The sequence below is a fragment of the Phodopus roborovskii genome, unplaced genomic scaffold (assembly GCF_943737965.1).
Source record: "Phodopus roborovskii unplaced genomic scaffold, PHOROB, whole genome shotgun sequence".
NCBI lineage: Eukaryota > Metazoa > Chordata > Mammalia > Rodentia > Cricetidae > Phodopus > Phodopus roborovskii.
Genome location: NW_026126517.1, coordinates 6,884,806 through 7,173,163, shown reverse-complemented (window position 1 = coordinate 7,173,163; position 288,358 = coordinate 6,884,806). Strand labels below are relative to the sequence as shown.

The 288,358-nt window shown below is 41.3% G+C and overlaps 1 pseudogene; it reads left to right on the top strand.

Moving 5' to 3' along the window:
- The first annotated feature begins 63,092 nt into the window (after nt 1-63,092).
- LOC127231341 (ADP-ribosylation factor-like protein 4A) lies at nt 63,093-257,815 on the top strand (annotated as a pseudogene).
- Nucleotides 257,816-288,358: the final 30,543 nt, after the last annotated feature.

Here is a 288,358-nt window from a genome sequence, read left to right as displayed (position 1 = left end):
TTTGGCCATGATATTTTTTATGATAACATCAAAAGCACAAACAAAAACAGAGAGAACATTTTTTAATTCATAATTATTTAGGCTTTTTTCCATCAAAAGCTACTGTCAACAGAACAAAAATACAACTTTTTTTTTTCCAGAGGGGCCCAAGATATATAGATAAGGCAGAAATATTTTTAAATAAAAAATTATTCTGTAGAGTAGTGGAACATGAAATGAGTCAAAGTTGAAGGTTGAAAAAAATGGATACAGTCAACACCAGACCAGGGACTTTTAACTCCTCGTTGTACACTACCCACATTTTTCTTTCAGTTCAAAGAAGATAAAAATGACACATTTCTACATGCAACAGTAAGCTTTGACTGATACCAACTACAGTGCACTTTTATCTAAGAGTCAGTGATTTAGGTGTTAAGGGGACAGGATGAGGATCAAGCAAAAGCAGAGAGTGTTCCCTAGCTGGTGAGAAAGGCCATCCAAACTGGGGACCTGATCCCTGAGCCCAAGGGACATAGCAGGGATGCTCTGCTTGAAAGAGTCTCTGTTACAATTTTTAAAGCCCTGTATTTATGTTTATCTCAATGTTTAAAAAGAGTTAACTATTTCTAGTTTCCTCTGTCCCCAAAACTTCACTGGTGCTTTGTGAGACTGCTGTACAGTTGTATCTGGGAACTCTGAGTTACCACCATATTGCTCCTAGTGAAAGCCAATGTCACCAGGGAGGGATACTCAAAGGCCATGCTCAATGAACTCAAGACCATGACTTCCTATCACTACACTGCCAGCCTAACAGTGGACAAAATGCACAGATCTCCACCTGGGGGATCTGATTCCCTTCCTCCTTGCTCTTGTCTTCCAAGGGTACAACACTACTGAATTCATAATGAGGGGGGAAGGGGCCATGGATTTTTCTAGGTGACACTGGGCTGACTCATCCCAAAAAACAAAAGAGTTTAGAATGTTTCTACACAAACAGGGTTTGGTGGTCCTGGTGACTGGACCTGATAGGAGTTCAGTTATCTACATACTCTTTAGAATAAAAATGATATTTGGATTTTAAAAAAATCTTTATTTGTTTAATCATGAATGAGTATGTGTCTGTGTCTGAGAATGGGCATCTGCAAGGGATTGCAGATAACCAGAAAACCCAAATGCATTGGATACACTGGTGGAGGGTCTCAGAGGGCTGTGAGCCACCTGGCATGGGTGGGAACTACCAACCAAACTCCCATCTGCCTCAAGAGCAATATATGCTCTTTACCACTGAGCCATCAGCCAGCCTCCAAGTCTTTTGGTTATTAAAGTCAGGTACCTTTTACCAATTATCCTTTGCTTGCTCCTTTTATCCTCCAGCCCCTTTGATAGTAAGTTTAGGATATCTTTTATAATTATTTTTTAAAATTCTTTCATAATTATATAACACATCTCAGTATAAATCTATAAAGATTTTACCCCTTCACTTTTTACTGCCTTTGTGGCATTCATAGGGTATTAAATAGAACTCATAGAATTACTATTTCTCATAATAGAAATGTTTATACTTAAGCAAATGTCTTAAACCATGTTTATCATTATTTTACGGGAGTATGACAAAGACTGACAGCAATGTGTGATTCACCAAGTCTTTTCCTCTCCACATCTTTGTTTCCTGTTGCTTAGCATTAAAAACAAATAGGTTTATGAACACTACACACTATGTACACACTAAGTGTAATATTTAATAGAAAATTCTCAAGAGTAAAAACATAAAAATAGGTTTTCTGTGAAAAAAAAGAAACATAACTAGGAGACGTCCTTTGCCTTTTTCACAATATGTAAGGCTTGGCGTGATTTTTGTCACCATCTTCTCCATGGTCTGGAGGGAGAAAGCATCAAAGCACAGCATTGTGCTTGCTGAGCATGGCACCTGGGCTCAATGCCCATGGCTGACAGATCTCTGTCCTCATAGCCAGTGTTGATCCATGGCTCCTTTACTGTTAATTACAAAACAACCAGACAGCAGAGAATGAGCTTGGAAAGGAAGGTTATCAGAACAATTCTCTCTCCATATCGATACTCAGACCTTCTGGGGCAGCTCAGGAAGCCCTTGGCCTTAGATGTTGCTGTAAATTGTGGGTAGAGCCTCCCATTTAGCATTTAGCGCAAGGGGTACCTAGACAGAAGACAAGCTTCAATGGACCCTGGGAGCCATACATAAAATTGACACTGAAGACCTTGGGAAAATAACTCTTGCAAATATGATTAGAATCCAACTCACATTTTCCTAGAGTTCTTCTAAGCACCTTGATTCCAGAGACAATGGCCTCCACTGGCATCCCCCGAGAAAAAAAGCAGAGCTTTGACAAGCACTCACAAGGACACTTCACTCATGAGAGATATGTTCATTGTCTCTCAGCCCTTTCTCTGCCACAAGTGGTTATCTGTTACTGTTCCTCCGGGGTTGAGCTGAGGATCAACAGGTGGATAGGAGAGGATGTCCAGTAGTTCCACTATGCAGGTGAAGGAAGATGACTGTGGGCAGACTTGGCTGGCCTCTCCCAGGAAGGAATAAGGCATAAATTACAAAGCATAATTTCTCTTGGAAATACTTGTACAATGCCTATAAATTCATTTCCTATCTGCAGTGCAACCCTACTCCAGTCTCATCCACTTCAGTTATTACCACAGATTGGCTGCTGTTAGCTTTTACAAAATAGTTGCTTATTTCTTACTTCCCTTGACAGGAAAGCCTTCGGGAATTTCATTGCTTTCATGAAGAATCCACAATTCCAAACTTAACATCACCTTCCTTTTTTTTTTTTTTTTTTTTTTTGTTTGTTTTTTTTTGTTTTTACTTAGTTTGAAAGTACAATGTAGTATACACACAAGTATACAGTGTGTACTGAATGAAAGAAGGCAACTAGCATTTCTTTCTTTTTTATTCTCCAGACAGGTTCTGACTATGTAACTAGACTGACCAGGAATTCACTATGTAGCCCAGGTTGATTTGGAACTCATAATCCTTCTGTCTCTACTGCTCAAGTGCTGGAATTACAAGTATAACATTTCTGAGTATCTGGGAACTAAAAACTTCCTTTACTATTTTAATCCACAGTAATTTCTCATTTCTCCAAGCAGTTTGAGTACTTTCTCTCCATGTAATTTAGTAATATCTTATGAGTTCTCTTTTTTGTATATGTTTATTCTTCCTAAATTGTATCATAGAGAGCCATTTGAAATTGTACACTGGTTAACTCTACTCATCTTGGAATCTGAAAACAGAAAAAAAGGACCACAGTTTCTCAGGAGAAAGCTTCCTTGGGGGGGTTAGTGGCTCTACAGACCTGAGGCAAATCAAATTCCAATAATTGGAGGATATATTTGGGGGATGGGCTGTAATTAACTTGGACAAAAATGACATGATATTCTCACTAAAATATGTTCACAGCTTTTGGCTCATTCCCTTGAGAATGAGCTCTAGGACTCAACTAATGAGTCTATTAGAATTAATTAGTTTAATGTAAAATTATTTACTAATCTAGAGATGATCTCAAAGTTGAGAAGATCCCCAGGGAGGGACTGGCTGCCATGGAGAGAGGCTGCCCAGCTGCTTTTCTTCCTGGAATGGGTCTGGGATCACAGGGCTGGTACCAGACAAGCTAGACAATGTTACCTGGAATGAGGTCATTTTTCAGGATGACAAAATGTGATGTCCTTTGTCCCTTCCCTCTGTAGCCCTCACCTTTGAAAGGAGCATTGTGATTCTGTCAGTCATGTTGAAGTCGGCATGTCCTGGAACACACTGAACCCAGACAACCCATCTTTCTGCTCTGCACTCTGTGACTTGGCAAAGCCTACCTATTGGCTGACTTTGGGGGGAGGGCAATGCAAAACAGCAACTATTTGTTGGATGGAAATAGTCATGTAAATTCTGCCCTTTATACTTTGATCCGGACAAGGACATATTTGCATCCCAAGAGATGTTGGGGAAGGCTTTTTGTGGCTGGAAAGATCATCCAGGGTCATTGCAAACAAACAAACCTGGTGCCTGGCACAGACTCTGAGAAGGCAGATTCTTCAGACTCTGTCCTCAAAGATGTCCTTCGATGAACCAATCATCCCTGCCATCAACAAGGTCATCTGCTAACCACTGCATTATTGTGGGTACCACAAAGTGGAGTAAGACAAGGTACCTGTCATTGAAGATAGCACAGCCTATCACAGTGGGTGATCAGCTCTACAAACAAAAACAACCATAGCTTAGCTATAGGTTGAAGTGACTATAGGTTGAAGTGACTAGGAAAGGTTTCCCAAGAGAAGTGACACTGAAGTCACAACTAGAAAAAGCTCAAAGAAGCAGAAAGGCAGTGTGAAAAGGCAATGGAGGAATATGTGAAAGCCTTGTAATGAAGAGTCTTGTACACAGAAATGGAGGACTCTCCAATGTTGCTTCATAAAAGGGCAGGATGCAGAACTGGTCACATGAATATAGCTTGCTTTCTTTTGCTATGCTAAACATCACAACCAAAAAATAACTTTTGGGGGAAAGAGTTTATTTGCTTTACATGTTTTGGTCTACTATCCAAGACAGGGGCAGAAAGCATGGAAGGAAGCTGCTTACTGGCTTGCTTTTTCATGACTCCCTCAGCTTGTTTGCTCATGCAATGAAGAACTATGAGCCTAGGTGGGGCACTGCCCTCAATGATCTGGGGCATCTACATCAATCCTAAATCAAGATAATGCCCCCTGGACATGACCACTGTCCAGTCTGATGAAGGATATTATTCTTCAGTTGGGTTTCCCTCTTCACAGATGATTCTAATTATGTCCAGTGATTAAAAAGCTAACCAGCATAGTGTATACTTATGCTGGCCCTGGTGTGAGAAAAGAAAAGAATGTATCCTTCTGTATGCATATGGAAGGCTACTGAAGACATTGATTTGTCCTGGGAGAGAGAGAGAGCAGTCTTCTGGAGCACAGGGCTAGAAGAAAGACATTTCACAAGTATTTTACACTATTTCCTTCTGTGTCTTTTGAATTTTGAAATGCGAATAAAAAAAATAGACACAGAGAAATGGAGTGGAATTGAGTATTAGAATGCTGGTAGCATATTTTATAAACCACAGAAGCTAAAACAAAAGGATTATTCCAGAAAGATAGGGGAAGAGTTATTAAATAGAATAGGGAAATGTTTTCACAAGATCACATTTTCCCTTCAAGGGGCACTGCTGTACGAGTGTGGGTGTGGGTGCAAGTGGAGCCTAGTGCCAGGAAACACTGGACACAGGAAGAGAAGGAAGGCAAAGAGGGTAGCAGACCAACATGGCTTCCAGATGTGGTTTTCTTCAGAGAGGAGGGTCTCTGTGCTGCTTTCTTTTTCTATATGCAATAACCTCAAAAGCTCTGCAAAGCCAGACACCAAGGCCAGCATTTGTTTGCTGAAACTCTGAGTGACATGAGGTGGCCTTTTCAACAAGAACACGTTTCTCTGCATTATCTTGTCATGATTATAAAGAGGCCATGTATCCTGGAGGAAGCAACACTGCTGATGTGATCCCAGTCAAGCCCTAAAGCCCTGACAGCACACACAGTGGATCCCAGAGAACTGTGGGCACCTGGGCAGAGGTGGCCAGGAGCATCAAATAAATCACTCCTGCTTCCATAATGATGCGGCTCAGAATGGTGACCTCTAGTCCCAGGCTGCCACTCAGTTCTTCTGAGTGCTGCTCTGAAAGGTCATGGGAGGTCTCTGGGCTACATCAAACTTTCTTGGTATGGTGTCTTGCTGAGTTTTAAAGCTGAGACAACCCGCAGAGCCTCAAATAGTTTTCACATCCGGAAATAGCCTGTGGCAGTGAAGTTTCCTCTTCCTCCACCAAGGAATCCTTTTGTTTTTCTCATCTGTGGGTACTAATCTTCCAGTGTTTCTGGCAAATGAACACCCAAAAGAGGCTGAAAATATCTATGCACTAACCCTATAGCAACCAGCAGAACCCTCCTCTGGGCAGCATTTTGTCGGATGGAGCCAGGAGCACTGCAGGCAGTCAGACTTCTGCAACCTGCCCTGTCCTGAAGAGATCCAACCTCTCACCTCCTCTCCTACCCCAACTCCTGCTGCCACACCCAAGGAACAAAGTGCTATGTGGTGGTGCATTTCCTTTGTGCCCCAGATTCTCCCTCCCCAGCATGCTCTGAGTGTGTACCAATGAGACTGGGACTTAACTCACTTTTTGAAATGAGTGTTACGGAGGCCACTGCTAGAACCTAACTTTAACTCTCATCTGGGGCAAAAGAGGAAGCTCTTGAGTGAGAAGAACAGAGGGCAGCAGTACAGAAACCGAACCCACTCGGTCTCCCATTTTTAAATAGATTAAGATATAGAGGGCTGTGGATTAGAGGATGCTTCCATTGGAAACAAGACACATTGTGTGAATTTGATGAAAAGCTCTCTCCTGCAGAATCCAAGTCCTTAAAGAAACTGATGCTCAACCTTATTTTTAAATTGGGATGCTAAATAGGTTTGTTGACTTTAGGGTTGTCTGTGGTTTTAAAGAATTGCAACTCCTTTAGAAAGTTGGGTTGCTGAGTCCAGTACTTAAAGATTGACAAGGAAGTAGGAGGTGGTTGGTGAACAAAATTCTTTCAGCAGAGTCAGAGAGAGGATACCCAAATAGTACAGAGAAGGAATAAGAAAGAGATGCTCTGCAAGTTCATAAATGTTGGCGAGCATAGTGCAGTAACTTCTAGTAACACTTTATTGAGAGTATGATATTTGTAGTAAATGAACAAAACCTGACAATGGGCTGAGCTAGCACAAGTTACATCTAAACTCTCTCTGCACACTGTAGCGAGCAGAGAGGAGGAGCCCTCCTCCATACAAGCACTCAACTTCAGCTTCACAGTCTCTTCTTTTGTTCCTACTTGCTTTTACTTATCTGTTTTTGTTTAATAAATCAATTTACCTATGTCTTGTCATACTAAACGGCCACATTCTTCGTGTAAACATTGCTTTGCTATTCATTGGGGGTTCTTAATTTTTTCAAGTCTCTGCCAAGGTGATCAAGAATGGATAGCAAAGCGAATGACTCTGCTTGGGATGTAACATGCCAGAAGGCTAGTTGTTTCTTTCTATCAGATCTACCTACACTAAAGTAATCATCTAAAGATGCAACCTATTTATTAGTAATGATCTTTCCCACTAACTGGCCAAGGTAAACATAGTTTCCTTGCAAGAGGAAACTGGCTGTTCTAAAGACAACATCAGAAACAGAAACACATGGAGGCACAGTTGTGCACGAATTTCAGGACAGGTGAAAGCAGAGACGTATCTCTGTTTGGCTGAGGCTGGTAGCTCCTGACAAGGTAGTGAGCATTGCTGAGGAGTGGAACTCTGGAAAGGACAGATGGGAGAATGAAAATGTGGAGATGGAAGAAGAGAGAGAGAGAAGTGTGCCATGTAGAGCTGATCCACAAGAAGCTCAGTCTGTTAAGTGTTTGTGAGGTGGGCAGGGGCCAGTAAATAAATAGTGCTGCGTATGGGGCAATGGCTAGATCTCAGAAGCCATGGGATACAGTGTATGCTTTTTTTATCGGGCAGCTGAGTCTTGAAGGACTATAAGCAAGACACAGTCAGGTCAGCTTCTCATGCCAGGAAAGCCAGCACTAAATGATGATGGCCATGCTGCTTAGGGCTATGCAGACCCAAAACAAATAAGGCAAGGTAGTGATGAGGAACTGATCTGAGCCTGTGGCTGTCAGTGCACAGAGAAATGGACAAGCTTCTGAAAGTATTCAGGAAACAGGGATGATAGAATTTTATGGCAGATGTCCACAGGGTGGGGTAGAAAATCTTCCTGCTCATTTCCCATCTTAATTTCACATGTGGCTTTTGGAAACACTAAGCTGAAGTTTTTTTCTAACTCTCCCGCAAACTCTAATCCATGGCTGGTCACAGATCCACACAACCATGAATTCCTCTCATGACATCAAAGTCAAAAGCCAATTGGTTGTAAACACCCAGGACCTGACACACTCTCCAGATGCCCTCTGAGACATGGCCTGAGGACACTTCTTTCAGACTCATTTTCTGCAAGGAAGGCCAGATGGCAGGAAGGTCAGGCGGGGAAATACTGAAGATAAAGGGAGTGAGTGAGGCTTCCACTGTGCTGGAGCCTTGGCATTTGAGGCTACACAGTGTGTGTGTGTGTGTGTGTGTGTGTGTGTGTGTGTATCCTTCTGAGGCCACATCACAGAAAAGGGCCTAGAGCAGGTGTCTAGGTTTCAGTGGTGTGCAGGAGTAGATGCTCTTGACAAGGAGCAGATGCCACATGGCTACCTACAACATTTCTGATATTTCCTGGGATGTTCTGTTTCATTTCCCAGCATCCCAGGTTTGCCTGCCCTTGGCCACTATCCACACATGTTAATAGACATCCGAGTAATTTGAATAATATGACTGCCACCTGATTGGGTGTTTCAGACATGTTCATCTGGTTTTTGTCATGGGTGGTATCGATCTGCATTTATTTGTTGTTGTCTCTTGGTACCCCATGCAATAGTGTCCAGCAGGCTCTCAAATAGACCATGCAGAGCTCAGGAGGAGAAATAGCTGGTTTCACTGTCACCTATCTGCTCTTCAGGCTTTTTTGTCTTTCTTCCATTCCCCTCGGCTTGCCTTGAATTACACAGATAAAAAAACAGACTCACAATTACTACCCTGTGCTCAGAAACTTTCAGAACCAGTAGCATCAGGCAAAAGGTGTCCTCTGTCCAGTTGAGGAAACAGAAGGCAAGATCCAAGTTTGTGTAGCAGTATTACCAGCATCTTCACGGAAGTGAGGATGCAGAAGAAATCACACTGCCCCCTTAACCTCAGCTTTCAATTTTTCTCCCTAGGTTCAGAAAATAACAGACAAATCAGCAGGAGAATTAACTGCAGAAATCCAGTCTTAACCTTTGAAAATATAATTTATTCAATCCAACGTATTATGGAAAGCCCAGTATGGGGGTGGAGGGGAGGATTAGGTGACCAAGGTATCATCAGCAAAAGGAACAGGACAAATCACACATCTTCCTGTGATCAGTCCTGCAGAGTGGAAATTTTTGCAGCCCTCTCAGGGAAATGCAAAAGTTCAGTCTGAATTAGGAAAAAGGTAAAGAGTAAGACACAGCCCTGTCCTCCTCTAGGAGGCATGGTAGGGGGAAGCAAGCTGTGCTCCTTTGTAGAGCTCCCCAGGCTTAGAAAGGGGATGAAAGACAAAATGACTCCCAGTGACCTTCAGTATTCATAGTGATGTCACCTCCTGACCGAATTGGTGGAGTGAACAAGAACCTGAGTTATATGGAGGAAAACAGGGCTTGGCTAGAAAAACTCCATGAGGGCAACAGCAACACACAGGGTCATTTCTTAGGGATTTTTTTTTTTTTTTTGCTATAATCTCCTCGATATGGCAGTACAGATGGGAAGCTCAACATTCTTCTCCCAGAGACTGTTTAACCTGCCACAAACTTACAGCCTAGATGGTTTCCTAAGGACTCAAAAGGAAGAAAATGCCTGAGAGAAAGAAAGACCAAGGTAAAGCTAAAGAGATCCTTTCTATTCCAATTTGGATTTAGTAGTTAATTTTCTTGATCCAAAATGACATCACAAGGGAAGACAACACTCAATCTCACAGAATGTTAGAAATATTCCTTTGGAGAGCAATAATCAGCGATGACTTTGATTTGCTGTTGTTTATTTACTCAACAGGACCACCTTGCAAAGGTCCTGTGGGAGTACTAGGTGATCTGTAGCCATGAACACAATGATACCAATTTGACTTGGAGTAAGTGACCATTATGAATGCTCAGCCATCAAGAAGGGCAATCCAGGATGATCACTGAAAGTCTCCCAGAGAGTGCTTATGTCCTGATCATCACCTCTCCTCAAGCTGATTCCCAATGTATCATGTCACAGCCTGAAAAGAACTAAGCAATCCATGCATTACATTATCAATAGAGAAACCATGTATTGACTCCTTCCTTCTTCAAACTCTAGACTAGATGTCAAGGAGAGAGATAAACCACCCTCACTTGGAAGGGGCTCTGACTCTATATAACAGGATCCTCACTGAGTAACCAGGATTCCTGTACACAACTCTCACAGTGTCTGGTAAATGACAGTCAGTCACAAGCACCCAAGCTGCTGTGCCAGTCAAGGGCATCCCTACATGAACTCAGTCCTGTCCCTCCCCTATTACAAACATTCTTCCTTTCTTTTCCTCTCCCCCCTCTCTTCGGCACAGAAAGACCTGGCATATGCTGTTTGTTTGGCATAGTTCCAGCTGTAAAAGGACACAAAACAGTGTCTTTGGTTCCTTTAACCTGTTCTCTAAGCCCAGATCTGAGCAATGGGCAGCAAGCAACCTCACAAAGAGCAGAGTCTTTGCATCTTCAAGGTGCTGTGCTCTGGCTTCTAATCTGAGCTAGTTCCGCTGCCCAGGAAAAGAGCATCACAGGTAGAATCCTCAGCCAGGCAGGAAAGGCACTGAGTGGAGAATGCAGAACACAGTCACAGAGAATTTCAAGAGCCTTAAATCCCATTCATAAAACCAAACCAAAAAAAAAAAAAAAAAAAAAAAAAAAAGGAAGGAAGGAAGGAAGAAAGAAAGAAAGAAAGAAAGGAAGGAAGGAAGAAAGAAAGAAAGGAAGAAAAAGCCTAGCAGTGAGGGCATAGCCTTTAATCCCAGCATTTGGGGAGCAGAGGCAGGTAGACCTCTGGGTTCAAGGCCAGCCTGGACTACAGATTGAATTCTAGGACAGCCAAGGCTACACAGAGAAACCCTGTATCAAAATAATAATAATAAAAAAATTAAGTACAAAGCAAGTAGAATTTGTTTCCTTCTGAATTTTATCTTCATGATCTCCATACAACATTACACATGTATACGTGTACATTGATTCCTTGACCATAGTGACTGCAAAAATGCATGAAGTGCATGTATCTCTTTGCTACACTAATTTCCTTTCTATTGGCTATAAATCTAGTAGACAATGAGTGGTCAGATCCTATGCTTCTTTGTCTAGTTTTCAGAGGAATTTCCATAATATCCCCCATAATGTCTGTAGCGATTTGTATTTCCAACAACAGAATTCCCTCTCCCTCAGCATCCCCGCTAACACTGGATTTTTAAAATGTATTGATTTATTTTTATGTTCGGGTGCTCATCATCCTAAGAGGTTATAAACAGTGCAAGGCACATTATTTTGGCCATTGACATATGCTCTTTTGAAAATAGGCAGGTAGGATCGACTCAACTTTGTCCACAATAATAGAAGCATGGAGTAGTGGGTCTCAACCCTTTAAGGGGTCCAACTACCCTTTCACAGGGGTCACCTAAGACCATAAGAAAACACAGATACTTACATTATGATTCATAACTAACAAAATTACAGTTATAAAGTACCAATGAAAATAGTTTTATGGCTGAGGGTCACCACAACATGAGAAACTATATTACATGGTGGAAGCAATGGGATGGTTGAGTACCACCGGCATAGAGAAATTTAAATTGGGACCTGGCATCTCCCTGGTATGAAGTATAAACCAGCTATATGGCAACTATGGGATGTGTAGTTTGTGGATGGTCTATCAAGAAAGAGGAAAGTTTAGAGACTTCCTAGTCTCATGGAGAGAAAAATATATACCTGCCTGAAAGAAAAAAAAAAAAAAAACTGAGCAGAGATATCTGTAGCTCACTGTTGCTTTTCTAGGATACGAAAAGAAAAGACAGTAGGAATTTGAAATCCTTAGGGAGGGGTAACCAAAGAGGAATTTTTTATCTACTACTGTTATGAACCCAATTAGATGTATTTTGAGGAAAGGGTGTGTGTATATTAGATTTTAATTAAGTAGTGTTAATTATAATCTATGAGATGTGCTTACTGCTTATCAGATAATTATGAGAAAGCAGATTTGGCTGCTGGCTTGTGACTAATTAAGTGGAATTAGGAATGATAATTATAGATTTCATTTTGGTTTGCGTTCATTTGAAAAGGGGTAAATCTTCAGATCAGGGTGTAGAAGTCCAAGGGGCAGGACCCTGGCTCACCTGGAGAGTGTTCTGGCTTTGAAAACTTGGAAGAAACAGAAGAAGGAGCAGTTCATCTGTTTATATGCAGTCTCCCAGAGCTGGCCCCTCCCTCCAGGGTTCCATCAGGTTCTATTTCAGTGAAGAATAATTTTAACCGTGGGTGAGAGACTTAATGGTCTGAGGTCATCGGGCTTAGGAGACTACAGAATCTCTGTATCTTTCAAGCTACCTATCTTCTAGAAGTTTCAAAAGACAAATGACAAACCTGTAATTGGAGTCCAGGATATATTTCCTTCAAAAGGCCATCCAGACTAAAACTCTAGACAAACTACAAAAAAATAATTTCTTGCCTCGAGTTTCGGTTTGATGCACTATGCTGACATTTCAATACTTGTTTCCTCATTTAACACTTGCTTCTGCCCAGCCTTCAGTATCAGAGTCTGGATTTCTCGAGAGCACATGTTGTAACCATTTTTCTTTTTCTTTTCTATTTCACTGTGTATGCCTGCTGTCTAATGAACACCCCCCGGGGCTATGGCACCTGAAATACCAGAGTTAAGGGGAAAGAAGTCACCCCATTTTAATTGACCCCAGGTTGCCACTTTGTGGCAGTGTTATCTTGGGCAAATCACTTACCCTGCCTATGCCTGAGGTTGTTTTTATAGCTTTTAAAGAAATCTGTAAAACAGTAACAGTAGCAGCTGCCACTGTAAAAGAGGCATAGGATTAAATAACTGAGTTTAGTATGGTGCTTGGCCAACAGCAAATGTTCTGTAAATCAGTATCTCTCAGCTGGTCCCTGAACTACCAGCATCTGAACTACATCAGGAAACTGAGTCCTGCCCCTAAGCCTTGAATCATCAAGCAGAGCCTAGGTGTTTCTGTTCCCAAACACTATCCAGGTATTCTCACACACAAGTGGCTACTAGCAGGCTCAGGCCACATCAGCAACATTAGGACAGCAAATCTAGGAACACTCTTTACTCCTCTTCCACAGCCTGAGTCTCCACGGTTCAAGTTAAGAGAAAATGGACAAGGTAAATTGGCAGCTTGGCAATCTCATTTTATGTGTGTTAGCATGAGGGGCAGAAACACAGCCTGGCTGAAAACCTTCTCAATGCAAACTATGCTGTGTGTCCCTGAAGAACAGGGCCTGAAGTGCTTTCCCTGAAACTCAGAGGCAAAGTGGGTGTTCTCCAGTGTTCTTCAGCAACTCAAGACCATACAATAACCCTCTCACTTCCAGACTGCTCAGTATGTCACCAACAGATTCCCATATACTGAAATCACATGCCGGATATCCCTCCCCCCTCCCCCCCCAACACACGGAATCACACACACATACCTATTAAATGAAATGAATGCAACCTGTGGACTGATGTATGTTTTGTGGATTACACCTTATCATGTCACGCCCATGTTCAAAGTCACCCCAGTCATCTCATCCCTAATGCTGTGGCCTGACTTGAAAAGAATATCAAATTCTCAATCCTGCCTTCTTAGCACCACCTGCTTTCACTTCAAACTCCAGGGGGGAGTCTCAAATGGGGAATTTTGTGACTTGAGCAATGTCTGCACACTTGCTCTATAGAGTGGGAACCAGGACACTTTAGAGCAGGTGTGCCTTCTGCCCTTCCCACCCTGCCTTTGATCACTTGCTTTCCAGCCTATCCACTTGTGTTTTCAGCCGGCAGAAGCTTGCTGACTGATGTGCTGTCTGTGTTTAGCACTTGGGTTAATTCTGCTGCTCAGTTCTCATCTTTGGTTGCAGGTGAAACTGAGGACCAAATGATGGCATGTGCCATGCTTCACATGGCCCAGACTGTAGAACAAGGCTTTGCTGTCCCTCAGCAGCCACCAGCACCTTGTACTCCCCTGTCCTCTGCTTTTCAGAGCTCTGTGGGTAACATCCTAGCAGGTGGCTGTGACCAGCATGGCTCTGGTATTTTTTTGTGGCCTGCTGCCTCCTGACCATCCTGCCCTTGATGTAACTTAGGGAACACCTGGTTTCCCTGTTCCAGTACCACCTCAGTTCCTGGGTATAAAATCCCAAGTGTTGACTGCAAAGTACATGTTGTTGCAGACGATTACTTTAAACTATATTACATTTGTTTATGCTGTGGAACATTTAATGATGCAAAGATATGCTATATTCTTTTATGTTGCATTTGTTTAACTCCATGAAGCTATGTTACTTTGCCTATCTAAAACACCCAGTTGATTTAATAAAGAGCTGAATGGTCAATAGCAAGATGGGAGAAATGATGGGTAGGAATGGCAGGCAGAGAGAATAAATAGAAGGAGAAATCTTGGAAGAGAGGATCAAGGATTAAGAAAGAGGAGGAGAGGAAGACTCTAGAGGCCAGGAACCCAGCTATACAGCAAGCTATGGAGTAAGAAGTAAAGAAACATATATAGGCTAAAGATAAAAGTCCAGAGGCAAAAGGTAGATGAGATAATTTAAGAAAATCTGACTAGATGCACAAAACCCAAGTCCAAGTGGATCAAGTACCTCAACATAAATCCAGCTATACTGCACCTGATAGAGGGGAAAGTGGGAAACGGCCTTGAACACATTGGCACAGGAGACCATTTCCTAAATGTGACACAAGTAGCATAGACACTGAGAGGAAACAATCAATGAGTAGGACCTCCTGAAACTGAAAATCTTCTGTAAGGCAAAGGATACTGTCAACAGGACAAAATGTCAGCCTACAGAATGGGAAGCCATCTCCACCAATCCCATATCTGACAGAGGGCTTATCTCCAAATATATATAAAGAATTTAAGAAACTAGACATCAAAATACAAAATAATATAATTGAAAAATGGGGTAGAGAGCTAAACAGAGAATTTTCACCAGAAGAATCTCAAATGGACGAAATACATTTAAGGAATTGCTCAACATCCATAATCATCAGGAATATGCAAATCAAAAGAACTCAGAGATGCCACTTTACACTTGTGAGAATGGCTCAGATAAAAAATACTGAGGACAGTTTATGTTGGAGAGAATTTGGAGTCAGGGAAACACTATTCTACTGCTGGAGAGGGTGCAGCCACTTTGGAAATCAGTATGCCAGTTTCTTAGAAAATTGGGAATCAATCTACCTCAGGACCCAACTACCACTGTTGGGCATATACCCAAAGGATGTTCAATCATGCCACAAGGACACTTGTTCAAAATTGTCCATAGCAGCATTAATAGTAACAGTTGAACTTGGAAACAACCTAGATGCCCCTCAACCAAAGAATGGATAAAGAAAAATGTGTGGTACATTTGCATAATGGAGTATGACTCAGCCTTAAGAAACAATGACATCATGAAATTTGCAGGCAAGTAGATGGAACTAGGAAAAAAAACTATCCAGAGTGAGATAACCCACTCAGAAAGACAAACACAATATGAATTCACTCATAAGTAAGTATTGAATGTAAAACAAAGGATAACCAGAATACAATCCACAGCTCCAGAGAAGCCCCATAACAAGTGACTCATGGATAACCCTGGGAAGGGAAATTAGATGAAATCTCCTGGGTAAACTGGGGCAGATGGGCAATAGAGGAGAGGGGATGGGCATGGGGACATGAAGAAGTGGGGTGGTTGAGTTGGGGGAGAAACAGATTGGGAGAGCAATGGAAGTTGCATCTTAATAGAGCCAGTATGGGGTTAGGGAGAAACCTGGTGCTAGGGAAAATTCCCAAGAATCCACAAGAATGACCCAAGCTAGGACTCCTGCAATAGAGGAGAGAATGCCAGAATTGGCCTACTCCTATAATCAGATTGATAAATATCCAACTATCATCATAGAGACTTTATCCAGTAATTGATGGAACCAGATGCAGAGATCCACAACCAAGCACCAGTCCAAGCCAAGCTCTGGGAATCCAAAGAGAGGGAGGGGGAATATATGAGCAAGGGAGATCAATTACTTGATGGAGAAATCTACAGAGACAGCTGAACCAAGCTTGTGGAAATTCATGAACTCTAGACTGAGATAGGTGCTCCATGTGTAGGACCATCGGAGGGGCTAGCTTGAGCTAGCTTATTGGAGCCCATTTCCTACAGTAGGCTGAATGCTCAGCCTTAATGCGTGGAAGAGTGGCTTGGTCCTGCTCCAAATTAATGTACCAGACTTGTTGACAACACATGATACACATGGGCCCTTACCCAGGAGGAGAAGGAGTGGATGGGGGTGGGCCTGTGGAGGAGGTAAGGGGGGTGTTGAGGAGTGGAAGGGAGTATTGAGGTTGGACTGTAAAATGAATCTTTAAAAAAAAAAGCTGGCTAGAAATAAACCAAGCAAAGACCAAGCATTCATAAAAAAGAATAAGATTCTGTATGATTTATTTGGGAGCTGGGTGGCAGATCCCCAAAGAGCAAAGAGCCAAAAATAGTAAAGAATAAAAACAACCAACTACACTATGCCACCCATGATGTACTTGCTGGCTACTTCTCTTCCATCACTGAGATCTTCTCTAAAGTTTTTTCTTAAAGTAACTGCTCTCCTGCACAATTCTGCATATGTCCCAACTTCTCTTAAATCTGACTTTCCTGTTTGGAGGCCCAGGCTACATTTATCTTTTTAAAAGCATTGCCATCTAGCACAGAGCTTGATTAATGTAATAAAAATGGCAGGATGGAATAATTTGGACCTACATGACCTGCTTAGGCTGGGAGTACAAAGCATTTATTTTTGCTGAGAAATTTTTCACATGCCTCAGTATTTAGAACACAGAGTTTATGCCTGCATATATATATATGGGCCTTCAGCCAGGCCTTTGGACACTAGTGACAAAAACAGCCTTCGTTAGTTAGATAAGTAGTTGTCCAGTGCTGAACACCTGTGTTGAGGTGAGGTATTTTTGGATGTGAAGTTGTGGCACATATTTGAGGCCAGGATTTACCATGAAGCTAATTTAATTCTAGAAACACCCATTGAGTAGTTCTATATATAAAAGTGCACAAGGGTGCCTCCTTTTAGGTGATTCCAAGCTTATCAAAGATGGCCTAAGAGCTTCATGGGTCTTGGGAGAATGGAATTATAACCTCATTTTATAGGAGTTAGTAATGAAGCTCATAGAAGGGCCACTACTAACCACTGGCCTCAGTTCTCCAAGAGCAGAGGCCAAGACTGTTTCATAAGATCATAGTCCTTCCCCCACAATTAAAAATCTTTTAGGCCAGGGAAAGGAACATAAAAACACATCTCTTAAATCAATGGCAAACTATTCTATTTATTTAAAAGTTCCTTTTCAGAGGGAAAAGAAGCTATTTCTACAATAATTGCTGTAGCAGTGGTATATCTGAGTTAAGCTTTCAGTGGCAACTGAACTTTCAAAGAACTGGCATTGGACACAGGAAAAGAAAAGGAAGTTAAATGAATCACTATACTTAATCTTTAAAGAAGATTCTTTAATTGTCCATTCTTAGTTGTCCAAGGATGGCCTCTGTGATGCTCAGTGTTGACTGACAGCTTGGCTGAACTGCAATGCCTAGGGCTAGTAAATTATATGTCTGAGTGTATCAGTGGGGGCATTTCCAGAGGAGATGTGACATTGTCTGAAGGGAAATGCCATGCCTTGGTTATGAGACCACTGTGCAATGGACTGTGAGCCTAGACAGAATACTAGAATGCCAGCTAGCATGGACAAGCTTCATTCTTCTAAAGGGAGCACTCATATCACTTCAGCCATTGGCCAGACATCCAACTCTAGCTTCTTTGGGTTTTCAATGTGAACTCAATGCCAGCAGCTCTCCAGAGAGCATTCACCTTCATCATCAGAAGGAAACTACTAAGGTTTCCAGCTTCTGCTGGTAAGCAGCTACAGTATTCCCTGCCTCTCTGGAGTGTAGATAGTTATGCTTGAATTCTCCAACCTCCTGGTGTATAAGCCATTCCAATGAATCCTCATCTAGAACAGAATATTTTGGTTTTGTTTTTCTAGAGAACCTTGACACAGGTTCACCATACTATAGGGACAGGAGGAAAAATGGGATTTCCAAGGAACAAGGCTGAGGTCAGACCCTTGGTCACATGCAAGACTCTATACAAGGGAAGAGTGTATATAGACTTTTCTATAAAACAAATCGAGAGTTAAGAAGCACCACACCTGGGACAAGGTAACCAAATTTAAACTTAAGTGCTCTGTATAGAGTGGGAGGCAGTGAACTAAAAACAATTATGGTACCTGTGGAAAAGCACAGTAAGCCATGGAGTTGAGCCAACACTTCACAAATAGTGTATGCAGTTAGCAGTAAGAAAGAGAATAGCACAGACATTTGAGATTACATCAATAGTGGTTCAGTAACAGGTAGGTAATATCTGAGGGTAGGAAGAAATGGTTGAATCCAAATACCTCAACGTGATGTGACAGACAACCAGAACCTAAGAGAGCCCAGCCAGGCTTTCCATTTAGAATGACAAGCTCACTTGGGCTGCAACCCCATCCCCCTCAAGATCTATCACAAGAAGACTCAAAATAGAAAGAAAGCACAGATTTTTCCATACAATGCCATAACAAAAATGCCAACCAGAAAGCTCTGGAGTGTATGTTTTACCTTTAACAATAGTAGCTCAGCTCATATGGTTGGGAAGGAGACAGACTTGGGTCTGGGGTAGAGGGCAACTGTGGAATAGCAATGGCAGGTTGCAAGGCTTCCAGGTCTTCCTGTCCACTGTCTCAAGCTGCTGTGACTAAAATGGTCCCACCTGATCAACAACAAAATCAGATTCCAGACCCACAACACACAATAAACACAGCAGGAAAGCATAGGTAAGCACATACAGAATAAAGGAAAACTTGGAATCTTTAAAGCTCCACCTTCAGAGATAGATATGATAGATTAAGTAGCACAATGGAAAGCATAGCACTGAGTGCCCACTAGGATAAAGCATGGAGACATTATAATCTAAAGCAGAGGAGGGTTGCCTACAAAAGCCCAGAACACTACACAAAAATTCATAGTGTGTATGTATCAGTACTGTTGACTTTGACAAAGATGACAACAGGTAGAATTAACAGAAATTGAAGAGCTATTCAGAGTATCTAAAACTGGAACTCTGAGTAGAAATTTATGTGCAGAAGAAAAGTGGAGAATTAAAAACACTTGTTGCTTTTCCAGAAAACCCAAGTTTGGTTCCCAGCATGCATGAGTGGTTCACAATCATCCATAATTCTAGCTTCAGGGGATCCAATCCCTTTTTATGAGCCTCTTGGGCATCAGGCACACATATGTGACACATGAATTTTATCAACAAAATACTCATACCTATAAAATAAAATATATGTTTAATTAGAGTTGAAGGTGGACAGAAGGGGCATGACTACAGGTAAGTATGCATCTGGAGATGCTAGACACATGGGTAGATAAACAGATATATACAAGATAGATGTTTTTAAATACATATATGCTTGTGTATGAAAGTATACAGTTGAATACATATATAAGTCAACACATAAAAAGAGAGATATACACAAGAATATAAATGCATTCAGATGAATGGTCTTTTATGGAGAAGAGAGTAACAACTTTGCAAATTTGTTTAATAAGCCTACCTTAATATAAAACCTAATTAGAAAAAAAGTTACAACATTTTCATTAAATAGTATGGTGCAAAGCTGGAATAAAACCAAGCAGCACACAAAAAAATTACACCATTCCCAAGCAGAATTTACATGTACACCAATTAAGATTTTAAATATGGAGGATATAATAATGATAAGTCAACATTTTAAAGAATGAAAGAAGCTCTGGGGAGATGCCTCAGCACTTAAGAGAGTGTACTACTCTTGTAGAGGACCTAAGTTCAATTCCCAGGCCCCATATCAGACAGCTATCAAATACATATTAACTCCAGCCCTGGGGAAATCTTATGCCTCTGATCTCCTGGAGTACTCACAGTCACATACCCCCACATCCCAAACATACATAAACAATTAAAAATAATAAACAGATAATAAATATGCAATGAAACTGAAGGCTTTGTTAAAATTAAGAGCTGTTTATAATGGCAGGTAGAAAGAGGAAGGATTGAGAAGGGAAGGAGAAGCAAAGGTAGAGGGGGGAGGGATAGGAGGAAAGGGAGGGAGGGGAGGGAAAAGAAGGCTCATGTGAATAGGAAAAATGAACTTCCTAAGGGTCAACATTATAGTAAAATCTAACAAAATTTCACATTAAGTTTGAAGCACAATGCAATCCTATAAACAGAGGAATAAGAAAGGGTTACAGACTGTTGTTCTAGAGATTCAAATAAACACTGGAAGAACAAAAGGAGATACATCTGTTGTAATCTGAAAACATAATTGTCTTCCTAAAAATGCAAAAACCTCCTTTAAGCATTATTAAAGCTTGCTAAGAGGTCAATAAAGTGATTTTGTCTAAAATAAATACACCCAAATCAGTATCTGTCACAATGCCTGCAATAAGCATTTATAAAGTGTAGTAATAAGGAAAAATCCATTTTAGACATTAAAATTATATCATACTCAGGAATTAATTTAATAGGAAATACACTAAACCTATATGAATAATAAAAATAAAACATTCTGGAAAACATTATTTAGAAATCTCAAGCAAATCACCCAATGAGCTAACTCTACTCTCCTCAAAGGTGGCCCCTTGAGCTGATACTCTGTGGACTCCACTTCTCATCTTGAAGATTTGCCTTTGAGATTAATCAACTTTCTCATACAAGATCATTCTTCTCATTACAAAAACACACAAGCAAGAGGGAGCATCTACTCCCTACTCCAAATGACTTGACAGACTTTGTTGATCCCTCCTAGAAGGCATCACCCTCCCTGTGGAGTGGGGGAGGGTGTGATGGGAGGGTTGTCAGGGGGCATGGGAGGAAGGGAGGTAGGGAAAGATGAAGGGAGGGAAGGAGAGGGGACTAGGATCGACATGTAAATTAAGATAAATAAATAAATAAATAAAACAAACACAAGCATCTCAAGTAGTGTTAAGAGAAAACTAAATAAGATGTCCATCACCACAAACTTGCAACAAAACATTCCCCAAAAAACAGCTGGGCCCTCACACATATCATTAATCCAAACCAACCACTTGCTAAAATTTTTGTAACCTTGAAAGCAATGCTCAACAACCATTTCTAGTCACTTGTAAATTTTCACAGGGCAGCAAAATATTTGAGTCACTTGGAATGAATGCTCCCAGCTGAGCTCCGACCAGAACTTCAGGCTTCAGCTCTATGGTGTATTTAGTACTATGGTTTTGTGCTTGATGCTTGTGGTGTCATGTTTAAAACAGTCCCCATGCATAGTGCTGGGGTTCCATCTCATCTCTGTGCACAGAGTCTGGGCTTTGACTTATGGAGCAAACAGATGCAGAAGCACTGTGGAGACAAGAGTTATAACAGTGCTGGGTGTAGCTGGGTGTGTGCTGAATGCTAGTGAACCAACAATGTGTTAAATAAGATCTTTGAACAAACAGGAACTTGTAAGAATTAAACCCATATTCCCATAGGAACAGTGGGTCCAAGTAACTACTAGAAAAATCACAGGTGATGGAAATTGACGGTGCTTTTTCTTGCCTTATTATTTTTCTGGCTCCAGTTATGTATGCCTGGTTCTTCTCCCATTGTAATGACTCTGATTAAGGTCACCAAAGACCAGTTCCAGGAGTCTTCAGGGTTTGTTCTCTACCCTCTTCAGACTGTCCAACTACCATCTACAAGTCACAGCACCTTTAAGTGCCTGCCCTTTTCTGTCTTCCTCAGAACTACACTGATTTTTTTGTGACTCTTTCACAGCCTTCTTTTCTGAGTCTTCTTTACCTCTTGGTGGGAACTCCTCATAACCTCTCACTAGTTTCTTCCCTGGGAATCTCGTCCAAACCAATAGTCTGAGCAGATGCCAATATGCTAATGACGTTCAAATGGCTATGAGTAGCAGAACAGCCAGCATGTGAAATTCATCTCCAACTTCCTCCCTAACATCTCTCCCTGGATAGCATTTTATAGTCCACAATAGATCTAGATGGGTCCATTGGCAATAGGTCTTAAATATTTATTGACTGTGTGCTGAGAGAGATAAAAATGAAGGTAAGAGCCTTTTTATAGGAAGGCTTGGTACTGTGGATATATCAAATGTGGGTATTTACCTTCCTCTGTTCTTCCTATTCAGTTAGTGAACCTAAAAACTCTGCCCTCTTCTTCCCACCCCCCCAACACAACAGAAATTTCAAGAGCTCTACTATATTTTCTGAACCCATGAGCATCTCCCTCTGTTCAAGTTTTCTGCTCCAGCCTAGTCCCATCATCCTTTATCGCCATTATACCAACCATTTCCTACAGAGTCTCCTACCTCCTTTCTTGCCTATCTCAACACACATAATCTATTCTTTCAGAAAATACAGTGATTTGGGAAATAATAAATTAGATCATTCTTTTTTTTTTTTAACTCAAATTCCTTACAATGCTCTCTGCTGTGTTTACAAATATTATCCACAGTTTTACCATTACCCTATGATACAATCCATAGTTATTATGGCCCTGATCATAGAAAAAAATTCTTGTAGGAAGCTCCCCACAGGCCTTTTTATTTCTTGAAACTGGCATGGTAGTTCCAAACTAAGGAGTTTGCATTCCCTACTCTGTATATGTAGAAGGCTTGTTTCAGACTTTTATTGCAATGGGCCTCCTATAGACAGAACTAAGACTATATCTACTTCTGCTTAGAATTGGCTTCTATTTTTGATTGTGAGCATAGCATTTAATATCTGAGCCATCTCTCTAGCCCTTTGTCTTGATTTGTAACTCAGTTTGGACCATCATGTTCTTAAATTCTAATGTGTTTTCAGAAAGGACATTCATTGGGGGACACCAGGAAAAAGGTGACTCAGACAAGAAAACTAATTGCTATGATGGATCCTAGAAAACCACAGGACCCCATGTAGGATAAAGTGTGCTGAGCACTCTAAGATTAAACACATTATCATGGGACTAGAATGAGCCACAGAAGTAAAATGCTCCCCTGGCATTTAGGAAAACCAGAGTTTTCTCACTGATACTTTTCAATTGACCAATCTCCAGTTCTGACCATAGTACCACAGAGAGGATGTCACCTGCAATACGTCAAGAATATTGACATATTGCACATGTGCCTGTGTGTGGATGCTCACACACACACACACACACACACACACACACACACACACACACACACGCGCGCGCGCGCACGCGCCCCTATGAGTTCTACATTCATATATTCAACTAACCGTGGACGAAAACACTTGGTGTTTCTACTGAACATACAGACTAGGGTTTTTGTTTGTTTGGTAGGATGATTTAGTTTGTTTTGTTTTGTTGAACAAAAAAATGTGCCAACTACTTACATAGTATTCACACATTGCTATCAGGTATCAAGGGATAACTTACAGTATGCTGGAACATGTGGTAGGCTATGTTCTAGTATCATACCATTTTATAAAAAAGCATTGTCTGGATTTTGCCATATGTGGGGCTCATAGAATGAACCCTGGGGGTAGAGTGAGATCATAAAGAATGTATCACTTAATGATGGCAAAACAGATATACCAGGGTAAAATAAAGTCAGGGTATAAATCAGACCAAACTAAAAATTAAACCAGAAATTACAGAATGCATTCTCATTCAACGTGCCTTTCCATCCTAGGATCTCACTACCAACTTAACACGTTTATCCAAACTCACTTAAAATAGCCAAGGGTGGAAAAGTAAGGGATGAGATAAGAATAGTTCAAACAATTCAAAGGAAACTGGACTCACTCCTCAGAAAGTATCACACACTGAACTTGACCCTTGGGAGGAACTCACAAGAAATCTACCCTGTGCTGAACACTTGCTGCTACATCATGGGCAGCTCCCTAAGTTCTCTGTCCTCCTCAAAGAGAAATCCTAGCCTGCCCCATGTTGTAGGTGCTTAGGCAAGAGGGGAGCAGCAGGTAGAGTGAGGCCACCTGGGGCTGCAGCTGGGTCAGGAATGAGCCCTCTGTAGAGCTAGGATGTGACAATCTCTGTACCTCTGGGGTGGAATTCACTTCACACATGGAACTGTGTAATGAAGACGGGAATTCCACGGGTGCAAAGCCTATGTTACTAGTTCCTCCACAAACCAAATGGTCACCCTTTTTCTACCATTGGCAACAGCTAATGTTAACTGCTGTCAAAGGTTGCTTTATTTCCTTAAATGGAAAAGCAACACAGCCAGGAGGGATGGAGGGAGAACTTGATAGAGGCTACAAGCCATCCCTGGGGACAGAAGAGTAAAGCTAAAGAAAACTGTCAAATTATCAAAGAGAAATGATAAAAAGTACAGAGATGTTAATATCAAAGAGAAGGGCTATTGGAAGATCCTAAATTCAATGCCCACTGGAAATTTGGAATCAATATCAAGGGGGTAATGTGTAAACTGTTCATAGCTGGAGGAATTTTGACTATGAGGTCTTCTGGGTAGCAGAACAGTTTACCTGAGGCAGCACTGTTCCCCTGTGGGGTAAGCATTGCCCCACAGGAGATATACACAAGGGGCTAACAAAGCTCCCTGGAGAACAAGCCTCAGAGAAGCAAAGGGCTCTGTTAAGAGCACTCAGAAGGGTTCAGTTAGAATTCCTTGCTCTTTAGCAGGGCCACCTGCCCCGAGTTCACCATGTCACACTCAGATCGAAGACTCCTCTCTCTACAAAGTCTCCAGCAAAATATTTAGGCATCAAGCATGATGTAAAACATTCATGCTTCTCCTACACCATCAGTCCTCATTCCCATCCTACAGGCTAGTTTTATGTCACCTTTACACAAGCTAGTGTCATTTGGGAAAAGACAGTCTCAATTGAGAAAACTCCCCCTACCAGATTGGCCCGTATACAAGCCCATAGGACATTTTCTTGATTGATGATTGATATGCGAGACCGCAACTCACAGTAGCTGGGATGGTAATCCTGAGCTGAATAAGGAAGCAGGCTGAGAAATCCATGAGGAGCAAGGCAATAAGCAGTATTCCTCCATACCTTCCACTCTGGTTCCAGCCTCCAGGCCCTTACTTCTGTCAGTGATAGACTGCAATGTCTAACTGAACTGAAGGAAACACTCTCCTCTCCAAGTTGCTTTTGGTCGTTGTATTTTATCACAGCAACAGAAACCCTAACAAACCATACCCACCGGACTTCTCTTTTGTCTCTGTCCCTTTCTTGATCCCCATGCCCCATTCCCTCATCTCTGTCCCTCAATCTACCCACTGTCTGAGGAAAAAAAAACAACCCAGAATCTAAGGAGCAGGAAATAGCCCCTAAGACTGGATCCCACTATGCCAGGGCAGGCATTTGATGACCTCCCTCTTCTCCACACACAGGTGCTCAGAATCTTGAGGAAATTGTGCTCAGGCCCATGACGTCAATCTTTTTTAAGAAAGTAATTTTTATTTAAATTAAAAAGCAAACTTATTTTACATACCAGTTCCAGTTCTCTCTCCCTCCTGCCCTCCCATTCTCCCCACAAACGCCCCCCCACTCTGCCCACCATCTGAGTAGATGGTGAGGTGAGGTCTTCATTGGAGTATCATCAAAGTCTGTCACATCATTCAGAGCAGGGCCTAGGCTAGGCCCTCCCCCATGTATCTAGGTTGAGAGAGTCCCTTCATGGAGTTGTGCACAAGGGATAAATACTGGTTCCACTGCCAGAGGCCCCACAGATTGCCCAGCGCCCCCACAACTGACATCCATGTTCAGGGGGCAAGGTTTGGTCTTTGATGGTTCCCCAGCTGTCAGATTGGGGTCTGTGAGCTTCCACTTGCTCAGGTTAGCTTTTTCTGTGGGTTTCCCCAGCATGGTCTTGACCCCTTTGCTCATCACCACCCCCTCTCTAAACTGGATTCCAGGAGTTCAGCTCAGTGTTTAGTTGTGAATCTCTAGGAAACAAGGAGGAAACTAAGAGAAACATACATGGACTCCCCATGGTGTCAGCCTTACACACTGACCCTCAGGTGTGGACACAATTAGAATGTAAGGTTAAATTAAACAAAGCATCAAAATGAAGTTGCTCTGCATCCCAGGCATTCACATTGGCTCATGTCCCTTACACATGTACATGTGCAAAATGTCTCTTACAAACATCACCAAAATGTTTGGTGACCCATAAGGACATTTCAAAAGCAGTTAATATCATTAAATATTTATGCTTGTCATTTCTTTATTTTTATTTATTTAATTAATTATTATTATTATCTGATCATGTAACTCTAGATTTCCTAGTACTCACTTATTGTTCCAAGGGAGACCTCAAACTCCTGGCAATTCTCCTGTCTCAACTTCCAGAGTGCTAGGATCATAGGCCTATGCCACAGTCTCAGTTCTTGGTGCTACTCTGGTGGGTGGATCTGCAGTCATCCTCAGTTACTCCAGAAGAAGAAATCACAGAGATGGGAACTGCCATACTGAAAAGTATGTGCCATATTCCTAAGGATGAATGTTCAAAATGTTCTCTAGACAGACAGGAGCTCTCACTAGCCCCTGTGAGAGAACTGATCTGGGTTGCTTTTGTGGAGTGGGAGTATGCCCCACACCCTTGGCTTTGAACACACTTGAAGGACACATGAATCAGAGGGGGAACAAGGGAAAGTAAGGCGTAGGGGCCCTTTAAATAGTCAGCTGAGCTATTTCCCCAAAGAGAAGTAACTAAGTGAGAGCCCGCAAACTGTCTTAGAAGGAAGAGGCTATCTGCTTGAAACAGCTACGACCTTTTGCTCAAATCCATTAATCCTCTTTATTAAACCTGGGTCACCTCTGAGTCTTGGCAAATTAACCAGCATCTCCCACTGCCAGCGCATCAAGAGGCAGTGCACTGTACACTGCCTGTAATTTTCAGCGACCCGGGCTCTGGGGTCAGGGGGCTTCACCAGGCTCCATCCTCTGCTTTTGTCAATTTAAAAGGGAACATCAGCTGCACTTGTATAAATTACAGGCCAGGCTGTACAGACGCCCACACAAAGGAGCATCTCTGTGCTGCCAGGAGGCAGTAGGAGGATGCAGGGCCAGCTGCAGACTGCAGTGCTTGTATGCAGACGATTCTTCACCCCAGTCCTCTCTGAGAAGGTCAGGAGCTCATGAAGGTCTCATGCAAAATCAAAGGTGGATCAGGTTCTCGGATCCCATGTACTCTGTTTCACCCCACACGGCCCACTGGGGAGATCTGCAATTCCCCACTGTCATTTCTAGGCAAGAAATAAAGACAACACTGGAGTCCATTGTGAAGGGACCAGAAATAGAGTGAATCATGAAAGGAAGCAGAGAGACCGAGGTGGTGGAAAGCATTCAAAGTAAGAACGACCAAGGAGAGTCAGAACTAGAGCCAGTATCACAAGGAAGCCTGCCACAAAATTCACTAGCCTCTCCAGAGCCTGCCTTGTGTTTCTGGCCCAGGTATAGTTAAAGACGCTTATATGTGGAAATACACCAAGTTCTTCTCCTAGCCCACTACCCAAATATGGCTAAAACTTAAACAGTACACAGGATAGGTTAAATGAAGTACCAGGTATGAGACGGGAACAGGATCATGGGCTCCAGCCATAGAAGAATCAGTCCTAGGCAACCTTCCATCTATCATTATATCTTACCCTATAGGAAAGATGCAAACTGGTAGATTTCCAAACAAACAAACAAACAACAACAAAAACAAAACAAACAAACAAGCAAACACATAATGGATCCATTAGGAATGTATCCTCCAAACAAGCAGGGTGAAGTAACAATCCTGAGATCACTGGAAATCCAGGAATGGTTCTGAGGGTGAAAGTTTGGGTGGCCCTCACTTGAAATGATCTACATCTAGCTAAAGACAGAAAACATTTAGGAAAAGGTAAAACCCAAGCCATTTCTGCAGCTGGAACTGTGAATGTGTGGTGCCAAGTGCTCCACTGAGCTTACAAGCATGTGATCCACAGACACACCTCGCTGTAGCTGTCCTTCCTGCTGGGCCACAGTCTCTCTCCATGTCTTCTTCCTGGACTGCATAATAAGGTTTATGCTGTGTCTGCACCACGCATTGTTCAACCACTTCCATCTTGTTATTATTCATCAAAGCAGACTGTATAATAAGTATTACATACCACTTACAATGCATCAGGTATAATGAGTTACCTGGAGATGATTGAAAGCACACAAGCAGCTGTGCATAGGTTCCATATCAACACTGCATGGTATCCATGAGAGGCCCTGGACCAGCTCCCATATATACAGAGAGACAGATGACTCTGCCTAAGTTTCACTGAACTCTGAATAATTAGTGGGAGAATTATTGACATTTCACAGGTGAGTCAACTGAGCTCTATTACTTGTCCAAATCCTCCAATCCCAGGCTGAGAAGGAAGACAGGACCGTGTGTGATTACAAAGAGAAGCCACCCTGGTGCACTGCACAGGCAAGGTTGATGAGCAAATGCTCCTACCCACCAAGGACAGCTGAAACCATCCAGCTCCCTGTGGATGACAAGTTGGTGCTGACCCTTTTCTGATGAAGAGTGAAAAGAAAGGGGGAAAAGTCTCCCAAACATGGCAACAGAGTAAGTGGGAAGGCAGAGGATGGTCACGGGGGATGAAAGGATCCTTCCAGGAAAATCTCACTGGGATGTCCTAAATGTGAGTGGAGAGCAATTGCTTCCTCTGCCTGAGAATTCTTTTTACCATCCTAAAATGTTAGCCCTAACATAGGCTATAATTCTAACCCCAAAACATACACGTTTATAGATTATACATTTCATAATTTTGGAGTTCATATATGAACTGTATTCACATCATTTCTACCCCCATCTTTTCTTCTTCATAACCTCGGACCCCCATCCTTTCTAACTCTCAAATTCATGACCTGTTCTTCAAATATTACTGTTCATGCATGCACACACACACACACACACAACCTCATGAGTTCATTTAGTGGTGTGTGTGTGTGTGTCTAAGTTTGACAACTTGGAGACTGGACAGCTTATCAAGGAGTTGTCCCTAGAGAAGGATGACTCTCCCTTATTAGCAGCCCACATTGCCTGTAGTTCTTCATCTAGGGATGGGACCCTATGAGACTGAGTTGACATCAACATGTCAAGTAGTGTTGTCATTGTGCAGGTTTTATTTAGGTGACCATGGTGTTGCAATTTATTGCTTCAGCTTTCCTGCCATATATCAAAGGCACTTTCTCCACAAAACATCCTGGTCCCTGGGCTCTTACAGCCTTCCGTCATGTTCCCTGAGCCTTAGGCATAGGGATTGTAGAAGAATAGTTGGGTTTTTGGCACCTAGGCTCTGTTGTTCTCTGTATTCTGAGAAGTGATATACTTCTGTAACGGTCTCCATAGCTGGCAAAATGGCACCACTTTGATGAGAAGTGAGAACTACACCTACCTATAAGTATAAATAATTTTAATGTTCCAGTGACTCCCCTTGGTGTTCTGGGAGCTATAACATTAACCCCTTTGGCAATGGTGAAAATTCATTGCTTTGACATTTCCTGAGCTCCAGGGAAGTCCACAGTTTAAAATTCTAAAATTCTTTGTGAATTGGACCCAAAGTTCATTCTTCCCCTGCAGGAAGCCTCCTTAATGAATATGGGTGAAAACCAATCTCTCTCTCCATCTTGAAGAAGGGCCATATATGTGCAGATTGGTAGTGGGGTGTGTTTTTTTGGGGGGGATCTTCAGGGGATCAAAAACAAGTGATCAACAACACTAGCAAGAAGTCCTTTTTGCTTTTTCTGGCTTGAAGAATTAATCCACTTCATAATGTCAAAGGAGAAATGGTGAAAATCTATTTCCTCCCATGTAGGCACCAGCACACAGCATCTGTGTGTGGGAATCAGGAACCATCCCGCCACTCTTAGCCCTGGGCCACAGGGACTGTACCTGCCACCCAGGCGTGAAGTGTGCACAGAGTAGCCACTATAACCTGAGAAATCTGGCTTCTGCCAGCTTCTCCCTCAGCCATTAAGCTATTTTTAAAAATTGGGTACTTTGCATTTTTAAATCACTCCTGTGTCATTGCAGGGGCATAAACCCTTTTCCTGGCACTGCATGTGTGTCTTGGGTCTCTAGCTACCACAAGCATCACCCCAGCTGTGCAGAGGGTGAGAAAGGGAGCCTCCTCCCATTCCTACCACCTACTCACAGGGATCCACTCAGATAGCAGGGAACATAGCTGTGTGCTCATTGGCTAGCTCCAAAATAGCCCCCTGCTTGAGCCTGTTGGCCATCTTGAAGAGAAATGCTGTCCTGAAAGTACTCCTCCTGCACCAGCACAGTTTCTACTTCCTTGATACCCCTCAGCTCTCTCTGACCCCAGTAGGATGTAAATCCAGAGCTACTATCATCAGACAGCACCAATTACTGAGGTGTCAAAACAGAGACAGTAGAGTTCTGCACACAGACCCAGAGACTTGGCTGAACGGAGAAAGAAGCCATACAAAAGAGAAGCATCTGAGCAGCAGGAGAACGACTCCAAGGCAATTAGGAAGCCAACACAATGCCACCCTAAAGCAAGGGGCTCTAGAGTGTGCAGGATGCAAAGAAGGTCTGGGTACATAGGTGCTTTGGTTCATGGAGCTGAGTGGTCTAGCAGGAGAATGAATACCAACACACCCAGGGGCCATCAGGTAGTATAGAAAGCTCAGTGAGTCCAAACTCTTCATAGTACACTCTCAAAGTCTCACGCACAGGGTGTCAAAACAGCTCCAGCTCTGGGAAGGCCTGTAACAGAGCCACCGATCAGATTTCCATGAGCTGTCTGTGGTTAACAGTTCTTTGCTCACTTAGGGGAGATGGTTAACTCATTGCAGATTTTCTCAGGGAGCCTCCCTCTATACAACACCATGTGTAAAACTCAAACCCACAGACACCTAGCCACACTTTCAAAATTAATTACAACCCTGGTTTATGCTTTGATGATTCCAACCAATTAATCACACATCCTTTGTATATTGGTCTACTAAATATAAATAATACAGGCAGCAAATTCTTGAAGTGATGTTTAAAACCTATGAAGACTTCCTGAATTTTTTCATTATACAAGAAAAAGAACCCTCCCCCCTAGAATTCCAAATCAAATAAGAATATGTTTCCTCACTGCCCAGTTGATTTACAAAAGAATCTTTGGGACAAAATACTCTACACCTTTTCCAGTCCCCAAGTTACTGCAAGGGAAATGCAAGAGAAAACCTTTGAACAACGTGCACATGGGAGGAAATAAAACACGTCTAGAAGTACACAAATGTCTTTAACATGAACCATATAATTTCTCTGCCACTCATTCAAGGCTTCCAAGAGGCAACCTGCACTTCCTTATTAGTCCAGGTTAGCTTCTCCCTTATTTCCCTTACTTCCGGTCTGCACATTCAATACTCATCCCTGCTTTCCATTTGTTCAGAGTCTCTTTACCAAGGCCACTGGGCTCTGGGCCTGGCCATCAATCCAACCCTCTCACCCCAGCCCTTCATTCTTCCTTCCTAATCCATTCCTCCTAAAAGTCTTCCACACTCAAAAGTGTTCATCTGGCTATGGAAGAACCTCTCTGCCTTGGACAAAAACTGGTCATAAAAGAAAAAGTAGGTGCAAACCTTGCCAAAGACTAAGATGTAGGTTGAAGCCTGAGTCAACAGCATTCTACAAAGCACCTCTTGGGCATTTCTTGTCCTGTCTCTATACCACAGAGTAACACCTAAGAGACCATTGCTGTCCACACTGCAAAGACACAGACAAGTCTAGGGCAGCTCCAACTGCTCTGGTCCTGAGAAATCCTTTGTGTTGGTTCAGGAATGCCAGCCTTCTCTTCCACCCTGGCATCAAGTTCCTTGACAAGGAAAAGTGGATGTTCTTTTGTACCCACCTGGAACTGATCTGGGAGCAGATGACTCATAAGCATGAGTTTGAGAACTCATTCCAAATAGAAATGGCAAACCATGGGCAGGCCTTTAAGATGTATAAGCACAAAGGCAAAACAAACGTACAAATTTAGATTGAATAGCCTTTACCAAAAATTCTTAGATGGGAAGAATTTTGGCTTTCATATTTCTTTTACTCTGATGTTTTTGCATATCCAGGATGAGATATCTTGATGGTTGGACTCAAGTACAACACAAAGGTCCTCTGTGTTTTATATTCACAGTATTCTCATGACCTGAAGGAGATGTTATGCAATCTTTAAAATGGTTTGGGACACCCAACAATGCTTCTTTGCATTGAGCCATCAGCAACCAGATGTATTGTTAGGCACTGTGGTCATTTTCCATTTGAGGGCTTGTGGGAAAGCTCAAAACATATCTGAGTTTGAAACATTTCTGAATTCAGATTTTTGGATTAGAGATGCTCAATTTGTATAGTCTCCCTTTTCAAGACTGAAGATAATAAATTAGCATCTCAAACCTTTTTGGAAAGGCACTGAGCCTATAGACCTTAGAGCTACTTCTTTGACCTTCAATCCATGATGACCCCATCCTCTCAAAGCATCTTATTATCATCTTGATAGATGTTTTGCTGCTGCCCATGGCTTATATCCAGTGAAATGAGTAGCCAGAACTCCCCGCTTCTCTGCTGTGGTGACACCTGTACCTATAACCACTGAAAGGAGAAACACTTAATGGTTTGGACTGCACTTTGGGGGAACAACAACCTAGGGACAGTGTTGCTAGGATGCAAGGCTTCCTCAAAATCCTCCAGGCACACAGGACTGTTATTCACAAGCTAGCTTGAATTTTATTGTCTTTTAAAGCTTCTCGTCCCTTTTAGTATGGAGGGATAGGAATGCGACTGTTCAAAAAGGCCTGGCCTGATTTGAGGCTGAGAGTATGAAGAGGCTCTAGATCCTAGCTCTCAGATGATTTATTCATCTCTTTTTACAAATGGAGAATAAGTGTTTTTAGAGAAATATGTCTACACGGTATCATCTTTACTGGGAGAGTTAAGTTTGAAACTCAGGTCTGTGGAGGAATCTGGAGATCAAGTTCTTTCCTGTCTCCAGGAGTTCAGAGGTTTCCATTGCTATCACTATCCCCAGAAGTCAGCATCATAATGCAAGGGGAGGGCTGCCTTTTGAGAAGTTCTAGAAACACACAGGGGCAGTGGATTTAATCTCAGCTGGTCAACTTCTCCTCCCTGCCTTCCACCTTGTGACCACAGCTCCTCCAAACGCAGCTGTAAATCCTTCCAGTCTGTAAACACTCTGGTACAGTTCTCTCCATTGCTTAGCGGCCTCTGACGCTAATTGCTCTGCAGAGTTGTGCAACTGGCAACACCTTATTAAAAGTGAAATATATTATACTGTCCACTTATTGCTGTTTCATAGAGATAAATTATTCCTGCTACATAGAAAAACTGGCTGAGAAATTGACAGGGTACTTTCTAAACAGAAAAGTTTGTGAGGCTGTTCCTAGGAGTCAAGATCAACCTTGGGCTATGTTGGAAGCCTCTCAGCTTGAAGGTTTCACCTCCCCAGGGATCATTCTCTCCCCTCTCCCCCCCCCCCCCTGCTGTTCTTATGTACTGAAAAGGAAACAAGTGTGATGACTCAGGACTGAAAAAGTGCCCTGGACTGACCCCTTCTGGAGATAGCATCTATATCCCTCCTCCCCATAACCTGATGGTGAAGAGACTGGTGACAGGAAAAAGCTTGGAGAGGAAGAGGTAGGCACATGTAAGAATGCTCCACATTGAGAAAAAGCACAGGTCAGTGCTGACTTCCTCAAGAAGACTCACAACATCCCAAACCCACATTTAAAAATCAGCAGTGTCTCTGAAGACTAGCAAGCAGATGGCCCTCTACTTGAGACTCTCTGACTTTTCGATGGTACACAAGCAATCTGCATTCTGTAAAGCCCAGACTTAGAATGTTAGATTCTGATCTCAGCCTTGCTAACAATATGGTCCTCTATCATGACGCAAGGTGGCAAGAGTGAGAAGCAACTGGCAGTCAGCCAGTGCATCGGGACAGGACGGAAAAAAGCAGATGCCAGAGGCATGTATCGCTAGTGATGATGCTCCATATTTGGGCCTAGTAAGTGTGGTTTCTGCTTAGGAAACTTCAACCTTACATTAAGATTATAGTCAACAACTATCTGAACACCTACACCATCAGAGAACTTACCATGTCACTATGGCAATGTCAGATATGTGGGGGCTCTTGATTTTAAAAGTCAATTCCATGCTTAAAGAAACTGGATTAAGGCCCTTGATCTAAATCCCCCAAAACACTTTGACTAAATAACTCTAAATCCAAGATTACTTGGCAGCTCACACAGTTTGTAAGCCAAGAATACTAGTTACAGTTTTAAGAGTTATAAAAAGACGAGGCAGACTATATGAGGTCTATAAAGCCTCTATCTTCATTTAAAAGAAATTTTTGCGAGGCTTGAATGATGGCTTAAAGGGTAAGAGCACTTGGTGTTCTTGTAGAAGACCCAGGTTTGGTTCCCAGCACTCACATGGCAGATTACAACCATCTGTATCTGCAGTTCCAAGGACCTGACAGCTTCTTCTGACCTTTGCAGAATGCATGTAGGGTGCACATGAGGACAAAACACATCTATGCGTAAAACAAAATAAGTAATACTTTTTAAATTTTAAAATAAAATCAAATTGTCTATCTTAAATGAAGGAATGGAAAAGCTGGAAGGAGATTCAGACAGAGATTCAAAGGAAGCCTGGGCTGGAGAGAAAGGCAAAGAGTTATGCCGAAATGCCTTCAGGAAACTGTGCCTCATACCCTCAGCCCCAACACTGAGCTCTGAGTAATCATGCTAACTGTGGTTGCTAGAAAGAGTCAGTCCATTGGAGCCATCCCTTTTTTGTCTTGGCAATGTTTTACTGCTGATCTCCACCCATGCCAGCATTGACGATCGGCCAAGTGGGACTGGGTGGCCCCAGGAGAGAGCAGATAACAAGGGAGATGGAGTGATGGAGACAAACCTATTGTCCCTGCCACATTTTGTGTTTCCGAGATACCAAATTGCCTGATCGCTTTGACATTTCCGAGACCAAATTAAAATGCGCCACCATGGAGACAAAATGTCATTAGCCTCATTACAAGTGATTGTGTTAAAATAAATACAAAAATAAAGTGGGAATTAGTCCAAACCATTAAAATACAGAAGCAAAAATGGTCAACAGGGACTTAACATGTGACAGACTAAGAAAGATCGAGAAACCCCCTAAGGAGACAGAAGAGATTAATGTAACAGGCACAGAGATGGAGCAACAGGCTTCTGTGACCAGAGAAGAGCCTGGCTATTAAGGCAATGGCAGGCTTTCCACTGCTCTGTGCTGTGAGATCTCAGGGAGGGCACTCCCCCGCTTTCCCAAGCAGAATTTCTCCTGAAGAAAAGCAGGGAATGCATTTTTTATTTTTCGTGCAGCTCTGAAGGAACAAAGCAATCCATTGGGTTAGGTGCCCTTTTGTCACCTGGAAAGAAGGAGACAGGCAGTTTCTTGGTCAAGGATGGGTATATCCTCACATGATCAGCACTTAGTTTCATCCATCAGACTCTTCCACAGGAAGAAAATCCAGGTGAGGTATCCATGGATCAGAGTCCTGAGGACAAGCCAACTGGTGTAAGCTCAATGTTTTTGGAGACAAATCCTACAAATTCATTAGCTCATCCTCCTCCTCTCCTTATTCTACCCATAATCCATTACTCCACACCAGTTCACTCCACCAGCACCTTGCTGTTGCCTGTTTCCTCATTCACACCCTTCTTAGTCCTACTAATGGGTATTGGTTCAATGTTCTTAGGACCTTAGCCATGAATAAGCAATGACAGGAATGGATGCTCCCAAATGGAAGAAAGCAAAACCCCAAATGCATTCCTTATGCCCGGTAAAGGATACCATATCTAAGTAGCACTTCTCCCTTGCTCATTCATTCCCATAGAAGCTTCATGAAGCCTGTGTACTGGGAATAACTAGCAGACTGTGTTTTCCACCGTATACAACATGTTCTTTCACACATAGGAATTACTCAACTAAAAGCCCAAGGATAGAAAAATAATATATTAGCGCAGCTTATCATATTTTCTGAATTCTTTCTCTAGCAATGGTACCCTAGATGCACACAAAACTTATGTAGCACGACAAAGGCAGCTATTATCATTCCTTTCTAATACCTGAGAAAATAGAGGCTACTACAGAGAACATGTCTTCTGCAAGGCTCCACAGTTATAGCAGGACAGGACTAAAAGACACAGGTCTTAACTCTAAGTCTAGTCCAAATTGTTGAGTTACTTTGCCTTGGTTTTAAAGAGTAAAACAATGAACTCCACAGGAAGTGTAAGAGGGTTAATTCCCCAATGTCCACAAATGGCTAGACACATAAGTAAAACATGAAAAATGCTCAGCAGTGATGAGCAAGGGGTTTGGAAAGCTTTGGTAACATGAGCTCACTAATACCCCAGGCTTCCAGCCTAATCTGTGGCAGGAGATGGTCTTTCTATCTTTGCCTCTATCCACCTCCTGCTGTACCATCATGATTCCTCAGAAATGTAAGAAGAAGGAATACATTTTTTCCTTATCATTTCAAATGAGTCTGAGATAAGAACCCTGGGAGGACTGTGTGAGAAAGACAGGAAAGAGAAGGGAACATTGGCCAGCTGCAAAACAAGGTAGACTCAACTATGGCTGACAAAATCTGAGACAGTGGGCACCAGGACAAGAGGACACTGCTGATGGCAGCAGTGTGACCCTATAAACAGAAATTCATTATCCTGCAGTCCCAAACAGAATGGCTGTTTAACTTATGTATGCAACGTTTATGTTTGTGTGCTGTGCAAGAGCATGTACTTTGTTCATGCCTCCAGAGGTCACTCTGCTGAGTTAGGAAATGCATTCCTCTACTAGTCATAGCTCTCCATTTGAAGCTTTCTTCCTTCCAAGGCCACCAAGCATCTGTGTGTGTGTGTGTGTGTGTGTGTGTGTGTGTGTGTGTGTGTGTGTGTGTGTGTGTCCCTGCCTGTATGAATCTTCTATATGGCTCCTGGCTCCTTCTCCTTCCTCTTTTAACCTTAGTTAGCTAGCAATCTGCTGCTATAACAAATTCCTCAAGGTCATCCATCAAGTTGTTTACAGTATTAGAGGCTTCAGTTTGTGATAAACTGACTGATGTCAATTGATGCATTGGCCTGTGGTGAGGCAGCCACAACATGATGGAAGTTCACGGCAAATCATTGACCTCTATGGCAGAATGTGAAAGAAGAGGAAGGACCTAGGATGCCAACTTCTTACAAACCCTATGTCTTAAACCCATCTCTCTGGGGCACCACAAGGATCTTTCAAACACAGGGTCCCATTTCTATTCCAAACTATAGGAAGTTCAATGTGGCCATTGATCCAGAATTACCCTCACCTTCTCTTTGCTCCAGGTGGGGATCACAATAAAATATTTTCGCCATTGCCCATCAGCTCATTATCAGGACTGGAGTACCAAGCAGAACCATTGGCTAAGAGAAGGTTAAGATCTCTTGAAAGGTCTGGCTTACAGCTGAGAAGACACAACTTTACAGGTTAAAAAAAAAAACATCAAAAATTCACTCTAGAGACAGGAGATAGAGAACCGCATGCTAAGATGGGTCAGACACCAGGCTTCAGGGCTCCGATTGGTTGTAATCAGTCCCATTTCCTAAGCTCTCATTAGAATCACAAAGCATCAGTGCTGGCAGGCATCATGAAGGATCATCTTTGGCAACTTCACTTTGCAGAAAAAGAATGTGAAGCTGGAAGATATCCAGGGCTCAAGATTACATACTCAGGCAAGCTGTGGAAGCACGGGGTTCAGGGTGCTGACTCCGAGGACCTCCACCCACAGAACCACTTGTGATTGCTCTTGGGAAATAGGAACAACTGCTCGTGAATGTTTTACTCTGATCATACAGACAAGAGCATGGGAAAAGAAAACTGCAGAAATGATCATCAAGAGAATGGACCACTGAAAGAGCATGTGATTTGGGCCACTGAAGCACGCCAATTAATTAAGATAGTTTTCCCCAGCACTGAATATAGGAATCACAAGAAACTTTCCAAATGTGCCACATCGCCACATCGGCTGTCATATCCTGGCCAATTGTATCAGAAGCTTGGAAAGTAGGGCTGGCTATCAGGGTTAGAGTAAAACTCCCCAGGGGGTCTGACAATGGAGCCAAGGCTGAGAATCGATGCTCTGGAAATGAGAGCAAAAGTGGGTTCCTATTGGATGAAGGCACCTGGAGAAGATGCTTAGAAAGGAGTGCATTCAGGCTTGCTTTCAAGAAAGGCCTGAGAGGGTGCTGTGGATACCTTGATGCTGAGCTCCTGGCTCATGAGCTGTGCTTTCTCTAGCAATGCTAAATAAAAACCATTGGTGTCTTCTTCCCCAAGCCATTCTCTGCACCGAGCATCTAATCATCCTGGTGGTTCCTTCCCCCACTTTCCTAAATGGAGCAGTGAGGCAGTCTTTAAAGGGCTTAGGAGCCCTTGGAGCAAGGTGTTTGCATGCTCAGCAGTCTTGACTCCAGCTGACCTGCCGCCATACTGCAAGATCAGCTGACAGTGATCTGGGGGTGTCTGTGGATGATGTAGGTGATAGTTTCCCTAGCTTAATAAGGAATTGGCCCCAGGTGCCTAATCACTCACAGAAGTGGGAAGAAGGAAAATAATTGTAAAGAGATCTTTCAGATGTCATCTCTCCCTTGGCTTTTTACCACACATCTCATCTGCCTATGTCAGCAGCCTCATCTACCCAGCCAGATGCAGCTGGGCAGACACCCAGAAAGCAGCAAAGAGCTGAAGGCCACTCCTGTGAGGAGTGGAGACCTGCTGTGCCTCCCACCCAACAAGGAAGATAGGCAGAGGGAAATGGTGCTTCCCATCACTCCCGTCTGGGCATCCCCAAGGCTCCTTCTGAAGTTTGGCAGTGGTGTCAAGGCTGTTCAGTATTTATACTGAGCTTGTCCTGAAAATCCTCTAATGCTCCTATGGCTGCTCTCAATTAACCTTTTCCCACAGGTCGGAAACTGCAGTCTCATTCTGGCTAAACATGTAAACAAAAGGAGGCTGGCAAAGCTGCCAACTGGTGGCGGGCCTCAGCTACTCAATGGCTTTCTATCTTGCTAACCTACTTATTAATATATTGCTATTCATAAATGACACATTTACTAATAAGGCAGGGTTCTCTAAAGGAACAGAATGAATAGAATAAATATATATATATATGTACATATATATGAATAATAAAGTAAATATTTTATGCACATATTGTTTTATACTATATAATTTTACAAATTATGTAACATTGCATATTAATAATTACATATAAAATAGATTCTTAATATATGATGTTAACTATATAAACAATATATATTGAAGAATTTTTGAAGTCAGCTTATGTTAAAATAATAATAACAGCTGAATCACAATTAAGAGGCTGAGAACCCCATACTTAGTCTTTGAAGCTACAGGCCTTATCAGCTGGAGCAGCCCCATAGTGACTGCCTCTCACTGGGGAGGTTGCCACTCCTGTGGTAGTTCACGCCTCAAGGCTGGGTGTTCCAGCAGGCCCAACTGGTACCCAAATCATGGAAGGTTTCTAGAGCTCTGGTTCTTTGTTTACCTGGAAGCCTGGGAACACCGGCTCTGGCTTTTATCACAAAAGAATCCTTGGCTTCAAGAAGGAATCCAAGTGAGTGAAAGGTGAGCAGTCTTCCTTCCTTCCTTCACACTCATTTTCTCCAGACTATTAGCAGAAGGGCCCCCTCACACTCGGGGTGGGTCTGCCAAAAACTACTAAGGCAGCCAGGACCCTATTTGCAGGTGGGGCTCTCAACTCAAGTGACTCTAACTTGTGGCAAGTTAACCTTAAACCATAATAGCCATAAGACATTTATCCAATGAACATTTTCTGAGCATACAGTTTCTCTGAGCACCACTTCTTGAAAGCTGCTGGGACCAGACTCCTCTCACCACATTCACTCCTCACTAGCACACTCCCCAACCTCACTGGCCAACTGGGAAAGAGGACAAGTAGTGGGGCCAGCCACGCAGACAAGCTCTTAAAATTGAGAATTCCAAAGAAATAAAGATATGTTTATGATTTTGTACCCCCAAATGTCTAATGCATATCTGCAGTCATTCAGGCAGCTCTGCCCTGGGCGCTGAACAGGAAGCAGGCTTCTGCAAGGCAAGTTTCCATAGTGCAAAAGCCCTCCCCAGCTCTACCAGGCCACTAGAAAGAGTTTGTTCTGAACTTGAGGTGTTAGTAGGTCGTGGCAGACTGAGAGGAGAGGCTGTCGGGTTGTCAGAATGTTATTTCTCTATCAAAGTCTTAGCAAGCAGAGCAGTGACCTGAGGAAAGTGGGCTAGCCTGAGAGGACAAGGTCTCTCTTCTGCACCTGACTCTTTCATGAGTTACTGTGTGAATCTGACCAAATCAGTCTACCTTTATCAGTCTACCTTTATCAGTCTACCCGGGTCTCCTCACGGACGCTTTGGCTCCCATGTTCCTATGGCCCCTTATCACAATCATCACCTGTGGTACTGGGCTTAGCTTTCTCTTCATGCCCCAGCTGGGGAGACTCTTCTTAGTGGAGGCTGGGCTTTATTCTGTTAGTTCCTTTAGTTTATACTGCAAGCATTTGGAGGCTTGTGGTCACACCCTAATAACCTGAGGCTTGCGTGCCACTCACTTGCTGGTTGTGGTTCTGACACACTGGCCAGCTTACCAATATATTCTCACAAATCCAAAGCATCTGTGCAGTCATCCCCCTGGCCTCTTTCCCAATTGCTGTTCAGAAGAACTTATTTTCTCTATATATGAGTGTTTGTCTCAGATCTCTCTGTCTCTATTCCTCACACACGCATACCCAACTGACTACTTAACATATCTAAAAGGTATATCAAGTACAACAGAACTGAAATAAGTTCTCTGTCACCTCCACACTGGTTCCAAATGTCTCAGACCCTCTTCTACTCACAGATGAACTTTGGAGAAAATTCTGCCTACGATGTATAGTTGTGATCTACCACTACTATTATTGCCTTAGCCGTAACCCTACATCAAACCACCATCAATTTCATTTAGAGAATGGCCTCCTAGATGTTCTAGATTGGACCCTTCCATAGCTAGAACATATCTTTGAATAAGTGACATGACATTATTTGTTTACTATCTGCAAGAGCTCCTCATCAATTCCAGAGTAAAAGCCAAACTTCTTATCCAGGACACTCATCACTTTAACAGTTACCTGAGACACAATCATCCTATAGAGGAAAAGTTTATTGTGGCTTGCTGTTTCAGGGACGTCAATAGCCAGTTGGGACTGTGACTTCGGGACTGTGACTACAGAGTACATCATGGAAGGATCATGTGGCAGAGGAAGACTACTGACTTTATGGCAGGAAAGTTAGAGAGAAGGACCAGTATGACACAATTTCCTTTCAGGACATGCCATCCAAAGATCTAAATTCTCTCACTAGCACCCACATTAGGGTTCATTGTCTCCAAGCACTGCCAAGCAGTGGGTCAAGTGCATGGGCCTTTGGGAGACATTTATTCAAACTATATTGGAAGACAACATGGCTCATGGAACCAGGTCACTGTTATTTCCCTCTCTACATCTCCTTCTGCTCTTCCCACCTGCTTTCTCTGTTCACATCACTGGACCTTTCTGATTCCTTCACTAGGCCACACAGAATAACACTCATTCGTTGGTGTTTCCGAACCAGTGAGTATATCGGCCTAGAATGTCCTCTCCTGACTTCTTCCCCTCGTCTAAGCCTCTGCCCAGTTGTGATCTTCAAAATGAGATCTATCCTGATTGGCCTGGATTTCTTGCCCAGTATTGGCAGGTTCCATATCCTAATGTATTTTTTCCTTTTTATCTCTGTTACTCTCGATGTTATAAAATGCCATGTAATGTATATGTTTGTTGTTTTGTTATTTTTATAATAATCCCTCCACTAGTGAATAATCTTCCTAAGGACAAGAAACTGTCTCTTATTCACTATAGATTTCAAAGTCCTACTTTTGTGCTTGATCCAAGCTAGGCATTTATAGCTGATTGAATGAAGTTAAAGAGAAATGGTTAAGTGTAAAGGGATAGCAGAAAAATATACTGCTCTTATTACATTTACAGAGGCACTCAAGACACAGTATTCCTGATGCCTGCTATGTATGGCTGAGGTTCTCTATACAGACACTAAACAATTTGTCAGTGAACAGCAAACTTGATTTCCTGATTCAGCTCACTTCCAAAACTATCTGCCTGGAAATAGTGCCAAATCCCACAAGAGTCAGAAGACTGGAGTTAATTGCAAGCCCCTGGTTATGACCCCTGCTTCTGACTGGCCAGCAATAAAACATGATTCTCAGGACTCCCTCTTCAAGTTTAATTAACTGCTAAGAGTAGATCACAGAACTCAAGGGAACACTTTAACAGTGTTAATTCACCTATTGTAAGGGATATTGTAAAGGGCAGAAGTACAAAACCAAACAGAAGGTGTGCACAAGGCAAAGTATGTTGGAAGGGGTGTGCCTTCTCTGCTCCCCTCCAGAAACCTCTCATCACTGAACTGTGCTGAAGCTTTCTGACCCTGTCCTTTGGGACTTGTTTGTAGTCACAATTGATTGATTAGCTGGTCATCAGTGATCATGATGTTTAACATTAAGATCCTCTCCTGTCACCCAGAGGTCAGAGTGTTGGAGATAAAAGTCCCATTCATCTAATCAAACAGTTGGTTACCCTAGCAACCAGTTCTTATCTTGAGACCCACCAGGATCCCACCAAGAATCACCTCATTAGAACAAAAGATGCTCTGGTAGCCTTGGAAATGCCAGGAGACTTAGGGGCTCAATACCCTGCACTCCTATAACTCCAGACATCACGGAGGTCTCGGGAGTTCCATATCAGCAACCATGGCAAGGATGAAATATCAGAGCAGAAGCTTCTTCTAGCACCCCTCATCTACAAGGGTATTAGGAGGTCTGTCTCAGAAATCCAGGGCAGAGACCAACATATGGATCTTATAATTTCACAATATCGCACCAGGTAAATCTGTTTTCAAGAACTCAATAAGCAATTAAATATAAATTTATCCTGAAATTTGAGCATGCTGTCCAATTAAAACAAATCCCAGAAGGCATAAAGAAGAATTTAATTTTATTGGTCCTGCTGTCTGGAATTCATAAACGTACAATTGTATAAGCGCAGGCTCATCTATAGAAGAAATGAACAGACTATATCATGTCTGATAAGGTGTGAAACCCAATGGAAAAACACTGAACTCAGAAAAACAAAGTTTTTCCCACTTTGATTCCATTCATAGCGTGGGCATTCAGTAACTTGCAAGGCCATGGAAAGTTCAGATTTCCTCAGCACCATCCATCATTTTTCTGACGTTTAAATTACACAAAGCAAATCTCCAATGGATGAGAACATTGCCATGTGGAATGAGGAACCCTGCCCGCTCTTCATCACCACCCCTTGGAGAACAGCCTGGGCCTTCTTTCTGTCTTCTCTCCCATAGTTTCACTCTCATCTCCCTTCTCTTGGTCTTATCCAGGAAAGAGAAGCACTGGGTCAATGGGGTCTCAGTGGGATCCCATACAAGATATTCTTTCTTTTGGTATGTTGTTGAAAACCAGTTCTAATGCCCTTCTCTGAGAAATCTCCCAGAGGAAACTTAGCAGAGCTGTTTCCCCTTTCTTCACACTCTCATAAAACTGTTCATGCAAGGATGGGGAGACCATCCCTGGGCTGTTAACATGCTTACAGGCTTGGCTTTCCAATGAAGAACCCAGAAAATGACCTTTCCTAGTCATCTGTACATCCTAAACCTCCAGAGTTGGGCAGACAGTAAATGCATAGCCCGTCCATGTCATATTGTGACCTTGAGAAATGAGTCACTGTCTATGTTGTTTCCCAAGGAAGCAGCTTTTACCTAAACCAAATGTGACATTTATAATGGTTCACGAAAAGATTCTAATCAGTGAGCTGTATCACAGAGATTATCGGTTTAGCTTTTTAAGTTATTGTTGTCAAGAACACAGCAGCATAGAAATCAGGCCAGCAGCTGAACATAAGACAAAATAAAAATCTGCATTCCAAATCTGCATTGTCACTCACCAATCCCTAGTTTCTGTTGCTCCCTGTGATGCAGCTCACATGTGTCTGCTACTTTAGCTGCACCCGGTAGTGTCTGGCAACCCCTCTTACCCAATTACACGGGTACGCAGGAGACAGTCACACTGTAGGCCAACACCACTTGCTTTCCACTGAAAACAAGCCAAAGACACCAGCTGAGAGTCTTTCTTCCTCTGTAGTTCTTAGGACCATTTCAGCTTCTTGGTTACAGGAGACTCATTACTTAATTGGTAGCTAAGAGTCATTACTTAACTAAAGTCAAAATTCTACTGTCTTAACTAAGCATAGGTCTATATAGATATCTACAACTTTCCAATTTTTAGATATTGCCTTCATTTTGACTTCAGATATCTCCTATTAGGAACGTTATGGAAACTGTTCATCTCACTTCTGATTACTTTCAAGTTACCAGAACAGAATCCAACTTTCCTAAAGGACAGTTCCTGGAACAGCTTGCCTCATGATGACCCCACACTCAATGAGAAAGGTGATTCAGTGAAATTCTATTGTTATGCCAATGCAAGAATTTCTGTCTGCTTTACTCCAGATACACTAGCACAGAGAAAAGCCCTACTCTTCTGCCTGGTAGCATTTTGAAGTAGGCTCTCATTTCTATACAGTATTCAACAGAGACCAACTGGAAAGGTGGAGAAGCCAATGATTGGCTTCTAGATTCTGGATAAAATAATTCTCCTGTGAAACAAATAAGAGAACCAGAAGCTTCTCAGAACCCACACACATCAGAAGTTCAAGTTTGGTGATACCCTGGGAGAAGTCCACCTTTGCCTGGCTGGGAGAAGACAGCTCACATCAGTTAGAAGGGTTGCTAAGATACCACGCTGTCTGTTTAAAATCAGAGCCACAGCTCTCAGCTGAATGATTTTGTCCCCCAGGGGACATTTGGCTATCCATGTCTAGAGACATTTTTGGCTGTCACAATTCAGAAGGTGCTGCTGGCATCTTGTGGGTAGAGGCCAAGGTTGCTGCTAAACATCCTACAATCCACAGAACAAGCATAACAACAAAGAAGAATCCCATGGAAGGAGGCAAGTGCACAAGGTAAATGAACTGTAGCAAAGAGATGTAAGGAGAATAAAGTATAAGATGCAAAATCATAACAATTAGAACTGGATGTTCCTGAAGGACAGAACCAGCTTTGGACACAAGCCAGAGGGTCAATAGGCTCCACAGCAAGGGGTTCACTTGAGAAATCTTAAGAAACATGTTAAAAAAAAAAAAACAAACATGCTTACATGCTTCGTTTAATCAATGTGAGACTAGGACAAGGCTTCCAGAGGCCAGGATTATGCTTTGGAATGTAAAATAAAAATGGCTTCTCTTGGTCTTAAAAACTTCAGTTACTGAAGGGCTTCTGTGGCTCAACTTTGCAGAGTGGGTGGCAGCCGTCAGACTGGAGAAGGTTGGCATATGGAGTACAACACTGGCTCACACTCCTACTTATCTCGGTCAGCCCAGAAACACTGTGTGTCAGCCAGGGTCCTTTGAGAACCAGACATCAAGGCAGGTTTGAATGTGCAAGACATTTGTTTGGGGAAGAAACTGTGAAAGAGAAGTGAAGGAGCCAGGAGGGCCAGCAGACGGCGGTGCCAGCCTGGTCTCTAGTGAAGGTGATGGGAAGGCTGCTGGGAAGGCGAGTGGGAGGAAGCAGACAAAACAGTGACGTTAGGAGGAAAGCTGATAGAGTCATCCCAGGTGCTTTCAAGTTGAAGTCACCTCCAGAGAAGGTGTGATCCCCACAAGGACCTGAAGTGGCATCTCCACCATACTCAACTATGGCCGGGGGCATCCAAAGGAAATGGCCTCAGAGCTAAAAAATAGCAAGGGCCTTCAGAGAGCCACCTGTCGTGGTCATCTCAAGAGCGGGGAACTGACAGGCTTTCTCCTGACACCCAGTTCTGGAACTGGATGTGAGGTACCTGATGATCAAAACTGCTCAGGAAAAACAACCTTCTTCAGCTTTCCCTATTCTCACTCCTCTCCACAGGTTTCCATTAGCATTTTAATCATATCTCCTTTAGTAAATTCTGACTGTGAGGCTGAAGATGGTTCAGCCGAGAGTGCTTATACACAAGCAGGAGAACTTAACTTTGTTTTTTAATTAAACAATACTTTACATATCGATCCCAGTTACCTCTCCCTCCCATCCTCCCATGCCCCTCCCCAGACACCACCCCCATGTCCCCATTCCCTACCCACTCCCCAGGGAGGATGAGGCCTCCCTCGTGTCTCTAGGCTAAGGGAGTATCCCTCCATGGGGAATGTGCTATCAGACTCCTTTTGTGCACCAGGGATACATCCTGGTTCCACTGTCAGACTTCCCAGGCCTTCTAACTGAGACCCACGTTCAGGGGGTCTGGGTCAGTCCTATGCTGGTCTCCCAGCTATTAGTCTGGAGTCCATGAGCTCCCCCTGTTCAGCTAGGCTGTCTCTGTGGGTTTCTGCAGCCTGGTCTTGACCCCTTTGTGCATCACTTCTTCCTCTCTGCAACTGGATTTCAGGAACTGAACTCAGTGTTTAGTTATGGATGTCTGCTTCTGTTTCCATTAGCTATTGGATGAAGGCTCTAGGATGGCATATCAGCTAGTTATCAATCTCATTATCAGGGAAGGGCATTTAAGGAACACATCAGAGAAATCATCCACCATGACCAAGTAGGCTTCATCCCAGGAATGCAGGGATGGTTCAATATATGAAAATCTATCAATGTAATCCACCATATAAACAAACTAAAAAATAAAAACCACATGATCATCTCACTAGATGCTGAAAAAGTCTTTGACAAAATCCAACACCCCTTCATGATAAAGGTCTTGGAGAGATCAGGAATAACAGAAACATACCTAAACATAATAAAAAACCATATACAGTAAACCAACAAACAGCATCAAACTAAATGGAGAGAAACTTAATCCGTTTCTCTAAAATCAAGAACAAGACAAGGCAGTCGACTCTCTCTGTGTCTCTTGAATATTGCACTTGAAATTCTAGCTAGAGCAATAACACAACAAAAGGAGAACAAGGGGATACAAATTGGGAAGGAAAAAGTAAAACTTTCACTATTTGCAGATGCTATGATAGTTTACATAAGTGACCTGAAAAACTTTACCAGGGAACTCCTACAGCTGATAAACACCTTCAGCAAAATGACAGGATACAAGATTAACTCAAAAAAAAATCAGTAGCCCTACTATATACAGATGATAAAAGTACTGAGAAAGAAATCAGAGAAACATCACCCTTTACAATAGCCACAAACAACATAAAATATCTTGTGGCAAACAAGTGAAAGACCTATACAGCAAGAACTTTGCATCTTTAAAGAAAGAAATTAAAGATACCAGAAAATGGAAAGTTCTCCCATGCTTTTGGATAGGTAGGCTCAACATAGTAAAAATGGCAGGCAATCTTGCCAAAAAACAATATACACATTCAATGCAATCCCCATCAAAATCCAAGACCAATTCTTCACAGACCTTGAAAGGACAATACTCAACTTTATATGGAAAAACAAAAGACCCAGCATAACAAAAACAACCTTGTAAAATAAAGGTACTTGTGGAGGCATTACCATCCCTGATTTCAAGCTCTACCATAGAGCTATAGTCCTGAAAACAGCTTGGTATTGGCACAAAAATAGACAGGTAGACCAATGGAATTGAATTAAAAAATCCCAATATTAACCCATACACCTATGAACACAAGATTTTTGAAAAAACAGCTAAAATTATACAATGGAAATAGGAAAGTGTCTTTAACATATAGTGCTGGTGTAACTGGGTTCTGGTGTGGAGAATGTGAACTTCAGTCCCTACAACCCATGTAAAAAGCCAGGCTTAGCAGTGCCTGCCTACAACCCCAGCGCTAGGAGATGGAGATGGGAAAATCCAAAGGGATTGCTAGACAATAGGTCTACAAATCTGTGGACTACCAGTTCAACAACTGGAGACCTGCCTCCAAAGTAGAAAGAGAGATAAAGGTAACCAGCATGGACCTCTGTCTCCCCATGTGCACATGCACTCACAGGTACACATACCTGAACACATACACACACACACACACACACACACACACACACACACACACACACACACCTAATAATTTTTAAAAGAAAGCAATTCTGACTTCACCTCAGTATGACTTTTCAACAGGCAAGAGTTGTTTCCAGCCTGTAACAATAGGCAAGGCTCAGTGTCCAAGCTATCTGGTACTGAGACCCAACCAGGACAGAAGGAAAGAACATAGGGTCTCTAGAGATGCAGAATGATGAGCAAGTGAAATAAATGGTCCCTGCCTTTAGTTTTTAATTCTTACAAAGACTATTTGACATTTGTTTCTCTTCAATGGTCACTTTGATGACTGAGATATTATTCTGGGTGCTGGTCTGTATTCATTGACGGGTTACTCATTCTTACCACAAAGATAGTATTGTGGAAGAACAGTACAGCTGCTACAAAATGGAGTCTGCCACAGCAACCATAGTGTCCCAATACACAGAGTGATTTGTGGCCAGAAAATTATCTCTGTAGTCGGTCCCAGAGAGACACAGTCAGGGTTGAACCATTGTTAACCCTTTGACCTATAACAAAACTCTTTGTGAAAAAGAGAAAGAGGTTGGAGATGGTATGTCTATTTGATGTGGGCGTGACATATATGGCATTTGGAGATACATGTGTGTTTGTAAAAGTAGAGTCTGTGCCTATTTATGAATAGGTTATATGAATATGTAGCTGGGTGGGATCATAATTGTGTGTGTGTCATACACATAAGTACATTTATAAGTATATAGCATATATGTCTAAGTATATAGAATGTGTGAGTAAAATATATAAGTTTATACATGCACATGTGTGTGAGTTTGTGGTAGGGTATGTATGGATGGATGGGAGAGCAATATGAGTAGATGGTGTGAAGGGGTTGACTGAATAGATAGTAAGGATACAGGTTAATTATATTAGTGCATATTGTGTGTGAATGGGTGGGTGATGTGTGGGTAAGTATGTGTACATATAAGTGAATGGTATGTATGTGTGCTTTGGCGAATGGTTTGCATATAGGTATATATGTAGTAAGGTAGGTTGGTGGTATGTGTGAGTATATATAGAGATGGCTTAGTAGATGGCATGTGGGTATGGATGTGCATATGTGTAGGTGGGTGGCATGGAGGGTTTCCTATGTGCTATGTCCATGTAGGAAGGGGCACGGGAAGAGCTAATGACATGTGTGTGGATAGGTATGTGAATGGATGGTGTGTGCATAAGTTGTAGAGGAAGTCTTACTATGTAGTATGAGCAGGAGTCAGAGGTAGTGGTCTGACTGAAATTGGTGATGTGTGTGGATAGGTGTAGCTTGCTGAATGGTGTGTGAATAGATGGCTGGTGATGCAGTTAGTTATAAATGAATATGTGTATATAATGGGGAGCTAGCTAGCTGGTATGTGTCTGGGTACAAACAAGTATGTGACTAAGTGAGCTGTGTGTGAACAGATGTCTGGAAAATCTTGTTGGATAATGTGTTCATGAGTGTGAACAAGTGTGTGGCTGGGTATGTGGTATGGGAATGGTTGTAAAAGGAGACTGGGTGGGTGGTGTCTGATCTGGTGTAACACATGTGGATGGATGGCTGATAGATGCATATTGCGGTAAATAAGGATCAGGATAAACAAATAGGCCGAATAGATGTTTAATCAGGGAGAAATAACTTACAACCTAGACAGATGAACACCAGGAAATTCAACCCGATCCTCTCCTGTCCGAGTCATGCCAGAAAGAGAGCGCCTTCCTGGCCCCCTCCGACCTCCTTCCTCAGGTCACCTCCGCCCATCGCTCCACCCCCAATGGGCGTGGTCAGTGCTACAGAAGGACTACCTCACTACAGATGCATGCACATGTGTGCAGGTGAGTAGGAAGGGGGGATACAGGTGGGAAGGCAGGTAGGCCTCAAGCAAAGTCTTTCACAGGGATAGGGCCCTGAAAGTGATGGAAATAGGAACTTATCACTCCACCTCAAGACTGGGGAACTCCAATTTCTGGTGCTGTTAGGGCTCTATATTTGGTGGCTGATTCTTCCCTGCAGCCCTTCTGCTTGATGGCCTTGATCCTTCCTAGTACAGATTAAATGTGCTTAGTCTCCAAAACCAAAATCTGAAATGCTCCAAATTCCAAAATATTTTGAATGCCATCATGGCATTTCAAATGGCAACCTCACCTGACCTCATATGACAGGCCTCAGTCAAAATTCAGGTGTACTCAACATATTACATAAAATTACATGTAAACTGTGTATGAAACATAAACCATGAATGTTTAGGGATTTTTTTCTACCTTAATTATCTCATAACATGCATGCAAACACTTCAAAATCAAAATATGAAACATTTCTGGTCCAAAGCAAGCATTTTGGATAAGGAATCTTAAACCAGTCTTTGGCACTGAGACATCCTTCACTCCTACCATTTCTGTGCTCTCAAACAAGACTTCTGCCTTCACACTGATTCTTCAGACCACCACTACATGTTCAGTACACCACAAAGGAGTCTGTGGGGAATCTCAAGAAAGTCATTGGGGTATTTCTTATGTACTAACTTATTTGAACAAAATAACATCCAATCACAGGCCTAAATGAGGGGTCTGCTGCTGGTAAAGCATGCCCTGAACCGGAACCTGGGAATAGCAACAGAAAAGTGGGATAGCAGGAAATGCTTTCTCTGCACTGGAAAATTGGTCATGGTCCATTTCTTCCTACTTCTCACCACCAAAAAAAGGAAAGAAAAAAGGCAGAAAGGAAGGAAGGAAGGAATAAAAAACCCTAGCCACAAGAATTGAAAATAAAGAGGAATAGAGCAATAGAGAATAGGAGAGTTTTGACTTTTTATTATTCCAGGCTTCCCTATCCTGAACTCTCTTCCATTGCTTGTACACTTGAAACAAAGCCTAAGATACAACTATGTTGCTGAAATGATCTTGCCTTCCAAGGCACATAGACTTCAGGGGCACTTCTAGAAGACTAATGAGGTGAAAATGTCAGTTGTTTCTCTATAACGCTAATCTGCATGCAGATGTATCTTCCAGAAAACATGACTTCAATCAACCATGCTCAACAATGTATGATGGGGTTCTAAACTCATCCACTGATTCAATAAGGCTTGACCGCATCCACAGTTTGTGATGCATAGATATGGGGACTGCATGCTGGAGACTGAGCAGCTGGAGACCAAACTAGAAAAGTATAGCTTATAGTTGATACTCTCTCAGAAAAGCCAGGCCAGGAGACATTTCCATTCCAAAGAGAGTACAGCATTTGCACAATACTGGACAATACTAGGTTAACTTTGTAGTTAAGGTACATGAACTCTTCTCCAGCTACCCAGACCTGAAGAATATCCAAGGTCTGAAGAATATTGCTGCTCACCAGACACTGCTGTGGCATACTCACTTAGTACAATATGCCAGGGAATCTAAGGGTCCTTTTCAGCATTGTGGGGCAGCCAAGACTACCAACCAACATGTTGGATTGAGGCAAGGTACAAGACAGATGCACCAGCCCATAAATTATGGCATTTCTGTTAATTCATGACTTATTCTCATTATGGATTATTCATAGGATAGATGAGGTCATGAATACCCCAGAGGCATTATGGTTTTTCTGTGGCTTGAACAAATAGGAATCCAAACTACAGGATTCACCACTCAGCTTGTATGGGGTAGAATGGATCAGGACCATTGCATATGTCCAAAATAGTCAAAATGTTCCAAATTTTCCAAAAGACTCAACTACCTTCATGAACTTGTCCTTGAAATTCTTCTTTCAGTGAGGATAGTTAGCAGAACCTGGAGTGTTCCAATAGGGAGGGGCTAGCCTGACATTGGTTGTAAGTCAGAGCTCCTTTCTACCCATGCCAGGCCTCTTTCATTACAACACAGATGGAGAAGTCCCCATTCTCTGGCAAGGTCCAAGCTGGGAAAGTAGAAAATTCTTTACAGTGGTCTCCATGGGAACAGAAGCAACCAGAACCCATTTCCAACCTGCAAAAGAGATATCAGGAGCTCCCTCACCATGCTGCCTGCCCCAGAATCAAAGTGTGTGCCATCCTGACAGCCACATACCCACAGTCACCACTGCCAAAGAAAATCATAGAAAGAGAGTAGAATCCACAGACAACATTGACCTATAAGATATGTAAGACCTGGCCACCAGTATCTCAGAGGGATGGGGCTTTTCTGGGAAACACTGAGATCACCCAATTACTTTATGCAGGGGAGTAAGCATCTTGGAGAAGTTAAAGCACTTACCTAGCCACTGGCTTTATTAGTAAAGCCAAAGAACATGCAAGGACTCACTGAATCAGTGCTCCCATGAGATGGCCACAGAGCAGCTAATCAATCATCTGTTTTAAATACAGATTATTCATGTGAAAGACAGAAGCAAACCATTGTCTGGGTCACCACAGTGATCACTTCCTTCAGATAGCATGAACGTAAGCTGATTTATTAGTTGTCAGTGCCCATATTCTTACAAGATTCCATGGGGCCATCAGGAAAAGACGGAGAATTCTCAATAGTCCAACAGTAGTTTTCATCATCCCTTCCCTTCTGGACTTCACCCAAAGAGGCAGCCATCTCAATGCCAAGTAAGACTTGGAACTATCCTCTCCATGAGATAAAGCCAGGGGACTCCTAAGGAAACCCCAGTTTCTCTTGGAGCCTGCAAACTAATGGGCTATTTCCATCTGCCATATTTTCTCTCTTCCAGCATCCCTCTCCTCTCATTGAAGAATACAGGAAATCCCGTGGCTGTGGTCTATTCAGAAGAACCAAATTGGTTTGTTCAGAGTAGCCTCAGGCTTCCTTAAGCCTGTTGTTGTAGAAATGGGAAAGCCCCCAGGTGCTTTGACTCACCACTGCTGCCTCCTCTTACCATCTAATCTTTCCTGGCATGTTTCTGAATTTGAACTCTTGTTTCTCATTCCGAATTTAGCAATAACTCCTTGTAGATATCATCTTCATTGTGTCTGCCTCTGCTTTGCTGATGACAAAGTAGAGGTGATGAGAGTGGAAAAGGGAAGAGGCTGGCTTTCACTTACTCAATTACGGAACAGGTATGATACATGTGCATGTGAGATGGGTACATCTCAGTCTACCGTGGATCCGTGTGGATGCCACAACATTGCCAGTATGGATTGTCTCTTGGATTAGTTTAGTTCTGAGGCCAAATATGTATTTGAAAAAGAGATGTTTGGATGGCATAGTGATTATAAGAGCCAGCACCTGTCACACTGTGTAGAACAAAGAGGTTGTGATTTGTGTCAGCTTGTCACAAATCTCACTTTTTTTCACTATACTACCCTAAGCATGTTCTTCTTTATACCATGGAACCTTGTATTTCTAGACGTCTCCCAGTTCAGTTGCAAAAGTCAGTGTTCTACAAGGGACAAGGCTTCTGTTTTGCTTCTTGCCCCCGGACCCTAATTCTTAGATTTTCCCCATTGGATTATCTTGTCCCTCAATGCTGCTTCTGCACACTAATGATGTGAGTGACAATGGGGAAAAGAATAGTAGCCAGGATTATGGGACTACTTTTCAGTAGACAATCCAATTATGGGGTGATTCTTAGTTTCCCTCTTTGCTATCACAGGAATGACTCCTGATGGAGTGTAAGACCTGCCTTCCAGAGGGTCCTCAGTCACTATCTGAATGTGACTTTACAGAAGATTTCCAGACCACGTTCACCTCAATTGGGGCATAGACTAAACAGTCTCCACTGTTCCTTTGCAAGGATCTATGATCCTTAGAACATGTTTTAGGAAGCCATGGACACTAAGCTTTGCTCAGAAGGTCCCTGGTATGTCTGGTCTGGAGAGCAGGTTATACATATTCTGGTATCATAATGATGACATGTAGAGTGACCACAGTCACTTGAGCTCATAGCAGGGCACTGAGAGTGGACTTTGACAGACAGCATAGCACAGTCCTGACCTTGCAGGTTGCAAGGACTGCAAGGACTGACTCTGTGTTTGCTATTAGGATCAGATTCCATGCCCTCTGTAAGTCGCCCACAAATTTCTTTAAAGACTGGCAAGCTCATTCATGCCTCTCTTTTCTAATCACTTTTTCCAGAGCTCGGAGACATGGTTTCTTCCATTTAAGTTGTGTCAGTGACCTCCCAACTGCGGTGTTCATCCTCAATCCATTCTATAAGCTTCTTTAAGAATGAGACTCAAGGATACAAACCATAGACTGCACTCCATCTCATGAATTGTATCAATCATGATCCATCAATTCTAGATTAATAACCAACTTGCCCCTCAGAAGCTGGTTTCAGTTTTGACCCCTGCACAGCAGGCTGGCAGCCTCATCTTGTGCCATACTTTCTTTCTCTATGCTCTACTGAAGTAGGTGAATGAGAGGTTAGGTTTCCTGCTGAGGTCCTATAGGGAACAGAAGACTAATCAGGCTAATGTGAATTTAGAAAGCATGGTGCTAGTATAGATATCCAGCATTGGCCACGATGGCTCAGATTGTCAACAGGGGTGGGGTGGGGGAATGGAGCTATTGTATCAGCAATAAAATGGCTGACATTGCAGTGATGTAATCTGTTATGTAACTATTTCTGGCAAGATTCCATCTGTATGTGGGTTTTATATAAGTGTGGTTCTTTGGTCAGAAGTTTTAGCTTTGGCCTTTGCCTGTCTTCACCCATCTTTCTGCTTATATCTGTCTGTAGATTTGAGTGTCTGCTACCTTGAAGCCTGTGTGTCTATACCAGCCTATGTGTAGCTCTTATGTGCCAGTGTAAGCCTGCCTTGAGGCCTGTGCATTGCTGAATAAAGTATATCTTTTCTTCCCACAACTCTCTCGAAATCTGTTAAATCTCTTGACCTTTCTTGGTCTGCCTTGTCTCCTAGTATCAGAGCTTGGACCTCACATGAACCCTATTTGTCTTGTCTATACTGCCTGTCTTAATTATTGTTACACTTAAGAGACACTGTGACCAAGACAACATGTTAAACCAAAGTATTTAACTGGGCGTGCTTACAGCTTCAGATGGTTAGTCCATGACCATAATGGCAGGAACCATGGCAGCCAGACAGGCACTTCAGCAAGAGCTGAGAGTAAGCATCTGATCCGCAAGCACATAGCATAAAGGGAGCAAGATTGGACCTTACATGGACTTTTGAAGCCTCAAAGCCCACCCCCAAATTGATGCACCTCTTCTCCTCCAATGAGGCCACACTTCCTAAGCTGTCTTCAGTTGGGATCCCAACATTCAAATATAACCTTTGAGGACCATTCTCTTTCAAACCACCACACATCCCCTCCCCTTCCCTGTGCTCTGTCTTTTCAAAGAGTCTTCATTCAATTGTCACTGTCATGGAGCTTGCTGACAAGACCAGCCCTCCTTATGGGCAATCATGGAATGGCATCTCCCATCCTTATCTGTTTGTGAGTTGTGATTTCACAATCTTATAAGTGTTGGTTTGATGCATGTCTCTTGCTCCATGTGTCTTGCACTATCTAAGCACTACAACCACTTAGCTGCACACCCAGACTAATCGTAACTATTTTAGTTTAAACATTTCTCCAATAATAATCACTCCATAAATAACATTGCTAAGAATGATGTGCTGGGTACTGTAAAGCATTCACAGATGAATAAGGCAAGACCTCTTGTCATCCATAGCCTAACAGCCATGACATAGCAGCACTGGAACAGACTACACTATGAAAATGACTAGGTATAAAAACAACTTAACCTTACAACTCTTCTATCTTGTTGAGTCCATGGCAATGGCAAGGTGTTCAAGTATCACTTGATCATGTTTAACTCATCCTTTTGCCATCTGCATGTTCCTATCTTCAGTACAACATTTTGCTTCTTGTGAAAGACAAAATTCCTCTTCGTGTCACTGTAGTTCTCAGTTATGGGCACAGGAGAATAGGCTCTAAACTTCAAATAATTGAGATTCCTCTAATAGACACGATTAACTATGCCCAGTCATTTCAGCTTGTATTAGGCAATAGCCACTTCACAGCCACATTCATGTTTACAGAGTGTCTCATACTCTCAGTTGTGTCTTTTGGGATGTGGGTTTCATGGAGTTTCAGTTCCAGTGCTGAGTTATAATCATGTCTGGTTGGCAGATCACAGCTAGCATTCACTGATGGTCATGAGCCCTCGAATAAAACTCATTTCTAAACATACTCTGCATGAGTGAGCTGTTGGCCAGTACAAGCCAGGGCCACAGAATTGAGAGATATAGACCAAAAGGATATGCAGACTAAGCTGTCATCTAAGTACAGCTAGGAGCATGGCTATAGTCTCTCTCATTGTCCATTTATTCTCTCACTCATTCACCCATTCAACAAATAGTCTGAGCATTTATTCTGAGCCACTATGGTAGGGACTGAGAATATGCTAGAGAACAGAATGAAGAGACTGAGGATATACCAGAGAACAAAATGGCACAGCTTTATGGGAAAAAAACAGGCATAAAATCCATATATAAACTCATGGTGTTGCAAAGAGAAGCCTGGCACTGAGGGCTTGCATATTAAACAAGGTCTAGCCTACCTTAAAGCCCCAAGATTCTACTGAGAAAGTAATATTTTTGTCAAGCTCTGAAGGAAGATGTTTCATGGAAAATATATATATATATATATATATATATATATATATATATATGTAGGAAGATCAGAAATGTTATGGTTGAGTAAAGCCTTTCAAGAAGAAGAAAAAGAAAGAAGCATTTTCTGAGGAACTAAGATTGAGCAGAGTGAGCAAAGCCAAGGGCTGGAGAGGAAGGAGCAGGGTGCAGAACCAGTTCACATCCTTGTGAACTTAGTCTAATTTTGAGTTGTTTTTAACTCAGTTGGAAGTTTACATAATCCAGTGATATTTCAGTCTTTTGCTAAGCAATAAATGAGGGTAAAGGTAAGTCATAAAGCATATGACAATTGTTCTCTTTACAGAATTCACTAACAAACTCCCAGGTGCAGTAAAAGAGCATTATAATTTTGCTGACACAACAAACCCATGAGTTCTTGAACGGCCACTCAAACCATCCCGGAGTCTCTTTCCCTTGAAATGCCCAGTATTCTGTCTTTCTAGACCTTGGACTTCAGTGTCAATCCAAGTATCACTTATCTTTTCCCAGGAACATGCAAGCAGCCATTCCAATCAATGGCCTGTGTTCTGATGGATCGATTCATTGTGGCCTTTCCAGGGGTCTCTCAGCACAGTGTCCCTACTTGTTAAAGGCAGTGTGGTGCCTCCTAATGATCATGCTTTACCCTTACCCAGTGCATTGCCCAGGGGTGTCTCAAAGCATTTTGTAAACATTTAATTAAGTTAGTTTAGTGGCTGCAGGGGAGTCCTAGCCTCTGGGCACCAAGGGTTTTGGATAAGAGGGGAATCTTCAGAGAAATGTGAAAGTTTTGCCTCTGTTTCTCACTGGCTTTGGGGTCTGTACAGGGTGTTTCTACATTGCCAAGAAAGCATTCACACATGAATGGGCATGTATGGCACAGGCTTCTGAAATGTGCCAATAGGGAGAGCTCCAAGGTTCAAGGCTCCAGTTGGTGTTCTAGAAGAACAAAGTTGTAAGGCAAGAGGAAGAAAAGCTTTCTATCTGTAAGGAGCTGAGCCTTTAAGAGTAGCTAAACTGAGGTTATGTTTGTGTGCCTCTGTGTATGTGCATGTGCCTGTGTGTTTATTTGTGTATGCATATGTGATTGCAAGAGGATGGTGAAGCTCCAATGGTGGTGGTGGTGGTGGTGGTGTGTGTGTGTGTGTTTGAACACCTATAGGGAAGTCATCACAAGTGTGATTCTGTTAGAACTTTTTTCTTCTGCATTCTCAGAGTTACCTTCACATACGTCTGAATGAAGGATCAGAAATCCAGCTACTGGAACTGTACCTATTATATCATCCCACTCACAAAAAGGCTCAGGAAACTAAGGCTTTAGAAATAACCAGCACATTCTAACTCTTGGGCTCCGGACTGTGGCATAAATGGCAAGCACAGATGTCTTCAGGACCTGGATTTACACTGTAATATCATCATCAGGAATAGGAGAACAGAGCAAGGCCAGTCCTGAAGGTGACACCAGCCTTCTCAACCCCCACATCTGGAAGGTTCCATCTACATCCAAAGGTGCTAATATACACTATTCCTGACAGCTTGGCTTGTCATCAGCCACAGGACATCTGTGGACTGACACTTGAGCTCAGTGACAGGAAGAGCGGGTTTGCTTCCATCTTCCCCCTCTTTCCAGCTGCAGGCTGCTGTAGACAGATGGCAGCCATCCACAAGCAGACAGGGTAGCAGACTGATGGGCTACAAACCATGGTGCCAAGGTGAGGAAAGCCTAACCCACAGGCTGAAAAGAGTCACGAGAACATAGAGCTATGAGACCATGCTATTAAAATCCCCACCTCTTCAAGGTTGATGAACAAGTGCACTTACCCTGCACCCCATCAAAAAAATTACAAAGCAGTACCTTAGAAAAGCAAAAAGATCTATGCACACCACTAGCTTTCTACAGCAGAAAACCCAAAGCCCAAGTCAGCATACATCCCCAGTTGGGTCAAAAAGAAGGAGAAGAGAAAATAGTTTCCTGGTTTGGGTAGTTATGGTTTTGAAGCACAAGGATGTATTAACTCACCAGAACTTATATAAAGTCCCGTTGAATACAGGAATGGGTAGATTGTATCTTGCTAGTTTTTATCACTGTGGCAAAGACACATATGAGTCAATACAGTTCCATCATGCCTTGCTCCTTCAGCAGTGAAGACCATCCTTTCCTGGTCACTACTCATTAGTACCTCCAGTCATTGTGCTGCTAGAGACAGGGATTGCAACAATTTTTAAGTTTTCCCTAGTCACTATCTAACCTAGGTTTCTGGATATTCTGTCCAATAGGGAACAAGAAGGCATACACAACTGAAACCCATTCTATAGACTGGCAAATTGAAACCTAGGAATACCTTGAGCCAACTAAGTGCAATCCCAAAAGCTCTGAAACGAAGCCTGACACTTCTCAACTTTTAGCATGCATAGAGGCTGGTATGGACACCCATGGAGTAGGAAACTGCCCATGGAAGCTCTGCCCCATGAGGTTAGGAAGCTGTGCTTTGTGCGCACGTGCTATTTCAGTGGCTGACACAGGACATCTTGGTGCTAGAACTGCTATACAACAAGCACAAGCAGGTGCAGGCTACTTAAGGTATCTCTTGAATGTCCCAGTCTTTGGGGCTGTGACTGAGAAGGGCCACATGAGGAAAGCAGAGAGACAGACAAGACTGCAGCAACCCCTGAGAATCTCATCCCATCTGGGACCACTGATTGATCTCACACTGTCCAGCTTTAGGCAACTAAAAAGGCAGGCAATACCTGTCTTCTTCTAAGTGCCTGCTATTGTCACTGGCTGGTGATGAATGCCAACAGGATGTGGTCTGACCTTATTAATATGCCAATCATTTAAAGGGATTGATAGCCACACGATAGCTGGAGTGGGAAAGGAGGTATTGGCAAAGAACTAATGAAGCCTTTCAATAACCAGATGCCTAGACTTGTTCCTAACTCTTAGAGGGTCTAAGCAGATCAGCCTTCTTGGTCAGCCTTCCAGGATTCTTAACACTGGCAGGGAGTGGTGACAGACATCACCAAGTTCCTCATGTTCTTGTCTCAGACCCAAGAGTCTTCCTAAAGTAAAATATACCAAGGGGAAGAGGCCTGCAGAAGAGGAAGACATCTTAAGCCTATGGTGATTTCCCAGACAAGCCCAAAACCTTCTAATAGTCAAAGATTGGATTAAGATGTGGTCATGTCACCAACCCAATCTCATGAATCTGTGCACACCTCCATCCTCACAGCAAGTCCCTGCTCAGTACATAGAAGAGAAAATCCCTGATGAGGGACACGCAATAGTAAAGGTTACCTAATAGAAAAGCAGTCATCCAGCTTAAAAAAAAAAAAAAAAAAAAAAAAAAAAAAAACAGTCTTTCCATTACCCAAGACTGCAGTTTTTAGAGCCTATTCAACCCTATCTTGTAGCCAGGGTGCCCTTCTCAGAATTAAGATTTGTGGATGAAAAATGAGTTTTCGCCCAAATGATGCTTTCCATGGACTGTGGTTTTGAACTACAGGCAAACTATCTGGAAGTCATCAGAAGGACCCGAGGTGCTCAGTGTTTATCAATGTTCTTGTCTAAAATGGACTTAGAAAGTGGATCTGAACTCCTCTCTCCAGGTGGTTCTGATGCAAATGTCCTGCAGCCTTAGCTTCCTGCTTCTTCCACCAACCCCCAGATTCAAGGTCAAGAATGCTCCTTTCACTTAGGATGTGGCTCAGGAGGAAAACATTTGCTTATCAAAGGTCTATGTTTCAATAGTGCATGCACACCACACACACACACACACACACACACACACACAGATCAAAATCTTCTTATCACGACTCTAAAGTCTCCTTCTACCTGGGACGAACAACTCAGCCCCATCATTCCCACCCTGAATGCCAAGGGTCTCAGGACTGTGCTTCTCAGCATGACACATTGTCGACTACATCCCCTTTATCCTATCTTGAGTGTGAGCTCAACAGTCTGCTCCTACAACTGTCTTCCCACTCTAGAGATTCTGCCTAGCAAAGCAATTTATGAGCATCAGTCTCCCCCTGGGAGATACTAGGCAGCAACAGCATTAACCTGAAAATGATTCTGAGTTGAAAGGGTGTTTTTGTGAAGAAACAAAAAAGCTACAGAATGCCACGGTATGGATGCCTAACCAGGTCAAGGTTTAGTGATCACATAAGCCTGCTTTTACATGCTGGGAGAGTACATGGTTAATGAGCTGGTGTTAGCCACATGGGAGGAAAGGGAGGATTTGAAATAAAGAAAAAATTACAAAGAAGTCTGAAGACACCAAAGTAACTGAAAAGGAGTGAGAAATGAGGAGCCACAGGACTGCTGGAAGCAGATGGATTCCAGGTTCTAATCCTGCTGGAGGCCTTGGGTGTGTTCTTCCCCTTCATTCCACTTACATTTTCCTTCATTCCTATTACAGATATTTCAGGCAAAAGCATCCCCAAGGTAATGAGTAGAACCTGTCTACTGATTGCAAAGGCAACTCTGTGCTAGTATCTGTCCTACTTGCCCAAATTACTACAGCTTGCCTGTCATCCTTGCCCTCACATTTGGGGTTCAAGAACTAAAGTGCAGGTTCCTCTTATGTAGCCAGTTTTAGGAACGTTGTTTCTGGAAGCCAGGCTTGCCTGCTCGCCACAAATGAGGTGAGTTGTATTTTAGGTGGCTAGGCTATCCCTAAAGAAAAGTTTCACCCCAGCTTCTGACTTTCTTTGAGGTGCACTATGTTATAGCCTTAGTACACTGGGCTCACTCCCTTCTGTTCTTGGGATAGCCCCAGGAATGCAGAGACCTTGTTAGCTCAGACCCAGAGTATGTCCCTCACCCATCCCCCAAAACCTTTCCTGGAGAAGGTCCTAATCCAGCCCCACCCCCACCCCATCCCTGCTCAGCACAGTGCAAGGAGCAACCAGTTTATACTGAGCTTCCCGAACTCTCAGAGAAGTTTATCTTTTTTTCTAAGCATCACAGGCTTCTACCTGGCTCCCTCTACCAGGCTCCAGCAGGTACTGAGCCTGTGGCCTTCCCCACTCCCCTGGTACACTGGAGACCCTAGAAGAGGAAAAGGACACCCTACCAACTCTGAACTTGTCAGTCCCAAATGACATCTGGGGACTTGGTTTTCAGAACTTATCTTTTCTCAGAAAACACAATTCAAAACTTAGGGGGTTGCACAAAATTTCCAAACTAGTTAAAATGTTTTATTTAATATTTCAAGTGACACAACATTATACATTGGATATCTTTCTTTTTAAAATTCCGTGTTGTCTTTTTTCCTCCCAATAAACTTCAATTTATTTTCAAATTTTCTCTGGTAGCTTAGAAATACTTTGGACAATTATGTTTAATAGAAAGATGGGGATTCAGAATATAAAATGAAAAAAATATGTGTTTTACCTAAGCATAGATATATGATGGTTAAGAATCTTGGCATTCACGTTTGTACATATGTAAGGGAATTTAGGTTTAAGCACATGTTTAATAGAAAACATGTATCTCAATTTGCAACAAGAGAAAAAAAATAAAAGGAAGAAATGTCACTACAGGTTGAGGTTTAGTGTTGAGGATCCTTTGCTACTGCCTAAAATGTTGGCTAGCCTTCCCAGCCCCTTCAGTGTTGTGTGAAAGATGCCTGCAGGCATGGTCCTCTGCTTGCAGAGGGCTCCAATGCAATTACCAACCCTATTAAGACATGCTAGATTCTGCACGGAGTCTAGCAGGCTGACTAGGGAGGGTTGCCGCATCTTACCTGGTCACTGCAGATTTGTTTTCTCTCAAACAAGCAAGAGCTGTGCGAAGGAGCACAACATTAACATCCCTTCCCAAGGAAGGGACTCTCCCAATCTCCCAGTCCTAGATACCACTAGATTCCACAACCTCTCATGGGCTTGGACCCATCAAATCTGTTCCGGAAAATTCATGTCTCTGATGTGATGTCAGGAGTATGAAGGAGAAAGTGGGAGATTAATGTATTTCCTAGGCACAATCTGCCCATTTGGTGGAAGGATAAGGAAAGGGCAAGAGGAGGTGGTGGAAGGGTTGCTTTAAGACAAAACTGCAGTAGTGAATTCATGAAAGGGTGAGAAGGAATGCAGGGATGTAGGGACTGACTGAAGTGGAAATAGAGGAGAGGGTTTGGAAAGGAGGAAAAGAGAGGAGAGGGCATTTAGGAAGAGAGAAAAGACAGGAGGGGAGGAATTAAAAAAAAAGCATAGGAAACAGAGATGCAGGGATTCGGAAACCAGAGACCAGTACGGGATGCCAGCCCATGTTGCGGGTCCCAACAAAAGCTCAAGAAGGATTTTGTACCCCGGAGTTCAAGCACCTCTTCTGCCACCCCTGGGACCACAACTAGCCAATGCCAGTTGTGCCTTCCACAGAATCAGCAGCGCCTTGCAGTAAGGTGCAGATCTCGAATCCAGCTCTCTGGAAGGGAGCAAATCGCATGCCACGGGCATCTATATGCGTGTGAGCCAGCTAGTCAGTGACTGTGTGTGTACTTGAGTGCATACACGCGGCAAGCCTACCTTCACTCACATGCTTCTCACACTCCCTCTTTTCCTCCTTGCCTCTCCCTCTTCCCCCTTCCCCTTCTGTCCTAGCAGCGTGCACCCGCACCATCACCGGGAGAGAGAAAACACCCCTTCTTTCCAGGGTACCTGGGATGAAGAGCAGGGCAGTGGTGGCCGAGAAGACGATCCAGTAGGCGGGATGGTACATCTCCTTGAGGCTGTGGCGCGCGTTGGCCCGGCTAGCTCCTGCTGTTGCTGTTGCTGCTGCTGCTGCTGCTGCTGCTGCTACTGCTACTGCTACTGCTACGAAGGCTGCTTCCTCTGTGCTGAATTCTGAGCAGGTTTAAATCCAATGTTTGCAAAGGGAGGGAGAGAGCAGAAGAGAGAGAGCGCGCGCGAGATGGGAGCAGGCAGACAGCGTCTCTGATTTTTTTTTTTTTTCCTTGCACATGCACACAACTGGTAAGAATCATCAGCACCAATCTTCTCTGGGCTCACAGCAGACCACCTCCAAGGCACGCATTGGTTCCACTCTCCTGAGCGACAATGGGAGACTTTCCTGTTGGGAAGACTCCACTCCCAAGGGAGTTGAAACCTGCCCCTTGCGCACCCCCACACCACGCAGCAATACTGCTGGGATCTGTGTGAGTATGCCAGTGTGCCTTGCATGGGCACACCCGCTCCTGGGTGGGCACAGGGAGGGACCTGATACCCTTTCCATTCCTAGATCTTAACCCAGAGGGGCTCAGGACACATGGAAGAGGAAAAGGCTGTTTTCTGGCAGAAATTGACTAATGCCCATGACAAAGCCTTATCATTCCCCTTTCCTGGTCTCCAGATCAGGATGCAGCCAGAACTGTTAGCCACAGAGAGCCCAGATGTTGTTCCAATGTACCATGCCTCCATCCCACTAGCAAGAGTACTTGGAAAGCAACTTGGTTCCCCAACTGAAAGATGGGCATGTTCGGGTTTTTTCTTACCAAAGATACAGGATATTGGCCAGCTCTCCATAATTAGAGCATTTGGGAAATCTACCAAGACAAAAAACCCAAACAATTGCCACGATCCCAGGATACTTAGTCAGAAACATACTCAGATTAAGCCCCAAGGAAGAAGAAATTTGCAGAAGTCCTCAGAACGTAGCAATTCATAGTGATGCCTGCGGCTTTGGCCTTCCTTTTTCTTTACCATGGTTCAGTTTGCCACCATGCAATGACAGTTTAAAGGAACCATAATTCTGTATCTCAGAATGCAGGCAAATCACTTTCTCCATCCATGACCCCCCATCCCCAGAATGTAAGTGGCACACTGCTAGAGTGCCAAGTGTACTTTGAGGACAGGCAATGAGAATAGCAGTTGGATGGTACAGCAGTTCTGGGGAGAGTAAATCTGTTATTAGATCCTCTCTCAGCCCCTCATGTCTATTGCAATTCCTCCCCTGCTCTGAGCATATATATTCCACTTCTCAGTGTGAGTGGCTTTCAGGTGACATCCTTCCTTTCTGCCTCCCTCCCTTAGTTCTTTCCTTTCTCCCTCCCTCCTTTCCTTCCTTCCTTCATGGCTGCTGATGTCATATAGTACCAACTCATCCTATGAGACCGGAATATACAAGTGTTATTTCAGTTGTCCCCACTAGGGTTCTGCCCCATAGATGTCATTAATTTAGGATTTCAGTTCAGCAAGTGACTTGAGAAACGTTCCATATCCAATGAGTCCAGATTCAAACCTTGGTCTGTACTACCATAAAACCAGCTTCACAGAAGTACAAGGATGAACACAATTCATTTGCATCTAACAGAACTTTACTCTTGTCTTTAAACAAATAGAACAATTGATCATTTCCCTCCTTACAAACACAATAATTGATAGCATCATCACCAGTGCTTAGGAAGTTTTTGCTTTATACAAAGTGCCTTTCTGAGGCAGGGTCTATGAAGAATGCTGTTTGTACTTATCTGCAAACGCCATATAATACATCAGAAGATTCCTCTAGGAAAAAAGGAATAGTGTATTAATGAATATGTATAGAAGATAATAGAATGGAATACACATACCTTACATAGAGTTGCCTTTTTATTTTTCTTTTTTTAGTCTTTTGAGATAGAGTTTCTCTGTAGCTTTGCAGCCTATCCTGCAACTTGCTGTGTAGACCAGGCTGGCCTTGAAGTCACAGAGATCCCCCTGCCTCTGCCTCCTGAGTTCTGTGATTAAAGGCCTGCACCACCACTGCCCTGCATATAGAGTTGCATATAGAGTTGTTTTCTATTGAGCCAGCAGTTGGAAAACATGTCACACATAAGCAGACCAATCTATGGATCCTCTGAACAAGGAAAGTAACAGGCTAAAGTTCTGAAGAATCATTGCTAGTTCTGAGTCCTCTGGTGCACGCAGAAGCTTGAAGGGCAGGGAGGGAGAAGGCAGGTCACAGAGAGGAAGTGGACAGCACAAGGAGGAGGGCTGGGAGACATAACCAAGAGGCCTTTAGGGAAAACAAGAGGGGCAGTGGGGGACTTCATGAGAAACAGAAAGAGAGGCCTGTAATTTCGAGATTCCCTGTTATGCTGGGAAAGAGTAAATTTTCTTTCAAGAAAAGGAAGACTATGAATGAGGGAAAATATACACTGTCTTCATCTTAGTAGACATAGACCAGGTCTGATGATAGACTGTGGTAGCATTGGAAGAGGAAAGCTGTGGCCCAGACTTGGTGCTGAAGGATTAGTCTTTTGGGTGATGCATTACCCCTGTTGACTAGTGACTTCAGATACAGCATCCCATTTAATCCTTAGCCTATTTGAGAGAGGAAGCAACTGAAATTTAGAGAAGTTACGTAATTGATCCAAGTTCACAGAGCTAGTGAGTGACACAGCCCAAATTCAAGCCCATGTTCTTCTGTTTCCTCTATACAAAGAAATTATAGCATTGAACATTATCATTGTATTGATCACCTCCATAGAAGGAGCTCTGTTACACGTATATTTCCCCTTTTTATCGTCTCAAGAAACAGTGATGGAGGCGTACTGTCCTTACAGCATAAATGACAGAACTCAAAAGGTTTAAATAGCATCCTCAAGACTGTGAACTGCTCATCTAGGGTCAGGGCCCAGCCAGCCTTCACTTATTACAATGGCTGATGGTAGAAACGGGAAAAAAAAGAAGAGGCCTGAGAGCCTAGGTTCCACTAAGTTCTTGCACAACACTGGATAATTTCTGTAATGATCAGCAGTCCCTGTAGCATCAATGGTGCATGGAGCACAGCCCCTTCTTGATTCTCACAGCTACTGCAACACCAACTTTTCCTTAAGTGCATCAGGACTTCGAGGAGCACTCAGCACAGCCACAAAGCACTGGGAGTACAGGCTGTATTCTGTATTCCTCTGCTTTCCATTACTGACACAAACTCCTGAGGTTGTCAGCTTGACTGAGTACATACAAAGCTTTCAGATCTGATGCTTAAAGCATCAAACCCAAGTAGTAGCTGTGACAGTGTATAATAACCCCCTCCCTCGTACCACCACCACCACCCTGTCATGCCAAATGATGAAAATCAGGAGGAAGAAAAGGCTATGGGTTTGTTGGCTCCAGTGATCCTCCAGTGATAGATGACCTCCCATCAAGTCTCCCTCTAAAGGTTCTAGCACCTTCCAATAGCAATTACAGAGGATCATGCTTTCAACACAGGGATGTTGGTGGGGAATTAAATCTATAGCAATGTACTACCAGACAGTGAGCTGCCATGAACAAGGGTCTGGTAACTTCTGGAGAGGTAAGCTCCATCCAGGCAAACCCAGGCTGCCTTCTCTCAGTTCTTACCAAACACCATGGCTATCCATTCCACAGAAGAGGAAATAAAACAGATTGATCAAAGTCCCAACTCCATTTCAAGGCTTAAGTTCTTTTACTCTTCCCTATTTAGTATATTAAATAAAATCACAATGTTTATAACAGGATAACTTCCTTTTAGGAAGAAATTCACTTTGAAAGAGAAAAACCTGAGCTTGGATTCTGGTCACTAGCATTGTGCCTTATCCTTTATGTATATTGAGACAGAGTCTCACTCTGTGGCTCAGACTTCCTTTTGATCCATTTTGTTACTTAAGCTCATGGCAATCCTTCTGTCTCAGTCTTCCAATACTGGGATTACAGGAGTAGGCCACCGTACCTGGCTGAATATTTTTGTTTATAAAAGCATCCATTTAGGGCAGCAGATATGGCTTAGTGGCATATTGTTTAACTAATATGCACAAGACCCTGAGTTCATTCCTCAGCACCACAAAACTTAAATAAAATATGAACATCTGTTTATGCTACCAACCTCTCTCCTAATCTGTGAGAGCTCCTTCTTAATTAAATTCACACTTAACCAACATCAGTGAAGATCAGGAAATAATATATCTCTCTTTTTTAATTTGTGTGTTTGACAAAGTCTTTTGTAAAGACCACATAAATATGTATTTTTACTGATCAATTCTTCTAGATCTATTATATGACTAAAACATATGTCTCTTTTATATTTTAAAAACTAGAAATGTATAAATGCATATTTAATCAATAGATGGCACCAACTCTGAAAAGAGATATTACAGTCTACCGGGTCCATTTAAGTATTCTTTAAAAGTACAAATAAAAATAGGAATGCTTCAGTGCATATTTACTAGGGGAACTGTTCCCTTCTCTGGGGTAAATACTAAGCAATTTTATACCTTCTGTGATTTTTTTCTTCTTCCAAAGCAAACAGAATCTTCAAAGCTATATTTAAATAGCAATAAAGTATAGCAACACGCCAATTGCAAGTGGGAAGTTTGTGTGGAAAGACAAGAGTCATCCTTGTGAGGCTTCTGCCGTTTGAGCCAGTAATGGATCAAGTGGACTTGTTCATGGGCAATGCTGGATCTTAGATCTTCATACGAAAGGCAGGTGGGTAGAGCTGGGACCTTCACCCTTCCACTAATTAGTTTCCTAATTGCTCACCTCTTCACAAACTCACCAACCTTGAGCAATGATACATGACTTTCTTCTGATTCATATTTCCCTTTTATGTCATTTCATGTGGGGAGTTTTTTGAGAATCTCCATATGTATCCCAGCCATGCCTCAAACTTACTGTGGAAGTCAGTCTGGCCTAGAATTCTAGATGCTCCAGTCTCAGCATACTCATGTTAGAATAAGTGTGAACCATGTGGCCCTGCATCGTTGTTTATACAATGAACAACATTAACGAAGAAACTGTCTTTTTGTGCTTCATGCAATCCTTCACTCATTCACTCATGAAATATATACCATAAGCCTACTATGGCCTGGGTATATGTGTAATGTGTAAGAAATAGAATAAATTTCTGAGGATCTTCTCATCTATCCAAAACCCAGACATCAGTATGAAGACAAACATCAAACGACCAATTATATCACTGATTATGTTTGTGACAAGTGCTTGTAAAATCATTGGCTCCTAGAACAGCAGAAAAACATTCAGCTCAGGAGAAGGAGGTGTGGCCAATGTTAGAAAACTGCCCAGCTGAAAGAATATCCCTGGGATCCTGACAGGAGTTGCCATGGGGGTGAGCCAGAAAAAAACTGTCCACTACAGCAAGAACAGCACATCCAAAATCCCCAGAGCAGGGTCTAAACTTGAAAACACCAAAGCTCTCAGTGCAGTGCATTTCCATGCAACCTTTTCATCAAGGCCAACACTGCTCCCAGCAGCCAGCATTGGGCAATGGGTACACATGGAACCTGGCACATACTAAGGATGGATTGGAGATATGGTGACACTTGGGACTTTGGTTTGGGTTTGCTTGAATAAAAAGAGGGTGGAAAAAAAAAAACACTGCTGGTTAAAAACTGACTCTACCATCTCAGTTCTGAATATTCCAAAATGCACTGGGATCCTCCAGACAGTAATTCCCAGAGAACATCTTACTGACTCGAGGATGCACATTAGCTCTTCTAAACCACAAATGTCCCACACACAATAATTTATTAAATGACTACTTTAGGACTGGAACAACCAGCCTTTCTTCCACTGTCCCTGGGGCTTGCTTACAATAGGTATCTTTGTGAATTAGGTCTTAATCACTTTATGATGCTTCCCAAAAGTGTTAATGTGCTCACAAAATATCTTGGTTGTCAGTGAAGATAATCTTAACAATAAATATCATGTATGAAATATCTACAACATACCAGTTTGTCTGAGAGCTGGCTTGCATGCATTAGGTTTATCCTTCTCTCCCAACAAATGAATGTTACAAAACACATGTTATGGACATGTGGAGTATGAGATCCCCAAGGCTACCAATGAAGCTGAGATAAATCTGACTCCAAAGATCAAATTCTTTTGAAGCCATGACATGGATGTCAGCACCACACATTTTTAAAACAGAAAAAAAATTAATCAAAATAATTTATTCTTGTTTTATCTTGTTACCAGTCCTTAACACTTCACTGAATGAAAACAGTATCCCAAACACCACCACTCCCATGCCTTTTAACTGTTGTGTGTTTTCCCTGAGATTTGTTTCCTTGTTTCTTTGAAAAGCAGGCATATACAGGACACTTAGCTCCTCAGCCATTGCTTAATGTAATGATTTTAAAATGACCTGCTTGCTCCCTACCATAGAAGATGTTGGATTAGCCCATGCTGAGCATCTCATCGGTCCCCTGGTTCTCCTCTCCCATTAACCCAAGATAAATCTGTCAGAAAGTTTGAATGAGTCAATCTTTGATTGACAGTGTTATGTGTATCAACTATTGTCCTTCTAGTAAATCATTTTATTTTCCCTGTAGTTGATAACTTACATGCCTTTTTGTTTCATTTGCTCAATTTTTTAATGGACTTACTATTAAATCTTCCCCAGCACCCTGCAGAACTCTAAAGTATATCTCAGTAACTGAAAAACTGAGTAACTTCTCTGGACAGCTTTTTAAAAGCTTTTTCTGGAACATCCCCTCCCCCATCTCCCTCAGAGGCAGCTATGACCTGGGCTTTCCTTTTTCTTAGTGCCTTGTGTTTCGCCCTTTCTTTCTAGAGCAAGGTTTGCTTTTTGTTTGTTTCTACCTTTGCATTCTTATTTGTTTAAATACAAGGGACCATTCTATAGATTCTGAGAAGGAATAGCTCAGATGGTCTTTGAAGGAAATTTGCATATGGTTATTCTCTTACCTAACTTAACTGAGATATAGTTATTCCTGCTACAAATAGAATAATGGATTGATAATTACTATCCCTTTGAAATATTTGTAAAGAGATTCAAGTTTCATTATCTTTTTGTTTCTCTCTCTCTCTTTGTGTGTGTGTGTGTGTGTGTGTGTGTGTGTGTGTGTGTGTGTGTATACAGGTACATGAACACCATAAGACATCAGTGGTGTACAGAGGGACCACTTTTTGGGAATGGATACTATCCTTCCTGTCATGAGTTCCAGAAACCAAAACCAGGTTTTCAGTCTTCTGTGGACAGCAGGAACAAGGACTTTTATTTGCTGGGTCATCTCATGGGCCTCCTTCTTCCAAATTTTGAAACCAATTTTTTTTTCAGCTAAATTCTTTCATTTTCTCTAAATTTTTGTCATCAAGTATAATCAACACTTGATGAATACTACTTTTCTTTTATATGAAAATGACATTTTCTCTCAGCACACAGGGTATTTGCTGTATACAAGACTTCCTTAAACTCACATATATTTCTAAACATGGAGACCATTTCTTTCATAATGTTGGCCATTCAATAAACCCTTTCCCTTTATGTCTTTTCCTGTGATTCTGTGGATAGAACTCAGGATTGATTTCTCACACTTTAGGCAAATGTTCTGCCACTGAGTTCTCAATAAACTTTTTAACATGCAATCTGGGAAGATTTTTATTCAATTTTTGTATTGTCTTTGAAATTTTCTCCTCTCTATATTTACTGGCTCTTTGTGGGATTCCTGTTAAAAATGGAGGCAGTCATGTGGTTCAATTTTCATATATTTCCTGCTTTCCTTTCCATCAAGATTTCCTTGACTTATACTTTTTACTGACTTAAAAATTATACTTTCAAATTATTAATTTCAAACAGTCTTCCCTGTTGCCTGATTTTCATAGAGCCCTATTCTTGTTCCTGGCTACAGTATCTTCTCATATCTTTCTGAAGATGTTAATTAGGCTTTCTAAGTTTCTTTTGGCTGCCAGTACAGTCCCCGCCTCTTGGGTCCCGTTTTTCAGCTCATCTGTATTAGTCTTTGTGTTTTGTGCAGGAAGGCTGCCTCAACTCTCTCGTGATCTTTGGCCTTCCGGTTATATTTCAAGAAAGGCAGTGAAAGGCTGACTGGAATCTCTGTTCTTCCTTGGAACCCATCTACTGCTGGGCCCTCAAGGATGAGCAGGCAAGGAGCTGTCCTTTGGCTCTTTTTCTGAATGACCAAGGGCTATTGCTAGAGGTCCTTTAATCTTGAGCCAGGCAAGTTTCTCCAGGCAGGAGTCCTTCTTTCTCTTGCCAGGAGGCTCCAGTCTTGGCTGCCACAGTTCTGGAGACGGTCCAGCGAGCATCACCTCTGGGCTCCACCTTTTTGTTCTCAGTCGGTGTTTCACCTCCCTCCTTTGGTAGATCCTGGAGGCCTCTTTTCAAACACCGAATCTCTCCTTCAGGCTAAAGTGGGAGAATCAGAAGGCAATGGACTCAGAAATGTCTAACAGGGCATACCCCCAATTCCTCATTCTTAGAACTCCTGATTTTTGTACTTCAAGACACTCCAGCGTACCTCTCTTCTCTGGGGCTACCATATGGTAACCAAGTGCTGTGGGGATAAATCTATTTAGCTCTGGCTGTCATGTCCTCCTGCAGACACTTAAATCATAGCAACCTTTACTAAACTGTCACCCAATCTTGTTCCTTTTTCAAAGAAAGGCCTGCCTCCTGCCCACTTCTGTTTCCTCTTAGTAGATTGCGAATCCTTGAACTTTATGTCTCTCAAACCCTTTGCTATCATCTTTAATGGGTTTCTGGAGATACTAGAGATCAGGCTTCAATGTTAACTGTATATCAGTCACATTCCTAATTTCATTAAGCAAAATTAATGGCAAACACAGTCGTCTAAATACCTGGACACCAGGCTTCCAGGTGTAGTTATAGTCCTAGAGAAAGGTGTAACCCGCACATGAACTACAGCTGCAGAGGTGTGCAGCAAAGATGTGAATAGCAGAAATCTCATCTATTTGTTTCCCCCATATGAAGAAACACAGAGGAAGGGTAGATGAGCCCTACTTCCCAATAGGCAAAGCAAAGAGACCATGAGAAGAAAACATACACCCAAAAGTAAACAAATCAAAGATTCAAGTGAGGACCAAAGCCTGAATTCCAACACTTCGGCCCCTCTATTCACCACTCCAGTATAAGTGTCCCCTTTGATTATTTTGACAGTGATCCCTGATCACATTAGCAGTATCTGAATTCAGGGATGATCCAGAAACAGGGTAGATTTACTCTAGCAAACATTATAGCTAAGCTCTCATCATACACCTTTCACTTGACGTCTGTGCCTGATAGAAGTTTAGCTAAATACAGTCATACAGTCAGCCCTCCAGATCCAAGGTTTCACTTCCACAGAACAAAACTTTTCATGGGGTGGGGGCGAAAACCTATGACTAGGAAAGCACATGCAGATATTTTTTTTTCTAGTTCTTATTCCCTAGGTAGCATAGCATAACAACTTATTTGCATAACATTTACATTGTATTAAGTGTTTCAAGTAATCTAGAGATGACTTAAAGTCTATGATAGGTAGATGACATAGGTAAATGTTCTGCTATTCTATATAAGGGACTTGAGTATCTCAGATCTTAATATCCACTGGGTTCCTGGAAACCAAGGCCAGCAAATACTAAGGGGCAACTGAATTACAGAAAACCACACCAGATTTTTCATCTTTGTGTGAATCCCTTCTGCCAGTAGTTCTTATGAAAACCTAAAATATTTTAGCTAGTAAAGAGATGGCTACTCCCCATTGTCTATGGTGAAGGGGGGTGAGGGGAGATGGAGGAACATATACAGCTTGCAGTAAGGTAGCAAGCAAGGCCCAGACCTAGCAGGCTCCTACCCTGGGCTTCTGTAGCTTCCTGATTGGCTTGCTTCTCCCACTCCTTCTCAGCCCCTTAAACTGCACTCATTTCCTGTCCTCCTCCCCTCTCTATGTGGAGCTGCCACTCTCTACCCTTCTCTGCCTTCTGGAATGAAAAGGCTACTCTTCTCTCCTTGACGTTCTTGTTAGACAGTGAATACATGTCTATTGATTTGCATTAGGCAGAAGAAAAAGGAAAGGGAGGGGGAAGGGAGAAGAAAAAGAAGACTACACAGTCTCTCACTCCCTGACTTCATGACTCCCCAGGGGGCATGTTCAATCAGGAGCAGAAAATTTCGACTAAGTCCCTTCCTTTCTCCCTCCCAATCCCATTCCACTCCTGCAAGATACCAGCTGCTGCCAGGGCTTTATCAACCCAGGCCCAAGTCCTCCATAGAACCAAATCCCTTTGCCTACCACTTGCTGGCTCGCCTACCCTTCTCTGTCTCCTCACTGACACTGATCCTTTGTGCAAGGCACTAGACCAGTAGAGCAGAGTAGAATGACAGGAGATGCTGGAGACCTTGCTATTGGAAACAGCTGTCCAGACAGGCTGAGTGACATTGACCTTAGTATACTGACTGCTTTTGTCAATTTAAAAAAAGAAAAGCATAAATGGTTAAATGGTTAAAGAAACCTGCTCTTAGGACGACATCTATGTTTTTGTTCAAGTTCTGCTACTCTTTAGCCACATTGCCAAAGCACAGCACTTTGTATGCAGGGAGTCATGTGTTCCTTAAAGGATTATGCCAGTGTCTGTCCCCAAGCTCCACAGAAGCCAGAGAGACTCTGCTTGGTCCCTAGCATTGCTGGGACTAGAGTAATTGTCACTGTTATTGAAAGAGGCTGAGTAATCTTAGAGAATCTTACTCCAACTCAATATGCATCTTTGCACATGGAAAATGAAGTCGCACCTATACTTGGGCAACTAACCTTATTTTCAAGTAATGTTTGCTGAGCAGCATGTCTGTGCCTGAGCACCTATTATGCTCAGAATAACCTTTCATTCAGTGAGACTAGACAGAATGAAACTGAAAGAAGGTAAGCAGAGGTCCTGATAATGTCCTGGTTGTCAAAGAAAGGAGGGAGAAAGCCAAGGACCCTTGCTTGGGTCAATGCAAAAGGCCATGTAAGCTCCCACCTCTTTGTTGTGAGAGCTATAAAGCACACCGCCAGCCCAACCACATCCAGGCATTTACTGAGAATGCACTGACTATTCGGCAAAGACATTGGGGCCATTTAAATGAAATCAGCCAGGACTGTCTTTTAAATAATCCATGCTCTGGTTCAGTCCACATGCACACCTTTTAAAATGGAAACACTGGATCAGGCAGTAATGATGGGGAAAAACAAACTCAAGCTGTATCTATTTGGACTGAAATCATGGGAAGCAGAAGATTGAAATGAATCTGATTTCCCTCCTCAGTGGAGGGTTGCCTTGCTACACAGCGGAGGCAGCACTTACACGAAGATGCCCTCCTGCAAAATTAGATTCTTCAGGCTTCACTGGGTACCTGTGTTTGACACACTGGCTTTTGCTTTTGATGTTTCCTTGAAGGATACAAGAGCCTCCAAGGCCTCCAAAGTCCAGTTCAACAAAAGATGAACAAGTTGAGCTGTTAACCCAATGACTCCAGTGTCCAACTATTGAACTGAAATCTCAGAATCCAAGTGGCTTTTGCTTTTCTTCAGGACTTAATTCCTTTCTTGATTTTTTTTTTTAAATTTGGGCGCATGCTAGGAGCTCCCAGGAAGACAGGTCTTCCCAAGAACACAGATCCTGATGCAAAGTGAAAGCAGTTCAAGCGGCTTGCCTGCACTTTGTGCTTTGAGTGGATTTGACTTGTTTCTTTAAGTCTTCAACATGTACTCTCAGGGCATCCCTATTTCTACTACCAACAAAGGTTTCAAATTTGCCAACAATGTTGTGTCTGACGCCCTGGCAACTGTGGATCAAGGAAGATTATTAAGCCAATCAGTTTATTGACCCTCATATCCTTTCCAGATGATGCTCTTATTGTATGGCATCAATAACTCCAAACTACATATATTCTTACTGAGATAGGTGGGTGGAGAAAGCAGTATGGTCAATACTGTGGCACAATACCAAAATAGGCGGTTGGGGAACTTGTAGGTAAGCACACACACACACACACACACACACACACACACACACACACACACACACAGCCTCTGCAAGCATCCCTTGCCATCAACATACCCAAGACACCTCAAGATGTCACTGATGCATGTCCTTTGATAACTGTTTGCTATCACAGTCCAATCTGAACCTACTAACAACACCACTCCTGAATTAGGACTCTTGTGGTCTGCTCCCTCTGTAATACCATTCCCACCACCAGCATGGCAGTATGTTAAGATGGATCTCAGGCAATGGAATATTTTGTCAGGACCTATGGTGTCAGCAATAGGGAACTGAGGAATACAGACATAGAGAGATGAGAGCAGAGGATATAGCAGTGCTTCAGGGTCCCCATGCCCCTGCATCATCCTGGCTCCAACTTTTGACCCATAATTTGGAACATGAATGGCACATGTGCCTACACTCTGAGGTCTTACAGCAGCAATGGCATGTATTTTTAACCACTGGAGCCTCCACAGGTACCATGAGTAACCTTTTCAGTCATCTTCCTTTTAAGAAGCCTTCAATAAAGGTCTATAGCTTCTGGGGTCTCTCTTCCTATAGTGTGTGCACAATTGGATTTGCCCCTGTGCCGTGTGGTTTTTGTCCATAAGCATTTTGTAGATTGAGTATCATGCATGTGTTTAAACATCTGCTCATGCAGATTTTTAGTTTGTCAAAAAAATAAATAAATAAAGCAGAAGATAGAAGATCTGTTCCAGCTGTTTCTTCAAGATCTCTACGTTCAGCCCCATCAGACTAACTTCATTCAAATACATTCATTCATATACATAGTTGTCCTTCCCTGGACCTGCCATTTATTCTGCCATCTTGACCCAAGAAAACACAACTAAAGTATTTATTCTTGTGTGTTTTCAGTCAGTATACCAAAATACCTGAGATTGGGAAGCTTGCAAAGAATAGAGATTTAGTTAGTTGGCAGTTTGGGGGACTGAAAATCCAAAGCAGGTGGTCCCATATGTTGTACCTGTAGAAAGAACTGGATCTATTATGTGGGTTGAAACATAATGTGTGGCATTTGTGGCAGGAAGGATGTGGGAAACTGAGGGATTGTTTGGTGGGTCAGGGAGCTGGACTAATTTGGGAGCCAGGCTTAAGCTTTTTGTTTGGGGTTTTTTAGATTTCAATATTTTACTCAAGTTTCATTTTGAATTGCATTAGTTTTTATTGCAGTTTAATAAGGATCATGAGAAACAGATAGGCCGAATAGATGTTTATTCAGGGAGAAATAACTTACAACATAGACAGATGAACACCAGCAGGTTCCTGGTCCCAAGGATGCCTCCCCCGATGTTCTCCTGTCCCTGTGCTACAAGCAAGAGAGCTCCTGAGCCCCATCCTCAGACTTAGTTCCCCCAGGTAACATCTGCCTCTGTCCCCACGCCCAATGGGCATGGTCTGTGCCATAGGTGAGGGCAAAGTTAATATCTCACTACAATTACCCTTTTAGTCTAAAGAAAAGATTTAGGTTTGATACAAAACTATATACAAGACAGTGAATAACAAGTGTGCTCTAAGAAAAGGAAAATCAAGAACATACAAACTTAAGACCTACAAGTTTAGCATTTAAAGAAGAGATCTAATTCCACACAAAATAGGGGACTCTAAAATGTAGCCATTGGATTGCTTAAAAAAAAAATAGTGGCAAGAAAAAACCAGAAGTCTAAATCTGATCCCTAGTACTGCCACCACATGGATACAATTCATGTACCTAGCCCTGCTTGGAGCCACAGAGCCTGGAAGTTGTCTTACACTCCAGTGCAATGCCAAGAAGAGCAGAAAAGACCCACTACATCAGGAAAAGTAACTAAGTCCTAAATTATTGACAATGTCACCGACCCCCCTCCACTCCAAAGAAACAGCTAAACACCCTCCAGACTATTTTTAGTGTAAAACAGACACTAATGAGGTCAGAGAAATGCCTGGCAATCTATCTAAAATCAGATGGGCCATACAAACTACCAAGCTTGGAGCTTCTCAGCAATTAGGGTTAGGGCACCACTGTCTGATGGATGCTCACATTTTGATTCATGGAAACAGATTTATGAAGGGTCTACACATGGTTAGCTTCCTCTTGTAGCCATTCATAGATTTAAAAAACAGAAAGATACCTAGCATCTTTTGAAGCCCTCTCCTCCCCGCCCCAACTGTACAGGTGACAAGATCATTTTGAGAATTGGATTGGATTTTCTGTACCTTTGGAAATGCAATGCCTTAAGCTAAGTCATCCTTAACCTGCATGCCAAACATTGTTTAGCAATTTCTCCATCCCCAAACTACAACATCAAAAGGTACACTAAATTCAGAAGGTAGGAGTGAGACAAAATAGCTTAAAATTAACTATTGTACTATATTCATTTATGCTTGAAATTCTAGTCTAGACCAAGTTTGTGGTCCTCTGGAGTACTGCTCTTGCTGTCCAACGGTGCTGATGGTGTGTCACTTTGATATTTGTCTTTAGGGTCTGGGTGTAACCTCAGTTCATCAGGCTGAAATCATTCACTTGGGCTGAAAGGCAGACAAGGTCAGTTGGCTGCTGTTCCAAAAGTGTGTCATTTTTCTTTTTCCATGTTATACAAGTGAGGCTGACAGTAGTGTCCAGCTTCATTTTTACTTCTGGTAAATGGAGCCATCAAACTCTTCCCTGCCATTCATATAGTCAATTGTGATGTTGCTCTGAGTAACTCTGATCTCAAAATCCATCTGGTGGCCAGCCAACCAACTATTGTAGTTCAGCACCAGATGGAAAGCCCAGAGATGTTAAAGTTGATATTATAACCAATTATGTTCTTTTCCTTACCCTGTGTTGATTTTAGCATGGTACCCACATCCCATCTCCACTGCCTTGTATTAGAGGAGAAGAATCAAAGGTCAGATTCAGACTTTGCACAAGCAGGTCTTCCATATTGATCTTGGTGCCTAGGGTCCACTTCTCCATAGATAGTAGATGGCAGGCTGCATTCGGTCCACCCATATTTGGTTTTCAGGCTGCCATTCACTTTGATAGTCTGTGTTGTGCCTGAGCCTGAGCTAGTAAATTCCAATCTATTCTTAAACTTTGTTTTCACAAGTATTATTAAGCTAAATCTGAATCCCTTGGTGATGATGATATCCCAGATGGAATTGGATAGATCAGCACACACAGGCATCCTACCCACTGGGGATTGCTTTGAGGAAGAAGAAAGTTCCCAGGCTTGGGATTTTATGATATTGATCTTCAAGTGAGCTAACTGGGGTCCTATGAGAACCATACTATTTTCCCCCAGTGCATTGCCTTCCATGATCTAATTATCCATCAGTTGGGCTCATGTCATAAAGATTCTATGATGTTGGCTTATATTAACATGGCTTCCAATATTTCTACCTTCCTAGTAAGTGTCTTTTTTTTTTTTTTTTTGCAAGATCTTGAGGTTACCCATCTAAATATCAAAGTACACCCATCATAAAGCTTTCACTGAAATTCTATACACAGTTTTAGATAATACTAAAAGATAACTCATGTTTCCCATAACTTGTAAAAAGACACACAGATAGGTTGAAAGTCCCATGACCTATGAAAGCATCTGTCCATAGAGGGCCCAGCTGGAAGACATTGTTTTTGTGCTTCCTCCAGGGCAAGCCAATGGGTTTCAGTTGTAGCTAGGGCAAGGAAGCAGTATGGTTTATGTACAGACACCAACACAATGTTCTAGAATGCAGACAAAAAAAATGAAAGAATAAAATTCTTCAATGGCATGCCAGGCAAATAGAAACCCTTAAACAAAGACCTGGGCTGGTAAATTCTATAGAAGCCCTTCTGCTTATTCTCCACAATGTTTCCTCAGCTATATTTTAAGTACAGGCTTTGTGGGATAGGATCTCAAATCTAAATGATGGTTTGAAGAAAAATCCATGGTGCTCACAAGGACACATTGAGATGATAGCAGGGGAGAAGGCAGGGTAGGGAAACTGCTGATGCCACAGAATGAAAGACAGGATACTGGGGTATAGATTTTAGCTTCAGGAGAGCAAGGCACTGAAAGCATACATACATGCTCCAAATGTAGTCCTCTATGTTGGCCAACAAGACCCATCTGTGTGAAGGATCCTTGAGGTTCAATGGGATGCATATAGGGAGCCATAATCTCATAGTTAATTACCAGACATCTGCTTTCTGAGCATCATGGTACTGAAGGGCAACACAGACCCCTTGCCTTGTGAAAATCCCTTACCATGCACAATAGTTTCTATACCCTGTATAGGTCCCCTACCCATATACATGACCCATGCACTGTGTATGTCCCTAAGCTTCAGAATTCTCACTTTGTATAGATCCCTCATTCTGTCAGGCCTCTTGCCTTCTGCAGACCCCTTACCTTGAGTTTTCTTACTCCACACCACATTTTTGTGGAAAGGGGTTACAACTTATAATGTGGTGATGTTTCTTTCTCCCTTCTGGGAATATTAGAAAACAGGAAACCTGTGCTAGTTTCATGGTCACTGTTTGCTTTTCTGTGTTTTGCGGTTAGTATCTGCCTAGTTCTGCTGTCTCTATGCCTCAACAACCACAGAATAGTTGTGCACACACATAAATGAACTAAAGAACATATCATGCTTCTTACAGCCTGGGGTCACAAACCATCCTCTCAGTGGCCAAGTGCAAGTGATAAGGTGACTTTCTAGTCAGAAAAGCCAGAATGCAATATACTATTATGGTCTTAGCTCAATAATCTCTCCTCTCTAGGAATCTATTTTCATATGTGGTAGATTATGCAGAGTATTCACCCTACTGAGCAACTACAAGAAGTTAGTGAAAGGTGTTAGAGTTGAAGGTGTCTAAAGACTGGTCCAATTACAGCCTGGTTCATTGCTTTCCAACAAGTCAGTCTTGAGCTGATCCCACAGATACCCACCATGGAACTCCCAGGTCCATATTTCAGATGGAAACAATACCACTATATAAGCACGGTAACCTCAAGATTGCTTCTCTGGGTTTCACTTCCAGAAACTACCACCTTCTTTCTCCAGCCTCTGGTGCCAATGAGAAGCTTCCAATCTACCTCCTCGGTTTGGAGTAAGGAACAAGAAAGGATCTCCTCTCCCTCCCATCTAACTTCAAATGTATTTTTTTTCCTGAGCTCTAGATTCCTCTAGATGCCTCCATCTGCATCTTGATCCTTACTGTTCAACAGGGCTTGGATTGTTGACCCATGTTGTTTTGACCATCTCTTTGTCCTCTCCTGTCCATGAAAACAACAACAACAAAAGAATTGCACTCAAAATGCCACCATAAAAGTTGGGTCATTTTGGACAAATGGGTCAGCAGTTGGTGCTGCAGAAGTGGCAGGGACTCATCAGAGATAATCAAACAGGACTGGATTTAAAATCAAGTTCTGATATTTAGCATCTCCTGGCATGGCTCTTGCTTTCCTCATCTTCAGTTGCCTCACTGTATGACTGAGATAAGCAAGAAAATTATCTCTGCATGTGGTTATTAGCATGCAATGACAATTTGTGTTTACTACTGAACAGTGTCTGCTACCTAGAAAGGACCCAACTGGTGTATGTCTCTACCATCATTAGAATATTATCCAGGAATGGCAAAGATGGCTCAGTCAGTGAGTAAAGATGTGTCCCACCAAACCTAATGACCTGAGCTCAACCTACAAGGATCAACATGGTGGAAGAAGAAAACTATGGTAAGTTGTTCCCAATACTCTGCCATGGCATGTGGAGAAGGGGGAGGGGAAAGAGATATCAGATTAGCATTTTAGCATTTACTCAACTACTCTAGAACTAAACTTGGCCCTTGAAATAAAACAGAGATTAGCACCAAATGAGGTTTCTGACCTCCTGGATTTATGGTCTAGGGGAGGCAAACAACTATTAAGTAACCATTCATACAACAAAACTCATTAAGGTAATAATTGACTGGATATAAAGATGCATTGTCATAATAAGAGAGGAGAAATGGGAGGCTTGGCCTGGTTTGATGGGGTAAAGAAGGCTTCTCTGGGAAGGAATTATTCCATCTGAGCCTCAAAGAATGAGCCAGTGCTCATTTGAGGGGCCTGAGAAACACATAGCACTGATAGAAAATGATCATGGTCCTTTTCAGGAAGTGAAATAAGGTGGCCAGTTCCAAAGACAAAACATGCTAGCTAGCCCAGCAGACACAGTAGAGGAGTTCAGTCAATAGATGTCAATGGTGGTGATGGGATTGGAGAGGCTAATACCATATTCAGGATTCACTGGCAATGAGGGGTTTGAAAAACTGACACCTTGAGTGGTTGCTGTATTCCTGGATACTAATGATGTCAGTGACTGAGAAAGGATGCACTCAGTTCCAGCCTAGCTGGAGAGAACAGCTGTAGTCTAGGTTGAGAAGTCAGCTAACAGTTGTGGAGTCAGGCTGCTGGGTAGCCGCATATCTTCATGTTACAACTTGATTTCATACATGACCCTCACCATCTACCTCAAAGAACCAACAGGAAGGTCTGATAATATAGCTAATATGGGGCTTCTGTACAGTCCCTAGAATGTAGTACAAACTTAGTGGTTGGCTATACCTTCAGGACAAGCCAGCTTGTGATTATATTTCAGGCATCCAATGGAGAAGTTAAATCTATAAAACTGTGACTCAGAAAAGGGTTTTAACTAAGGACACCTTTTTCAGTGTAGGTAGCATCAGGGGGATTTGTCTTCACCTCTCTCCAGATTTCCAGATTTCTCTAGCTTTGTATAACAACATCTGTCTGTCTCTTCACAGAAAAAGTTTTAAAATAAAAACTTTACCTTGGTTGCCTCACCACCCTAAGCACTACCTAAACACATAGAGAAAGGGGGGTATGGAGAAATGCAGAGGGGGAGAGACAGAGAGGATGCTATATAATAGATGCCACCAAAAAAAAAAAAAAAAAAAAAAAAAAAAGACAAGAATTCTCTCCAGAGAGATGAGTAAGAGAGATTCGAGATTCATTTGACTGGAAAAATGGCAAAAGTCCGCTGTGCCTAAGCCCTTATTTATCAGGCAGGATTCATACAGTATTTCATTATCTGTAGTCACATATATTTTTTTCATTTGTTTTCTCCCTCCTTCTTTTGTTCCCTCTCTCCTTCCCTTTTCCCCTCCCTCTTCTCCGTCATGTTACCTTTTTTAAAAAAGAACTGCCAATCATCCATGTGTGATCACTTTTCTGTAAGGTCCTATCTGTTGAGGAGAACAAACCTACTGCTTTCAGGTTAGCTGGCCTGTGGCTGAGTGAATATGGCCAGTTGAGAGAAAGAAAGTCATTAAATGAAACTCTTGGTAGGCATGAACGTGTTCTCCCTCATAAACATCATGGTTTTATATCTATTTGACTTTATTTTTCTTGACTGGTTCAGGACTTGGTAGAGAGAGAAAATACTAATCATACCCATTAAACCAAATAGTAATGGAGGATATCACTAATGTTAATGAAACAAGTTTCTAAAAAGTAAACACAGAAGTAAGATAATGGAAAAGTGAACCTGAAAGAACTCTTAGATTGTCGCTCTGAAGAAACCAAGGAGGGAGAGAGGGTGAGGTGGGAGTGTAATAATGAGACTGCTTTGTCATCAAATCCATGTCCCAAAGAGGAGGGTGGCAACACAGACAGCTATCAAAACCTGAACAAAATGTATATTAACATCCTTCCAAGAGATGACTGTAAGTGGGAAATCATTATAGGCTATAGAAAAATTAGGATGTCAAAGCCAGATTTCTATGGGTTGGGACATAAATGTAAGGTGCAGAAGGAGGAAGTTCAGAAATATGATGTTCTCAGAGGCTCACCTAAGAAAAGACAGGGTGTGTCCTGTTCTTTCCAGACACTGAGGCAGCCTTCTGTCTCCAGGAGCTCCCCCCCATGCCTGTATTTCAGCTGGATTGGAAAATGTCATTAAACTACTCCATGCACTCTCTTCTAATAACTGATGCCTAGGTGCTAGGTGTTCACAGCTTTTTTTTTTTCCTTCTTCTTCTTTTCTAGAACTGTTGAACTGTTGAAACACAACTTCTTACATAAATGAACATCCCAATCCAATGGATGCCTTTGACCATGGGGCCCACTCCAATGAACTTCTACCAAACATTGTGAATTGGGCTATTGTGTTTTGCTGGCAAGGATCATTAAGAGTCAATTACTTTTTTCCAGGATGTTCCATCACCTGCTGCTGTATTTTCTGTTAGAGCACATAGTGGGTGGGGGTGGTCATTATTTCTTTAACTCCATACCACCCCAGCTGGTAAACTCCAGAGCAGGAATTTAGTCATTTGCACTTATCTCATGGTAGGAACTCAGTAAATGATTGATAATAGCGACCAATAGGGCAGCATCTCCACTCATATTCATGGTGATGCTTGTTTGCAGAATTGTATTTCTGCTTGAGACACAGTCCAGGGACATTAAGGAAGAGTGGTGATAAAATTCACATAATGTCCATGGCCAGAGCCTGGAACATGAGAAAAAATGATGAATATACTCAAGTGCCCCATCCCAAGGTGCTGGATTCTACTTGTATGCCTCTAAGCTTGTATATTTTTAGGAAGAGTCAATATATAAAATCCAATCCTTCAAGGCACCCCAGAACAACAACATGAAAAGACACAGCTTAGATGATACTGTCTCCCAAGGAAACAAGCCAACCATTTGAAAACTAACACCTAGCAGGCATCCCTCTTATCTCTAGGATTCCTATCTAGCTTTCCTTCATAGAAGATTGTTTAAATGTGAGAAGATTTAAGCTTGGTCTCCTATTTAGAATTTTCTTCTCATTTCTCAGCATTTTCATGAAGAATTTATTCATCAATATGGCAGGGAGCATTAAGTGAAATATGTTTAATAAAATAACGCTTGTTATTAGCACATGTATCTACCATGCCTGTGCACCAGTAAAAGTCTCCCAGGGAACTGTCGGTATGTATGAAAGAAGGACAGTGAATCTTGCAGCAAGAACACACACACGTGGAGGAGAGGAAAGCTGGAGCAGAAGAAATCCTTCAGTGGTGTTAGGAAATAACAGAACCTCCTGTTAAATCCTGATACTAACTATATGCTTATGTCCAAATGCAGGTTTCTATAGCTTACAAGCTTGCCACAGGAACACAATGACAGTGGCAATTTTAATGCACAGTATTGCTTGCCATTTGATATGCACTAGGTACTGAGTAAATTATACTATGTTCTCCCATTGCAACCTAGCTATGACTCTGTGGGTTAGTGCTGGTGTTATCATTTTTAAAGGTGAAGACAAAGAGGATTAAAGAGATTGAATAATTGGCTTAAGAATATTAATTGACTAAGAAGAAACATGCTTGGATTTGAATACCAGTCTAGCTAGAGCGTACAATCTTGGGTGTTTTGTCATATTACACTAAGCTTGTAAAGCCAGCCAGATACATAATCCAAGTTCTAGAGTCCACAAGAAGCAGCAGTGCAGCAGGAGCTGACCTGTGTGATGATTTGAATTAGAATGGCCCCCATGGACTCATATGTGTGAATACTGGTGCCCAGTTGGTTAGTTTGTTTGGGAAGGATTCGGAGACATGGTCTTTTTTGAGGAGTTACATAACTAGAAGTAGGCTTTGGGTTTCAAAAGCTCATGCCATTCCATTCCCTGTTAGCTTTTTCTGCCTTGTACTTATGGATCAAGATGCTGCCTGCTACCACCATGTTCCCAGTCATGGACTCACCCTCTGAAACCCCCAATGAACTTTCCTCTGTACTGTTCTACTGGTCAGTAGAACAGTAACTAAGACACCTTCCATGTGGCTCACTCAGCTTACCATATGCATGTTAGGGAGGAGGTGGCAATCTGTACCAGTGTGAATGCTCAGAGCCTTTCCATCATGCCCCACCTCCATTCATGGCCAGATCCCTATGCCTCCAGGGTCCACAAAAATTCTTCTGTGTAGAATTTTTCTACCTACCTGTTTCTTGAATTAACCCAAGTCTGAGACATTCTGCTTCCAGAACTTATTTGACTAGGTAATGTCACCCCAAATCCTTACTTTCAGAATGCTATTTATACATAGAAAAAATGTATATAATAATATTTGTCAGGCAACATGCTAAATAGTGGGGATACAAAGATGATAACCCTGCTCTCTTACAGTAAATTGATGCACTAATTAACATTAATAGCTTAATTGCTAATAATGGCTTAAAGCTTTACCCCATTTAGTTAAGATGTTATCATTTTCATGGAGTCATTCAGTGATAAAGATCAAATGAATAATTTACAGTGTAAATTTCAGCATCCTTTCTAGTTTACAGGATAGTGGACATCAATAAGACAGGAAGGTAAAAGCATTCCAATCTCATTGTGTTATGAACACATCTGAGTAGCGAAGTCTTGGAGACTCCTCTAACCCTATTTTCATGAAGTTTCTTTACTCAAGAGTTGAGAGAGCTGAGGGCCAAAAGCATTCATATGCTCTTGGTAACCTCAAGTCCCTCAGACAGATATGCCCTTTAGTGGGAGTCCTGGAGAACAAGGATTCCCAGATTCTAAAGTGTACACACTACTTGTAGATCTTTCCAAAATTAAAACTTATTCCTTCTATCTTAGTGGAGCCTGGAAATCAAATGCCTAAAGCTTCCAAATACTTCTGCTGAAGCTAGTTAGCTGCACTTGGCAGAGTAAGCCTCTAGTGTCCCTTCTACTGTCACCACACTGCACACTTAGATTCCTCCATTTACAGGCATTTACCACATCTTGAGGGAGTTTCATCTTCTTTGAACTATTTCTAGTACTAGATTATCCTCATTATCTCAAGGAAAGTATTATCTCCTCTCATTGAAGTTGATCTACCCAAAGATTAATGATTTCCTTATAGTCAAATTCTCAAGTACCTGTGATGGACAGGAGTTACGGATGTCCCATCAGAAGGTTATATACAAGGACTCACTGGTTACTGCCTCCAGCTGGGGCTGCTTCTCTGGCCATTTGACTCAGTAAAGGTTGAATCATGAAAGACTTTACATTCAGGCAAATTCTCCAACAGGCATGTGTAGCTCCTTGTGTTGTTCTGCATAGGGGTCTGAAAACTTATTGCTGAATTTTACAGTTTCTTCAGTAATATGGAAAAGGCAATTGAGGTAAGGAAAATACAGCCACTTATAGAGTGTAGATTATGTAAGCATTTAACATAAATGTTGGTCTGTCCAAATTAGTGAAATATTTTGCTCAGCCTGAGAGGGTTTGAGCACCACAGTAGCATGCGTGTCACCTAGTCTAATTTCACATTAAACTCCAGTTCCCAAGGAACTTCTGAGGGCCAGTGATATCTCAAATTGCATTGGCTTTGGGTGAAGGAAAGAAAACAGTGGTCAAATACAGGGTCAAAACATAGCCCACATCTGTCTAGAAATATCCAATATAACTGCTGTGCTCTATCTGAAGGTTTAAAAACATACCTAAGTTCTCAGTGGACAGATGATCATGGGGGAGATAAACGTACGTGCAAGCAGGATTGATACCAGACAAGTAGACAGTGTCTAAGCCATTACTTGGGTTCATAGGTCACACCTCTGCTAACCAACAAATGGAGATAGTGGAAGCATAAGATCAGTGAGTCAGCAAGGCTAGATGTGGGGCTCCTAGGCATGGACAGCTCCTCAGCTCCATTTTCCCTATAATAAGCTTCAAGAAGATAAAGAAACAGCAACACTCCAACCCCATCCCTTAACACTTACACTCTCATCACCACCCTGCACCAAATGGGAATATTTTCAGGTCCCAGTTATGATTTAAATGAAGCACACCGCACCAATATTGTGTGGTGCCATCTGTTATTTTATATTTCACGAAATTTGGCCAGTTTTGAAATATTATAATTATATCTCCTCTATTACGTATGCAACGCAGACATTTTCCGAAACATAAATACAGTATGTGGGAAATGTGACTGTATTTATAGCCATTGGCTGGTGGGAAGCAAAGGGCAGCTGGCACCAAGAAGATTCTAGAGAACAGAGGCTGCCAAAGGATCAGGGCTGGGACTTGGAAGTTCACCTCTCTATCCCACATTCTCTAGGGATTCTCTAATGCTCACATGGTCCAGGCCCATATATGCTTCCCAAGCAAAGTCAATTATGCCATACTTCAAATGCTGCAAGGTCAAATGTGTTCTTCTCCCTTATGTTGTAGCTACTGGACACAAAGGTAGTCTATGATGCCCAGAGTCCAGGAATAGGCACATAAGGTATGTACCCCTGCAGTGCTATGGAAGAGAAACACAGTAGAATGATGGCAGGGATTTCATCCATAAGGATCAGCAGGCTGGATGAAAGCATTCCCTGTCCAAGGAACCATCATGCCCAAGTTCTTGGACTGTCTCCTTGTTTCTTTGAAGACAATTTTACAGCATAATGGCTCATTTAGTTTGTGTGTCAAGGGGTGTGGAGAAAATGGTCAGATGTACTCAGAGCCTTGAAGGGTGTGTTCTGGGATTGATTTCATCTTCAAAGAAAATAGTGTTGTTTACTTGAGTGTTGTTTTCTTCAAAATGCTGCAAAGTGCTTTGCAATAGCAAAGAGAAGAAAGCAAATGACAAGTATTTGCGATTCCCTTTCTGTCTCTGGAAAACAAAGGCATTATTCAGTGATGGGAGCTGTTGAGTAACTCCAGGCACTTCCGCTCCTGTCTTTCTACTCCTACTTTGGACTCACACAAATCTGCCTCTTAGAGCATCCTTCAATTGCCCCAGACAATCTGGCCAGGGAGAGTTTCACTAGCACTGCATCTTTCTTTTAAATAATTATTTAAGTTTATTGTAAGAATTTAAAAATCAGAGATTTCACATAAAACCCAGCTTCTCTTGAAAAACCATAAGAGCTGGCATCATTGGCTGTGTATTTATGCCCAGGAGCAATCTGCCTGCTCTGAGTAGCAGCTGCCCCCTTTGGAACACAGCGTTCCTCCGTTTACCCACTCTCCACCCCTCCTACATGCCCCCCACACACTCATATCATCCGCCTAGCCCCATAGGCTCTTGTGTTTATATGGCTTCCTAAAATAAGCAATTAATTCTTATGGAGAACCATAGGAAAAGAAATGAAGACAACTTTTTCTTGATGTAGGTTTGGTGAAATATTACAATATATCTAGAAATGCCCTAGCAGGAAGTTAAAATGAAATTTGCAAGCCTTCATTTTACCATACTTTACTCATCTGTTTACTTACCACTCTTTACCAACAAGCTGTTGATATTTTATAGCAAGAGACACATTCATTTCTCTTTGCAAGCCAGTGTAGATAGCAATGTTGGCATCCAGGAGACCACATTCCATGGAAGAGTCATGAAAGCCAGTGGTTCTCAGAAACACATGCCAGAGTCTAGAGTTCTCCTGATTCTCCAAACTTTGCAATACAAGGTATATATCTTGTTGCTTCACAATTGAGATCAGACTCTCTCCCCCACCAATAAGCTTGGCTGATCACTAATTACAACCAAGGAAAACAGACAAATGCCTACCTGGGACCAAACCCCAGTCTATGGTTTGATGTGTAGACAGCAGCTTTTCTACTAATCACCAGCTGTCAGATTCTAGCTAGATCTCAGTGAGAACAATACAGCTCTGAATGAAATAAGCCCGAGTGCACGAACACTGAGGATTATACAGGTTGAGTGGGGTGGCTGGATACTCCATGCTGCTCCCATGAAGGAGCCCTGGGTGGCAATAATAAAAATGTTCTTGGAAAGTCCCTGGACTCCCAAGAGAATCTAGCAAGCAGTGAGAGAGCAAACTGGAAGTCCTCACGTTCTTGACTCTTATAGCCAGGGTTAGACACTTAAATGTAATCTACTAATACATATTTTAAAACAGACCATCTCTCAGTGTGCTGATACATTTAAGGCTTCACAAACTACATCATGAATAATAATGCAGACAGGAGACGTGGCTTGGTGGTGAAAAGCACTTGTTGCTCTTGCAGAAAATCTTGACTCAGTTCCCACGTGGTGACTCAAAACCATCCATAATTCCAGTCCCAGGGGATTCTATGCCTTCATGTGACTACCAAGGCCACTGGGCTTGCACAAGTAGTACACATCCATAATTAAGGCAAACCACTTCTCATGCATATAAAATAAATAAATCTAAAAATGTTAAAGAATAAAAGTATTCTCAGATAGAAGTTTCAATATATTGAGTAAACTTGGCCATACTCTCAACACAAGATTCTTATGCACACCCGAGAGTAACACTGAAGACAAAGAAGGCTTCCCCCACCCTTCCTAACTGCTCCAGCTCAATCTTCCCAGTTGGATTTCTGGAGCCTGCAACCTGACTTCTATTTTTGTTCTAGTTCTGTGCCACTGAAAACAAGATCTTCGTCCTACCATTAGATTAAACATTTGTGAGACATCAGTCTGATTATATTGTCACCCTCCCACTTAAAACTTCTCACTGTTGCCCAGAGCCTGACATTCATAGAACCAACAAACATTTATGCCTAGTGCATGCTACACACATTAAGAGCAAATGCCCACAGTCTTTAGTTTAGGATGCTTAGCCCTTGCCTGTCTCTCCTATGTGATCTCCCACTTCTTACCTGCATTGTTTTATGCATTTCTGTCAAGCCAAACTACTTACATCCCCACAAATCATTTGTTGCCCTTGAGCCTCTGCACACAATCTTACTTTACCTGAAATATGCCTGCCTGTCATCTTTCTATACGACATTGCCACTTCTTAATCTTAGAGACTGGGTTTAAATATTTCATGTACACATAGAGTCATAAGCTTAGAAAAAGACAAGTATGTCCTTAGGTTCTTCCAAATGCCTAAGTACATTGCACTTGTCCTCAATTTGGGACAAGAAAATTATACTGGTCTTCAACCCAAATACCCCCCCAACTTCATCCTGCCTATCTATTAGCTTTAGGTTTTATATGTGATAAATGGTGTCAACCAATCTTGGGCTTTTTTGTTCTCAAGTTAGTATCTAAGTTTCCTATTGTGTTGGCTTAGCAGGGGTATCACAGATACTTTCCAGTAACCAATGTGTGATATCTTTCTTTTAAAGATTTATGTACTTTTATTTTATGTGTATAGGTGTTTTGCCTGCATGTACATCTGAGCACCACATGCATGCAGTGCCCACTGAGTCCAAAAGAGGGTATAACATCCCCTGAAAGTCAAGTTACAGACAGTTGTAAGCTCCCATGAAAGTGCTGTGAACCGAAGTCAGATCCACTGCAAAAACAGCAAGTGTTTTTAACCACTGAGCCATTTCTCCAGCCCCTATAATGTCTCCTTTTAGAGACAGTTTTCCACTTTTTCAGAAACCTTGACTTAATCCAATCCATCCAAGGACCAGACTCTTCCTTCTGGCTCAGCTGAACTGTATCTTCTAAGCTTGGATCTTTTGGTCCTGACCATGCTATATAAAACAGTAGGCATTATGTGCAGCTTGATGACTCTCTAGCACTTCATTTGGTTTTACTTTTCTTCATGGTGTTTATTAGTATCTCACATAATACGTTTTCCTTCTGTGTGGCTTCCCTACTAGGACAATTTCCCTTCTGCATTGAGCATCCTCTCTCCATAGAAGATACCCAAGAACAGTTGGTGAATTAATCAGTTGACATGAGCACAAGGTGAGTCACTGACAATTTGATGTAGCTACTCCACAGAAACCATCTCTCCCAGTGTATGTGGTATCCTTACTATAAAAAGACTCCTTTTTTACTAAGAATAATACCTCTTTCATTTAACTAATTTAAAAGATATATGGTTGAGATGGTTATTTGTACTTCCTGTAAATATTTAACAGGAAAGAGAAAACCTCATGATCTGCAGAGAGAGTCAGTCCACTAAACCAGGCATAATGGTTACACTCACAATCCTAGTACTTGAGAGGCTGAAGCAAGAAGATTGTCATGAGTTTGAAGCCAATATCAATGACACAGTGAGTTTCAGGCCATTCTGGGCTACAGAATGGAGCTCTGTCTCAGAAAAAAATATCAAAATGACAATAAAAAGCTAAGCTTTGATCTTCAGCCAATACAAAAATGGTACTCACTGCCATTTGGAAGCCTCCCCTCAGTCCAATTGGCTTCAATTGTGAAGTCCTCCTGGACACTTGCACAGCTCCATGGAAATACCTCTATAAAATATGGTATATCCTCTATGCCCTTCCTTCACCATCCCTACACTGACTAGAGATGCTTGGGTAGAGGGTGTGGTGGCTCTTTTCTTTTCATTGCAAGCCAGATGCTCTTAGAGAATAGGAAGTGCATTGAACTGGAAAGTTCTGAGGCTTGAGTAAATTGATGCATTAGAAAGAATATCTGGCTTAGCAAATTCATGCTCATATCTTTTAGCTCACTTCACTTGCTTCAGGGAATGCTGGGAGGTCTTCCCTCCATGACAACGTAAACTAGAGTGCATTTCCTATTCCTGTATCATATCTTTACTTCCAGGTGTGGTGGAAGGACTACAGGTTATCAAACTGGGGCCTAGGGAAATGGCTCAGTGGGTAACAATGCTTGCTATACAAGCATGAGAACCTGAATTTGGATCCCACTTTAGAAATCTGTGTATAGCCAAGGACCTGTAATCCCAACATTGGATGAAGGGTGTGGGAACAGGGAGACAGGAGAGTAACAGGACCTTGACAACTACTACCCTAGATTCAAAACAGCAAACTGCAGGTTCAGTGGAGGTTGTCCTAAGAGAATAAAGGAGAGAACAATAGATGTCACTCAGTGTCTTCCTCTAACTTCTGCTCATGCCATGTGTACTCACAATTACACACACACACACACACACACACACACACACACACACACACACACACTGGATTAATTGGATGAATATGCTTAGAGCTTTAACCATTAAAAGAAGGAAACAAGACTAAGGTATAACTCAGTGAGGAATGCCTGGCTAGTACAGGCAAAGCTCTTGGTTTGAGCCTCATACCTTACAAAGTGAAATAAAATACAGTGACAGAGATTAGCCACACAGGAACAGAACAACAGTTCAGTTAAGACTAGATCCCCAGTGTGCACAGCTGCTCTGTGATGGGAATGGAGAGTCCCAGTGCTATAGCCTAAATTGGTCCAGCATACTACTTCTTTCCCTTAGTTTCTACTTTGTGTGTACACCTTCCTGTTGACACTGTGTGCTGCATGTGTCCTGATGAGAGGTCCCATAGCTGGTTTCTGTGACATGCTGTCTTTCTACATCTCAACTTCTCAGGACAGTCAGAATCAATAGTTCTGACTTTCTGAGTTGGTGGAGAGTTAAATGACATGAAGTATTCAGATGAGGCCCTTCAGCAATGGGGGAGACATATAACAAACTGCTATATATTTGAATTCCTGAACTGTTAAAAAAATGTTCAGGAGTCAACCAGCCAGAGGAAATGGGTTGAATCAGTTGCAGTTAAGAAGATTGCTTGAATGTTTGTGAACGGTAAAACAATGTTTACCACTCTGCTGGCAGCACAGGCTTAATTAGTGTTTGCAAACTACTTGACATCCTTGAAAGAAAGGTGCTACCCAAGCACAGGCCATTATCATAATCAGCTGGTAGCACACAGGCCTGCAACAAGGAAGACAGCCAGAGACACTCAAGATGGAATGGATTGTGAAGAGGCCCAAGGGACAGATTTATTGAGACAGAATTCAATGACCATCAATACACTCATTTAAAATGTACAAGTCCAATGAGGCTTAGAATATATGCAAATACTTGTGTGGCCATTGCTATAGTCAGTTTTAGAGCATTTTCATCACCTTGAAAAGGATGCATACCTTTCCACTATCATCCTTTCCTTCCTCTGTTTCCCCCAGCCTAAACAACCACATTTTATTTCCCATCTTTGTAGATTAAGAGCAATTCTAGGTTGTTCATATAAATAGAATTGTATGTTTGCTGGTTTTTTTTTTTTTTTTTTGTCAATTTAACATAAACTGGGGTTATTTGGGAAGAGGGAACCTCAACTGACGAACCGCCTCAATGATGCTGACCTGTGGGCAACTCTGTGTGGCATTTTCATAACTAATTGATGTAGGAGGGCCCAGCCCATTGTCCATGGTTTCTCCACCAGGTAGGTGGACCTAAGAAAGGTTGCTGACCAACAAACCTAAGGGAGAAAGCAGCTATCCCCTCTTTGTTGGTTCCCATCTCTCTCCTGCTTGAGTTCCTTACCCTGACTTCCACCAAGGATGGACTACTTAGTCATGAAAGCCAAATAAACCCTGTCCTCCCAAATTGCTTTTGCTTATGATGTTTATCACAGCAACAAGAAACAGACTAGGACAGTGTGTTATCTTGCCTTTTGCTCTCTATTCACTTAGCTAACATTTGCCAGGTTTACTCCTGCTGCAGTGAGCATGATATGCATAGCCATTTCCTGTCTTTTTGTCATTAATATTTTGAGACAAAAATCTCACTTTGTAATGGAGGCTAGCTTGGACTCATGAACCTCCTCTTGGCAGTATTACAGGCATGTGCCAGAATACAGCTGGTCCTTTTTATCTTTGCAAGGTCAAATTATGCTCCTTTCCATGATGCCTACTGTATAAGTACACTTGTGATGAACATACCTGTTTGTACCATTTTGATATTATGAATAAACAATATTATGAACTTTTGTGCGCAAGTTTCTGTTCACGCATTTTTTTTTTTTTATTTCTTTTAAGTGAGAACCTAAGAGTAGAATTCCCAGGGCTTCTGGACACTCTACTTCTAATTTTTGAGAAGCCACTGGACTGTTTTCCATAATTGTGGCATATGTTACAATTCGACAAGGCTAATGTTTCTTTGATCCTGCAAAGATATGATGAGCATTTCCTTGCACGTGTAAGTATTTACGTCCCTTTTGGATATTTTTTCTTTCATTTTCTAGGAAACTATATATATTGCTACACTAATGAATCTAGTCTTGTGTGAATATTTTGCTGTTCATGCAGCTGGCATCTATACATTTAGACAAACATTTCAACTCTGGTTGTATGTATACTGGTAACCACTTTGGCCAATCTCACTGTTTCCACTCTGAGCTTTGCTGAATACTCCATGATTTAATATGCACACTGAAGTGAGGTTCCTGTTCTTTAATATGGCCAACACCAGATTGGGACTATCACAGCCCATTTCTATCATACCTAACTAATGTCACCGTTTCGGGTTACAATAAAAAGTAGACCCATATGTAAGATTCTGGTTTGTAGTATAACTTTTACCATGAATGCTGGATAAGATGCACATGGCAATTTACACATTCATCACTGGAAAAATTAGAGTGTTTAATAATGAGAGAACATTCCTTTCAGGCATGTTTCAAAGGACCATGAGGTGGCATTAAAAACATGGATTCTGGAGTATTTAGTAGAACAGGCTGCTGCAGTTCTCTCTAGGCTCTACAGCCTTCCATTATTGTTCACTCTGCTCAATTCATACCCTTATAGTTACAGTTTTTCTGTGTCTGTGAGAAAGGCCATAATCCAAAGCAGCTTGGGAGGCATCTATTTCCCTTGATGTCATGACCACTAAACATCACTGAGAAAAGTCAAGGAAGGAACTCAAGTGTTATTGATCACTTTCCTGCCAGCTTGGTCCCATTGCCACCAAATAACATGCAGAGATACTGGATTAAGTATGAAACTGTTGGCTGGTTACTAGCATTTCTTATTGGCTAACTCTGTCTTAAATATTAACTCATTTCTATCAAGCTAAGTGTTTTCACGTGATCTTATCTTCCCAGAACCTCTTAATCCTCTTGGTACTACATTGCGACTCCTCTTTACTACCTCTCCCAGAATCCTCCTTGTCTCCTAGTCCCACCTATCTTGCCAACAGTGCTTTATTCATTAACCAATAATAGAAATATATTTACAGAATGACATCTCCCATCACTCAAGCAGAGCAGGAACTGAAGCAGGGATCACAGAAGAATGCCACATACCATCTTGCTCCCCATAGCTCACTCAGTTTGCTTTCTTAGACATCCTAAGATCATCCACCCAGAGATGGATAACCTTCAGTAGACTGGGCCCTCCTACATATATGATTAATCAAGGAACTGCACCATAGATTTGCGCAAAGAGCAATCTAATGGAAATGATTCCTCAACTGAGGCTCCCTCTTCCCAGGTGAGTCTAGCTGGAAAAACAAAACAAAACATAAACCAAAAACCAAAAAAACCTTCCGAATGCAGGATATTGAGGAATTTGGATTTGCAATACCTCATATAGAGGGTCACTTAGTGTTTCACTTCTTAGAAAAATGTAATATATCCATGCCTCACCAGGCCCTTTAGAAGCATTAGGTTCAAAGCATTTTACATGTTAATTACAAAGTCTTCCTTAGGGACATGATCAATGAACAGGCGGCCACATTCATCCAGTCAGATATGCATTTTAAACCCTCTTTCCATCCCCATAGCTGCATGAGCTTAAAAACTTACTTAGCACCTTTGAGAATCCATTCCTCCATGTGGGATATTGGGAAATAATACTAGAAACTGCAATGGTATCATATGATTAACAAAACAGAAGATATTAAAATTATATTACCTTTGGTCTCCTAAAGATTCTTACAAGTAGAGATGTAGCCATACATACACATGAAAACAACTGAAATGGAGAAAACAGACATGAGTGTGGACTCTTGCTGAATAATGAAACACTGCTTAGCCTCTATTAGGCTATTCCAACTCCTCATATGTCTATTTTCTTCTCACTAGAACATCTAACACAAATTCATACCATGTAGAACATCAGTTATTAGATAAATGAAACTGTTGAAGGAGAAAGAAAGTGAGAAGGCCCCAGTGGTCTACCTGACATTGCTCAATGGCAGAGTGTCACAGGGTAGTTAGTCCACCCACTGAAGTGGGCTTAGGTGGCCTTGCCAATGGTAATGATGAAAATTAGAAATATTGCTCGCTTTGAAACAACAGGTAGCATCCCCTCTCCCACCAATTTCTTTTCTTCAATATTTTAGTGTCATTTCTAGTTTTTTTGGTTTATTATTTTATGCATATGAATGTTTTCCCTTCATGGATGTATATGCATCACATGTATGCTTAATGCCTATAGGTCAAAAAAAAAAAAAAAAAGAGCACTGGGTCTCTGGAACTGGAGGGTGGGTAGTTGTTAGTCAAGATACGGGTCTGAAAACCAAACCCTTGTCTCTGTAAGAGCAACAAGTGCTCTTAACTACTCGGCCATCTCTCCATCTTTAACACTCTTTTTGTTCTGTTTTGTTTAATGAAATATAGACTTTATGTGCTCTATTAATTCACACTGGAATTCAAAGTGGTCTTTACCACAGTTGCCAGATATTCAGGAAGTTCTATCATTTACTTAAAAGTTCTTGGAAAATTAAAAAAAAAAAACTGTAAAATTGAATATGGACACTAGTAGTAATGGGTGCTTTTTAAAAGAATGATATTATACTTTTTGCATAAAATCTGTGACTAGCTTTTGTTAGAGAATTCATATTGTCTGTGCTGAATGCTGAAAGCAAGCACCAGCTGTCCTCAGTTTCAAGGGGATCTCTCAAGTGGAGAGCACAGAATTCTGCCACCTGGTGAGAAGTGGGCCTCAATGTGGCCACTGAGGATGGACAGCCTAAAAGTCGTATCTCCTGTTAGGGAAAATGCCAAAACTCCATTTCCTGAACTAAGTGATGTTCGTGGAAGTGTACATATTTGACTTAAGTGGAAAATGGCTCTTGGAACATGCAAACCAATGATGTATCTGGTGGACCACAGTTTGCATCACAAAACATCAGATTCTCAGAAAACTTGGGGAAACTGAGGCTCTACAATGCCTCTGTCCATTAAGCAACAGCCTTCCAAGACAGTAAATAAAATCAAAAGAGCACAGCACTGTGTGAGCTTCCTGTTTGGGTCTGCCTCCTGATATTTGCACTGTTCTGCCACCTGGGTTAAATTTCCTACAACCTAGCGCATGTCCTTGTCCTTGCTCATACCCCTTTAATGGCCCATGGAGTCCTCGGCCTTACTTTTAAAAATACCTAGCATTGGATCCAACAGATTCCCCTGTCTTATTTATGGCCCCACACAAATCTTCAACCCCTGGGTCTTACCAGTGCCAACCTTAATTTACAGCTTACCTGGGAGAGCAGCTGTAGCTCTATGTCATCTGCCATGCATGCCAGCCCCAGCTCTTCAGCTTTAGTGGTACCTGCTCTGACCACCTATCTTCAGCATTTCCTAGAAGCTCGTAATATATTGCCTGTTGTTATCTAGTGATCCCTGATGATCTAATCTCTGGTGTCTAAATGTGACAATGAAAACCATAAAGACAAAAATCTGCCTTCTTTCTAGCTTTATTCCAACTAAAAAAAAAAAAAATAAGTACATACAGTATGGTTAACTGTCCCCAGTGGGAAGAAATAGCAGGAGAGTTCCTTGAGAAGAAAGGGCAGGGAACTCCCTTACACAATCCTAGCAACTTTCCTGTGTAATGCTGAGATAATTCTTTCCCTGTCCCTCATGCACTTCTCAGGGACCATCGCCAAGAGATTCTGGCCTTCTCTGTCTTCCTCACAGAACATTTGTAGTACAAGATGGAAGCCACACAAAGGAACTGGGAGCTGTCATGTAGACGATGTTCCCAGGAGGTGGTGCCTGGCCAAATCCACTTTTCCATTTCAATCTATCTGGCTGGAGCCACAAATCTGGTGGTCAAAGCCCATCCGAGAAGCGACCATTTCAAGCAAAGGTCCAGCTCTCTGAGAGGGGAGTTTGGCAAACCCTAGTTGTCACGGTAACCAGCCTCCAGCTTCAACATTTCCTACTTATGTTTTTTAGTGTGGGGTTTGTGTTTTAGAATTTTTTTTCTTTCTTTTTAACTTCCAAATTTGTGAGAAAATGTCTGCCATGGGAATTAAGAGAACACACTGCTTATAACTGAGTAGAAACCATGGGGATTTAAAGGTCTCTCTGACTGAAAAATACCACACACAGGACTTGGAATCTAAGCAACAGAATATTAGGACTGGGTTGTAGTTGGTCTCCCAGGCCTCCTGTGTAGTCTCTTTCTTTATTCAACCAATCCTTCTTATATCACAAAGATCACATAGCATTTTTTTTTCAAAAAAAAAAAAAAAAAGAAAAAAAAAGAACATTGAGCATTTGAGCATATTACAGTCTGGGGTATGTGACAGGACCTTTAAGAGAAATGAGCTTAAGTCACACATATTATATACTTTTACCACATATTTAGTCTGCACTTTCTTCAGTCCTTACACATCAACCTTAAAGTCCCAATAGATCCCCAAACCCAGCTGTGGTTAGAATTCTTGAGGACAAATAAGAAGATGTGATACCCAAAGGACCCAAGGAGCCAGGAGTATCTAGGGGAAGGGTGAGTCCTGCTGCCAGGTCCTTCACTTCCAACTGAGAGCTCCTGCCCTGGCTCTGAATGGCTAGTCAGCATTCCTTCCAAAAGAGACAAGGATGAAGCCAGCAGCTCGGTGGAATCCTACCAGATAAGGTCTTGTCCTGCATTCCTGTGCCAGCAGGGCAGTTTGGGCAGATTTAAAGTTGTAATAAAAATGGAGTGTCTAACTTTGCCAATTACAGGAAGAATGCTACTTATCTCCCCAGTTAGCTACTAAGATGCCTTAAGGGTTTAGATCAGAAGACACAGACAGAAAGAGACAAGAGTTATTAAATTTTGAAGCTGACACACAAAAATTAGAGATAAATAGATGAGAAATAGGACCTCTTAAATCACAGCTAAGAGATCAAGTTGATGAAATCATTAACAACTATAGTCTACATAAATAACAAGCTCAAGTGGATATATATACAATACATATATATGTATGTATATATATACATACATACATTTTATAAATATAAAGAGAAAGATTGATATAAATATATGTTGCAAATGATTATAAATACATATATGTGACCACTGTACATGTAATGCGAACACATATCATGTATTGAAGTGGCTAAATACAGATGAAGACTTGAAACAATATTTTTCTCACAGCACTAGGCTGCACACATATGGCATTCATCATTTCTGGAGGACATGATAATAAGCTATCCATTTAAGAAGCTGCATGGAGCTCACAGATATAGTCATCTCAGACATATAATGACAAACATGTCAAGACAGAATAGGAGAAACACTTCTTTCCTTCAAGAACAGTGGCAACATGATGGGAATTTTTCTTCTGTGGTGAATGAACAGAACACCCATAATCAATCTTCCATAATAAACTGTCTCTTAATTTGAGTTCATGTACATTGGCCCAGGAGATACCTATGATAGACTCATGAATTTGTAAGTGGAATTCAAATTTTTAAAATAAGTGTTATATTCTTCAGGCCTCAAGGGACCATAGGGGAGTACTTTGATTTTTGGCAAAGATGTCCCTTATTCTATCACCGTATGTTAGCATCATCTTTATCGTCATGTTTCATCTTACACTTGATGAGGCTTAGGAAAGATCACCTCAGGATTTAAATAGAGATGAATTTTAATATCTCAGAGTGAGTTTGACATCAAGCTATTTCTCTTGATGGTTTCCTTTCAGCCATTACTACTGCCAAAAGGTTAAAAAATTCAACTTCCTATTGTTTTACCTTCTGTGAAGAAATGAGGCAATTTATAATGGCATTACAGTGGAAACTATTTGAAAATAGAAGAAGCTGGTGGCACATAGCTATAATGTCAGCACTCTAGAGCTGAGGTGGTAGAATTGTAAGAATGAGGCTAGCTTGAGCTATATACTTAAATGGTGTGTCTGTGTGCATATGTGGGGGGAGGAGAAGAAGAGTAAGAGGAAGAAGATGATTATTGAATGCTTGCAATTTTCTCATGATAAATTCTGTTGGCTTTAACACAAGGTATCAATACTATACTGGGTTTCCATTACATCAAGTTTTAGTGGAGGCAGTTGAGGACAAATAAGAAGATGTAATACCCAAAGGACCCAAGGAGCCAGGAGTACCTAGGGGAAGGGTGAGTCCTCCTGCCAGGTCCTTCACTTCCAACTGAGAGCTCCTGCCCTGGCTCTGAATGGCTAGTCAGCATTCTTTCCAATGCAGTTTTGATGTATTTGTCTTTCATGACTCTTAAAACGAGTAATGGTAACATGTGCCTGGGACTCGGTAGATTAATCTGGAAACTCTGGAGACATGAAGAACTGAACACTTATTTCAAAATTCTAGTTCTACTCCCAAATTTATGGTATTATTGAAAGGTGTGTTCTGAACTAAGTGTGGAAGGTTGGGAGCACTTTTTCCACCCATTCCAGTGGCTAGTTGTAACTGTCAACTTGACAAGATTTAGAATTCCCTAGGAAGAGACTCAATGAGAGATGGTCTATACTGCATTAGCCTGTGGGCATACCTGTTAGGGGATGTCTTGACTATGGCAGTTGATGGGGAAAGACCCAGTCCTGGAATGGACAGCACCATTTCCTGAGCTTGGATTCTGAACTGTAGAAAGGTGGAGGAAGTGAGCTGAGAAGTAAGGAAGGTGCATCCATTCTCTCTCTGGCCTCAGCTGTGGAGGTGACTAATCACACCAGATATTTGCCTTGACTTTTCCACAGTGATAGACGGCAACCTGATATTGTAAGCTAAATAGACCCTTTTCTCCCTTGCTTTTGTCAGGGTATTTAATCACAGCAACAGGAAACAAAACATTGGTCATAGAATCAAGAAAATACGGTTTTATTTTTTATTTTTTTACTTCATTGTCTTGTCATGCTAATAGTGTCATGAAACCATTTGTGCTGTGACCATATAGTATATGAAAACCATGTTTATTCCTTCAGTACTTGAATTTTGTTTGCCAAAAGATGAGATCAGTCTCAGTGTTTTCTGGAAAGAGAAAAGTTCAGAGTAAGTAAAAAATAAATGACAAGATCTCAGGAGCTCCCCTGTAGAGGACTTGCCAGGGGCGAGTATTACATATCAAATTAGCTCTCTTTTGCTGGCACTAGATCTCTGACTTTTAGACATTGATCAGTTCAAAACGGAATGTGCAGTGGATTGTGTAGGGAACACAAGTTGTTTCCAAGAAGTGGGATGTGGTTGTACTTCTAAAACGCCCTGCGTTTTTCATTGTTAGTGCTTGTCATATGTTTGTGTATTATTGTTTGATCTTTTTGTTTCATTTAAGGGAACTTTTCTTCTTGGCCTTAGTGCCTTCTTTCCCTTTTGCCATTTTCTCCCTTCTTCCCTCTTCTCTACATCCTTATTTTTTTTTATTTTAAAAAGAAACTGAGATTATAATACAATTACATCTTTTCCTCTTCCCTTTCTTTCCTTCAACCTTCTTTTTTTAATTGCTGGTGTGTGTGTGTGTGTGTGTGTGTGTGTGTGTGTGTGTGTGTGTGATGTGTATGTATGTGAGGTGTGTGTATGTGTGTGTGATATGTGTATATATGTGAGGTGTGTGTGTTCCTAGATACATAAATACAAACAACTAACTGTAAATAGCGTTACTTGCATGTGTGTGTTCAGGGTTGACCATTTTGTATCAGATAACCTATTGGTGTGCTCTTCCTTTGGGAAGACTATTTCTCCCACTCTCAGCTTTCCTTATTTCTAAATACTTTTATTCTTTTCCGTCCTTCTTGTTAAATTTATTTAATTTTTGGTTTTGAGTTTTTACCTCATTTGGAATTCTTTTTTACTTTTCTCCTAATCTCTCTCTCTCCCTCTCCCTCTTTTCTTACTCGCCCCCTTTCTTCCTCTCCATAACATTCTTCTCCTTTCTTCTTTCTTTTAATGAACACTTATTCTTTTGTGTCTCCATTTCCTTGTCTCCTTAATTTATTTCTTTTACTCACTCTTTCTACACTTACCCCAAATAACTGTCAACTTCCTCTCACAGCCAATGTTAGTTTCTCCATTTTCCATGTTGTCAGTGATGATGCACAAGTTGGGCTATTAACTGGATTTTAAGTATCTTTCTATGTTTTCTATTGTTTGGTGTCTTTATACTAGCTTGTTTTCTCCTCACTATGTGATAATGGGGATCAAGTCTTTAAGTGGAGGCTACTCAGAAAGAAGACCTGCCCTCCTAAATCAGAAACAAATATACAAATAATGAGTGAGCAAGTGACAACACAGAAACATAAGAGGAAACAGGAGAAAGCAAGATAGCAGCTGTTCCAAATGACCGGCCAGACAGTGGTGGTGCACATGCCTTTAGTCCCAGCACTCGGGAGGCAGAGGCAGAGGCAGGCAGATCTCTGTGAGTTTGAGGCCAGCCTGATCTACAGAGCAAGTTCCAGGACAGGCTCCAAAGAAATACAGAGAAGCCCTGTCTCAAAAAACCAAAAATTAATCAAACAAACAAAGCAAAAACAACAACAACAACAACAACAACAACAAAAAAACCCACAAATGATCATCATGCCTCAACTTCTGTACCCAAAGATATTGAAAGAGGAAGCATGCCAGATGCAGGCTTCAGAAGTTTTCTAGTAAAAATTATCAATGACTTGAGACTATTAACAAGCAAATGATTTCAATCCAGGACTTGGAGAGGGAAGTCAACCACACAAAGAAAAACATCAACAAATCAATGAAAACATCAGCAATATGAATAAGGAGGTCAATTACATGGAAGAATAGATCAGCAATAAAATTGAAATTTTGGATTATAAACAAAGAACTTTTGAGAACTAAAACCCAATAACCTAAAAATTAAGAGGAAAGCATCACCAACAGACATGAGAAGCAGAGAGACATACACCAGGGAAACATTGAGGAATTTACATCCAACATCACAAATCAGACCAATGAGTTTGACCACAGCCTCCAAGAACACAATGAAGACAGACTTCATTGAGCTAAAACAGAAGCTGGAGGAAACTGTCAAGAAAATTACAGCAGAGTCCTTTTGTGCACCAGGAATATATCCTGGTTCCACTGTCTGAGGTCCTATAGACTGCTCAGTCCTTCTGTCTGAGACCCATATTCAGGGGGGCCTGAGTCAGTCCCATGCTGGCTTCCAAGCTATCAGTCTGGGGGCCCATTAGCCACTCCTTGTTTAGGTCAGCTGTCTCTATGTGCTTCTGCAACCTGGTCTCATCCTCCATGGAGGGATACTGCCTTAACCTAGAGACAGGAGAGACGTCCTAGTCCCTACTTCAAATGACTTGTCAGATTTACATGATCCCACCTGGATGGCATTGCCCTACATGTGGAATGTTGGTTGGGGGATAGGAGGGGATGGTGGTCAGGGTGCATGTGAGGGGGCAGAGAAGGTAAGAGGGAGGGAGGAAGAGAAGGAGGGAAGGAGGGGGAATTGGGATCAACATGTAAAATAAAAAATAAATTAAAAACAATAAATTATTTTGCTTAAAAAAAAAGAAAAAGAAAATTACAGCAGAAACCTTCCCCCCCCTCCCCAGATGTAGTGAAAGAAGTTGACATACAAACATACAAATACAAGAGACACTCAGGACTCTAGATAAGCATAACCAAAGAAGACCTTTTCCACAACATATAATAGTCCAGAAATAACTGTGGACCAGGATTGCTATATCTAACAAATTTATCTCTTTAAAGTGATAAAGAAACAAGGACACATCAAAACAAGCACTGACTAAAGTAATTTCTAGCCATTAAGTTAGCACTGTGGAAAATTTTTAAAGGACTAGTACAGAGCAAGAAGAAATACAGTCTTAATCATGGTCATATGAGAGGACTAGATGAATAAAGGATAACTAGAAAGAAATCTATTGTGTGTAAAAAGTACACCAGCAACTCTTTGATGGCAATACAGGAAAAAGTAAAGAATGGCAACTGAGCAGAGTGTGACGATGGTCATAAAAATTATATGAACAGGGAATAGCTTTCAATAATAACATCCATTCAGCTTCCAATAGATATGCAGACTGGCTCATTAGATTGAAAAACTAGATAGAACTATCTATCAGTCGGGCAGTGGTGGCACACGCCTTTAATCCAAGAACTCGGGAGGCAGAGGCAGGAGGATCTCTGTGAGCTCGAGGACAACTTGGTCTACAGAGCTAGTTCCAGGACAGACTCCAAAGCAATATAGAGAAACCCTGTATCAAAAACAAAACAACAACAACAAAAAATTCAGAAATATTTCTAATAAATAATATAATGATGAATCCCAGAATCCTAAACAAACAAGAACAACCCAAATGTGAAATGGTAGATAACAAGAAATGATAAATATCAGGAGAGAGATTAATAAAATGAAGATTAAAAGAGCAATGAATAGAAATGATCAAGGAATAAATTTAGAAGAATAAAATTGATAATCCCCTATGAACACCAATCAAAAGAAAAACAAAACCAAAATCAAGAAAATTCAAGGTGAATAAAAAGTTACCATTGATTCCAATGAAATACAAAGAATTATTAAGGGGATACTTTAGAAACCTACATTCCATAAAACTGGAAAAATCTAGAAACAATGGATAAGTCTTAAAAACCATGTGACCTGCCAAAATTACACCAGTAAAGTATCAATAAGTTGTCTGTGAAATTTCACCAGCTGGGTAGGTTCTTAGTGCTCTCAGCAGCCCGGATTCAGACTACCTCCACCACTGTAAACTCTAATGAGCCAGTCTGCATATCTATTGGAAGCTGAATGGATGTTATTATTGAAAGCTATTCCCTGTTCATATAATTTTTATGACCATCGTCACACTCTGCTCAGTTGCCATTCTTTACTTTTTCCTGTATTGCCATCAAAGAGTTGCTGGTGTACTTTTTACACACAATAGATTTCTTTCTAGTTATCCTTTATTCATCTAGTCCTCTCATGGCATCATTTCACATTGCTTTCCCCCAGCTTCTCCCTTTGCCTAGGCATGTTCCTAGTCACTGGCAAGGACCAAATTCCTAAACTCCCAAATTCATTCCTAAAATGTTAGCATCTTAAAATGTTATATAAATGGAAACATGCATTTAGAACAGAGCAAAAACGAAGGGAAGAAGATAAGCCAACACTCAGGCATTCTTAGGGCAATATCAAACATATATGAGACAAGAAGAGAAGGGTCAAGGAAACAAAGAATAGTTGAAGAAATGCATAGGTGAGGACTTGCAGAATTTAATGAAAAAAATGCTTTCAGATGTAAAGTTCCATAAGCCCAAGCCAGACAAATAAATACAACAAAGACCTCAGTGAGCAGTTGCATGGAAACCTAAGACAAAGACAACATCCTGACACAACTCTGGGCAGTGGAGGAGGGAAGGGACATGTTGCATACAGTGACACAGCAAGGAGGATTATTGAATTTATTTCTGATTTGTCAGAAATAAGGAAAACCAAATAACAATACAGCATCTTTATGGATCCTAGAAGTGAGAAGAAGAAACAAGGCTGGGACCCACGCGCATTTGGTTGAACTAAATGGGGAATGAATTTTTCATCTGTAGATATATTCAGTTCATGCTGCTGCTGAGTGACGGCACACCGTAGAGGGGCAAACTGTAGAAGGACACTCTTCTACTCATGTGATATAACACCATGACCAAGGCAGCTTATTGAAGGAAGGGTTTATTTGGGACTCAGAGTTCCATAGGGTTAGAGTCCATCACCATCATGTTAGGGAGCATGGCAGTAGACACCAGGCATAGCAGCAGGGCTCCCTTCCAGACTGCGAACAGGAAGCACAGAGAGAGAACCAGAAATGACAAAATTCTGAGCTCCAGTGACATTCTTCCTCCAAGTAAGTCATACCTCCCAAGCGTAAGCAACTCGCTGTCAACTGAGGACCAAGGGTTCAAATATGGGAGAGTACAGGAGGTAGCTTAGGTAAGCCACCATAGAATATACTGGCTTTCACCCCCTCTAATTATTTATTCAAAAAACCCAAATCTTTCAGACTGTTAGTAGTCCTCACTGCAACAGTAATGTGAGATCTGGGAACTGGAACATGATGCCACAGAGGGAACTGAATAGTCAGTATCAAATGGTGGCTGTTCTGTTCACTAACGTTTTTCTCAGAAGATCAACTCTCCCTACTAGTTACATGAATATATAAGAAAATGAATGGTAAAATTAACATTTATTTGATTTACTTTAAAATATTGGAAACACAAGTTCTTGTATTATGAAAGTCAAATTGTTTGGTGTAACTTCATAGGCGTTTGCCTTCTTTTCATGGTTTTTAACACATATTCTAAGGCATATTATTTGTTCTTAGAAAATATGTATTCTCTTTTCTAAGCACTGGTTGGTTTTTATATTTGAACCTCTGTGTGTTCAATGCCAAGAACTATTTGAGAATTCTTTTGTCATGTGTGAAGGTACCTAAGTTGATAGTGTCAACATTCCCATGTTCCAGACTTTCTTTTGGGGCACCAACCAGCTTCCAAATCATGATACAGAGATTTATTATCAGTTATGAATGCTAGGCCTTATCTTATGCTTGTCCCACTAGCTCTTATAACTCTATTTAACCTATTCTTTTATTTACATTTTGCCTCAGGGCCCTTTTCCTTTGTTTCCTGTTGTATGTCCTACTTTCCTGCTTCTTGTGTCTACCTGGCTGGTGGCTAACTGGCTGGCTCCTGGTATTGTCCTTCCTTCCTTCCTTCCTCCCTCCCTTCCTTCCTCCCTTCCTTTCTCCCTTCCTTTCTTTTTTCTTTTCTCACGCTTTCTTCCTTCTTCCCTCTGCAGCCTAGATTTCTCCTCCTACTTCTCTCTGCACCCCCACGTCCCTGCCATTGGTGCTCCAGCTTTTTATTAAACCAATCAGGTATATCTTAGGCAGGTAAGATGAAACAAATGCAACACATCTTTTCATAATTAAACAAATACAGCACAAGCAAATGTAACATATATTTACATCATTTAAAAAGGCTGAAGAAACAAATATAACACACCTTTACATAGTCAAAGTAATATTCTACTACACTGAAGTTCATTCAAGTCTTACTTCCATCATTATGTCTGTTCCTTTCTTACTTCCCTTATGCAATCAACTATTTTTATAAAGTGCGAAATGTGAATTTGTTGCTGGATCCTAACATCTACCTCGGGGGAGGTAGTGTGAAGTGAACCACATAGACACTGGGAGTCAGATGAAAGGAAAATATCAGACTCATTTATTGAGCAACGGGTAGAAATTTATATACCCTCACAGGACTAGGCATTCTGATCCCTTGACACTGTGTAGTCAGCCTTCATTGGCTAGATACGATCAGTACCTCTGACAGCGACTATTGCTAGGAGGTATAGTCGTGGTGGCCCTTTATTGACTAGGCAGGGTCTATCAGACTGACAATGACTATCAGACTCTGAGTTGGCTCATCTCTTGGCCTGGTTACCTTCCTACAGGTGACAAAAAATTTGCTGTCTGTGCATTAACTAGATAGGACATGCAAAACATAGGATTATGAACCTTGAAGGAAGGTGGCATGATTGCCACAAGTTGTGATGTACTTACTGCATGTGTCATTTACGTTGTGATCCGAGGACAAATTACTAGAAAGTGTGTGTCTTGTTCAGTTACTCTGTAGTAAGGAGTCAGACGAGCAGGCCCACCTCTCTCTAGGGCCCTGCACATGTGTTAAGCACCCTTAAAAACACTCTCCACATCTGTTTAGTAATAACTATTTAGTGTTAGTGATGAGTTATTTCAGTTTGTATTATAAGCACTCCTGCTATTAATTTTTCTGTAAATAAGAACATATATTGGGGGTGGGCAGTTTGACTCCCTAAACAGCAGCTATTTTGCTTGTCTTTGCTGCCCTGACTGTCTCAAGCAAAAGAATTATTTGTCTAATGTCAGTCAGGAAAGCCCTTATATCAGCACTAGCCTTCTGGAAAACTCCATGGATGTGAGAAAAAAACTAGGTCAACACTGGCCCAGATTGCCTAGGTTCCTGAAGGTGCAGCCTCAACCTCAGCCAGACCTGTTTGAACCAGTTTGCATAAGTCATTTTACTGCTTCAAGAATTAATGAATTCTAAATGACCCTGCAACTGTTTTCACCTTGGCCAGAGGGAGAACACTAGCGTGGTAGAGGGACTACTCTAAGAGACAAGGCCATCATCTTCCAAAACACATCTCAGTGACGGTGACTAGTGATCAGGGGCAATCTGTGGTTGATCCAGACACATGGCTGTGATGGGTCTAAACATCCCTTCTTGGGCTACACAAACAGGTCATGGCTCCTGGGATGCACCTTCTTGTGCAACCTCTCCCAGCACCACAGCTGTAAGCCCCCAAAAAGGTTTTGCTGGTAAGGTTCTTGCCTTACTTCCTGCCAGTAATGAGAGGTTAGCTGGCATTGGGAAAAAAAAAAAAAAAGTGGCCTTGTAGAGACAGCAGAGGGCAGTAAAGGGGAAGTGGCAAAAAGGTTTCTGTTCCTGTCCATGTTCTCTCTCCTTCCTGTTGTCCTTGCACCTGTCACCCATTTTCCAGGCTGCAGTCCCCAGCTCCCCAAGAGAGTCCTGGCAGAGTTAGCATGAGCCACCGCTGCTTGACAACTGCAGAAGAAAGGCTAAGGCTAGTGCTCTAGCAATCCCACCTGCTCCCTACCCACACCTGAGTAATCCCAGCTGCACCTGCTGCCCAGTCCCTGGGTGACCAACTATGTTCTCTGGCTCCAGTACAGCAGTGGGTGCTTAGGGCCACACTCTTGGCTCCCAGATGTTGTCCCAGCAGAAGCAGGAATTCCAGAGCCAGCCTGGCAGCAGCCACGAGATTGAGAGAGCCAGCTGTTCCTCAGTTCAAGAAGCAGCCTATGATTGTTCAGGGCAGGAAAAAGATGAGAGGCTGAGATGTTTGAGGGCATGGAGACGAGAGAGTAGAAGAACAGATCAAGACTGTAAAGAATAGAGGCAAGAACCTTCAGGTCTGTGTCACTAAATGAGTTCCAGAGAGCCATTGAGTCTTCAGGCAGAAGATGTAATACTGCCAACAACCATCAGTCAAGGTTCCTCATAATGGAGGCCACCGCAGACTTGCAGCACCAGAGGGAGCCACTTGCCATTGTTGCCACTTGCCTCCAGCCACTCCAGGCACTGCCCAACACTAGGGGAAATGAAAGATGCTAGAGACCTGCCTTTGAAAACTCACTTGCATACCCTAATGTCTATCCAGGTAAAGGAAGACATTGTTTGGCTAGCTGCTTGCCGACAGTAACAGATGAGTACTGCCATTTAGATCCAAATGCCCAGGGTTTCAAAGGTGTGGTAACAACTCAATGCTTTTGGGAGATGTTAGTATTTAGGCATTTATACTGGCCTGCCCTTGGAGTCCTGACAGGATATGCCCTCATATGCAGCTACTGAGAGCACTATCGGTATCTATTCACTATGTTCCCTTTCAAAAGGGCCCTGCCCACCTCCTTCTCTCTCTCTTACTTCTCTCCCCCTCTGTTTCTTTATTTATCTCTGTGTGTATCTATCTATCTATCTATCTATCTAATCTATCTATCTATCTATCTATCTATCTATCTATCTAATCTATCCATCTATTTATCTATCCCTGCCTCTCTTTTCTCTCTCTCACTGTTCCTGTCCCAAGAGGCTGGTCTCTCCCATTTCTCTTCCCCTTTTTATGATGCCTTTCCCCTAAAAAATAATCTCCACTTGAAATCTGTCTTATGGCATCTTTCTCTCATGCACCACTTTTTAAAATTAAAACAGGAGGTGACAGACACTTGAAAGGATGGTGCTGGCAGAGACATCTTCAGTTCACTGGTAGCACATCCTTAAAGGGGATTATAGGAAAGTGGCCCCCTTTTCTCTTCCTCTTAACAGCCAGCCATGAAGTGTTTTTCCTATATCAGCTTGCAAATGTCCCCCACAGACTTAAATGCAACAGGGCAATCAAGCACAGACCAGAACATCTTGAAATTTTTAGCTAAAGCGTTGCCTTTACACATCATAAAGAATAATACAAAGAAATCCCATAGACCCCCCTTTACTCAGTAGTTTCCTAAGTCATGTATTATAAAACTTTAGTATAATTTCAGAAGCAGGATACTGACATTTTTATAATCAAGTATTTTTACTCAGATTCTCTTACTTGTGTGTACATTTTTACATAATTGTATCACACATGTGTGTTCTTCTATTACCACCACCAAGATACATAACCACTAGGATGGTGTGTGCAGCTTGTGTAAGCCACATCTGACTCTCTTTTCCTGTTTTCTAACCTTCAGTGACCATCTGCTGGGTTGCTACTTCTAAAATGCTACCAATTAGTGTTTATGTAAATACAAATAGATAGTATGCAAACTTTTGGGGTTGGCTCTTCTATTCAGAAAATCCACTGAGGGACCACATAATTGCATATGTCAATAATATACTCCCTCTTCATTGCTGAGTAGTATTACATGGCATAGATGTGCCACAATTTAAGAATTCATCCATTGAAATATATATTTGCTGTTTTCAATTTGAGAGTATAATAGACAAAAATACCATGAACATTGTGCACAGATTTTTATATGAACATAAGCTTTTATTTATGTGGAATTTAGAAGTTAAGAGGGTATCATGTTTGTTATTCTTGAAAACACTAAAAAGAACAAAAAGAATAATTTTAATGAGTTTCTTGAGGAAATAAAGATAACACTCAATATTTGAGTTACCCAAAAGAAGACAGAAGAATCAAAAAATAGAATGGACAAATAAAAACACAAGCAGAAAAACTATTTATACCAAATCATATAAATTATTATACTAGATGTAAACTGGACTTGAGATAACACCAAGAGACATACAGTACAATAGAAGCAATGTGTGGTGGTTAATAGGATTTACAGTGTAATCTTGTGACCCTTCCTTTGTGCAAAGATGTCTAGATCATCCTAGCATTTGTGTAAGAGCATTCTGGGAGATGCATAATACCAAGGGCATCTGTTGCACAAAGGAAGGCATTCCAATCAAGAGTTGTCTCAATTCTATGTTCCTGTTTTGCCTTAGAGTTTCCTAGGCACTCAGACACTCTCTAGCAGGAAGACAGACTCCAGATTTGGTTATCATGAACCACCACAGACAGCTAAGGGAGGTCTATCTTCTCCAAGTCTTCTGCACAGACCAGGCTTCATATAGAAGCAATAACTGTCAGGAATACAAATCATTGTGTTTACATATCATATGATTTGAGCTGAATGTTCCTCCCTCGGGCATTCTAACTGAGCCACACCATTTGTTTTGAAACTTACCCTATCCCCTAACAAATGACAGTGAAGACTTCATCAAGTGACTCTACCATATGTGTGAGGATCGATTGGGGGACTTTGCATTTTTTCCTTTAGTCTCTAAACTGTATGCCACTTGTAAACCACTTACCTTTTCCAGCCCCAGAGTCCTAATAACTAAAATGGCCATAACAATGTGTGATTAATTAGCTTACTGAGATAATGAAATGTAGGGTACCTGGTACATTAAAAATGTTCCTGGAGGGATGTTATTGTGGTGAGCATATTTTCTGTATTCAAATTCAGCTGTGTAGACTGGCAAAAGATTGATCTTTTTCTCTAATTAACACTATAAACATGTAAAATCATAGAAAAACATAGTAAAATCACTTTACTTAATCACTTTATAAGAATATAATTTCAAAAATGAGATTGCCCACACTACCACAATGATTTTGGAAAATATCATGGCTATAAATACACAGCATCTGAAACACACATGTATATGTACACACTTAATAAATGGTATCATCTTCGCTGAAAGTAAATTGTGTGTTCCAAAGCTGTGTAATCCACACTTCATAAATGGTATCATCTTCACTGGGGTAAATCATGGGTTCCAAAGATATAAAATATATCCCCATCCAAACCAATCTTCAACCTTTGACAGGCAAGCTTCTACTCATCCTACAAAGCCCATAAGTTTCCACCTCTAGCTGCCTCCCATGTCTTCCCTTCCAGTGATGGCTTCCTACCTTGCAACTATCTGCATCACTGTGATCACTAGACATTGAGACCCTTGAAAGTATAGACAGAGCCTTGTTCTTCTTTATTAACTTTCTCCATGTGTTCTCCAGTTACATGTAACTCAGTGTTCTGCACAAAGCAGGTGTTATTCATAGATGCCTAATAGTCTAAGCTAGCCTCTTCTGTGCTATTTTTGTCCTTAAGAAGATATATCTAGGAATGTTTGTGGTGGTACAAGCCTTAATCCCAGCACTTAGGAGGCAGAGATAGACAGATTTCTGTGAGTTCAAGACCAGCCTGGTCTACAGAGCAGGTTCTAGGACAGGCTCTAAAGCTACAGAGACACTTTGTCTTGAAAAACAAAGACAACAAAAAAGAGATATATCTGTAAGTGGTTCTTTGTGTGTGCTACATTATTCAAGTGTAAACATTTTGATCCCATCCAGATGTCGACATGTGGCTGATTCCTCTGGTTCGGTTCCCTCTGGGACTATGGCGTTGACACAGTGAAGCATGTCCTATTAATGAGGCATGGAGGAAGCACCTGGAACCCATTAGCAATGGAGATGCTGCCATGACTATAATCTGACTGGGGATGTCTGTCCTGCAGAACTCATAATTGGATGGGAGATAAAGTTTGCTATGACTTTACTATCTCATCTGTCACTGTCACTATAGGTGGTTTCTTGTCATTATTCAGGGAACCAGGACAAATCCAAGTTTTACTGCCAAAAGACTGACTTCTGCTGATTATCACTGTGGCTGGTCCAATTTGGACCAAGGCCAATTCTACATTCAGGGCCTTTACCATCAACTCAACTAAGTACCAGCTTCTGGTGGGATACTGGTATGACCAAAATAAATTAAGGGAAGGAAACGGCTTAAGTCAAAATGAGCTAAGTTCAGGAGAACTGAGTTCAGTTTACAAGCAGAGCTCAGGTACCCAAGATATTAGTCAGGTGACCAACTAAGTTCAGAAGAAACCAAAGTAGGTGGCATCTCCATGAGAATAAAGCTCTCATCAATCCATTATTCTATACTCTGTATTTTCTTGGTAGGGAGGAGAAAAAACAAAGAAACACAAACCTTCTGAGTATTCAACTTTGAAGTTTCAATAATTAAACCATTAGGCCTAAAGCACTCAGAGAGCAATTTCATTTAATTTGCCCTGCAGTAGCAGGGAGAGACCTCTTCCCACAGTGTGGCACCAGTATATCCCAGAGCCATTCAAATAGCACCTGCTCCCACTGCAAACATCAGTCTCATACAGAGCTTTTTGCTCACCCACTTGAAGCAGCAAGCATGTGATCCAGGTCAAGAAGCTTGTTCCTAGATCTCCTGAGCAAATTTGGAGCATGGGGGAGGGGAGAGGAAATTAAGAGAAAGAGGAGGGGAGAAGAGGACATGAGGGAGTAGGAAGATTGAGTCAGGGGTGGGAAGGGGGCATAATGCAGGAGAGCAAGAAAAGAGGTATCATAATAGAGGGAGTGATTATAGGTCTAAAGAGAAATCTGGCACTATGTCCAGATACCTACAAGCATGACCCCGACTAACAATCTAAGCCATAGTGGAGAGACTACCTTAAATGCCCTTCCCCTATAATGAGATTGATGACTACCTTATATGCATCCTAGAGCCATCATCCAGTAGCTGATGCAAGCAGAAACAGACACCCACAACTTACCACTGAGCCTAACTCCTGGAATCCAGTTGTAGAGAGGAAGTAGTGATAAGCAAAGGGGTCAAGACCAGTCAGGAGAAACCATAGAAACAGCTGAACTGAACAAGGGGGAGTTCATGGAACCCAGTCTGATAGCTGGGATGGACTCAGAAACCCTGAACATGGATCTCAGTTAGAAAGTCTGGGAAGTCTATGAGGCCTCTGGTAGTGGATCAGTATTTATCTCTAGTGTACAAATGGACTTTGGGAGCCCCTTCCACAAAGAGGGGTACTCTTTCCACCTAGACACATGCAGGAGGTCCTAGGCCCTGCTCCAAATGATATGACAGATTTTGAAGATACCTTATGAAAGGTCTCACCCTCCCTGGGGAGCAGAAAGGGGATGAGATGGGGATGGGGGGGGCAGAGGAGGAGGGGAGGGAGAGGGAACTGAGATTGACATGTAAACCAAGCTTGTTTCTAATTTAAATTAAAAAATATTGTAAAAAATTAAAGCTTGTTCTTAAAGTGCTCAGGCAGGGACCTAGGACCTCTTTAGCATGGGTCCCTCCTGTCCCTGTCCATGAGTCCTAAGTCACCATCCTCATCTGATTGAAAACAGAGAACAAATGCACAGGCATAATGATGGGATTTTATGAATGAATCTGGCCTGAAAGTAGCAGAAGGTCCCCACACTCCATTCCCCCAAAGCAGAGCTACCCATCTGGCTCCAACTGAAAGGAAAGGAAACAAATGACCTTACCTGGAAAAATACAAACAGCCACAGAGCCCATCACTACATCTGCCTTCCCTAATTTCTCAGATGGTTAAGGAGGTAGGGACAACACTTCTACCTCAAAATGATGAAATCTGAATTTAATTCGGCACCTCCAGCTTATTTGTCATCTAAAAATGTTACACTACCTTGGAATAACCCTCTAGGGGCTTAATAATTTCCCAGTTGAGCAAACTAGGTAGGCAGAATTAGAATTGCTCCCAGTACCTATCTTTGATACGCCAACAACAAAAGTTCCCCTATGGTTTTATGCATTTGTGCATTCATCAAAACATTAAATATTTATTCAACCACTGTGGGGTAGACAGCCATGTTCTAGGGAGAAAGAAAGAAATAAACATTCCCTATTCCTGGGAAAGGGGATGATCCATCAGGTGGACTGTGCTGAAGTCATACTTGTCATAACTGGTGTTTCAAGTCTGACTCACCTCTGGTGGAGAGTTAGGACTCTGCCAAGGGAAAAGGGCTCCTTAAGCAGCAGTGCCCACTCTCAACCTCAGAGTCCTTACTGTTGAGGACTCCTCCTCACCACTACAGTGCTTCCTGTCCGCCCATTTATATTTTAGTTATCTAATTACTCTCTTGTAAAGTTTTAGCCAATGTGAATTAACTTGCTGTGTCTATAAGCCACTGAAACACAGAGCCCTGTGCATGTCACACACATGCCAACAGATCATGAAGGGTTTGGGAACAAGAACCTGTGCCTAAGAGTTTCTTCTCTAAGAAGGAAAAGAGAGCAGGGCAGAGACCCCACCCTCTCCTGATCCAGAGCCTGCCTCTGCTCCACAGCTCAATGCTGGGCCTGGCCTCAGGAGTCCACATCTGCATTCCACAAAGAACTATCAGAGCAACTGCTCTGTCACCAGTCCCTCCTCAGTTACTGACCCCTTCTCCTTCCCCTGCAGAACTATTTATTGGCTTTCAATCTCTGTGCTCAGAAGGTCCAAGTGACTATCCATAGAAAACACAGAGTGGGAGAGGAGAGATGTTTGAAAGAACAAACCCACTATCCTTATAGTCAGTACTTGCTGGATTTCCTCAAGGAGTGGTGAGCTAGTGGGTTTCATGGGGACCAAGGAACAGACAGAAGCATAAAACAGGGCAATTGTTTTAGTATCTTACCTGTTAGATACCAAAGGAGTCCAGTTTCTGGATTTGGAAGGCTGAGAAAATATGTACATATATGGAGGGAATGCAAAGTGAAGTAATAAATGATATACTCACTTGAGTTTACTCAAGAATAATTCTGGTCCATGAGGAATAAATGGCAGAAACAATCTTGAAGGTGTGGTAGTATGTGTATAAGTACATGTGGTTGAAGACAGACCACACATATGATAGTGGACCCCTGCAAGATACTGGAGTGAAGTCATCAGACTTCATGGAGGCAGAGGCTGGTGGATCTCTGTGAGTCCAAGGCCAGCCTCATCTTCAAGGCAAGTTATATAGTTAAAGGCTTGCACATTGACACAGCAAGCAAATAGTGGCTTTACACAGATGCTTTTTCTTATGTCTCTTGAAACCTCAAGAGGCCAAGTTGCATGACTGATACCCAGAACGTGTATTTGTATAGTTCCATGATATTCACACAAGAGGAACTCATCAAATAATAAAGTTCTCAGAACCATCACCATCAAAACAAGTCACAAATGACCAGATTCAAAAGAGATCCCAGTGTTTGGCTGTGTAAAAGACACATAAAAAAAGGCTGAATCAAGGAAGTGGACAGAGGAACATTTAGGAAGGAGAATTAATATTGGGGTGTAGCATAATAGCCTAGGCCTAGCAGGATGCAGCGTTCCTGTGGATTATGAATTCAGTAGAGGGCTTGTCCCCTTTAACAAGTTGATAGAAAGGATGGGAAGATCATAACCCATTTAGAAAGACTGGAAAATTTTTTTCCTTCAAAACTTTCAGGTACATGAGTTATAATTTAGTGGTAGGATAGCGTGCTTAGCATGTGAAATTCTCTGGGCCCAATCCCTAGCGCAACAAAAATAATAAGAGAAAATAAAACAAAATAAAAGCCACCTATAAGATTTACTTTTGGAGTCAAGAAAAGGGCAGAGATTTAGGTTTGCTGTTTGTTTTATTTTCTGTTGTTGTTGTTGTATGTCTGGTTGGTTTTGTTTGTTTTTTGTTTGTTTGTTTGTTTTTTGTTTTCCCTGTATGGAGAAAGAGAAGTGACATGGCCCCTACAGGAGCTACACTTGCCTACCACTCAGCAGATGTTCACAAAGGCCTGCTTGGGGTGGGAGTGTGTCTTTGTTTTTGTGAGATGACTCTCACCTCATCAGGCTTTCTCAGCTTCTCTCTACTCGTCTCTCCTAGTAACTCAGACATGGGTTCATTCATTAATTGGGGGAAGGTCTGAATAGTGGAGAATGAACACCAGAGCAATCTTATTGATACAATTGGAAATATAACCTTCCGTCTCTCTAAGCAAAGTAGCTTAAGAACATGATGCGAAACCTATACTTTCAAAGGGAGTAGTAGATGTGTCCATCCACACATAGCCTTGGAAGTCACTCCCACCAATGTAGAGAAGTGGGAGTGGAGAACACATTTGTTGAAGAGGAGTGGGCCAATTTCCCTCTGAGTAAAGGGTATCAGGGTGCTTGCCTTCGCTCACATAGAAGCTCACATAGAGCTAACACGTGTGTGTGTGTGTGTGTGTGTGTGTGTGTGTGTGTGTTGTACTCTGCAAGGGTTTCTGGATGGTACCCAGAAAATGCAAAATGTGGCCTCTTTCTTACAGGCCCTGACAATAGAGCTTAATGAAACAACTGGATAACAATTCAAGACAACATCTGATTAAGTGCTGTAGGAGTGGGCCCCACAATACATACAGGAAAATAGCACATTCATAGAAAATGGAACAAAACTCCTCAAAGGGGCAATGGCAAGATAGGTGGGTGCTGAAGTAGAAGAGAAGACAAAGAAAGCTAGGCAGAGGTTGCAGTGCCCCGAGACCAAGCTTGAAGGGAACTGCAAATAGCTCCCTTTGTCAGGGAAAAGCTGACCTTGCTGACAGGAGCAAAGGTGTGTTTTGTTTTTAAACACATTTAAAGGCAAGTTGATGATGGACCTCTGTCAGAGAAAGGAAGATAAAAAGAAACCATACCATGAGAAAATGGGAACTCACCAAGGGAATTGACTTTGGCAATTTGGAATTTACTATAAGGATAGAGGCCTAAGCAATCATGGTTGTGGTAGTAGCTGTAGGAACAGTGACTATACATTGAAGATCCTTGTACAGTTTGGATCCTGCTAGAATATAGGGAAGAAAAGCAGGAGAAACATACTTGATATTAAAGTGCTGGGAGAGTTTCCTGGAGAAGGATGATGGAGCCGGGGGTTCTGTAAGCTGTCAAGGCTTAAGAGCCAAGCAAAATATAGAGATGGGGAGGTACCTTGGAAGCAGTTGCTGAAGCAGGTTTTGAGCTGGTACAAGAAGCTGAAAGATTAGCATCATCTGGGAGAAGTCACTAGGACAAAGGCACAGTGAAATATGACAGAACTATCCAGAAATCCTTAGAATAAGGATTCAGCAAAAATATAAAGCAAACTCTAATCCAAGTTGCTCAGGAGTCTGAAACGGGGATTTCTTGACCACAGGAATTCAAAGCCAGCAACATAGGTAGACTCTATCTCAAGTGGATGGCTGGATGGCTGGCTGGATGGATAGATGGATGGATGGATGATAGATAGATAGATAGATAGATAGATAGATAGATAGATAGACAGACAGGTAGGTAGATAGATAGATGATAGATGATAGATAGACAGACAGACAGACAGATACCCACCCAATAAAACAAGACTGATGACCTGGTGATGCATGGGTAAAATCATCTTAATGGAACTGATGCTAGACCTATATAATTTTTTAAAGAGTGAAAACAGACAAACTAGCAACTCAAAAACTATCTAAGTTTATAAATAAAGACTGTCACAGAAAAGAACATGCATGATTCATGCAAGAATACTGGGCCTCTCCTAGATTGGAGTCCAGGAGACTGCCATGGTGGGTGTTTGGGGGCCACTCCTGGTAAGGTCCTGTGAGACCTGGTTAGTGGTCATTTAATCTCATTTCCATGATACACAAAGTAGGGATAACAGCAACAGACACACTGTGAAAGTGAGGGTGAGCCCATCGCTCAGCATGTGGATGGCACAGAGGAAGTGCTGCATAAACTTGGGCAATTATTAATAACAGGAAAACAAATGGAAGCAACAATGAGACATAATTTCTCACTCACAGATTGTCAGAAAATTGAAAATATGACAATATCAAGTATTGACAAGAATTTTGGTGGAATGGTAATCTTATATAAAAAAAACTAGCATTGAAATGTAAATCAGTACATCCACTTTGGGAAATTGTGGTGTGTTTTATAAAATTGAGATTAGCACATTTTATGGCCCAGCAACTTTACCTCTGAATACCTTTGGAAAAAATCTTGTATATGTGTGCAAGAAAACTCATGAAAGGATATTAAAAGTAATTATCTGTCAGAAAAAATATAATATATAACCATATCTATATAATATATAGTGTAAGTGTGTATGTGCCACACATGTACAACAATCACTGAAGGCCAGAAAAGGCCTGCGGATCCTGTGAAGCTGGAGTTACAAGTAGTTGTCAGCCACTAGACAGGGGTGCTGGCAACTGAACTCAACTGCAGACCTCTAAAAGATCAGCAAGTGGTCTTCATTACTGAGCCCTCTCTGGCTACATTTCAATTGTTGTTAATAGTAACACATTGATAAACATGAATGTAAGGAGTACCGGTTTTTCCTCCTGCCGCCGCCTGGTCTTGTCCCGCCACCGCGCCAGCCCCAAATAACACACAGAGACTCTGTATTTGATATTATACTGTTGGCCAGGTACTAGTTTCTTATTGGCTAGCTCTGCCTTTAATTATTAACCCATTTCTGCTGATCTATGTATTTCTCTTACCGGGGAGCCGGCGGCGTACCGCTTTCTTCAGACTTTCCATCTTGACTCCTCCTTCCTACTTCCTATTTCCTCCTTGTCTCCTAGTCCCTCCTATCTTCCTTTCCTATTGGCCAACAGTGCTTTATTACTAACCAGTATGAGAAACATATATACATAATGGCATCTCCCATCATTTCCTCTTTTCTGTCTAAATAAAAAGAAGTGTTTTAACCTTAACATAGCAAAATATATCACACAAATAAGAATCACAGTTAACAATATTTAGTCCATTAACATTTAGTAAGACTTAAAGAAAATATACTATCATCTATACTCTCTTTGTGAGTCTAAAGTCTTATATGTGACTTATCTTTAATCATAACTAAGGAAAACTATAACCATACTATCTGTCTTCAACTCCTTCAAAGACCACAGAAGGATAATATACATAAACTCACTGCCTGGTCACCCGAAGTACTTTTGTAATCTTCCATCTTTAGCCCATAGGCCATAGTGTGTCTGGCAGACTCTTTAGCAAAGCAGGAAACTTTAAACTGTCTTGAATTGGCAGTTTGTCAGTCACTTTTTTCTGTGTCCTGCAGACTGTCTGGCAGACTCTTCCATGAAGCAGAACTCTGTAGCAATGTCCATCTTGAATCAGCAGTCACTTTTCTGTGGGTCCTGCATGTCCAGTTTATATAGCACAAAGTCAAACAGTCCAGACAAGAGCAGTATCTTGTCCAAATGGCTAGCTAGTCTTGCCATACTAGAAGCAAACTCTATAATGAGTTTCTTCAATGTCCATCTTCCTTTTTGACGCAGGTGGTGTTGCCAGGAGCATTTATGTCTCATTGTCAAGTAAAACCCTAAACCATTTTAAATGCCATATTCTGTAGGTCTTTGAAAGGTTTGAAGAATTTCTATCTATCTTAAATACATCTCTGTGTATCTTGAAAACCACAACTAAACTCTAAGCTTTGACTATCATAGGTAATTATCTATAATCTGTACTACAATATACATTACATTTCTAAATGAGCTATACAAACAAGAGGAGAAATATACATATGACAAAATTGACCTTAAATTGTATCAATAAATTAAATCCAGTCCAGAACAAAGTATTCATATCTATACCATAATCCCCTTTTACCTTTAAAACAATATTGGTTGTGATCATTAACCATTTATAACCAATCCCATAATAATGAAAACAAACATTTATAAACAATAGTTGGGAATTAAAACCCTTTTTGAAGCTTTTGTTAACCTTTAAGTGGAAGTTCTTACTAGCCACGTGGGCGCCATTTGTAACGAGTACGGTTTTTCCACCTGCCGCCTGGTTTTGTCCAGCCGCCAAGCCAGCCCCAAATAACACACTGAGACTCTGTATTTGATACAATACTGTTGGCCCGGTTACTTGTTTCTTATCAGCTAGCTCTGCCTTTAATTATTAACTCATTTCTGCTTATCTATGTATTTTCACATGGCCTTCTCTTGCCGGGGAGGCGGCTGGAGTCCAGCTCTCTCCAGACTCTCCATCTTGGCTCCTCCTTCCTATTTCCTATTTCCTCCTTGTCTCCTAGTCCCTCCTATCTTCCTTTCCTATTGGCTTTATTATTAACCAGTATGAGAAACATATATACATAATGGCATCTCCCATCACATGAAAATATGTATAAGCAGGTAAACATATCATATCAAAAATATAATTTAAGATACTTAATAATGTATTAACAATACATTAATGTTTAACAATTAAGCCCAGAGGTGATGCCTGGAGATGGTTTAAGGTCTGTGTGTCACTTGTAGACACAAGCATACTTAAAACTGTAGAGATAGACTGTAATGTCTGTGTTGGAAATACAAGAAGGCAACAGAGAAGATTTCTCTGTAACTTTTTATCTTCAGAAAGAAAAATGAATACTATAAAGATGACAAGACTCTGATAATTGTTAATTTTGGGAAGTGAGGATATGCATTCTAGTTGTATTGTTCTTGGTAATTTTCTGTGTCTTTAAAATTGAAAAACTTTTAAAGTGTTCCTTGAACAGATGTCCTGGGTGTTGTATAATGTACTTCATGAAAGAGGAGAAAGGGAAGAAAAGCATTAAGGAGATGGCAGAGAACTGGGATGTTTTCACCCAGTAAGCTTAAGGTAGAAGTCACCAGGGCACCCAGAGAACTCATGGGCTCTCTTCATTTCAGTAGCCATGCTGTCCATCCCTTCTATCCCACCAAGATCCCAGAGTCACTTAGAGGGGAAAGGTAGGGGCCACTGGTTCAAGATCTCCAAACCCCTGGATGCTAGAACTCAGGTGTCATCATCGGTGTCAGCTGTCAACTTAAGGCAAACCTAGAGCCACCTAGAAAGTGGGGACCACACCTAAAATAGTGCCTAGATCTGACTGCCCTGCGGCCATGTCAATGAGGCATGGTTTCATTGCTGATTGTTAGAGGAGTTCCAAAAGCACGTGGAACAAGGCAGTACCAGCATTTCTTCATGGTCTCTGCTTCAGTTTCTGCCTTCGGGGTCCCACCCTGGCTTCCCTCTTCCCTGTAAGTTAAATAAGCCATTTCCTCCCAAATTTGGTCTGGGTCAGGGATTTGTTTCAGTTACAAGAAGCAAACTAGGACACATGAGGGAAAGACGGAACGAGGCATTATCAGTGTTTGAAAGAAAGGGACCCAGAGGAACAGGTCTCCCTTGAATCCTAAGGATTCGAGGGGGATCACACCCTGAAGCACCCCCATACCCATGGACCTACTTCTGCCCCCAGGAATCGCTTGCAGAGCCTTTGACGGTTTGGATAGCTGGAGGAGTTTGTGTGCAGGCCAGGCCACCCACAAGGAGAGCTGGCAGGCTTCCCTAGGGTGGGGGCTGCATAGCAGATGCAGCTTTCTCATTAAGTGACTTGCATATGGAATGAAGACACCTTCCCCCTCGCTCAGCCAGGCTCCCAGCCCTCACGTGCTCCTGGAGCTGCCAGTTTCCCCAGCTCCCTCTCACAGAGAGTCGGTGCAGCCAAGGCATTGGAGCTCTGCAAGGGAGGACACCATGAGCACTCGGAGCAGTAGCCAGAGCCAAGCAGGGGGAGATGCTCGCTCTGCGCCAGAGCATGCAGGGTCGCTGTCGGATGTGAAGGGAACAGTCACAGACAAGGGGCCTCATTATTTCGCTTTCACTGCTCAGTGATCTCAGCTTCCACCTAGAATCCTCCAGGGACACAGCCCCTAGCCAGCAGGAGCGGGAAGGAGATCTCAGCACTGGAAGATTGTTACTGGGCTCAGCAGCCCTACAGTTGTGGGTCTGTTTCCTTCCTTCCTTTGGCTCACAGGAAAAACACAAAGTGGCCTGCATTCTCGTCTTAAGATAGGACTGAGACTTGTAAAGGATTCGAGTGCTAAATTATAAATAATTAACTAAATAAGATGGCCCCATCATCAACTAAGGTCGAAAAAAAAAAAAAAAAAAAAAAAACCAATATTTAGCATCCACATTTAAAAAAAAAAATGAATCTGCATTAAAGTCAAAATGACTTGCTTTCTTTCTAGCTTTTTTAAATTGCAATTTTTGGAGGTTATCAAAGCTGAATTTTCCTTCCATTTTGGTGTCCCTGTTTTGCATATGGCCTACGCACATTCTGGGTCTGCATTAACTACCTCATCCTGACACCGATATGCACACTTTCACATGCGTATCCACAGGAAGTTCTCACCTATATTCAGAAGCGCGCGCGCGCACACACACACACACACACACTTGAGGTTTCAGTCTCTATTCCTCTGTTCTGATTTCCCACTGTTCTCTTCCTAATACCCCCCTCCCGGGACACTCTTCTGATAACTCTATGGCAGTTAGAGTTTTCTGATATGATTCCGATCCTGTTTTCACCCCCTAAATGTTGGAGTATGGGGAAATCTCTAGACATCCTTTAAGCAGATTTGGATCTGATTAGTTTTGTTGTGTGATAGTTTTATTTATCTGCAAGGGTTTTTATAATAAAGCCTAGAACGTTTTTTTTAAAGACAGTCTTCCAAATATATATTTAAAAAATCATTGAACAAGTTCAGTGAGATAGCAGAAATCTATACAATCTAATCTAAGTCCCCAAAACTGGGTGTGGAGAGGGAGATACCAAAATGGAATTGGCTATAAAAGAGATTATTGGAGGAAACACCCATGAGGAAAACCAAGGATCCTATGGAGACCCCCTGGCAGGGGAAAGGGATGAAGCAAGGCTTAGATAACAGGGAAGCAGCCCAGAGCTGTCAGGGTGCCAGTGACGCTCCAAAGAGTCTGGTAGTGCCAAATCACTGATTTCAGGCACCAGCTCGGACAAGAAGAAAGTGAAACATGCATGTGAGAGGTGCTACTTAGTCAGAAGCACCTGAAACAGAAGCCTGCTCTCTATACTGGCAAAGCACAGCTTGGTTCTCAGCACACTGCTCTCCCTGCACTGCAAATGCCCAAGTTGATACTAGAAGATAAAATAAGAAATAAAGAAGCTTAAAAGGAGTGGGCCTGCTAAATTGTGCACATTGTCACCTTGGGAGGCCAGGAGACAGAGAGGAGGCTCTGAAGACACATGTTCCTAAGGTCATTGGGAATACACTGAATTCACATCTCCAAGAAATTCAGAGATGCCTTCCTCTACAGGTCAAAGCCAAGGGTAGGAGGCCTGGTGACAGACCTGAGCTGGATAGTTTCATTGGATGGTGGAGATCAGACTGCAGAGGCCAGGTGGCCCTGCCTAATTGCCACAATTCATTAAGACTTCAAAGGTCAGAGAGCCAGCCAAGGAACCTGGACTCACAGGGGACCGTGAAGATAGTTAAGGGATTATAGCAGGCCCAGGAACAAAATTGATGAACCACAACAGGATGCTTCTTAACATTCAGAGGATTGCTACCAGGCAAGAGCAGGTGCAGAGTGTGAGCACACCAAGTCACAAGATCCTACTCAGCTGTCCATACTGGGCAAGTTTCAGCCCCAACTCCTCTGAGTGATAAATTGGCTGCAGTACCAAGGGGACATGATGATCTCCAAGTTCTCTCCCTAAGGATCTATGCACTCATGAAAGAGAGATGCTCACATATTTTCAGGACTGATGGTCACATAGTTCAAGTTGATTGTGAAATTCAGAGACTCAGAGCATGAATGTACATGTCAGGGTAGAAATGTGTAGAGTCAGCTAACAGCTGGAGTCATGAACCAAACCTTGCTTGTGGGGGACTGCAGTAGGCCCACAGATTCAGCCAAAAGCCCCATCCCCCCCAAAAAAAAAAGGTGCTAAGCACAGATAAGCTTGACAATTGGGTGCAACCTATTCTTAGTATCACTTATGTTAACTTGGGTTCCCCAAGAGGAACAATATCTGAGACTGTTGGTCCCTTACCATCCTTGCCTAACACTAAGACCTGTGAGGGCCACTACCATGCCACCCACCATTAGTCCTCCTACACATTGTCAAGTGTAGGAACCTGCATCTTTTTTTTAACAGAAACCTCAATAGCTAACCACTGCATTTATATGTCTGAGTTTTACTATTTGAGGCTCAAGAATTCTGACAGCATTTGCTAAGTCCCAAGTAATGTCCTGTACACCCAAAATTGTGGGGGAGCTTAAGTGCATAATCATGGGGATTTGGTAATCTAGCCAAAAGAGACAGATGGGGGAAAAAAGAATTCAGTTTTTTGGTCACTGTCATCAAAGGCAGTGGATGCACTGGAGAAAGTGTCATGTGTGTTTAGTAAGAAGATGCCAAGGGAATAAACTCTCAGGGAGGATGGTGCATTGAGGTGATGATAGAGAAATGAAGAGAGTCCACAGTGATAGATTAGCACAGGTTAGGACACAGCTTGAAAACCATGAAGAAAGGATCATGCTGGAGCTCCCAGTGCCAGGAGGTGTTGATACTAATCTCAAGCCTCACTAAAGGTCCAGTACCTTCTCCAGTGGCCTATGAGACATTACAAGTACCTGTAAGGAGGTCACTCCACCACCAGGCTTGCATTCTTAGTACTAAAACATTAACATTTTACCAGAGGATGGATACCCAGGAAGAAGACATATTTAGACTAGGCAGGCATTCTAGTGGTCCACAATGCAGGACTGAGAGACTACTGACTGTGGGTTACCTGGAAACAGACATGCACAGGCAGATAAAATATGGATGCCTTTTAGCTGTGATACCTCTAGATAGTAAAAAAACAGAAGTAGGGAGCGGGCAGTGATGATATCAGTTTGCAACATGCTGAGTTTGAAGAGCTTTTGTCTCATCAAATTGGAGTTAATTATCTCTACAACTAGAAATTTTTAAAAATGTGAAGCTTTCCAATTGCTTAACAAATATCTGAATGTTTATTATGTTCCAAGTATGACATAAAGTACTGAAGAAAAAGAGGTGAGCAGGACTATTTAGTAACTATGTAAGCGGTATCCTTACCTGAGAGGAAAAATGCAGAATCTGGGAAACCTTCTAATGGATGATACATTCCAGTCAAGAGAAAAGCAGTCAAACAGACAAATGGGCAAGAGATAGCATTCAAAAGAATGGACAGAAGACATGTGAGTCCTTGAGCAGCCTTATCACTTCCTATCATTGAAGAGTAAGGGACTCAAGAGTTGGCGTAGAGGAGCAGGACCAAGGATGTCAGTCATCCTTCTGTCCAGATTCTTGGTGTCCTAGATGAAATAATGTATAGATGGCACAGCAAACCAGCAAGTAAAAGTTGTATTTAGGAGAGAAAGTTACACAGGCAAACTGGAGCACATGAGAGAGGCCATTTGCCATTGGGTGATGACACTTGAGTTATGCAATTCTGCTCCCAGGAGGAAAGTGGCCATAGGAACCACACAGATCATCCAGATCATGGACATGTTCACTTTAAACTATCACCACCACACTGAGTGCCCTAGTGGAAATCATATAGTGGTTATCTTGTGGGCCTTCAAGGCTCTGTGCCATGTTCTCTGTTTTGTGGTTAGCAGTGATTTGGGAACAGGATAGGCCTGCTTTTTGATTGGACGAGAGGAATGGGAAGTTGGTCTCATTAAAAAATAAATGGGGGAAGGGGACTAGAGAAATGCTTCAGCCATTAAAGACTAAGATCGAACCCAAAAAGAGACAAATAAGGAAATAGAATGGACATTGCCAGTGGAAGCAGGAGGGGACTGGAAGGGGGAATGGGTAATGGGGATGGGAATAGGAGGGACCAGGTTGAGGGTGGATGGAGGGAAAGAGTACTGGAGAGACAACTTTACTGTTAGCAATGGGAGGAGGGAGGATTGAGCATCTCTGGGATAAGCTAGAAACCTAGAGTAATGAACACTCCCAGGAATCTATGAGGATGACCCTAACTAAGACTTCTAGAAATAGGGGATATGGAGCTGTCTTCTGAAACCAGGGGAGACTCCAGTGGAGGGAATAAAACACTAACCCATCCACAAGCCCTTCAACCTACAATTTGTCCTGCCTACAAGATGTGCTAGGGTAAAGATGGTGCAGAAATTGGGGGAGTGGCCAACCAATGACTGATCCAGCTTTGAGACCCATACAGTGAGAGGAAGCTCACTCCTAAAGGCCAGAACCCCCAAAGGCGGGACAGTCCAGAGACTGGGGTAAAAAAATCAATAAAATGATTCCTAATAATACTCTGTTATACTCATAGATTGATGATGCCTAGCCCAACTGTCACCAAAGAGACTTCATCCAGAAACTGATGGGAACAGATGAGGAGACCTATAGCCAAACATTAAGCAGAGTTTGAGGAATCCTGTGGAAGAGGGGGAGGAATGATTGTAGGACCCAGTGGTGACAAGAGCACCACAAGAAAGCACAGAGAACCAACTAACTGGAACTCATGGGGCCTCACAGAGACTGTACCGAGAACCAGGGAGCCTGCATGGGGCTGACCTCTGTATGTATGATGCAGTAGTTTAGTTTGGTCTTCCTGTGGGACTCTTAACAGTGGGAATAGGACTGTCTCTGACTCTGTTGCCTGCTTTTAGGACTCTTTTCTCCTTCCAGATTGCCTCATAGAAGAGGAGGTGCCTAGTCTCACTGTAAGTTAATAACCTGGTTCATATCCACAGGATAGCTGCCTATATTTGAAGAGAAACAGTGGAGGAGGAGTGGATGAGAGGGGAGAGGGAACTGGGAAGAAGGGAGGGAGAGAAAACTTCAGGATGTAAAATAAATAAGCACAAAATGTGTAAGGTTTTATTTTTTGAAAGACAAATAAGGGGGCTGGAGAAATGGCTCAGTCATTAAAGCTAGACTTACACACAACCAAAAAGACACAAATAACAAATACTTTAATGAGAGGGTTAACCATTGTCCCTGATTCTGACTCCCCTGCATAATGACCACTACTCAGTGTGGGAGCCAGGCAGGCATCACCCTGTAGCAGGAGACTCTTCTCGCAACCATTCTGCTTTCACCCAGTCCTCAACTCTGTGGCCACGCCTACTCAGACGCCACCTAGTGTGACCCTCCAGTTGCTTCCTCAATGGGATGAATAAGTTAGCTGGGGTACCAGTATCCAGACCCCAGGGAAGTGAGAAGTACCTGCAGAGGTGTACCAGAAGTACACCACCTGCCAGGGGTGTTCCTGGGAGAATTTGCACCTGTCAATCAAACCAAATGATAATCATGAGAACAGATAAGCATACCATAGGCAGCTCCCCTCACTTCAGCAGCACTACTCACACCCATTTCCATTTCAGAAGAAAAGTGGGCCTCAAGACGATGCAGGAAAGATTCTAGCCATAAGAAAATTGGAGGCTTCTGCTTTTAAATCCTGAGCTTTTTCATGGCATTAAAGGAAGTAAGGAGAGGGGGGCCTCTTAAGACAAAGAGTGTACAAGAGTAGGTAAATGCCTCCTGAAATCTCTTCCCTTCTCAGTAAATGTGAATCATTAATAGTACCAAGACTCTAAGGTGACTGTAAAGTGGTAATTTTTGCTTGTTAGATTTGTTTTGTTTTTGAGAAGGGGTTCTCACAATGTATCCCAAGTTGGTATCAAACTCACTAGTCTAAAATGGTCTTGAACTCACTCATCTTCTGCCTCCACTTCCTAATTGCTGGGATTGTAGGTGTCCACAACCACACCCAGCTCTGATTACAAATGTTTTAAAGGGTAATAGAGAAAAGAAAGAAAGAAAAGGTCCACACAGAAGAGTCTGGCACTGGCACTATCAAGTAATCAATAAAGAAGTTTGATATTCAGGGATGTGATCAGAATCTACAGAGCCCAAACAGCAGGGCATGGAGGAACAAGTGTCTAATTCTGAGTTCAAAGCTAGCCTGGCCAACTTCGTAAGACCCTGTTTCAAATAAAGCAATAATAATAAAGATGAGCCTTCCTTAACATATACAAGCCCTCAAAACCACAGATTCCAAGAATTCACCCCAATAATGTTTATGAAGTCAAATGAATAAGGCTTGGAGGTCTGCATTGTCACAGAGCTTGCTGAGGCATTGAATGGTGTGTTCCAGGTGGATAAATACAATGCAGCTTCAAAGACAAGATGCAAAAGAATGAGTTTAAAGAAGTTACATCCACTGGAGACACACATTCATCTTACCAGGACTTACATGAGGTGGGATCATCTCTGACCCCAATTCCTTTTCCTTTAATATCCATAATTTTTAAAGGAAGAATGAGGCAGACCACAAGGCAAAGTGACCCAGCCGTGCTGACCACCCTCTTTCCTTTCTTATTCATCCCCCACTGTCACTCATCTCTGAACGTGGAGTTTGGGTTGCAGTTCTGTGCACAGCCTAGAGTCCCAGCCATGATGAGAGCATAGCTCAGAGTCCCAGCCATGATGAGAGCCTTTTATGCTGAGCTGAAGGCTGTTCTCAGCTTTCATCTCCTTGTGTCTAGAGTGAGAGTGTGGAAGAAAAGGGAGGAATCCCTGCTGGACAGGTTTTTGCAAGGGCTATCACACCTACTTTCAGCCTAAAAGAGTGCAGCTGGTTTGCAGCAAAGAAAATAAAAGATAATCTGGGGACATGTCATGCCTATAGCAGCCACAGGCTATGGGCTCTTTACAAAGAGCATCAGATCTCAAGCAAGAAAACTAAGGAAGAAGAACTCACTCATTTACAGACCCAGTGTTTGTGAATGCAGACTATGGAAAGAGATGAGCAATAAAGGGCTTTCTCCCTCATAAAGCTTTTAGTAGAGAAGAAGTGAATGTGGAGATTACTGCTCTTCCAAAGTGTTTGTTGTTCTGAAGAAAATGCATAAAATGTCTGCCAGCTGCTATAACAAAGGACCCCTCCCAACCCCCACCATAACAACAAAGACCCCAACCTAAGTGGTGAGTTAAAGCTCCAGAGAGAGAGAGAGAGAGGCAGAGACAGACACAGAGAGAATCATCTCATGGCTTGGATATGCTTGAAGCTTGTTTCCCAGTGTGATGTTATTGGGATGAAGCCTTAGAAGATAGCATCTGATGGAAGACAGAAGATGGAAATGGTAAGTCACTGGAGGGATGGGGATTACCACTTCCAGAAAGAACTGATGCCATGCATCTTACAAAAGCAGCATTTTATAAAGCAACACTATCCCACGAGGTTGGATCAATCTACTCACAGTCTGCCCCTTCCCCCTTCTCCTTTGTGTGTGACACAGCCAATCACTCAGGGGTCAACATGTGTGGGCCTGTTTTATTATGGACTCTCAGCCTCCAAAGCAGAGCTAATCCAATATCATTCCTTTATAATGTATGCAGTTTCAGGTTTTGTGTTGCCAAAACATGTAAACTAACACAAGGCATACTGGGGTGGAAAACTAGTATGCTCACCTGCCTCTACATTGCATCAGATAGCCCTATACAAAATCAGAATGTAAGCACCAATAGTTCCTTTCCCAAAGAGGAAAAGGTAATATGTAGATGTCATTCAAGTGGCCAATCTAAAGTGTGTAAAGAGTGTCTATGAAAAGAGTATCTCTCTCTAATTATCCCAAACCCTAGGAAACACTACTTTTTTTTTTAAAGGTTATTAGAAACTTCATTATAAAACAACCAACCAACCATATCCAGAGTCTATACATTTCAATGAATTTCCATACAGTTAGAACAGCCATTTTGAACCTATGGAGCTTCACAGTAAACACTTCCACTAGTAAATATATTTTTGTGCACGTATCCAGTAACAAAAATTGAAAAAATCCATGAAAGAGTGAGAACTAGAAAAACATCTGGTTTTATATCCTCTTTCACAATTCGTATGTCCATTACCTGCATTTACTCCTTCCTCATCACCTAGTGTTTACCCTTTCTGGCTATCATTTCTACACATTATACTGCATCCATGTGTATATGGCTTCTTTCGTGGTCTTGTCTGCTGTCTTATTTCCTCTGCACTAGTCTAAATTCCTAGGTTATTGAGGAGGAAGATGGTGGTAGGGAATGGACATTGTTGGACTTGGGTGTGTGTTTGGGGGTGTGAGGTGGTTGGGGGAGGAGAAGAGTTGAGGTAGTTGAGGTTGGGGAGATACGGCAGTGGGGGGGTAAGGTGGTGGTAGGAACTGAAGGTGGTTGAGGGGAGGTAGTGGTGGAGAATGGAGGTGGTTGGGGAGTAGAGGTCATGGTAGTGATGTACACAGTACAAGGTAGTATCTTCACATGAGCAGCACTGTGAGGGTTTTTCTTTTTTGAGATTGTATCACCTTAATATTATAATTCTAAGTCCATTCATTTTCCTCCAAATTTTTAATTTTATTTTTATTTAGAGCTGATTAGTATATATATATATATGTGTGTGTGTGTGTGTGTGTGTGTGTGTGTGTGTGTGTGTGTGTGTGTGCTATATTTTCATTATCCACTCATCTGTTGATAGGCAACTAGTTTGGTTCTATTACCTTGCTATAGTGAATAAAGCAGCAATTGTTTAGTATTGCTTTTTTTTATTGTTTTGGTTGAAGAATTATCTTTAACACAGAAATCATTGTCTTCCAAGAATAGAGGATCATCCAATCTCTGTTAAAATGTTAATGTGCAGACCTGGAAAAAATTGGCAACATTTAAGATTGGATGGTTGTGATCCAAGTTGCAGGTGCTGGAGGCAGTAAATGCATCATTCCTATTCCAAACATCAATGGCATTCCACTAAGACCTAAATATCTCTTCCATATGAGTTGGAATTCCATAAACAGTAAATATCCAACTTTCTCTTGGACATATAAAAGTGCCATTCAAGGAAAGGGTAAAGGATTGCAGAGGGAGGACTCAGAGGAAAGAAACTAGAAGAGGAAAGAGAGAAACATCTTAAGAATGAAAACACTCCACCTGGCCTCAACTCTAAAAAGAAGTGGGATCAAGAGGAAGTTAGTTAATTCGGTAAGTTGCACAGATAATGATGCTGCGGGCGGTTTCTATTCTAGATGGAGATGTCGGATGCTGGCATCCAGCCGTTTCAGAGGAACTCCACTGATATCTTGTGCCTTGTTACCACTCCAAAGATAATGCCAAAAGCTGAAGCTAGACACTGCACTGCTGAACTACAGAGAGGGGAGAAGCCTTTCTCAGAATGGGCCCTTTGGTGCCTGCCTTGAGGAGGGGTGTGTGGGGATGGCTGATACTGCAGCGAGTCTCCTCACCTCCTCCTTCCTGGCCAGCCTGTAGTGTTTCATCCTGGACTCAGAGTCTAACTTTTTACGCTATTGGAGAGGAGAAGGATATAATGACAATGTCACATTGATGGTATGTTAGTGTTAGGTCAGACACTGTGCTATTCACATATTTCATTTCATTCTCCTGAGAACACAGAGATTATTATAATCTCCACTTCAGAAGCAGGGGTGGAAAGGCCAAGGGTTAGTGAAACAACGTCTCTAAGGTATACTTAGTGTGTACAGTCTGTATGACAACATCCTAGTCTCTGTGACTGTAAAATCACTATACATAGGATCAGCCTTTGGAGGTTCATTCCAGCCTCCCTACCTCCCTGACTCATTCCCTCAGGCCATGAGTCCCCAGCATCCATTACCATGCCACTGTGGTGTCAGGTTCTAAGCTCTTAGAACCATCAAGGAAGGAGAGGGAAAGAAACAGACTCCCTTGAATCTCAATTGCTCAGACAAAGGAGCAACCCTGAAATCAGCAGCCCCAACAGACAGGAGGCTTGACAGCCTATCTACATGGGGACACAATTGTTCCTGACAGGTTTATCAGCTGCTGGGTGCCTGCAATGAGATGTAAAACATGGAGTTTTGTTTCTAGGGGAAAAGCGGCTGCAAAAAGGATGTTAGATACTTTATCTGAAAGCCCTGGAGGGGGGATTTCTGGGAGACATCCCTCTAAACCAATCATAGTCTCATGCTCTCTTCTTCTTCCCTACACTTCTAACCTGCCATTGCTGTCAACACTTTTCAGAGACCTGTTACTTCCAGGCTGCTAGGAAATACATAGATAGTCCTTTGTCATAAGTCTTCACAATAGGTAGACATGAAATTCAGGCAGACAATGTACATGTTGGGAAACACAAGCTGCCCTGATCGCTGAGACTCAGTCTACAGACCTGAGAGGTGGGGTGCAGGACTGGGGAGGATTAATACTCCATGCACATACTTAAGTCAGAGGAAAGAGATCAAATTTGGAACCACAGGGTACTAAACCTAAGGAAGCCCACAGAGGTGAAGGCAACCCACCAGTTTACAGCCTGGGTTGTACAGCTTGGGTGTGTCAAGCCCAGAGTGAGTGACTCATCCAGGCTCATATAGATTTTAAACTTTATTTAAGCAGTCCTGACACCTGACTTTTTTTTTTTTCTACTTATACTTTAAGCCAATTTGAAAAGTCTCTTCTAGCTCCATGGCACCTTCAACTGTGGATTCAGTTGTCATTCTCCTGTACCCTCTCATAGAATACCCCAGCCATGGGCCACTTGCCAGTTGCTGTCATGAACCTAACCTTCCTTTGGCCAGGAATCAGGGATCATTCCTCTCTGGTTTCTCGTCTATCTAACATGAAGGACAAAACATGAAGTGAGAATTTAATATAGAAAATTGCTACCAAACTTCTAAGCTAGGCCCCCTTTCCTTGTGTCTTCATTATTGTAAGTGATTTATCTGCCTTAGAGATGGAAATTCCAAAGGATGGAAGGTGGACATGAGGGTGTGGTGCATTTGACTGGATAACAGTGAGTGAAAGAGCCTCCAAAGACTGGGAACTCTAATGAAAATGGGCTTCCTTATTGGTGCCTGTGTTCTCCCCATCCTCTGGGGTCTGGAGAGTATCATGTAGGGACAAGATGACATTCCTTTGGAGGGGTCATGACAATGGTAGGGTTGGGCATCACACCACCTCTTTGCCCCACACTAAAATATCTACAAAACACTTTGTCTAGTAGAAAGAGGTCAAGTGGATCAGGATTATAAATTGCTGGTGCTACTGTGAAGGATGATGAAGAAGCCTGGCAGGTACTGTCTGAGTCTCTGAGAAGAAGAAGCATAGGGAGATGAGAGGAAGGCTGACACTGCTTGACACCTGCGATGCACTGACTGCTGTCCAAGTATTCTCACACATTATCTGATTGGATGCTGGCAACCAGACTGAGGACAGATAATATGTCCCCTAGGTGGATATGGTAACTGAGGTGAGCAGTCTGCCTGTAGACCCACAGCTGCTGTATAGTTAAGTCTCAGTTAGACTGGGACAATCTCTGGTAGTATTACCTCAGCATTTTCCATCAATCTGTCCTGGAAACTGAAAGCCACTTGTTCACACGTGTAGCTTGCCTAATGTTTTTAATGTCTTCCCCAAATCAACTTTCTATTCCCACTAGCTTTTTTGTTCCTCTTTCACTGTATCAAGCCTGTCATCTACAAAGGGAATTGCAGAGGTGTATACCTTCTGCCATCTTTGCTACAATGGTCAACAAGACGTTATTGAAAAACTTCTCAAAAAGAGTCTTTACCTGCTTGAGTATGCAAAGAGGACATCAGCATGATCACAAGCTGCCATAGGCAAGGTCAGTGTACTAGGGAGTATGCCCATTTTTCATGACTATAATGAAACACCTGAGGCACACTCCTTTCTAAAGAAATGAGGCTTATTTTGATTTGCAGGGCCATATCTGGTGACAGCCTCCTTGACTGCAGAGTCTGGAAGTGACAGAGACCATCACATGGCATGGAGGAAGGACCCACTGGGTGTGGATATGAGATGACTAATTTGTGGGAGCTCCATTCTAATAATATTTCTCTTTCTAATTGCCTCCCCTAAGCCCAACCTCCACCATTATAGTTGGATTAACTTTCTACCATATTGATTCCATTAACATAAGACATTGGGGGGCCTCAACACCTGCATGAGTTCAGAACTACTCAATTTCTACCCCACTATCTTCATACCATTGGATTCCCATGAAATATCACAGGACACTGTAAGGATGAATGACACCAAAACTGCTTCTTCAAGGAGTGGTAGTGGAGGGGGAAACAAAAACAAACAAACAAACCATACACTCTGCTGTCTTTATTCGGCGTGATTCTGTGAACTCAAGGTTTAGTCTTTGCATAACACAGCCATTCCATGAGCTTAGCTCTGTACAATAACTTGGGGACAGCATCTTTTCAGTGTACACAAAAACATGTAATTCCATTTTGTATGGGGATGGCACTGAATCTCTTACAAACAGAAATAAAACATAATCCATTGGTGATATAACTGTTCTGCTTGCACAGGCACCAAAGGTTAGAATCTTCAGAGTGAGTGGATATTCTCACATGTCATGTGAAATGGATGGCCTAAGGGAGGGGGGATGATTCTTTGGAGACAAGCCTGTCATAGGACAAGCTATGAAAAAAATGATGATTTCAGTTTGGCAGGTGTGCGGCTCCCAGTCCCTTGCTTGGTTGGACTTAACTACACTCTAAGAATCAGGTATGATGGGTCTCTGACAAGTGAGAACTGCCTCACTTTAATCACTGCTAACATTAGACTTGGGTCGAAATGAATTTGTTTTTCTGTCTTTTCAAAGCATTAGGGCCTGGAAATTCTATCATTGATTAGTTGTTATGAGATGTCTTAAAGTGAAAAGTGTATACATGTATATAAATATGTCTATATATAATACATAAAAAACATTAGATTTGGATCTCTCTCACACTTATGGAAGATTCTTACTGTTGCACCAAGTAGCAGCTGGTGTAACCACAGAATTAATTGGACTGAATCCCACAAGTCATCTTGTAAGAGGCAGTACCAGTAACTTATGCACTTGCAACACTTAGATTACCCCAGCTCAGTACATTACAGCATTTGAAAAAAAGTGACATGCTGTATTTACACTTCAAAAAACTTTACTAATAAGCCTCACAAAAATGAATCCCTCCATGGGTCATTGTGAAAGTCCTCACTTGGCTTGGGTGTGTTTCCTTCCTAAATAAAGCATTTTGAATGCCCTCCAGTCTTAGAATGCCCCCCATACTGAGCCATACCCCACCCCTGCACAAAAGCCTGACTTTACCAATCTGAATTATTGTCCTTCAGAAGCCAAGAGCCTCTTTTGAGTTTACAGTTGTTATTTTCTCAATTTCTTAAATACATATATGTGGATTTTCTTATTTTACTTTTTCAGTGGGAAATAATTTGACTGAGGAAGTAGATTTTGCTGAAGGGTTATATGGCATTTTATGATTTAGGAAGTTCTTATTAGCTTAAACTGTCTTTATTTAACTCATGGGAATGGAAGCAGAACAAATCAGGTTGTGAAGGTATGAACTTTATGGTCCCTCCTTTGACTCTCTATAATCCTTCAAGTGAGTCATGCAGTGCCCACAGCACTGCCTGCAAAAGGGATGCTAAAGGAGCAAAGACTAGAGCTAGGCTTTTCATTTGTGTTTTCTTAGAGACTCTTTTTAATTTGATAGGTTCATTATGGTATATCTGACATAAACATCACATAATTAATATGTTTAATTTGATATATTTTAACCTAACTATAAATCCATAAAATCATCAACACAATCAAAATAGTGGACATCCATTTAACCCTGTGTGAGCACTCCTTTGCTCCCTTCCTCATGTCCCATGAAAACTATGTTCCTTTCTATACATTGCCTTGATCTTGTATTTAATTTAAATTGTCTGCCAATTCACTGGCATAATTCTTTTGAGGTTTCCACGTAGGCCAGTATCGACAGCTCATTATTTTCATCATTAATCACACTCTGTTGTGTGAATCTGTTTGTTCATTCGTTTATCAGAAGACAGACGTTGATGCTGCTTTCAGTTCTCAACTAGTACAAGAGTAGTGCATGTAAATGGTAATGTGTAATCTTTACACAAATATATGTAAAGGCACACATGTATTTCATGCATATTTCTCTTGAATAAATCCCTAGAAATGGAATGGCTATGTCATAGAGTTATATGTGACTTTCTTAAGAAACTTGTTAGCTACTTTGTATGACTTTATATTCCCAGTCAGCAATAAAAGTTCTACCCACTCTCTAGCCTGGCCAGTACTCAATATGAAAAACCTTTTTCCATATTAGCAATTCTCATAAATTAATAGTATTATACCATGGTGGTATTAATTAATTCATATTTTCCTGTTTACTGATGATGTTGAACATATTTTAATGTGTTAGTTTAACTACTCTTAGGATTGAAAGACCCGCGGAGGGCATGGACCCTCACACCCTGACTCAGGAAAGGTGCCCCCCCCCAAAATCACTCACGAGAAGCAGTCTTGATGCAAAAGCATGAGGTCTTTTATATTCCAGTGCACTGGGGTCCGCAGCCATACTCCACATGGGGTACAGGACTGGGAACCCTGGGTACAGGGTTCAGACAGCTTTTATAGGGTTACAACAAAGCCCACACATCACAAACCAATCATCTCATAGCATACAGTGTGGACCAATCAATTTGAACTATCCAAGCCCGCGCTTTGCCCAGGAAGTCTGCTTTCGCTAGGGCTTCGGGGTAGTGTGGCACGGCTCATTTCCTGTTCTCATTCACTCTCAGGTGCTGTCGGTAAACCCACCCTGTAGTAAACAATCAAGAATGACCTTTTGCCTACTCACTGCTAAGGGGCAGAGTCTAGGGAAAATTAGGCTAAATTTTTCCATCCTTACAGGATAAATGTCTATTCAAATCTTGTGTCCATTTCCTACTATTTGTTTTCTTATTAGCTGAGGGTTCTCAAATCACCTGTAGACAAATCCTGAACAGAGATCAGAGGAATCATTGTCTAAAAGTGGCTGGAGGGGAAGTGGGCAATGGAGAATTCTAAGCTTTAAGGGAATAATCAGAATGAAATTGCATTTTATAAAAATGCTAACATGAAAAGAATTTGTGAAAAAGATTTGTAGAAGACTACAAATCGGAGGCATGTTTGAAAAAATATGGTATTGACCTGAAGCACATTGAAATTATTGCCCATCTACGAAGATAGTATAGGAACCACAACCAATAGAGGGAAGACTAGAGAGTTACTTACATAGAGCGCAGCATGGCTGAACAACTAGTCAGCAGAATACATGGCTTAAAAGATCCTTTCCTAATTTGGAGGTAAGTTTATATTGACAGAGTTCTCCAGAGAAACAGACCCAATAAGCAGGAGAGAGATGGGTGGGTACATGGACACATGAACAAATGGATACATAAATGAGTCAATAGTAGATAGACAGATTCAAAGATAGTATGTTAGAGGACTGGCTCAACTACTATGAAATATAGAAATCCCATTATGTATTCTCTACAAGACAGAATGCTGGCATAAGTCTGGAAGCAGAACTTGGAGCTTCCAAGGTCAGGAGAGGATGGATATCTCAGTTCTTAAAAAAAAAAAAAAAAAAAAAAAAAGTAGAAAACTCACCATTCCCACTCTTTGGGGTCCTGTCTGGACCCTTAGTAGACTGGAGATGGCCAGCCCTGTTGTTTCCAGTGCTGATCTCCTGTAGAAACACCCATGAAGACACTATCTGGACACTGCTTAAACCAATGTGGCTACGAAATTTACCACCACACTGCTGAACTGAAGAACTATTTCTCTGGCTCTGCTCTAAGCCTTTATACACATGCTATTTTCTTTAACCTCCAGGACAATCCACAGAGAAAAGGGCTTGTACTAGGATGTTGATTTTATAAATGAGAAAAGTGGGAATCAGAGAAATTAAGTGGCTTTCCCAAGAGACTGGCACTGAGAAGTTGCAGGACTGAGATTCTTGATCTAAGTGAATGCTTCTTTATGGAAATCTTCCTTATCTGTCTGAAATTGGCTATAGTAAGATGACCTGAGGCTTAGGGGGAAGGCCAAATGATCTCTTCCATGATAAACTGCAAGCCCTTGACCTCGTTAACATCTGTCCCCAAAGGCACTATCAGGGGGCTGGTGACCACCTGCTCCCCATACTCACCTGAAGCACAATGAGAAAAATTGGCTTATAGAAGAGCTGGAAGGAGGCAAGCTAATGAATTATTAATAACACAAGCCTCTGCAAGAAGGGTAGTGGGGCACTGGAACAAATTTCTAATAAAATATCTAATATTTATGGAATTTTCCTTCTGAGTACATAGAATATTTCATTGTATTCCTACGATAACCTTATAGGATAGGTATTATTCTTGTGCCCAATTTGCAAATGAGTTTCCAAGTCCTGGAAGATAATAAAACTTGCCCAAGGTCACACAGTCCGTGAGTGACAGCAGTAGAATCTAATGTGTATCTAACTGCAGCTGTGTGCCACTTCCTGCCTCTGGGCAGGCCCTAGTTTTTTATAAGGCAGGGCAGATATATGTCCATACAGCCAATAGGGAAAAGGAAGTCTAGAAAGATACTTCTTGAGGTGTAAACCTTGACTTTGTCACCACAGCGAAGATAGCTCTGAAATATGCCCACCATTCATGGAAGGTCAGCCTCTAGCACCAGTGGCAGCCCCAGCACAGAATCTGAAGGAAGTACAGATGGTGCTGGCCATGGAAGAGAACTGCAGCCAAGGGCATCTTCTTCCTAGAGCAGATAATGGTGTCCTGCTGATCACATGATCTCACAGGTCAGAAGGCATGTTACTCATGACATGGTCATCTGAAACCCTTTCCTGGGTTCTGCCTGTCTCTTGGCTCCTTCTTAGCATTTCCTCTCCCGGTGCCTTGACACTGCTACGCCACACCAGACACTTCAATCTCTGGCAACTGCTGCACCTTGCAGAGGGTACAAGGTCAGTGCTTTTCAACTCCCCTCAGTCTTCCCTGGCTGGCTTGGCTCATCTTGGTCAGCCTTAGTTAGAGGAGTCCCTACCTCAGCAGAGGATGTGCTCAGCAGACTCAACATCCTGCCCTGCTTTGACACTCACCCTCCTTTCTGGCCTCCATCCCTCTGGCTGGGATTTCTGCCTTGCCTTCTGTTTCTAACAGAGAATGAGCATGAATTATTCCGTTCTGCCTGGGTCGGGCACAGGACACATTTGGGAATCATCTCAACACAGCTTCACTTTCCTAGAAGCTTACTGTCCAGCTGTACAGGCAAGCATTTAATGAATAATTAATTATAAATGGAACAGTGTTTCAAAGCTATATGGGGGGGGTTCTGGAAGGAGGAAACTATCTGATGAGATGCTGAAACAGTGACAGAGTTTTTGCTCAGTGAAAAGTTACCTTCAAGTTGAAACCTGAGCAAGTTAAATTCAATAGCAGAAGGAGAGGGAAGGAAGGAATATGGCAGGACCTTTATCACAAAGCCTGCAAGGAATTCTGACGTCAGTTAGTTCATGGTCTAGAAGACATCATCATGCCTGCAAAGCACAGGTGATGGGTGGGAGCTAAGTAGTGAGAACACATCTGACTTTATCTAGGAAAACTTTAGAAGCAAGAGTGTGTCTGCATATTGTTGTCTACTTAGCCAAGTCTGGCCACAGTGTATGACTACATCTTTGTAAGTGAATAAATACAAAAAGAGAATGCAACAGTAAAGTGAACCATTGTACTCTCAGTGGAGTATAAAATGTGTTCTTCTAATGAATGTGGAGTGCTGTGGTGAAAATAAATGTTAAGCCTGTACACACACACACACACACACACACACACACACACACAAATGATTGTGAAATTTACTTAATAAAATTTCTGTTGTATTTCTATTTTTTTTTAAAGAGTGTCTCTGTAATAGGAGAAGTTCAAGTTCTCAAATGTGGACTTGCACTTTGGAAAACACGTGGAAGTGGCTGCTGCAAGGTAAGGAAGGGGTAGAACTGGATGGCATGATAGGACAGTTCCGGGAGTTGGTTGGTGACTCAGGGTAAGATAAACGAAGAAGTCCCCAGTGATGAAAGACCATAGCTCATGCTGGAGGGAAAAAAGGAGATCATCAAGTGATTGACACAGAACTGGGCACGGATTGACTCAGGAGAAGAGAGGAGGAGATTTCAAGTTTAATTCCAGGGTTTCCTACAGGAGCTATTTGTCCTCCTCCGAATGTCCCCAATATGTTGTCTCCACCTCTTCCTAGCTCATAAGAGAATCAGAGCACAGGCAACCCAGAGGACAGAATACTACAGCATTACTGCTATTTCTGAACCACGAAACCTGGAGATAAAAATCCCTCTGCTTCTTATGTAAGAAGTGGTAAATGTCATGAGGTGGGTTTGCTCCAACTCCAGGGCTTCCAATTTGTTTCTGGTTAAGCCTTGACACCTGGGCTTGCTCTAATACACCACTGGCATGGGAGCAGCTTCTTTTCCTGCTGACTTACTAGACTCAACCCCTTGCGTGGGTGCTGCCCAGAAAAATAACCCTGCAGACTTTATCTTGGAATCTAGATAGGAAAAGAAATTTGTACTGGTTCTTTTTAAACATCTTCCTCCTCTTATTTTTCCCCTAAACTGAGCTATGGCCCATACACCATACAAATCTCACTCTTAAAACATACAATTTAATAGTTCTTAGGGTAACTGCAGAGTAGCTCAACCATCACCAATCAACCTCAGGATGTTTATCATTCCTGGAATGACACCCAGTACTCATTAAGTTACTTGCTAGGTACACCAATTGCTCCCTTCTCCAGTTCTGGGAAACCACTAATGCTTTCTGACTCTAGATTTGCATATCCTGCACATTTTAAATAAATGAACTATAGATTATGTGGTCTTTTGTACCTGGTCTCTTTCACTTACCTCAGTGTTTCCAAAGTTTGTCTCTCTTGTTGCATACACCAGTGAATCATTTGTTTGATGGCTAGATAATATTCCATGGAATGGATATGCTATCTTTACTTATGCATCAGTTGTTAGAGATCTGGGCTGTTTCCACATTGGGGTAATAGGTAATGTTGCTATGAGCAGGCATACACTTATTATTTGAATGTAAGTTTGCATTTCGTTCTGGTCTATACCTTGGAATGGACTTGCTGGGAATTTAGAAGTTTCTTAAAGGCAAAGATCATACCTGCTTTGATTCATCTTTCTTTGAACAAAATGTACTAGACGTGTCTTCACTAAGAATATAAAACAGTACTGTCTGAGAGTCTGCAGGTTCAAAGACTGAAGCAACGTACCTTCAAATATGCTCTCTTACACATACATATGTTAGGCTCAGCCAGAATATAAAAAGGAGGCATAAGGGAACATTTAAAAATGCTAATTAGTATACTGTGACATGTGAGGAAATGTGAAAAGCCACATGTAACCAAAGAGGACTGGGATTGTGATGGATCAGTATCTTGAAGGCTCCATTGAGCTCACTCCTGTGATGACTTCCAGACTCAAAGTCCTGATAAAATGCATGTTCTTTAACCTCCCACAGTCTATGTAGGTCAGAGAAGAGGTGTGGGGAAACCTGACCTGGTTACAGTTCTCACAGAGTTCTGACAGTCATACATACATTATGACAACACTTAGTACTGAAGATCAGCAGACCAACAGTGGCTATATGTGTGTTGGGCCACTACTTGAGTCCACCTGAGATCCCAAGGAAAGAAAGGAGGGACATCCAAAGAGCAAGGTCCAAGACATAACTACATGTGAACAAGATTATTCTCTCCTCTCCAACAAGGGCGAGATTTCAGGAGAAGACCGGAGACCATTGTATCACAGTAGAACAAAAAGAAGAAATGATGATAATGCCTGGACTGTGAATGCCTGTGTTTAGTTATAGTTATTATTGACTTGATGAAACCAAATGATCTTAAGAAACTCTGGGAGGAAAGGGTTTGTTTGGCTTTCATCTCCCAAATCACAGTCCACTAAGGGAAGCCAAGACAGGAATTCAAACTGAATAAGATCCTGGAGGCAGGAGCTGATGCAGAGACCATGCATGAGTGCTACCTACTGATTTGATCTCCATAGCTCACTTGCTCAGCCTGCTTTCTTAATAGAACTCAGGACCACCAGCCCAGGGACATCACCACCCACAATGGACTGGGTACTCCCATAATCACTAATTAACAAACTGACTAATAGGCTTACATATAGCCCTATCCCATCGGCATTTTCTCAATTGAGGTTCCTTCCTCTCAGATGACTCAAGCTTGTGTAAGACTAGCCAGCACAATTTACCCATTCTTGACTTGGTACAGAAGTTCATTATGGTTAAGCCACAACCTTTTCTTTCTTATTCATCCCCAAGATCACACATTAATATCAACATCACAATAAAAAACATATTAGAAACTTTTAAATGCCACAGTCTCTACAAATCCAAGCACTTTAAAAATTCGGTCTCTTTTAAAATCCAACGTCTTTGTAAAACTTCAAAATCTCTTTTAAAAGTTTAAAGTCTTACCCAGAAGTTGAGGTGGATGCCCAGGACCATGTCTGGGTCTACCATGCAGCTGAGGTCTGTGTTGAAGTCCATGACCCATTCTGCCACCTAGGCCACATGTAAGCCTGGAGTCTGGGCATCCTCGTTGGTGTCTGGAGTCCATGCTGCTGCCAGAGCTATCCTGGTCTAAGTGGCTGGTACTTCAATTGGAGCCATGATGTCAACCATGCCAAGATGCTGCCTAGGGCCATGTCTGGTTTCATGGTGCAGCTGCAGCTGGGGTCTATATTGAAGTCTGTGGCTGTGGACACTAAAGCCCACACAGAAGCCCAGGGTCTGGGCCTCAACTGCTGATCTTGTTGGAGTCTGGGGAGCCATGCTGTAGCCAAGGCCATACAGATCTGGATGGTCTATGCTTCCACCTAGGGCCATGGATTCATCTGGGCCAAGCTTGCTCTATAAGGCCATGTCTGCGTCCATAGCCCATAGTAGTCAGGATCTAGGTGGACATATGTGACTTCTGTTGCCATTGAGGGCCATGTGTATGCCCAGGATCAGGTCAGTTACCCAAGTCCATGTTTGTGTCTGAGATCATGATACAGCCGGGGCCAGGCAGATCTGAGTGGCCTGTGCTGCTTCCCAATGCCATAGTGACATCCCAGCAGAGCTGTAGCTGAGGGCCATGTCTGTGTTCATGGTCCTACTACAGCCAGGGTCTTGTTGATGTCCAAAGCTCCTATTACCATTGAAGGCCGTGGTCAGGGGCCATGTTGGTGTCTGTGAGCCACACTGCTGCTGGAGCTGTAGCAATCTGAGTGCTGTACTGCCACCTGGGACAATAGTGACATTCAGACTGGGCTGCTGCCAAAATCCATGTCTGGGTCTGTGGTCCAGCTGCAGCTGGGGTCTGTGTTGATGCCCATGGCCTGCGTCACCTTAGAGGGCCATAGGAAGCATGTGTGATGAAATCAGAGGTCTATCCTGAGCCAGCCCCACCCTTCACTGGTCCATGGAAAGCTGGCTCTGCCTCTAGCTGGACACTGCAGTGAGAAACCTGGCCTCTGCTTTCAGGAGAACCAACCCTGATGGCATGGGTGTAAAGAAGTTGACTCCACCCCCTCTCCTGAGGCAGGTGGCCTCAGTGGTCTAGAATGACCAGCTCAGCTATTACCCAGGCTTACATCTACCCCATCTAGGACCTGCTGGAGCTTTTGAAGGGACTGGTCCTGGAGAGTATGTTAGCAGGATCTCTATGACTCATGGAAGCTGTGGGATATTGCAGAGGTATTATGGTGATGATCCAGTGATGAGGGTGTACCAGAAACCCAGAGACCTTGATCCAGACAAGTAACATTTGCTGGTAAAGCTGATTGGACAAAAGGGTGTACAGTGTGACACACTACCCACAATGCCATCAGGATGAATAAAGAGATGTGGGAGAAGCAAAAACAAAGGAAAAAAAAAGAGAGATGTTTTAGAGGAGGCTAATATTTTTTGTTTGTTTGTTTGTTTTTAGGTTTGTTCTTGTTTGTCTTTGCTTCCTTGCTTGCTTGCTTGTTGTATTTGATTTCATTTTTTTAAATTTTCTTTTGGGGAGCACTGAGAGGTGAGGGGGAGACATGGGGGACTGGGAGGTGAGCAGAATAAGGGTGTGTGATGTAAAATTCACAAAGAATCAATAAAGGAATTATGCTTTAAAAACATTTAAAGTCTTTCAACTGTGGGCTCCTGTAAAATCAAAAATAGATTAAATGTTTTCTTACTTCAAGATGTAAGAACTGGGACACAATCACAATCTTAACAAGGCAAAACCAAACTCCAATAGTGTAAATAACCCAATGTCCTATGTCTGGGGTCCACTCAGGATCTTCTAAGCTCATCTTGGAGTCTGCAGTCTGCAGCGCACACAGCCTGTCTTAGCCTTAGGCTGACACCACTCCATGGCTGTTGCTGTCCTTGGTGGTCATCCCATGGTACTGACATCTCCAAAATGCCAGGGTCACCTGCTGCAACTGGGCTGCACTTTCAGCAATCGCTTCTTTGGCTCTCTTCATGGTGCCAAGCCTCAGCTTCTCTGTCTTTAACCCTGGGCCTTCAGCTGCCACTGAGGGGCACCTTCACCTTTACCAACGGCCTCTCCTGGCTTCTCATGGTGCAAAGAATCATAATACCACCTGGAAGAATTTTGCACATAAACAAGTTTGACTGACAGCAGGAGACATAACCTAGGCCACTTCTGGAACACACCTTCTATGTGTCAAACCTGAGGAAAGACTTCCCAGAAAATTTCACTTCTGTGCCACTATCTTAATCACTGCCAATTTCTTAGCTCCAACTAACCAGCCTCAATTGTGTCAACAAAGCAAAGTTTTCACTTCAGTGATGCTGCTCTCTTGTTAGCCACCGATGATTCTCAGGTCCTTGATAACTAGAACCATAGATTATTAATTCAAAATTAAAAAACAACTCTGGCAGAGTCTTTAAACTTCACAAGCCAGACCGCCATTATCTGTACTTTTCTCAACATTCTTACCTTCCAATTGGGTTCTCACCATAACAGCATACGGAACTTTGAGTATTCAAAGTTCCAAAGTCCTTCCACAAACAAAAACAACATGGTCTCATCTATCACAGCAATGTTCCACTATCCTGGTACCAATTTATTCCAGGGTTACTATTGCTGTGATGAAACACCACGACCAAGTTGGTTAGGAAAGAGTTTATTTAGCTTGTATATCCTGAATCACAGTCCACTGAAAGAAGCCAAGCTAGGAACTCGAACTGGATAGGCACCTGGAAGCCAGAGCTGATGCAGAGGCCATGGAGGGGTGCTGCTTACTGGCTTGCTGCTCATGGGTTACTCAGTCTGCTTTCTTTTTTTTATATATTTCTTTTTAAATGAATTTTATTTAAACTAAAAACAATCTAATTTTACCTGCCAATCCGAACCTAGGTGTCCCTATCCACAATGGGCTGGACCCTTCCCTAATTAATCCCTAATTATGAAACTATAGGCTTACCTAATTACAGTCAGGTCTCTGGAGGAATTTTCTCAATTTATGTTCCCTCCCCTCAGATAACACCAGCTTGTGTCGTTGACATAAAGCTAACTAGCATAGCATACCAGGGACATTGGGAAAGGAAAATGTGTCTCCAATCTCTTGTCTAGACAGAATTTAACCTCTGCATCTTGTGGTGATAGTGGAGTAAAGACTAGAGATTTGCCAAAAAAAAAAAAAAAAAAAAAAAACCACACACACACACACAACAACAAAAATAACCCACAGCTCTTGCTTCTTGTTGATATCGAGCATCTTTGTCCCTAACAAACAAATCCAGAGGCTTCAGAGGAAGGAAAGATGAACTGTCATTGATTCTGCCATGTTGTGTTTTTATACAGAAAAACAGATGCCAGTAGGAGTTTAAAGGATCTGTCCAGAGTTGATCCTTGCTCTCACATTATTCTCTTTGCTTCCTACCTATAATGCGTCACTAAAATTAAAATTATACAGTTGTTTCTGAGCTGAAGGTTTTTAAGTCTCCCTGTCCTAGTCTGCACTTAAAGACTTACAGAGGCCTAAAGACAGACTGAAATAGTAAATGATAAGTCTTCAAATATCAGGACCTTGTCTAGAATCCAGATACCAAGAAACATAAGAAATATGTGTCCAGACATGAGCAAAGAAAATAACCTGTGTCCATTTAGTATTCAAGTTTCTGACCTCCACATAGAAATAAGGACCTGCTAGATACATTACACCATAATGAACAAAAAAGCTGTTCCAACTTCTTTAAGCTTGTTGGAGAATTTAGAGAAGGTTGGATGCTTGGAAGGGAAAGAGCATAGGTACCCCCCAGCTCCCATCTCATCACACTGTTGATAGAAAAAGAGAATTATAGAAGGCATATGGGCATTGAACCTCATGGGATGGCAAGCAAGGTACTGGTCACCCAGCATCTCCTGGGAAAAACCAAGAGAAGAAACCTCTGATTTCATAAAAGTCTTTGAAATATTTCTCCCATTTAGCCACCAGTTTGTCACTTTCCTTCTAGGTATTATCTCTCAGCAAAGCCACTAGCTTCTTTCCAAAGTTTGAGTCACCATAGGTTGTTTTGCAGCAAGGGGATGGATGGAGGAGTGAAAAAAAAAATCTGTTACCAGATGAAGTACATTTTGCTCTGTTAATCAGCATTTAAAAAAAAATTATCTTTCCCATCCCTTAAAAAAGTTGGCAGAGGCTCCCAAATGTTTTGAGAAAATGTAACTACCAGACCATCTGGGGCTGACATTTTAAACATGGCAGTCAGGAGATCTCCTCTCAAGAGTTCCAAGGTACACAGGGGGGGGGGGCTGCTTTTGCTGAATACCCACACCTGGGCATCAGGGATGGGCGGCCTCTCACTTGCAGGGAAATTGGAATGGTGCCCTCTTCCCTCCAGCTCCGGCTCCTTCCACCTCCTAGAGATGTGTGTGCCCTTGGTGGTTGTATCCTGTAATATTAGTAATGGATGTTGACTCTGAGAATATCAAAACGCCCTCCAAGTTTAAAGATCTGATCTTGTTAAATAAAACTTTGGACCACGAGAGACAAGGATGAAAGCACATATGTATGTTTACATGTGGAGTGAGAGCGATTGTTTCACTAACCAGGCTGGAGAATTAAGAGTTCTTAATAACTAGGTCAGCCAAGGCCAGTTGAGGGAATTACACAGCACAGCTTAGAATCACTGGTGAGTCCCTCCAGACCTTCCAAACATTCAGAGAGCCAAAGTCCACCTAATAGTTATTACTGCTGTTGAAATCAGTGGTCCCAGGGCTGCAGACCTCCTCCTTGTTAAGCACAGAATGGTTCTTCTGGCTGCCAGCCGGCCCAGTTGGGATACAGATGACTGCCCAACTCCCTTAATTACTTCCTAGCAAACAATCCACCTGTTACTTATTTAGGTTCATGCCACATACTCTGCAACAAGTAAAGCATGCTTCTCCAGCCCCAATTTCCAAACAGCAAGTACTTTCCTTGTTTATCTTTTAAACTAGCACTCATCTTTCCTGCCCAAAACAAATGCAATAGGGATCAGAATGAAATGATGCCTTAGAGAAGTGTGTGAGCTCAGTATCCTGCAGTCAGCTGCCCACAGAACACCTTAATTCCTATTCCTAAGTCTCTAGGCACCAGCATATAAGACAAGTCCAAATAACTTAAAAGAGACACATCACTTCTGTGTCTCTATGCTGAGGTAAGAGAAGTTTAACTCTAAGGTAATAATTCCAGTTTCAATAAAATCTTTCTACATCCTGGGTTCTAGTGAATGAAGCCAAAGTCTTACACAGGCTGAGCAAGTGCTATACCTCTGAGCACATCCTCAGCTCCCCATGAATTATAGTTAGGTATCATTTCTTCTTAAAACACACCACACACACACACACACACACACACACACACACACACACACACACACTCGCACCATGCATGCACACACACGTGCATGTCGGACTGGTGAATGTCCTACATGAGTGATTATGCCAAGGGTAGAGAAATTGAGACCTGATGGGCAGGGATCCATAACCTCCACCAACAAATCAGTGTGGTGGGCATCCTCCAAGAAGGAAATAAGAGCAGCAGAGATCGAGGGATCCCCTAGAGCAGAGAAATCTCTGGCCTCTGGCAGGCTGCTGGAATTTGAAAGAAGAGGAACTTCTTAATTCAGGAATGAGAGATGAAAACTAGTGAAAGACATGTTATCTCAGAAGTGGTAAATAGAGCAAATGTCATGCAAGAGTAAAGAAAATTGTGTAGAAGAAGAGAGGAAAAGGAAGTTAGAGACTCTGAAACATATTTAGGGTGGTCCTTGTCCTCCACAAGGTATCTAGGAAGGTCCTGGTGCTACAAGTAGTAGCTACCTCTGAGTCTTCAACATCAGGGTCCTATGGCTGGATTTTTATTGGGAGGAGGCATCCATCCAGATAGGAGAAAAGCAGAAACCAGGCTCTCTCCATGCAGCTCCAAGTTTCTTTGCACCAACTCCTCCCCTCCTCAGGCCTAAAAGCCTGATTATGTGTTTCCTGACCCCATGGAAGTATACAGCACAGGTTTTTCTTTTCTTTTCTTTTCTTTTTTTTTTTCCTGCCTTCTTTCACTTAGGATAAGGCATTTGAGATTCATCCATATTGTTGAATTCCTTTTTATTGTTACATCCATAGTCTTAATGCAACATGGTTTATTTATTCATTGCCTAGCTGAAGGACATTTGGGTTGTTTCCAGTTTGGGGGAGATGATGAATAAAGCTGCTATAAATATTCACACACAGGTTTATGAGAACATAACTTTCTTTTAACTTGGGCAAATACCTATGAGTGGGATTGCTGAGTTGCATGGTAAATGTGTATTTAATCTTATAGAAACTGCCAAAATTGTTTCTACGGTGGTTCTACTGTTTTACATTCTCACCAAAAATGTATGAGAATACCATTTGCTCCATACCCTTGCCAGCATTTTGGAGTTATGCGTTTGTTTTTTTGGAGCTTATTCTAGGCAAAGTAATCAAGTATAGTTGTACCTCATTTGTGGTTTTAATTTCAATTTTCCTAATGACAAACGGTATTAACCATATATTTTTCCAGGTTGAGTTTTGATATATAGTCCAAGCTGGCTTCAAACCCATTATCTTCCTATCTCTGTCTCCTAAATGATGGGATTAGACCATACCCCGATGCAAGTTTTTTTGTCTGTTTATCTTTTAACTATAATCATTGGCTGTCACCTAACGGATGCTCAACAAACATTTGTAGTATAAATAAATCAATGTCACCATTATCATCATCTTTATCATCATCATGAGATGAGAAACTGCCAAGGCAGTGACAGTCATCAGAGAATAAATATTAAGGAGGAAAAAGTGATGGCTACTGATGATTAATGTGGGGATAAATGAGACTCTTGGGCTCCTGAATTGTGTGATCTGGTAGATAAGGTGACAGTCAGTGAGACAGAAAGTACAGAAGAGTACAGAGGAAGAGGCTATTCAGTTTTAGATAGGGAAAGCCTAAGATGATCACAGGGTCATCAAGGAGAGAAGTCCTGGGATCCTTAAGACAAATTTTTGTCTTCTTCCATGCCACACTCACAGCACATGCATAACTGAGAATCCATAGTGCATCATGTTTGGTATGTAATCTTTGGTCATTTCTCACATTTCTAAAATATAAGCTACACATAGGAAAAGCCCTTCCAGAAGTCTAGTTTCCCCAAGTTCTCAATGTTTATTAGTAATATGCCAAGACTTGAACTCTTTCTGAGAGCCATTTTTTTTAATCCATTAAAAAAGTGTCCTTGTACAAAGCACAAATGTGTGGACCTATTCTCCAGCATCAAATCCTCATCACCTCTTCCAAGAAGAATCCTCATGTAAGGCACAAATGTTGGAGGCCTCTCCTCTAGCATCAAGTCCTGAGCATGTTTAATTGTATCATAATACCTCTAATTTCACTGGTCAGCATACTGAGCCCTATTGTTTGGAGCACTGTTCCATATACACGTTAAAATATGCTGTGAACACACATAAAAGGAAGCCTCAATTTAGAAATGTCCTTAATGTAAATAATTCAACTTTAAATTATGTTTGTCCTACTCTTCAATGTTTCATGATCATTTTCACAGTTCACATAAAAGAACAGTAAATTTGCTAAAGATGGTAAAAGAGAAATATGTGTCTGGGAGATGACCAGTAGTTAGAAGTCTTGCTAATCAAGCATGAGGACCATGTCTGGATCCCCAGAGCCCTTGTGTAACTAGGTAAATTTGTCCAGATCTGTAATCCTACAGATAGTGGGAGGTAAGAAACAGGAAAATCCTTGGAAACTCAACCTAGATTACCTGATGCATGAACAGTGGCATAGGATCCTGTCGCATACTAGGTGAAAGATGAAGAATAATATGTGAGGTTGTTCTCTAACTTCTACACACACACACACACACACACACACACACACACACACACACACACACACACACACAGAAGCACACAGTCACACATACACACACAAAAAGATTTTTAAAAGAGACAAATAGATACAGAGCAATATATTTTGGATTGGCACACTGGATTTACACTGTAGAGCAAGAGGCTCTTCACACATTCATATATAAATTAATAAGATTATATTCTACCTCTAGTAAACATCTATACGGTAGTCCCCCTTTATGTATGGTATTTTCTGTTCATGGTTTCAGTTACTTAGGGCCAATTGCAATCTGAAAATAAATAGAAAATTCCAAAACATAAATACTTCATGGATATTAAATACCATGTCACCTGAGTTATATGAGAGCCCATTTTGTCCCTCCAGAGATGGGAACATTCTTTTATCTAGCGTGTCCATGCTGCCCTCCTATTCGTCAGGTGGTAGTTGTCCTTGGTTATTGACAGGATACCAAAGTGCCTGGGTTCAATAGATCTTATTTTTACTGGATGATGACCTCACATATCACAAGAGTAGTAACTGAGAAGATGATGTAAGCTCTTTATATAAAAAGGTAAAAACTTTCAACATAATGAGGAAAGGAAACAAACATGTTGAAGTTGCTGTAACAAGATATTTTGAGCAAGGCCACATAACATTAACTATAGTATAATGTTATAATTATTTTCTTTAGGTATATTTTATCTTATTATATCTAACTTATAAATTAGAGACGACATCACACAGAATTCATGGCATAGATTCTAGCATCCACTTGGGGTGCCACCACCATGGATAAGGAGAAGGGGTAGTATGAACTCAAACATTTTGGTAGGAAAAGAAATACTATCAGTTCATCAATCCCATATTAAACTTTCTTCTCATTCAATCAGAGTAGAGATACAGAACATAGGCCTTAGTTTTATGCTGTTTACTTCCCTAAAATTAGGAAACAGAGAATGGAGTGTGGCAAAGACATCGGCTACAGTTCTCCTATCAAATAAGGTCTTATCTCTGCACAGCAGGGAACCCTGATCTAAAGTATCCATGGGTCAAAACACACACTCCCAACTCTTATCCTACCAACAGCCTCTCTATTAAAGCTCATTCATATGGGTTTTCTCTAGAGGTAACTCAGAGGCACAGCACTTAGCTAGCATGTGCAAGGTCCTAAATTGGATATTTAGCACCACAAATAAGCAAACAGCCAAAAACCATGTACATGATGTGAAGAAATAAATAACCATAAAATGGTACTAACAAACATATAGAACTTATTTGTGTTCTTCAGTCTTCTAAAAAGTTTACATATATTGGCTCTATTAATCTTCACAGTGAGGTTTTGATGGGAGATTTCATTCTGTAAATATGTTTCTCATACTGGTTAATGAAAAAAGCACATTTGGCCTATAGGAAAGCAAGATAGGCGGGACTAGGAGACAAGGAGGATTTGATGAAGTAGTAGGGAGGAGTTAACATGGAGAGACTGGGGAGAACAGAGGTCCAGGCCCACTCTCCAGTAAGATGAGACCATGTAGAAACACTTAGATGAATAGAAATGGGTTAATTACTTAAGGCAGAGCTAGCTGATAAGAAAAAAGTACCTGGCCAACAGCATTATATCAAATACAGAGTCTCTGTGTGTTAATTGGGGCTGGTGCAGCAGTGGGTCCAGGACAGCAGGAAAAACTACTCTACTTGTAACAAGGTTTGTTTAACAGAAACCCCAATTCACAGATAAGGAAGGAGAGGCACAGAGAGAGGAAGCGCTCACATTGTGTGACAGGTTCCATGTAATCTGCCACTGTGCCCTCCTGCCTCAGAGAGAAGACATGTGTCTGCATGTGTATATATACATTTGGACCTTGATGAGTTTATATAAAAAAATCATACCTGAGGAAGTGGGAAAGATCTAAGAAGAACAAATCCTGCCCCTCACTGTGCCTTGAAGAAAAAGGAAAGAAATCTGCATTTCATCAGCCACATGGTAGAGAAGCCTGTGATGTTGGATATCAAAGTTGGCCCTTCCACAAGGCAGAATACTTCAAGGAATGGAATAGGCCACCCTCCAGTTAGACAGAGCAGCCACAAGTGTGAATTCCAATGGCCTCAGTGACAAAGAGGAGATTAACTCCCCCACTGCCAGCCTGGAGCTCCTTGCCAAAAGCCATGGCTGCCAGGAAAGGCATATCCTAAAGTGCCTCTGACTCTACAGCCCTGGCTTGAGCTGCAGTCAGCGCAGCCCTTTTGTGTGTTCTCCTTTCTTCCTCTCTGTCACCAGATGTATGACTATTGTAGCCTCTGCAATATAAGAAGGAAGCCCTAGGCTTTTGGAATACAGCTTAGCAGATGAATTTCATTCTGGGGATTCGGGGAAACACGATCTCATCAGCAAAAAGCCTGTCTTTGGAGCAGCATGGAGCCTGTTCCATCAGCCTCCAGGCTGATAAAATGTTCCTGGTGCCTCTTCTCTGTCTTGGGTCTTCCTGGGAGACCTAGATGAAGGCAATATGTTATCCAGGAACTACAGAACTTTGTAAGTTTTCAACTCCACTACAAGACCCAAACATCACCTGATTGATGTGAGAAAGCAGGATACAGGTCTTCAAGATCACCCAGAGTTTCACTTTGCAGGACCAGAAAAGGTGTCCAGATGGGGCCATGGGCAACAGTTTCCCCCACCTCCCCTCTTCTGGGCCATTCCACAAACCATTGTACTGGGTTAAATAGCTTCTTAGTTGGAATTCCTCTGTGGCTGGAAGGGACAAAAATCACAGAATCAGGGTTGGCTAAGTGCCTTGGTACTGGAAATGAACCCTTTCCTTGAGAGTACTTCCAGCAGACTTCCTGCATCCAATTAAAACTTTATGAAAGTCAGCCTGCTGTTAGGACACACTCAAAAACTCAACAGCCCTCAAGTGGCAAAGGAATTCCTATTTCTGTCAAAATGCCAGACAAATGGGTCAAGAACTGAGCTGTCTGATTCTGACACAGTGTTGCACTGTAATGGCTCACAAGCATGGGGAAAGGGGGACAGAGAAAGGGAAGGTACAGGCAGAAAAGGGGTTTCCCTAAGTAGGCTGACTCTAGCACTAATCAGATCCAACCAATGCGGTCTTCTTCCTTCAGACAGAACCTTAAGCCACAAATGCTACTGCTTGCATTTGAATGTCTCCCAAAGGGAGACATGCAATAAAGGCTGGGTCACTAGGATGTGACTACTGAAAAAGTGATAAAACCTTTGGAAACTGGAGCTTTAAAAATGTGCTTTAGTCATTGGGGTTATCCTAAAGGGAACTGTGGGGTTCTCCTCTTTCACTGTTTGCTTTCTGGTTCTTGAGATGAGAGTTTATCTCTATCACACATTCCTGCCTTAAGAGCTGTGAAACCGGAGATCCAAAAACAAGATCACTTAATCTTGTACTAGGCCTTCCAAAACTATAAGCCCCAGTAAGCCTTTCCTCTTCCTATATAAAATATCTTGAAAATTTTAATATAGCAATGGGAAGCTGGCTAATACACAAAGTCACAAAATAGTTAAGGGATCTGCATGATTCTTAAACACTCTCCAGAAGTGAAGGGTACCTGACATTCCAAGAAGTGGTTTCTCACATGTGTTGGATTTCACTAGAGGTTGTTGCTACTCAAACATTCTGCTTCCTAACATTTCTCAATCTTAATTGCTTTTATAGCCCATTTCAACTCCAAGGTATGTTCTATTGAAAGAGAAGCAGACCAACCTGTGCATCCCAGAGGGCTAGAATTTGGGAGAAATGTCAGCTGGACTGTATATAAGATAGACAGGTTTCCTTTATTTCTGATGTTTCTCACCTCTAAGACACCCCATGGGATAGTTTATGACATGCCAACTCACTTAATGTCACTATAAAGAAACCCATCAAATGCTGATACCCCAATAAAGCTCTTACAACAACTTGCAGCTAAACCCCTCTATTTCTTCCAGATGCTACTTCAAACATGTAATCAGCCAGCGTCTCTAGAGAACAACACCCATGCAGCTTTTCAGAAGTGGATGTTTGGAGCGCTACACAATGGAAGTGCAGTGACTTCCAGGATGTAGGAGTCCAGGAAACTTAGACAAATCGACTATAAATAATTTATATGTGACTTTGTTATGTTTGATGATTTTATCTTCTGCCTGTCTAACTGGCTATCCTTCCATGTATGCTGTGTGTGTGTGTGTGTGTTTGTGTGTGTGTGTGTGTTTTGAATCCAGACCTTTGGGTAGGAAAAAGAAAACAAAGAGGAGAGGAGAAAATCCCTGTGCCAAGTCATGATCCCCATGGTATCACTAGCTACAAAAATGTCCCTACCCTGCTCCTTCCCTTCAGCCTTGAGTGTCATGAAGCAAATCGGCAATGCTATTCTTGGAGTCTAAAGTTCCAAAGTTAGCAGTAGTTACAAATGTGTGTTTGAAGTCCTTTTCCCTGTGGAAAGAAAGTTTAGAGTCACCTTTCCCCTCTGCCATATAGCTCTTACTTAGGTCAGATGAAGAAGGGTCTCTGCATCCACAGCTTCCCACAGAGGGTCTTTAGCACTCTGAATTAGCAGCAGCATCCTTCAATCCTTGTCTCTCAGGGTGCTTTAGGGGGATAAATGATCCTGTTAACAGAGACAAATAACATGAGAGGGAGAAACAGATGAAGAAGCATGAGGCTAAGATATGAAAGAAGATGCTGAGGCAATGGGATAGAAATACACAGGAAAGGACTGCAGGCAACAGAAATGACCAAGAGATTGTAATCTCCACAGTGGAATTAGGAGAATTCCAACACCTGAGTATGGGCATGTAAATCCAGGTGGGAAAAAGAGACTAAGCCTTGGAGCTCTTTTCCCTCAGTCCCGGAAAACAAGGTGATAATGTGGTAGAATTAACAAGGCTTGGGCATCAAGTGAATCCAGGTCTAGATCCAAGTCCCATCACTTGCCAGCTGTGTGTATGAGTTCCTTTGCTACTCTTTCTTGTTCTATGTGTCTAGAGACCCTGTGGCAGTGTGAGGATACTGGAGAGAAAATTGGCTCACAGCAGGTAAGGCCAGTTCCAAAATTTATGTCTTTCTACTGAGTGTGATTCACAGGAAGAAAGGCTAAAGGAAAAAGTAGGTCTAAAAGACAGTAGACTCTCAAGGAGATGGGAAGTGAACCTGCCCCCACCCCATCTTGGTTCCATGTTCACCATCCTAAATTTCTCTCATTCTGCTACAGCTCATCACACCACAGTTCTACCATACACCCTACCCTCTTCCCACCCACCACCCTTTAAATCTTTCTCCATTTTTTCCCCTTTTTTGCACATGCTAGCCTTTTGTAGTGGCCTGTCTCCATACTGGCCCCTGACTAGTATATACAGCTTATGATGCTGTCTCTCCCTGAGCAAAGGTAGGGCTGACTAGTCAACCAAAAAGCTATTACAGGCTTTACGGCACACAGCTTCTGAGGCAAGGTCACAAAAGCTAAGGGTTTGCTTTGCTCTCCCTTTTCTGGGAAGATTTAACAGACAATGTAAGGACATTTGTGAAGCAGCATTACAGTGAAATCTACATGATGAGAAACTAATTTTTCCTATTCTTATCTTATGCTAAAAAGCCATCTTGGAAATGGACCTCTGTCCTCCATCAGGCCTTTAGAACATGATAGCAGCCCAAGGGAGCCTACACCTTTACTATCACATTTCTGGAATGACACCACAAAGCTAAGTCACTCCCAGATTTCTAACTTAGGGGAAACAATGTGAGACAATAAAGAAATACTGTTTGAAATCATTCATCTTGGAATAATTTGTAACACATGAATAGACACAACCTTCTGCATACATTTCAAACCATTGCCACTCTGTTCTGTTATTCTTTTGCCACCCAATCTGAAACATCAAATTGGGACCTTTGTCTCTGAAACAGAGTTCTGAGAATGGGCATAGTGCCTGCCTGAGTCTCAGCATAGATTATCCCTTCCTACCAAAACCATGTAGGTTCATCAAAGTTAGATCCCATTCCTACAGGCTCTCTACAGCTTCTTATATTTGATTCATGCTATTTTCTTATGTCTTCTTATTTGGTGATTTAATCTCTACTTTTTTTTCTTAAAAGATAGAGTTTCTCTGTGTAGCCCTGGCTGTCCTAGAACTCACTCTGTAGACAAGGCTGGCCTACAACACAGAGATCTTCCTACTTCTGCCTCCTTAGTGCTGGGATTAAAGGTATACACCACCCCTGCCCTTCATTCTTAAGTATAACTTTGTGGGGGTAGGAAATACAAACTATCTGTCCCATTTTACAAATGAGGAGATTGAGGTGCCAAACAACTGATGAGCACAAAAACAATGACTTAGGGCGAAAGCTGGGAATGAGAACCTCATCTTTTCTCATTGTCCTCTGCCTTCACAAGCAATTGAATATCCCTTGGATTTAGCTTCATGGTACATAGAATGATTTCTACATGTGATAAATAGCCATGGATTTGGTAAAAGTGGGGAAAGTGAAATGCTACCAACTGTTGTGTAGCAAAGCACTTCAGCACTTGGTGCTATAAATAAAACAACAATATATTAGCGCATCCTGCTCAGCTTGGTAGGTTCCTTACTTGGGATTCTTTATAGCATTGCGATTATATGGTACGGTCATAAGCTAGAGATACTTGAATAAGTTTTGATCTTTATGTCTATAATCAGTGCTGGGATGCCTACAAATGTTGGGATGGGGGCAGGGTGCATCTCTTTTTCTCTTTAAGCAGTCTCTATCTGGTTAGCTTCCTCTTGTTTATGGCCTGCCAGCCTTGGGGCAACGAAGCTGAAGCTTTGTTTGCGATAACTACATTCTCCTGTGCATTTCAACTCTTCTGAGAGCATCTCCCAGATCTGTGAGTCTTCTTATGATCTAAGCTCAGAATGTTGTTATTTCAACCACCCTCTGTCTGTTAAGCAAGTTACAAAGTTTCCTTGTTAGCACAGGTGACAGTGCCATCAACATTCACCCCACACAGTCCCAGTCCTCTTTTTTTTTCTCTCACCTCCAGCAACATTTTCTTCTCCATCTTTCAAGCCCTCACTGAAATCTCTTTGAAGTCTCTCTAGATTTTGCTAAAAGACTCCCTGTGGATATCATCTCACTTATTACTCTGTCTGAAAACAAATGCCACATGCTTTTTATGTTATAGCTGCACCTTACTTGGAGGCACCAAAATTCTGCTCCAGTTATGAGTTTCTTCTTTGAAACTCTTTTAAAATTTAGTAACTTAATGTAGCTGAATTGGGAGGCACATAGCTCTAATCCCTGGCTAGGGACACTGAGGTGTGGGGAAGGGGCACCATGAGTTCAGGGCTAGCCTAGATGATGGAGTAAGACCTTGTCTCAGAACAAAGCAAATGTAACAAGAAACCTCAATGGCTTACAACAGCTATGCATAGTTTCTCTGAATTCTGGAAGCTGTCAGGTTTATATGGACAGTGTAGCATGATGGCTTCTCACTTCACTTTCAGATGACACTGGAAGCAGCAGAAGCTGGAAATTCCTCTACTTCTTTGTGGCATAGATGGCTGGTATAGCTCAAGGTTGGGCAGGCATCAGTCTGTCTTCAGGCACCTTTTCTACATAGCCTCATTTGCTTTCCTCAGAGAGACTCAGGACAGTTAGACCTGTCATGTGGTTTCCTTCCTCCAGAGAGATCATTCCAAGTGGCACACACCAACCTCCAGCCCAGACCTTGTTGGCTCATAGGTCCTTAGTGTGTCAGTATCCTCTTCATAATATCTCTAAGCTGTCGGGAGTGGTCTTTGCAGGGCTGCAATCAGAGCCAGCAGAGTGACCTTAAGTCTGTACCTGAGTGGGGGAGTGTGGATGAGGGAAAGGCTAGCTATAGATAATAAAGAAAGACAGAGAGACAGAATAAAGGTCAGAAGGGCAGATCAGTCACCACTCTTATATACCAGAATCAAAAAGTGGAACACAGTATCATGTATATGGAACAAACAGACTTTTCTTCCTCACTCATTCCAAGGGTTCAATATCCACACCTTAGCTCTAACTTCTTGTTCTCTAGTCTTGAGGTCAGGAGTAGCCACACCTCAGATTCAACTTCTCCTTCCTTAGCCTTGACAGTCAGGAGTAGCCACACGCAGATTCAGGTCTGTTGTTATTTAGACTAAGATGGCTGAAGCATCCTTACTATAGCCACACCTTTGACCTTTAGGTCTTGTGACTTGCTGACAGCTTTGAACTCTGTCCTTCTGCCAAGATGGAGTGCAGCCATCTTTATGGGCACCCACCCTAAGCCAAAATGACAACACTGAAAAAAATAAATCGCTCATTCATTAAGTAGGTATGGGACAGTTAACATTTCTTTTTAAATAACTTAATAGCTGTGTTTTAAAAAGCAAGTTGAATTTTGTTCTTTATTCTTACCTGAATGTTAACACTTATGGTACAAATATATCCAAGTACTATGCAGCTTCAAGAAGCTTAGAAACAAACCAAATACCTTTGTAAATTTCCTATTACATGTGTTTTGTGTCACAAAGGCCACCAAAAAGCCAGGCCATGCAAAGTGGTGAAATCATGGAGAGGAGTATAGCAAGAGATTAAAATTGCAAACATTATATTGAAGTAGCAGTTTTTACAGTGTACATCCATAGAGCATGTGTATTCCTCAAAGTTATCAAACATCTTGTGTTCCTGTGAGAGTTCCAAAACAGCCACATCACAGCACTCAAGAACCACTCTGCTACAGCAACCTGACAGTAGCTGGATAACGCAGGAAGTAGTTCCCACTAGGTTGCATCTTCAACTTCCCATCATCACCTAACCAGCAATGCTCACACAAACATATGAAAGATTACATTGAACTTTTACCAAATCAGGAAGACTTGGAAGCAGAATAAGATAAGGTCTGGCTCTCTCTTTTGTCCCTAGGAACAATTCCACAGAACGTTAAGGAAGCCACTACTTATTCACATCTACTTAATGGTAACATTCAGTTTTCCTGTCTTTAAATTGTGTGTTTAGGTGTCCCAATGAATCATAGATGTCAATAACCATTTGTTCAACAAAGAAATAAGTAGGACACAGATATTAGTCTGAGAAAACAAGAACACCTTTTCATGAGAAAGTCTGTGTTAGTTTGCTAGAACCTCTGTAACACTTTAGATGGAGCAGCATAAAAGCAAGAATTTTTTCCCCAAAGCTCTGGAATTTGGATGTCTGCAATGAAAGTATCAGCAGGACTGCTTTCTCCCAAGGCTGGCTTGCAGGTGGCTGCCTTCTTGTTTCTTACAAAGCCCTTACTCTGTTTACAATACATCTGTTATTTTTATTCTTTTTACAAAGACACTAGTCATACAGCTTCACTTAACTTTAATTACCTCGCTAAATCCCTCATGCCCAAACACAGTCTCATTGGAATCAGAACCTCAGTCTTCAGTGATTAATTGATGGTCTTTAAGATGACTAAGTTAAAGGTTTGCCTTGTACCATATTCTTAAAGATCTTTTATTTGAGGCATACAGTTTTACTTTTGTGTGGATTCAATCCTGGGAATCCTTAGCATCCAGAAACAGCATGCAAAATACTATGTAGATGTGTATTTGGGAGGTGGCAACCAAATAACCTGTTGTAGCCTGTTCATGATCCCTAGAAGGGTTTTTGGAAGATGCCATACTGAGAAGCTATGACTAAGTCCTGCTGAATAGACATCAGGCATAGATGCTTCTGCAACATACTATGCAACCAGGGTTAGGGATCACTGGTGTAAGTGCTTTCTGTTTAAACTGTGGTCAGAAGATCAGCAGCATTTTCATTCCTACAAACTGACTGGAAACATTAAATATCAACCCATTCTTGGCTACAGAGGAACTATAGGTCATCACTTTGGTGAGGGCCCTGGGTCCATGTGATGTGTCCAATACAGTTTGAGATGTATTTAGTCATAGAATTCCTCAAATTGTGAAAGAGAACTGTGATGGCAAAATTTCCAAAGCCACCAAGAAATATTTCTAATATGTAATTTAGAGGTAGTTTACATAGCAGTCCTCTTCTTTGCTTTGTGTTGAAATTATGTTATTTTAATGATAAGGCTGTGCCAAAAGATAAGAGCCACCACAGGTTTCTAATCCACAGTGAGACACACAATGAGATCAGCCCACAGGTGACCTATCACTCATATCCATCCATTATGGATAATAGCTCAACAATCAACCTCAATTGGACTACACAAGCATTCACCTTAAAAGAGTACGGGTGACTCTTAGCAAAATAGATCCTAACTGAGCCATGGGAACACTGAAAAAAATAAAAAGGATAAAGTCAGAAGTAGGGGATTATGGGAGAAATATAAAAGTGGAAGGTATTTCATTTTACTGGCCATCCAACCCTCATTCCTAATCCCCAAAACTTTCAGATCATAATCCCTGGCCTCTTTCAAAGATGGGCCTAACCATTTCTGTGGCTATTTTTAGCCAAAAAAAAAAAAAAAAAAAAAAAAAAGGCTGGGAAATAAAGACCAAGAAGAGAAAGCAACTCCTATAAAGAATTAAGTACTAGAATCATCATTCTGGGTAAGTTACTAGATAAACTTCACTTGAAAGTTATAGTGATGATTCATTGAGAAGCATAAATTTCCCCTTTTGAAGAAATTACTTCCAAGCCAGGAATGCTGGTGCACACCTTTAAAATCCCAATGATGACTTCCTCCAGCAAGATTCCACCAGCTTCCAAAGACTGCCACCTGCTGGAGACCAAGTGGTCAAATACCAGCGCCTAAGGGGAATTTCATTCAAACCCCCAATAATCCTCAACTAGCAGAAAGTCCTTAGAATTGAATTCTAACAAAATCCCTGATTCTTTTAGTGTATAACAGCAGCAACAACAACAAAAATACAAGATAGGGAAAAAAATAATGACAAGCATGTACAAATACTCTTAACAGACAGATATGTAGATAGCAATGCCAAATAACAAGACTTCCTTCCATGCAGAATTATCACTCATGCTAAAATTTCCATCTTAGAGTTCTTCATCTCTGATTGCTGACATGGTCAGTAAAACATGCCTGCCTTTTATAATAATACATAAAATATCAGACACTAGCATGACTATTATGATTTTTACCAAAAGTGATATCATTCACCTAAAAATTATTTGCTTGATGATTCAATAGTTTATTTTAATTTTCTGCTTATGTTTCTGTTTAATCTTTCTACATGCTTTCATTTTTCAAATCTTAGTAATGTGTATTCAAGCCATGCTTCTGTGAGTAGGATATGTCCAATCTGCTTTTTAAGTATTCTACCTGAAATATGTAGTTCTTCTCCTGGCTGTAATTACTAAAAGGTATGAATTTCTATCTTCTACAAAATTATTGTTCATTTATATTTGATTGACCTATTTCATGCTATTTTTTCTTTCACTTATTGCCCTTTTCCTTATGATTAATCAGATTTTATTATTTTATTTTTCCCCTCTGTTACCATCTAAGTCAGACTTTTTTGGAAGTAATTTCAGACATTTTTACCTAATAATAATCTAATACAGATTATTAGCTTTACCACTGACTTTCAATTCTAAAGCCCTAGAATATTTTAAATCGCTTATCTCCCTTTCAAAACTTTGGATTTTTAATTACCATACACTGATTATGCATCATTTTTACATCACACAGAATTCAAAAAGAACAATTCCCCCACCCTCCAAAGGGCAATACACATTATTGAGTGCTCAGTTACAAACATTTTCTTTGTGTCTTTTGTCATTTTCTTTTCTTTTCCTTTCTCTTCTTTTCTTGAGTTGCTGGAGATTGAGCCAGATACCTGAACATACACCAGAGGAGCCCTCAACCCCAAAATGTACTCCAGCCCATAACACTTTTCATTATTCTTTACTTGTTGCTCTTCTACTTGCTATCACTTGAAGTTATTTTCTCCTAGATGAAGAAATGTTTTTGCTAATTCATTCAAAAGGCATGGTGGATGAAATATAATCTGAACAAGGACAATAGACATTCTAATCTGGATGGAAAGAAAGCAGCTCAGGGAGCCTCAATCCTACACAAAGGACTGCAGGCAGCCAAGCAGTTTTGTGAGCAGGGAGAATAGTCATCCCTAGGAAAAGTATATCAACCGGTTATCCAATACCAAATGATCATCTCTGAAAACATATATACAAGTGATATTATACAGACTGTGCATGTACAGTGTGTGTGTGTGTGTGTGTGTGTGTGTGTGTGTGTGTGTATGTGTGTGTAACAGCAATTAATGAAGAGAGGGCATGACTTTGAAAAAGAGCAAAGAGGGGTACATGAAAGGGTTTGTGGGGAGAAAAAGGAAGGGGGAAATAATGTAACTATATTATGATCTCAAAAAGTAAAAGACACATTTTTAATTGAAAAAAAAAACACTATTTCCTGATAGGTAGCTTTCTTGAGTTTCATATATCTGGTATATTATGTATTATTTCACTTAGTAAAAGTATCATTTTATTGTCCTCTGCCTCTCAGAAGCCGGCTGTTATATCACTCAATGAGCCCTTGCAGGTTATGTGTATTTTTCTTTCAGTTTATGTTTTTCATTCTATCTATGGCTTTTTGTGATGATGAACCTCAGTTTTGTTTATATTTCTCCCTATTGGGTTTTACAGAAATTGTTGATTTGCAGTTTTTTTTTTTTTTTTTTCTTCCATCATTTTGGAGGAATCACTGTACAGTCAATTACTTTTCTTTTTTTCCCCTAGGCAATTCTTGTTCTATTCTACTTCTGGGCTTATAATTACAACGTTTTAGTTTTTTTTTTTTTTTACTCTGTCCAATATATATTCCTTAACCTTTTTATGTATTTCAGTTTTTTTAAATTTGTGCCTTAGTTTTGATATTTTCTACTGATCTCCATTATCTTCTGATATGTCAAATATGTTAAATCCATAGAGTTTTAAGTGTGGAGGGGGTGGTGATGGTGGCGTACACCTTTAGTGGCAGCACTCAAGGAGGCAGAGGCAGGCAGATCTCAGTCCCAAAACAGCCTGGTCTACAGAGCAAGGACAGCCAGAGCTACATAGAAGAACCCTGTCTCAGAGAGAGAGAGAGTTCATTTCAGATACTATATGTTTTAGTCTTAGAATTTGCATTCAAAATAGGCATGGTGGCATATCCCAAACATAAGCAAAATGGATATGAGTTTTAAATCCAACTTGGCTACATAGCAAGTTCCAAGCCATATACCTGATGCGCTCTTACATTATCATTACAATGTCAAAACCAGGCAATGATCTTGATATAATATTATTAATTGTTAATGAAGAAAATCACTTGCTCAAACTAGGTGTACATTACATGTGTGTATGTGGTGTGGTTATTTGAAATTTTATCTCATATTCAGATTTAACAATCACTACTCCATATATATATATGGAGTAGTGATTGATATAAATATATATATATATTTATATATATATATATATTGTTTTATCCTGAATTATATGTATCTGATGAAGAAGACCCTGGAGAAGTGTATACATTGAAAGGATTAGCTGATTTCTCCATTGTCGTGGTTCAATTCTATTCATAATGTCTCGCAATATTTTTCTACTGACTTCCTAAGACTAAACAAATAAATCATAGCAGTGTGTTCTTTTCAAGAGGTCCTTCCCTTTCTGTGTGTGGCAGTGAGCTGAGAGCCTACCAGAATACCTCTGAGAATGGATTGCAGCATTGACAAGTCTCTGTCTACTTACGGTTATCCTTCAGTGAACCTAGCTGAGGGCATGGGGATAAGATTTTCTTACCAGATACCATTCACACCAGGAGATTCTTAATCTAAGTCCTGTATCTTCCTTATTATTGAACCATCAAAGTTTACTTTTGTCTGCCAAAGACTTTCTGCTCATTTCCTCAGTATCCTGTCTTGGCAAGCTCTGACTGACAAATGTCTTGAGCAAGAAATGGCCACATTTCAGGCCACATTCTCTAAACCTTTCCTCTGTCTAGGATGCTAGAGTTCCCAGTGTCTAATCTCATACCTTTAGTTCCAGAAGACAGCCAAGAACTCTGCTTTACTCTGCATCTTGGCAACAGCCTCCATCTGAGCTTTCAGCCTCTTGTTTTAAGCCCCAGAATTAGCAACTATCCAGGAGCAAATGGAATAGTGGACCTTATCCTTGTGGTTTCCCCTTTTAAAGTATTTGAGACCTTCAGTCCTCAATACTCTGTGTGTCTCTGATTTTTTTCAAATAGATATTTTCACTCAATACTTTTTGTTGCCTTGAGAAAAGCTGGTCACCTTTAATTTGTCATAGTCAGAATCTGAATAGAAAATCCCCCCATGCTGGATCTTGCATTTTTATAGGTGCTACAGTAGGAAGAGCAGACAATGTTCTACCAACAAATACTAAACAAAGCAAGCCCAGATAATGATGCACACTCCTGTTACCAGGAAACCAGGCTTCCCTTTTGTCTGATCTTGGTTTTACAAATAAAAGGATTTAAAAGTGGGAGTAGAAGAAAGCTCAAGGACCCTTTTATTAGAGTTTGAGAAAGAAAATACCAACAGGGCAGGAAAAGTTGTAAAATTGGCAACTATAGGAAGGAAAGAAACAGAAAAAGAGGAAAAGTCAGGCCTTTGGCTTAGGGTTAGCAGTAGAGGTCTTATAAAAGGTGGGGCTGGGATTCTTAATAAAAACTTGAAAAAGCCCCGAGTATCAGCGAAAGTATACTTAGGGTTTTAGACAGGACTCAAAGAGACAGGAAGGAAAAGAAAAAGTTATAATTGTCCTTGTTTGTATTTTGAGACAGGGTCTTTCTATGTAGCCCTGGCTGTCCCCTAACTCATATGTAGACCATGCTGAGCTTAAACTCAGAGATCCATCTGCTTCTAGCTCCTGAAAGCTGATATTAAAGGTGTGTATCACCAAAACTGCCTCCCCCCAAAATTTACAGTTTTTAAGGCAGAACTCAGAAAAGCGGGCAAGCTTAGCAGTGAAGATCTGCAAAGTTTTGCACCAAGAAAGGGGCCCTCAGGAGATTATGTGGACCATTTCCCTAAGGACTGACTAATTGTTACTCCTGTCTCCTTAGTGTGTCTTTAGGACTGTGATACTCAACCTTCCTCAGGCTGTGACCCTTTAATATAGTCCCTCATGTTGTGGTGACCCTGACCATAAAATTATTTTTGTTGCTACTTCATAACTGTAATTTTGCAAGCTATGAATTGTAGTATAAATATCTGATATGCAACCCCCAAGGGGGTTATGACCCTTCGGTTGAGAACTGTTGCTTTATGAGAATCAGCTTTCCTGAGTCCTGCCATCCAGATGACTCAAGCCTAGCTGGATTAAATCTTAAGTGATGAGACAATAGTTTGCAGTGTCTCAGAAGCTCAAAATGTTATATCTCCACCAAGGGGCAGAAGTAGAGCTTGAATTCTACCTTGACCAGGAGTTTTCCTTTAATGGAGCATAACAAAACCCAGTTTGTTACCTCCATCTTTTCATGTGGTATTCTCAAGCCTGGGGGCAATTGTGAAGCTTCCCTTCTATTATTACCAAGAAATGGGAGGTGGGATCCAAAGCCACACAGAAGAAAGGAGCCCATCTTCAATGTCCTCTCGAAGGCTGATAATGCCTGTTCAGCTGCCTAACACATAATGAAAATAAATAGGGTTGTGGGAAAATTACAACATGGCCAACTGCTGTCTACCTAACCTGAGGATATATACAAAGTACCTTTATTGATTAAAAACTCTGCAAAGAAAAGAACTCTGGTTATCCTCATGTTAAGATCTTGGGTGTGAGCATGGAAGAAGTAGACTTATTACAAACAGCCCTGGGGAGGACAGAGAACTACCCTGTCTCAAGTCTCTATTTCAAGACTTCAAGAGTACAAGAGCAGATGAGGGCATAGAAGAGCTATAGTCACACAATGAACAGGAAATCCCCATACTGGGTGGGGTTTTTCTGGAGCTCCTCCCCACTCTGTCTGGGGTGGTTTGAACCTTGACCTCCTAGGCAGCATTTGAATTTTCTTTTTAGACCTTACTTTTGAGTAAGTCAATTCCTGTAAGCAAAAGAGGGCGAGAGAAGTTACTAGGGATGCGCTCCGAAATGGATGTTTACAAAATCATGGACACAGATGGAAAGAACAGGCTAATGTTCCCACACATCACCTCACATCCCAATTCTCCTCCTTCCAAATGACCAATTTAAAAAACTTGTTCTGTCTGGCCCATGGTTAAAGATTTCTAGCCTTGGGGCACAACTGCTCCAGCATCTATCCAGCTGGGGAAACCTCCCTCCAACCTTCTAACAGGGGAGTGGCATCTAATCCTGCCCTTGGCCATTAGGAACCACACACCTCCTACAGAGTTTCTTTGCTAACCCAAGTCAGAAAAGAGAGAAAATCACCCAAGAGCTTCTCTTTACATATATTTAGTGCCTGCTAAGAAAGAAGCCACTGGAGGGCACTTTGGTAAATGGGGCTTCCTAGGTCTGCCGTTAGTAATTGAAGGAACCATCCATTCTAAAGCCTGCCCTGCTGCCATAACTCACAGGTCTCCCTAATTCAGATGGGTTGGGGATGTTGAAGTCTGGAAATAAGCTTTCCCCACCACTGCACCTCACTAGGCTCTCAGCCTTACATCATTTCCAAAGCATTAAGCACCCTGCAACTGGAGAATCCTGCCACTCGGCTCCATCTGTAACACCTGACATCCTTTAGAAGACACTGCAAGGGCAAGTAAGCTCTGCTTGACCAGAGACATAAATAATGCCGAAGAAAAAATTAAGTTAAAAGGCTTTTCTTTCCCTAAATGGATTTGCAGAATGTGGCTTCTCAGTCAGGCTATGAAACACTATGAGGAAGTGTTTCAGACAGGCAACGAGGTAACTTTGAGCAATTGGCCTTCTGCTATGAAATGCTACTGAGAACAGAAGACGTGGTAAGTTACAGGCTGCAAAATGACCTGTTGACCACATTGAGATGGTGGGATGATGGGTATAGCACTATTATGCATCTAGGTGCCCACAGTGTTAATAGACGTGGGAGTAGGACAGACAAAAGCTGGTCTCTGCCCAAGAAGGAAAGCCCCTGATTTCCAGACTTATCTGTTAGGATCTTGGGAAGCCACATAGGACTAACTTCTGCCAAGAGACTCCCAGTGAGCTTTGCCACATCACCACTACTTGGCAGGATTGAAAAGACAGTGCAAATAGTCTACTTTGTCTTCCCATACTCAGCATCCACACTGGAAAAGGGAATGGGAAACCAAGAGTCTCAGCTTCTTCTAATGCACTAGAACTGTTGCCAGTCCCTTGGCAACAAGAGAATTCCCATCTCATCTCACTTCTGGCCTTAAGCAGAGTAGTACTGACAATGTGCATACTATGGAAACCTGTCAAGTATTTTCAGGCCCATCACCTGAAGCTCCTTGGACTAGCCATTCTTGAGAGACTGTATGCCAATCTAGGGCTACACACAAGTAGCAATCTCAGCTTCCTAACTTACACCCGAACCAGTCTCAGCTGTATGCAGTGAGTGGGAAAAGCTTCACCACAGAGCAGTAAGGAAGAACCACAGTACACTGCAGAATCTTCTCTTCCAAATAATAATTGGAACTGGGATTCTGAAAATCTGGTTCTGGTGGGGTCCTGTGCCTTACAGACCCTTTAGGAGCCATTTGTTTGATACCAATAAGGTTATTTCCTTAGAACATAGATAATTAGTGACAGGGATATGTACTATGTAAACACTGAGAGACATGGGTTTGTACACTGTCCATCAAGAGCCAGCACATAGTAGATGTCTCCATGGCCTAGAAACTTGCTTAGTAAGTCCTATGCAGAAAGAGGAGTACATGACTTTGTCAACCACTGAAGGAATATAAGCACGCAAAGGAATAGACAAGTCAGTATTCTATACCTTCATATTTACAAAAAAAGGTCCCCAGTGAATTATCTATGGGGAACAATAAATAATATTGCCTGTGGCTGTCTAATAATTAAATACCTGAGACACCTGACTAGTTATTGAGAGTGAAACAGTAGTGAGTATGATGCAGTCTCTGTACTAAAAGTTCAGACTCTCTGATGTAGAAACATTGCCCTATGAGACCATTCTACGTTGTAGTAAATGGCAAGATGGGAGCTATGAGAACATGGAGAGGGCACAAGGTCCAGGCTAGAAGAGACTGCAAAAAGATTTTTGGCATGCCATGTAAACTGAATAAGAGTGTGGTGGTTTGAATGTAATTGGATCCCATAATCTCATAGGAAATTGCACCCTTAGGAGGTGTGGCTTTGGTGGAGTAGGTGTGGCTTTGTTGGAGGAAGTGTGTCACCATGAGGGAAGGCTTTGAGGTTTCTTATGCTCAGGATAACACCCAGTGTCTCAGTTGACTTCCTGTAGCCTGCAAGTCAAGATGCAGCCAGAAACATGTCTGCCTATACACCACCATGCTCCTTACCATGCCCCTTACAATGACATTAATGGGCTGAATCTCTGAAACTGTAAGTGAGCCACCCCAATTAAATGTTTTCTTTATATGCATTGCTTGTGGTCATGATGTCTCTTCACAGCAAACAAACAGAGTAAAAGGAATGTATGCAGGTAAAAAGAAGGAAGGAAGAAGCAATAGTCCAAAGACATTCTAGGAATGATATACTTAAGGTATAGTGCAAATTTTACAGTCTATACAGTTGGACTTTAATCATGGATTCTTGGCAATGAGGCCAGTCTTGACAGCAGTAGGAATCCACTGAACATTTTTGAACAGGCAACAAATGGTCAGGCCTTTTTCTTTCCTTTTCTTTTTAGATGTTCTAAACACAAGCTAGGTAAGTGCAAATTGTACCAAAATGGAGGCAAAGCTTCACATTAGCATATTGTTAAGATAATTCAGAGGAAAGATAATGCCTAGAACTTCATAAATATCTCTACTAATTTTGAAATTTCTAATTCAACTATTTAAAAACTTATTTAAAATGATAGTAACCCGAAACAGTAACACAAGAGTATATGTGGTTACTAAAACAATAAGGGATATATGTAAAAGCACTGCCAAAGTCTGGCCACTAATTAAATGTGGGAGATAAAGAGTCAAGGAAAGTGGACACTCATGTTTACAGCTGGAACCAAGAGTTCTGGTAGAATTAAAAAAAAAAAAAAAAAAAAGGCTGTTGAAGAAGCATGGTCAGAAGATGGCACTGGGATGACTCTTGATTCAGGAGAAAATACTCAAATTGGTATGAGATAGTATTTCCTATGAGTCTCATATGAGACTGGCTAAAATCACTAACATTTGTTTCCATCACTCACTTGAAAAGCAGACAAAAAGAGCAAGAGAACGTGAATAACCACTTAAGCTCATTACTGAAAAAAAAAAAATCATCCTGGGAAACATTGAAAAGAAAATTCTCCACAGTTGGTTAGAGATATAGTAGATGAAGGTAGAGGGCTGGAGGGTAGGCAACAATCACTAGAAAAAGCACAGACACATAGAAGACATCCTACTATCGTCAATGTCCCAGATATTTCTACAGTTCTAGTCACAATAAGAAACAAGAAAAGCCAGTTCATGCACTATGTCTAAATATTGGATCCACTACCAGTGACCCCATAGACTGATCTGAGCAAGGGGAAGCTCACATTGATTACTGACAGTTGGGGAACCTGCATAAGACCAAACTAGGTCCTCTGAATGTGGGTATCAGCTGGGGGGCTTAGGAAGTCTATGGGGCTGCTGACAGTGGAACCAGTATTTATCCCTGGTGCATGAACTGGCTTTTTGGAGCCTATTCCCTATGGAAGGATATTCTCTCAGCCTTGATAAGGCAGAGAGGAGGTAGGCCCTGCTCCAAATGCTGTGACAGACTTTGATTATTCCCCATGTAAGGCCTCACCCTCTGAGGAGTCAATGGGGTTGGGATGGGGAGATGGTGGGGCGAATGGAAGGACAGGAGAGAGAGGGAACCAGAATTGCTATGTAAAATAAGGTTGTTTTTAATTTTTAAAAAATAAATAAATAACAAAAGAAGAAATAAGAAAAGAGTGAAGGAGAGGGGCTGCCAAATCCAATAAAGATGGATGGGGGGGATTGAGACAAAGAAACCTTCAGGCACTATGTCAGCGCCAACTCACTAACTCAAAAACAAACTCATTAATTATCCACCAGCCAGAGCTGAAGTAACCCTTGTATAGATACTCTGCACACCAGCTCTCAGTGGGACAAACAGCCCTGAGGTACACACACCAGGGGGTTCTTACTACTAACTGAATGCATAACCAGCTCTGCTATGACCAAGAACAATTCTCCCCCGAAGAATGTAAACCTCCAGATAGCAAAACTTTACCCAGGACCCTCATTATTTCTCATCTTTGTAAGATGTCCAAAGTAAGCAATCTTTCTTCTCAAGCATGTCATTCACTCTATGTTCTTTCCAACCCAGTCCTCAGCAACATGAATAAATTGGTTTTCATCTATACACACACTTGGTCCCATTCATAATTTCCAATCTGTTTAGAATATGAGATCATAAAAGGCACAGGTCACTTTGAGAAAGTACAATCACTATCTCACTCTAGACCTGTCAACCTTGGTTGTTAAAAGTACACATCCTCTTCCTTCTGCTCTCTGTGCCCAACTCCTCCATGTCACCCCATACTTCGTTCTCTATGAGCCAAGTCCTACTGCCCCTTTCAGCTTCTCTCCATCCTTGGTGATTCAAGTCTGACTTCAGCTATTGCTATATCTTTCCTCATTTCCCTTTGTGGATTTCCCTAAGGGAAACCTGCACCTTTCCAAGACATTCTCTATATTATAGTCAGAAATGTCACACTAAACCACATAGCTAAAATTGTCACTTCATTTTTACAAAACTCCTTATTGATTTTCATCTCCAATGAAATAAAATAAAAACTCTTTATCAGGATCTACAAGGCCCCTCACAGTCACTCCATTTCCCATTCCTGCTTATATTCAACCCTATTCTGTCCCATCTTCATCTGAGTTCTATGTTCTATATACTAGGCAAGTCAAAATTTATTTGCTTTCCTGACAACATATTCTCTTTCTTCCCTCCAGGACTCTGTAGATCCTCTCTCCTATTTCTCTCATCTACACTGGACAAATCCTTTGACAATAGAGATACTGCTGTGTGGCTTGGCCACAGATTTATGGCAAGTTTCTACCAAGTACATGGAACATACTCAATCTTCAATAACCATTCCCTTAGTAAATGATCAAAGATGTGAAAAGAAGAAAATGGTCAGTTAAGGTTATTTGGGTTGCACATAGGAATCCACTTCTAGAATATTTAAGCAAAAATGAATCCTGAGATAGAATACTGAGTATTCTGACAGGAAATGTGCAAAGGCCAAGGCAGTTCATATGGCCACAACTATCTGAAAAGAAAGATCAAGTGTGGCTATGTGACTGCAACAAGCAGGTCAGATGAATAAACACAACCATTTAAACCTATTCCACTTTATTCAATGGCCCTAACTTTAGTTATATGTCTCATCTAAAAGTATAGCGGAGCTCCAATAGGAACATGTGATGTGAAGAGAGAAAAGATCAGTCTATAAGGCAAAGGCCCAAATATAAGCAGTCACAGCCAAACAGTGCCCACAGGTGTATAATTCTGAGTTCTTATTAATAGTATTCTAAAGATTAAACGTATTGACTCTTGGATATAAGGTTTAGGTTTGATGGACAAGAAAAGAAAAAGAGACTAATATGACACTAGTTTGGTTTAAAAAAAAAAAGGAATGGTGATTCTCTGCGTATAAGTCAACTGAAATTACACCATACAAAAGACGCCAATAGAAACTTAGAAACATAGATTAAAGCAACAATAACAATAATAATTGACAATACAGGGAAATATGAATTAAGGAATTAGTCTTTAAACTTGCTTGGTAACTGTTTTTCTTTAAGTTCACAATTACATAATGACATTTTTCTTCCTATTCCCATTCAGCAAATTGAAATGAACTGTGAAGATCTCAGGATCCGTAACAGAGTGTGTGCCTTGAAGACCACACTGCTCTTCCAGTTTTAAAGACATCCAGCAAAGAATGGACACCAGTGACCAGAAGCTCATAACTTATGATCCAAGAGGTCAGAGCTCAGCCAGGTTTTGACCAGAAGTCCTTGGTTTGGTGAGTTCTTAATGCCTTGGTTTCTCATCTTCCAGTGAACCTATGCATACCCAGTGCTCTGGTCCGGCTTTGATCAGGTTTTGTATGCCAAGCACCGAGTATAATCGTTGGGACACCAGGAGTACTAAGTGAATGGCAGTGAATACTTTTTAAATTATGTTATTCTTTTATGTTTTTAAGTGCTGGGATTTGAACTCATGTCCTCACACCTGCTAATGCTATACCACTGAGATACACTCCCAGCACCAATAATAGCATGGTAGAAAATTACTAAGCGAATAAACTGTCTTTTTACAATGTGTCTTTTTCTAGTGTTTAAAGGAGTAGGGAGCCTGGCCTGGCTATTCCTGGTTTTGCTTTAAAGGCAGAGGCAGAAAGTCAATAATGTCTCCCTCACATTTGGAAACCAGTTTCTGACACCTGTGCATAGTATCAGCTACTCTTTCAAAGGGAAATGAGGCATCTTAATAACATTAAGTAGCATTGCCAGCTCCACCACCTTTTCCTCTCTTATTTACTGTGGTTCGCAATGTATGTTGGTTGCTCTTGCAGGCTAAAGCAGAGCAAAGATGCCTTGTGAAAACATCAGAAAAGTGAGATAAGACATGACAAGACGCAACGCCAAGAGATTCACGTTCTCAGCGAGTTCCTCATCATTTGCTGACTTGCCAGAATAGCTACCCCAATTTTTCTCGAAACCAAGAGCTTTGCAGAGATTTGACTACAGCAATATTTGTAAGCCTGCTGCTTAGCACACATGCTTTCACACAGTCCCATGTAATTTTTGAGGGGTTCCTCAAATCTCATTGTTTGGTAATGGCATTATCTGGAATTTCACTCTGGAACTTCACCCTGTAAGATTCCCTATTTAGTCCCTTGCTTCAACAACCTCCCCATCATCTTCCTCAGAAGCTGACATTCTGAAAGAACGTAATACCTTTAGTCTCTGAGAAAATAACAAGTCAATATCAGAGGTGAATTACCTATTTTTGCTGGGCTAGAAGAAGATGGAGGGAGACTAACAGAAAGGTAGATGTTGTCTATAGTGGTCAAATACAGTAAATCAAAGAGTGGAGAAACATAGTGATGAGACAAAGACTGTGGATAGTAAGGGCCAGAAAGGAAAGGAAGGACTGGAAATTCAGTGAGGCCTACAGACCATCAATGACCCACAAGAGCCAGCAGTGCCTGAAGGAACATCTTGAGAAGTAGGTAACTCACCACAAAGGCTCCGTGAACTTGAAAGACAGACAAGGCAGGCAACTTAAAAAACAAGAATTTAGGATCCTTAAAGTACTCACAAAATCTAATGACATTAGTTCATGCTGTCGTGGGAGTGTGTTACAACTTGTCCCATCTGTCATAGGAGTCGTTCCCTTTGGAAACTCCTGCTTAATCCCAAGCTTTAATTCCAACCTCTTCCTTCACCTCTAAAGAACACTCATGGTCCCTGTAACTCTGCACCTCATTCTAGGAATTTTTTGTTAATTTCTTTTCATCTCTGTCTCTTCAACTCTAAAATGCTTACCCCATGCCCATCCTGATGCCACCTGATTTACAGATTGGGGTGTAGATCAACAGTAGAATTCTTGTGTAGATATTTGAGGCCCTGAATTCAATCTCCAGCATTGAAACACACACACACACACACACACACACACACACACACACACCACACACACCACACACACCACACACACCGCACACACCGCACACACCACATACACCACACACACACACACACTGTGATTTCCTTAGATAATAGTTCAGGGTTTTGTTAATCATTATATTCCTGTTACATATTATAATGTCTCCCTCAGTAAATGTTTATTGAGCAGAACAGTCAATAAATTGACCAGATACACTGAAATACTCCTTAACCAAAGCTACTTTATCTGTCTATGTGAAAGAGGCTGGAATCTCCTCTTCTCCCAGCAGAAACCACCTCCCTTCACTTCACCTGTCTGTAGGAAAAAGTAATTCTCAAGCGTAAAACCATCCAACTCATCAGTGCTGTGTTTTCCTGGGACCTGAAAGGCCAAAAAAGTCCACCAATATGTTTTGTAAATGCTTCTCCATTGTATAAAAATATTCCTGTTCAGCAATTCAATTCTTTCCGTGGATTGAACCTAATCACCCAAGCAAGTCTATTTCCAAGGGAAGGCTGCCCAGTGAAAGAATCAATGGAGATATTTATTTTTAAAAATGTTCCATCTTGTTGTTACATTAGAGCTAATTAATCATAATCTAAAGCCCAGGACTCTCCTTTTTAACCTGGTTCTCAAGAGGGTCTGATGAATACTAAGTTTGAGAATTACTGTCTTCAGGAAATGAGATCAAGGAATCAGGAAAAGAGGGGGTTGGGAGTAGTGTTCACTGAAAGAGCTCTTGTTTAGTGTATGTTTCGACCGGGATTTGTTTCAAGACACTGACACTACAGAACCAAGATAAACAAGAAAAGGTGAGAAGAAAAAGAAGGAAGGTGGAGTTGATAAGATGAGTCAGCTTTTAAGAGCATGAAGACTTGAGTTCAGTTGCTGAAGCCTACATACAGTAGCTGGAAGCCACCAATGACTTCAGCTCTAACACCCTTTTCACGACTTTGCAGATACCTCCCTCCACTCATGCATGCACACACACAGACACACATTCACATGTTCATACACACACGTAGTTAAAATACAAAAATAAAACCTTCAATAAAGGAAAGGAAAGATGAGAGAAGAAGGATCAAAGAAAGGAGATGGACTTCCAACAGCCCAGGTATAGTAAGAAAACCTGCAAAATATGTTGAGATAGTTTTTGAAAGTTCCGAAACTTTCAAAGTAAAAATGTAGAAAAAAAAATCATAACGAAAATGCCAGTTTAAAAAAATAACCCAATTTTGTGCTTGTAGCAACATAATAAGCAACTTAGTTTTCAATAACTAACCAAAAGCTCCCTTGAAATTCCGTAGCAAGGAGTAATAGTGGAATCATGAAGCATGTGTCCTGGTTCTACCCACTGCTGTCACCTGGAAGAGTTGACTTCAATCATCAGGTCCCCTCCTCCCAGCAGGACTGTGTGATACTGCACCATTTTCAGAATTACTGTCCTTTCTCTATTCTACACTTTAGTAAATATATACTGAAACCTCAATGCTTGCATCTTCTCTCTAGTTCTACATACACTTAAAACATCTTAAAACATCAGTGAATAATAGCCATCTTTTTTTTTTTTTAACAAAATCTGTGAGTCAGTAACTGTGCCAAGTATTTAAAAGTTTATTGGTTTGTAATGATTCCACAGAAGAGGCTCTCCCACACTCACCCTGTGTCCCCCACCCTCATTTCACAAGCCTGGACCCTGAGGCCTAAATATGTTAGTAACGATTCTAAGCTCACAACTAATAAGTGGAAAATCAAAATTTGCATAAAGGCCATTTGAGTCTAGAGCCATACTCTTAATCACACTCTAAAAAATAAAAAAAAGAATGAATTTCATAATCAGAAAAATCATTGCTGAGTGATTCCAGCTTTGGAATTTTCATAGATCTTCTTGGAGTAACTTCATTCTCAAACCAATTATCAGACCATTGACTTCCATCTGGTTTTAATATTTTACCATTATTTTTTACATCACAAAAACAGAATTCAAACTAGGTAGTTGTAGAATATTGGTTTAAAATGTGTTACATTTGTTTATGCTATGGAGTATTTGTTCAATGATGCAAAGAAGTGTTCCTTTTTTTTTCTTTAAATTAGAAACATTTGTTTTACATGTGGATCCCAGTTCACTCACCCTCACATCCCCCCCATCACCCTCACCAAACTCCAGCCCATCCCCTTTCTTCTCCCCAGGGAGGGTAAGGCCTTCCATGCAGAGTCTTCAAAGTCTGTCATATCATTTGGGGCAGGGCTTAGGCCCTCTCCCATGTGACTAGACTGAGGGAGTATCCCTCTATGTGAGATGGGCTCCCAAGGTCCATTTGTACATGGGATAAATACTGATCCATTACTAGAGGCCCCAGAAACTGCCCAGTCCTCCTAACTAACACCCACATTCAGGTGGTCTGGGTTGGTTTTATGCTGGTTTCCCAGCTATCAGACTGGGGTGTGTGAGCTTCCCCTTGTTCAGGTCAGCTGATTCTGTGGGTTTCTCCAGGCTGGTCTTGACCCCTTTGCTCATCACTCCTCCCTCTCTGTAACTGGATTCCAAGAGTTCAGCTAGTGTTTAGCTGTGGGTGTCTGCTTCTGCTTCCATCAGCTACTAGATGAAGGCTCTAGGATGGCATATAAGGTACTCGCCAATCTCATTATTGTGGAAGGGCATTACCACTAGCCTCTCCACTATTGCTTAAATTGTCAATTGGGTTCATTGTTGTAGATCTCTGAACATTTCCCTAGTGCCAGATTACTCCTTAAATCTATACTGGCTCCCTCTATTATGATATCTCTTTTCTTGTTCTCCTCTATTCTTTCCCTGTCTCAGTCTTCCTGTTTCCTCATGTTCCGTCATGCCTACCTCTATCCTCCTCTTCTCCCCTTCTCTTTCTAACTCCTTCGCCCTTCCCTCCATGCTCCCAATTTCCTCAGAAGATCTTGTCCCTTTCCCCTTCTCCAGGGGACCATGTATGTTTCTCTTAGGGTCCTACTTGTTTCCTAGATTTTCTGGTAGTGTGAATTGTAGGATGGTGATCCTTTGCTCTTTGTCTAAAATCCATATATGAGTGAGTACATACCATGTTTCTCTTTTTGTGACTGGGTTACCTCACTCAGTTCCATTCACTTCCCTGAAAATTTCAGGATTCCCTTGTGTTTTTCTACTGAGTACTACTCCATTATGTAAATGTACCACATTTTCTCCATCAATTCTTCAGTTGAGGGGCATCTAGATTGCTTCCAGGTTCTAGCTATTACAAATAATGTTGCTATAAACATAGTTGAACAAGTGTCCTTGTTATATGAATGTGCATATTTTGGGTATTTGCCTAAGAGTGGAATTACTGGGTCTTGAGGTAGACTAATTCCCATTTTCCTGAGGAACCTCCATACTGATTTCCAAAGTGGCTGTATGAGTTTGCACTCCCACCAGCAATGGAGGAGTGTTCCCCTTTCTTCACATCTTCTCCAGCATAAACTGTCTTTGGTGGTTTTGATTTTAGCCATTATAACAGGAATAAGATGGTATCTCAGAGTTGTTAGGATTTGCATTTCCCTGATGGCTAAGGATGTTGAGCACTTTCTTAAGTGTCTTCAGCCATTTTAAGTTCCTCCATTGAGAATTCTCTATTTAGTTCTGTAGCCCACTTTTTAATTGTATTATTTGTTGTTTTGGTAACTAGCTTCTTGAGTTCTTTGTCTATTTTGGAAATCAGCCCTCTGTCAGATATGGGGTTGGTGAATATCTTTTCCCATTCTGTGGGCTGCTGTTTTGTCTTGTTGACTGTGTCCTTTGCCTTACAGAAGCTTCTCAGTTTCAGGAGGTCCCATTTATTAATTGTTGATCTTAGTGTCTATGCTACTAGTGTTATGTTCAGGAAGTAGCCTACTGTACCAATTCGTTCAAGAGTACCTCCCACTTTCTCTTCTAAGAGGTTCATTGTGGCTGGGTTTATGTTAAGGTCTTTGATCCATTTGGACTTAAGTTTTGTGCATGGCAATAGGTATAGATCTGCAGTTTTCTACACACCAGTAATCCAGTTATGCCAGCACCATTTGTTGAATATGCCTTCTTGTTTCCACTGTATAAATTTAGCTTCTTTGTCAAAAATCAGGTGTTTGTAGGTGTGTGGGTTAATATCAGGGTTTTCAATATGATTCCATTGGTCTACCTGTCTATTTTTGTGCCAATACCAAGCTGTTTTCAGGACTATAGCCCTATAATAGACTTTGAAGTCAGGGATGGGGATGCCCCCGGAAATTCATTTATTGTACAACTTTTTTTTGGCTATCCTGGGTCTTTTGTTTTTCCATATAAAGTTGAGGATTATCCTTTCAGTGAAGAATTGTGCCGATGTGGATTGCATTGAATCTGTAGATTGTTTTTGGCAAGACTGCCATTTTTACTATGTTGATCCTACCTATCCAAGAACATGGGAGATCTTTCCATTTTTTGCTATCTTCTTTAATTTCTTTCTTTAAAGACTCAAAGTTCTTATTATATAGGTCTTTCACTTGTTTGGTCAGTGTTATCCCAAGATATTTTATGTTGTTTGTGGCTATTGTAAATGGTGCTGTTTCTCTGATTCCTTTCTCAGTCCCTTTATCATCTCTATATAGTAGGGCTACTGATTTTTTTTTTTTTTTTTTTTTTTTTAGTTAATCTTGTATCCTGCCACTTTGCTGAAGGTATTTATCAGCTGTAGGAGTTCCCTGGTATAGTTTTTTCGGGTCACTCTTGCAAACTATCATATAATCTGCAAATTTCCAATTTTTATTCCCCTTGATTTCTTTTTTTTTTTTTTCTTATTGCTCTAGCTAGTACTTCAACTACAATATTGAGAGATATAGAGTGGGCAGCCTTGTCTTGTTCCTGATTTTAGAGGAATTGCATTGAGTTTCTCTCCATTTAGTTTGATGTTGTCTGTTTGTTTACTGTATATTGCTTTTATTATGTTTAGGTATGTTCATGTTATCTCTGATCTCTCCAAGACCTTTATCATGGAGGGGTGTTGGATTTTGCCAAAGGCTTTCTCAGCATCTAGTGAGATGATCATATGGTTTTTCTTTTTCAGTTTGTTATATGGTGGATTTTGGCTGTTGGTGCAATGAGATTATCTATTGCCTATATTTTTGTGAGAATAGTTAATTTCCTTGGATTGGAGTTTTCCTTCCAGAACTTTTTTAGGGCTGGATTAGTTGATGTATATTGTTTAAACCTGGTTCTGTCATGGAATATCTTGGTTTCACCATCAATAGTGATTGAAAGCTTTGCTGATATAGTAGTCTGGGCTGGCATCAATGGTCTCTTAATGTTGGCAGAATATCTATCCAGAACCTTCTGGCCTTCAGAGTTTCCATGAAGAAGTCAAGTGTAATTCTCATAGGTTTTCCTTTATATGTTACTTGGCCTTTTTCCTTTGCTGCTTTTAATATTCTTTCTTTATTCTGTATGTTTGGTGTTTTGATTAGTATGGGGCAAGGGGGGTAGTCCACTCTATTTGGTGTTATGGAAGCTTCTTGTCCATTCATTGGCATGTATTTCTTTTGGTTGGCAAAGTTTTTTTCTGTGATTTAGTTGAATATATTTTCTGTACCTTTGAGTTGGGTTTCTTCACCTTCTCCTATACCTATTATTCTTAGGTTTAGCCTTTTCATGGTGTCCCATATTTCCTGGATATCTTGTGTCAGGGATTCCTTGGACCTAAGATTTTCTTTGGTCGTTGAATTTATTTCTCCTAGTGTATCTTCAATGCCTGAGATTCTATCTTCCACTGTTTATGCATGAATCTGTAGTTCCTAACTTTTCTATTTCCAGCATTCCCTCAGACTGTGTTTTATTGCTTTGTTTTGTCTCTATTTCAGATTTAAAACCTTGACACTGTTTGATTTTTTTTTTTTTTTTTTTTTTTGTAATTTTTGTTTTGTCTTTCCCTCCATTTCTTGATTTTTTTTTCTTCCATTCCTTTAAGAAATTTTCTCCTTACTTCTTTGAGGGTCTCTATCATCATGATAAGGTTGTTTTTAGGGGTGTTTTCTTCTGCTTCATCTGTGTTGGGATGTTCAAATCTCGCTGGTGTGGAGTTCCTAGACTATGGTGGTGTCATATTTTGATCTTTCTGTTGTTAATTATATTCTTATACTGTCATCTATCCATATATTACTCCACTGCATACTGGTAGGGTCACTCCCTCTTCCGGTGGGTGTAAGAAGTTCCAATAATCTGATGGCTCACCTACTCCAGTGGGTGGTGGTGGGACTCCTCCCATGGTTGGTGGCTGGACCAGGATGCTGGCAGGCTCTGAAGGAGCTGGTTCACTAGGGTGGACTCCCCTACATACAGTCCTCAGGATGCTCCAAGCATGGCACCTGAAGGCAGGCTAGAAACAGGCTCTGTGTTCCATTTTTTATGTTGTATTTGTTTAATTCTGTAAAGTTGTGTTACCTTGCCCATCTTAAAAACATTTGATTAATCTAATACAGAGCTAAATGGCCAATAGCAAGGCAGGAGAAAGGATAGGTCGAGCTGGCAGGCAGAGAATAAGAAGAGAAATCTTGGACAGAGACGAGTGAGAAAAGAAGGGGCCAGATACACAGCCAGAGACAGAATAAGAAGGAAAGAAAGAATATACAGAAATAGAGAAATGTAAAAGCCCAGAGGCAAAAGATAGATGGGTTGACTTAAGAAAAGCTGGCTAGAATAAGCCAAATTAGGGCCAGACATTCATAACAATGAATAAGACTCCGTGATTTGTTTGGGAGCTGGGTGGTGAGCCCCATGCAAGAATAAAAAGTAAAAAACAACAACAGGTAGTATTGAGTAATCCACTGCCTTAGCTTTATAAAGTTCTCTAGCTACTGATCCCTTTCTGTTTCTGAGGATCAGTCTCCATTTCCCAGAATTTTCTCCACAACCTTCCCTCCTGAAGATTGCCTATTTCCCCATTTTAAAGACCAGTGGGCACTTTCAACTTTTATCTTTCATTGTCCTTGTGGAGTTAGGCAATGCTTCTGGCAAACTTCTCTTTGAAACTTTGCCCTTGTCTGGTTTACATGTTGGTCCCACTTTCTTCCAGTCCTCGAGTGTCCAGGTTCTAGTGCAAGTCTTCCCAGGATGCTCCATTCCTTTGGCATAATCGTGATCACCTGGTTTAGCTGGGCATTCTAAGCTAGGAGACTCATAACTTGATCTCGGCCCACCTGTGTCCAGCCTAAGCTTTTAGCACTCCTTGTTACATAGACCCGGGTAATCAAAGTAAACTATTCACAGTTTATCAGTCTTTTCTATATACACCCTGTCTTAAGATGCAGCGACATACTCTCTTCCCCACAATGCTAACTTCTGATACTCATTTTAACTCAGAACTCAACTTCCTCTTCCTGAAGTTGTCTCTGACTCTTTGTTTTCACACCCCAAGAGCTTGTTGATTTAACAATACTGTATGGATTCTTTTTTGTGTCATACGGCAATGTCACCCTTTGACTTTTTGTAGAAGATGAGGTCTTTGAAGGAATAGTTCTAAAATTATGTTTCCTCTATATTCCCAGCAATTTGCAAGGTACCTAGCCAACAGACTATATTCAATATGGAATTAGAAGACAGGGGAAGGATGGAGAATAATTTAACAAAGAGAAACATTTGAGTTAAAGTCGTGCCTGCCAGCCAAGTATCTGCCTCACCTATAGTTGCCAGTAGTGCACAATGCACAATTTTTACTTGCCCCTAAAAACATAAGCTTTCTCCAAAATAGTGTTTGTGGAAAGACAACAAGAAAAGTGTACTTGTTTAAATAGCAGGTCTCTGGCAATTAGTAAACAAGAAACAAATCTGAACTCATATCTTCCCAGGCGCCTTTGTATTCACAGTGAAATGTATGGAGAAGCCCGAGAAAAGAAGCTCCTTCTTTAAAGAGAAAGAACATTATTTAAATAGCAATGCCTCTCTTCACCAAGGCTGCATTCTAGAAAAACCAGTCTGTATTTTTCTCAAAAACAAGTCCGGGGTATCTGGGTCAAAAGAAAGATGGGGTTCCTCTGCATCTCATGTGTCTCTAAAAGAAAAGCTTTCTCCCTCAACCTAGAGTAGAAAACAAAGAGCCAGGCTTATAGGCAAGCTATTTCAAGACCTCTGCAGCTCTGACGGGGGAGAAGGATGAAAGATTGGGTGGCATACAGGGTAAATGCTACCTTTGAGAGCTCTGTGCCATGTAGTGCATGTGGCTGTGTGTTGGGGTTAGGGGGAGATACAAAACCTTCCACCTTTCTCTTCCTGGATATCTGTATTGGGTACAAGAGAAGGAAGGATTCACAGGCCCTGCCATAGCTCTCAGCAGCAGCCAGGGAGGAAACACCACCCCTGTCCTGGGCTCCCACATGTGTCTGCAAATTCAGGAAGGTAAATGAGGTGATTTGCAAGGACTACTCCAGATCTAGCTCTTTGATTCTCTGAAATCAGTGATTTTAATGTTCAGCCTTTATGCTAAAGAGTGCAAAGGAAAAAGATACAGCACAGGTATTCCAGTAAAGTTAAAAATAAATCTTTGAAAGGACCAGATATGCACATGAGTCCTGTCTTTGCCACATCATTGCTTCATGATCTTCAGAAGATCTCTAAACCTCCCTGAGTACAAAGAGGCTGAGTTTTCTTGTTTATTTGGTGTGTGTGTGTGTGTGTGTGTGTGTGTGTGTGTGTGTGTGTGTGTGCGTGCGCGCGCGCGCGCACAAATCAACCCTTAATAGTTCAAGAACAATTAATTTCTGAGACCTGAGTGACTGAGCAAGTCAATGGAAGAGCCCTTCATAATCAAATACAGCTTTATTTTGGCAGAGATAAATAAGAGCCTGAAGATGGAGATAGAAATGTGACAATGAGGCACCCCCTAGGTGAAGCCCATAGATTAGCTGCCACCTATGTAGACAAGTCTCAGTTGGATAACCTCCTAGCTCTTTTATGCATTGTGACTTTGCACCTGGGGACTGCCAGTCAGCCTTTGTTTAAGATGCAGCTCCCCTGGGCCTACCTCAAGAACTACAGGCCCCCTGGGACAATAGAGGAGCTGTACAGGAAAATATGCAGTGGACAGAGAACACCTGTAAGAGGTAACTGTGGGCAGCCAGGGACAAGGAGAAGGCAATGCTCACTCGCCAGACGGCAGAGCCCCTCGTTTGTTCTCATCTGCCACCCTCCAGGAGCCAGCAATCTGTCAGACACCAGCTTTATTTGCAAGGGAGGGTCATTAATTTGAATTAATAGCACTGCACTGGTCTGGACTTCATTTTGCTTAGTTTCCCTCCTGTGGACACCACAGACTTCTTTGTTGCCTAGTTCTGTGAATGAGGATACACTGTGAACAAGTGCCCAATTATCCAGAAAAACAAAACCTGTTTGGATTCATACTCCAGGCAGAGGCATCTCCCTCAAAACCCCTGAGACCACATACAATACACACTGGCCAGTCCCATCTAATTTATCCCCATTAGGTGCATTCTTGCCATTCTACCCTCATGGCTGCTAGTCTCACCTTTACCCCTATCCTGTGGTCACCAAGATGGTATGGGAATTGTTTTTACCCTAAGAGACATAGTGGGTATTGAAGGTTATGCAAAATACTTATCTTAGTACCCTTTCAGGGCAGACAAATATGACAGCCACTCGGGTGGGCACACCCTGTCTCACTCTTACTGTTCTGTAGAAGTAGACATGTTGAGATGTATAAAGGCGGTCAAGAACAACAGAATCCATGTCATCTCCAAGAACTGTGGCCAGAGCAATGCTCAGAAGTCCCCTAGGGACAGCACAGTCCTCAAAACTAGGAAGCCTCCAAGATTAGTTAGGGATCCATACGGACACATGGTCAGCATGCCACTCTAAGTTCTGGTTGCCTCCAAGACATCTGGAGGACCTGCTCCGGCTTTTCCTGCTAACATGTGAACAGGACATCCCCATAGTACAGGCAGAGAGACTTAGAGAGCTGGTGCATGCAAGCTGCTCTTGGGCACAGCACCTCCACTAGTGATCCCTTCTAACACTGAGCGTGTCTGTATTCAAACACTGGGCTGCTCTTAGGAAATCCAGACTTTCAGATACCAGAAGAACTTTTGAAATGTATATTGTCACCTACAGAAGCTAACAAAGACTGTTTTAGAAGCTCATTTCCACCTTTCCTGCTCCTGTTGGCTGTGGTTGAACTTCATGCAGACCCAGAGGTTTCTTCTGGCTGATTTCTGGCATGATTCAATGGTAAAGGGATTGTTCACAAGGAAGATTAGTCACAGGAAGGCAGGTTCTCAGAGGGCCCCTTCTGGGGATGCTTGGCACCAAAAGCCTTCACCTTTCTCAAAAAGACAAGTAATTCTTGTCACCTTGATGAAGCACAGAAAGGTCTCAGGCATCTGCAGTAGTAAATGGGCCACCACAGGAATCCTGGAACATCAATAATTCAAGCATGTCCTTCGAGCCATCTCTCAATGCCAGTGCATCTGCTGTAATAATGAAAGGGATTGCCATCCTATGAAAGCCCATCAGAATACCTCCAGACCTCCTCCCTCATCCACTACCTTCCTTCTCTTCTCCCCTACCCCATTCCCACAAAACTGCAAAAATACCAAAAGCAGCAGCTCCAGAGCCAACTGGAAAGGAATCACTTGTGACAGGTGGCACCACCTGTCCTCATTTAGTTTCAGCCAAAACAATGCACTCTCCGTCATTCTAAACTATATAGAAATTTAGCCAGTTCTCCCTGGAGTCACTCTCTTCTAGGGGAAGAGAGTACAGAGAAAGGGCTTTGGTTTGTATCATAAACCAAGTGACAAGAACAGTACACCCAATAGTTGTCTGTGACATCTGGTGGTGAGTGACGATTTTGGAAGCCTTTTTCCCCACAAATGCTATACAAAGGTCTGCATGCCTATGCTGCTGGATATATGAGTGACAGGCTTCAGGATTTTCATGGCCTAGCTACTCCTCATAGGAGGAAGACTTGGTGAAGAGGCACATTTGAAGGTTACTCCCCTGCTGAATCGCATACTTCCTTTACTGGTGATCAGTACTCTCTGTCTTCACTGAAATGTCTCTAAACTTCTAGCCATGCTAAAAATTTCAAAGCCCAAATCTTCTGCTTCTCCTACTCCCAAATTAATTTCCTTCTCTACATCATTTGTCCCACACCTTGCTGAATCGCCACACTCTCTATATAATGAGTCTCTAATATTTCAGACTTTCTGGGACACCAATTGGACCACTTATCAGCCCTAATTTGCCTCCTGCTCCAAATTTCATTTTTCAATAGTCCCCATGGATCCCTCAGCTTCTCAACTGAGGAAGTTAAATGCTTTCTTTCTGTGGAAGAAGAGAACTTGAAGTAGTCATGTAGTTGAATAACGAGAGTCATTGAAACTCTATTACGATGACCTGAAAGTGTTGAAGATCTAAATGGTTAGCAATATTGTCTCCATTATTATTAAAAATGTTTAAGTCCAAATATCACACTTCTTTTCTCCCAAATTCTAAGTGTATATTAGATGTGTCAGTGTTGTGCATGAGACACAGTAGATTGCATCCTCTAAAAATTCTAGGTTGAACTCCTCATTCTCCAGAGATCATCAATAACAGCACTAAGTTACTTCCATGGGAGAATACTGATCACATCCTTGAAGTTTGGTTATGGGGTCTGCAGTGTAAATGTGTGCCTTTTTAACTGCTGTTCATCTCAGAAGTCTTAGCAGTGTTGTCTGTCACTCAAGTGACAGGAAAGAGTGTCATGAGCTACATTTGGTTGTGACTTGGCCCTTATTAGGGCGTTATGCTCAGTTTGGGGATTCTAATTTTCCAAAAGGCACAGAGAAATTGGAGAAGGTCCAAGACAGAGCATTTGAACAGTGAAAATGATTAAAGAGGTGGAGAGTGAAAACTCAGAAAAAGGTTAACTGAATGTGGGTGATTTATCAAAGGGAGAGAAAAATGAGGAGAGGCCAAATATCTTCAAAAAGGAAGTCATGATTTTAAGGAAATCAGGGCCCAATGCTCCATGATACAAAGATATATCAAAGAAAGATAGTCTTGGATGTTTCAGTATTATGTCTGGTCTACCCATGTGTTCATTAAATTTTGAAATCAGGCAATGAGTTAGCAGAATCATTTTTCTGGTGTGTTAAAAAAACAATTTCCATCTATATCAAGTTATTTAATCTTCTTAATAATTTTAAAGATAAAGAAATTGAATTCCAAGAAGCCAATAAGCCAAGGTCACCAAGCAACTCTCTTGCATCCAGAACTTGAAATGGTGTACCCCCTGGATCTTTGATTTACATGCTAACGACTGTAACCAACCCAACCCCCTCCTAGAACCACAACTGGTTTCATGTGGAAGATGACCACACTGGGACTGAGGTGGGGTAACCACCACTCTTCATTTGCAATACTATGAAAACTGAAGAGCAAATTTCTCTCCAAAATATAAAACATAATTGCCTTCAAATTAGTCTTCTTGATATACTTCCTGAAACAATGAGTCTAAGTTTGCTAACTCTGAAGACTTTGATTTTTAGTAATACCTGAGTGACTGGTACACAGCAAGGCATGAAATGGCCCAGATAACTCCTATAGAGAAGGTGATGATGGATGAAAGGAATGCTGACACTTTGGGGTGTACTGAGTTCATAGGCCCTGTGGATTATACAGGTAATGCATTCCAGAACATTGATTTAGGAAGCCAGAAACTTGCATAAATTTCTAAACTCAGAGTTTAAATATGAGTATCTATATGCAGCATTTGCCACCACAGGGCAGAGGTGACTCAGAGAAGACAGGTGGCTGACTGACAGTGGCTGGCAAAGAGCAGAACCAGGTGGAGCAGCTCTTAATGAAGACAGAAGAAGAAGTACTCAAGTGGAGGAAGACAATTTTTGACAGGGATAGTGTGAACAAATAAAAAGGTTCATTGTCCCAAGAAACTATAACTGTAATGACCATATATGTGTTGATGAACATAGCACTAAAAATATATTTTAAAAATGTTGGAAATATTAAATGGAAATCCTAGGACATATTAACCAATGGTAGAAATTATATGAAAAATATTGGTTATAATATATTAAGTATTAAATAATAGCAGTAAGCCTCATTTTATGCATGTTTTATATAGTTTTATGTATGTATTTATGCTCAAAGAAGAGAATAGAATGTCACCTGCCCATGCAGTGGCACATGGCAGATAACAGTAACAGTAGAGGCAAGACCAGGAGTTCAAGGTCATCTTTGGCTACAGAGAAAACTTGAGCCAGCCTAGACTAAATGAAACCATGTATTCAAAACCTGACGGAGTATGATGAGAGAGCATGAATAATTTTCTTCAAATACTCATAAAACATTGATAAAAATATAATCATAATTTCAGTATAAATAATATCAATATTTTCCCAAATATGCAGGCTATTTTCTGACCCAAAGATAGTAAAACTAGTTATTCACAACAAAAAATAGGTAAAGAAATACACATGAAATTGAAAAATACTCTTTTAAAGAATTCATAGCTATAAAATATAATTCAAAATATTAGGAACTTGAAGTAATTATACTGAACAGAAGGAGCTCGGTACGATCTCTACAGACACAGGAGCTGGATTTGTATCAGTTAGGAGAGGGAGATACTCAAGGAAGGAACAACCAACACCAGCCAAAGCTACCAAAACAAGCTTGTTAGATTTTCAATTACAAAAAAAGTTGTTGGCGAACCTGCTAAACTCATTCCAGCAGACCAGGTTATTTTAATATTTTAATAGAATAATTAAGATGCGACTGGTAGAAGATATTCCTACAAAGTGAAGAAGTAAAAATTGGAAGTTGAGAACACTCTTTTCAAACTCTTAAATAAAGGAGAGGAAATGTAGAAGAGTAGCCAGATTAGGATGCAGGATCAACAGAGACTTATTTCATTTGCATATTGTTTTTAACTGGAGAGACTTAAATATGTAAATAGAGTAAGCATATGGGGCCATTAGAAAGGAGAGAAAGACACTACTGAGTCCAAAAGCTTAAGAAGGAACAGTAGGTGAGAACATAAGGTGTGGAACTAGGGTAGAGACATAGGGACACGGGTAGAGTAAGGGTACTGATAAAGGGCTAGCCTGGGGTAGAAGACACCCTTCATTATCTCAGACAAAAGAAGGAACTGAGACCAGATGTGGATTTATGTAGCTTAGAGTCATATACATGACACTGCCTGTCTGTAAAGGAAGAAACCATCTTCTGAAACAAAATGGAGATACAGTTGACCAGGCCATAGAATTAAGCTTGTAAGTCATTAAACACTAACTGGTAAATACTAACTAGTTTAATCCTGTTAAGAACTGCCAATCTTATAGGATACAGGTACTGCTGGTTTCTTTTACTGCCATTTTAAAGGATATATCCAAGGTGCAAAGAGGCTATTTAAGCAAATTGTGTAAGTCATTCAAGATCTAAGTCCAGTAATCCTGGCTCTAAGCCCTGTAGCATACACATATACATATACATATGAAATTGAGTCTAGATCTCTTATTGTTACTGCTTGTTTTTCCCTTTAGGTTTAGGGACTAAACATACAGATTTTAAAAAGCAAGTGGTGTTGATTAAATCCAGTTGGAGTGTATCACAGCCATCTTACTGGAGTTCAGTAGCTTCTGTTTCCCACAGCCTATTGATCTCTGCTGGGGAAGTCACCACAGCCAGGCCCAACATGCCCCCTCCATCAGGGGTAATTTATAAGCCTGTTGAGAGAGCCTGTGAAACTGATGAACCCAGTGGGCAGGTGGAGTAGGCCCTGTGATTGATTCACTCCCTGTTCAGCCAGTCCACCCTGCTCAGTCCACGCCACCTCCCTCACCATATTCATCCATCACCAGTAAATATCATCAACACTGGAGACCACAGGCCTCATCTTGTGTTGTTTTCTTTGTCTATGGGATTTCTTAAATGCATTGTGGCCCATTCTGCACTTCCCTCACATGGCAACAGGTGGAACCAGCTGTCTCCTATGCATTAGGAGGGGGGATGGTAGCAGACATTCAGAGTCAGGTGATGCTTTCACAGGAGAACCTGTCTCTTTGGGTCATGGATGACAAATAAGTCATGCATCTGTGAATATCAGCATTATGGGCAAGGAAGCATTTCTAAGCTGTTTGCCCTGGTGTAGCCTTTGGGAAAATGCTTGATAGATCCGCAAAATACAGTGGCAATTCTTTCTGTTTTCCCTGGAACAGAATTTATATATCACTTAGAAACAGCTACAAAATATGCTGACAGGAAGCCAGCAGAGGTTTTGCGGGGGAGAAGTGAGCATATTGTCACAAGATTGTACAGAAAGTATGTAAGAAGAGTGAAGACAGTGCATATATAAAGAAAGAGAAAGAGAGGGAGAGGAAGAGAGAAAGAGAATGCACTTTTCATCCATAACTAAAAGGCAAATGGGTGTTTCTCTATCACCAACTCTCAGTGCAAAGGTTTAATCTCTGTTGGCCAGATGGAAATTGGCTGGGATTCTCCTTCCATAAACCTACCAGATCCTCTTACCTTCACTCTATGGAGACAGAGGTGCCCATGCTCCAAACCATAGCTTGTTGACTCACAGTTGTTTCCCTCCCCAGGAATTTCCCCCAGTCAAAGGGAACAGCCTTGCTATTGGATCAATATGGTAGTACATAACTTCCTTGACTTATTAAGGGGTTACATCCTTTTTAGGTCCTTTAGAAGCTGTGTGTATCATAGGTCAAAAGTGTATTAAATGCACCTAACCTACTGAACATCACAGCTTAGCAACACAATGAACTGCAGAGTACCTGCTGTTTCTAGCACCATCAATGGCTGACTGGAAGTTGAAGCTGAATGCTACTGCCCAGGATAGCACTCCCAAAGGAGGATCAAGACTATATTGACTAGCCTGGAGGAAAAAAATCCAAAGTCAAAACTCACAATATTATTTGTACAGAACATGCTTGTCTTTCATACCACATACAAAAAATCACCAGCTGAGCCATCACGGGCTAAAGATGAGTATACAAAAGGCTAGACCCTTTTCTTCAGTTAGGGACTGTCCCCAATCAGCAGGGACAAGAGTCCTAAACAACATGATGTCAGGTGAGAGGTCTGGGTATGAGAAATACTGAACATAAAAACCTTTGGTCTTCCATAAGCTGGTGACTTACGCCAAGCAAGTTCATTAAGAAATACAGTATCTTTTATATTATTTGCAAAGGGGACATGGACAGGCAAGGTCAGCAGACAGCTATGTCAGACAATGTCAGCAAAGAGAACATGGGATACCTCAGACACAGCTGCATCAGGACTAATAACGATTTCCCAGGGGGGCAAGAATTGGGTCCCTAAAAGCTTCAACCTTAACTCTTCTGAGGAGGCACTGGCCCCAGCCCTAGACCAGCCTTGCCAAGTCCACTCCTGGACAATGACACAGAACTAAAGTTCCCTGTCCTTTTATCAAGGTCTCAAACAAAATCTTGGGTTGGTTTCGCTCCCCTCAAGGGGCCACTCTGAAGGAGCCATCTCAGTTTCTAGAACTCTCTGTAAGATCAACTAAGCCCTTTGTTGTGACTGCACAGTCATTCAGCTTTCCCCCCAACATGGCTGTACTTGTCTCACTCCATAATCACCGAGGTTGGACACAATAGGACTCCCAATAAGCCTCTGGTGTCTATATCACAGACGATGTCTTCTTCCCGGGCAACTTACTCATGGCTTAGGAAATACAGCCTCCAAAGAAAGTTAACAGATAGTAAATGTATCAGGACTAATCACAGCAACAGTAATTACAGTGGAATGTTTGCTATATCCAAATAAGAAGGAACTATTTAAAGTGAAATACAAATGAACTGGTCAAGGGACTGGTGGCTTTTCAAATGCAATGCATTAACTGTTGCAGACATTAGTAAAGCTCACATACTCTCCTTTTATCCATGCAAGTCACATCTGTCCACCTGAGGTCATCCCAAGTGGAGTACTTACATTTTGTATGTGTTAGAAATGATTCCGGTGTGTCTTTCCATGTCTAAACATATCTTTAGAAACAGAAATAGAAGAAAAACAGAAAGGAAGAGGATGACATATTAGAGAGATTAGGACCAAAAGAAGAACAAGGTTGGTAACAGATAAACTTGATTGAGGCAAGTTAATAAATGATATACATTGGATATGAGCATTGGGTTAGTCAGATCACCATCACTGTGGCAAACACCTGGGAGAAGTCATCTTAGATGGGAGCAGAATTTATTATGATTCAAATGATCTCAAATTCTACCCATGGCCCTGTTGCCTCTGAGTCTGTGGAAAGAGAGAGTATCCTGGCAGGGGGTGGGGGGCATGTCATATTGGAAATCTGTTCACCTCATGGCAGCTGAGAAGTAAAATGAAAGTGACAGAAACAGGTCAAGGTGTCACTATCCCTTCAAGGATACATTCTTAATGATCTATTTTCCTTCTACTACACCCTACCTCCTGAGTATTCCTCTATCTCCCAATAGTGCCATGGGCTGAGCCCAAGCTTTCCGGCCTTTCAATGAGCAAATTATAACATGGATTTCCAGAGAAATATACCATTCCTTTGCTTCTTTTGCTAATGAGCCAAATTGCTTTTGCAATTTGGTTGTGAACTTTTTCACAAGCAAATGGCCACCAGTATCACAATATAGCTAACTGCCCTTGAATCACATTCCTGCCACCTGAATGGTTTGGAGTCATTTGGGCTTGATTCTAAGTGCACTGTAAAAGTAATTAAAACTGGACAGTATTAGACTTGGTCCCAGTATGAGCCACTCAGCATTATCAGATGGCATTATCTCACTTATTTATATGAAATGCCTATCCCCTGGGCTTGGTGACACCCCTTTTGACTAATCTATGACAGTCCTTTCTAAATGTTGCTATATTGATTTAGCTCCTCTGATTAGCTCAATGAGACAAGAAATGAAAGAAAATGCTAAAAAGTGCATTAAGCACACCAACCTCCTCAAGAGAGGGTAGTACCCTGGACAATAAGCAGAAGAGAAAGAACAGAGGTGTGTATCTTAAGATGCATAAGAGACAGTCTAGCCAGGATAGTTATTTTTGTCTTAACCCATCAGTACACCTTTTTAATAACCCAAATTATTATTTTGCTGCTCCTGAGAACCATGTTTCCATCAGCGAATTTCCAATAAATCACACTTTATACTGTTCTATATCAACCTGCCTTTTTTGCTATTCTATACCAAGTTGGAGAGAATAAATCAGCCCATTCCCTAAGAAGAATGCAAGGAAGAAGCTGACAACTAGAGATGGTGAAAAGAGCAGAAATTATGGTTGTAATATGTGACTTTAAAGGTAAAGAGACCATTTTTACACATCCTTAGAAAAATCTCAATGGCTAAGACTTTGTTCTTGTCGTCAAGTAGCTATTGGGAAATAATTTGCATAGTGTTATAAAATTATTTCTCCTTTCTTCCTACTTCATAGCAGATCCTAAGAGCCAACTCTGTTCTTGTGATGTAAAAACCAGCCTTCCCTACTCAGTATTCTTGAGATAGTATGTGTAAAGGGTAGAGGGTGATGCATCCCAGTCTCATTTTCCATACTTGAACCAGAGAGAGTTCTGGAGGTGGGACTTGAGTGGAGAAATCATTTCCCTTAATTTATGTAAAATTGGAAGCTCTATGCTACAGGGTCTGCTGGCTGAAATTCCTATTTTTTGTTTTGCTCAGTCCTCAATATTTGCAAAGGTTGCATGCATGACATTCCCCACTGTTAAAAACTATGCCAATGCATTAACTGAGAATTCTATTTCCTGGGTACACTGTGCTCAGTTTAACTCCAAAAAATATATGTTACAGATGACTGACAGTTTGGGGATGTTGCAGAATGTTGGGTCTAGGATAATCGTGCTGATAATTACACAGTTCTGCCCATCATTGTCCTTGCTAACCTCTCAGCTTCAGGCTTCTTCTCATCTTGGTCATGAAAGACCTAGAGATACTTAATTAATCATCCTTCCAAAACAGAAGGTAGCAATGTCACTAAGGCAGGAAGCCTATGAGTGGGTGAATTGCTACTTGGAGTCTCACATTAAAAATAAAAAGTGCTTACATTTATATGGGCATGAAGGGATTGGTGCATGCTACAGCCAACATGTGGAGGTCAGAGGACAACCTCCAGGGGTTTGCTTTCTCCTTCTAACACACGAATTCTGGAGAGTAAACTTGGGTCATCAGGCTTGGTGGCAAGTGCCTTTTCTCACTGTACCATCTCACTGCATCAAGTCTTATAACTTTCCATCCATTGGACCACTGACACCTGAATCATTCATGTGCCTGCTAGATACTTCTAAATGTCAAATGCAGATAACACAAAGAACAAGTAGATTACATGATACAGCAGCAACCCATAAACCTTATAAGAAAATGCTAACTTATATCAATGTAGTAGTACCACTTGTGAGGTCAATACATTATTCATATATTATAGTACAATACTAGTCGTCTATCTCACCTAGTCAGGCGTACATTAAATTTTAATACTACTAATCTAACTCACCCAGATTTTCTTGGTGTCAAGTTTAGTTTGCATATAAATAACCACATCTGGGGCTGGGAGAATGGCTTCTCTGCAAAGTGCTTTCGGTACTATCATAAGAACTTGAGTTTGAAACCCTCTCCACCAACATACAAAACAAAACAAAACAAACAAACAAGCCACAAAACACCAGGCATGATATAATTCACTCATTTGTAATTCAACACAGGGAGATAGAGACAGTGAGGTCCCTGGGCCTTTCTGAACAAGCCTACCCTAACCAGGAAGTGCCAAGCCAAGTGAGAGACCCTGGCTCAAAAAGTCAGATGTCAGATGGGCAGCTTCTGATGAAAGGCCCCTGAGGTTGCTCTTTGACCTACACACACACACACACACACACACACACACACACACACACACACACACCTGCACATATGCCTGTACGTACATCTGCATATATATGAAAACAGACATATACACATGCTCGTGTATTCAGGGAATAAAAAATACTGCAGCTGTTTTCAATAGGAGAGAAAAGAAAATATTCCTGAATGTGGGAATGAAACAGAGCTAAGTAGATGCATCAAGTGAGGAAAGGAGACACAGCAGGACAGACAGGTGAGTGGTGACATCATAGACCAGTAGCTGAGTTAAAGCAACACAGAAGCTGTATCCTCCAGATAGCAGAGTGTGTGGATAGGTGTATATGTGCACAAATAACACACTTTATTCAAGAGGAAACAATAAATGACTCAGCCACATGCTTCTACAATTGGGGCCACTCGACTGGACTATGGCTCTGCCCCTCTGGGCCTAGAAGTATGCCTCAGTACTACTTCTCTCCGAGACTTCCCGCCTAGGACTGAGTCACTTTGGGGGCAGGATGACTGTTCCATGTGGAAGGGCCTGCAGGCAGGAGACCAGAAGCTGTATGACTTCTTGCCAAAATGAAGTTTTCCAGGTTATATGGAAGGCATCTGGAAGCCGCCTCTGTGGTGTGGGGGTTCTTTTAGCTAAGAGGCAGCGTAGCATTGAGATGGCAGCCAAATCGATGCTGTGGCTCTCCATCTCCACGTCCAGTTCAACTCTATCGCCAGTCACGCTCCTCGTTATGTTCTTCCACGCCTTGGTTCTGCCGATACTTCTGCTAAACGGAACAGCTAATTCAATAAACTACACCTCATTATCAAGTGGCTTTTTTTTTTTTTTTTCCGAACATCGTTGGCTGGGATTTTCATCTCTTAGGCAGCTGCATTCTTTTTGTTAGGAGACACGACATCACCTGTGTGTTACTCTTACCCTAACCATGCGCTGTCTCGTGACAGGAACACCATGGTTATCAACTTGCTGAACAGTCATCTCATCACTGTGCTCTTGGTCCCCAACATCAGATTGCGACAGGAAACCATTAAATGAACAGAGAAAGGTCACTGTGTTGCCTGTCACCCTTTGAACTTCATTTGTCAGAAAATGGCATTTACCCAAAGCCCCCGGGGTACAGAGAAATGTGACAAGAATGGAGATGACAATGTGGGCTTTTCTCAGGAGACACTGTGCAGTTACCAGTGGGGAGACGGGGCAGCTAGGCTGTGGAGGAGATGAGGGGATGCAATTTCTCCACCAAGAATGAAGAAGAGAGAAAACATCCAAGGTGCCTAAGATGTGGCTGTCTCCAGGGCACTTTAGAGGCAACATGCCTAGTGGAAGGTTTGTGAAGTTTGCATTCCACTCAAGAAATCTGATCCACACAGGTTGAGAAAGTTCAGGTGTGGACCTGTGTTTGCATCTAATGGAGATGCTACTGGAGGAAGGAATGGAGACAGTGGGGTGCCAGGGAATGAGAGGCTTGAAAGGTTTTGCCTGGAAAAAATATACACGTTGGACAGTCTATTATGTGGAGCCCAGGGGCGGGGAGGGAGACTCAGTGCAGTGGCCCTAATTGCCACTCGAATGGCATACCTATGTCACCCTGTCTGCCTTTATTCTGTGGAAAGTTGTCAGTTCAACTCTTCAATGGGCAGGTTTGTTATCAGCAAGTGGTTTACAGCCCCTGGGCTGTGCATTAATTAAAATGGCTTTGTGCGGAGTCTTATTCATTAGCACGCGGCTTCTTTAATCACCGCCTCTTCAGCCACCAGGACAATCTATAAATCTCCTCAAATATGAAATAATGAAGTGGAATGGTTCAATTTATTACAATGTAATAAGTCAGGATAATGTGGGGGTGGACAGGGCGGCACTAATGCAGGCTGCCTGCCCAGTGCCGCCCTCCTCATTACCTGAGGCACCAGGGACACACAGCAGCAGAGAGAACCAGCTAGGCCAAGCATAACATAAGCTCCACATGCTCTTTGCATGCTCTTTGCAGGAACAGACCTCCAAAAAGGTGGGGGGTGCGGGGAGCTGAAAAGAGAAATGTCTGGCCTCTAAGTTCTCAGGGACTGACAACTTAAGTCACAAAAAAACCCTATTCTATAAGTCCTGCACAGTAGTCAAGCACGGGCTGAGCAGAGCCTGCAATAAGTTTGCCAGGAGGAAAACGCCTGCGCAGTCATGGAGTGGGGAAAGGATTCCAGTACAGTTCCTATGCACAGAAACCTGATGTCCCTGATTGGCACGGGGCCTTACCTGAACTGCACACCAGATTCTCTTGCAGAGCATCAGAATATGCACAGCACAACCCAACCCAGATGAATTAAGGCCTATCCCATAGGCCGGGTGGGGCTTGGCAGTTACAAAATCCCATGGTTTAATTCTAAACTGTAGTATCAAGAACTACAGCTCCATCTCTAAGAATCCTCAGCACTGGTTAGGAAGACACATCCACTGGCTCCTCCATAAAGGACTGTTTGACTAATCTGAAGGCATGGAACCTAATGATTGTTTTCATTGGTAATTTGTTTTGTTTTGTTCTCAGGCCCAGACTAACCTCAGCCATTCTTGCCTCAGCCTCCTGAGTGCTGGGAATATAGAAATGCACCATCATATCTACTAGAAATGGATTTTCTTATCATTTTCCCCAAAAGATTCTTAGGATAAAGCATGTTTGGCATCACTGAGCTGCCTCTGAAACAAGTCCTCCCCAACCTGCCCCCTGCCTCCTTCTAAGTCAATGACTGCCAATTAATAACAAGCATGGTACAAACTATTTGTATGACACACTTAAACCAGGGAATTTAGATTTTTACCCCTGAAACTATGAGGTAAGGAACTTTATGTCACTATAAATTCCTACATGCGAATTATAGACTTTTCCTTCTCTCATTCACTGATCCTTAAAAGCTCCATGTTCCCAAAACTCTCCTTTTCAGTGGCATAGTGAACAATGAACATGGCTCACAGGTTTGTCCATTTGTTCTAATTCCATAATTTCTATGATACTCTGTGATTTAGTTAGGGTTAATATTGATATGACAAAATATCACGACCAAAAGCAACTTTGGGAGGGAAGGGTTTATTTAGTTTACATACTATGAATCACAGTCCATCAAGAGAAGCCAAGAGGAATTCAAACAAGGCAGAGGAGGAGCTGAAAGGAGGAGCTCTGCTTATAGGCTTGCTCCTCATGTAAAACTCACCTTTCTTATAAAACTAGATCCACTTTCCCAGGGGGGTGGTCCTACCCACAATGGCTTGGGCCTCCCCCAATGATCACTAATTAAGAAAATGTCCTATATAAGCATGTCTAAAGCACAGTCTTATGGAGGCATTTTCTCAATTTGGGCTTTCTTCTCTCAAATGACTCTAGCTTGTGTCAAGTTGACATAAAACTAGCCAGCACAGCCTGCAAGAATGAGAAGTGCAGCCTAACTCTTAAGAGAAAACAACTAGATGCTTCTGCCAGGAGTTCTGATCTGAATTAGCTGAATGCTCATTGAGACCAGCTTCCCACCATTCACTATCAGGTTCATCTATGGCTCACGGGATTAAAATACCTGATTTTACATTGTCAGAAAAAGCCCACAGGCAGCCATGGAAGAATGGTCAGTCCTGGCTGAGGAGGAAACAGCCAAGTGGTCAGTTTCCCAAATGCAGTCATTTGGGATCTGGGCTTGCTAAGAATTTTTACTAACTTCTCTGGATGACGATTGCAGAGCACTGGCATCTGACTTCCCTTCATGTTCTCTGGCACAGGATGGGTGGGTGGTTCTGCAGCTCCACTGCTGTGTATGGTCCTGCTGTTCTCTGTGACATATGCCTTGCCTATCTTCCTAGAAGGGCAAGGGAGAACAGGTCCTTGGAGCTAGCACAGTCATCTACACTATAGGCTACAGATGGACAGTACAAGGATATGGTGATCTAGAACTAATACATGAGGTCTTTGAAGAACCTTCAGAATGGTTCTCTATCCCTCCCTTCCTCTGTCCTTCCTGCCTTCTCCCTCTATTCTTTCTCCATGTTAGAATACTGCAATATGGTCATCTGCAAACCAGGATATAGATACTCAGTGGACAACTAGGCATCACTAGGCTTCCACTCCCTTCTAGAACTGTGAGAAAAAGCATGTGTTTCATAACAAATTACAAAGTCTGGGACAACTTGTTAAAGAAAAGGGCCAAACAAAGTCATAACACCACCTACTAATCTCCTAGCATACTTACATATTTATTGCATTTATTTTTGGTTATTTATCTCCTCTTGCCAGCAGATCAGCCCTACAAGAGCAGAAGTTGAGATCTGTTTTGCTTACTATTACATCTCAACTGCTTCTGATAATGCCTGTTAGAGCAGACTCTAAACCATTGGTGAGTGACAGCAAGCATGGGAAACTAAAAAGTGGATTCACTCTTCCACTGTCTTGCTCTAGCAGACAAAAGGCACATGAGGAAGGGAAAATATGTGCAATCTCAATGTCTCTGTCTAACCTGCCTGTGCATGGATCTTTGGACTGTCTCTACAATCTATAAACAAACTATGAAAACAAGAGTTCAGTCTGCCTACTGACCTCTAGGTTTGCTACATCCTGCTACCTCTCTGCATGAAAGACACTGTTGTTTCTATTCTGTGATAGCTAAGGCTTTGAGAAATAAGCTCTCCCAATAGAATATTTGTTGTTCTTGCTTAACCAGGTGACAAATAACATGCTTAATAAATTATAAATGATAAAATATTGCAGAAAACCTGATATCAATTTTAATATTTTAAAATGATTTATTAATATGTGTTCACACTGTTTGAGGTGTCTGTTATTTCTCACATGGCAACAGCATGCTGTGAATGAGGAAGGAAAACTTGACAAGGTGAGTAAAGGGAGAAATGAGGCTGCCTTGATGAATGGAGTAGGATGACAAAGGTCCATACAAGCTAGAGAAAAAGATGAAGTACCACTATTTTGCACGATTTCTAGATACCTGTGGACCTTTCAGCTATCTTACCTTATTAGAAGGTGGAAGGTCACAGAGCCTTCTCTACAAGCATTCCTAACCCCCCTCCCACTTCCAGTAAGGCCTCTCATTCTGCTGATATTTATTGTTTTACATCAAACATGTACTTCAGACATGGTGCCTCTGACATGGGTATGCAGAAGCCTATGCACTGAGTAAATGGATGGATGCTGGGAAGATGGATGTATTTGCTGGTATCCATGGCTCTGTGGACTCTGCTCTCTAGCACAAGAATCAGAATCTTCCTCAGAAAGGCACAGAATCTCAGGAAATGCATCTTGGATAGTAAAAGGGTCAGCCAGAATAATGACACTAAAAAAGCCATCTAATACTTAACAACTTTTATTTTGGCACAGGAATTTCAGAAGCAAATTTAAAAGATATGCTAGAAAAGGGGGATGAACAGTCCATTAAGATCACTATCCTCTTGCCCCCGTCCTGCACATACCAGTGTGGCCCTAGCATTTCTAGCTATTTACATACATGGAGGTGAATTGATGGGATTGGCATCATACATGAAGGACACTACTGCTGGCTTAAGTGCTACCCCTTACAACTAGGGTTCATGATGTGAGCAAGGTATGTAGTGCCCTGTGCCTCAGTCTCTTCAGTTGAAATATAGGAAGCAACAAACATCTCTTACAGCATTGTTGTGGAAATGAACTGAGTCACTTATAGGCAAAGGGCTCAGAAAAGTCTCTGGCACTCAGTTAATGCTGTGCTCTGTTTGATGTCAGCAGTCTTACACATTGAGCCACAGGGGATAGGATCCTGTCCAGTCATTTATCAGCTTTGTCTGGAGGCTCAGATTGATGAAGTTTTTTGGGTTCTCAACAATAAAAAGGAGATGATTGCATCCATATTCAAAAGCAGTTGAGAGGAGCAAGTGACAAGAAATATAAAATTCAGGTTCTGGTTTACTGTTACAGCCTCAAAACAGTACTAGTAGCAATAATAATTAACATTACAATATTACTTATGGTACCCATGTTATTTAGCACTCCAATTCCTATGAGAAATAACAGAGAGGAAAAGTTCCTCTGGGCTCACAGTTTGAGAAGACTCAGTCCAGGTTTGCTTAGTTGGTGTTCTTTTGTTGTAAAGAGACAAACATGGTGCCGGAGAAGGGACTGAGAGTTCCACATCCAGATCCTCAGACAGCAGAAAGAGAAAGACATTGAAAACTCAAAGCCCTCCCCCAGTGACACACTTCCTCCAGCAAGGCCACACCTCCCAGTCCTTCTCAAGTAGTGCCACTCCCCAGTGACTAAGCATTCAAACATATGAACCTATGGGGATCATGGGGATCATTCTCATTCAGAACACCACACGGTTCAAGTGTACTCAGTGCTTTGAAGTCTCTGCTGAATCAACACATCATGGTGGAGAATGTGTTACTTGGTCAAGCTACAATCGTCATGGCATCCAGGAAGAAAAAGGACTGATAAAATCTCAACGCTTCCTTTAAAGGTACATTCTGTGTGATCAGAAGGTCTCCCACTATACTCAGCCTATCAGTGGTTCTACCTCCTCCCAAGAAGAGAAACCAATTCTTTAATACACAGGCCACTGGAGACACTTAACCAAACCATAGCAGCAATGTCCTTCATATTTGGGGGTGGGGGTGAGCAAAAGACACATATTTGAAAAGCAAATTGCCTCTTCTTATTGGACCTAAGCCTCTCTGCTAGCTGCCTCTTCCTTCCAGGCATTCATATGTGATCTGGATCAAATTATAAATGTACAAAGGAAGACCTGGGCTCCTGGAATCTATCCAAGTGCAGCCTGCCTGGGGCATACATTTCTCTTAATTAATTATCACAGACAAATTGTTTAGGGTTGTTTCACTTTCTCTATTACCTGGTTTCAAACCACACAAACTACAGACAAAATTTGACTTCTCCCTTCACCCTCAAAAGAAAATTTTAAAAATGAAATCAGAGTAAGACCTATGAAAAAAGAGACAGACTAGAACAAAGATGTGACAGGAAAGGAGGAAGAGAAAGAGACACACACAGGGAAAATAACTCCAGGGGGGGATACACTCAGCTTCAGTTCGTGCAAAGATCATGAACTCAAGAGGTTAGATGGTGAATACAGGTATAAGTGCCATCACCATAAGCACAGAGCAAGCTGCCTGCACAACCTATTAGCTGGTAAACAGCAATGTTCCGTAATTCAGCTATTAAAAACAGCTTAAAGAGAAATCAAATCTCATTGAGCAGGGATTGCAGGGGTCTTCTTGGACTATTTTAAACTTTCATACTCATCCAAGGAAATAGGCTCTAATTGTCAAGTGTTGGCTTTCGTGGAAGCAATGCCATTTCTAAGCTTAATAACTTCCATTTGAAGTGAGGAGGGGGACCCCTGAATGTCCCCCTAGAGAGGAACATGGCTATGAATGATTTTCTAAGTCTTGGAAACTACTGAGACAGGTGGAATATTTTCTGAAATTTGCATATGAAATGAGGTTGTCTCCTTCTCTACCCGGTGAATGGAAATGATCTTCAGCAGCTAGCTTCAGCTCACTGCCATGGTACATGCCAAAGGAGCAAGTGGGTTCCAGGTGGCTTTCTGTGCAGGATGTGTCAGTCCTGATCTATCAGAGCCCTGTGGACTCTCACCAGAGGGGTCACAGCCTGGGAACAGGAAAGCTGAGTTCTCTTACAAGGTGTGTGTGTGTGTGTGTGTGTGTGTGTGTGTGTGTGTGTGTGTGTGTGTGTGTAGCATTAATTTTCCAGTGTCAGGGTTCAGTACATTAAATGACATTTGCTTATCTGATTCTCAGTTTGTGTCATCCAGGAATTAAGAGGTAAACAGGCTTTAACATAGAAGGGCGGCTTCGGCTTCAGAAATCAGTCAGCTGAAAGATGACTTGGGTCTCTATGGTCTCAGATGGAGGCTCCCACAAGATCACCAAACCTCTGTCTTCCTTCCTTCAGAAGTTTGGTTCATCTCAGCGCCTTCCTTTCAGACATCTCAGACTGTCTGATAAGAGGGTGGCCTTTGGCCTAATTCTCCTCTGTAACCACCAGAAATGCCATATATTTGCTGTGGATTTTTTTCTAAACAGTAAGATGCTCTCAAGAATGTTAAGGCCAAATCCTTCCAAAAATCAAGTATTCACCCCAGTCCCCACACTCTATGAGAAGGTCAGTGTCCATTAGGAACCCTAAACATCACAGCAATGGAACATTTTGTAGGTATCAAAAAGACTCCATATGCCCGCTCCCCAAGACCACTAAATCTCTTTTAATTACCATGCACTTGCTGTATACCTCCTTTTTCATCATTGCTGATTACAGATATACCCATGTCTGAATAATATCTTCCCACTTTATAATCAGACAACTACCACTTACTCTGATAACCTGAGACTCTCTAAGTATGATTTTGCCTCCAGCACACTCAAGCTGTGCTTGGTCTCTTTTCATGGGGGTAGGCAAATTACCATACACTTGGAGGCAGAAAGCTGACTGGGACAACATACTAAGAGGACACTCTGGCAGAAGAGAGACTTGGATTATATAGCTTCGGATAACATTGAGCTGAAAATTCCCTTTCCCAGAGGCTTGTATGGAGGAGATGACACTATACCCACTAGCCTTTAACCTCTGGGTTTCAAGTTCTACCTTTATACTGAATCAATAAGTGGCTCAACAACCTTCTCACAGGGATGGATCTATATCTGTGATTAAATATAAAATAATTATTTCTTAAATGGTTCATACTGGTGGCCCTCTGATTTAAAAATTAAAAAAAATGGCTCCCATGTTTAAAGAATCGTCTGACTGGTTTCACACAGTGGCTTTCTAACAGGAGAATCATTTGTGCCTTCAGTGACATATGAAGCAGATGGGATTAGAAGGCCTGATGCACAGTCACAGAAAAAGTAGGCTTGCTTGCTCCCGGGGGTAGAACTGGACTCTTTCATGCAGGCAGTGTGAAGACATTACAAAGACATAGGACAAGTCCTCTGAGTCACAGATGTGGGTCCCACCACCTCATAGCCACCCTGAATACAGACTCCAAATGCTCTAGAGTAGTACTTACAATCTGGCTAAAACTGGAATAGTGTATGGAGTTAGAAAAGGAAAAGAAAAATTATCTGAGGCCATTCTCTAAGTCTGGTAATACTATTCTAGGTAGGGGAAGGTCTTAAGACTCTCCCTTGTTCAGATATAAAGTCTGTGAACCATGATAGTGACCAACATGGCAAGATCTCCCTAGAAGTGAAATAGGGGCACTTACATTTGTGGTAATTAACAGCCAGCCATCTAACTGCACCTCAGGATCATTCAATAGGAGGGAATTCATGCTGGGTATGGTAAACCTAACCACCTGTGGCTAGTGAGGTCATAAACCCCAGAGGAGAACCTACTATTGCCACTTTCCTAAATAGTATAACTCCCAGCTCTATTCTAAATACCTTTCCTTTTATCCACATACACACAGAGTTCCCACCTCTCACCAGAGAAGCTTCCTTCTCTGGTGACCGTCAGAAGAATCACAATGGATCTAAATGCAGGGTACCCACCCCTAATTGATACATAGAAAACACAACCCCTACACCTAAAGACCCAGGAAACAATGTAGAGGAATGGATAGAAATACTGGAAAAGGCAGAAGTCTAGGATGTCTGCTTTAAAATAGTCCATTCTCAGAAACAGGTACTGAGACCCAGAGCCAAACAATAGGCAGAGCTCAGGAATCCTATGGAAAAGTGGGAAGAAGGATTGTGAAAGCCAGAGGGGTTAAGAACACCTGGGGAAAAAAATCCACAGAATCAACTAACCAGGGCTAATAGGAACTTACAGAGACTGAACCAACAACCAGAGAGTTTGCATGGGACCATCCTAAGCCCTATGTACATACATATGTTACAGTTGTGTAGCTTGGTGTTCTTGTGGGACTCCTGACAGTGAGAACAGGGACTATCTCTGACTCTGTTACCTGCTTTTGGGATCCTTCCCGCCTACTTGGTTGCCTTGTCTAGCCTTACTAGGAGAGGAGGTGCCTAGTCTCACTGTAACTTGATATGTCATGGCTGGTGATTATACATGGGAGAACCCCCCTTTTTTTCTGAAGAGAAAGGAGGAAGATGGGGAGGGGAGGGGACAAAGGCAGAGGCTGCAGACAGGGACTGGTAGGAGAAGAGAGAGGGTGAGAAAATGATTGGACTGGAAAAACTAATTTAATAAAAAAGATTAAAAGGTAGTATCTTCTAAATATTAAAAAGTTTGGTACCCATGAAATCTGAAAAATATAGTCACCTAAATAAAACTTGAACAATGATAACACTAGTTGACTTGCCAACTGGTGTTGAAATCCCCAACATGCCATAGAAGGTGAATTTCATACCCCTTGATGAAGAGCTAATGACATAATGACTGTTAAGAGATGGCGATTCAGTGTTCTGCAGAGACAAGTCCCCAGTCAGGTTATCCAATCCTAAGTGGTCATCCCTAAGCACATAAGCAAAGAACAACACTTCACAAGTTTTATACATATATGTGCATGTGTATGTATGTGTGTGTGTGTGCGCGTGTGCATGTGTGCGTGTGTGTGTGTGTGTGTGTGTGTGTGTGTGTGTGTAAAACAATAGAGAAGTCATTAATTTGAGAGGGAGCCATGGAGAAACCAGGTGGAGTGACAGAGAGGGAGAAGTGAAAATGATGTGAATATGGTACTCACATATGAGATTCTCAAAACAAATAATGAAGATTAAAAACATGCACTCCCTTATGATACTTCATGCAACAGTGGTTGGAAAATGACTGTCCTAAAGCCTCAGTTTCCCCATTTATAAAATGAGAGTGATAGTATGCATCTTATACAAATACAATCCTGTAAGATAAGACATAGGAGAATACACAGTGGAATGAAATGATAAGCACATTTTAAATGCATGAAGAAAAATTCAGAAATCTGCCAAAATCCTCCAAGATTAGCACACAGTATACTTTTCTCTTTTAATACTGTATCTGCAAGAATTTAAGAAGCCTTTGGGTGTCAGATCACTACCAACCAATAAGATAACTTTGGGTGGAGGTTGCCTAGCGGGATTAAACTTTGATAGAAAGAAGAGCTATTTCCAGATGTTATTGTTTGAACCAAACTGTCTCTAGCTAGTTATGCTTTAATGTTTATTCTTATGGTTGCACAGCTCCATACCAGGTAGAGGGTTGAAAGAGGAGGCATAATGTCATGATAATGGAGTTTATAGTGTGAGTACCACCAATGGGCATGTGACCAGCAAATATACATAGAGAACCCAGGACTGGGAAGTACTTCATTCTTTTGAGGGCTGAGAAAAAGTGAGGCATGTTCTGAGACCAGTTGATTCAATGGAGGTCAAGGACTCTGTGTTCTGCTAAAGTGTTTCCATCTTACAAATAAGCAAACCAAATCCATCAGATTCAATTACTACTTCAAAGTGACATGGTGGTCAAGGAAGTGGCATGGATAGGGTTTTCTTTAGAAAACAATGTCAAAGTTCAAAAGAACAGTGAAGGTGGGAACCAGCTGTGTGGCAGCTCTGGGTTAGTGACACAAATGTGAGAGAAGGCATTAGTCAGGAGGGTGAAGGAGACACGCTGAAACAAGGAGATGTGCCTAAGGTTGGAAGCACTTGGTGATGAGGCATGCAGAAATGGAGAGGAGAACGTGGCTTACTGTGCAAAACTTTGCACTAACCCCATCCCAGCCTGGTGCTGAGCACATAATTCCTGACGGAGGACATTTTCCATTCCCTTTGTTTCCATGTTCCTACCTGTAAGGACTTCCTAAACTTTAAGATCCACACAAGTTGGAAATCACTTGAAATTTTTCAATTAAATGTAAAGAAAGAAAAAAACAAGCAAATCTATTCTTTCTTTTGACTGCTCTATTGATTAAAATGAATGTCTGAGCAGGGACTGCTGAACCATGAAAAGCAATCTGTCTTAGATGGGTAACAGATCGTTAGGAAATCATTGGGTTGGAGGAAAGAGTCAAGGAAAAAAAATTGCAGAGATTCACATGTGGGAGTGCCAGTGTGCTTATCTGTAGCTACATAGCCCTGTATAGATGTGTGCATTTCTATATATAGGGGACATATGCCACACACTTCAATCAGCAATCATGAGCCAAGGATACAGGCAGGATTCCTCTCAGAGTAGCATTGTGGATAGCTTAGCAGACTCTAAGTGTGGCTGCAAAGTATGTATAAATCGGGGGGAGGGGGAAGTGAGGGGCTATTCACATAATAAGTTAAGCTCTTAAGCACTCCTCTCTGACATGTGAGTTTGACAGAACCTACAACATTGCGTCTCAAGACCATTCTCCTGGAAATTTAGAAAAACAAGTGGCATTAATATGGATGTCTCTAATTTCATAAAAATGTAGTTTACGAGAGCTATTCAACATCCAAGAGAGCTTTTGGTTAAGAGGAAGCATGAGGTATTGGGGGAGATAGAACTCTTAGTTGCCATCACCACTGTCACTGAAACAATTTATGGCCAATTCTGGAAGGTACAATTTAAGGGTTCAATTGCAGCCAACATACCTTTAGATAACTGGAAAAGGAAGCATGTTCCCTCCCTAAGATCCCATGGAAAGGGAAGGGAAGCAGGAGTTGGGGTTTTTCCTCTAACAGCAAAGGAAAATACTGGGGGCTAAGACTCCCCTGCTCTATGTGGCAGCTTGCTCTCTCACTGTATTCATTCAGATCAGCACTACTATCCCCCCAATGCCTGTTCTTTTTTCTTCTCCTTTTCTTTTCTTTCCTTTTGGTTTTTTGTTTGTTTGTTTTTTGTTTTTTTTTGTTTTGTTTTGGTTTGTTTTTTTTTTGTTTTTGTTTGTTTGGTTTTTTTTTTTTTTTTTCAAGACAGGGTTTCTCTGTGTAGCCCTATCTGTCCTGGAACTTTATAGACTAGGCTGGCCTCGAACTGAGATCCACCCACCTCTGCTTCCCAAACGCTGGGAATAAAGTCAAGCACCACCTTGTCCATCTCTAAGACCTGTTCTTAATAGCCATCTCTGCTCTCTTCTCCATTATCTTCGTTTCTGTATGGGTCTGTTCTTTCTTCATCCCAGCCTTCTTCCTCTCCCCTTTCCAAGGCCTCTTTCTCTCTAGAACATGGGATAAATGACCTTGCAGTGGGCTTTGCTCCATCTGTGCTGACACAGACCCTAACTAGGCAGTGCCCTCCATCTTCAGGATCAAGTCTAGGGGAACAATGCTTCACTTGGGAAAGTTCTGAGCTCATTTAAGATGTTCCATGGTGAGATGCATGTCTCCTTCACTTGCCAACTATGAAGCCTTTAGGATCTTCCTTAAACTAATTAAGCTTCACCTTAATTGTAAAAGGGGTTAATAATTACCACAATAGTAGATAAACTTGGTGCTTGAAAACTGACCAGTGAGGGGCACTCCTCATTGTCTAGGGAATCCGTTAATGTTAAGGATTTTCTGAAAATCTGGAAGCAGTTTTGACTAGCCATTGTTGAGCTCCTGAGAGGCTCCTCAGAGGGTGATGGCAAATGCCTACAAACATTGCCCACTTACACACACCATGGTAGTAATCATCGTTGTTTAGATGCTGAAGAATAATGATAAGAACTACATTTTCTCACAAAGTATTAAATACACCAGCATCTTCATCATAAGATGCAAAATAAAGGAAAGGGGATAAAGTTGAGGGAGTGGGGGAAGGACACATAGCTTTGGGGGGAAAAAACCAGATGACTCCAAATGGAATTAGAGAAAGGACAACTGAGCTCTTTAAAGTTTGATTCCTGCATTCTTCTAGTGCAGAGTCCCTGACATGAGCAAGTTATCTAGAGACAGACATAGCAAAATCCAGTCTATCCTCTGGCATGGAGTAGGGACCAGGTGAAGGATGTGAGAAGGAATGAATGAGTATAAAAATAGTGAATACAAATCACTTCCGTGGGAAATGCTTTAGGAAGGAAAAAAAATGCTACTGTGGTAGTCCATTAACCTTTGAACTCAATTACCCTTTTATTTCAATGTTCATAAATATTTATTTAACATTCATTATCAGTACGTATGTGGGCATACAGAGGGATAACAAATGGTAGTTCCTAGGAAAACTGAAGAATGTCTTGGCTCCATCTATGTTTTTACCTGTTCTCTTTGTTGGTAAATTTGAAGGTATTAACAGAAAAAGTTTGATTGAAAACAAATAGTTCCCGCCAATAATTATTTCCCTACAGAGTATGATAAGAATGCCAACCCTATGGAAAGGGCCCGGAATATACACCTATAAAGTGTCCTCCTATAATTTGCTTTTCCCAGTCAAGATGCCCCCATTCTCTTACTTAAGTAGCTGTCAATAGCACCTGCAAATTGATTTATTCCTTGATGAAATTAAAGATTTTTCTGAAAAATGTAGAAATAGTTTTTGAATCCTTGCTGCTATTTAGCATCTGAGACTTCAGAGGTCTTTCCCCCACACACTGTTTCCCATCTTAGAATCCTAGCATCTGCATACATTTGGAGCCCAACTTGCTTCTTTCTTAGATGCATGGATATAGAAAATGCAATAGAGCTGCTTATCATGCACTCAGGCTGAGTGAAGTTTTATCATAATGAAACTAAATGAAATTCCCAATTGCTCTGCTGAAGAGGGATGCCTTGATATTCCACTTATGGGAAAGTGGCTCTATGCCAAAAATAAAGTGACATCAACTTCCGTACAGGGGGAAATCAGAGAAACAAACTCATCCTGTGAGCCCAAGAGTTGCTTATATAAGATTGTCCTTAGTGGGAGTTTGTTGGGGATAGAGAAGAGGCTGGGAGAGAAGAAGGAAGGAGGAGGAGGCAAGAGAAAGAGAAAGTGGTGAATATTGTTGTCTGGTACAAAGAACTGCACTTATCTGTCTGAAGTCTGACTCAGGGCCACACTACACTGTGGGTCATTTGTGTCTCCATCTGTTTGCCATTCTTCATTGTTATTTCACTCGCTCTCCCATGGACAACAATTTGCACATGTGTGAGATAGAAAGACAATGGTAGTTATACAATATAGATACACAATATATGTATATATAGATGAACAATATAAAGATGTGTGTATGTATACACACAGATCCCTTTATACATATTCTTGTAAACCATGTGATGACTTGGTTATCTGTATATTCCCTCACTCCTTTGATATTGTACATCAGACCTTACACAGTTTCTTTTCACCTTAAACACTGTCATTTTAAGATCTACCCATGCTGTGCTAGACAGGTCTGTTCTGTTGCTTTTAAATGTGCCACTGTAATTCACAGTGTGACTCCATCATGATTTATTTATTCTTTTCTCCATTGGGACATTCAGGTTTTCTCCACCCCCCCACCCCCCCCACCTCCCCGCGACAGTCAAGAACAGTGCTATGATAAATATGTCTACCTGATGGGAGATGTCATTCTGTATATGTTTCTCATACTGGTTAATAATAAAGCACTGTTGGCCAATAGGAAAGGAAGATAGGAGGGACTAGGAGACAAGGAGGAAATAGGAAGTAGTAAGGAGGAGTCGAGATGGAGAGTCTGGAGAGAGCTGGAGGCCAGCCGTATCCCCGGTAAGAGAAGGCCCTGTGAAAATACATAGATCAGCAGAAATGGGTTCATAATTAAAGGCAGAGCTAGCCGATAAGAAACAAGTAACTGGGCCAACAGTATTGTACCAAATACAGAGTCTCTGTGTATTATTTGGGGCTGGTGCGGTAGCAGGACAAGACTGGGCGGCGGCAGGCGGAAAACCCGTACTCGTTACATCTACCCTTGTCTGCACATTGCCCTGAGGAAACTTCTGGGATATATGCACCAAGGAAAAAACTGACTGACCATAGTGTGTGTGTGTGTGTGTGTGTGTGTGTGTGTGTGTGTGTGAGTGTGTGTGTACTTAATAGATACAGACAGAGTACCCTATTATCTCAACATGAAGTTTCCCAAATTTCCACACCCGGCTGATGGGGGATGTTCTTCTGTATATATGTTTCTCTTATTGAGATTGTTCAGTAGAGGCAGGAAGATAGGCAGGACTAGAAGACAAAGAGAGTGCTGGGAAAAGGAAGAGAGATAGAGACAGAGACAGACAGAGAGAGACAGAGAAACCATGAGGAGATGCCATGTAGAGACCGGGAATATAGGATACACCAAGTGTTCTCTGTTAAGATAAGGCCATGTTGAAATACATAGATTAGTAGCTATGGGTTAATAATTAAAGCAGAGCTAGCCAATAAAAAATCCTAGCCATCATCCAACAGTTTTATAATTAATATAGCATCCTTTATAGCAGTGGGACCTGGTAGGACAGAACACTGCCAGTATCACCCCACCACACACACACCATTCTACATAGTACTCACATCATGGCTAATTATGAAATAGTAGCTTTTAAAAAATATTTCAATCCATTTCTGGCTTAAGTTAATTGAGTTCTATCAGATATAAATTTGCAACTCATATCCAGTTTGTACATTGATGTTTATAGTGGTTTGAATGAACAATGTTCCCCCACAGACTGGGGTATTTGAATACTGGGTCTCCAATTTGTGGTGCCATTTGGGAAAGTTGTAGAAGCTTCAGAAGGTATGGCCTTGCTAGAAAATGTATATCACAGGGGTGCGGCTTCCAGGGTTTATAGCCTCACCCTGTTTCCAGTTCACTCTCTGTCTGCTCCATGTCTGCAGTTGGAGATGCAATGCCAGCTTCCTGCTCTGGACACCAGCTGCCATCCCACCTCATTCTGAACTCTCCTAGAACCTTTGGCAAAATAAACTCTTCTTGTATGAGTTGATTTGGTCATGGCGTTTATCACAGCAACAGAAAGGTTCCTAATGAAGGCTCATGTCTCTCTTTCACAGAGCTTTAAGAATGATTTTTAATCTTTAGTAAAAGTAATATTTATTATTACAGTGAGTGAAGATACATATAAACAAATTATATATATGTATATATATATATATATATATATATATATATATATATATATATATGGTTCATCATAGGTTCTTAGAGCTTTCTAGAGATATCTAGTATATTCCTTGTTTTAGGTCTCTGGTGTTACAGGGGGATCTTTAGATTGTTTAAACAATCTAGTTTTTTAATGCCAGCCATGATCTCTTAAAGGTAATGTTGTGTCTGAAAGTGTCACCAGCATCTTCCATTATGTTCCTTCGATTCTTTGAACTCTTCTTGCATACAATCATATTATTTGAAAAAGGGCAATGTCAGATCTTCCAACCATTACATCTTTGATTTTTTTCTTTGCATTTTTGAAGATCTGAACAAATGGTACTTGTTGCCCTTCTAGAAAACTTGAGTTCAATTCCCAGCACCAATGTCAGACATCTGACAACTACCCAGTTCCAGGGCATTCAGTGCTTCAGGCTCCTCAGGCACCTGCTCACATGCACTCGTATGTGAGCACACACACACAGTTAAAGATAGTTCTCAAAAGTATTTTGAAATATATGCCTTAATTCAGACAAATTTAGATTCAATTTAACTGAATGTTGGCTACTTTCTAGACACAAGTGTGTCTGCTTCTGTTGGGGGGTGGGGTGAGGATTTGCACATCTTCATTCATTTTAAAGAGTCCTTTAACTTTTTCAGAGATTTGTCAATAATATCTACCCCTCCCTGCAAAGAGCAAAATAAAATCCATTAAATTCATTTGTAAATGGAATAGTAGAGCATTCATTTTCAAACAAATGATGGAAATGGATTTAGGTATGAAGTTGTTGTTGCTGTATGTTCTGACTCCCTGGGTGAGTATTGCTTTCTATAGTGTATACATAGACAAACATGAGTAGCAAGAATGATTATACACTGCTTTCCATATAGCATATCCTCTTCTAATCTTTTCCTACAGATATTGTTTCATCTTACAGACCTTTGAGATGAGCACTCTTCTCTCACTGCCAAGATGGGGAAGTTGAGGCAAGAGGAAGGTAACAACTTTCCAAAGGTCAAGGTTCTGCCCACGACAGCCTATCCCTGGGCCCTGTATTCTCAGTCTCATGATACATGGCCATGCATGGCCCAGGATGCATGGCCATGATCTAATGTGAAGTGGTAACCCTATTGATGGCAATAAGTAGTCAGCATTGCCTGGGCAGTTTTATCATGTGTCATTCTGTTTAGTTTCTATAGTCACGAGGAACTAGCACAGGACCAAACAGCCCCTTTAAAAATCATTGTCTTGGTCTCCACTTTCTTAGCTACAACTAGAAGTTCTTCAGTATATCTGCTGTCTCAAACACATTCAAGAAAAAAGGAGACAAGAAAGGGAAAGTGGCTCTTGACACCTGATGCTTTCTATCCAAAATGATGGTCTGTGAAAAAAGGAAGCACTGAGCACAGCTCACAATCTGAGAACTTAGGAAAACCAACTCTGTCCCCTGCCAAGGGCTTCCTGGAGGAATCACCAGTATTTTGAGTATTGAAAATTCCCAGATTAGCAACATCTGAACTCAGATATGATTATGCCTCCCCAGCACCACTTCAAAAATGTCACAAATAAACAGCAGAGACCAACATGCTGGTTTATAGATGTTCTGACTGTAGAAATTATTGGTTCTTTTCTATGTAGATAATAGAGAGATGGCTAGATGATAGTGTATTGTCTGTCTGCTAAAACCAAACAAGTCTTTTAAAATAATGATGAGGCAGATTTAATGGTGCAAGAATAGTCTGGAAGTTTGCAGCTAAATTTGCTTCTGAATTATAAGTGCAGCTATTAGAAGCAGTAAATGAAGAGGCTACATCTGATGGTGAAAGCCTTGCTATAGGCAAGATCCCCAAGCTAACACTACCTTGACTGGGGTTAGCAAGTGTGAAGTGGGCACTTCTCCATAAGTACAAAACCCCTGGCTTACTGATGGCTCCCAGGAGTCAAGGGGTGCATGCTCCTGGGGTCCACAGGCACCAGAGTTTCTGTTTCCAAACCATCATTGTGCTCTTGGCTGCCAAAAGTAAGTTACATCAGCAAACTCAAAGAGTGACAATTTTGTGACACATAAAATTGATTTATGTTACCATCAAAATGCATCCTCCTCAATAATTTATGCTCAACAATTTAATGTGATTATTCATGCCACAATTTTAACATTTTTATCTTCTTGACTGTCAACCCCAGACTGTAGACACATACACAAAACAAAGCACAACAACAATAACAACAACAACAAAAATAAAATAAACCACTATCTTTCCCAGGCAAGGCTTTCAAAAATCAATGTCACAGCAGCCTCTTTTGTTTTTTGTTGTGACAAGACTGAATTTAAACAGCCTGGGAAGTCAAAACAACAGGAGGAATATCAATACATATTAACTTAATCAGGACGCTCTGTTCCACCATCCCTGTCTACTCTCAAATTATGCTTCCTCTATAAGTTTCATTCACTATTGGCAGCTTGTAACTTCACCACAGGTATTTGTAGCCAGTGACTGGCATCTACAATGTAGAATGGAGGGCATCTATAGGCTTCCAGACATCATCTTTGCATCTGTATGAGATTTTTTTTTTTTCTTCGTCACAACCCTTTTAAGACTATCACTTCCCAGGCAGGCTCCAGCTCACTTGTTTGAATTCACAGTTTTAACAGGTCTTTTATCCAGTTAATCTAATCCCTTCTTCACACTCCCCCAAAGGTATGCAGCACAAACTGCATTCTCCATTATTCTGTATAAATTTCTTTGAAAAGAAACAAAAATAAGAAAAGACTTAACCCAAATAAATGGATACTGCACCAGGCCCATCAAATCCAGGGTCACCATGAGGCAATCAGAGGCAAGCATTTGAAGAAGGCACTAAGAGCCACAGGAGGAGTCTCTACCAGCCAACCGGCCTACTCTACTTGACCTTCTAAATGAGCATTCGGCTGCTATTCATTCATGCCAGCATGTTCTGTTCTTTTTTCCCCAGAAAAGTAATTGGAACAGACTCACCAACAGTCTCATTAGCCACATAAAATGTTCACTTTGTCATATACGGCAATGACTCCCCTGGCCTGTGGATGCTAGGAACTGTTTCCAGAGAAACAGCAGATATCACTTGGCCAGTTCTGTTCTCTCACACATTGACCCCTGGGATAAAGTGATCAAATGTGTAGCAGTTCCTGGGAGCATCTTCCAGTCATCAGAACAAATGAAGTCCAGTTCCAATGAGCATTGAGTGCGGGTGTCATGATCTTTGAGAGTGTCATGTCAGCAAGAGTGGTGTATTCATCTATACATAAGGTCTATCTGAGGCGAGCCCAGGAAGCCTGACCTGCTGATGTTCTAACTGAAAGGAGAGAGAAGGTGAAAGAGCTTGCCACATTGCCAGTGCAGGCCCAGATGAGTGACTGTCAACAGAGACACTCACATTTGAAAGCTACAGTACTTATCCAGGAACATGAGTACAGTGTTTCTTCTTGCTCCAGGTAGAAGAGGCCCAACTGACCACCTTCAAGGAAGCACAAGTATTTGAATTCTCAAGTGCCTGGTCAATCTCCAGAATTCTTTCTTTGTAAAAAGGCATGTACCTCAGTGCTAGGATTTTAGGAAGACACGGGAATCATTAACCCTGCTCCCCATTTTCTCAGGACCTGGGGATAAAGTTCCTTTCAGGTTTCTGGAGAAGCTACATGAGAATGCATGTAGTTCTTTATAATGGTAACTAAATATTACTATTACAACTGAACTTGATATCCATTTCCCTTTAAATGGCACAAACTGGAGAACAGGGACTTACATTCCTACAATGGATTCTCAACACAGCACTTAAAAATTTTTGTATAAGGTATGGAATTTTATCATCAAAGATGTGAGAGTTGAACCAAAATTGAACTTTTCCCATTAAATTCACTTCTAAACAATTTAGAACCACCACAGCACAGGAAAATCAGCTTCAATTTTTCCAACAACTCTGTGTAACAGAAGCCTGATTTAAAGACATCTGTCAACAATCAGAAGAAAAATATCACCCGCAGGTCACCTCCAGTTAATTGATTCTATTGAAAGAAAATTCAGTGTTAACTCAAGTTCCAAAATATTTCTACACAATTGTGATTGGTAGTCAGATTTCTGTATTCCTTCAGTAATAATTTATTGAGTTCCTGCAGGCCTTGCAGCATTCCGTTGTATACTTTATATTTGAAGGCATCTGCAGATAGAATACAGAAAAGTAAATATTAAAAAAAAAATACACTTCACTGTAGGATGCTGGCAGTGCATGATTTTAATTCCAGGATTTAGGAGGCAGGGGCAGGTGAATCTCTGTGAGTTCAAGGCCAGCCTGGTCTATAGAACAAGCTCTAGGAGAGCTACTGTAATACATAGAAACCCTGTCTCGGAAGAAAAATAAGTACACTACACTTACATATACAATACTTAACACCTAGCAAAGGAATTAATATAACTAGATAACTGTAGTTAGTTTTAATAGAATGAGATGAGCATGTCATTGAAGAACTATAGGACTGGTATTAAAGAATTATGAGATAGAAAATAATACCTCTGGTTCAGACATCACATGTCCAACTATTAATTTAGTTAGCCCATGGGAGCCAAGCATGCTGGCACACACCTCTTAAGCCCAACATTAGAGGATTGATGAAGGGGATTGCCATTAATTCAAAGTCCTCACCAGGCAATCCAGGACTCTATAGTAAAATCCTGTCTCCAAAAAAAAAAAAAAGAAAGAAAGAAAGAAAGAAAGAAAGAAAGAAAGAAAGAAAAGGAAGGAAGAAAGAAAAAGAGGAGGGAGGATAAAAGGAAGGAAGAGAGGTAGGAACAGAAGGAGGGTCCGAGGATGGAAAGAAAGAAACAAAAATAAACTCTTCCTCCAAAGTGGTCTCATCTATACAGAGACCTTCTGGTCCTTATAACCCATCCAGATAGTAGCTTTCTGGCCCACCAATATGACACCTCATGTGCAATCTTCCAGAAAAATGCACTCTCACTAAACCTCTTCTCCTCCTCCAGAGCCCTCAGTAATCTGGCTGCTGCTCCCACCTTCAAATGAATGTATTCTCAGAAAATGTCACTTAGGAGCTCTTAAATGTCACATGTAATGGGCAATTTAAAATCTTAATCTTACTGGATTTCTTTGCTACTTGTGAAATAATTAATCACTCCTTCCTTTTTGAATCTTCCATGACACCACGTTCCCTGGCTCTCCTTGTACTTTGGATGGTTCCTACTCTGGCCCCACTATGGGCTCATCTTCTCCCATCTGCTCCGCAAAGGCTGCCATTCTGCAGGGTTCCGCCCTACACCCACTGTTTTTCTCACTCCACATGCTCCCTGGGGAACCATAGTCCTTCTTATCATTTTCATTACCAACTATATGCCAATGACTTCTGAATCTATATTTCTAGCCTTGGCTTCATTCTATATGTTTCAGATTCATATATCAGAGTCCCATGTCACTATTCTACAGGCAACTAAAACTCAATGAGTTGACAACTAAAATCATGGGTTTCTCCTTGTAAAATTATCTCCTCTTGAATTTATGCTTCAACTAGAGTTTGCAGGTTTTATTCATTGTCCATTTCTAAAATGTATTACCTCCTTCGTATCAATCACCCCTACAAGACCTTCTCTCAGTACCTGATCACCCTTGACTAGATTCTAATCTGTCCCCTCAAACTCATCTCCAGATATCTTCCAGGTAGAACATAGATGACTTGTTGGGTTGCAAATATAGTCATCTGTCTATCTTTCTGCCTCCCTGTGCCCCACCACCCCCCCAACACATGAATACCTTGAAGATTATCACCAACCACAAACAACCTATTTCATGGGAATAACATTTAGTCTCCTTAACAGGGAACAGTCCCTTTAGGTCTGCAATTTGAGAAGTTCTGAAATAGCTACTTGGCAGCAATGTGGAACTGAAAAAATGATTTCTACAGTAACAATGACACAAATGAACTGAAAGAATGTGACTATTATAGTGTGCATTGCCTGACTTTATGTCCTCAGCACCACACAGAAGATAAGAGAGAACAATGAATAAGGCTGGATTGGTATGACAGAAAGTCCAGACAGTCATTGAAATTTCAATGTATAGTTCATGGAGGAGTCGAAGCTTGAAAATCTGGTATGAAAAAAAAATAGTGGAAGCAAAAAAAATAAATAAATAAATAAATAACAGTGTTAGTGAGATTTAATACAGGCACATTTAGAAAGGAAACTGTTGTAAGTAAAACATTATTACAACTATGGTCATCTGGAATGCATAGCTCAAGTGAAGTCCAGGTCAAATTATGGGGTGAAAGGGAGCCATGAACTTCTCAAGCTAGATAACAGAGTAGAACATTAATTTTCTTAGTAATTGCACGAGACTATAAATGCCTATATAAATGTCTGTTCCTGCTAGGCAAAAAGCTACTGGAATTTAAGGATGTTCGAAAGTTCCAATCCACCATGACCTTGCACGATGCTTGGAATAGAGTGAATGCTCAACACATCATTTCACGGGTTGCAAATGCTTGGATGTTGGGAATTCTGAGAAATGCGCAAGGTGTAATATAATTTTGGTGGCTCAACCTCCAGATATAAATAGCAAGAAACAATATTGGAATTAAATAATGGTTATTCCGGAATAGAAGCCTGTGGAAACCAGACTTTCTTATATGTTCAGCTGGAAGTCACAGACTGTTGGGGCTTGTAAGAAGTGGACTGAATTCAGTCAGCACTACAGTAGCATATATTCATGTAGTTGATTCATATAAACTTGAAGCATGGAGCAATGCCTCTTAACAATCAAAGAAGGATATTTCTGTGCTTACAGCACTAGGTCTATTCTGATAAGTATATTATTTTTTACTGCCATCCTTTGAATCAATCACTTTCCATTCAAATAGTAGAGATTCACTGCTATTTATAGATAATACCTTCTATGTTCCAAGTCCCAAGCTGGGCACTCCTACAACTTATTTAGTTTCTTTCAAAAGATTAGCTTGATAAGTTATAACATCATATTTCTAAACTGTGTTGACCAATGAGCACAAACTTTGCATATCATAAGATCTCTTACCCACGAGTATCTCAAAGCCACATACAAGAACATGCAAAGTTTGTTTTATTCATTTTTTCATAACTTTCCATTCAAAAGAGAGGCATGCAGATAGAAATAGATGGCCATCTTCTACAGATGGAACAAAGGAGACTTACAAAGATCTAGCTACATATCAAGACCATAAGGAAAGGACAAGAAAGCCTAAGCAAGGGTCTGTCCGCTGCTCCCGTGAAGGTCTTCTGCTGGTTCCATAATTTAGATGTAAACTTTACCAGCTCTGAAATTTGATCTCTGTACAACCCACAGGTGGAAAATTGGCCATTCAGACAAACACTGTGGAAGGGAAGCAGGCTGCTGTGTGAGTTCCATCATTTATTACCATGCTGGTCCTAAATTTTCACACCTAATTAATCATGCCTGCTCTGTAATCACTTTCCTACATGTGGTGCTGGTGGGTTTTACAGCTGCAGTTTTAATGAGCTGCTGTTTCTTTTGACATTTGCAAATCTAATCTGGAAAAATGATTCGATGACTAGTAGAGACCTTTTATATTATATGTTTTGCCATGTCTCTTTCCAGGGTCCTTGGAGCAAACAAGGGGCAGTCACACTTCCTGTACAGCTTCAATTCATGCCAGCACATGGCAGGCCAATAACCTAGTGAGAACCTGAACAGATGTGGCTGGCAGCCCAGAGCATTAACGAGAATTAATATTAGAGATTGCAAGCACCTAGCAACTACATGGGAATTTGAAACTTGACTTACAAAAAGAAGATATTTGACAACCCAAAAGCTCACATACAATACTGTATATTTAATAGGCCATGCCATCCCAGGTAACTGAGAACTATCATGGTGGAGAATAAAATATTCCACACAGATAGGAAATGAGTATTGCATTACAAAAATATGCTAGCTACTGAGAGAGGACTCACAGAAGGAACAATAATTCCACTCACAAGGAACATTAATTAATATTCTATAGCCTATGTAATCTTTGTAATTACTTCTCTAGAATCGGGTGTTTTGCTGAAAAAGGCGATCCTACAGGAAATACACATGTCAAAATACATTAACCCTGAGTACACAGTACATATGGATGAGACTAAATTGGCCTTCTTATTTCCACAGAAAACCCCACCAGCACCCTAGGATTGAGAACAGGCAGGCAATGCTCCATCAAGTTGTTCATTCCCAATGATTTCTGATCCTCAAGCTGAAGGAGGCAATCTGGACACAGAACAATTGGCTTTGGGTTTTGCAGACACTGTGCCCTAATATACTGAATGAGATTAATAAACACTTGTTTCTTGCAAATCTCAAAGAGTCAATAAACTCTTCTTGCCACGTGACTGTTTCCCACAGGTACACTGATTCAGTACTAACTAGCCACAGTCTTCTGTTTTCCCCACCCCTCAACTATTCCTCCCCAATTAATTGACAACTGTTTGTATAATCCAGCCAGTCTTGCTTTTCTCTTTGTGGGCTTCCTCAGTTCATTGACAAGTGAAGAGGGGAGGGAAAAAAAAAACCTCTCAGCTATAAAATCAAACAATCAATTTTGGTTGCTAGGAGGGAAAACATCAGTCTGGAGAAATTGAAGCTGAAGGGTCAGAATTTGCTAATGTCATTTCAAGCTCAGAGCTCATAAATATTCTGAAGTATGAGGAACTTTGCAAATAGTCTGAAAACAAACTGAATCAAAGCACTGGTTCTGCAGTTTGTGATATTTCAAAATGGCAGTCCTGAAAAGCAAGGCTAGAAATAATACATAAAGTATCTTGTATTAAGACTTAAAGATACAGATACACACAAATGCCCACAGTAAATGTACACAGTATCTTTGTAAGAAGTATCCAAGCCTTAGTTGTCTGAGAATGGAGCAAGCTTCTCCCCATGAATAAGGATGAAATCTGGTGGAGAGGACAAGGATGTGGTTTTCCTCTGTATTCTATGTATTGCAAGATATTTGATCACACTATAAAACCCAGAGGCTGAATTAATAAAACTTACCTTAGATCAAGGGGCAGATCATAGAGAGGACAGAGGATCTAGGAATATGGATATACAGATACACAGAGCAAGAGTAGGGAGGGATTTAGAAATTCGAACTCTTTGGTTTGGGCTGAGTGGAGAGATGCTTCTCTTGCTGAGTCTCCAGCCAAAAGGGAAGGTCAGCTGGTTGCTTCTTAACTTCTCTCAGCTAGTAGTTTTTTACCCCAATATCTGATTCCTAAATATTTGTAAACAGAATGATAGATGTTTAGTTAAAACCCACAGTTGGTAGCCATGGCCAAGCAGGTGCCTGCCTGAAGGATTGGAAATCCTACCCAGCCATGGCCTGAGCAGCAGAGTGCTGACATCAAAGCTGAGGTGTGGGAATGGATGAGGGAGGTGATGTAGACAAGAGTTAAAATATCAGTAGATTCAGGTGTGGACACTAAGCTAAGAAAAAAACAACACGCTTCAGTCCTTTAAATTTTGTGTCATGCACATACATATGTGTTGAGCTAGAAATAAAAATCTACCTCTATCTATTTGGAGGTATTAATCATCTTTTAAAAGTTTTTTATAATTTACATGGTGGTGGTGGTGGTGGTGTGTGTGTGTGTGTGTGTGTGTGTGTGTGTGTGTGTGTGTGGTGTATGTACATGTATTTGTGAGAATCCACATGCCTGTTCACATTTGTGGAAGCCAAAGGAGGATACCCTGTACCTTCTATCACTCTCCACCTTATCTTATCCTTGTCCCCACATCTGTGGTGCTGGGACACAAGCTGACACACTGCCAATTTTTTTTACAAGGGTGCTGGAGATCCACACCGAGGTCCTACACTTCCCCTGCAAAGACTCTAGAGCCATCTCCTCAGGCCCAAAGAAGGATTTCACACATTCACCACAGTAGGTCTAACTTGATAATTGTGTTGTTCTCCTCTGTCATTCTTTGGAATTGCATATTTCTCTCAGTTTAGATAGTTTTATGAAAACATAGACTCAAACTATTTTTTAATATTTGTTTATTTATTTATTTTAAGTCCAGGTCTGGCTATGCAGTCCAGGGCTGGCCTTGAACTCACAATACTCATGCATCAGACTCCTGAGTGTTGAGATTACATCACTCAGCTTTGTGCACCTCAACTGTCAGCTTTCAAAAATCTTTTAATAAGAGATGACTCCATATGTTTCTAACTTTTCATATTCAACCAGAGGCAGCCACCAAGTTCTGATGTGGAATTATTCCTCCAGAGGACACTTCTGGAAACCAGCATTTCCCCCCCAAAGAAGCTTCACCTGAACCCCAACCTTCTGCAAGGCCAGTTGACTGACTAGAACTTCAGTGATAATGGAAGAAGGTAGAAGAAGGTATTACAGGTCTAGAGTCTAATTACAATTTATCTTTAGTCCCTAAATAGCTATTCCTTGCCCACCTCTGTGTGTGACCTAACATCCTGTGACTAACAGATAAAAATATTTTGGAATGTACTTACTAAAACCCTAGCCTCTACCAACAAAAAGGCTAAGGGTCAGATAGCATCCTAGACCTTCAGCTGAGATTCTCTGCTTCACTTTGATCATCTACTGCTTCTGCCAATATATTTTAAAACACCTTTATTATGACCTTTGTTGATGTTGTTGTCTTGCTATTATAAAAACTTTATCAAACTGTTACCATATTGCAACAAGGGACTTGGAGTGTCCTCAATCCATATTCCTGGGACATGGTCACTCCTATTTGGCTCTAGAATAAACTACCTCTCCTCTGCTGGGGGAAGGGGACTGTTTTTTTGCTGCACCCTGCATCATCTTCACAGTCCTGAGCCCCTTTTACTGACCCACTGTTCCTAGGAACTCCCTTTCCAGTGCAATTAAGGAATCTTGAAAAATCCAGATTTGTGTTGATTTGGAGTTCCTAATCCCAGCTCTTCCCCAGTGGACATTAGTTTCTGAGCAAGAGCTTTAGACAGCAGGGAGGCAAGCTCAGAGCAGCTGTACTCAAGTGTTGCTGATGGTGGTCTCTGTGGACTAACCCAAAGGGGTTTCTCATCTCCTCCTTTATCAGCCCATAGAGGATACAAATTGACCTCCTTGTAACCAAACCAGGACATGTCAAATTCCAACTTTAGTGATGAAGACCTAAGGGACCCCAGTGAGGCTTAATTTCCATTATTACCAGTGGTGTCAGGATGGCTGAATGGCCTGATGTGTCAGATCAAGCTATAGAGCAAGCTCTGTGTGTGACCCAGTCCTGGACCAAAAACACATATGTTCAGGAAGTGCTTTCTGCTCAATAACCAAAGCCATATGGCTCAAAGAAAGCTCACCCTAATCGAGAAAACACAGAAAGGAAAACTGCCTCCAGCTCCACATTCCTTCAGGGCCTCATCCTCTCCACTCTGTGCAGAGGCCTGAGGCCTCACTGCCCACCACTCTGATCATGTCACTCTCCACACTTGACCTGCACTTACTCTTTCTGAACAGTAATCAGGAATGAATCCGGGGCCTTGCCCACAAAAGGCAAGTGCTCAAGTGCTCTACCACTGAGCTACATCTCCAGTGCCCTCACCCCCACTTTATAAAACTTTGAGACAAGTCTTACTAGGTGTCCCAGGCCAACCTTTAAACTTGCACTCAGGCTCTTGCCTGCCTCAGCCTCTGAGTAATTGGGATTATAGGAGCTGAGGCAGCTGCTCTGCACACAAAGGACAAGATACTGGTAGACAGGACCAGGATGGAGCTTTGTTCTGTATGCTTTGGTCCCATTAAATTTTGCATTCACCATACATGACTCATTGAAAATAAAATCTACTTTTATATACTTGGGGTTTTAGTATATTATCTAAAAGGTGTGTGTGTGTTTCTGGAGAGAGAGAGAGAGAGAGAGAGAGAGAGAGAGAGAGAGAGAGAGAGAGAGAGAGAGATCCAGTATAGGAAATTGGCTGACAATGCCATGGAGGGTGGAGGGTAACAATATAAAATCCACAGGGGAAGTCATTGTACATGCTAGCCCTCGTTCTTTTGATGGCATTAACACTTCACACTCCACTTGTAAGCTCGAGACTCCAACAGAAAATCTACTAAGTAGTCAGCACTAAATACACAGCTACACAGTTAGCAGTTCTGGAATCAGACCCATCAAAAGCAAACCTTAGTTCTGTAACTTTGTGGAGGCCAGTCAGAATGTGAGCCTGTTTCTCCAGCTCAAGCACAACAATGGGACACGCATTCCACACAGTTGCAAGGAACCAATGTGCTCCAGTCACAAACACTCATCCACATTTCTTTTCTCTCTAGATCTCAATGTTGTTGTCTCTAAGATGATGAAAGTAATTGTGTGAGAAAACTTGTTTATGGTGTGTTATACTACTACAATTCTAGCCAAGCACCAGGCAGGTCATAAGAGCTCACCAACAGTAGGACAAAAGACCCAAAGGTCTGGAGAGGCTCACTACTCAGGCCTCTTTGCTTCCTTTCTTCCTGGCTCTCATGTCAGCTCTAAGAAGCATTTGCTACTTACCACCCTCCACCTGTTCTATCCCCAACAGGCAAGCCAAGGCCTTTTAAATTCAGATCAAATGACAAGTTATTTGCCAAAAGCAAGGAATAAAGCTGCTGACAGGGGCTGCATTAGAAAGCTAGAACCCTGGAAACCATTTCCAGGTGGCCACACTACAACACAGGTTCAAACCATCCTTTCCATTTTCACAAAAGCCCCTTTCCTCCCTGCGAGGAGGGAGGTGCTTCTCATCACGCTAATGGACCACTAAATTCCTTTCCAGGTGAAGAGGAGAGACCCACAGAGCTGCCTCATTTGCCTTGTCTGGAGGGTAATTAAAATGAAGGGTGGTAAGCTCTTGAGACAGAGCTGGTGGCAACAGCTGCTGGCTGCTGGGAGGCAAAGGGGAGTTGGCAAAGGAGTCTGGAGCAAGACTGATGATGCCAATGTTTTACAGACACTGTGCATGCATGGACCAGACCCAGGCATGGGATCAGCAAGACCTTCATGCAGCTCCTGGATAACCTTGGGTAGTACTTCTTCAAAAGTATCCTTTTGAGAAGACTGAGCAAGAGAAGCAGAACTGATACCAAAGTTCTGGCAAAGAGGAAGCCTTTCATTCTTGGCACATTTTATACTTACTGCTTTTATTCAGCTATCACATTAGCATGAGCATTTTATCATTAGTAGTTCAAAAATAAAGAACAAAATATTTTAATATTTTGTCTGTTGGCTATTTCAGGGCCAACAGTTTGCCTTTTACCTAACTCTTTATGTTTGTACTTGAGATGTTATAAGCATCATTGTTTATAAATTCTGCACACACCTTGTTTTTTCCTAAGCTACATCTTCAAAAGTGCATTCAACAATATAGCACATTAGATCATTTTGAACCCTTACCTTTGCTTCACAAAGGACAGTGAGCCCTGGCTCCCACAGCTCACGGAAACGGAACTTTTGAGTGCCCAGGATCCCACTACTGTTTAACCTTGAACAACTTTGTAGTTTGCTGCTCTGCAAGGCAGTATGGAGTATCTATCTCACTGAGCTATGAAGAAAACCAAACTCATTGAAAGACAAACCTCACAAGACAAAACTTAGTAGCATATTTTTTACTTTAAAAATAGATTAGAAAATTAGAAATAGAAAAACAAAATAAACAAAAAACACCTTTTATCTTTAAGTGTCTAATACAGCCTCAGTAACAGCATAAACCACAGGAAAGACAAAGAGTCCACAAGTTCAACAGACTTTCTCTTCATGTTAGGACAGTCTTCAGCTCCCAAGGACTCAGAAATCAGCCGCATCAACACCTTGTCCTTTTTCCCAACATATATTCTTTATTTTTCTTAACTATACTTTAAAGCAGTGTTTTATTATATTTGTTTAATTTTGTATTTTTATTTTTGTTCCACTTCATGCATTCCTATTATTTATACTTATTTTTTGTTACTGGACAATATTTTTCCTTCTATCTAACACTTTGAACTTTTTCCCTACAGAATATCTTTTGGAGCTTGGGATTTTTGTTTTCTAATCTCTCATTATGGTCCTTTCCCTTTTGATACATCCTTCTATTCTTCATCTCCATTCTTTTATGTAACCTCCCTTCTCTACTTGTCACATGTCCTATCTATTCCATTCTTAATCCCATTTGTTCTCTATTTCCACACTCAGCCTAGATAATATTTAAGTTCTGGTACATTCTACAGTAGTTTTGTCATTTTCAGTATTATGATCATTTCTAATACATAGGCAGACTGAAGATGAATTGTACTTCTATTTATTTTAAATTTGATGCTATTATTAATACAGTAGTTTGTTTAATCCTCACAGAATGAAACTAGGGATGGAGGCTTCAAAAGCAGGGTGTTCAATGAGAAGATCTCTCTCCAAACAACAGATGAACAAATAATAGGACAGACACAAGGGAAACTTGAAAAGCAAGGCCACAAGGCTTCTAAAAGTTCATAACTCCTCAACTCAACAATTTTGAAATAGGTAAAATGCCACATGATCAATGATGACATGAAAGAGGATACAAACAAGTGGGGAACTCAACCAAGGACTGATAAGAAAGTCTGCAACATAGAAGAAGACATCAGTGACACATGGGTAAAACCAGCAATATTGATGAAAATAGGATGAAAGATAAATTCAACAAGGAAATTTAGGTCTTTGGAAAAAAGAGAAAGAAGAGATAGAGAAATAAACATTTTGGATATGTGGCCCTTGGTGAGCTGCCCTCGTTGCAGTGGTGGCCATACACCAAAGCACACACTGCCTTCACTAATTGGACATAGTGGGTCAAAAAGTCCAATGCATGGAGTTTGGAAGAAGTGACAAAAGGTTTGGCAGGAGGTGGCGGGGAGGGCTTAGGGGTGGATTTGACCAGACACATTGTGTACTTACATGAAATTATCAATTTAAAAATTTTGGGGAATGAAAATGCAATGAATGAAATTTAAAAGCACAATGGAAAACATGGCCAATGGATTCCATTAGACAGAAAAAAAGAGTGTGAAGGGCAGGGTTGACAAAACACCACATTCAAGCATCAATAAGGGGGAAAAATGAGTTTTGCCACATGAACACACATGAACTCTGAGATATAATTGAGAAACCAAACCTAAGAGCCCACAGACAAAAAAAGAAGCTGAGACAAACACTAAAAACTATAGAAAGTATACTCAACAAAGTGATAGTAGGAAATCTCCCAAATCTAGAAAAAGAAATAGACATTTAGGCACAAGAAGCATTTACAACTCCCAGTAGTCATGACCGGAGAAGAACCATTGACATATTACAGTCATGGTGTCAAGAATACAAAACAAAAATATTAAAATCTGCCTAGAAAAATGCCAACTCATGTAAAAAGGCAGAAACAACAAAATAATATAGATCTCACATCAGCAATCCTTGAAGCCAGGAAAGGATGGAAAAAGACTTGAAAGTAAATAACTGCCAACCAAGATTGCTATAACAAGCAAAGATACCTTTTAAAATTGGCAGAGAAATAATGATATTTCAAGATGAGCACACACTAAGGTAATTCATGACCAACCTGCCAGCACAAAGAAACAGAGAAGTAAAGATAGTCTCAAACAAGAGAACACTAGAAGGAAAAATTTACATGAGAGAAACAGATGAAAAAAAGATATCTGAAAAGAAATCCATCACACCCAGAACAGTAAATCAGCAAGCCCCTAATACCAACATGGGTGAGAGTAAATAACAAACAATAGTCCAACCAACCATAAAAAAATTGCAACAATAAGCAAACATCTCTTAGTAATAATTTTAAATATAAATGGCTCAATGACTCAATTGAAAACTCTATCTCTGAAAAACATACATCATGAGTAAAAATACCTACAACTGAGAGTCAAAGGATAAAAAACAATCCAGCAAGTTAATGGAAGCTGTGTTGGTTGCGATTACTATTATGGTGATGTAACACCATGACCAAAAGCAACTTTTGGAAAGGAAAGGGCTTATTTTGTTAACATTTTCACATCACTGTTTGCCATCAAAGGAAATCAAGGGCAGGAACCTGGAGCCCAGGGATGATGCAGAAGCAGTGAAGGGGTGCTACTTTCAGGCTTTGGCCTCATGGTTTGCTCAGCCTGCTTTCTTGTAGCATTTCTGACAATAAGCCCAGAGGTGGCCCCAACCACAATGGGCTGTGCTGTTCCCCCTCAATCACTAATCAGAAAATACCCTACAGGTTTACCTACATCTGGAGCTCTTGGGAACATTTTCTCAAGTGATATTCCCTCTTCTCAGATAACACTTGCTTGTGTTGTGTTAACATAAAAACTAGCCGGCACAGAAGCCAAAACCAGCTGGAGCTGGCACAGCTATTCTGATATTTGATAACATAGACTTCAAACCTAAATTAGTCAGATGAGATAAAGCAAGCCACTATATACTAATAAAGAAAATAATTTTCCAAGGAGAAATACTAATTATAAATGTTATTACTAAATGTATGGCTTCCAATTTCATAGAACAAGCACTAATGCATATGAAAGATCAAATCTCTATCACAATACTCTATCACAATAACAGTAGATGATTTTAATGTCCACTGTCCTTGTAAGACCCTCAGAATGAGGAGTCTTCCAGGTTCGGTCCATACTCCAAGAACTCAATGTCCAGTCCAGTTGCTGCAAAACAAAGAGGCTTTAATGAACAGGAAACGTTTGCGCAAACGGTCTCCTCCAGCACACAGGCTAGAGAGAAGCCCCCTCCCCTGGGCCCATGTGTTTTTAAAGGCAACCCCACAAGCTTAGGGAGGGGGTGGGACCCTCTGTCCATTGAGTACTTGACCCTTGGAGGCTGATGGTCTCGCTATTAGGGTCAGCAGACCTTAGGGCTTCAGGTGTGCTAATTAATCTTGTCTGGGCAAACCAGAGTTACAGCTATCTCTTGACCCTATTTACCACCTGTTGACTCACAGGAAAGGAGGGGCAGTGTGAATTCTTCTTATCTCAGGGCCTTGTGAGAGGAAGCTAGCAAATTCCAAGGAACAGATATTGGTTTCTAGGTTAGTCCATCATTAACATTACTTTTTAGGTCTTTCAGTCCTCTCTTGATAAGTCATACAAAGTAAAAATCAATAAAGAAATCTCAGAATTAAACAGTATCAAAAATGTCTTGGTTACTTTTCTGTTGTTTTACTAAGCTACTGTGACCAAGGCAATTTAGAGAAGAAACAGTTTACAATTTCAAAAGGTGAATGCATGACCATTGTGTTGGGGAACGTGGCAGCTGGCAGCCTGTGACTGAGAACTTACATCTTGAGATGAAACACAACCATAAGGCAGAGAGGGTTAACTAGGAGTGCCACAGCTTTTGAAACCCCAAAGCCTACCCCAGGAACAGACACCTTCCAATACCTCATAATCCTTCCCAAATAGTTCCATCAACTGGGAACTAAGTATTCAAATAACATGAGCTAATGGGGCCATTCACATTCAACATTCTACATAGAAAAAAGAACATATATACATATATATACATACATATGTATGTATGTATGTATATATGTATATATATTATTTATCTATTATAGGAGATACATGTATTATATATGTATGTATCACCTTTATTGATTTGACTATGTTGAACTATAATAAACCTGATTGTGCTATCTGATATTCCCATTGGGTTGTTGCATTTAGTTTGCCAAAATTTTATTGAGAATTTTTTACTGTGTTTTTAGGGAAAAACAACAAAAGAGTTCGTTTTGCCACATCCTCGTCTAATATATGTATCAGAGTGTTTGACTAGTTTTATGTCAACTTGACACAAGTTAGGATTATCTGAGAAGACCCTTCAAGAAGGGTCCCAGTTCCAGGTTTCATCTTAAGCAGACAGCAGAACTTGGCACCTTTGGTCATATTTTTCTGACTTTAGAGTCATGAAGGTGAAAGACTTAAATTAGCAAAGAAATGAAATGAAGCTCAAATAATCGGAATGCTGAGTGGAATTTGCTAACCACCAGCCCTGAGATAGCAGGATACCAAGAATTCACACTGCCCCTCCTTTCTGTGAGTCAGCAGGTGGTAAATAGGGTCCTTAAGAAACAAAGAGATAGCTGCAAATCTGGTTTGCCCAGACAAGATTAATTAGCACACCCTGAGGCCCTAAGGTCTGCTGACCTGAACAGCAAGACCATCCACCTCAAAGGGTCACTTACTCAATGGACACAGGGTCCCACCCCCTCCCTAACCTTGTGGGGTTTGCCTCTAAAAACACCTGTGTCCCGGGGAATGGGGCTTCTCTCTGGCCTGTGCGCTGAGGGAGCCTGTTTGGGCAAACGATTCCTGTTCATTAAAGTCTCTTGCGTATTGCAGCAACTGGACTGGACATTGAGTTCTTGGGGTATCGACCGAAACTGGGAGACTCCTCATTCTGAAAAAAAAAAGAGGTTGTGGAATCATCCTCTGTGGTTAAAACAAGCTGCTGAGGCCAGGTATATGTCAGGGATGTCCCTGAGTGGATGCCTAGAGAGTCTATTAAGTGAAACTGTGAAGGTGAAGCCTGGATTTCATTGGAGATCCCAAGATGTTGGAGATGCCAGAGCTGTGGAATACCTGCCAAGGAAAGCTGCTAACAGGGAGTGGAACATCCCAAAAGAAAGAAGTGTATTGCAGTCAAGAAAGCAGAAAGGAGCGATTTGAAGAGCCCTTTGATATCAGACATTGAGATGGGAGTTTGGAGTTTGCCCTGCTGGGTTTTGGTCTTGAGCTTTGGTTCAGTTTATTTCCTCACCACATCCTCTTTCTCCTTTTTGGAATGGAAATATGTATTCTGTGACACTGTATGTTCAAACATGTAATTTGGGTTTTGCTTTTATTGGAAGTTACAATTAAGAGATTGCCTTGAGTTTCAGAAGAGATTTGGACATTGAAATAGTGTTGAGACTGAAAGACTATGGGAACTTTTGAAGTTCCACTAAGTGACTCTTGCTTTCTGATATCACTACAAGCCAATGGAGAGCCAGAGAATGGAATGTGTGGTTGAATAAACCCCCATAGGCTCATATATTTGAATGCTTGGTCTACAGTTGGTAGAACTGCTTGGGATAGATTAGATTAGAAGGCATGGCCTTTCGGAGGAGGTATGTCAATGGGAGTGGCCTGGAAGTTTCAAAAACACACAGAAAAAGGTCAGGCCCCTCGCTGGGGGTAGGGAAGGAGCAGAAAATGGACAAAACTATTTCTGACAGTGTGCAGGTGGAATTGGAAAGAGATGCAAAGGGCTGTGAAGGCTGGATGGTGGGAGTGATTGTTTTGTCACCTCTTCTTACCACTCCTCCCCCACACTCAGGAACTCTTTGTGATGCGAGCCTGGGCCCAGATGCCAACTCCCAGGGAGAACTCTCAGTGTTCATTTGGTTAAGAGCAACAGTACAATTCAAATGGAGAATTTTCTCTCTTTTCTGGAAAGTGTTGATACTTCATGGCTGACCCCCAGCTTCACTACTTGGGCAATGGACAAGATATTTACCTTTGTGCTTGGCCTGGGGCTCTTCCACCTAGTATTAATCTCCTCCATCTTAACTCACCCTAACCTCCACCAGTGGGAAAACAGCACTGCCTAAAATGTGGAGAAAGAGAAGCACAGCAAGGTCAGGAGGAAAATCAGGACCCTGAAAGCTTACAGAGACAGCAGGAAGAAACCAAAGGAGGACAAGGTACTGCTTTCACTTCGACACAGCATGCTAGGGAGGCTTGTCCATGCCATCAACTTTTGCTAGCTCTTAAGAATAGATGCCTCAGGGGAAGCATCCAAACCAGAAGCTGCCAAAGCCCACCTGCCACCTAGGCAGCCCACAGAGGACTCTGTGTCCCTAGTGGCTTCCTTCACTCCTCTCAAGGAACACTTGAGAGATTCCAAAATCCTGTCACCTGTACTGCTCAATGTTTCAGCTTCTATTGAGTCACAGTCATCTGCGAGTGCCTCACAGCCACCAGAGATCTTGACTCCATTCACCACCACCACCACCATGGGCACCTTCCCGTCCATCTCATCCTCCTGATCCTGTGGCTTTTCCTTGTATCCATGCCAGATCCCAGCAGGATGCTGCCTCTGTGTGTCTGGAAAGCACTGGGGACCTCGCAGAGCACACCTCTGCCAGGTTTGCCTTCTTCCATCCCAATCACCCTAGTCCTTAACCACTCAAGCAGGCCTACCTCAACAACCCCAGGCCTTCACCCCCCAAGCAGGTCTACCTCAACCACCCCATGCCTTGACTTATCTCAGGCCCTTCCTGGTACCACATAGCTGCCAAAAACTTGTACCACTCCACTTCATCACATGGTGAGACCTTGCAAGAGCATCTCTCTCTCTCAACCTCCAACAGACCTCATTTTGGACAGACCCCACATATAGGCAGATAGAGGCTGGGGAGTTCCCTCTCATCAATCCTGATTTCCAGGAGATGCTAGAACTTCAGATTAGAAAGAGGCTCATACTAAAAGTTTGGATGGGGAAAGGAAAAGGAAGATCTGACAATGCCTTGGGCTATATGGACAATATGCTGCAGTCCTGTAGTAGCAAGCAGGCCACCACCTACCTCATGTCCCTTCTGGAGCAAAAAGTGCAAATCAGAGCAGTGTTCAGGTCATCAGCAGTTATTTTACCAGAAGGTTTTAGGAATGATTTACAGCAGAAATGTAGTCAGCTTTTCTGGGGCCTTCCCCTTCTCCACAGTGAATCCTTTGTGGTTACTGTCAATAGATCACCTTTCCATCTTATTCAATGGACTTTCTACCTACATTCCAATACAAGTTCAGACGAATGTACCTCCATAGCTCTTTGCTCCAAAGCTCTTGCTTCATCACTTGGCCAAATCTCAACCATTGACTCCAAAGTTGTCCTGGCTCCAATTTCCATCAGTGTCTGGGATCCAAACAGGCCAGTGACCTATCTCTCCTGTCTCTCCTGAAATTACCATGCCATTCACCTCCAATTAGGGATTTAGGGACTTCTTGCCCTATAGCTTCAAGATCCCAACTAATTGTCCCACCTGAAATTTCATATCAAAGATGGGTGCCACCTTTTGAAGAAGCACCCAGAAAGTAGGAATGATTTATCAGTCATGATTAAAAAGTCACAGGAAGTCTTTAATCAACTCACTTCCAACAGTTGAGTTTCCCAGGGCCAGAGGTTTGTTGTCCAACTCCTGAGGGATTCCATTAACCCCAAGCTTCAGGAGCATCTGGGACAATACTTTAAAAAGAGGTTTACACAACACCAGGGCCAATGGTCCCACAAGGTCAAGCTTTCCTGATAAAGACTCAGGAAGAACTCCCAGGGATGAGTCAGGGAGAAGTAATCACAGAACTTTATGCCCCTCAGCACTGGAAGATGAAAGCAGCCAGCATTCACAGAGGGTCTCATTAAAGAGTTCAAGGATAATCCAACTATGGAGGGACCCATGCAAGGATCAAACTGTCTGGGAAGAGCTCAGAAAAATCTGCACAGGAGCCCAGAAGGTTCCCTAAGTTATCTCTCAAGCCTATCTCTGAGACAGAGGTGGAAAGTAGGCACATGAAACAACCAAGAAGTGACCTGTGAAATGCTTCCCTGGTGGGACCAGGAAAGAAGCAGCTAGAAGGCACCCTGAAAAACCACTCAAGCAGCAAGTGGAGGCATACCAATGACAGTATGGTGCCTGTGTGCACCTGTCATGGAATACATATAGACCACCATGAGTTGGTCTCTCATGAAAACTCAAAGACAAATATGGAAACTTGTAAATATTAATAAATAAATAAATGAATAGCTGCTTGAATGATTAGACCACCTGAAAGAAAACTAGTGGACCTTCCTTCCTAGATGCCAGTGCTGGAGACACATCTTACAAGATGCCTGGTACAGATAGAGTCTGCCACTCAGAGGCCTCAAGACCATACATGTTTTCAACATGAACAAGGCTACAGCTTTGCCCTTTCCACAGCCCTCCAATGCCTCTTTTTCCTTTGGGGACTGTAAAGATGACTACATTGTCAAAATGGCTAGTGTCCTGGTAGAAAGCCCCAGAAGAGAAAATGACAAAAATAACTTTCACTATGGAAGCTCTTTCCACACAGAACTCTTCCTCTGCCCTCCAACTTCAATTCCTGAGAGAGATGCCACCTGGTGACAACTGTGGGCCCTCTGAGGAACCCACAACTTTCCAGGAGTGACCTCTGGATCCACCAATCAGAGACTCATTGGCAGAGCCTGGCACAGTAATATGGTTCTTGCATCTTGGACAGGCAACCTAGAGCCAAATCCAGGCCTAGTCAAGGGTATGTATGAGTCACAGGTGAGTAAATATGTGGCTTTGAGATATCTACCTAGGGGTGTCAGTTTGGGAGATCAGTGTGGCATCCCAGCCACCAAGTAGAAGGGATGCAAGGGAGATGGAGGAGACAGAAGAGGAAGCACTCATCACAAAAGTTGGGGAGATGGCAAACTCTCAAACCAACAATGAACATCTAAGGGATTTAGAATCACTGGAGACCAGTGAAAGTCCATCCCTTTCTAGAATGATTTTCAAGGATCCAGAAGACTAAGGCCAGAACACACCTCACTGTTCTGCCCCTGGTGTTGTCTTGTAGAACTGTGTCATTGGAACATTGCCCAATGTTCTGCTTGTTGCAGATATACTGGCTTGCAGGGCCTCCCAGTCCAGCTTGAAAACTGTGTCCACTACAAGCAAGTCAATCTCCCAGGACAGGCACTTTCTTTTGTCAAGAGAATGGAATGTCCCCCAAGATTTCCAAACCCTAGAAACCACAGACTAGACATATCTTTGGTCCAACTGACAAAAAAAAAAAAAAAAAAGGGGGGGGGGCTATAGAAGTCCAAGGCAGGACATATGGCTTTAATGGATGAGTCCTATCCATGCCTACAGGTCTAATACAAACAAGCATAATTCTTCCCCAGTTACAGACAAGTAGTTTGGGGACAGCATAAATGCTTTATGATTTCGATTTTGATCAACAAAGGCAAAGTACAGGCCTGATCAGCCATGACCCAAAGCAGAGTATCATGCCTCGACAGGTCACTAAAGCCCAGGACCGACCTCATGACCACTGTTTGATGGATTCTAGAGGAGAAATTAGAGGTTCACCATAGGTGTGCTCCCTCAAAGAAAAATTTGCATTAAGGACCACCCCAAGCTCCAGTGAATAGGCATGTCTGCCACCACAGGATTCCTGGTACAGAATCAAAAATAGCACAAGGAAACACTAGCTGTGTTCACCAAGCCAATCCCAAGGTACACAGCCAACCTTCCACAGACAAATGGATGCACTATGGTAACCATCAGACTCAGGTGTCCAGAGAACCTGTGTCCTGAGCCAGCTCTTATCAGCACAGAATACAAGCACCACATGTCCCAGGGACCCCTGTGCATGCCCTACGTACTGCTTCTGCAGAACTGTACCATCTGGAAAAACACTTTTTCCAAATTTTCCCATAAAAACTTGAAAGTAATTAACCCCCCCCCACTCCAAAGAACCATGTGGTGATATTTTGTTTGTGTTCTGACAAAGCTTGTCAGAAGATCTGAGGGTGTGGAGCTAGCCACTAGCTAACCATAGAGGTCTGGAGTTCTGTACAGACAGGAAGTGATATGGCTGGGCAGAAAGAGGAATATAAGGTGGGAAGAGACTGCTCAGTCACTTTTCAGCTGGGAAATTGTAGACATATATGGTTAGCTCCTTTGTCTCTCTAATCTTTCAGCATTTACCCCTATATCTGACTCCTGGTTTTTATTATTAAGACTTTTAGTACTTGTATTACATTACCAGGGACCAGCAGCCCAGAGATGGAACCACTCACCATGGGCTGGGCCCTCCCCCATTTTCATTAAATGAGAAAATGCCTTATAGCTGAATCTCAAGGAGGCATTTCATCAGCTGAAGCTCCTTCCTCTCTGATGACTATAGCTTATGACAACTTGACACTCAAAACCAGCCAGTACAACTGATCTCTTATCATCTTGACACACAAACATATCACCATTAAGCCACAACTCTTCCTTTCTTATTCATCCCCAAGATCTCACATTAAAATCATAAATAATTTTTAAAGTCCCACTGATGGCAGATGTCATTCTGTAAATATGTTTCTCTTATTGGTTAATGAATAAAGCACTGTTGGCCAATAAGAAAGCAAGATAGGTGGGACAAGGAGACAAGGAGGAGAGAGGAAGTGGTAGGGAGGAGTCAGCATGTAGAGACTGGAAAGAGCAGAACACGGGCCCCCTCTCTGGTAAGATGAGACCACGTGGAAATATTTAGATTAATAGAAAAGGGTTAATATTTAAGACAGAGCTAGCCGATTTAAAAAAAAAAACTAGTAACTGGCCAACAGAATTATATCTAATACAGCGTCTCTGTGTATTATTTGGGACTGGCGTGGTGGTGGGACCAAAATGGTGGAAAAACATACTCATAACATCATCCCACAGCCTCTTTAAATAACCCGTCTCTCTTAAAAGTTCAAGTCTTTTATATGTGTGTTCCTTTAAAAATCAAATTTAATATGGTCTTCAAGAGGGAAGTACCAGGGCACCATCATAATCTGAACCAAACAAAACCAAAACCCAATAGTGTAAATAACTATGTCCAATATCTGAGATTCACTAATGATCTTCTGGACTCCTGCAAAGGGCTTGGATCACTTTTCCAGTTCTGCCCACTGCAGCACACATAGCTTGTCTTCTAGGCTCCGGCTGGCTACATACCACTGCTGCTGCTATTCTCGCTGGTCTCCCCATGATACAGGTGTCTCCAAATGCTGGAGTAGTTTTATGTGTCAACTTAACGTAAACTAGTGTCATAAGAGGAAGGGGCATTAGCTGAGAAAATGCCTCCTTGAGATCCAGCTATAAGGCTTCTAGTTTAGTGATTAATGCGGGAGGGCCCAGCCCATGGTGGGTGGTTCCCTCTCTGGGCTGCTGGTCCTGGGTTCTATAAGAAGACAGACTGAGCAAGCCATGGAAAGCAAGCCAGCAAGCAGCTCCTCTCCATGGCCTCTGCATCAGCTCCTGCTTCAAGGATCCTGCTTTCTTTGAGTTCCTGTCCTGATTCCTCCAGTGATGAACAGCAATGCTAAAGTGTAAGCCAAATAAACCCTTTCCTCCCCAATTTGCTTTTTAGTCATGGTGTATCATCACAGCAATAGAAACTCTAAAGCAAATTGTTACCAACATAGCGGGGTATTGCTGTGACAGACCTTATCATGTTTTAGGAAGGATTATAGAAGAACATTGGAGTTTTGGCCTAGAAGAGCCATTGAGTATTAGTAGCTCAGTGGGATGTTCTTTGGGAGCCTGGAAGATAAGAATGCTAGGAACTGAGCAGAAGATAGAGGCCTGACTTGCAAAGTTTCAGAGGAAAGTTTAAAGACTTTATTAGGGCCATTAGTTATTTTGAATTAAGATCCTGTGGTTCTGGTTAGCTGGGGCTTAAGAATCAGCTGTGATTAACAAGAGACCAGAACTGGTAAAGCAAAATTTTGCTTTGCTAGAATAATTGATGCTGGTTGACTGGAGCTAAGAAATTTGTGATGATTAAGAAGAGACCAGCATCACTAAGGTGAAATGTTCTGGGAGGTGTTTACTGAGAGCACAGAGAAGCTGTGTTCCAGAGGTGCCCAACGTTGTGGCTTATGTTGGCAGCCAGACTTGGTAATGTGTAAAATGTGTAAGAGTCACCCAGATGGTACTGATTTTGAAGGCATGAAGAGTCATGGAGAGCAGCTATGGCTTGGTACTGTGAGAGGCCAAGATAGACGAAGTCTCAATAGCAGTTCAAAGCACAGGACTAAAGGGGTAATGCAAAGAAGCTGAGGCTTGAAACCATGAGGAGAGCCTATGAGAGGCTATTGGTAGAAGTGCAGCCCAATTGCAGCAGAAGACCCTAGCATTTTAGAGATTCCAGTACAATGGGATGACCACCAAGAAGAGCAGTAGCAGTGGAGTGGAGCCAACCAGAACCTAAAAGACAAGCTGTTTATGCTGCAAAGGCAGAGCCAGAGAAGCAACTCAAGCCCTTTGGAGGAATCCAGAAAATCGAGTCGATCCCAGATATGGGACAGTTGAATTTTATTTTGTTTTGATTTTTCCCTCTTGAAATAAAGTCTTTTACTGGAGCCCACAGTTGAGAGACTTGAATTTTAAAAGACTTCTGATTTTTAAAGAGATTGTTTTAAAGGAACTGAAATTTTGATGCGTTTGAATTTATAAAGACTGGGGGACTTTTAAAGTTATTTAAGAGCATGGGGATGAATAAGAAATGAAGGGTTGTGTGTGGCTTAATAGTGATGTGTTTGTGTGTCAAGTTGACAATGGGTCAGTTGTACTGCCTGGTTCTGTGTGTCAAGTTGACACAAGCTAGAGTCATCAGAGGAATGAGCCTAGCTGAGGAAATGCCTCCATCAGATCCAGCTGTAAAGCATTTTCTCATTTAGTGATCAATGGGGGAGGGCCCAGCCCATAGTGGGTGGTTCCATCTCTGGGCAGCTGGTCCTGGGTTCTATAAGAGAACAAGCTGAGCAAGCCACGGGAAGCAAACTAGTAAGCAACTTCCCTCCATGGCCTCTGCATCAGCTCTTGCCTCCAGGATATTGCCTGGTGTGAGTTCCTGTCCTGACTTCCTCCACTGACAAACAACAAGCCAAATAAACCTTTTTCTTCCCAACTTACTTTTTGGTCATGATATTTCAGAGCAGCAACAGGAACCCTAACTAAGACAAGTAAGGTGGTGAGAGACTTGTTAGCCCTGCTTTTATTTTGCTGATTCTTTGGATCTGCTAACATTATTTATACCCTTTTAATTCAGTTTGGTAGGTCACATGCATCTAGGAATTTATCCACTTCTAGATATTCAGGCTTTGTTTTTTTTTTTTTTTTTTTAAATACACTTTCAATATGTCCTAATGATTATCTGGATTTCATTGGGGTTTATATTAACCTCCCCCTTTCATCTGATTTTATTAATGTGACTTTTATCTTGGTTGGTCTGGATAACTTCTGCTAGTCTTTTTTTTTCCCTCAAACTTAGTTTAATTTTATATATGTTGTTTTAGTCTCTAGTTCCTGAATTTTCAGGCATGATCTTTATTTATTTTTTTTGTCATATATTCCTTTTGTGTTTGTTTTATTTTTCTAGCTGTTTAAGTGAATGATTAGGTTATTTACTTTATTTAAACTTTTGATTTTTTTTTGTATAATCATGTATAGCTATAAGCATAAGCATCTAGAAGCAATATTATCTGTATTCTAAAGATTTTGGTAGATTATATTTTCATGTTCACTGCATTCTAGGAATTTTAACATTTCCTTTATTCTTCAATGACACACTAAAATGCAGTTTTATATGTGTCATTTTTATTGATTTCTGGTTTCATTGCACTATAATTTTTGATTTCTTTATATTTTATGTAATTTGATTCTTGAACTTAGAACTTAGAGAAGGTTTCATTCATGCCCTGCTGAGATGAATGTGTGCTATCTTCTTGGATAGAATAATATATATACATATATACACATATAAAATCAATATATTTAAGCTCAAAATCACATTTCATCTCAATTAATGCAGAAAAGCCATTAGACAAAACTCAACATTTCTTTATAAAAAGTCTTGAAAACCATGAATTGAAGAAAATACCTCAACATAACAAGGGCTATATACCATAAACTGATTGCCCTGATAACCAATAGGAAAGGAAAAAAAACTGAGAAAATTTCATATGCGATGCACCAAGTCTAGGGTATCTATTAGAACATTCTTATTTAATATAGTGCTTGTAGTCTTAGCTAAAGCAATAAGAAAAAGAAATAAAGGTGATATAAGTAGGACAAGAAATTTTATCCCAATTCACAAATAACATCATCCCATACTTAAAATATGTCTCCAAAGATTCTTACCCCATCTTTAGTAAATAGCAGGATATATAATCAACATACAAATGTAGGCTTAGGCAGGAGAATGTGAGTTCAAGAGCAGTCTTGCTTACATAGTAAGTTTGAAGCTAGTCTATATAACATAACAAGATCCTGTCTCAAACAAACCAAAAATCCCTATGTTTTAATCTATTGTGTGCATGTGTGGTATGTATATGTGCATGTGTATATAGGTGTGCATGTGTTTGTGTGAGTGCAGGCATGTTACATTAAGGTCAGAGGTCAATCTCAGCTGGTGGTCTTACCTTCCACCTTGTCTGAGACAGTCTTTTCCACTGCATATGCCAAGCTATTTGACACATGAGCTTCTAGAGATTCTCATGTCTTCTATCTCCCTTCTTCCCATAAGAGCACTTGGATTATGGATGTTTTGCCTCCTACATCCAGCTCTTTTATAAGTTCTGGGGCTTTGAACTCAACTAAGTCCTAATGTTGTATAACAAGCACTTTAAGAATCATCTCCCTAGTCCAATACAGAATTTTTAATGATGGCTATATGATGCTCTAAAATTAACGCAGAAAATAAAAATCATTAGGATAGGCCACAAACCACTGCATCAGACTTTAGTGACACTCACCTATCATCACAGTACTCAGGAATTGGGAAGCAGAGGCCTAGGCTGGACTGAGATACATAATGAGGCCTGATCTCAAAGTGTGTGTGTGTGACTGTATGTATGTGTAGGTAACATTTTCCTGAAAAGATATAGTATTTTTTAAAGCTAAAATAATATGAAAATACCACAAAAAATTCAAGTTTGACTCCTTACTTTCCACTGTATTTAGTTTGTCCGTCCATCCAGAAGTGGCTACCAGCTGCCTTTAACTCTGATGCCACAAACAGCTATAGGACATGCACTTTCACAAATAATGGGCAATTGTTTCTCAAGAGTTCACACCTACAGCTCCTACACATGCACCAGAATGCTTTCAGACAACTGTTCTGTTACAATGCATGACTTTTCCTACTTGTAATGCCAGGAACTGGATTTAGTTTATATAACTTCAAATTTCTTGGTAAACCAATATGCAGTTCGTTGTTTTCATTTCCACTTCCCTAATTATGTGTTATGAAGATTGATAGTCTCTTTATTCAGATTGTTAGCTATTTGGGTTTCCCCCTTCTGTGAATTACTATTAATATCCTTTGCTCATTTTTCTAGTAGATTTCCTAATATTTTTCTCTTGATGACTTGTAAAAATTCCTTGGGTGTATTATATAGTAATCTCTTGTCAATTCCTCTTTTATTTTGCAAATATCTTCTATCAATCTGTTACCCATCTGTCAAATTTGTCTATAGTTTCCTTCACTAATTAAAAATCCTTAATTTTTACGTGCCCGCAGGTCTAGGTTTCTCATACTAGATGTTAAAAGAAATGGCCACAGAGGGAATGTGACCAATACAGATGCTCCTTCACTTAGAGTGGAGTTATATCCCAATGAGCCCACCATGCTGGAAAGACCTTCAGTCAAGAATGCTTTGCAACTGCTGATGCAGTGGTCCACAGTGAAGATGCTTGTTTCTCCTGCATCCTTTATTCCATGATGCTCTGCCTCATCACAGACCCACAGCACTGGAGCCAAAAAACCAAGGATTGAAACCAGTGAGCAATAAGTAGAATAAGTGAGAAAAAAGTGGCTATCTGATGGGGCAAGTTGGTGGCTTTGTCAGAGTTCAGCCAAGTCCTCGAACTTCTCATTTTACAAGTGGATATAAGATTATTTCCTGATGGTACTGATAAACCAGTTGCCCACTCAATAGCTAGTCCAGTCTAGGACTAGCTATTTCTTCACTCTCTGGTTGCCCTGGGAAAATCCAGTGAAAATATTAGAAAAGAGTGGGCTTTGGGAACTTTCAATTGAGGAGGGGAATGATTTGCAGACACACCATCCACTCCCAGGTAATACTACACTAAGTACAGTTTCTGCCTGAGTGGAGAGCAGTACTCTATGGTAGCAAACATCTTAAAAATCACTAAGGCCAGGCAGTGGTGGTACACACCTTTAATCCCAGCACGTGGGAAGCAGAGGCAGTCAGATCTCTGAGTTCCAGACCAGCCTCGTCTACAACAGCTAGTTCCAGGACAGGCTCCAAAGCCACAGAGAAACTCTGTCTAGAAAAAAAAATTCACTAAGATGTGGACTGAGGTTGCTACCTACAGTTATAAGACAACTCAAGTTTTATAAGATAGTGTTAAGGAGATTCTGAACTTCCTCAACATGTATGCAAAGATTGTGGGACAAGAAAATCAAGAAACTTACAAAGGGCAGGCTGAGACACAGCCATCATAGGAGACTGTATAGGAAATAGTTAGCTTTTCAGACCAGTAGACCATGTTTCAAGCACCCTGTTCACTCCACTTTTTGGGGGCAACAAAATCCTGAAAAGTACACAGATCTGCTTTCTATTTGGTTTTCAACTTCCCAAAAGGTCATAATTTAAGAGGACCATGAATGAAAACAATAGAAATAACAGAGGCCCTACTGTCTTTATTCATCCTTCTGGCCCTGAGTGAGCTTCAGGATAACTCTGTCCAGTGAGTCCTACCCATCATTGGGATAGCCAGCTGCCCTGCTATTGCTAAACCCACACGGGACACACACTGAAAAGGTCATGGACACTGCCAAAAAGGCTCTCAAAAGCCAGCATAGAATCCTGATCACATACACAGTCCCCCAAATTGCATTGTGTCTTCGGCCTGAGGCTCAGAGAAGCCGGTTCTACCAATGAATACCACTCAAAAAGTTCAAGGGGAATCCAGTAATGCATGTGCTCCCTGAAGAGTGAGAAAGGTACCCTTAGTGATACTGGTAGTGTAACTGAATATTCAGCATTTGGCTTTCAAAACTCAAGGGGAAATTAAATAAGCTCCGATTCCCTTGTGGACCTGTACCATCTAAGTCAGAAGCTTTACCTGAGTCTTATTACTCTATACACTCTAACATTCATTTGGGAACCCATGACATTGCCATAAGAAATTACCCAAGGTTAAATGACCAGGTTCGAAAGGAACAGAAACTCACTAACAAAATGATTCTCCTAAAGGATTAAGCTCCATTGCTGTCTTAAGAGAGCTCACTCCATTCCTTGTTAAGGGAGCTAATGCAGAGTAGGATCTGGGTCTCAGAAGCATCCATCAAGCCTGTAAGCAAACCTAACACTCAAACCTGGTTGCATTCTCACAGCATCTATTAGCCAAAGATTATACTGTAAACAGAAAATTCAATATTACTGGACTTCTTGTATCATCATACACACCTATGAGTGGTCAAAATTCAGAACACCCAATGCTGAAGAGAGACGAGAGCAAGAGTTCCCCCACTCTCCCTCTCTCCCTATCTCTCTCCCTCCCTCCTTCCATCCCCCTCCTACCCACCATGTGGACAACTATGTGTGTCCTCATACAGGCCCAGAAGGTAAAGGAGAAAAACAAAGTCCTACTCTATCATTATTTGCTTTACTTTCTTGACACAGGGTCTTTTTATTTGAATTATTGCCTTCATGATTCCATAGCAAGCACCCTTACCTATTGAACCATCTCACAAGCTGAACACTTCTGGTCTTTACCTGAGAGAATTTAAAAGTATATGTGGCCCAAACTCAGAGAAAACAAATGCCCTTTAATGTTGTGTCCAGGAAATGAAATGTTAGTACTAAAAAGAAATGAGCTGTCCAACAGTGATGGTGCAAGCCTTTTATACCAGTATTGAGGAGGCAAAGATAGGTGGATCTCTATGAGGCTGAGGTCAGCCTTGTCTACAGAACACGACCCAGAACAGCCAGGTCTATACAGAGAAACCCTATCTTCAAAAGAACAATAAAAATTCTTTTAAAAAATGAACTATGAAGCCATGAAAAACTAAAGAAGAGTTGATATGATGAGTGGACTTTGCTACAAAGCTGATGAGGGGAGGCAAAGGGCTAAAGCTTCAGTTACAACTAAATAGTTTTCAGACTTGCAACAAGAGTTGATCCCTCCATGATTTTAGAATCAGTGGTGTATTGCAATGTGGCTAAAAATGTGGAAAGTATACTTCAAGCAAATGACCCAATGAACAAGCTGATGTAGCCATTTTAATATTTAACAAATTGAACCAAACCAAAACTAAAGAGATAGGGAAGGACACTACATACTCATGAAAGGAAAAATCCACCACAATGACATTTCAGTTCTTAGTATCTATTCCCCAAGCACAAGGGCGTCCAAATGTGTGAAACACTACTACAGCCTAAATCGCATACTTGGGCACAAAGAAAGTCTCACCATATATAAGAAAACCTACCAGACCACCACGAATTAAGGCTTGATATCAACAACAGAAACAACAAAAGGCTTACAAATTCAAGGAAACTGAACAACTCTCTACTACATAGAAAATAAAAAAGGAATTAGACTTTCTAGGATTCGTTAAAAATGAATAACAGCATACCCAAACTTAAGAAACACAATGGGAGCAGTTCTAAGAGGAAAATTCATAGCACTAAGTGCCTACAAAAAAGGGGGTGGGAGGGTGGAGAAGATCTCATACTAGCAATACCTGAAACCTCTAAATCAAAAAGAAGTAATTTCTCCCAAGAAGAGTAGATGACAAGAAATAATCAAACTCAGGGCTGAAATCAATACAATGGAAACAATATAAAAAATCAGTACTTTAAATATATCAAAATTAGCGAAATCAGAAATGAAAAAGGGGGCATAACAATGGACAGCAAAGAAATACAGAAAATAAAATGGATATACATTAAAAACTTGTACTCCAGCAAATTGGAAAATCTAAAATAAATGGACTATTTTCTCAATGGGTACAACTTAACAAAGTTAAATAACAATGAGATAAGCAATTTAATTGAAGCAGTCATTAAAAATTCCCAATAACCCCCTCCAAAAATTTCCAGAGCCAGATAATTTTAGAGCAAAATTCTACCAGATTTTCAAATAAGAATTAATGCCAATACTCCTCAAATTAGTCCACAAAATAGAAACAGAAGGAACATTGCCTAGTTCATTTTATGAGGACACAGTTATCCTGATAACCAATCCACATAAGGACCCAACAAAGAAAGAATTACAGACCAATTTCCCTTATGAACATAAATGCAAAAATAATAAAATACTTGCAAACAAAAATCTAAGAACACATTGAAAAGATCACCTACCATGGTGAAGTAGACTTTGTTCCAGAGATGCAGAAATGATTCAGCATACAAAAATCAAATGTAATCCAGCATATAAACAAACTGAAAGACAAAAACCACATAATCATCTCATTAGATGCAAACAAAGACTTTGACAAAACCAAACACATCTTCATGAGAAAAGTCCTGGAAAGAATAGGGATATAATAAACATACCCAAACATAATAAAGACTATTTTCAATAAGCCCCTAGCCAGCATTAACTTAGATTGAGAGAAACTCAAAGCAGTTCCACTAAAATAAGGAACGAAACAAGGTTGTCCACCCTCTCTATACCTATTAGCACTTAAAGTCTTAGCTAGAACAAAGAGACAACTGAAGGAAACCAAGGTGATACAAAAAGGACAGGATATTTAGATAAAAGAATGATACTAATCTCTAAATATCTTCATTTGCAGAAGATATAGTTACATGAGTGACCCCAAAAATTCCACAATGGAGCTCCTACATATGATAAGCACTTTCAGCAGAGTAGCTGGATACAAAATCAACTCACAAAAATCAGTAGAACCCTATATACAAATGACAAAGAAAGAAAATAGAAACACCTTTCATAATAGCCTCAAATAACATAAAATATCTTGGTGTCTAACCAAGCAAGTGAAGGACTTACATGATTAAAACTTCAAGTTTCTGAAGAAAGAAATTGGAGAAGATATCAGAAGATGGAAAGATCTTCCATGTTCCTGGATCAGTAGAATTAACAGTTTAAAAAGCCATCCTACAAAAAAGCAATCTACAGATTCAATTCAATCCATATCAAAATTCCAACACAATTTTTCACAGAGATTGAATGGACAATTTTCAACTTCATATGGGAAAAGAAGCTGGATAGTTAAAATAAAGCTTAAAAGTAATAGAACTCCTAGAGTCCTCACCATCCATGATTTCAAGTTGTACTACAGAGCTAGAGTAATAAAAACAGCATGGTTTGGTGCAAAACTGTACATGTTGGTCAAAGGAATTGAATCCAAGGCCCACACATAAATCCATACACCTATGGACACTTGCTTATTGATAAGCTAGAAAAACGCAATGGGAAAAAGACAGCATCTTCAATAAATGGTGCTGGTCTAAATGGATGTCTACATGTAGAAGAATGCAAATAGATGCAAATTTATTTCCCTGCATAAAGCTCAAGTCTAAGTGGATCAAAGACCTCAACATAAAACCAGGTATACTGAATCTAATAGACCAGAAAGTATGGAAAAGCCTTACACCTATTGGTACAGGAGAAAATTTTCTGTACAGAACACTGATAGCACAGGCACTATGATCAACAGTAAACAGGACCTCAGGAAACTGAAAATCTTCTGTAAGGCAAAGGACATATGGACAAAGCAGCAGCCTACAGAATTGTAAATGATTTTTATCAATTCCATATCCAATAGAGCTCTAATAACCAAAATATAAAGAACTCAAGAAACTATGTATCAAAAAAAAAAAAAAAAAACTAATCCAATTTAAAAATGGGGTACAGATCTAAAGAGAATTTTCAATAGAAGAATCTCAAATGGCTGAGAAACACTTAAAGAAATGTTCAACATCTTTAGCCATCAGGGAAATGCAAAATTACATTAAGATTCCACCTTATACCTGTCAGAATGGCTAAGATCAAAAACCCAAGTGATAGCTCATACTGACAAGGATGTGGAATAAAAAGAACACTCCTCCATTGCTGGTAGGAGTGCAAACTTGTATAGCCACTATGGAAATTGATATGGCAGTTCCTCAGAAAGTTGGGAATTAATGTACCTCAAGACCTAGCTATACCACTCTTGGGTATATATGCAAAGGATGATCATTCCTCCACAAGGACTCTTGCTCAACCATGTTCATTGTGTCTCTATTCATGATAACCAGAAACTGGAAACAACCTCAACAGAAGAACTGATAGAGAAAATGTGGTACATTTACACAGTGAAGTACTACTCAAAAGCTCTTTTAAAAATGACATCATGAAATTTGCTGGCAAATGAACAGAACTAGAAAAAAAAACATGCTGAGAGAAGTAACTCAGACCCAGAAAGATAAATGTAGTATATATTCACTTATATGTAGATGTTAGACATCAAATAAATGATAAATAGTCTACGATATATAGATTCAGGTTAGTTATAGATGAAGGGACTAGAGAGAACACACGGATTTAATGAGTGAACTGGGGCCAGACAGGAGGATCAAGTTAGGAGAGTGAGAGGTTAAGGGAAGAAATGTGGAGAAAGACAGCTGAACTTACGGGGGGATCTGAGAGATACGGAAACCCAATGCAGTGGAAATTTCCTAAAACAGACCAAGGCAATTCAAATAATGCTGCCTAACAATAGGGTAGACAGAGTCCCAGCTAGACATCTCTTGTCAACAAATAAGGCTTTCAGCACTGAGACTGGGTTGTATTTTATTGAGGTGCTGTCTAAGGAAGTCCCATGGAAATCCCCAAACAACCCAAGCTGTTGCCAAGACAATGAGTTGCTTTCCACAAATTGACAGCCATGCCCCATTGCTAAGGACATCATCCACACAATTCACTGAACATGGAGAAATTGAGCTGTTGCCTACATGAAAACGTCACCATATGTTTCAGTGTCTTTGGTACAAGAAGGTACTCTACAGGCTATTAACCTATAATCTATCCTGCCTGCAAGACAGATTACGATAAAGTGTGGAAGTAGCCAACCAATGCCTGATTTGACTTAAGGCTCATTCCACAAGACAGAATTTATACCTTATACTGCTTAAGTGACCAAGAACCAGAGACTAGATAACCCAGTGACCTAGGGTAAAACCAAACACTATTGGTCCATAAAAAAGAACAGGAAGAGAAGGAGGGAGGGAGGGAGGAAGGGAGAAAGGAAGGAAGAAAAGAAGGAAGGAAGGAAAGGAAGGATAAAATAACTCTAAATGATAGTCTGCTATACTCATAGATCAGTGCCTTATTCAGTCATCATCAGAGAACTTCTTCCTGCAGCAGATGGGAACAGATGTAGAGACTCAGTCATACATTATGCAGTGAGAGAGTCCTTGGAACACACAACTCTAAATAGGATGTGTCCATCAAATCCATCCCCTTAGGGCTCAGGAAACCCCATGAAGAGGAGCTGGAAAGATTGCAAGTGCCAGAGGTACTAGAGGACATCCTGAGAACAAGGCCGCCTGGATCAACTGAAGCAGCAAGCATAGGCTGACGTTGGTCTGCATCAGATCCTCTGAATATATAGTATAGTTTTGAGTATTTTTACGGGACACTTGGATGTATGAATGAATAGTTCTGATTCTTGTGCCTGCTCTTGCAACTCTTTTCCTTCCATCTGGTTGCGGGGTCCAGTCCTGGTGTGATCTTTTTTCTTCCTCGTATTATATTTTGTCTTGTCATGTTTGGTTGTTAGAGTCTGTTCTTTTTAAATAAAAGACAGAAAGGGAGTGGATCTGGAGGGGAGGGGGTAGAGAGGAAAGGGAGTGGACAAGAGTAAAGGGAGGGGGAAACTGCAAACACAATATATTGCATGAGAAATAATCTTTTTTCAATAAAAAATAAAGGAAAAACGTAGAAAGACTGTGATCTCCATGCTTCCCACTGAGAAAGGCCTTTATCACTTTTGGTGTTAAGCTTTTCTGATATTAAGTATTTTAATAAATTAGTTTACAGTATCTACTACATAAGATATACTGTATGCACCCAAACTAAGTACTAAGTACTAAGAAGCCAGATACTTGGGTGACTGGATGTCAAATGCCAAAGGGCAAGAATCTTATACCATCAGCCCAAGAAAAGAGCTAAGTTCAAAATCAAAGCATGGTTTCTACTGAATGCATAATGTGTTCAACCCCATTACAAAATAGAAAACTTGTCAGTTAAACTATAATTAAATTTGGGTTCATCTCTATATCTGCAGATAAAGTAAAAGTAAAAACAACTGTACAACAAAAGACATTAGCAAGTTAGCTACATTTAATCAAATGAAAATTAGCAAGGTACTATTGTAAAACATTTGGCTTTCAACATACAGAATGGAGAAAGGGTTGTTCTCTACTTCATATATAAGCACAAACATTAAATAAGCAAAATACAAGTAACTGAATAGGAAAGTTCTGTGAGTTGAGAGCTGTCAGAGCATGCCTCAAGAATGGAGTCATATGAGAAATCTATGAGCTTGTGAGAAAACTCTAAAAGAAAAGGGGGGGAAAAAAAAAAACAAGAGTCATGTGACCTCAGTTTCTTCAAAATACAAAATTGTTCTTGAGATGTGTGGATGTGTTTTCGTGCTCCTCCCAAGTGTAGCAGATAGGAGTGAGTTTACTTCAGATTATTCATTACAACTGGCTATTGCTATTTGTTTAGAAAAACATGGTTTTCAAGTACAGCTTACTCTCAGAAATAAGCTATCTGATGCTCTGAATAAAGCTGGCTACTGCATGAGACTTTAGTCTGCCTCATTTATCAGCTCTGTTCTCCCAGGCCTCACTGCCTCTACCTCCTTAACAGAGAGCATGCAGAAGAGTGGAGATAATTAGCAACACATGAAAAGATGCAGATGAATCTAGGAGGTGTCATTTTGTGGATATCTGACCTGAGGAAAACCAAAGCAGTGCTATTGAGTAACAGGAGCACCATACACAGGCAAAATTTTCCTTCTTCTGGAGGTCAGGTTGCACTTTGAAATGTAAGATGTTCCAGATCCTCTTCCCTTACTTCCTGCACATATGGGCTAATGTTTAGTGCATCATTATGAAAGGTAAATGCTAACAGCAGCTAAAATGACCCTGGGTAAGTGAAAAAGCTAAAACAAAGGAGGAAGCCTCACAAATGTAAAACATGTACAGCACATTTTGTTACATGGAGGAGCAAATAGACCCAAAGACTGATGAAACACTCCTTTCTATGCAAGTCTTCGTGACTACACAGGACACAAGGCATGTGAAGTCCAGAATCTTCTGAACAACACGAGGTCTATAGATAATAAGATTATACTCTAGTTAAGACTTGCCACCTAAGACTGAAAGCCAGCAAGAACCTGTCAGGTAATGGACATGTTGATTTGCTTTACTCTTGTACCATTTTCCTTGAGTGTGTCTCATAACTTTGTATCGTAGACTTTTTAAAATATACACCATGAAATTTATTTTAAAATAGTTTAAGTAGCTAGAAATGATTGGAAGATGGTAGAGTGCTTGCTTGTCTTGTGAGGGTGAGAACCTGAGTTCAGTTTCCAGAACATACACCTTCAAACCAGCCTACTTGGGGGAGTTCCAGGTTAGCCCAGTCAGTGAGGTGTTGACATGCAGCTAAGATGTGGAAAGACTGTAGATCTGCATGCTCCCCACTGAGGAAAGCCTTTATCTCTCAAGGTACTTGTAAAGTTTTTCTGGTATTAATTATTTCAATAAGTTACTTTACAACATCTGCTACCAAAACATGCATTTTGTACACCCAATGTACTAAACACATAGCACAGCGGCAGCACACGACAGTGTACCAGCTACTTGCTCTCTCTCTCTGAGAAAGCCTGTCTCAGACAAGATAGATAGTGCCTGATGAACAATACTTGTACTTGTCTTCTGGCCTCCACGTCCACAGGACCCTCCTTGCCACCACATACACAAAGTAAATAAAACATAGAATTTTTGGAAGAGCTGAGATTAAACTCAAAAACAAAGTTCCTGTGGCTGCTGGTGGTAATGAAGTGCTTACCACACAGCACAAGAACTTCAGTTAAAAAGCTGATGTGTACATGCCCTGTGATCCCAGCACTATAGAAACAGAGACAAGAGGATCTCTGGAGCTTGCTGAGCAGCCAGCTAAGTGAGTCTGGGGACCAGTAAAAAAAAAAAATCCCTGTCTCAACAGTTAAGGTGGAGAGTAAGGATGACATCTAAGGTCAACCTTTAGCTACCAGCCACACATACACACACACACACACACACACACACACACACACACACACACACACACACACACACATCTTCCCTTGATGAATGAGAAGAGATGACTTGGAAAGATGGCAAATCTTTTTGTGTGTTTGTTTGACTTTTTATTTAAGGGATGCTTTTTATATTCTACTTACATAAGAAAAGATTTAAGATGATTTTAAATGAGATGACTGACTTGAGCCAATGGACCCACATAATTATGGGACGATACAGAAAAAGAATTAATCAAGTTTAAAGGACCCTCTGACATTAATCTTCAGTCATTATATTCACCACATAACTCATCTCCTGGTACTTCAGCAGAAGCCAAGGTGGATAAGGATAGAATGATGCACATCCCATCTGGGATCCCAGTCAGACCTTATAGACTCCACTTGGACAAATACCAGACTAGAAATAAACTCTACATGCTTAAATGTTTAAAATCATCCAAAGAAGAGAAACTAATTGTGGTTTTATTAAATGTATATAGAATCAAATTTTAGGATTCATGAATATAATTATATTAGAATACAGCCATCTTGACTCACTTTCTCTTGCCTATGGTGCTTTGGTATGACGACAGCCTAAGTAGCTGAGACCTTGTGTGATCTCCAAATTTCAAGCAATTTTTACCACTTTATGGGGACAGTGTGTTGATCTGCCACAGGGTATCTTTCTGTGTTACCACTTATTTAGGGTGGTATTGGAACAAGGTTGTCATTAAAACCTGTATTCATAGTCACTGAAAACAGCAGAGACTCTAAGCAGCTACTTTTAACCAATAAATGCTGCAAACACTCCTCAGTGTTCACACTGCCTTCTTCTTATCTACCATGTTCAGCTCTTCTGTGTCTTTTCAACACAGATGGGACTTATCTCTGAGGGAGAACATGAGCAACCATCAACTCTATAACTGCCCTTCCTCACTTTCCACTCTCAGAGGGATTCTCAGCAGGGCCCTGGGTGACCACCTCCAGCCACCTCCACCTGCCTTATGGGGATGGCACAGTAGTGAAAATAGTCCTGCTGTGGACAGCTCTAGAACAGGGACCGAGGGATTCAGAAATTCGAATGAAACCCAGGGGGCCCCTCCACTGATAAGTCAGGTATGTATGCACAAAATTTGGGTGTACAGAAGCATCCCACAGGCTCTCCTCAACCTATTGGTGTCCATCCATCTGAGGTTTAAAAGCCTTGCTCTACAGGACTGCTAATCTTCAGTTTCCTGAGCCAGGGTGTCCTGTTCCTATAGCATGTTAGAAATGGGGGGAGGGGCAGCACATAGTGAAGAGGAAGATCCCTCTGCTCAACTGTCACAACCACCTGTTACTCCTCTAATTTTGCCTTTGTGGATTACACACACACACACACACACACACACACACACACACACACACACACACGCACAAGGTTGGAGAGGGGAGGTACATCCAGGGAACTGCGATGACTAGGTATGGATAAATATATTAGTTACAAACTATATTATAAGGTGATAAAGAGGATTATGAACTTTTTTTAGTCAACAGGTGAAAAGCTGTGAGTGTTTGATGGTGCCAGTGTGTCTCAAGCTGGCTTTGTGTCTGCAAGGACTGTCTGAGACACAATGAAAGGATAGACAAGATGCACTTACCTGTGTGTATACAAAGGCACATCCATACTGTAATATATTTTTATTTAGTCTATTTGTTCTCATTCTTATTTTTTGTGGGACACATAGGCATTGTCCATGTTTTGGGGTGCTATGTGGTCATTTGATACATGTATACAACATGAAATATTCTAAACAATAAGTATGTTCTATCACTACATATTCATTTCTAAACAAGACTCTCAGATAACTCTAACCAGAGCAAACATACTATGATGGCTGCTCTTGGTTGTCAACTTGACTGTATCTGGAATTAACTCAAAGCCAAGCTGCTGGCCACACCTGTAAGCGTTTTGTTTTGTTTTTTTTTGTTTTTTTTTTTTTCTTGATTGGATCATTTGAGGTGGAAAGACCCACCCTAAATTCAGATCTTTTGAGGTAGAGAAACCCCTTAGATCTGGGCCACATATTCTGGTAGCAGCCTATATGAAGAACATGAAGGATTCTGGCAAATCTATTCCTTCCCTGGTGTAAAAGCCTAATTCTTCAGGATTCTGACATATACTGAGGCATCCAGCTTCATGTACTGAACAACTATTGGATTCTTGGACTTTCTTTCAGAAAATAGTCATCAGTGGACTAGCTGGACTACAGCCTGTAAGCTACTCTAATAAATCCTCCTTTTATGTATCTATCTGCTCCATTTCTCTAGAGAGCCCTGATATGCACAAGGTCACCATTGATGATTACAAACCTGCAAACCAATATCCCTTCAAAATGTTCCAAAAATCCTCAAATGTTATCAAAATTCTACCAAACAGAATCCAGTGATATAAAAAAATAATAATTCTATACCATAACCCGGGAGGATTTATCATAAGAACCCAAGGCTCATCTAATATTTGAAAATCAGCAGGATGCACTGTGGTATCAAGAATCAAAGGTTTTTAAAATGTATAGACAAAAAGCAGTGGGCAAGATTTAACCCTTTAATGTTGAAAAACACATATCAAAAATAATCCAGAAATTAGAACAGTGCTTCAATTTAAGCAATATAAGGAAAATTCTAAGAGTATACCCTGTCACACACAAAAATAAATAAACAACCAAATAATAAAAATCTTTAACTGAAGATCATTTAAAAAACAAGTGTCTCACCTTTCAACCATTAGCACAACCTGGCACAAAGCAACTCAATAAGTTATGCCTGCCTGGCAGCCCGGTGTACCATGTGTGCACTGCTGTATCAGTTCTGGTCTCACTGGTACCCTGTGTCAGGCATCAGTGCACCTCCCTCTCAGTGAAAGATGAGGAGTCAAACAGGAGAGGACAGCCTGTCAAAGCAACAGGTGTTGCAGGTGGATCAAAAAAGAGGCCAGCTCTGCAGCCCTGGTCAATTAGGGCAATGGGATGGGAAGGGCATCACTGCCCCAAACTACTGATCAATGGGTTTTAGAATCACAGGTGGGCCAGGAGAGGTAGGTGTCACCAGAGTAGGAGTCAAAATGTTTCTAATAAAGCATCAACCTTCAGCGCTGTGTGGAAAACCAGGCTGAAGTGATGAGAGGAGCACCCCCTCCAACCCTGCATAGAAATGCCTGCCAATATTTTCTCATTTAGATCTGGACTCCAATCTGGGATCAGTCTTGTAGTTGGATCACCCATGAAGAGAAATTCTAAAGCAGTTAGGAAAAACATGTTTCAATTTGGGCACAATTTGCAGCTGGAAATGGGGAACCAATATGAGACTAGACGTCCAGCCTGTCCAGCCTGCTGTGCTTTCAGTCCTTATACATTGCAATTCTGGGTTTGGACTGTACTGGAGATACAGCAGTCTTATACAGGTTGAAGTTCAATGAATTTGTAAATACCATGCCTTCCAAGGGATTTAACACTGAGAAATCTTAGGAAGCTCTGAGCAATGCTGAAACAGTCAGTTTTCAACTTCCGGGTTACAAGAAATCAAGAGTTGTGAGCCACTGTGTAAGTCATTAGCAGATGAATAGATTGCATTGTGTCTATGGTGGACTCAGTTGATGTTGAGAGGGTGGAAGTAAAAACTGGACTTCATAGAATGCCTAAGATATCAGAAAACCAAGGACCCCTGTGCTTGTAGTTGCTAACAAAAAGGAGCTGAGGATTTTGCTCTAAGGGAGATGGTCAGTAATGGGCTCATCAGCTTCTTGGTTTTTGCAGCCCACCTGTGTAATTGTGGGAGGTTAACTAAAGGAAGGACTAGAGAAACTGCATGATATTATACTTTAAGATATTATACTTTCTCTGAACCATAGAGAAAGACACAGAGAGCTGCAGAACCTTTTATGTCATTATGGAAGTCTTTCTCTGCTCTAAAATTCTGACAAACAGAAAAGTGTTTACAGCTGGATGGTGGTGGTGGCACACATCTTTAATTCCAGCACTTAGGAGGCAGAGGCAGAGGCAGGTGGATCTCTGTAAGTTCAAAGGCAGCCTGGTCTACGGAGTGAATTCAAGAACAGTCACTAGGGCTCTTATACAGAGAAACCCTGTCTCAAGCTAAACACAATATAACATTATTGTCCTGGTTTATCTTCTGTTGCTGTGATAAACACCACAAGCAAAACACCTTGAGGAGAAAAGAGTTTATTTGGCTTTTACATCCAAATCACAGCACATCATGAAGTTAAGGCAGAAACCATGGTAGATGAATGCTAAAGGTGAACTAGCATTATTTTGCTAAAAATGCAAAGTATTAAATTTCTCTCTAGATTGTCTTGACACTCTATACATTAGAACAGCTCACAGATCTTGTCAGAGAAATTCCTTTATGCAGCCAATGTGGGTACCATATAAACTCACAATTAGTCAAAAGTGCAGAAAATAAATGTTTGTGGAGTGGTCAGCAACAAATAGGACATTTATATCACAGGTAGACAGACAGACAGACATGCCCTCACATACACCCCAAGGCTCAGGAACCATTGTGAAATGGGATGGAAAAGCTGTAAGGGTGAGATGTTGAGTATTGACTTGAAACAGTGTGTTATTGGCATGAAAGGACTGCTATATGTGCATATAATGAGAACTATACAATATCAAGCCAGTCAATATTCCAGCAAAAAGGGGAGGAGGTATTCACTACCCCCTATCTCCACCCCTCACTGAGGAGATATATATAGTTAATGGATTCTATAAGGTTGGGGGCAGTCACTTTAAAGGTGTGATCCCTGGCAGGTCAATCACATGCCAATAGATGGCTCTACACACATGAGTTTAGGGCAACACAAACTGGGTTTTTACAAAAACAGAAGAAAAACACAAAATTGGGGAGGGTAGGGGAAGAGGGAACTTTTCTGAGAGGAGTTAGGGGAAATGATGAAGGTTGAATGTTATCAAAATACATTGTATGCATTTATGAAATTAACAATAAAATATTATATTAAAAATAATCATCCTAATCTAAACATCATACCATGTAAATAGTTAAAATCAAAATGTTAAACAACACACATCAGTAAGTTGTAAAGAAATTGAAAACTTCAAATGGTATGGATGCTATTGTCCAAGTGTACCTATCTGAGAAATTCCTCAGTTCCTCAAACATACAGGGTTACCAAAATTTACTAGGATTACCATATAACCAGGAAGTTTCCCTCTCTGTATATACTCCAGAGAATTAAGAACTTAATTACACACAAAAATCTGTACAAGATGTTCATAGCAACATTATCAATGATAGCAAAGTGTGGAAGCAATTTAAACATCCATCAGTTGGGAAATTACCAGAATGTGGTAGGTTCACACAATGGTATATTATTTGACCATAAGGAGGGATGACAAACTGATGCACGATGCACTATGTATGAATTAAATGATGGTGCTAGACAGAAGTCAGCCCCAAAGGCCACAGGTTACATGACTACATGCATAAAGCAATACCCAGAGCAGGGAGCCCCATTAGGACAAAAAGAAGAGACAGTGCTTTCCAGACACCTAGGAAAAGGGAACTATTATAGGATTGTTAATGAATATGGAGGTTTTATTAATGGTAATGAAATTAGATAGTGCTGATGCATGTACAATGTGTTATGAACGCACTCGTAAAAAAACTGAATTATAGACTTTAAGCTGAATTGTTATGCTCCGTGAATCATACCTCAGTAGAATTCTCCTACACACGCACAGTATGGGCTTTCTGGCTTCAGCAGATGAAACTCTTGTCTAGCCAGCCTTACACAGCATGTTAGAATCGTAGTGATTCCCAGTGCTTAGGGCCGACAAAGATGAAATGGGGACATTCCATAAAGGGAAAGACACTGTGAATAGCAACAGTGATTTTAAAATGGAAAGCCCAAGCACTTGCAAATGGGAAGAACCAGTGCTGCCTGCCCACATTACTCTCTGCAGCCACACCTCCCCAAAAGGAGCACCTGCACTATGAGGAGTCATTTAAATAGATGGGGATTGATATGCTCATGAATGACTGCAGAACTCTCACCTGTGTTCAACCTTCATCTATGGTTTATAAAATATCCCTTTCCTTCATTAATATATTGGTTTTCAAATGATTCCTGCTGTTTCTGTTCCAATTCTGCAGAATCCTAGGTTCTGGAAATTTTGAAATGTGTGACACCACAGGAAGGGAGATGAGCTCCTACATGAGCAGTGGAAAGAGCAGACAAGGATGCCAGCATGGAGTCCTGCTGCTGGAAGCTATGAACTTGACTACAGTAAATTAAATCGCTTTTCCTCCTGGCTTACTAGGGGGAAAGCTGGGCCATTTTCCAACTCTTTATTCCATTTTTCCTGTTACTCTCAATGCAACAGTTCCTCAAAAAGAAACATGCACATAGGCTAAAAAACAACAACAAAAAAAAAAAAAAAAAAAAAAAAAAACTGTCTAGAAAGCTCTTCCTCTAATTCAGACCCATCAGATCCTGGACCAGAAGACTCAGGTCTCCTGTGAGCAAAGCCTCAAGTGTGACGTAGCAGCCACACAGCATGTTACAACACTCATGACCTGAGTGTCTATACTTATAAAGTCTGGCCTCCGTACCAGCCCTCCTGATTCTAACAGAAGCACAGATGTCTTCCAACTACTCAGAAACCCTGATGGACTGGTGAGCTTCAGTGGTGACATGAGGAGGGCAGAGGAAACTCAATCACCAGGACTAGCCAAATTATTTGGTGCAAAAAGTATGGGACACTGTAGAAAACAGAAAGTTCTTTAAACGGCAATGACTCAACCTTCTTGGAGGTCAATCAACTGTAGATTCAATGTGAAGTCTTTACAATTCTCTCTCTCTCTCCCTCTCTCTCTGTCTCTTTCTCACGATTATTGCCTTCATTTGATAGAGAACCTGGGGTGTGAAGTGTAAAAGATGGGCATGGGGCCATAGAGAAGACTGGAGCCTAGGAATAGTTTGTAAGACACCTGGGATTTGGAGATAAAAGCTCAGCTGAACATGCTCCTTCCTTTAGGGCTGTCTTTGGGTATGAAGTGAGAAAAAAGTGACAGATACATTTACTGAGAAATAATTATGTGCCAGGCACTGGGTGAATCTCTTGTGGAGTTCTCATGAAGTCTTTTCCACCTGTGTCCAGAGGGCTGCTGTGTTATCCATTCTGAAGAAAGGGAGGCTGTAACCCAGGTATGCTGAGCAGGCAGATGGAAGATGTAATTCAGGGCTCTTTTTCTTTGAAGCCCACACCTTTCCTCTTACCCAGAGAAATTACAACCTGAAGTCAGATCCAGAACTCAAGGCCAAATCCCAGTTCCCACTCATTTGAGTGTTACCTAGTGCTGCTCCAGGTATCCAAGGCAGAACTGAGTGCCTGCACAATTTTTAAGTGACTGTGCATGGCCTGAAACATTCATTGTCTAAGTGACCTAAAACCACAGACCAGGCATCCAACTGCCTGGGTTTAAGAGTGAGCACTCCCACTAAACAATGTGACAAAGGACAAGGGATGTGGTGTAGATGGACTTTGAGAGGGCTCTAGGGAGTCAGTAATGAGAAATGGTAGAAGCTTCAAGACTTAATGGCTTAGGAACCCTTCGGGCTTTGATGGTGATTAGAGGCTGTGCCTTGACATCAAGTTAAGGAATTCCTTGGGTAATCTATGGTAGTTGTGAAAGATTGTCAAAAAAGCCTGAGACTAGCCTGTCCTAGTTTTCTGTCATTCTTGATGGTTTGTTCTACACACGCTCCATGAGGTGATACAGCCAAGAGAGAATGTTTTCTCCAGTCCACACCTAGCCATTTGGAACTTACACTTTCAGAACTGTGAGTCAGATACGCCTCTGATTTACAGGTTAGCTTGTTCCAGGCATTTCCTTAAGGAATTGAAAAGCTAACGAATATAAAGTAATTCTAGTATGCAAGTTCAAATTTCCTCACTTGTGCGCTGCCATACTGCCAACACTTCCTCAGAGGACTGAGGTCAAATGGAGCTGATACACTTGGAGCTGTAATGTTTAAAAAAAAAAAAAAATAGTCCGAGCCCTGGTTTTGAAAGCTGTCCAAAACCCACCAATCCCTACCTCACTTCAAGCTCAGGACTTGAAATGTCACCAATTCCTCACCCCGGAAATTTCTATCTATCTTGGAAAATTCCTCCCCCCACCCAAAAAGAAAAAAAAAAAAACATAAGCTGTATCTACTGCTTCTCATCCAGGCAAAGGCAGCCACCCCCTTGTGTCTCTCCAAATAAATCTCTTGTGTACAGTTGTGACTTTGTGATATTTCTTGGCTTGTGACTGCCAGGATGCCTGCTCCCTATTCCCCTACCCCCCCACCCTTTACCCCCTAACCCCACCTCACCCTAACTGGAGAAGCAACATTTCCAATGGGGAAACCTTTCCTTTCAGAGCTACAACATTACCATTGGGAAGGCCTTTCCCCTCAGAGCTGTAACAGTTACAGGAGCTTCTATTGTTTGACTGACTTTTGCTGGGGAGATACACACTCACAGACACACAGACACACATACACAGACACACATTGTCACCCCAGATAGAGAGCTCACAACAGACCAGAGTACAGACAGTTACCAAAGCCTTGGTGAACCAATGAGTTCCAGGAATATGGGTGAGGAGTTACTTACCAGAGCAGAAATGGCTAGAAGACAGATGCATCACCAAAGCCCACCCCAGTATGGGAGATAGCTCCAAAAGCTGGGAACCTGGAGCACACTAAAAAAACCTACAGGCAGCTCAACAGATTGGAGAGATCCTTTCCAGATAGCTCTGGATTCCAGGAGCCTAGGCTTGTCCCTACTTCTCCCAGGTGGCTAGACTTGTCTTAGAATCCTCTACACAACTTGGCTTATCTGAGAGAGACTCCCCACTGTCTTTGCTTTATATACCCTGGGAATGGTAGACCTGGTGAATCTAGTCAGTTTCAGGGACTTCCTGGCACCAGCTTGAGTTGTTCAATTCCTGTCTTGATGAGCTGAGAAACTGCTGCATACCAGCTCCCAACTCTGCACACCATCTCAGTAAATACAGAGGAGGGCATGAAGTCCAGCTGTTGCCTTGTCCCTTCACTTCTCACCTGGACACTTTTGTTTCCCAGGCCTCCACTACTATCAACCTGTGGAAAAGACTGAGTTTCTCCATCCTCTGTGTTTCTCAAGAGAATTTCTTTCCTTGTGTCTTCCTGCAGGGCACAGCTCTCTTTGGCTCAGTGTTGTGTTAGGTGAATAACCCATGTTGGTGCTTCCTGGATGCTGCCACACAAGTGGATTTTGTTTGGAACCACTCACTAAGAGGAAATGGAGGAAGAGTCACAAAGCTAGTTATCCATCCCTTCTACCCCCAACTCTGAGTAGATAAACAGAGCCTATTTTTCTTAGAAAACAGGGATGTTTGGACTGAAGGATGTCCCAAGCAGAGGCAGGCTGGCATAGCACAGCCATGATCTATTTTTAACCATCTATTCTGTTCTCCCAGGCCTTTAAAGGCTGGTTCAAATACATCTTTCAAATAGAACTGCTCTCCTTTGAAAGGGGTTGTGGTCTTTTAATGGCAGCATTGAGAGATTTAAAACGAGCCTCTCTAGTTCCCTACCTGCAAAGATTCTTTAGGTAACTCAAAATGGGATTCACTCCTGGGCTCCAAAGATTCCTGAAGTCAGCACCAAAGCCAAGAGCAGGAACTGAGCTACAGAAGCCATGCATAGGAAGCTCCCACAATGATGGCCATCACAGGGTCAGAAGGATGACTCTTGATCTAGAGGAAGGAAATCATAGTCTTGCTTGACTGGACCATTAGTGGATAGGTGAAGGACACATTGAAAAATACACCAGGATAAGTCCTGAGCCCCTGGTTCTCACCAGGACCTCCTCCTCTCTGTGGTTCTTGTTCTAAGCTGAGCATTGCTGGAGAACAGCTAACCACAGTTTCCCTCTGACTTTCCAGGAAGTTGGCATTTGCTAAATCCCTGTGTTCCAGGAGCCCTGCAGAACCTTCAGCTCAGAAGTGATGGAGTAAGGAATGGGTTCCAGCTTTGTGTGGTAAACCTTCTAAATGGTGGTCTACTCTATCCTGTACTATGTACATACCTATCTAGAAAACTCCATTGTCATCCCTCCCACCTGAGACAGGTACTTCCCCAACATAACTCTCTGCTCCCCTAATAAACCTCAGCCCATGCTACAGAGGTTTGCCTGCTTCTTATTAAAAGATGAGAATGAGGTGGAACCTGAGAAGGCAGGAGTGTGCCCTTTATGTGATTCTCTCCTGCAGATTAACACCTGCAGAGGGCTGGGCAGCAGATGCACAGAGTTAACCAGCAACAACAGTATGGAAAACCACACAAGCATCATGTCCACTGAACGGACACTAGCCCTTTCAATCATGTGACTCTGCTAGGTCTTGCCCTTCTCCCCAATTCGCTCTGCCTTGCTAAAATACATTAGATTACATTTCTAAAGTTAGCCACCAAGGTTTGTTCCAATATTTGTTCACTTCCTCCTCCAAAGGCTGACCCGAGGTCTATCTCTCAAAGTATTAAAGTCCAGCAATCAGAAGCCCCCTTTGGTTCACCTAGTTAAAAATCACAATTACAATTAAACACCTCATCCTAAAATGGGTTTTCCCCTTTTACCTTTATAAACAGCTGTTTTGCTATGGGCCACATCTGTCTTCTTTCTATCCAGAGACAGTCCCTTGTTGCACTGGGACAAATGCCCCTGTCCCCTTTCCTTTGTCCTCTTCTCCTTCTCCCTCGTCCTCTTTCTCTGTCTCTTTTACCACCACATTCTAGCCCATTCTAACACAGACCTGTCCTCTTCTCCTCTTAAGAATGACACCTGCAAGGTCATTTGCTGCTGTTTTCTCCCAAGTCAGAAAGCAGCTGCTTTAACATTTCTTCCCTGTTTAATAAAGGATCTCTGTGAACACAGGTGTTCTGATGAGGTCTGTGCCTAATCCAGGGTCCAGGAGGAAGCCCCTGCTGTGCAGGTGCCCCCTTCATACACCATTCTCACTATTTGGACTTGTTTTCAAGCAGAACACCTTGACTTAATCTAGTGTTTGTTTTTGTTTTTAGTACAAATGGACAGTAAGATTTTCTTTTTATTTTTTTCTATTTATTTTAAGTGAGAAACAATCTTGTGTGTGATGTCAATCCTAGTTCCCTCTCCCTCCCCTCCTCCCCTGCCCCCCCCACTGCCTCCCATCCCATCCCCTTTCTGCTCCTCAGGGAGGGTGTGCCTTCCATGGAGAGTCTTCAAAGTCTGTCACATCATTTAGGGCAGGGCCTAGGCCCTCTCCCATGTGTCTAGGCTGAGAGATTATCCCTCTATGTGGAATGGGCTCTCAAAGTCCATTCGTATACTAGGCATAAATACTGATGCACTACCAGAGGTCCCATAGACTGCCCAGGCCTCCTAACTGACACCCACATTCAGGGGGTCTGGATTGGTCCTATGCTAGTTTCTCTGGGGTCCATGAGCTCCCCCTTGTTCAGGTCAGCTGTCTCTGTGGGTTTCTCTAGTCTGGTCTTGACCCCTTTGCTCATCACTCCTCCCTTGCACCTGTCCCCATTTTCTGTCTCTTTTCCTTTAAAACATACTGTCTCTTTTTTACACATAGAATGTAGCAAGCCAAACTGGAGTGCCATAGCATGGACAGGAATGAGCCTAAAGTTATAGGCAGGCTAGACAAATCTCAGGGGAAATTGCCAGAGGCATAACACGGGCAATAAGATAGGAAAGAACTCAGCAGCAATGATCAGAATAGACTAAGATGAAAACTTAAAGTAGGCTGTGCCAGGTTCTTCTCCCAGGAACTGTCAAGGAACTCTACTCCCAACCTCCACCCAGAAACCAGCCACCTCCAGGGCCTTGAGCCTAGTGAAGGACAAAAAGAAACTCCTAGCTGGGTGTAAGGCCCAGACTTCTCATTTTCAAAAAGCTTTTACAGGCATTAGCTAATTTATTTTGTTCCACACAGCTTGACACCACACCAAAGCTGCACATGTAGAAAGAGATGTGTCAAAGTGTCAGCAATATTGATAGAGCCAGGAAATCAGCCACCGGTGAGCACAGTCTGCAGCCCAGATAGAGATGGAGAGGGTGGGAAATCACGGCATGGTAAGTGAGAAGCCAGGCGAGCAGCCCTCCCCTTCCTGCCCCCCACCCCCGTATTCTCCCTCTCCTCTCCTCCTGAGAAGCCTCTGGGTTTGCTGGAGTCTCTGTCTTCTGGATCTCCTTACTGTCTTTGGATGGAAGGCTCAATCACACCTTGTCATGACCAGGCAGCAGTGGAAAGTTGGGGATGGATTCTAATAGGAGATCCTTGGATCTCTGGGGTCACAATCTTGATAGTCAGTTCAATTGCATCAGCAGCCAACTCAGAGACAAGCTTCTGGGTAGGTCTTGAGAGTATCCAGGATTAACTGGCAGGATAAAACTTATCCCAGAGCAAGCCATACCCGCTGGAGATTGATCTTAGGCAAAAGGCCCAGAAAAGATGACCTTCCTAAGGTGAGTAAGTTTCACCGCTAGAGTTTCTACACCCAATAAGCCCTTTGCCAATGCAGCAATCCAAATCAGAGCAAATCAAACCCAACTTGAAAAAAAAAAAAAAAAAAAAAAAAACAGGTTTAATGGATACAACGCTCCCAGATAGCCTTCCAGCCCCAGGGAGATGAAAAGGGAGACCATAAAAACCAGGAGTCTGTTTTCTGGGGGACAGTTTTAAATACCTTGTGGGAGTAGTCTTGAGTATCTCTGGGGGAGGGGTCATCATTTGGTGGGCTTTCTGAGACTCAGCAGGGTTTAAAGGGAGATGGGGGAGGGGCACTTGGTGGAATCTGCACCATAACATCCCAGACTCTTTGACTATATGAATGCCAGAAGGGTGAGTTTCCACCCCAACATCCAAATGCCCCATGTGGGCTCATCCTCTATGCCAAACCACGGAAGTCCAGCCTCACCAACACCGGCAGCTGAGACTGTGTCAGCCTTCCAACCACCCAGCCTGGCAGAGGACTGATGTGGCCCAGACTTGGTGACTCCCATTGCCCTCTCTGAGGCCAGGGTACCACTGCAGGTAGCAGGTAAGTCCATTACTTTTCTTTTGGACATGAGAGCTACCTATTCTGTTTTGACCTCTCACTTGAGTCTCACAGTTCCCTCTTCAGTTTCTGTCATGGGGATGGATGGGACCCCCTCCTTTCCATTTTAGTAAAACCTGGGACTGCTTTAGCTGAAAAAGCTGTCTCACTTCTGCTCATCTACTTATCCCTCTCAGATCTGATGACTGGGTACATATTCCTCATTGGTTCATTAGTTAAGTTTTCTACTAAAAGTACAGCCAGATGTGCCTCTTTTACAGACTTCATAGTCAGGGGTTAACAGGTTTCAGATATAACTTTGGAGGTTCAGAGTTTTAAATTTCCTCTGGTTGTTTTCTAAAATGTTCATGCCTTTAACCTAAAACCATAGCCTTTTGCTAGAACACCAAGACATAAATCTGTTCCAGCCATCTTACAGACACCTGCAATGTCCTGGGAGAAGTTCTTCTAAATCAAGAAATCTGGTCTGATAAAAACAGTCTCCAGAGCCCATTTTACCCCACCCATTTTTAAGCATATCTCGCAGGTTTACTCCTCCTGCCTTGGCCAAGGCCAACCCACAGAGGGTCCTCCAGGTAACGCCAGCACCTGTGCCAGCTCCTGGGACTTCACCATTGGTACCACTCTCCAGGCTTAAGTGGAAACCTACCCAACAACTGGAACCTAGTTTTCCAAGATGTCCCAATGAAGGACTAATCTGCTTTCCGGTCTTACTCATTCACCCTTGCCTCTTCTGTACTATAGGGACCCTTCTCCATTCCCTTCATTCTGGCAGTTATCACTGTTCCCATGGCTAGCCCCATTCATAGTGCCCAAGAGAACAATCTATTTTTCTCTCCTAGCAACCTGCCTTCTCTGCCTGCTCAAGGAATAGGTGCCTGAGGTCTACAGGATGGCAGCTAACCAGATGCTTCTTCACTCATACCATTCACTGAGTGTGATCCCACTGACTCCTGACTCCTCCTTCCCAATGAAGTCCCTTTCCAGCAGGAAGAAGCCAGACATGAATCGGTGTCCATATACCCAAAGAGTCTGGAATGTTATGGTGGAAGTTCCATCCAATCCTGCCTCCCCCATGTCCCTCCAGACCCTGCTGCATCTCAGAAAGCCCACAGAATAATGGCCCCTCCCCCAGCGATACTCAAGACCACCCCCACAGGGTATTTAAACTGTTCCCCAGAAAACAGACTCTTGGTTTTTCCTGTCTCTTACCCATGTCCTCTCTGGGGGAGGGGGAGGCTGGAAGGCCATCCAGGAGTACTGTATCCATTAAACGTGGGCTTTTTCAAGTTGGATTGTATTTGGTCTGATTTGGATTGCTGTGTTGGCAAAGAGGCTTATTGGGGTGCAGGAACTTTTCATCACCCAGTCAGTTAAAGGCACAAGTAGCAGCACAAAAGGTTTGAGTAAGCAGGAATTCCTTGTATCTAGAGCAGGAGCACTTGTCTTTCCTACCTCTGGCTCAAGCTGAAAATTCAGTTATTCCTGGTTTCGAATCTGCCATCCTCAGCCTAGAGCTACATCCTGGGTACCCCCCAAGTTTCCATCGTACCTACTGTAGGTCTATGGCTTTTATTTTCCATAATTTTGTGTCACACACACACACACACACACACACACATTTGGAGAAGATGGATGAAAATCATCCACCAAACCCTAGCAAATGTTAAAACAGTAACAGTGACCTCATGCTGTGTGGTTAAGTCATGAAGGTAGCTGAAAATAACTGCAGAGCTCAGTGTTGGTTAGATCTTCAGTGAGGACATATGCTTCGTGACAAGCCACAGCACAAGGGTATTCCTTCAGAGGTTAGGAACAGAGCCAGTACCTTGGTAAAATGATAACTTTGCTCCCCCACAGGAGCAAAGCCTATTTTCCAATGAAGTAGATGAAGCCAAGTGTGGCAACTCACATAGACAATTCTAGTTTGAGGAGGTAGAAGCGGGAGGATCATGAGTTTGATGCCACCACACTGAATACATCAGGATCTCATAACTCAAAAACAAAAATAGAAAAACAAAGAATTCAAGAAAGCATAGGACAAGCAGAGGGGAAGGAGAGATACACTTTACAAATAACATGGAATCTGTTGAATAGGTTTACATGAGAAAACATGTACAAAATTTCCTCGTGGTCATATCCTAACAGATCAATGCATATCTCTCCTCAGGCCTTTCTCTTCTCCTTCACTAGCTTTCCTATTTCTTTCATTTGCAAAGACATCATAATCACTTTCTTAAACTTTTGTTTTGAAACAACAACAATAAAAAAGGAATACAGGTATAGAATAAAAAGGTAGATTATTGAATCTACTCCGAAAAGATAAAAGAATATAGATATGATAAGATAAAAAGGTAGATTATTTAACCTACTCTTAAGAAGCAACTACTAGTTTTAAATATTGTACACTGAATTAGACTTTTGTATATTGTATACAAATATTGTATATTGATATAAATTTGAGATTTATTTGTTAAAACACATTGTACATATATTTCTAATCTTATAAAAGGTATTGTACCTATACATCTCATTTATAAATACAATGCAATTTCTAGTTCTTGAAATTTATTATTACCAACTATATAAGACACTAATGAAATGTAGGTGAGTAATTAGTCACCTATTACAATTGAACTTGTAACGATAGTAGGTATATTTTTAAATTCAAACAGAGATATATTTTAGATGTGAGATCATCTTCAAACACTTCAGAGATCTACAGAATATGACATTTAAAATGGTTAATAATATAGATTTGTTTTATTACAATGAGACATGTCTGCTCCTGGCAGCACCAATCTACTTCAGATGGGCATGGAAGAAACTCATATAGAGTTTACGTTCTTTGTGGCAAAAGTAAGTCACTGGGCAAGAAAGTGCCCTTGCCTGTACTGCTGAGAGTATGCTGTCCAAATTGGACAAATAGGACACAAAAGAAAGTGACTTTAAAACCTTGCTAAGACAAGGCAGGATGGCATTCAGAAAAATCTTCTTCATCACAGAAAAGTCTTTCCGAGATGCTATGCCTATAGGCCAAAGATGGATGTTCCAACATTGCAGAGGAACCTTGAATGATTGTCCAGGCAGCCAGCTGTTTTTATCATTTCTTACATTTTTTGGAAGTCAATTTTTAACACTTCCTAATTATCCAATTAATAACATTTCCTTCTTGAGTCTCTGAGGGAGTAGAAGAGTAGTTAGTATAGTTATAATGCTCACCATTTACCAGACTCAGAAAAGAAACTCACTAAAGATGTTTAAAGTGTAAAAATCTGAGAGACATAAAAAAATATTGATAATGCAAATTGGAGTAGAAAATAAAACAAGACTTTTGACTCATCAAGATAGGATTATATAATGAAGTATTTTCTCTGAATTTAACTCCAAATGGACTAGACATTTTCTCTGAATTTGTCAAATTCAAATGGACTAGACATTGTTGATGTAATTATTGCTTGTATATATTACATATGCTTATTATACTTATTGTATATAGTTTTTCTTATGTTAGTCATAGCCTTCTTTTTGTATTAGGCAAAATAGGGGAATTGTGGTGATGCATTATTTCTGATTTATTAAAGATTCAGGAAGTAAAGTCAGCCACAAGCTATAGAGGTCAGGTGGTATAGGTTCACACCCTTAATCCCAGGACTCAGGATTAAGAGGTACATAGATCTCTGAGTCCCAGACCACCCTGGGCTACTGGAGAATGAATCAGAGCTCATGCTTTTAATCCCAGGATTTGATAGGTGTAAAAAGTAGAGTCATTCATTCTTCAGACACATTGAGGATGGAGCAGCATTCTAAGAATAGTCTCTAGCCAAGCTGAGGAGAACATAGCAGTCTGAGTGAATCTGAGGAACAGTGAAGTCCAGAGCAATTTGAGGATTGCCCCTTTGGTCTGAGCTGAGGTAGAGATAAGACCTAGTGGCCAGGTGCTTTCCTTTTCTGATCTTTAGCTTGAAGCTTGAACCCCAATATCTGTCTCTGGGTCTTTTATTTTTCATGTTACACTAAACCACCAACCATGCACTATAATTTTTAAATAAATGATGTCACTCTATCATACAGATAAATCACAACTCCTTTAAACACCAATGTCCATGCTCAAATTAACATTCCTTGTTCCTGATAATTTCCTCGAAATATACTCCTAGGTACAGAATTGCTAATTCTTATCTTATCTCAAAGCAGGGTGTGGTGATAGCACCCAAGAGGCTGAGCTAGAAGATTCGTGGGTTCTGAGTTAGCCTGGACAACAAAGTGAGAAAGCCAGTCAGAGAGAGAGAGAGAGAGAGAGAGAGAGAGAGAGAGAGAGAGAGAGAGAGAGAGAGAGAAAAGGCATTGACCAATTTGAGAACATTCAAAGCTACAGTTATGCTTCCTCAGTGAGTAGCTGGCATCCTCAACCCCTCACAGTGAGGAGATGAGCATCCCATTATGCACTCATTTGACATCATAACACATATTCCTTCCTTGGTCTATTTGAGAATTAATTCTTAGCAGGTGATTATCAAAGATGTGTGTGTGTGTGTGTGTGTGTGTGTGTGTGTGTGTGTGTGTGTGAGTGTGTGTGTGTGTGTGTGCGTGCGCGCACGTGGTCAGGAATTGGTGTGATTTTAATAGGTACAAAGGCAAGCAAGAAATTTAGCACAGCAGCTTAGGGTCCAATGCTATTTTTGAAGAATCCAATAATCTAGATGGAGGAAAGTGTCAGGTTCCTAGGTGATAAACAGGAACGATGGGCTAAAAAGGTTAGAATGGGATCACAGAGGACCTTGAATGGCGTCTTAAGAACCTTGTATTTTAGTCTGCAGCAATTGGAAGCCATTAGCAGTTTCTGCACAGGGGAAAGATGTGTTTTTCCGTGCTATCCTAAGGGTGCCAAGAACCTGCCAGAAGGTTGTGAAGCGGCAGGAGTAGGTTTCATAGTTTTGACAGTAACCAGGTTTCATGTCTATTTTCCCTTCCCTGGTCTGACACTGGGGTTGCAGTACTTCACTAGTGTTTTAACATACTTCCTATTAAGAGGACAAAACCCCATCGGAACAAATCAAAAAGGAGCAAGAAGAACAAATGGATGCAGAGCAGGCTGCACAGAAGGCAGCAGGGCCCACAAGCAGCATTTGATAATTCATCTTACTCCTTATTTCTCTCATCAATATTTTATGTCACTAGGAAACTCCAGCCTCATTTTCTGGTAATGAATTTATCATGAGACTAAGAGTAAGTTGCTGAAGCAGATGCCTGGGGAAGCCGGGTAGGAAGGCAGCTCCCAGCCTCAGCTTGCTGGCTCTGCCACCCCATAGGGCAGATGCCACGAGACCCAGCAAAAGCAGAGAGGCCTGGCCCTGCGCAACAAGGGGCTTCATCTGTGTGGAGTGTTGAGTCCTCAAATAAACCCTCTTCAGAAATGCCTTCCCTCCCTAGGGGGCTGAGTAGTACTGAGGGAGGTTAGTCAACACCACTGATTAATCACCCACTGGGCCAAGAACCTTGTAATAGAATTGAGGAAAATTAGAGTATTCTAATATAGACCCTTGTTCTCACAGAATTAGCTGCCTTTGTCTACATCCCAACATCTAGCAGAGAGCTTGGAGGAGGGTAGAGTCTCAAAACTCCAACAGCTGTCCCTTAAGGGCCCTGGTGTCTAATTTCAGCTCCAACTCTGACTTGTGTATCACTAGCATAAATCACTTATTACAATCTAGCTTCAGAAATTAAATTTTACAATTGGAAAAATAAAACTAGCCACCAACATGTAAATGATACTTACTTCGTGTGCTTCCGAAATATCCAATTCATTTCGACAACAATCTTGAGCTATATGCCATTATTACTGATGGTTTAAGGATAATGAAGTGCAGACCTAAATAGATAGGGACTTTGCCCAGGGCCATGAGCTAGCTTAGAATCCAAGGCTCTTGGTGTGTTCATCATCATCTTCCACCAACTTGTATCACCTTTTAGGAAGAACTCCTGTTACTACATGTAACCAAAAGAAGAAAGTGTAATCCCATTGGAGTTGATTTAAGGAATAGTGGAATTTACTACTTCACAGAAAGCCTAGGTGTATTGCTTTTGAATATAATTTAATCTAGGTCACACAGGCCAAAACCAGGACTCAGTTTCCCTCATCCTCAGCTGACTTCCCAAAAAGGATTTAATCTCTCAGACAAGGGCTGGAGATAGAATAACACCAACCCCATGAATTGGCATTGGCACTATAGTTGCCCATCTGAGCCAAGCAAGGACATTAAGGGCCTCTAACCCTCCACCTCATGGCTAGAGTCACATCATTATAGAATTGTGTTATTGAAACAGCATGAATCTGAAGTAAGTATGTAAAACAAGAAAGGATATTTTAATTCCTGAACTCACTGAAGAAATAAATCTGCTTTCATTGAGAAAATTGAAATAAGATTACAATTTATCTATAGCATTCACTCGTGCAAACTAATTAATTACCTAAGTAGAATTTTTAAAGTAAGATAATTTCAGATACTCGCAATGCAAGACATATAACCTCAGGGAAATTCAGGCAAAAGTCACTACAGAAGGCATAATACTACTTCATTCCCCTCCTTAAAAATCAAGTTTTAGTAACTCTTCATGTCCTATTTCCCCATAGGGAAGCCTCTGTAACCTATTGCATCTGTAAAAGTCATTATTGCAACGTAATATTACTGCAGATAATGCACCTTTGGAAGGTCATAAATACCTTGCAAACAATCCCAGCTCATTCTAGAAGCAGAAATTATATTCTCCACTTCTCATCAAATTTCTAATGAACTAATAAATGATTGATAGGCATTTTGCAACAATGTTTTGTAGAACACACACTTGGGGATGCCAATTCCTATAGCCAGGCTTAAAGACTAAATGTTGAGGTTTATAGTCCTGGATTTCTGAAAAGGTGTTGGCAAGAAGGAAGCAGGACCCCAGGAACAGCAGTAGGCACAGACACCCCAGCCCAGGTCCCTTCCCATTTCAAAGCCAAAAATCTTCTAGGCTGCAAGGTTCAAGTTCTCTCACCAACCCTGTGGCTATCAGAAATGTAATGGTTCTCTCCAAAGAAATGGATAGCTGCCAGAGGAAAAGCCTTTCACTGCAGCCAGGCTTATTCCTCCAGTTCCAGCCCTGTGAAGTTCAATGCTAGAACCAGTTTCATCTCTTCTCCATTTTCTTTACATAAACCACTGGCTAGGTATCAGTGTGTACTAAATGTGCCCAGTTGTGTGCTAAATACTCAATAGACTTTTCTTAACTTTTCTCTACCTTCCTAACAACCAGCGTGAGGAAAGTAACATTTCCCACTTTACAGGTGCAAAATAAAAGCCTAAATAATCAGCCATAGTTGGAATCTGGAATGTCCTCCAAAGGCCCACGTGTTAAAGACCCCATTAGTACCTTGATGCTCTTGAGAAATGTTAAAACCTTCCAAAGATAAGGTCATAGTGGGAAGGTTGAACTAGTTACCTTCCTTGTTGTTGTTATAAAATGGCTTCACCAAAGAATTAAGGAAGGAAGAGGTTTCAAAGGCTTATAGTCCAGAGGAAGTCCCCCATGGCATATAAACCACTGCAACAGGGGCATGAGGTCACATTGAATCTACAGTGAAACAGAAAGCAATGAACATTTCTGTTCATCTAGATTTCTCCTTCTAGGCAGCACTTCATGAAACACTACCAGCATTTAGGGTGTGGCTGGATACCTCAATTTACCTAATGTAGAATACCCTCCACAGATATACACAGATTTTTGTCAGTTACCCTAATGTTAAAAAAAAAAAAAAAATCCTCCACAGACATGGCCAAATGTTTGTCAGCAGGGTGATTCTGGATCCTTCTAAGAATCCTTGACAATCAAAGTTAACCATCAGAAGTCCATCCCTTGACAGTTTGACACCAAACATAACACTTTAAAGTCAAACTCTCCACTCTTTGTCCCTATAGACTCGTGACCATCTCAGTGCAAAATGTGTTCTATTCATCTTCAAAAGTCTTCAGTCTTTATTCGTTCCAACCCTCTAAAATTCTAAAATCTTAGTCTCTTCTGAGACTCAAAGCAGTCTCTTAACTGCAAGCTCCAATCAAGTAAAACAAGCTATATTGTTCCAATATAAAATGGTACTGAATAAACAATCCCATTCCTACAGACTTGACAAGCAACGATTGTGCATTGCAAGACTGGAATCCAAAAAAAAAAAAAAAAAAAAAAAAAAAAAAACAAATTCTGTAGCTCCCTGTCCATCAGGTGGAGCTACTGATAGATTCATCTGAATTCCAAATACCTTGTGTAACTACACTCCCATTTCTGTTTTCTAAACCTCTCTGTAGGGCGAGCTCTGTTCTTTAACATCAACTTTCCTCCAGCTATGTCTCATTGTTCTGATACCTCCTGGAGTATTCATTGCAAGTCAGGCTTTGCCTTCACAGCCTCATGCAGTAGCTTCTTAGAATTTCCTTTCAGGGATGCTTCACCTGCCATATATCATCTGGTGTCTTAGTCTGTGTTCTATTACTGTGAATAGACACCTTGATCATGGCAGTTGTGATAAAAGAAAGCATCTAATTGAGGCTGACTTACAGTTTCAGAGACATAATCTATTCTCACTATGGCTAAGAGCATGGCAGTACACAAGAAGGCATGGTGCTGAAGAATTAGTGGGAGTTCTATATCTGGGGATCTATAGGCAGCAGAAGAGAGCACTAGGCTTGGTTTGGACTTTTGAAACCTCAAGTCCCAACTCAATTACACATTTTCTCCAATAAGGCTCCTCCTCATCCGAATAAGCAAGCATTCAAATTAAAATATGTAGGCTTCTGGGGGGGGGTCATTCTTATTCAAACCACCACACCTGGCCTTCCCAACTTTCTGGAACCTTGGAGCAAGACTCTTTGAACCCTTAAATCTTTTATTTTCCATTCCTACAAAAAGCAGTGCCATATGGATGACATTGCAAATTTCTACTAAGTCAAGATGTAGAATGACTTCCTTCGATCATGGACTATGGCTTCTGAGGATGTTTTGATACATGAATCTAAAATGAATTTCCTAGGCATGTTTTTTTTTTTCTTTTTCTTTTTTAAAGTAAGAAACCTTCCTGTATCATTCTCAGTTAAGACTTTCTCATTTGAAATAAATATGTATTTTCACAAGTTGGAGCCTTTGATGGGTAGGGTCTTGTCTCAGTGCACCTATGAAGATAGCAAAATTTCTCTTTAACAATTATAGACACTTTGTTGTCTGACCTCCCTTGGTCACAAAACTGTCTTTGCTAAATTTCACAATTTTATATCCTTTTGTTCTCTCTCAATGCAGACCTGAATAAGAGTAATGAGAAGTAGCTACACCATACCCTGAATGCTATGCTGAATTGAAATTTCCTGCACCAAATAAATTATTCTGTTACTTTTCATTCTACCTTATACAAATTCTCAAAAACAGAATACAGCCAGATTCTTTGCCAAAATGTACCAAGAATGAATTCTAATGAATTCTCAATAGAGTCCCTTTTCTCCTTTGAAACCTCATGATCTGGGCCTCTACTGCCTATGTTTTCCTTGGCATTCTGTTTTTTCAAAACTTCCACCAAAATGGCCCATAAAGCTTTACAACACTGTATGGATTTTCTAGTCCAAAGTTCCAAACTCTTCTACATTTTCCTGTAAAGGTTATCACAGCAACAGCCCACTTCCTAGTACCAGTTTTCTGTATTGGTTATTTTCCTTGTTACTGTGACAAAATACTTGACCAAAGCAATTTAAGTAAGGAGGGGTTTGTTTGGGCTTATGTAGGGAAGCCCACCTCAGTGAGGAATGATGGCACCAGTGTGAGCCTCCTGATCACACTGAGTCTCAATTAGGAAGCAGGGAGTGATAAGTGCTCCTACACTGTTCACTTTCCCCTTTTTATTCAGTCTTGAACCCTGAGCCACGGACTAGTGCTGCCAACACTTAGGATGGGTCTGCCCACCATGATTAATTCTAGAAAATTCCTCACAGACATGCCCAGAAGTGAGATCCTATCAACTTGACAACAATATAAAGCATCACAAGGGGTTAAGTCACTGTGTTGATCCCTCTAAGGAAATTTGGGAATACTGGTATTTTTATTTTCCAGTTTTAACTACAATATAATTACATCTGTTAGCATTCAGGCATTTACACTGCCTGCCCTCGGGGACCTAGCAGAACATATCAGCAACAGTGTCCTAGAGAAGTTCCACAAGAGACTACCACCCTCGTGTGCAACCAGCAAAACATTTATTATCTCAAGAAGTGCCAGCATTCTGGGGCCATGCATCCAACACAATGGCAATAGTGACCCCCAGGAAAAGCTTGTAGGCTCAGAAACTGTCTTCTTTAATTTCATGAGGCAGGAGCTTAGGCCTAGTTCTTAACTGAGTTATTGGGGGCCTGTCATGATATTTGCCTGGCCCTCTCAAGCAACAGTAAAGATGTGACTACTGCCACTCACTACTGAGTAGAACATTCTACTTATACACATGTGCTATACCCACTTATAAAAAGCAAGACCTTCTCACCCCACTGTTCCTTACTTCCTCTCTAGCTCAGAAACCACCTCTGCACAGACCCACCCACAAACCTCCCATATGAGTTCTGAGTTCTGTTGCATGGTGTGACTTTGGGGTGCCCGTTGGCTTCAACCTGCCTAGATTACCTTCCACTGTTAAACTATTACAATATTACTTTCCCCCTTTCTTTTCTCCTCCAACCCCTCATACCCACAATCCCACTCTGATTCATTGCTTTGATTATTATTGTTAAACACACACACACACACACACACGAATATATAACTATAACCAACTGAATCCATTTAGTATTCCTTTTGTGTGTATGGTTTTAGGGCTGACTACTTTGTACTAAATAATAAAATACCTTGTCCCTGAGTGAGACTAATTCTCTCTCTCTCTCTCTCTCTCTCTCTCTCTCTCTCTCTCTCTCTCTCTCTCTCTGTGTGTGTGTGTGTGTGTGTGTGTGTGTGTGTGTGTGTGTGTGTGTGTGTGTAGTAATTAGTTGCCTATTCTTCTTTGTAAAGGAGTAGGGCACATTGAAAATTTCCCCCTGTGCATTAGCATGTCTAGGTACTATCATTTTTCTTTTTTAATTTTGTTTAGGCAGCCATATTGCCAAAGTATCACGGATATGGTGTCCATATTATTTCTAAGAGACACATCTCATAACAGATTTCCTGGTCCTCTGGCTCACAATCCTTCCACACTTCCATGCTGTTTTCTAAACATTAAGTGCAAGAGTTATATTGTAGATTTGTAGATGTAACTACTAGAGCTAGGCTCCAGAATCAGTTGATCTCTATGGCCAGTTGTGGTTTCTATACTTACCTGAGGGTATAAGGGAAAGTTTTAGAGGGCAGTTAGGAATTATACTAGTCTACTAATGTGGCAGTAGTAGGTTCTCCTGTAAGATCTATGACCACACTAACCCTAGTTGGCCAAGGTTCTAGCACCAGGCCTGATTTCCCATATTTTGAGTGGGACATAAGTCCAATTAGATAACTGTTGGTTACCATCAAGACATGAATGCCACTTTTATACGTTTAGGGCTATCTTGCTCTGCCGGTTGTTGTGGCATGAAAGGCAAACAGGACTATTGATTAATCCCCTTCCTTAGCAACTGGCATATCAGTTTCAGGTTATATTCAGCTTGAATCTTCTGAGTTACATGTTGGAAAGGTGTCATGTCTTCAGCAATAGGGACTTACTTTCAACCTCTGAGGGACAACAAAGGGCACTAACAACAGTTTATATTGTTTGGGGAATCACTTGGACTTTTTGATTCTCGGTCAAGCAGTGAATAATCTCCCACAATATGCTCCATCCACCATGATATATAATGCTGTCACAAGTCTAAGCAATGAAGCCACTTAGCTGTCAATAGAAACATAAGAACTATGAGCTAAATAAACTTTTTTAAAGTTGACTATTCCAGGTTTTGTTACTGGTAATGGAAAATTACCTAACTTGAAAGCCAAAGAAATTGCTCTGAGTCAGCAACAACAATTGACTATATTTGTATAAAAGCCCAGGTCCTGGTCTCTGCACCTCACCATAGGTAATGTTGTCTCCTAATGAATGGCCATTGGCCTTTAGTGATGAAATTACCTGTGAGTTCCTTCAGCAATTAGTGTCTCTTCAACTTCTTTGACAGTTAATCATAAATACCCTATAATAACTCAGCCATTGTTCTTCAACTAGTCACTGCTTCCTTAATTTAGATATTTATTTCTTGTCTATACAAGCCTGTATGATCCTTTCAAAAATATATCTTCTCCTAATATGGTGTCAATCACACCTAAGAAACTTACCAATTCCACCTCTGTCATGCTGTCAATACTCAGGATGGCAAAAAGCAGACCTAGGTCCAAAGTGCTTGTGTTTTACAGGATATTGCCATCATAGGTACATACAGTATGCCATCTTATCTTTACCCTTCTTTTAACCCAGCAACCCTGACATCCAGCCCTACACCCTCCTCTTAGCCCTGTAAGTATATATAGTTATTATCTTTCAATGTAATAGATTGCTTTTAAAAGGGAATACATAAAAATGAACTTGCATTAAAGGATGAAAATATCCACAGTTGGTCAATGATCTTTTCCAAACCAATACATTGCAAGGCCTCATTTGTCATAAGTGCAGATTGCCTAGTTCCTTCTATGATGTGTGTTATGAGCTAATGTCCCATCACGCCCTATCTGTCGTCTCCAAGAAAGAAACAAAGTCTAAATATTATTTTTAATTTTTTTATTGTAGTAAAAAATGTCATACCAAATAATACTATTTTAACTGTGTTTAGGTATGTAATTTAGTGGTATTGCATACATTGACATGGCCAAGGAGCCACCATCACCCACCTCCAGAATCTGTCATCATTATTAACTAAAACTTTGTTCCCAGCAAACAACAATCCCATAGTCTATAGTCATACTGTTCCCCAAAGTAGTTGTATCATTTGATGTTACTACAGTTAAGAAGGGCATTGGGATTCCAGGTTCTCTGCAGCCTGGCCAACACTTGCCATTTTGATTGCTTTTCTTTTGTTATTGTTGTTATTTGGAGCTATCCTAATGGGTGTGAACTGTTACCTTGATTTTTTTAAGTTGCATTTCCCCAAAAGCTCATGATGTTGAGCATATCTCATGTGCTTATTGTCCATCTGTGTACCATCTCTGGATCAACGTCTGTCCAAGTCCTTTGCCAAATTTTTAACTTGATTTTTTAGTTATTCATTTTCAGGTGGTAGAAATCCATTATATTTTCTTTATTGGATACATAATTTTCAAACATTTATTCTATGACTTGTTCTCACCTTCCACTCCCAACATCCAGTACTAGAGATGAATCTGTGGTTCATAATCTTTGTCAATGGACTATATCCCCAGGCCTCTTTTTAAAAAGTATTTAATTAATTCTTTGAAGAATTTAATATATTATATTTTGATCATATTAGCCCCTTCCCCTAATGTACTTTCTCCCCTCCATACTCAATGAGTTGATCAAGCAAGATACCCTGAAACAGTGTCCCATGTGATTCAACATTCAAAACATCTGGGACAAGGCAGCCTTGCAGACCACAGCCAGGATTTCTACATCTTCTTAGGATTCCCATGGTATTACAGCATCCCCAACCAGCACAAAGCAGTTTTGAAAGAACAATGCCCAAATTCCCAAATATTGTCTAAAAATGTTTGTTTTCATTTAATGGGGTTGGTTGTAAATGGTTAATGATCACAACCAATCTCTTTTTAAAGGTAAAAGGGGATTGTGGCACAGAAATGAATACTTTGTATTGGAATGGATTTTCAGTTGTTGATAACAAATTTAAGGTCAATTTTTGATATGTATGTGTTTCCTCTTGTTTAAGTATTGTGTTTATATAGCTCATTTAAAAATGTAAGGTATAATTAAGTACAAATTATTGATATTTACCTAGAATAGTCAAAACTTATAGTTAGGCTTGTTAGGTTTTTATAGATATTTAGAGATACATTTCAAAGGATAGGCATTCTTCAAACCTTTCAAAGACCTACAGCATATGGCATTTAAAATGGTTTAGGATTGTTCTTGACAGTGAAATACAACTGCTTCTGGCAATACCACCTGCACCACAAAGGAAGATGGACATTGAAGAAACTCCTTATGGAGTTTACTCCCAATATGGCAAGACCAGCCATTTGGGCAAGAAACTGCTCTTGTCTGGACTGTCTGACTTTATGCTGTATAAACTGGACATACAGGGCCTAGAGGAAAATGACTGCTGATACAAGATGGATAATGCTACAGAGTCCTGCTTCATGGAAGAGTCTACCAGACATTCTCCAGGACACAGAGAAAAGTGACTGACAAACTGCCAATACAGGTGGATAGTGTTAAGTTCCTTGCTTTGCTGAGGAGTCTACCAGACACACTGGCATATAGGATGAAGATAGAGCATTACAGTTCTTCTGGTGACTGTTCAGGTGAGTTGTCTCTGTTAGTTATAGAGTTTATATATTATTCTTCTGTAGTCTTTGATGGAGTTGAAGACAGTTACAGTTATAGTTTCCTTTAGTTAGGATTAAAGATAAGTTACATATAAGACTTTAGACTCACAAAGATAGGATAGATGATAGAATATTTAATTCCTGAAAATGTTAATGAACTACATATTGTTAACTATAGTTCTTATTTGTAACTGTTTTGTTATATATTTTACTATGTTAAATGTAAAACCCTCCTTTTTATTTTAGACAGAAAAGAGATGATGGAAGATGTCATTCTGTAAATATGTTTCTCTTATTGGTTAATGAATAAAGCCCTTCTGGCCAATAGGAAAGCAAGGCAGGCAGGACTAGGAGACAAGGAGGATTCTCGGTAATGTAGTAGAGAGGAGTCAAGATGTAAGACATGAGGAAAGTAAGAGGTGCAGGTCCTTTTCCGGTAAAATAAGACCATGTGGAAACACTAGAATTGATAGAAATGTGTTAATATTTAAGACAGAGCTAGCCAATAAGTAGCTCTAGCCATTGGCCAACAGGTTTATAACTAATAGAGTCTCTATGTGTTATTTTGGGACTGAAACTACTCTGGGACCAGACTGCCAGGGGGAAAGTGCTTGTAACACAAGAATCTGCCTAGGAAGGGGAAATAGATAAGATCTCCTGAGTAAAATGAGAATATGGGAAGGAGGATGGGTGGAAGGAAGAAGGAATGAGGGAAGGGAAGTAGGAAGGATCATATGAAGGATGGGAAGGTCAAGTTGGGGGAGAGACAGAGAAGGAAAGCAAGGAAAGAAATATCTTGACAGAGGGAATGGCTGTGGGATTATGGAGAAACCTGGCACTAGGGAAATTCCCAAGAATACACAAGGATGACCCATCTAAAACTCTAAGCAATAGTGGAGAGGCAGACCCAATTGTCCTTCCCCTGTAATCAGATTGAGGACTGTTATAACTGTCAAACCTTCATCCAGTAACTTATGGAAACAGATGCAGAGATCCACAATTAACCACAAGGTCAGGATTCTGGAGTCCAGTAGAAGAGAAGAATGAGCAAAAATATGAACAAAGGAGTTGAGACCATCAATGGGGAAACCCACAGAAACAACCAACCCAAGCTAGTGAGATCTCCCTGACTTTAGACTGACAGCAGCAGAACCTGCATAGGATGGAACTAGACCCCCTGAATTCAGGTGACAGTGGGTAGATTGGGCAGTTTGTGGGGCCACTGGCAGTGGGATCATGGTCTATCCCTAGTACTTGAATTGTCTTTTTGGAGCCAATTTACTATGGAGAGATACCTTGCTCAGTCTAGACACAAAGGGGAGGGCTTTGGCAAGGCCTCATCCTGGTGATGGTACAGACTTTGTTCTTTCCCCATGGGAGGCCATATCCTCTCTGAGGAGTAGATTGGGGGAGTGTGACAAGGTGAAGGTGAGGGGAGCAGAATAAGGGGAGGGAATATTTATATTAAAAATAATATAAAATAATAAAAACAAAAGTGTTGCTATGGTCATAGTATCTCTTCACAGCAACAGAAACACCAACAAAGACAGAAGTAGGTACCAGAGAGTAGGGTATTGCTGTGATAGGCCTGACTATGTTCTTGTTTGAAAGTATTTGAACTTTGGGATTTTGTGTTATGAAAGCAGTGGGATGCTTTAAGCAATGCTTAGTGGGTCATAAGGGTAAAAATATGGAATATAGAGGTACTCAGGTTGATTTGAACTGTTGGTGGCTAGATCAAGATGTTTCAGAGGAGAAGAATGTTAGTGTGTTGCCTAGATTATTCTTGTGATTTACTTTAGCAAAGAATGTGGCTGCTTTTTGCCCTTGTCTGAATAGTTTGCTTAAGGCTAAATTCAAGAATTTTGGATTAATTCCATTGGCAGAGAAAAATCTCAAAATAGCCTAGTACCTGCTCTGTTATGCAGTTATTAGTTAGTGGTCATGCTTATACAAATCTATAATAAAAAGGATCAATCTGAGAAAGAAAAATACAAAATGTACAATTTGAGGAGAAAGTGGGCACCAGAAAGTAGAATGAAGATAAGTTTTGTGTTCAAGGAGATAAACAGATTAGTTCAAGGAGATAAACAGATTAAGAAATGGAAGAAAGGGAGTGGTGACCTCAGGGCAAGATCCCACCCAGCTAAGCTTCCAACTTGTGAAAAGTAATTTTTAAAAAGCTTAAGGCTGGGTGTTGTGGTACATACCTTTAATCCCAACACTAAGAAAGCAGAAGCTGGAAGATCTCTGAATTTGAGGCCGGTCTGTTCTACAGAGCAGGTTCCAGGATAGCCAAGCTTAGGCAGTGAAGGAAACCATGGTAAACAGAAAGCTGATGAAGATGTAATTGAAAGAGTGGAACATGTTCCAGCACCAGCAAACAGCAGAACATTGTAGCTTCACCCACATGGTTCTTGCTTTAGAGTCATGGATAGAAGAAAGGGGTTATGCAATCTTGCTCCACAGTTAAGGAAAGCTACTGATGCCATGTGTGTGGCAAGAATAGCCCTACATGGAAGCCTAGAAAGGCCTTTGTGTGAAACTGTGAAGGCAAACCCTAGATTGCCTTGAAGACCCCAAAATGTTAGAAATGCCTGAGCTGTGGGATACCTACCAAGGATAGCTGCTAACAGGAAGTGAAATCAGCCCAAGAGAAAGAAGTGTATTACAGTTCACAAAGGTAAAGTAGTTGGAGATCTGAAGAGTGTTTAGACATTAGTCATAGTAATCCAGAACTTGGAGTTTGCCCAGCTGGTTTATGGCCTTGCTTTGGTCCAGTATTTCCTTACTATGTTCCATTTCCTCCATTTTGGAATGATAATACATATCCTATCCCATTATATGTTGGTAGTATGTGATCTGCTTTTTTATTTTCATTTTATGGGGATTATGTTTAAGTGTATGGAGTAGGTTTTTTTGCCCGCTGCTGGTCTTGTCCCACTGCCGTGACAGTCCCCAATAATACACAGAGAGATGCTGTATTAGATTTAATTCTGTTGGCCAGTTACTTAATAGCCCATCTCTGTTAATCTATGTACTCAGGAGGCTGAGACAGGAATATCGCTTGAGTACAGGAGTTCTGGGCTATAGTGTGCTATGCTGATCAGGTGTCCACACTAAGTTCAGCATCAGTTAGTTAAGAGATTACATGAATCTCAGAAGAGACTTTGAACTTTGAATTTTAAACATTGTTGAGGCTGTGATAGTCCATAGAAACTTTTGAAGATGAACTAAATACATTTTGCATTATGTTATGACTACAGGTCTATGGGATCCAGGGAATGGAATGTGGTAGTTTGAATAGGTATGGCCCCTTATATGTTTGAATGCTTGGCCCACAGGAAGTGGCACTATTAGGAAGTGTGGCCTTGTTGGAGGAAGTGTGTCACTATACAGGCAGGTTTTGAGGTCATATATGTTTAAGTTTTGCCCAGTGTGGCATAGTTTCCTTCTGTTACCTGAGGATCTGAATGTAAAACTCTCCACTCCTCCAGCACCACATTTGCCTGCATGCTTCCATGCTTTCCACCATGAAAATCATGGATTAAACCTTTAAAACTGTAAGCCAGCCCCAGTTGAATGTTTTTCTTTCTAAGAATTGCCATGGTATCTCTTCACAGAAATAGAAACCCTAACTAAAACGACCTACATTCCAGAACCAGGTACTCCACCAGCCATCGCCAGCTGGAAATGTAATACATTTGCACTGTCATCATGGGTCACATATTCTCCATATACATATATGCTACACCCTTTATAAACCCCACACTGTCCCAGCCTCTCTCTCTTTCCATCTTCTCAGAACCAGCCTTTTGTATATGTCCCCAATAAATATCTTACATGAGATCTATCGCATAATATGACTTTGTGGCATCCTTTGGCACTTTAATTGCCACAAAACCAAAAACAAAACTGTCCTCTTAACAGTAGTAAATTGTTTGTTTAATCCATAAATAAGGGATTTTTTCCAAGATAACCCTTTAAACAATAAAAAAATAAATATTTTGAGAAAATGAAAACTAATCTACACCAAAAGTTTATGCAGGACAAATACAATCAAATGTTGGAATAGTTTAGGTAAAATTATAATAACTTTATAATATAGTATAATGATTTGAGAAAAAGTCTCCATTTGAATACTTGGTTGTGGTAGTATATTATTTATGATTTATTAAAACTTGCCTGAGGATTTAGAAAGCAAAATCAGCCTCAAGCTATAGAGAAAAAAGGAAAGAAAGTAAGAAAGTAAAAAGGATTTAAATAGTCCCAGAGAACTAACAGTGAAGCTTCTAGAGAACTGGCTTTGGTGGAAGGCAAATTACAAATTGCACATTTGGATCCTGTGGGTCCAAAGCATAACTGCATTCTAGTCACAGTTCCCTCTAAGCTTTTCCCTACAGGAGTTTTAATGCAGAGGGAAGATGTCTTAGAATGGATCTTTTACCACATAAACCAAATAAAAAATTAAAAACTTATATAGAAAAGATCTCTGAGTTGATGCTAGAAGAAAAATTGAGATTTCATCAATTAGCAGGAATTGATCCAGCAGAAGTTGTAGTACCTTTAATAATGATGAAATTGACAAAGTATGGGTAGTCAGTGAACCCTAGCAAAGAGCTTGTACTTATTTTTTAGGGAGAGGCTAACAACAATTATCCCAAAATCAAGAGAATTAAATTTATAAAGAGAATTAACTGGATTCTTCCTGGCATTTTATGGAAAACACCAATAACTGGAGTACCTATTACATTCTACACTGATGCAAATACATCAGAAAAGGTGGGTTACAAATCAGAAAATTTAAGTTAAGTAGATCTAAGCCTTTATATTCTGTCCAAAAGTCAGAATTACATGCTATTTTCATGGTGTTAATGAATCATAAAGAACCTCTCAACATAGTTACTGATTCACAATATGCAAAAAGTCATTTTACATATTGAAATCACTGGATTTATACCAGATGACACAAAATTGACTTAATTATTTATTCAGTTACAAGACATAGTTAGGGAAAGGAATGATCCAATGTATATAACACACATCCAATCCCATGTGGGTCTACCAGGCCCTCTGGCACAAGGTAATCATGAAATTTATCAGCTATTAATAGGAAATGTGCTAAAGGCCTCAGAATTTCATTTATAAAAAAACACCATGTCAATAGCAAATGTTTGGAAAAGAATTCTTCCATCACAAGACAACAAGCCAAGGAAATTATAAGGAAATGTCCTACTTGTTCTTTATACAATAAAACTCCACTCCCTGCAGGGAGTAACCCAAAGGGTACTCAAAAGAATGAAATCTGCCAGATGGATATGTTTCATTTTGTAGAATTTGGAAAATTAAAATATGTATACCACACCATTGATACCTATTCAGGTTTTCAATGGGCAAATGCTTTGAATTCAGAACAGGCTGTTTCAATAATTACACATGGGCTAGAAGTCATGGCCATCATGGTTATACCTGCACAAAAATAGACGACAATGCTCCAGCATATGTCTCTAAGAAAATGAAGCAGGTTTTTTGTTTTCTTTTCTTTTGCTCATTATAATTTAAAGCATATTACATGTATACCACACAATCCTACAGCGCAGGCAGTTAGAGAAAGATCAAATCAACTGGGCAGTGATGGGGCAAATCTTTAATCTCAGCACTTGGGAGTGGAGGCAGAGGCAGGTGGGTCTCTATGAGTTTGAGGCCAGCCTAGTCTACAAAACTACATGGAGAAACCCTGATTCAAAAACAAAAAAAAAAAAAAATTAAAACTAAAAAGAAAGAAAAGAAAGATCAAATCAAACTCTAACGGATATGCTCAACAGAGTAGGATGATAAAGACTCCCCAAAAATAGATTGCATAGAGCTTTATCAACTTTGAATTTTCTGAATGTTAATGAGAAAGAAACAACAGCTGCAGAGAGACATTGGATAATAGAAAAAAAAAGTACAGAATTAAATCAGCAGGTATACTTTAAGGATATCTTCACCTCTGATGGAAACTAGGGCATATGTTACTTTAGGGAAGAGCTTTTGCTTTTGCTTCCAGAGGTAAAGAAAAGCTATGGATACCATCAAAATTGATAAAGATTCTATTTGAACAAAACACCTCTTATTAGAGGAGATGCCAGCATGGCCATTTACTCTAAATTAACCTCTTAAACTAACGAATGTTTTTATTTGATCAGATATAAGTTGCCAAAGGAGAACCTCCTCCAAAATTTAAGGTTGGGGAAGGGTATTTGGGGGTTTTTGTTTGTTTGTTTTCTTTTCAGGAGAATAAAGGCATCCAACTAAAGAGTCAGATAACCACTGGAGAATTGAAACATTTGAAGAAAAAGGACAAATAATCCTAAGAAAGGAATAAATTGACCTATTACCATATCATATTTCCAACAGGATAAAATTTCATAAATGTTCCCAAATGTTTGTTTCTGCTTTTGTCTACAGACAAATGGTCTTTTTGTAGTCCAAGTCCAATTAAGATTAAAACTTGGCTTTGAGGTTGGAATGTGGCTCTCTCCTTCTCTAAACCCAAGCATGCTTATTAAAAAATCAAAAATCTCTGTGGGATGTCAGAAGAGCCACCTGATATAGAACAGAAGAAAAACAAATATTTAGGGACTATTTTATTGCCACTAATCTCTTTATCTTTTGGTTTTATATTGACTTTTTACAGCATGAAGCACAAATATTACATTTATATAAAATTTTATAAGATTAATATAATGTATTTTAAAGTTTTTCTCATAGTATTAATGGTCATATAGAGTACTAACTAATTGTAGGGAAAAAAAGGTTCATCCACCTTCCTGTACATAATTTTGAGTTTGAGTCTCTACCAGTTTTCTACAGTGAACCATGACCACACATAACAGCAACCTTTAAAGTCTCCAAAAGGAGAATGGGGTGCCACAACAATTTCATCAGGACTATGATAACATCATTAAGCTGACTAATACCAACTAAAGATTGACTTTGAACTACAAACAGCTCAGAACAATTTTGAGTTGGCCAGCTGATACGATCCAGCCTCATATACTACTCTAGATAGGACTCGAGACAAGCCTTGCACTATGCAGAGACTAGACAAAAATAATACAGCTTGATAGATAACCCAAAATCTTTCTTTTCAGGATCCCCTAAAGATGCTGTCTCCCCAGACAGCAGGAAGTAACTTTAAGAACATGATACCCTTATTCCCAAGTGGTGGGTTAGGTGGGTTTTGGTCATTCATTGGGTTATGGATAGTTGTCATTATTTAGGGAGATTGGTTACAAAATGTTGTTTGTTGCTGTCAGGTAGAAAGTTGAACAAAGGGGATGAGACTCAAGGCTTTTGTTTTGAAAAAGAAAAGATACAGATATGATAAGATAAAAAGGTAGATTATTGAATCTACTCTTGAATAGAAAAAAGGGAGGTGGAGATATAAGATGAAAAGTTAGGTTTTTTAAATCTACTTCTAAAATATAGATATGAGATTTTAAAAAAGTAGACTATTGAATCAACTTTCAAAGAGTTTTAAATATTTGACATTTGATGGGAGATGTCATTCTGTAAATATGTTTATCTTGTTGGTTAATGAATAAAGAGAGGAAGTAGTAGGGAGGAGAGTCAACATGTAGAGACTTAAGAGAACAGTGGTCTGGGCCCTCTCTCCAGTAAGATAAGACCACGTGGAAATACTTAGATTAATAGAAATGATTTAATATTTAAGACAGAGCTAGCCAATAAGAAACTAGTAACTGAATTATATCTAATCCAGCGTCTCTGTGTGTTATTTGGGGCTGGTGCAGTGGTGGGACCAGACCAGCAGGGAAAAACCTTACTCTTAACAAAATGGTTCCAAATGTGGTTAAAAAAAACTTCCACTCAAAACTTTACAAAAGCTTAAGAAAGTATTTTAGAAACAAAAGAACAAAGACAAGGAAGGCTTCTTGGTAGCATCATTTTTCTCAGTTGGAATCTGTTTTGCTAGAGACAAGCAGAGACTTGCACAGCTCCTTTAAGAGAGGTTTCCAGACTCAGCATAAGTAGCAAAAACCCACAAGGTTTTTAAAGAGCTCTGCTAACAACTTAATGATGTGCACAGGAGCTGGCAATGGCAGTGACCACATCTCTAAGCCGGCAGCATGCTGCTGGATGTCAGCATAGAACAAGGCAGTGAGCACAGCTCTCAGTTCTGGATAGACCACGGCTAAAACATCTGTGGCTTTCATTTTAGCAGTGTTGTTTACCAGATAAAAGACTCGTGGCCAGAAAAAGATAAAGATTTACATTAAAGACAGATTCAGATTAAGAAAACCGCTAAAGATTTACAGTGTATTTTAAAATATACATAGGCTTGGAAGAGAAAAAGAAACAGGATAAATTTTTTAAAAACCATAATAAAAGGAGAGTAGCTGAGTGTGGTGGCACACACCTTTAATTCCAGCACTCAGGAGACAGAGGCAAGCAGATCTCTGTGATTTCAATGTAAACCTGGTATACAGAATTAATTCCAGGACAGATAAAAGTTACACAGATAAACCCTGTCTCAAAAAAATGAAAAAAATAGTAGAAGAAATAGAGTAATAAAAAGTCACATAAAGATGGAAAGCAGAGAGAGAATCTGGATACTGTACAGTATTATATGGTCTTTGTATCGATTGACTGCTGAGGAAAAGAACAACCGTTAAAAGAAATGCTGCTGGATTAATCCAATTTATATATTTTTAAAAATGCTTTGACTCCAAAATTTAAGTCTGAGGACAGGTTACTGGGGAAAAGGATTTCTATTTTTGATTCCACAGAAAATGAAAAGCTGTGCATTCCTTCCAGACTAACATGGTTTTGATAAAGCCAGACTCCCTGAAACAGTGTCCCAGGTGATCCAACATTCAAAACAGTTGGGACAAAGCAGCCTTACAGACTACAGCCAAGGTTTCTGTGTGTTCTTAGGATCCCCATGACAGCGCCCCCCTACCAGCAGGAAGCAGTTTGGAAAGAACAATGCCCAATTCCCAAATATTGTCTATAGATGTTTGTTTTCACTTAAATGGGGCTGGTTATAAACAGTTAATGACCACAACCAATCTTTTTAAAGGTAAAAAGGGAATTATTATATAGAAATAATTACTTTGTTTTGGAATGGACTTTCATTTATTGATAGAATTTAAGGTCAATTTTGTGATATGTATATTTCTCCTTTTGTTTAGGTGTTGTGTTTATAATGTATAATTTATCACATAGTATAGATAGTCAAAACTTAGAGCCAAATTAGTTAGTTTTCAAGATGTATTTAAAATGTATTTGAGATGGATAGGCATTCTTCAAACCTACAGCATA